The sequence below is a fragment of the Stegostoma tigrinum genome, chromosome 29 (genome assembly GCF_030684315.1).
Source record: "Stegostoma tigrinum isolate sSteTig4 chromosome 29, sSteTig4.hap1, whole genome shotgun sequence".
In the NCBI taxonomy this organism is placed as follows: Eukaryota; Metazoa; Chordata; class Chondrichthyes; order Orectolobiformes; family Stegostomatidae; genus Stegostoma; species Stegostoma tigrinum.
Window position 1 is genome coordinate 34,504,256 of NC_081382.1, and position 251,936 is coordinate 34,756,191.

The 251,936-nt window shown below is 40.2% G+C and overlaps 1 protein-coding gene across 9 annotated transcripts; it reads right to left on the minus strand.

The window, feature by feature from the left end:
• Positions 1–1,184: 1,184 nt before the first annotated feature.
• LOC125465296 (formin-binding protein 1) lies at positions 1,185–237,014 on the minus strand. Of its 9 annotated transcripts, XM_048558582.2 has the most exons (18): positions 185,451–185,582; positions 175,032–175,147; positions 156,136–156,192; positions 154,365–154,512; positions 130,270–130,332; positions 129,084–129,188; positions 108,667–108,795; positions 105,002–105,148; positions 81,202–81,396; positions 77,079–77,261; positions 70,278–70,361; positions 53,540–53,554; positions 47,254–47,363; positions 43,825–43,957; positions 24,741–24,859; positions 19,676–19,815; positions 18,411–18,569; positions 1,185–11,788 (listed from the first exon to the last, which is right to left on the minus strand). In XM_048558582.2, exons 1-18 carry the CDS (start codon positions 185,499–185,501, stop codon positions 11,781–11,783), a joined length of 1,962 nt encoding a protein of 653 aa, XP_048414539.1. In that variant the 5' UTR covers positions 185,502–185,582; the 3' UTR covers positions 1,185–11,780. The 9 variants fall into 9 exon arrangements, with proteins under 9 accessions (XP_048414539.1, XP_048414540.1, XP_048414541.1 ...); XM_048558583.1 differs by lacking the exons at positions 1,185–11,788; positions 185,451–185,582 and adding an exon at positions 236,761–237,014 and having other exon boundaries at positions 13,259–18,569; XM_048558584.2 differs by lacking the exon at positions 1,185–11,788 and having other exon boundaries at positions 13,259–18,569; positions 77,079–77,231; positions 185,451–185,584.
• Between the last annotated feature and the right edge of the window lie 14,922 nt (positions 237,015–251,936).

Consider the following 251,936-nt stretch of genomic DNA (forward strand, 5'->3'; position numbering starts at 1 on the left):
TGACAAATTCTTGATTTCACAAGGAATCAAGGGCTATGGGGAGAGTGCAGGGAAGTGGAGTTGAAATGCCCATCAGCCATGATTTAAATGGCGGAGTGGGCTTGATGGGCCGAATGGCCTTACTTCCACTCCTATGTCTTATGGTCTAAGTTTGCTGAAGGTTGCAGAAGTGTTCAGCGCCATTCAGAACTCCTCAGAACCTGAAGCAATCTGAGACCACAGGTATCAAGATCTAGATGACATTCAGGTTTCAGATGCTGAGGGACAAGTTAGAACCGCACCACTAAAGTGCATGGCAATAGCCAGGACTAAGAAGAAAGAACCTAACCATATCTACTTCGTGGCCAAATACAGCACCATTTCTCAATTTCCCACTACTAATATATTTGGGGTCTCACTGATCAGAGCAACTCATCCAATTCATAAAGCTTGTACAAGACACAAATCAGAAGGGTGACAGAGCGTTTTTCACTTACCTCGAGAAGTGGAACTCCTCCAATAATACTCAAGAATTTTGTCAGCAGCCAGGACATAACAGGCCACTTAAATGGTACCCCATTGACCATATTAAACATTTGGTCCATGCACTATCTCACACAGTAGCAGCCTTCTGTTCCATCTATACAATGTACTACAAATCATGGCCTTCAATTGTACCTTCTGAAACCAAAACATCTACCCGCAGGGAGGGGAATGACAGAACATGCATGGGAAGACTATCACTTTATAGTCCCTGAAATCAAACACTATTCTGACTCCAAATGACATTGATGTTCTTTTAGCATGTGGGTTACACCATGTATAGCGCAGCAGTTAAAGAAAACTGAGGTAGTGAAATAATTACACATGGGCAATAAATGATGTCCTCACACACGATGGCCCATTCTGTAGGCAAATAAAAATGTCATTTACGATTATTTGCTTTAATTAATCCTTAGCAATTTTGCATCCTTGTTTTTCAACAAGTTTTCTTGCTTTCAATTTGTACGTTTCCTACTCCTTTAGTGTATTTTTCTTTCCACCAGTCAACCAGAAATGTTATAGGTATTTTGCACGAAATACAATACTTTTATTTCCATGCACGTAAATAAAGTTCAGGTATCTGCCAGGTTGTCTCTCCAATTCTAAGTAGTTTTATCACCAGCTTCTAATCCAACAACAAGAAATGAAGTCCACACTTCACATTTTCAAATTACCTGCTTAATTAAGCTTTTCATTTATTGGTTTTAAGCCAGGATTTGTTCATTTAAACCATTAGAAAGGGAAATGAAAACCAAGTTACATATATGACAATATTAACTCATTTCATGTTTGGCAAAACTCATTGAAGAATCAAACAAAAACATTTAAATCACAAGCTGAAGTGCAAGCTTTTTATTGTCTCAGACTAACATGAAAATATTTGTAAATTTATTTTCGCTGAGGATTGCTGATTGCTTAATCTGAAGTTTTGCTCCTTTCTTCTGGACACTCAAAGGCTCTTTGATCTTCAACTGCCACTTTGCTCCATTTCCTTTATTTGAGTCGACTGCTTCTAGACAGCAGCATTACAATTCTTTCAGCAAATATTCAAAGTAAACTGCGTATCTTGCACACTTCAAATTTTATCTGCAGCTTCACAAGTCCATTCCTAACAAATCACAGCAGGCCATCTGCTGTGCCCCATCAGAATGCTACAAAGAGTAGAGTTGTCAAGTATTGGCAAGTTCAAGACCAAATAGGATGGCAATGTGAGGACAACTCAATGGCTTTAGCTCTTGTATTTTCTTGCTGATGATGAAAATCATTGACAACCTTTAAAAACACCTTTAAAACATAAGTGAGTTGGAATGAAGAGGTTTCAATTTATAATTTCTTTAGATTTTTGGGAATTAAGTTGATTGCTGATTTTATATCCTGCTCAATGGGGGTAAATTTAGCCTCTTCCTTCATTAGGAAAATGACTGGATTAATTCAATATCGATTTTAAACCTTCCTGAATTTTACTCTCCATTGAAACCTATAAGTAATCTTAGGCGGAGTGTCATATCAAGGTTTCATCTGATCTAGTGGGTTTCCCGCCCAATGAGTTAGAATCAAATTGCTCCTTAATGGCTAGTTGACTGTGAGAAATTTCTAGACAGCTTACTTGAAAACTACACTGGTGACAAAGGTAGTGAACAGTGCTTTGTAAAACAGTTAACATTTCAAAAATTTTACTGAAAATATTAGATCTGTAACTGTTTTCTTAATGTACTTTTCCTGTCTGTGAAAATAGTTTTTTTTTCATATTTGTTATCAAGTCTTGTCTCCCTACTGTCATGGGGTGATCATATGAAGGTGTGAACAGAAGAATCTGAAAGCATTCTGCATACTGGACTGATGACCAAATGTCCACTTCTATGAAAGATTACTGAGAATTTGATTCTCAACTTAATGGATCCATAAATAATCTGGAGTTCTTTTTGGAGACATTTTTGCATTGGTGCATTCAATTTTAAAATCCTTTTCAATAACATCTACTTCCTACCAAATCCTGAATTTTAAAAGAAGTGAGTTTTATTCCAATTTTAATAAAACACATTTTGGTTCACAAGTGGCCTTACATATTTGGAATATAATCATGCTTTTCACACACTGTAACTGCTCACTCTGTACCCCAGACAGATGAGTGTAATGATTTCAGTCAATTTGATGACCTGCCTCTTTAAGATAGCAGTTTGCCTAACTTTTCCATTTTTCATATTACTGAGCAATGAGACAAAAGTCCCAAGGCGTATTTCTTTTAGGTCTGTATAGACCAATTTCAAATTGGAGATATGTAAAAGATAGTATGGGTATCTCCAGAAGAAATTAGTAGTTCATCTTCTATACATTTATCAGCAAAAGTTAATTGTAAGCAAATGCTCAAATCAAGTGCTCCCGATTTCTACTCCCTCTACCACCAGTTTAATGTTTTCTACCAATTTGCTCCTTCAAAGACCTGGAACAACACATTTTCCTGTAAAAATCATATTTAGAACAAAAATAGTTTAGATTGAATATCTGTCTGCCTTTCCTATTCAGATATAATCAGCACTTGTTTTTATTTGTGGATACCGACAGCATGTTTTACATGTGGGATTGTGTATGGATGAGGGCATCAACATCATTCACCAAAATCTAAAATAAGCACAGCATTTACAGTTGTACAAATTGGAACATTCATGTTGGCACATTGTACAGGGTAAAATGTTTATAAAAAACAATATTAACTCAGTGCTCAGAAACAAGGAATAACAAAAGTGCACAGTATAGTATTTATATAAAAAATTAAAAAGCCATGTTTAAGGCTCTAAATTGGCTATTTCTGGAGGTCAAAAATGGCTAAGAAGGACTTATATTATTTAAAAACAAATAAAAATTTAACCAACAAATATCTGTAATCTTCAACCAAAAACGGAAGTAACTTCTTAAAACCAGTTGCTTTTCCATCAAAGTTTTTGTTGAATGATTGACCCTAAAATATTTACATAATGAAAGAGACTAAAAGATAGTAACCATTAATCACAACATTACTTATTTTGGCTCAAAACAAGAATCTACAGGGAAGAAAAAACCAAGAAGGGATTCCACAAGTTACCATGAGGAAGCACAAAATTAATCCATTTCTGATGCCAGCTAATGCACGCGCTAAAATAAGATTCCTGAATTCATCAGTAAAAATAAGTCATTTCAAAAACATTCTACTTGCTACTGCTCCTCAAATTCTACTGCAGTCCATCATGAATACTGTAAATATTCAATAAACTTTGTCTGACAATAATATTTTGTCAATCAAGAATTATATTGTGAAATTCAAGATGGTCTTAACAGCTATTAATTTAGCCTGAAGTTAATCAAAAATAAGAACTTGATCACCAAAAGTTGCTTTCTAAACATTGTTGATATTATATCTGTTTGTGAAGAGCAGTTTTCTGTAAACTTGAGCTGGTAGCTAACAGATTCGGTTCTCAATACTTGCCATCTTTTCTAGGTTTCTGCATGTTAAGGTTCGTGAAACATTAACAGTTGAACACAGTTAAAGATCTGTTAATCTAATAATTATTTTAAAACTTATAGCCCATGATGACTACCCACACGCCTAACATTCACAACAAGGTGTACAAGGTAATGAGAGGCATGGATAGAGTCGATAGCCAAAGACTTTTCTCCAGGGCAGGATTGACTGCCACGAGGGGTCATAGTTTTAAGGTGTTAGGAGGAAGGTATAGAGGAGACGTCAGAGGGAGGTTCTTCACCTCAGAGAGTTTTGAGCGCATGGAATACTTTGCCAGTGGTAGTCATGGAAGCAGAGTCATTAGTGACATTTAAGTGACTGCTGGACATGCACGTGGACAGCAGTGAATTGAAGGGAATGTAGGTTAGGTTATTTTATTTTTGGATTAGGATTATTCCACGACACAACATCGTGGGCCAAAGGGCCTGTACTGTGCTGTACTTTTCTATGTTCTAAGTGTGTTTAAAGGCATTAACACATAATCTGAGTGGAACTTTTGTTTGACTTATATTAAGACAGTTGATTTTAGTCAAAAGATTAAAAAGGACCATCAGAGAGCTTCCTTTTGAAAACTGTTTTATTTTCTTGTGACATTAAACATTTCATTAGATGTGGTATAATTGGACATGGTTAGCACTTGTAAAACACTTTAAACAATAAAATTTGTGCTCCTCTACCTAGATGTGTTCATATTATTGTTACCAGTAGTTTTGTTTCTGGATGTATGATTAAATTCCTATCGAAACCTGACTGCCTGAATATATCATCCAGGACTGGGGATTAATTAGCATTAGAGTCCTTGTAACTTCTGGTAAGAAATCAAACAGAAGTTAGACTTTTAACTCATTTTTTGAGCAAGATTATTTTGACATGCCAGGCTTCTTTCAGTACCAACATGATGTTGGAGAAGTCAAGTGAATTCGCCATCCAAAGACTGGCCTTCAAATAAACTGTTTTGGGTACGCACATTTGATCTTTAAAAATGGCAGGTAGGAGTCTGATACAGAAACCCCACCTATTTCCAACAGGTTCAATTCTTACTGCGAGGGGGAAAGGAATGATATGAATCATGAGAGACAGAAACTTGAACTCAGCAGGACCATTTGTACTCAGCATTGAATTCAACTTAAAAAAAATTCTGGCAGTCACAAAAGTCTGAACTGTCATTGTGGGAGACAAAATTGATGGCACAAACACTCGAATGGTGGGTAAGATCAGTATGACTGTTGCCCCGCCCTAAATATATTTAAAAAAAGTAAGGTGCAATTCTCAGAGTCTGACAGGTTTAGATTACATAGCATCAGGTCATGCAGCCTCATACAGTTTTTTGTTGATGTTTCCAAAAAATAAGTATTGTTATTTCATTACAAATGCTTAGCAGAGTTTTAAAAAGCTATGATTATCTCAACAAGCACTCAGTTTCACAGTTAGATTGACAGCTCAAAGAGGCTATAAAAGACTTTGATGCCAGTGAACAGAATTTTGTTTTTAGAAGAGATCAAACACTTGAAGAGACTTTAATGTATTGAATGCATCTTATCAATGGTAGTTTACTCCCCACTATCAAGTATATAAGAGTGAGAGCTGTGTCAGATTGTTTAAAGTTTATTTTTCTTTACTTTAACTCTGTCCCTCAGCCCAACAAGTCTTGCCAGGAAATTTTCTAACTTGTGCTATATTCTTCTGTTGCCAAAAGTCAGACCTAGATTTCAACTGCCAAGCGATTTGAGGAAAAACGTAAGACATCTGGGTGAGTTTGACAGTTTGGTATTTCCATTGCTGGATTAAAACACAAGTCTTAACATGTTCTAGGAAAGATTGCAAGTATAGATTTGTAGGTCCTGGGGGAGGGCCAATGTGCAAAATAAGTGTACAACACAAAAACAGAAAGCCACACACAGTGCCAGTCAGCAAACAGACAACAAAGCAATGTGTGTTTTCATCCACTTTCGATTTGGTTCTCCTGTCCCACAGCGTAATGTGTTAATTTGACTGGGTCCATTCATTAACTCAATGCATGCACAACAGCTTCATTTTCAATAATAAATCTGAATTGTTTCACATACTTATCAAGAAAGCATTCAGAAATTAACAGCACAACTTATTTGTTGAAAAACTAATTTTCACCATAATCAATTAGGGTGTATACCTATAGCATCATCAAGTTTATACAATGTTCCCCTCCACTACTCTCCTTCAGATAAATATTTTGATTCAGAGACTCTTTTGCACAGAGCTCCCCAATTACAAAGGAAACACTACCTGCAGGCGAGTTCCAATTCTACAAATAACCGACAGTGCCCTTTGTATAATTTCCAAATGCAACTGAAAAATGCATTAATTTTTAAGCAGTTGTTTAAAACAATGCCTCCACATTTCCATGTGAGTGGGACAGATGAAAACCAAAACTGAAATACACAAATTGCAGCAAACACAAAGACTGGTGCTAAAGTCATCCAGAGACTAAGTCAGTCAGATAAATAATAAAAATTAACATTTCATTGCAGCTTTCAGTTACAAATAATGATTTCTATGTTCAGGAAAACATTCAGATAATTATAACTCACATTTTTCTCATTTGCCATTCATGTGCATTATTCCTTCCAGACAGTTCATTTGGATTTAGTGCTGCTGTTTGTGTTTCATTCTATCTGATGTCATTGCTTGGCTATGTTTAAGTTTCAAACTTCATTTGAATGACTGTGCTTTAAGTGACTACTAAATATTTTGCTCGCATTGCTATCTGTAGCAATTTTCCTTTAATTTTGTTGCATTTAATACCCAACTATTATGGGGACATTGTAGCTTAGCAAACCAGTTAATTATAACACACACCTCTTCAATGTTCACTGACGGGGACAGGTTAGAAACAGCAAAACAAGCCAAGTTTATTGAAAGCAATCTCAGGGATTCTTATAGAAGAAATCTGATGGCTACCTTCTTCTGGTAAACAATTTAACAAAAGCTAAATCTCACTTGTATTCATATCTCATCATAATTCCCCCATGGCTAAACTCCATAATGCTTACTATTTCTAACTTATACAGATCCATAATATCCACATTATCTACTTTTAAACCTATTCCACCTAGGGAATTCATTTTCATTTACCACCATGATCCATTGTGAAATTCTGTAATGTTGTTATTTGGAATTATTTAGTCAAGTGCTTTTAATAAACAGTACAAAACACACTTAAAACCTGGCAGTAAAAACTCGTAAATAAAATTTATCCAAGGCAACTGGTTACATCATACTAAAATATATTTATTTAAAAACAGGCAATGATGGATGTTCTTCTGGGTAAATACTTGGCATTTTGATACAAGGCAAAGATATGTTTCTTACCATTCCCAGTCATTGCTCCCACCTAACACTTGTAGATTATGGTCTGTTCATTTTTAGACCATATTCTTTATCCCTGCTACACTATTAGAAGAGTTCATGCATCCTTTCTATAGGAATAAGGAAGGAAAAGGAGTCAACAAAACAAAAATCATAATGCTTTCACATAACATCTGTTGGTTCAACTAATGGAACTGCTGTGAGAATCACAGGAAGAGCTCGTCACTTCACAGTCCAAAGTTCAAAAGGTTCTTAAGAAATGACAGGGCTCACTTGACACAAAAAGTAGGGATTCTATCATAGTTCTATAAGAAACAGACAGATACCCATACATCTTGGTAGGGTTTTCAGATGTAAGATTATGCATGAAGTCCCATCAAACAGTTATTGTGATATTCAACCTTAGCTGGTTTAACAAGATGTTACACAACTACTGCCACACTTTCTGGACCATTTAATATTATTGAATTAAAACATGTTAAATCTTCAGTGATGTTTTCTGAGAAATACCATCATATTTAGTGCTAATCTGGTCATTGCAATTTACTAATTTTTTTTAGAATGACCAGTAACATGCCACAGGTGACTGTCTGTGTGGAGTTTGCACATTCTCCATGAGTCTGAAAGAGTTTCCTCTGGCTGCTCCAGTTTCCTCCCACAGTCCAAGGTATGCAGGTCAGGTGGATTGGCCATGCTAAATTGCCCAGGGATGTGCAGGTTAGGTAGGTTATTCATTGGAAATGCAGGATTACGGAGATAGGATTGGGTCAGTGAGGGTTGGGTGTTGGTGGTCTGGGTGGGATGTTCTTTGGAGGGGTGGTGTGGAATGAATAGGCCAAATGGCCTGCTTCCATACTGTAGAGATTCTACGATAAAGCAAATTATAATTTCCACATTAAACTGGAGCTTTCAAACTTGAATTGCAGCCTCTTCTAGATAAAGTCCTTTTTCCTTATTTGCTTATAGGATGCGAACACCTGTGGCTAGGCTGGCCAGAGGGCAGCTAAGGATCAACCACATTTGTGGATCTCGAGTCACAGGTAGGCCAGACCAGGTAAGGATGGCAGATTTCCGTCCCTAAAGGACAGTAATGAACCAGTTGCATTTTTATGACAATTAAGAGGTTACATGATCTCCATTAGGGTAGTTTTTAATTCCAGAATTTTTAAAATATTGAGCTCAAATTTCATTATCTACCATGGTGGGATATGAACCGATGTTGCCAGAACGTTAAACATTACCACCATGCCATTACCTTCCTAAAATACACTTTATCAGATCTTAATTAGCTTATGTCTGAGACACCAGATAGTCTGGTACTTCCCCTGCACTTTGATACTACAGCTTCCTTAACTTCAATGTAACTAAACACCCAAACTCAGAGCAATGACATCAAACAGACGATTAGCAATAAACATGCATCCATTGAAGAAAAATGGATTTTAGAATAGAAACAATAAATCTTGATGCTTACTAATTAGGTAGAAAAATACATATTTGGAAGAAGTAACCAAAGCTTGTGCAACCCAACATGAAGCTGTACTTTTGCTAGAAAATAAACCAATGAGGTAATTGTGTTTTTCCGCAACTGTTATATTTGTAATACTGATGTAAACACAGGGTATCAGCTGAATTTGAAAAAAATACTCCACTGTGGAATTTACTTCAGAGATTTTAATTTATATATTTTTATACTAATTGACTTATAACTACAATTGAGAACAGTTTCTTGGATAGCTCAATTAGGTTTGATAACTGAATAAATAATAGAACTATTGATCAAATCATTACCTATGCAGAGAATTCAGAACCATCAATTTGATATACACTTGAATATACACTTAAAAGTAATTTTTCTGTTTTACTTTGGCCATCAATGGTAACAATTGGTAGCAGCACACTTACTTGAGGAAGGATATAACTGTACTGCAGCCAGTTCTGAGAAGGTTTACTAGATTGACTCCAGAGATGAGCAGTTTGTCTTACTAAGAGAGACTGAGCAATTTAGGCCCATACTCTCCGGCATTTAGAAGAATGAGAGGAGATCTAAGTGAGGTGTATAGAATGCTAAAGGGGATTGACAATGTAAACTCAAGAGTGGATGTTTTATCATCTGGGGCAATCTGAAAATGACAGGTCTAATTTTAGGGTAATGGGTAGTGGATTTAAAACACAGATGAGGAGAAATTACTTTTCTCAAAGGCTCATGAATCTGTGGAATTCACTATCCAAAATACGTTGGATGCCAGGACATAGGGTACACTTGAGGAGGAGAATGAAACATTTTTGATTAGGATTATGGAGAGTGGGCAAAAGAGTGGAGTTTTGATTTGGTGAAGTCAATAACGATGTCTTGGGCCTGCAAATACAGTGTAAAGGAGTGTATAAATATGAATGTACTTGAATACAATCTCCTCCAATAAAACGAGTTTCCAAACTCAGCCATTCACTTATAGGAAGAAAATGAATGGAAATCAGGTTTGTTTCGACAGGAAGGGAAAAATATTTTGAGCAGCTCTTAGAGGCTGAGACCTGACAGCAGATTGCAATACAGACCTCGAGTGGAACAATACAAGGCTTAGAAGTACAAGGTCATAAAAATGACCCTATCCCCCTTCACCCTTGACCGCTATTATCAATTCATTTTACTGTGGACTCATTGGTATTCACTGTTGTCCCTTGATTGCAGGATGCAACGTAAAGTCATTGCTTGAAACTGTGACCCTTGAAAGAGAATATTAAAAATTTGCTCTCTATTCTGGATTATTTTTTAAAATGAAAAAAAAACTCTGCCAAAAACACCGTTACAATAATTTGGTTCTAAGTATCCATCATTCCTGGCTGTGTGTGTACTGGGAATATAAACTATTAACTTTAATTTGTTTGACTTTTTTTCTTGATATGTTGAAGTGGAGAAAATAGTCATAATCAGCTGAAACCCACCCAATTATGAAATATTTTAGCTGGCAGTGGCTTGGAGACAACTTTAGGGAATGCAGCTACCATTCAGCAGAAATTCCAACAAACACACAGGTAAACATGCAAGAAAACAAAATAAGCGAAGTGTCACATGACTATAAATTCAATACCATATAGCAAACAAAACAAAAATAAAGAAAAATGTGCTGTTGAGTCACAAGTAGTGACCCTCAGAAGGTGGGCACAGGTAGAGCAACAGGGCGAGCATGCAGTAAGAAAAAGTAGACTGAAGTTTGATATTGGGCAGTGCTATAAACAAATAATAATAATGTGGTGGTAACAGAGAAATCTACCACATACCAGATGTGTGTATTACATGACCACAAATACATTTAACAAGCCTGGTTTGGTTTAATTTCAACTGCTCCATGCTTTGACAAAAACAACATAATTCACACTAAAATGTGAATCGAGTATACTTGCAGTAGATACAAAGATCTAAAATCATGATAGCTAATTATGTGGCTGTGACTAAATAATATGGCATAATGCATAGGCACAAATGCCTCTGTCATTTTATTTGAAAAATACTAATGGGTACACAGCTTAAGAAATATACATAATCTTATGGATTGTTTTGGCAGGGTATGAATGGAGATTAAAAAGAAGAAGAACATAAATAACAAATTATTTGGAAATTCAATTTTAGAAAAAAAAACTTAGAATAGGTGAATAGTCACTATAATTCTCTAAATGGGTAGTTACAGATGAATTGTTGACAGCTCCCATACACTACACACAATTTTATCTCTGATGAAAGGAAACCACACATGGCCTTTTCAGCATGAATTTACCATGCAACAAAAGGTGACATTAAAAAAAACCTCAATGTTTCTAAAGTCACATGCATGAGTTAGAAAATCAGAAACTTTGTGGAGAGCAGCATTCAGGTTACCGAAATACATGAAGATAGAAATGGTTTGTGGTGACTCCAGAAGATGTTTCTCTTGTTATATAGTATAATAAATGGATTTAAGAGTCATCCTGCTCCCCGCCATCCAATCTCAAGAATCACTTTACACTTGAATGTCAACTTTAGGGACAAGTTACCCAAAACAGTACGCTTTTGCTGCTGTGGTCATGGAGTACATGTATTCTGGTAAGTTGATTTCAAAATTCACTTTTCTTTTTGTTTCTTTCAATTTAAAAATGGGAAGCAAATTTAACAGTGGCATGCATCATAAAACTGCTTTTGTTTTTAACATGGAAAAATAGCCAAGTTAATTAGAGCAATGGATGGCATGCCAAAAAAATAAATAGCAGGCACTTGCACATTTTATTCATGTATTTTTGGCCCTCTCTTTTGTGATTTGCATTAATCATCAAAAACCAAACCAGATCAATAATTCAGCTAAACTTCCATTTTTGAAATCGTTAAGCAGAAGAATGTGTCCTTGCATACCAGCTCGCCCCATGATTCTTGGACCAGCGCACCACCTTAGGTACCTAGAGTCCAGAGAGAGGTAGAAAAAGACACGTTAGTAACGTGATGAACTAAATTAGGGAGATTATAGAAATCTTATAGGTCGATACTACTTTTAAAAATATACATCACAAGAACTTATTCAAAGATAGAAAAAGGTGAACCTGAATCCAGCTAGAAGCCTCTGGTGTTTTTTGCTCCAGTTAAGAAGAGGGAAAAAGGTTGAGCAGTGAGTGCTAGAATTCTGAAGTCTTAATAAAAACAAAATCTAGGAATACAAAACAAGATTGTGCGCAGAGGACTGAAAGAGAAAAATGTTAAAACTCCTAGGTATGACAAAGGTGAAAATATGTAATTAAAAGACATTCCAGATGTGTTTTTCTGAAAACAATGACTAATTATGCTTTGTGGTATTTGGCCATTGAGTGGAGAAATCTACCTCCCAAAATGTATAGGTCTGTCAAGAAGCTTAAGGATTAAAAATAATCTACATCTCAACCTCAATTTCACCACTTTTGCTTTAATTGGATGTACAAAGACAGCCAACCTGCTCCCAGGAAGTAGCTTGGCATTTCAAGTACCAAATAGAGCTGGGTGCCTCCTCTGTCAGCATCACTTTGAATTTACCTTTCATATAGCCACATTCAGGTGGTTAGAAGAAAACAAGGTTTCTCAAATTCAGGAGTCAAGTGTCAGCTCTCCCTAAGTGGATCTCTAAACTTTCTGATCTACTTTTCCCCACCCCATGCATGTCCACTGCCACCTCAATTTTCTGGTCTCTTCCTCAGCAATCTCTGCCATATTAAAATTCCACAGTACACTAGGAAATCCTGACTTATATAGTTCCTTGTGCCACCAGGCCTGACCTTCATCTGGGTGGGTCAAAAAATGAAACTATGCAACTTGAATTTTGCTGAATGGAGTGAAAGGTTGTCAAAGCTTTTCATTATGTATGCATTTGAGAATGGCAAATTTAAAATGATCACAAGAACTAATCTTCCAAGAGGAAAGGGTGCTGATTGGTTAACAAGTTAATGTTGACTGGCTGAACGTTGCTGTAGAGAAAAGAATAAGGAACTAGGGCATCCACCAAATCTCCTGGTAGCCGAGTGAAGTTTTATCAAAAGGGGCAACATCAAAGGCCCTACCAAAAAGTATTACATTTTGTCATCTAAAAACATTGACAGGTACATTAAAATCTTCAGTGGTAGTTGGGCTTCTGTTCCCGTGCAAAGGTCATAGATCTCATAACCCACAATATATGATCTGTTGGTTCTGAGATCCAATACCATTTGTTGTGTTTTGTCTTAACTACAATGTCTGGTCCAAAAGGTATATCTTTTGAACACAGTCACAGATGCTATCTGTGTTGTTGCCAAATAACTCATAGTCCCAACAAGAAAAATAAGCTTAAATGTTTTTTTTTAATAAACATTCGAATTTCATGACTGACATTAAAAACAGCTATGAACTTGAGTAGAATGTTGCTTCAAAAGTATGCTACTTTCAATTCTGGAAGTTAAAATTCAAATCATACAATGTGTTGACACAATCTGAAAGTTATAAATGCTTCTTTTCAAACATTTTGATTTTGTATACCTATACACAGATTTTCCTAACTTTCTGATTATTACATTTTCCTATAAATCAATAATGATTTTCTTGAATACTAACTAAATTTAATTGAATCATGGAAATTAATTGCTGGCTGGTTTTCATGAATTGCTCACACCAACTCTGTAAATACTAGGATTCATTAACTTGGTTACTAACAGCACAATTTGTAATATTTTTAATGACAGCTTTTACTTTAGCAATTATCTTCCAACAAGGAATAAACAGTCCCAGTCCAAAATAACAAAGTTATTTTATTATAATGAAAGTCAAACAGATATAGTAGCAATGTACGATAAGATCCAAATTCAATTCCCTATTCTGCTGAACTGCCAAACCCACAAATGTTGTAGTGAAGTGATGCTCAATAGATGTTCCTAAATCTCCCAGAAGACAAGATGAAGGACATAAAAGTCACATAAACAGCAACCTATTAAAGAAGTTGCCGGACAGCAGGTTTCTGCACATCTTCTTGATTACAGGTGATGCATGATCTGGGAATTAAATGGGTTGGAGTTGAGTGAAACACTTGTTTTAAGAACATGAAATCGCATCACCACACTTTGCTGAAAGAAATCGCAGAAGAGAAGCTTTTGTTCAATTTCATTGAAACATAATACTGTATTGCAAATTAAACTGCAACACCAGTGTGAAGCACTTTCAGTGACCATTTCTTCAAAGAATTGAGGCATTGACTTGCAATCAGAAACTTTACAAACTGAATACTTTGAAAATAAACACCTTTCCAGGCAATGAATTCTTTACATACATTTGTTATTCTTTCATCAATTCTACATCGCATAAAGTAGCTGTACTATCTGACCTTTGCATTGCTTGTCATTCCAAAGCAAACAATGAAGCTATTTATCCACTGAACTGTACTGTTGTGCTAAGAAATCTAGGAAATTCATTGGGTAAACTAGATATTTACCAATGAAACATTATATAAGAAACACACACAGAAATTGGCCACAGGAACCTGTTCTGCACTCAACAAGGTAAGACTGATCTTCTACCTCAACTCCAACTTGCCATTCCATCTCCATACCCCTTTATTCCTCTAGTCACCAATGTATATTAGTGATTAAAGGACTGAGCATCAAAAGCCTGTAAGGTATACAAGTCCAAAGATTTACAACCCTCATGAAAAAATATAATTTCATTCTCAAATAGTTGAGTCCTTATCCTGCAGCTCTGACTCCTATTTCCAGACTGTCCAATTAGGACACCTCTTCACATTGACCCTTTCAAGTTCTCTCAGAACTTTGCATGTTCCAAGGAAATCACCTCTCATTCTTTTAAATTAGGGAACACAGATTCATTCTAGACAATCCTCATATAATGCCCATCTCATACCAGACAATCTAGTGAATCTTAGCTGCAACCTAAACAATGAAACACTTACACTGGTTAAGAACGAATGCGGCAAAATCGATACTCTTTAGGTTTTGGCCAGGACTACCAGCATGTTCAAAAATACAAATCTAAAAATGGATTGTGGCTCTATATTTTCATGTAATGAAAACATTCAAGTTTTTGGACATACATTCTGACAGAAAGTAGTTTTCTATCAAACACATTGACCTCAACGCTTGCTCCACAGTGGCATACTGATCAACCATTGTTTCGTACTGTTATACTGCAACTTAAATGTGCTGGAAGGATAATATACAGAGCATGCAATATGTATAATAAGATATACAAATTTTTACATTAATAACAGGAATGCATTACATATTGATTTTCTGAAGTATCCAGAGTCAGGCTATACCTTAAAATTACATGAAGTCATAAACAATTATTTGCTCAAAATAATGAGCTCTGTAATACCAGTGAAGGACAGCATTCATAAATGTGGATTTAGCATGATTGCAGAATGTCAGTTAGTGACATGAAAGCAAAATATGGCAGATGCCACAATTTTGAAACACAAAACTGTGGGCAATATTCAGGAGGTCTGGGAGCATAGAGGGGCAAGCAGGAGGTCAGGGGGAGGGCAAGGAGAGAGGGGAGGAAAGGGTGAGGGGGAGGAGAGAAATGGGCGGGGACGGTGAGAAGAGGCGATGAAGGGCAGGGGGGAAGATGTGGGGGAGAGATAGAGAGAGAAAAAGAGAAAAAGTTAACCCTTTCATGCTTGTGACTTTTCACTTGAAAGTCTGATGAAAGATCATAAACCTGAAACATTAACTCCGGTTTAGATTTAACTAGACCCTGGGGGATGGGCCTGGAACCAGACGATCTGGTAAAATGATGGCAGTAGGTATCAGGAGGCTACCAAGCAATATCAGAAGAGGTCAGAACCCCAAAACTGTCATCACCCATTGACTGGATGCAGGTAGCCAAGTAGTTGGCTGATTATGAGTCACTTCATGCACCTTTAACAGTGTGACAATGCTATGGCTTTAAAAGATATATTTCGTCCATTTTTTGGAGAGGTTTTGAGCCATTTGTGATGAGCTGTTAATAAAGTAAACAGCTTGTGAGGCTTTGGGATTTTTTTAAAAGAAAGTTGAACAACAGAAGCAACACGAATGGGGTGGAGTTAGGCTCCCGCAGGACGTTAGTTTAGCTTTCAGCAGTTGCTGGGATCATAAAGCTGGATGTGGAAGCTGTTATTCCTCTTTGTCACAGCTAAAAGCTGGAGTCTCTCTGCTACAAGAAATTCTATTTTTACTGAATTTGCCTTTGCCAAGAATATGTTTATGAGATGTTAATATATTAGAACAACTGCTGTTTAGTTGTTAAATAATCTATTATTCTGTTAAGTTTTTCAAAAGAGGCAAAATCAAACTAATTATTTCCTCTTTTGTTTTGATTTTAACTGTCAAGTAAGGAGAAAGCCAAACAATGTAATTAATCAAATTAATATGGAACAGATCACCTGAATAAGAAAAAGTTAGGTCTTGGCAATCTCCTTGATATATTTGAAGGGGGTATGGTCTGGTCTATAACAACAGTGACCCTCCTGTTGGAGATATTTGCCTATGTGACTTCACTGCCACACTTCAGAGTGTACTACTACCACCAGCACCACCTGACACGATACAGTCCAGCCTCTGTTGCTCTCCGCACAGACGCTGCCACACTTGTTAAAATTTTTGGTTTAAACTACTCACATCAGAAGGGGTCGTTCATAAGGGATAAATCCTGAAACTATTTCTCAGGACCACTTCTTGTGCCTCAGATTGCTGGGTCAAACTGGGTATTTTCGTTAATGCAATCATTTTAGCTTGTAAATAGGAATATAACGTGGAATAATTTAAAGATGCTAAAAGGACCATTTCCTAACACATTGGTGAACTGTAATTCCTGCTCAGACATTAAGTATAAATTATTTATTTGATGTACATGTTGCTGTGTTGTGAAAATTCCAATATAGGATGCAACTGGTATGGAGCTTCGTGCTCAGATAACAATAATTACACTGGAAGTAGTTATATACTGTTTGATTTGGCAGCAAATCCATTTTCTATCAATATAAGGAGTTAAGACATTGAGCGTATAAAATTCTTCATTATATTAGAACTGATTAGCATTAAATGGATACCAAAATTTGTTTTAGAATGCTTTATCTTTTTTTAAAAACAAATCAAAGTGAAGTAGTGCATTAAACAAACAGGCAAACTTGGAAAACTAATAAATATACAGATAGTAAAAAGAACTTTCAGCTTTGTAGATTTAGTACTAGTACCTACCCTACATAAATAGCTCTAGAAAAGTCATCATGCACTTAACAAATCACTCCCAATGTGGTACTCAGACTCATAAGAATGACAGTTTGTACATATACAGACTTGATTTGCAAAGCAGTTGCATTTCTGTACTCTGACTCACACCTGTTAACCACTTTGCTTAGGTTTATTTAAACAAAGAAGTGGATTAACTGCTGAAAAAGAACATCAATTAAAGTAAAACAGTTTGCATGAAGCTGCTGCCTGATGCATAACTGGTGTGCTAAATGAATAATACTTATCATTACCCTTAGCAAATATGGACAGAATCAAATTTAAAAGTAACAGTTTTTAAAAAAAATCAGTCAAGTAATAAAGGTATTTAAATTCTAATACAGCAGAGTAACTGAAATGTGCAAGTTATGCAAAGAGTGCCATGTTTTAATGAGAAAACATCATCTTATTATTAAACATAGATATGCAATTCATTAGCTTACTGACATAATTCCTGATCAAGAATTTTATGCTGGATACAATTTCAGTGTGGAGAAATTTAATGTGTGGTATGACTTTTTTTTCTTAATTGACATTGTTTAATGTTCAATAATAACTAGTTCCTCACTTAAAATGGCCCTCACCGAGAACCATTCGATAAGTCAGAAACTAAGATGGAGAAAAAGTGAAAAAATGAATTTTCATATATATTGCACCTTTCATTATTCCTGAACATCCCAGAGGTCTTTACAGCTAATGAAATACTTTGAACTGTAATTAATGTTGTAACGTAGCACAATGCCAGTAATAAAGCAGCAAGACAGCAAAAATATCTCCACTAAAAATCATCTACACTACAATTGGGATTTTATTGCAGCACACACCTTATCTTTGTGCAGACAGGAGATTCTGTTGATATGTAAGCTGTTAAAATTTAGTTTAATAAATAAAATTGAGTAGTCATTTAATAATTAAGTAAAATATGCATTAAATCAGAACATAATTAATATAATTGTTTTGAGTATTATGTTCAAATTTTCTAAGATATCATTAAGTGATTTTACTTTTCAAAGTTAAAAATGGCTGTTTGAATGGGTGGGTATGGGCCATAGTTATTAATGTTCACAATAAACTAACCCCAGTATTGGCACCGACATAAGTTCATGCCAAATGTAATCTCACTGAGTAGGCAAAAAACATACATTCTCTCTCCCTACTACATAGTTCTTCAAAGAAAAGTTTACATAGTGCACAATGATCCTGTGTATTGCACTTAGTTGCATTTTCATATCTGTTCACAGAATGCGCCCCTTACAACAAAACGTTCATCTCAAGTTTTCTTAAAATTAGATGTAAGTCATTGCACCTTTGGTATTTCTGTCCAAATATACTTCCACATAGGATGTTGGAACGTATCCTTCCTCATCGTCATTCCGTCGGACTCTTGTCCAACCATCTCCTTTATCTTCCTCTATCACGCTCAGTGTTTCTCCTTCTGCCATTGCTATTGTTCCTTCATTTTGACCTGAATTGAAATAAGTGACAAAAAATGAGATGACAAACACAAAAACACTTTTGGGCAAAACTTCTTTACGTTTTCAATTGTTCTTTTGCATGCTATGATTTGAAACAGTAGAGTTTTCTTGAGACTTGTAGGCTAGTTAATTATCTTCAGTTGGGAAATTAGTGCACTGTTGCTGTTTTTGTTTTTTTGTGGCCCCTGATTCCAATTAAAGCAAAACACATGAAAAGACTTGGTTTATATTCTTCTATTATTTGCACAATTTTTCTGATGATATTGCAGCCATCTCAGCCCTATGCAATGACAATTTCGTTCTGCAAATGCTTGTTAGATCCAAACTGTCTTCTGGCTAACTCTTCTGGTGGTTTTCCCTGTGATCAGTGTCCACCTTTACTAACCCAAGGTCATTTAATTAAACTTGGACTCTTTTGTTCAATGACAGACTGGTGTGCATTTTAAACCCTTACCGTCCTGTCAAACAGCATAAGCAAACAATCAGAGACAGCAAGAACTGCAGATGCAAGAGTCAGAGTTAACACAGTGTGGAGTTGGCGGAACACAATGCTGAGTTGGTAGAACACAGCAGGCCAGGCAGCATCAGAGGAGCAGCAAAGTTGACATTTTGGGTCGGGACCCTTCTTCAGAAATATTTTAAGAAGGGTCCCGACCCGAAAGGTCAATTTTCCAGCTCCTCTGACACTGCCTGGCCTGATGTGTTCATCCAGCTCCACACTGTTATCAATAAGCAAACAATCATACTGGAATCTCTTAAAAAGCGCAACTAAAACTTTGATTCTCATCCTTTCCTTTTCTCTTGAAAGTTCACCACTACATCCAGTTAAAATAAATGCTTGCCTAAGAATTCAGTGAGAATGACCCAGCAGGATTAGAGAGGAGTGATTTGTTGATTCATTCTGCTTTTGGACTAGCATTTCAACAGTACTTAGTCCCCAACCTCAACGACACATGGCTGGGTCAGTGAATTTACTGTGTGGAAAGTTGCAGGAGAAAATGTAGCACTCCAAAATGATATTTTGTTGGATCTCTAGGAAATCTAACAAATTACAAGAAGTTTCTTAGGAATAGTTTCCTCTGCAATGTATATATACCTTCAAAAGGATACATGGCTTTGCATGTGCCAATTGCTGCCAGTACGTCTTCATCGTCAAATTCATCGTCAAACTCGCACTGTGCTGCAACTTTTAATTCAGGATCCTGGTTCTGTTCTTCGGTATAACTACCATCAGGGCTGCTCAAGAGATAATAACACAAATTAACTATAGTGTGTTCGACAAAATATACAAAAACAGACGCAGAAACAACTGTTGAATTAGGTGAACTGGAGAAGGTGCAGGAAGGGAACGAAATGTCACATAACAACATAGAGGATTTATTGCTCTATATGCAAAAATATACCTTCTGTGTCACAGCAATTAATAAATACTTACTCCAGATAACAGTGAATCATTTATTTCAAAAATAGTACAGGGAATCCAACACAGCATAGCATAGCACAACAGAATCCTTACAATCCTGTACATTTGCCATCTGTGCTACAACTGCTACAGTTATGCAGAGACAGTTCTGGAGCCAGTAAGAATACAAACTTTTGAGGTGATCCGAAGAATAGCATGTAATGTAGTTTTTACTTTTTCACAGGCTATGGGTTGAAACGACACATATTTATTATATGTAAAGACAAATGCATAAATTATCCCATTGGGGTATGACTGGATTTCCAATGCAACAAAAAAGTATGATTCCTTTCTTGACACTTCAAACTGCAACAAAACTTGGGGTGGTTGTGTCTTTGAAATAACCCTACCAATCATTTGTTTCATTACATTTAATTGGTTGAGGGGAGAGAAAAAGAACCAGCCAGAAAGTGACTCATCAAACCTCTACACAAGAAGGGGATTTTTAAAATACACCGTCAGCAAGCGTGCATAATCAGTGTGGGCAGGGCTTAGCTTGAATAAGACAGAGTTCATGTCAGTATATCTGGGAATCTGATTCAAAGTAGAAATTTGGTGCAGTGAGAGAAAAGAGATGTTTTGAGTAAAGTTTACTGCAAGAAGTTAAAGATCATTGAGTGGAGGATTTGGCAAATGGCTGGAAGAAGATATTTTCTCTTTCATCTACTCTCTTCCCAGGTTCGTTGGTCGTAGGAACCTACTATTAGGGGCTGTCCTTAAAATACTGTAAATTAGCATAACATTTATAGGGTGGCTATACTTGTACTTAACTGAGGAATACCAGAATGAATTTCCCGTATCGGCTTTCTTCAAGGCCAATATAATGAAGTAATATAATTAATAAAACGCAGAATACAGTTAATATAGGGAAATAAAGTTAAGACATTGCAGAACAACATGGCTGAGTGGAATGCATTGCCTGTAATATATGGGAACTCACGTACCTCACCAGAATTCTAAATGACTGCATGTGCAGGATGTGCTGTCGACTGCAAAAACTTGAGCTCTGGGTTTTGGAGCTTGAACGGCAGTGAGGTCCCTGTGACATATCCACAAGTCTGAGAGTTATGTGAACAGCATGATGAGAAAGGTGATCACATAGTAGCTTAAGGGTTTGGCAACAGTAAGGGATTGGACGTCTTCAAGCAGCCAAGATGAGCAGGATGTAGTGCCTTGTCTCCTTGGGTGCCACTCACAAGCATGTTTTCTGCTCTAGAAGTGACAAGGGTGTAGTTCCCCAAGTGATTGCAGTCGGAGCCACTATTTTGGCACTACAAACAGCTCAGCTGTACAAAAAGGGAGGCAGAAGAAAGGAAGAGGAATACGGATAGGAATTAATTAGTTCAGGGAACAGATACATTGTATGTAGCAATAAATGTAATTCCAGGTTGGTGCGCTGCTGAGTCCTTGGTATCAGATTCAAGGATGTCACAAAACTGCTACCTCTGGTGTTGCTAGAGGTTGTGTCAACATTAGTACCAATGACTTAAGTAGAAAGGGGGATGCTATTCTGAAATCAGAATTTAGGAAGTTAAGTAGGATATGAGCAAGAAGGACCTGATAAGTCAAGTGCCTTGTGCAAGTGAGTGCAGAAATGGGGGGGCAAGAGGCAGGTGAAGGTGTAGCTGGAAAGATGGCACAGGATGGTAGGCTTTAGATTTCTGTGAAACTGGGACTGGCTCTGATGAAGAAGGCACTTAAACAAGTCAGATAGGTTGCACCTGAACATAGTTGGATTGGAATTCCTTGCAAGACATTTTGCTAGTGCTGTTGGGAGGGCTTTAAATTTATTTGGTAGTGATGTGGAACCCACAAGAGAATATTAGAATGCCAGATTACATAAAATGCTACAGACAAAAGTACCATCGGGAGTAAGTTAATAGATGAAGTCAGAATAAGGGAGAAGGTAACATGGTCCAAATCAGGGTTATTGCGCATGCACAAAAATACGATCAGGAGTTACAGTCAGTTTGCCATATGGAGACATGATGTTATGGCGACGTGGTGTTCAGAAAGGACAGAAATGGAAGGGTGGCAATATTGATGAAGGAGAGAATTGTCATGCTGGAGAAAGAAGATGTCTCAGAGGGTTCAAGCACAGATTCAATATGGTCAGAGACAAACAGAAAAAAACAGTATAATTGTATTGTTTGGTGTAGGCCATAAGCCACCAACTAGTAGGTAGTATATACAGGTATAAATCTGCACAGAAATTACAGACGGATGGTAGCATATCAAGCAATTATAACGTGGTACTTAAATGACTCAAATGTAGGTGGGGATTGTGATAGTGCAAGGGACAAGTGTTCCTGGATTGTTGTCAGGAGAATTGCCTAGAGCAGTATGTGACCAGTCCACCAAAAGAGGATGGACTGTTGGACCTAGTTTTTGGAAACAAAGAAGGCTAATTGGATCAAGTGCTAGTGGGAAACATTCAGGAGTAAGTGATTATTATATTGTAATATTTCGGATGAATGTGGAGAATGACAATGGTCAGTTCAAAGTAAGAAAAAAAATCAACTGGCAGAGAGCTGACTTCAATGGGGCAAAATGGTACTTGGAATGAAAGGTTAGCAATAAAATAACTAACTAAGCAATGAGTTATCTTCAAAGAAATGATGGTTCAGATACACTGAAGGTCTTCTCTCTCAAAAGGTAAGTTTGGACAATCAAATGCCGGGCACCCTGGATGACAAAGGAGATAGAAATTAAGATGAAGAAGAAATGTGTTCATGATAAGTGTTCGATAGAAAATATAATTGAGAACCATGAGGAATGCAGAACATTCACAGGAGTGAAAAAGCATATTAGGGAAGCAAGTAAGAATTAAGAAAATAAAAACTGTAACCAAGATAAAGGGGAATTCAAAAGTTTTCTATTGAAACATACATCATGAAAGAGTGGTAAAAGGAAAACAAGTACTGATTAGATAGCAAAGAAGAGATTTACACATTGGGGCTGGAGGTATGGCTGATAAGTGAATACTTTATATCCGTCTCCAGAAAGAAAAGAGATGCTGACCAAGCTTTGATGACAGAGGAGGAAACTCTGACACTGCAAGCGTGCAGAATTGATAAAGTGGTAGATTTGGAGAGACTGTCTGGGCTCACAAGTTGAAAAGGGACCAAGGCCCGATAAAACGTATCCAAGGATACTGAAGGAAGTCAAAGTGGAAATTACAGAGGTACTGGCAATAATTCTTTAATTTTCATCAGGTGTCAGAAGCCTGATCAGAAAACATCATGATCCTATTCAAAAAAGGTTGTAATGACAAGCCCAGCAATTAGAGACCTATCAGTTTGATTTCAGTGGGCAATGTTGTTAATGTGGTGGATATGGACTTCCAGGGGTATTTGATATAGTGTCACACAACAGACTTGTGAGAAAATAGTAGCCCACAAAATAAAAGAGACAGTAGCAACATGGATACAAATTTGGTTGAGTCAATGGAGCTTTTTCAGGTGCAAGGAGGGTTTGTAGTGGAATTCCCTAAGGTATGTATTGTGATCCCTGCTTTTCCTGATATATATTAATGGTCTAAATCCTAATGCTCAGAGGATGATTTCAGAATTTGTAGACTACATGTAACTTGGAAGTATTGTAAACTATGAGGAGGACAGTGTCGAACTTTAAAAGGGTATAGACACATTGATGAAGCAGGGAAATAGGTCCAATTAAAGTCAATGCAAAGAAATATCAGGCAATGTATTTTGGTATGAAGAACATTGGAAGGAAGATGATATAAAGGCGATGTAGGGGCAGAAAGAACCTGATGTAGAAATGCAGATTAGTGAGGCTGCCAGGACAGGTTGAGAGAGCAATTAATAATATATACAGTATCCTGTAGTTTATTAATAGGGGAATAGAATATACAGTATACAGATCTGGGTGCCACTTGCAAAAATGATGAGTGTGCTTGGACAGACTGCAGAAGAGATTTAGAAGAATGAGTCTAGGGATGAGAGACTTTAGTCATGAGGACAGTTGGAGAGGTTCAGATTGTTTTCTGTGGAAAGAAAAGCTAGGAGGAAATCTGATGGCGTTTACAGTCTGAGAGGGGTGGATTGAATAAATAGAACCATTCCCTTTTGTAAAAGGGCCAAGAATGAAAGGTTTAAAAAAAGCAATTTAATTTTCGAAAGAAGCATAATGCCTAGAAAAAAAACCTTTACACTCATTGATTGGCTCAGATCTGGAATCCACTACCCCGAAATGTAGCGGAAGCAGGTGTAATTGAGGTATTCAAGAAGGCGTTTGTTAATTATCTGAAAAGAAATGATGTGCCAAGCATAGGGAAAAGGAGGAAGAATGGCATTAGGTCATAATGCTCATTTGGAGAGGTGGTGCAGATATGATGGACTGAACAGCCTCCTTCTGTGCTGTAATTCTGCAAATCTGGTTGAAGTACACAGTACACATGGTTTTGAAGTATAAGCAGATACACTTCTGTGGGAAAAGGTGCTCGAATAATGTGGCAAGAGGACAGATTTAGTTCCATCTAAAACATTATTGCATCAACCTCACCTGTTCCAAAATTTTCAATGTTTCTGACTCGTTGATCAGATTCAAACTTCGATCTTACATGACAAAATGCAGCATCACCTTTGGAAACGTCATCCTTTTTCAATGTAGTACTTATCATTTTTCACCTCTCATTTTACTCTAGAAGCTTTTAATGCAATTAGCAACTATACTGTACCTCTCTCGGTCTTGTGCACAATTATTTACAACAGTGCTCTGCAACTCGGGCATCTCACTTGATCGTTTTGGTTGATCAGTCCTGACTGGTAAACGACCTTCTACCTCAGCAAGCCATGCCTGAAAATAGGGGTTAAAAAGAAAGAAACTGAAGAACAAGTTGCTTCTAACATGGTGACCAAAATTAGTTCCACAAAGCTGGAAGTTTACATCAGTAGCTATGTCTCCTGTCCTGCACACCAGGCTAGAAGGTGGCACAAAATCAATAAGGGTGGTTGTGAGAGGGGTGCCATGGCAATCAGCTTCCCATCGTTGTTATTTGCCGGTAGCCAATTAGGTTGCTTGTAGCCTGTTCTGTTAAATTAGTTGAGGTCCTTGAGTTACCATTTAATGGATCTGTTCCCACTGCCATTGCAATTTTACCACTGGAAGATGAACACTATGACCTCAACTATTTTCACTCTGGGCCTGCTGCACGCCCAGCAGCGGTTACCCACTCCAAATTGAGGTACCTGCACTCTAATTATTTGGTAACCGTAGAAGGTCAGGAACCTACAGATGGGTGGAAGCTATAAATGTATGCAACTGACTGCCTGTTCTAAGTGAAGTCTGTTTGTGACTTCTGTGGCTGGTGAAAATGGGTTTGCTGACAAACGAACATAACTATTAGAAGCAACAGTAGACCATTCATCTTCTTTAGCTTGTTTTGTTCTTCAATATCATTGCTGTTCTGAAGTGGCCTCAACTTTGCTTTGCTACTTATCATCCCTACTTCTAGATTTTTCACTAACAAGGGAGTTAATCTTACTCAGCCTGAAGAATATTTAATGGAACTGTCTCCATCACTCTCTGAGTGGGGCTAACATCACCGGGTTAACTCCTGGTCTGTATTTCTGAAATGTACATCAGGTTTTTGAATTTTGTAAAATTAATCTGATACAAGGTGCAGCACGCATAACTGTAAAAGCATCAAGTTTATTAAGGAAAAAACATATGAGTGTCACATGATGTGTTTGCAAATGTTATAACTCGAACATTATAGTTCATGCCGACGAAGGTTCCCAAACTAAATAAGTCCCACCTACCTGCAATCATGCCCTTATGTCTTTTAAATGCTGGAAATGTACCCGTATCCACCACTTCCTCGAAGTTCATTCCACACATAAACCACTATGTAAAAAAAAGTTGCCTCTCATGTCCTTTTTGAATCTTTCTCCTCTCATCTTCCGTGCTTAAATTGGTTGACTTCAGCAGTAGGGGAACTACAATTAATACATTTCAGTGCTCCCAATTTTTGAAGGATATTGTATGATAATTCCAGGCAGATTTTGTGCTAAAATGCAACATCTGTTGTACTCAATCTGAACATTCAAGGAGGCAAAAGCTCTTACCATTGTGAAAGTTAACAGAATTGCCTGTAACATTTTGTATAGCAACACAGTTACCAGCTATTGCACCTGGTCCTTAAAGAAAATCTCAGTAAAACCACAGGACTTATGCTGAGACCAAACATTCCAACTCTCCTATAAAGTGAGTCAGTCATTTGGCACTTACACATTGTGGAAGCAAGAGAGAAAACGGGGACCTAAGGACTAGTTAGCCTTATATCAGTAGATGGGAATATACCAGAATCCATTATAAAGGACAGGACAAATAGACATCTGGTTGATCGTGATCTAATTGGGTCTGGTCAGCATGGAGCTGGAAGGGGAAACCATATTTGATAAACTTGGGAGATATTTGAAAATATTACTAAAAAATTGATAAAGAACTAAACATATGTTCAGAAGACATATGATAAAGTCCCCCACATGAGGTTGTTTGGTAAAATTGAAGCACATGCAATTGGAAGTAATGTACTGGCATGGATGAGTGATTGGCTGACAGACAGAAATGACAGAATAGAAATAAGTGGGTCATTCTTGCATTGGCAGGCTGTGACAAGTGGGATACCCAAAGGATTTGTACTTGGCACCAGCTATTTACAATATATAGCAATCACTTGGAGTTGGGCACCGAATGTAATATTTCCAAATTTCTGGATGATCAAAGTTAAGTGAGAATACCTGTTGTGAAAAAGATGTAAAGCAGCTTCACAGAAGATAAATGAGTATAGCAGAGGGACAGGCCCTTTGGCCTGCTGTGTCTGTATTGATGATGACATCATTCTAAACTAATTCCGTCTGCTTACATGTGGTCCATATTGCACTGTTTCCTGCCTGGACATGTGTCTGTCTAAATGCACCTTAAACATTGCTGGTGTGTCTACTTCCACCACCTTCTCTGGCAGGTCCCTCCACGCACTTACCAGCCTTTGTGTGGAAAAACTTGCCTTGCATGTTGCCTTTAAATTTTTCCCCTCTCACCTTGAATCTATGTGCCCTAGTATTTTACATTTCTACCCTCACACTGACGCTCTAGCAAGAACAATCCAAGTTTGTCCAACTTATCCTTATAGTTAATACACTCTAATCCAGGCAATATCCTCATAAAAGAGATAACAAGGTGTAGAGCTAGATGAATACAGCATCGTAGGAGCAGGGAAGCTGACCTTTTGGGCCTAGACCCTTCTTCAGATGTTGCTTGGCCTGCTGTGTTCATCCAGGTCTACGCCTTGCTTTCTCAGATTCTCTAGCATCTGCAGTTTTACTATCTCTGAAACAATATCCTGGTAAACCCCCTTTGTACCCTCTCCAATGTCTCTACATCCTGCCTATAGTGTGATGACCAGAACTGCAAACATTACTCCAAATGTGATCTAACTGAAGCCTTATACAGCTCCAACACGGTCTGCCAACTTTTATGTTCAATATCTGATTGTTGAAAGCGAACATGTTGTACATCATCTTTACCACCCTACCCACTTGTGTTGCCACTTTCAGAGAGCTATGGAATTGCACCCCAAGATCCCTCTGTTTATCAACGCTCCTAAAGGCCCTGCCATTTGCCGTATATTTTCTTCTTGCATCTAACCTCTCAATATGCATCACCTCACATTTGTCTGGATTAAACTCCACCTGCCATTTCTATGCCTAATTTTCCAACTTTGACACCCTTTCTCACCATCCACAATACCACCAACTTTCACATCATCTGCAAATTTACTAATCAGACCACCTTCATTTTCATCTAAATAATTTATACATTACAAAGAGGTCTGAGTGTTTCCGTGCAGATCACTGATCTCCAATTTGAAAAACACCGCTCCATAACTACCAGAGATAATGGGAACTGCAGATGCTGGAGAATTCCAAGATAATAAAATGTGAGGCTGGATGAACACAGCAGGCCAAGCAGCATCTCAGGAGCACAAAAGCTGACGTTTCGGGCCTGGACCCTTCATCAGAGAGGGGGATGGGGAGAGGGAACTGGAATAAATAGGGAGAGAGGGGGAGGCGGACCGAAGATGGAGAGTAAAGAAGATAGGTGGAGAGAGTATAGGTGGGGAGGTAGGGAAGGATAGGTCAGTCCAGGGAAGACGGACAGGTCAAGGAGGTGGGATGAGGTTAGTAGGTAGATGGGGGTGCGGCTTGGGGTGGGAGGAAGGGATGGGTGAGAGGAAGAACCGGTTAGGGAGGCAGAGACAGGTTGGACTGGTATTGGGATGCAGTGGGTGGGGGGCAAGAGCTGGGCTGGTTGTCTGGTGCACTGGGGGGAGGGGACGAACTGGGCTGGTTTAGGGATGCAGTAGGGGAAGGGGAGATTTTGAAACTGGTGAAGTCCACATTGATACCATTAAGCTGCAGGGTTCCCAGGCGGAATATGAGCTGCTGTTCCTGCAACCTTCGGGTGGCATCATTGTGGCAGTGCAGGAGGCCCATGATGGACATGTCATCTAGAGAATGGGAGGGGGAGAGGAAATGGTTTGCGACTGGGAGGTGCAGTTGTTTGTTGCGAACTGAGCGGAGGTGTTCTGCAAAGCGGTCTCCAAGCCTCCGCTTGGTTTCCCCAATGTAGAGAAAGCCAGACCGGGTACAGTGGATGCAGTATACCACATTGGCAGATGTGCAGGTGAACCTCTGCTTAATGTGGAATGTCATCTTGGGGCCTGGGATAGGGGTGAGGGAGGAGGTGTGGGAGCAAGTGTAGCATTTCCTGCGGTTTGCAGAACACCTCCGCTCAGTTCGCAACAAACAACTGCTCCTCCCAGTCGCAAACCATTTCCACTCCCCCTCCCATTCTCTAGATGACATGTCCATCATGGGCCTCCTGCACTGCCACAATGATGCCATCCGAAGGTTGCAGGAACAGCAACTCATATTCCGCCTGGGAACCCTGCAGCCTAATGGTATCAATGTGGACTTCACCAGTTTCAAAATCTCCCCTTCCCCTACTGCATCCCTAAATCAGCCCAGTTCGTCCCCTCCCCCCACTGCACCACACAATCAGCCCAGCTCTTCCCCCCCACCCACTGCATCCCAATACCAGTCCAACCTGTCTCTGCCTCCCTAACCGGTTCTTCCTCTCACCCATCCCTTCCTCCCACCCAAAGCCGCACCCCCATCTACCTACTAACCTCATCCCACCTCCTTGACCTGTCCGTCTTCCCTGGACTGACCTATCCCCTCCCCACCTATACTCTCTCCACCTATCTTCTTTACTCTCCATCTTCGGTCCGCCTCCCCCTCTCTCCCTAGTTATTCCAGTTCCCTCTCCCCATCCCCCTCTCTGATGAAGGGTCCAGGCCCGAAACGTCAGCTTTTGTGCTCCATAACTACCCGCTGTTGTCAATCACGCCAACTTTGTTTCCATTTTACCAACCCAAAGCTACTCCCATGCGACTTAAATTTCTGGACCAGCCTACCATGACAGACCTTGAAAAAAATGCTTTAGTGAAGTTCAGGTAGACAACAGCCACTGCCCCATCCTCAATCATGTTAGTGTCTTCCTCAAAAAGCTTGATTAAATTTGTGAGACAAGACCTCTCTTGCATAAAACCATGATGACTATCCCCAATAAGTCAATTTGTTACCAAATGTGAGTCAATCCTGTCTCTAAGAATCTTCTCCAATAATTTCCTCACCACTGATCTAAAACTCACTGGCCTATAATTTCCTGGATTATTCCTGATACCCTTCTTAAAGAAAGGAACAACCTTGCCTGATATTCTCAAGTCTTCTGAGACCTCATTGCGGCTAAACAGGATACGGAGATATCTGTCATGGCCCATGCAATCTCATTCCTTGTTTCCCCCAGTATCCTTGGATAGGTCCCATAATGCCCTTGTGACTTATCTACATTAATGTTTTTTAAGATGCCTAATACATCCTCCTTCACAACATTGACATGTCCTACAAATATCAAAATACTCCTCCCTAATCTTATCATAATCCATGTCCTTCTCTTTGGTGCTTACCAATACAAAATACCCATTAAGGATCACACCCACTTCCTGTCTCCATGCATAAATGCCCTCCTTCGTTCTTAAGTGAAACTACCCTTCCCTTAGCTACCCTCAAGCTCCTAACAAATGCATAAAGAGAGGATTTGGGCAGACTTAATGAATGGGCTAGATCATGTCAGATGAATACAATGTGGAAAAATGTGAGGTTGATGACTTTGGTAGAAGAAACTTATGTCCAATATTTCTTAAACAGTAAGAGATTAGAAGGTGTAGACTTATAAAATGACCTAGTTTCCCTTGTTGATAAGTTACAGAAGGCTAACATGTTGGTGCAACAAGCTATTAGGAAGGCGAATGGATTATTAGCCTTAATTGCAAGAGGATTTGAGTACAGCAGCAGTGAAGTTATGCTTTAATTGCATAAAAACATGGTTAGATTGCGACTAGAGTACTGTATGCAATTTTAGTTTCCTTCTCTGATGAAAGATATCATTATTTTGTGGCTGCGCAAAGAAGGTTTGCCAGACTTGATCCAGGGCTGGCAGGACTATTCTATGAAGAAAAAAAACAGGACAAAACTGGGCCTGTATTCACTAGGGCTTCAAAGGATGAAAGGTGACCTAATTGAAACTTACAAAATACTTAGACGGGATAGATACCACACGTATGTAATCCCTTTACACCATCAGGAAGATCTTAGGGGTCTCTGCTTTTTCCTGGAAAAAAGCCTGAACCGTCCCGTCTACCAAAAACCACCTGTGTCTAGCTGAGCTCATCCTCACTTTCAACAACTTCCACTTTAAATCCTCTCACTTACTTCAGATGAACAGTATGGCCATGGGTACCCCCAAAGGCCCCAGTTATGTCTGTCTCTTTGTGCTGTACAAAGAACAAAGAAAATTACAGCACAGGAACAGGCCCTTCGGCCCTCCAAGCCTGTGCCGATCGAGATCCTCTGTCTAACCTGTCATCTATTTTCTAAGGGTCTGTGTCCATTTGCTCCCTGCCCATCCATGTACCTGTCCAAATATATCTTAAAAGACGCTAACGGGTCTGCGTCTACCATCTCCGCTGACAACGTGTTCCAGGCACCCACCACCCTCTGTGTAAAGAACTTTCCACGCATATCTCCCCTAAACTTTCCTCCTCTCACTTTGAACTCATGACCCCTAGTAATCGAGTCCCCTACTCTGGGAAAAAGCTTCTTGCTATCCACTCTGTCTATACCCGTCATGATTTTGTAGACCTCAATCAGGTCCCCCCTCAATCTCTGTCTTTCTTATGAAAATAACCCTAATGTACTCAACCTCTCTTCATAGCTAGCACCCTCCATACCAGGCAACATCCTGGTGAACCTCCTCTGCACCCTCTCCAAAGCATCCACATCCTTTTGGTAATGTGGCGACCAGAACAGTACACAGTACTCCAAATGTGGCCGAACCAAAGTCCTATACAACTGCAACACAACTTGCCAACTATTGTACTCAATACCCTGTCCAATGAAGGAAAGCATGCCACATGCCTTCTTGACCATCCTATTGACCTGCGTTGTCACCTTCAGGGAACAATGAACCTGAACACCCAGATCTCTCTGTTCATCAATTTTCCCTAGGACTTTTCCATTTACTGTATAGTTCGCCCTTGAATTTTGATCTTCCGAAATGCATCACCTCACATTTAGAACATAGAACATTACAGCACAGTACAGGCCCTTCGGCCCTCGATGTTGTGCCGACCTGTCATACCGATCTGAAGCCCAGATTGAACTCCATCTGCCATTTATTTGCCCAACTCTCCAGTCTATCTATATTCTGCTGTAATCTCTGACAGTCCCCTTCACTATCTGCTACTCCACCAATCTTAGTGTCATCTGCAAACTTGCTGATCAGACCACCTACATCTTCCAGCAAATTATTTACATATATCACAAACAACAGTGGTCCCAGCATAGATCCCCGTGGAACACCACTGGTCACAGATCTCCAATTTGAGAAATTGTATGCAGAACTTGTTTCAATCCTACTTGGGCTCCACCCACAACTCTTTCTCTGGTACATTGAGCACATTGTCTGTGCTGCTTCTTTCTCTTGCCCAGAATTGGAAAAGTGCATCAATTTCACTTCCAATTTCCACCCTGGTCTCACCTTCACCTGGTCCATCTCTGACTCATCCCAGAGTCTAAAGAAGGGTCACTGGACCTGAAATGTTAACACTGACTTCTTTCCATAGATGCTGCCGTAGAAGGTGCAATAGAGTCCCAATTGCTTTTTCCCTGTTCATTATCTAAGGTCCCAGATTCACCTTCCAGGTGAAGCAACAATTTACATACACTTCACTCAATCTAGTCTACTGTATTCAACTGCTCACAATGTGGTCTCCTCTGCATTGTGGAGGCAAAACACAGACTGGGCAACTGTTTGCAGAATACCTATGGTCTGTCCAGAAAAACGACACTGAGCTTCCTGCTGCCAGCCACTTCAACAAACACCGAGTTCCCTGGCCAACATCTCTGGCTTGGGTTTACTGCAGTGCTCTGGCAAAGCTCAGTGCAAGCCAAAAGAACAGCACCTCATTTTCCGCTTGGGCATCCTGCCGCCTCAGGACTCAATATTATGTTAAATAATTTTAGGGGCTGAGTGCCTTCTCCAATGTCCTTACCCCAACGCTCACATACTAGGTTTTGCCATCACGTTGCATGCTACCACAACAACCTGCTGTCAGCTAGTGAGATTCCCCACTGATTCTCCATTTCCCTTGTCTGCTCAACTGCTGTTCTTTCTCTGGGCTCCATCTCCATCTATCATTTACTCTTCCCCATCTTTTCTTAGCTAAGATCAGTTCTGAAGGATGGTCACTAGACCTGAAACATTAACTCTGCTTTCGCTCCACAAATGCTGCCAGATCTGCCGAGTTTTTCTAGCAATGTGTGTTTTTGGTGCAAGTAAGGTGCTTCCTCTGGTTGAGGAGTCGAGAACCAGAAAACTCAACTTTAAAATAAGGGGACTGCCACTTAGGTCTGAGATGCAGAGAAATTGTTTTACACAATGTAATGTGAACCTATGGAATACGCTGCTTCTGAGGACCAATGATGCCCAGTCTTTCAACATGTTCATGGTAGAGATTGATAAATTTATGAATACAGGTGTCAAATGGGGGTTACTGGAATGGGGTGAGTAAGAGAAGTTGAGGTGTTTAATCAGGCATAACCTTATTGATTGGTGGGGTCGATGGGCTGAATGGCCTACTCCTGTTCATGTGTTCTTATGAAAATAACAGCATAGACTAAAATCAAAGAATTTTAATGTTTGTTTATTATAAATTAGTGTGTATAATAATTGATGTAATTCAACCCATGTCAGAATCAAAACATGAGAATGTCTTTTACCTAGAGGTAATTTGAATCTTGTGTTGGGAATCAGAAATTGTTGATCAAACTAAGGGTTGGGATAAACAGGGTCACATTACTTGAGGTCTCATGCTTGAAGCCAAAAGAGCTGGGGGTACTGTGGGTAAGAGGATTTTTCTATGAAACAAGCTCAGTCAATTTTAGGGTGGCATGGTGGATCAGTGGTTAGCACTGCTGCCTCACGCGCCAGGGGACCAGGTTCAATTCCAGTCTCGGGCGACTGTGTTTGCACATTCTCCCCATATCTGCACGGGTTTCCTCCAGGTGCTCCGGTTTCCTCCCCCAGACGAAAGATGTGCAGATTAAGTGGATCGGCCATGATAAATTGCCCATAGTGTTCAGGGGTGTGTCGATGAAGTCGGTTATGGGGGAACGGGTCAATGGGTGCACTTATTATTCAGCTGAGGCCTTGAAATAAGTTTGCAGATGTACTGGATAAAACTTTTGAGAATTTCAATTAGCTGTACAAGAATTAAAATAGAAACAGAAACACGATTGTTCAATATTTCAAACCAGAAATACTGGATAAAGGTTTCAGCAACTACCTTTTGTTTCAACCAAGCATTTACCTGCTTTATCTAATTCCACAAGCTGATTAACCCGCTCTATGTGTATGGTATTTTCTGTTTCAATTTAAGATTGGTGTTTTATTTATTTTCTGGCAACCAATCAATATCAGCCCAAATTGATTTAATTTTTAGCCTTAGCTGATCAGTGAGTTGACCCATATCTGGAGAGAATTTTAATATAATTCTCATACATTGAAACATTTGTTTAAGTCTTCTGCATATATAATTTGGTAGGGCTCTTGTGATGCAACTCTATTGCAGGTAATGAGCCCTATCTCTGAGCCATGAGGTCCAGTTGCAAGTTTCATCTACCTCAGAAGTATGTAACAGCATCACCGAACGGGTTAATGAGAAAATTTTTAGAATAATTTGGTTATAATTGCATTTTACAGTCATCGCGGGCCACAATAACACAATTAAACACCTGGGGCCTGATTCAATGTAAAATATGCTTACAGGTCACTTTTTGAGCTTGCTAATTTTCTGCAAATAACTAATTAACTGTTGGTACTTGGTGTTTGACTTAATTCTTAGAATACCCTAAGTTCTTGACTGTGAATCTCAGTACTAGATGGGTAAAACAGCTTGCACCAATGACATAAATTTTGCCTCCCTCCCTTGGGTGAAGCACCTGTCGACTACATATTTTACCTCAGTTGCACAATCAAGACTGTGGAGATAATCCTTGTTTGTTATAAGCTGGCACCGATGTTTGTCAACGTTATTTTTATGAAATGGAAGTACTGAACTTTCTCCCTGTTTCGACTGAAGATGTGACTTAGGTTGGGATAAATCACCTCCAGTACCTTAAAAGGTTCACATTTGATCATAATGTGATCTGTTAGCAGGATATTTGACCATAGAAAGTGTTACAGACAAGCCTAAATCTGTTCTCAGCCAAAAACCAATCATGAACAGAAATTCTCCCTCCCTCATCTGAAAAAGTGCTTAGGCCAGCTATATCACCTTCCTGCTGAAGACCAGTTTATTCAGCACAAACCTGGGACCTTCTCATTTGTATGGCTTAGTATTACACTGGTTGTTGTATGTTTTAAACCGAAAGTAAGAGAGGGGAGTTCCAGTCCCCTATGAAGTGCTTATAAATCTCCTAAAAAGGACAGAAGTAGTAGTTTGTTAAAGTTTGTTATAGGCAAACTTTCACCGTTATTCAGTGCTTTTCCTAATGAGTAGGCAGTGATGAGCAATTTTATAAAGGCTAAAACTGACAAGACTTGGCAGTATGGATAAGGTCAGGGGTGGGTGCTTTTTTTCTATAAGCTAATTAACTGCCAATTGGTGGTCAGGGATTATAATATTTGTTGTGTGTCATCTAAATTGTAATGTAAGTAGAACTCAGTGCACATAATATTTTATGTCCAGTTGCACCAGTAATCTTGACAAAAGTAAATGTTTTCCTTCTAGGATTAAGAATTGCTACACCCTGATGGGCATCTTATCTATTATTTAGTTCTGCTTTGGATTTGAGTCGTGCCTCACACAGCTGAAATGTTCATTTTTATATCAAGTAAAAATAAAATCAAAACTAAATCAAAAACAGTAAGTGAGGGTTCAATTGTGGACAAAGAAAATGCTGTTCGGAACAGAGTTACATAGATCACCAATACCTAGGATTGATGGTGTCGTTTGTGCAAGGTTAGCTGATCTTGGCCACTGTTGCATAGGCAGTCCAGCTGACTTCAACAATGAGCTAAGATGCAGAACTAATGAACCAATTGCTAAAACATAAGAGATTCCTACTGGAAACTGCATGCAAGGACAGTGACAAGTAGTAATACAGCACTTCTAAATGGAATAAAACATTCCAAGGTTCTTCACAGAAGGCATTATAAAACGAAACAAAACACTGAGCCATACAGGAAGATAGTCAACAGGGTGGTTTTGAGAAGTGTCTTAATGGAGGAAATAGTGAGGAACAGGCATAGGACATGTAGGAGTGGGATTCCAGACCTGAAAGACTGGGCACCTAGAGATGCAGCCATCAATATAGGAATGATTAAAATTGGGGATGCACAAAAGGCAAGGAATAAATGAGCACAGATATTGAGTCGATGAAAAGAGGAATGACAGGGCAAGAGGCTTGGTGTATGTTCGACTCAGATAGAGTTCTGGATGACCTTTAGTTGATAAAAGGCAGACATTCAAGACCATCCAAGAGTTTCAGTTGAGGGTGAGTGGATATAACAGTGAAGTCAGGCAATATTATGGACATGGGAATAGGTTTAGTGGTGACCAGTGCTACAAAGGGAGGAGTAAGCAAGTCCTAGAGACAGTGCAAGTTACTGGAGAGACTGTGTTTCTGGTGTGCCCCATGAACCAACAACTTAAACTAATTTCTATGCTCCTGTCAGAATAGAGGTCAACTGATTGAGGTGTGGGGGATAGTCAGAATCCATAGACTTGGTCTATTTTATGAAATAGAGGGGAGAAACAGAAAAGGAAATACAAGTAACAAATCAGTCACAAATGTCCTAGTAAAAAATCTTTTCTTCTGTATTCTGCATATAACAGAAGTATTTTCAGACAGATGAATACCTTATTAATTAAAAGTTTATTGATGAAGAAGCTATATCATGCTTCAGGGCATTAAAGTGCAGTACCAGCAGCTGATCCATGTAGTTCAAAATTTTAGCTTTAGCCAATATCGTTACACAATTCTAGCCAGAAGGAAGATCAAATGAAGAACAGTTCAGCTAACATCCAAATCATTTAAACTTTGAATTGTTCAGCACAGTAAGCAGGCAGCCAATTGGTCTACTGCTAGAAGGAGCTGTACAATTAGGAATACGTCTCTACAGGAAAAGCTGGCAAGATTATCAAATATATTTTCAATTCCTCACTGAATGGGGTTTGTTCTGCAAATCTTCTCTCTCACTTCTGGTTCTTTAGCCAATTTTGTTAAATCCATTTCCAGTTATCAGTAGGCTTAGTATCCAAAGTGAACGCTGGAGTTCTGTTTCCCTAGCTACATTGCTAAACTTTCAATGTCCTGACCAAAACTGAAACCTCAACCACCGTCATTAAGCAGGTTATTCAGTCAGGCAACTTGTTATTGGTGAGAACTATGGCAGCGTTCCTACCTCTGGACCAGGATTCAAGTCTCACGTGCCCCAGAAACAACAATAGTCATAACATTGCTGAACAGATTGACTGGAAAATATCTGACTGAACTTTTTATATGCAATTTAAAAAAGAAAATCACTTATGGGACATGGACTTCACTGGTTCACTAGCATTTATTGATCATCCCCAGTTGTCTTGAAGTGGTAGTGGCAAGCTGCGTTCTTGAACCGCTGCAGTCCACATGCTGTAGGATGCTCAACAATGCCCTTTGGAAAGGAATTCCAGGATTTTAACCTAGTGACACTAAATGAATGATAATATAATTCCAACTCAGGACGGTGAATGACTTGGAGGGGAGCTTGCAGTTGGTGGTGTTCTCATGTATCTGCTGTGTCTGATGTATCCTTATCCTTCTAGTTGGAAGAAATGACAGTGGATTTGGAAGGTGCTAACGATCTTTGGTGTATTTCTGCAGTCCATCTTGTAGATAGTACACACTGCTGCTACTGAACGCTAGTAGTGGAAGGAGTGGATGTGGTGCCAATCAACTGGACTGCTTTACCTTAGATAGCATCAAGCTTTTTGAGTGTTGCTGGAGCTGCACCCACCCAGGTAAATGGGGAGAATTTCATCACATCCCTAACTTGTGCCTTATAGATTGTGAAAAGGCTTTAGAGTGTCAGGAAGTAAATTACTACAATATTCCTGGCCGCTGACCTGCTCTTGTAGCCATCGTGTTCATGTGGCAAATCCAGTTGAGTTTTTGGTCCGTGGTAACAACCAGGATGCTGATAGGGGGTTCGGTGATGTTAACAGCACTGAATGTCAAGGGGATAGTGGTTAGATTGTCTCTTATTCGAAGTGGTCATTGCATGGCCTTTTTTGGTATAAATGTTCATTAGAATGTTAATTAGCTGGAATGTTAACAACAGTAACAGCAATAGTTTATTTTTAAAGAAGCCTTTCATTGACGACAAAAGTGCTTTGGGGCAATCTAAAATTGTGAAAGATGCTCATATTTGTTCCATTCTTAAGTAGAATAGTATGTAACAAGTGATTCTTTTGTGTTGAAAGAAATAATATTTGGGTGTTAAAAATAAATAGCTATTAACGAGGTAGAATTTTAAACTAACTTGCTGCCTGAGTGTTTGAATACAGTTTTGTCTCAATTATCTGCATTGTTTGGTGTATTATGGTAGCTATGAAAGACCAACACCAAAGCAATCATACTCCATTCTGTTCAATTTCCATTTTATGTTCTTTACATCTCAGTTCCAGGTTTTTCCACTACACAAAGCAAATTAAATATGACCTTCCCAAAGACTCCGAAATTAACATAACGCCCCAGAGTGTGGTTCTTGAAGGGGAGATCTTAAGACAGAGATCTGCTCTAAGAAGGTAAGGTGGCTCTCTACAGTAAAGTTTTACAGTGAGCCTATAATACTAATCACTTATTTAACTGCATATGCATTAGCTCCTTTAAGGCAGTAAAAACATCCCCAGGTACTTCATAGCTAAGCCTCAGCGAAGGTAGAAAAAATTGGGGAGATGATCAGAAGTTTAACCTTTTGAAGAAGGCTTTTGAACGTAGGGAGAAATGTGTTATGGTACAGTGGTTTGGGAAGTGAATTCCAGAATTCAAAGTTGTGGTAGCTAAAAGCTTTTATGTTCAATGTAAACCGTATCAGTGTGATTGAGCAAAACAAGGGATGATTTCACAGATTTGGAGGTTTTGTGTGCTTGAATGTGTTATTTTTACAAAAAGGGTAGTTGCTGTGTTAAATCCTGAAGAGGAGTCACATCAGACTCAAAATGTCCTTTTCTCTTTCCACAGATATCGGCAGATCTCCTGAGTTTCTTCAGCATTTTGTTTGTTTCAAATTTCCACCATCTGCACGATTTTGCCTTTATTACAGCTTAGACTTTTGCTTGAGTTTGGTTTTGCCTGGAATCAACTATAGTTGTTCATTTTTTAATGCATTCTTGGGATGTGGATGACACTGGATTGGCTGTCCTGGAAAAAGTGGTGGTGAGCTACCTCTTGAACCAGTGTGGACCATGTGTTGTAGGTTGACCCACAATACCATTAGGGAGGGAATTCCAGGACCTTCCAACAAAACTGAAGGAATGGCAATATGTTTCAAGGCAGGATGGTGAGTGGCCTGTAGGATGATGTTTCTATTTACCAAGTGTCCTTGTCCTTCTCGTTGATAGTGACTGTTGGTTTGGAAGGTGCTGTCTAAAGATATTTGGTAAATTTCCATAATGCATCTGTAGATGGTACAGGCTGTTGCTGGAATGTTGATGATGGGGGGAGGTGATGCTTATGGATTGCTGCCAATCAAGTCAGCTGCTTTGTCCTGGATGGTGTCAAGCATCTTGAAGTATGTTGGGGGCTGCATTCACTCAGTGGGCAATATTCCATCATACTCCTGACCTGTGCCTTGTAAATAATGGCCAGGTTTTGGGAGTAGTAGGAGAATTACTTACGGCAATATTGATCACCTCTAACCTGCTCTTGTATCCACTGTATATAAATGGCTTGTCCAGTTTAGTTTTCTGGTCAAAGGTAACCCCCAGGCTGTTGATAATAGGAAATTTATCAATGGTAACATTATTGAATGACAAGAGGCAATGGTTAGATTGTCTCTTATTGGAGATGGTCATTGCTTGGCATTTGTATCGTGTGAATGTTACTCGTCACTTGTCAGTCCAAGCCTGGATATTGTCCAGATCTTGGATACATTTGAGTATGATCTGCTTCAGCATCTGAAGAGTTGCAAAAGGATCTTTACACTGTTCGCTGACAACTGCAAAGTCCCGCTTCTGGCCTTATGATGGAGGAAAGAATATTGATGAAACAATTGAAGACGGTTGGACCTATTTCACCATTCTGAGGAATTCCTGTAGAGATGTCCTGGAATTGAGATGACTGACATTCAATAACCATCTTCCCATGTGCCAGGTATAACTCCAACCAGTGGAGAGATTCTCCCAATTCCCAATGAGTCTAATTTTGCTACGGCTCCTTGGATGCCACACATTGTAGAATACAGTCTTGATGTCAAAGGCAGTCAATCTCATCTGACCTCTGGGATTCACCTCAGTGGTCCATGTTTGAACAAGGGTTGTAATGAGGCCAGGAGCTGAGTGACCCTGGCAGAACCCAAACTAGGTATTACTGAGCAGGTACTGATTGATTGTACTGTTAATGACACCTTTCAACACTTTACTGATGATTTTAACTGAAGAAACCCAGCTGATGTGTTTCTGATAGTGAACATACATACAATCAATGATTAAGGGCTCTTGTGGTGCAGTGTTAATGTCCTTCCCCTCTGAGCCAGGAGGCCTGGGTTCAAATCCCAAATGCTCCACAGGTATGTAATAAAATCTCTGAAAAGGGCAGTTAGAAAATAAGTACATTGTTGTATTAATCGGCAACAATCAGCTCATTTTTTTATGCTCAAACTTCAATCACCCAAATAAAAGGGAAGAGGGGGTGAGGAATTTGGGGAGGAACCTGTTTTTATAGCCGCAGTATTTATACCGATCCAGTTCAGTTTTTGGTCAATGATAATAACCAGGATATTAATACTGGGAAAATCAGTAATGATACTTCCATTAAAAATCCAGAGACGATGTCTAGTTTCTCTCTTGTTGGAGATGATCATTGTCTGGTACTTGTGTTGCATGACTGTTGCTTGTTGCTTATCAGCCAAAGCTTGAATGTTCTGCAGGTCTTGCTATGTATGGGCAGTGAGTGCTTCAGTGTCTGAGTCATGAATGGGGCAAAATATTGTGGATCATCAGCAAATACTCTGCTTCTGACCCCATAATAAATGGAAGGCAATTGATGAAGTAGCTGAAGCTGATTGGGTTTAGGGCATTACCCTGAGGCAACTCCTGGGAAATGTGGCATGGCTAAGATGATTGGCTTCCAACAACCACTTTCTTTTATGCTAGGTATGGCGACAACCAATGAAATATTTCTCCCCAGTTCCCATCAATTCCAGTTTTGCCAAGATTCCTAGACATCATACAAAGTTAAATACTGCCTTGATATTGACAGTTACACTCACCTCATCCCTGGAATTCATCTTTTTGGTCCATGCTTGGACCAAGTCTGCAAAGAGATCAAGAGCTGAGGTCCTGGTGGAACCATAGTTGAGCATCATTGACCAGGTTATTTCTGAGCAATCCTACTTGACAGCACTATTAATAACACCTTCCAACACTTTGCTGATAATTGAGAGTGGACAGAGGAAGCGATAATTGGTCAGGACTGATTTGTCCAGCTTTGTGTGCTTAGGACATGCCTAGTCAATTTTACACATTGTCAGGTAGATATTAATATTATAATTGCTTGAGAATGGCTCTGTTAGGGGTGCAGCTAGATCTGGAGGAAACGTCTTCACTAGTATCGACAGATTATCATCACAGGCTTTGCAGTTTCCAGTATTCTCAGCCGTTTTTTGATTTCATATAGAGAGAATTCCTAACACACCGATAATATGAATAGGAAGACAGAGCTCACAAAAAAACAAAGCAGCACTGTGAGGAAGAGGTCCTGCAGCTGAGATGCTGGCTCTATTCTTTCTTTTGTACTTCATTTTTTTCTTAGATTTAAAACAAACATAATTAAAGAATGTTTAGTTTTCTGCATTGAAAGCTTTGACATTACTTATTCATCTCAGAGGCTTTTATATATTTGCAAGTTTAATCAGTGAGTGTCAACATGATACTCAAGAATTATTCAAGTATCAGGGACAAGAGTTTTGTAATGATTTTGTTGGAATATGGGAAATCACAGAAGCTTGTAGATTATGGAGAAAGAGAAGGATAAGCCTGGGGATCAGAAGCAGTGAGAACTTCTTAAAATTACCAGATCTCAGTGGAGTACATTAAATTTAAAGAATGCTAAGAATCTTAAAATAGATTCAAACAGGTAAGCTTCGTTCAATGACAATAACTGTGTAAGGTTTTCTTTCTAATAACAGGTTGATGCCTATAATTTTCTCTATATACTTTTAACATGATTGTTTCACACACATTTAATCACTAAAGGGGAGAATTAGTTTTCAATTATTTTAGGAATGGAACAGCCATTTTAAAATTTCAGTATGTGTAACTTAACAAGCATGCTCTAAACATGTCAATTCATATCACAGAAAAGAAATATTGATCAGATGCAGATAAATAATAACATTGTTTAACATGCCTCATTATAATAATTTAGAATGAAATACTAGTCCAGCTTTAGGCTAATTTCTTGCCACAAAGTTATTTATTTACTTTGGCTAAGATTCAATCACATGCAAGATGACAATTTTGGAAGGTACTTCACTCTATGCACTTCTAATGGTTGACTACTGTATGGCATTCAGAGAACACAGCAATGCCCTTTCAACTTAGGGTATACTGACAAGGATGATGATCGTTAAATAAAAGGATTTTACCTGGATTTAATGGGGTTCATGGGGTCTCTGTTATTAGCTGAAGACCAGGTGAGAACACCATATTGCCTCTTTGTGGGAAGGACTGTTGCAAAAAGCATCACTGAGACACGAGATAGGATAGTGGGAGGCCTTCCCTGCAATGAAGGACCTTGGTGATACAAGTCCTATTCATTCAGAGCTCTTCAGATTGGCAGTGTTACAAGGAGAGGTTCATCTTTGGACCTAGGTCAAAGATAAATGTTGGTGAAGAGGAGGATTGTGGTTAACAGATGGGTTGGAGGTGTCAAGGGCAAGAGGATGATGCTGTGTCTACTCTTCTTACCAACAAAGGCTCCTTGATCGGGCAAGAAGTGCCTTTGTGTGAAGTAATCTCTTGGGAATCAGCAAAAAACCCTGAATAGGTTTTATTGTGCTCCTTCCATAAAGATATCGCCTGTCTACTTGGGTGTTAATATTGATATAAGCTTCAATTAGGCATTAATTTCCCATTTAAGGGGTCAACTGGCAGTTGTGTGGGAAAGCCTGGTTATTTTCAGATTTGTTTAGGGTGATGATAGGAAGATGGCAGTTTTCACCCTAATTACATGCTCCCAAGCCACCATATTCACCATAGTGCAGGTCACTAAATTGCATCACATTTTTTCTATGACTACACAATATCACACCATCAATTCAAATTTACTTGCCAAAAATTAATAGGCAAAACAATGCAGTCACGCCTAAAGGAATTCTCAAGGGATTAAGTACAACATTGCTTAAATCCAATGTAGTTGACTTTGCAACTAAACAAACAGCTAAGTGACAATCAATTATAATAAATCAGAACAATGGCTTTCCTTCTCATTACATCAAATCATAAAATGATTTTGTGCAGTAAAGGCCATTCGAACATCATTCAATTTTAATTAGAGTCAATTTGCTCAATTGATCTTGAGATTATAGAACCCATACAAAGTTTCAATAATGTTGTGGCATGCAGCAAAATATAGAAACATCTTGATCTTATTAAGATGATGTTAAAAAGCAGCATGATTCTATTCAGATGGGAAGCCTCAATTAATTAAAATAGCAGAAATTAAACTATTTCCAAAACTTTCAGCAAAGTATTGTTTATCATGTTGACAAATTAATTCAGGAGTGACATTTATTTTAGGATTAATGGCTCAGCAATATGAAGTAGTTTCTTGTAAAAAAACTTTTTTCATTTCAAGTCAGTTATACATTACCTCAAATTTCTGACTCTCTTGTCGCAGTTTTTCAATGGTTTGCTCAATTTCTGCCAGTCTGGGATCCACAGTCTCCGGCCTACCCAGTTGAGGATTCTTTATGTACGCATCCTTCATTTTTATTAAACCATCTCTTGAGGATTAAAAAATATAAATTCAGTACACCAATTTATGCTCGAGTTGGAGTTTATTCGAACAAACCAAATTAAGGTAAAAGTTATCAATTACTAGATGATTATTTGTTTTGCAAGGAGACTATTAGACAAATAAACATCAGAAGCATCATTGGACTCTATAAATGTTAACTCTCTCTACAGATGCTGCCAGGCCGACTGACTTTCTCCAACATTTTGTTTTTGTTGGATTCTGTACAAGGTTCCATCTACCAAAAGCACTATTTCTTGAAAATACAAACCAGCTTTCTACTAACCTTTTGGATTGATCTTTCTACATGTGTACTGTCTCTCCCCATGCATCTGTCTCAATGACTTAACACTTTGAACATATTTTTCTTTATTCATTCATGGGATGTGGGTGTCACTAGAATTGTTATCAAACCTTAATTGCCCTTGAACCTTGTGGCTTGCTCAGACTCATCAGAAGGCAGGTAAGAGAGTCAACTATATTTGGTCTAACATACTTTGGTCTTCAGGTAAAAAATGGCAGATTTCCTTCCATAAAAGTGATTAGTAAACCAAATGAAAATTGATAATAAATTCATGGTCACCAATTCTGAGACTTGCTTTCACTTCTGGATTTTACTAATTGAATTTAAATTCTACTGGCTGGAGTGGAATTTGAAATGACATCCTGGAAAATTAGCTGGGGCTCTGGATCACTTGTCCAGTGACATGACCATTACACTATAATCTCTTCACGGAGCTCCAAGTCCATAAATTTATGCAATCATTAGTCTATGATCCTTTATAACCTTACGCTTCAATACACAGACTGATGTCATCAGCAATTTGGATACGTAACATATTTCTTCCTCCTCATCATTAACGGTGGTAACATCACTCGACAAGCAATTCAGAGATCCAACCTATTAATCCAGGGACAACAGCCTGAAATCCTATGCTGATTCAAATATCAAAAAAAATGTATATGCAAGTGATACTTTCTTATTTATTGCAATGACAATGCGATATGAACAAAATTTGGGCAATTTGAAAATAATTCAAAGACATATTATATTATTAGACCTGATAAGGTTGATATAAGAAATTAAATGCATGCTGGTGCTGTAGAGTTGAACAGACTGTGGTTCAAGTTAAAGCACAAAATGGACTTTGCTATACTGTATGCTAAAACTGAAAGTATTCCATTTTCAATAACACAAACGTGAGAATCTCTTCAACGTAAATGTTTTAAAAATAAGTAAAATTACTTCAAATAATTTGAGTAGGCCAAAAGATTTCTTTGTACACGTTATGAATTTTCAAGATGATCCAACATCTCAAGCAGAGATCTCCAAGCAAATGCTTTTATGACATTACTTCAAAAAGATCATGCCAAGTTAACACCATGTGCCTCCATCTCCTCTAATTCCTTTAAACAACTAGTTATTTTATTCACAAACAGAAACAAAGATACTGGAAAAGCTCAGCAAGTCTGGCAGCATCTGTGCAGAGAAAATCAGCGTTAACGTTTTGAGTCCAGTGGCCCTCCCCCAGAGTTCTGAGGAAGGGTCAATGGACCCAAAACGTTAACTCTGATTTTTTTTCTTCACAGATGCTGCCAGACCTGCTGAGCTTTTCCAGCAACTCTGTTTTTGTTCCTGATTTACAGCATCTGCAGTTCTTTTGATTTTTAGTTTATTTTATTGATAAAGTGTAAAGTCTCCTTGCCTTCTTCTTTGATGCTGAGAAAACTAAGAAGCTATAACAGAAACTATGCGGAGTTAAAAAATAATCGAATGCCAAATTTCAGTGTAAGAAGGTTCTTCTTCGTTGACTCATCAAATATTTAATGGTTTAATATTTAATTTCTCTAACTTTTTTAAACAATCAACTAGCCGGCTAAAATATTTCCCGAGAAACAAATGAATGGATATCAACAGTAAAATGAGAGTTAATTCCAATTTGAACTTCAAATAAGTGAAGATGTGAAGCACTCACAAGAAACTTTTAACAGATGCTTACTGATGCCAGTACTGTCATTAGCTTTTAAGTCTTTTTTTAAAACAAAAAAAAAATCGGATGTAGGTGTCACTGGTTGGGCCAACATCAGAAATGTAAAGTGAAGCACTTCGGCTGGAAAACATTGAAAGAGGGTACAGGGTCTTGGGTTCATATGTGTACAGCTCATGAATGGTGGCCACATGTACAGTGCAGTTAAAGGATACAGTAACCTCAGCTTTATTAATAGAGGCATAGAGTACAAGAGAAGTCAGGTGATGTTGAACTTGAACAAGATACCTGTTCGACTTCAGCTGGAGTATTGTACTTGAGTACAGGTGTGGCACCCACATTATAGGAAAGGTGTGAATGCTTTGGAGACAGTGCAGAAGCAATGTACAAGAATGGTTCTAGGAATGAGAAATTTCAGATATGAGGATAGATTGAAGATTAAATGCAGCTGACAGAAGATTTAGTGGATTTTTTTTAAAATAACGAGCAGGCTGGATAGGAGAGCTGTTCCTGCTTGTAAAAGGAAGAAGAATGAGAGGACATTGATTTAAAGTGACATGCAAACAAAGCAGGGGTGATATAAGAAATTTTTTTTCGCACAAGTAGTTAGGGTATGGAATGCACTGCTTGGAAATGTGATACAGGCAAGTTCAATTAGACAATCAAGGGTTCTGGATGGTTATTTAGATAGAAATGGTGTGCAGGGATTTAGGGAAAAGGTGGGAGACTGGTACTAAGTGACAGAACCAGACAGGCACAATGGGCTGAATGACGTCCTCCAATGCTTTAACAATTCTGTGATTTATTACCCATCTCTATTTGCTCTTGAGAAGGTGGTGTGAATCGCCTTCTTGAAATGTTGCAGTCTGGATGCTGCAGGTAGTTCCAAAATACCATTAGGGACAGAATTCCAGGATTTTTACGTAGTGAAAATGAAGGAAGGCAATATATTTCCAAGCCAGGGTGATGAGTGGCTCAAAGGAGGTCTAGTAGGTAGCGGTGTTCACATTTATCTGCTGCCCTTGTCCTTCTAAATGGTAATGGCCTCGAGCTTTGAAGGAACTGAACTTCTACAACGTATCCTGTAGATAGTAAATACTGCTGCTACTGGAGTCAGTCGTAGAGGAAGTGAATGTTTGTGGATGTGGTATCCATCAAGTGGGTTATTTTGACCCTGATGGTGTCAAGCATCAATACTCATCCAGACAAGCTGAGCATATTCCATCACACTGCTGACTTATGCCTTGGACACAGCAAATGTAAAAAAATTCTGTATTATGTGAAGCATCACACTTACTTTTGATCAGATTCTTTCTGGATTTCTTTGTTAATTTCATCAATTTTTTGCTGAAGTTTCTTTCTTCGTTGCTCTGGTGGAAGATTGCTGAAGTCTTCTGGTCCCGAACCCTATCCAAATTGTAATCACCATAGTCAGTGTCTCAAGCAGGATTTATATTTTTGCAGTCATACTTCTGTTTCGGTGCCAAACTTTAGCAAAGCGACAGTCATTTTAAAAAGAAACCTTTCCTTGCCAGGAGTTCTTGTCTGTCAAAACTAAAATATTTTAGCCTTTTGGCCATTACACAGGCCATTTGCCTGCTTTAATAAACAATTAACTAATTCTAGATACAGATACAGACATGCAGGCAGTACATTTTTGATTTGACTTGATGTTAGTGTACTGTTTCCTGTAACATTTTGTACTTAGTTCAGAAAATAATTCCTAACACAGTTGAAACTCTTACATATTTGCGTGCATTTACTAATAGTATTCTAATTTCTTCATTATTGCCAGTTGAAATTCTTTTGCAATTTTGCCGGTCTCCCACTATCAAAGGATCCCCTGGAAACACTAGGGAATTGAAATGTCATTTCTGATGCCTATTTAACAGTACGTGCCCCAAGTTTTCAACAGTGGATAATGCAATTGGAAGAAATCTTCCAGAATTGGAGGTAGAAAGTGAACCTGATGAATGCCTGGGCCACATCTCTTCTGCTCTATAATGATTTCAGCTCTAGACTGTACAACAAAGAGGTGGTCTACTCGACAGCTAAACCAGTATGAACAGGTTATCAATTGGAAACAGTGCCCTTGATGTTTGCACAACTGAAGGACTAAACCTAGGGCAGGTGGGTGGTCACTGTGAATCACCATTTGCCCTTGCTTACAATCCCCATATCCCTTTTACCCCATAATCCTGAACACCAGAAACAATCTTCTATCCCCTCCATCCCCCAGCACCTCAACCCCAAACATCATCTGTATGAAGGAGAGATTTTAGCACAGCCATTGCTTTGCCGTGGGACTGCTGGAGAAGTTGACCTCTGAACTAGCTGCCAATTCTTAGCAACTGGCATTTCCTTAATTCTGGTAGAAAGCCCAGCTGTCTGCTGGAGGTTTGGTGGGCTGTGCCATCTTTGTCGATGATGGGCTTCCCTACTCCCAACTCTTGTACCTTTGGACTTAGTCAACACTTTATTTTGGAAGATTCCAACCACGTTATAGTAAGGGCAAACCATAGAAATGAAAGCTGTTAAAAATATGAGCAGCTGCCTATAATCATCAAACTAAACGTTGCCATAATTGGGAGAAATGAAAATAACCTAACCGCTTTTAGAATCTATTACCACACACACAACGCAAGATGCTGATCATTCAAGTTTATCTCTTGGCATGTTAGCTATTCAAAAGGGTATAATGAGGGTGAAAATACAAAAGGTAGATCCTGGTCAATGTTCCCAAAGTTTTCTTGATGGTTAGCTTTACACATTTGGTAAGTTTGCTCTAAGGTCTGCCAGATATTAATTATATTAACACCTCACTAAACCCACAACATAATTGTAGATGAAGGTTTACATATACCAGAAATAAATTTTCACACATAAGTTCCTTCTGTGAAGGTTCATTGATTTCATAATGTTACTGTGTGTATATCAATTCATACAATGCTTTTAAACAAATGAATGTCGGCGATCAAACACATTCCAATTTTGAATTAGATTAATTCTAAATTGAATATCCATTCACGGTGAATGGCAATTTTAAAAGTTTTGCATAGCAGTTTCATGAATAGGTGAAGTTACTGAAACAGGCATTCCAGTAATGCTGAAAATACCATCAATGATCATTAGAAAGGTGTGACTGGAATTGTTTTAATGATTTTTCTTGTGTGAATGGAGATGCATGCATTAGGCGAGTGATAAAATTTCTAACACCTCTGTCTGCACCTTTAAGTGATCTTAATTACTCTAAAGAAGCTAACTCATCTTTTAAAGAAACTGAGAAATATTAACACTTCGCATTTTTGTTTGGAGTTTGAATTCTACTACGCAAAACCAAAGCATAGAAACTTTCAAATATCCAAAAGGAGCTTTAAAGCAGAAGTAGCCATGGGTGCCTGGAAGCAGCATACTTTCAATTCAATGGTTAAATATATTGAGCCGACTAAATTCTTTATCATCTCAAACATGCGCTGCAATAAGTTCTGCTTACTACATTATATATTTCCATTTCAATACATAACATAGTAACTTAATTGTTCTGTGGTGCACTGAAATTTACAATCTGAGCATTCATGAAAATCATTGCAAGTCCTGAATGATTGATTGTTCAGTGAGGATAAAAGAAATTATTTTGAAAATTTAATAATACTAACATACTATTATTAAACAAGTTAACTAAGTTAAATGAACAACTTTTTTTTTTTACATGGACGTAGCTTAAATAGAGTTCCCATATATTTGGCTTCATCTCTACGACATGAAATAGCCTTCCACCAGAGAAAGTATTACACTAAAGAATTAAACACAAATGTCACAAGGTATAATTTCCAATGTGACATTCTTCACTGAATAAGTATGTACAGATAAAATGCAAAAGTCCGATTTTAAACCTGAAAGGAGGACTGTTGATAAGCTGTCACACTTTGACTGCAACACAGAACACATTTAACCAAATTCTTTATTTTTGTACTATTACTGCATTGTATTCCATTATGATTCTGTTTACCTCCCTGAGCCTCTTCTCAGTGACTCATTCATACAGATGGGTAGTGTATCAATGCTAACATTAGGGCAGAAACGTTTATAATTTCCTATCTGCTATAAGTAATGTTTATTCGAAATTTTTTACTTGACTGTAATGTCTCTTCTTCAACGATGTCTTATTTCTAACTTATTTTTTAACCTCTGTAAAGTAATGCAATGAGTTTTTATTTCTCTCTAATGTCCAAGATTTGTACCAAGGTACTTGTACCTAAGATGGCGCTAGAACTAGCATACATCGTAAAAGCTTTTTACTGTATTTCTACAATGGAGTACATGTGACAATAAAGAATATTTTGTCTAGGCCAGATTATTAAGTACATTTTAGTGCTGGTGCCCTGCCATTATTCAAAGTTATACTGCCTCTGGCCATTAAAAGCCAACAAGCAGTAATGGGTGGTTACATGGCATGGAGTGTGGAGGGATGGGGAAAACAGCCTGAAAAAGCATTGGCCAGGAATTGTACAAAACCAAAAGATGCTGCATTTCCTTAAATGTCCGAAGTCTTTTGTAAAAGAAGTGTTTAAAATCCTGCCTTCTGTCTATGTAATAACACAAGGGAGAAATAACTTTGAAATCATTTTTGCATTATTTTGGAACCTAACTATTTGTACATGTCACTTAAATTAGTGCCAAAGGTTCAGCTTTCATAAATTCTAATGGTATGCTCTTATTTAGGAGGACCTTTTGTCAGATATAGCCTTCAGATTTGTCCAATCTTGAAATCTCTTTGTACAAACTGGAGAGACAGTATAAGAAAAAAAGCAAAATATTGCTGGAAATTGGAAACAAACAAAGAATGCTGAAGAAACTCAGCAGATCTAGCAGCATTTGTCAAAAGAGAAACTCGGAGTTCACATTTTCAGTTCGAAATGGCACTTTTTCAGAACTTCAGGAAAGGAATCATATTGGACTCAAAACGGTAACCGTTTCTCTTTCCAGAGGTGCTGTCAATCCTGAGTTTCTCCTGCATTCTCTGTGCTTGATATCAAAAGAGGAGTACTATTTTCAAGTGTGTTCAGGAGAAGAGAGACGTGGTGTATATGTACATAAGTCATTAAGAGTGACCAGACAGGTTGACAGTGCTACTTATAAAGAGTATAGAATTCTAGGAGCTGGGAGGTTATAACGAACTTCTTTAGGACACTGGTTAGACTTCAGCTGGAGAACTGCATCCATTTCCGGAGGCTATATTATAGGGAGGTTGCAAATACATTTAAGTGTGCAGAAGAGGTTTACAAAACATTTCAAGAGATGAAACACTTCATTTAAGTGCAAAACTGGAAACATTGAGGGCGTTTTCCTTGTAGAGGGGAAAGATAATGGGAGATCTTATAGAAGTTTGGGGTGGCACGGTGGCTAAATGGTTAGCAATGCTGCCTCACAGCACCAGGAACCCAGGTTTGATTCCATCCTTGGACGACTATGTGGAGTTTGCACATTCTTCTTGTGTCTGCCTGGGTTTCCACCAGGTGCTCCAGTTTCCTCCCACAGTCTAAAGATGAGCAGGCTAGGTGGACTGGACATGCCAAACTGCCCATAGTGTTCAGGGATGTGTCAATTAGGTGGATTATGGGGGATAGTTCTGGGTGGAATGCTCTGAGGGTTGGTGTGGACTGTTGGCCTGAAGGGCCTGTTTCCACACTGTAGGGATTCTATGATCTAAGTTTCCAAAATCATGAGAGGTCTACACAGTAGACTCATAAAAGGATTGAGAATCAGATGGTATAGTTTTGGTTTTTTTACAAAAGAAGCAAATGCAAGTTGAGGCAAAAAAACATGATTTTTGGCACAGGCAGTAGTTAGGATCTGGAATACGCTGCCTGGAAGGGTACTGAGCACAGGTTCAACTGAAGCATTCAAGGGCAGCAGTGAATAATTATTTAAATAGAAGTAATCTGCAGTAATAAGAGAAAAAGACAGAAGATTGAGACTCAAGTTAAAATGCTTAAAGAGCTGGTGCAGGCACAATGGGCAACATGGCCTCCTCCTGCACTGTAATTGTTCTGAGATTCTGGCTGCATGCAAAATTATGATGCAGAATTATTGAACACTGAGCGTGAAGAACCTTTTTATTTAGGTTGAGTATTTAGCCTCATGGTTATATATTATACTTCTTTGCTTCACTTGACATTGGAACTTCAGAACCCCAGTATATGTGTAAACCCCAAAGCTGTGATATCCCTTCAAGCTTTCTTAACTTGATCTGAGTGTTAGTTTCACTCTAAAAATTACCTGTTCTTTTGCCAAAGAGGAAAAAATATCTCACATTGGAAATATTTCTTGAATATTCTTTTCAATGTACAGATGAAGCAACTGCCAACAAAGTCAGTTTAGGATTTATGTGTTTTTGAGTTTGTGAAAAATTGATGAATGCTATCCTTTCTGGATAACCTGATTTTAACTTTGGGAGGCAAGTTCTCAGATTTCTAAAGAATGCTGTTGTTTCGAGAGCATTGTGTCAAAATACGTAATGTTTTGTTAAGCGTTTAGTAGCATTATCGGAAACAAAAGAAGTTTTAAGCAAATTAACTAATATTGAACAAGAAAGGATAAATTAAGAGTAGCTTCTTTTCAAAGTATTTCAGACATGATCCGTAGAAGTCACTTTTTAAAAAATGCAGTTAAAATTCTGACAGCTATACAGATAATATGAATAATAAGAGCATGGCCGAAATTCATGTCATATCAGTTTGTTTCATGGAAACATGTTTTGGCTAGTAATTTCTGTTAACTCTGTCACCTTTATTAATGCGGCCTCCCCAAATTTTGACTCTTGCAATTCCATTATTCCTTCTCTGTACGGTGAATCCATGGTTTAAACTGCTGAAACTTCAATAACCGATATTGCAAGAGAAATACTTTCCTCAGTATAAAAGAGAGAAAAATTCTAGCCTAGCCTCCTAACAAAGGTTTTAAAATATAGTTTCTTCACCTTTACAAAAACAGGAGAATAAAAGTTACCAGCAATGATTGATGAATATTCTGATTAATATATAACGGGTATGCAGGCATGAAAAGAAATTTTCAAGTCATTAGTAAACTTTCTATTTTCAATATGTGCATGTACTGTGCTCTTTGGAATGTAGAAAATATTCTGTGTTGATCTAATCGCAATACAGACCACATGTAAATTATTTTCAGATTGTGTGATTGAACTAATATGCCAGAAGCCTGCACGTGGACAACTAAAATTAACACAACATGTGCAAATTTGCTTCGATACACAAACTTACTACAGAAAATACAGATAAATTATTTAGTTTATTAGCATTACAAATAAGACATATGAAGATCAACAGAAATAAAGTGCTGTACTTTTAATTGCACATGTTAGTTGCTTAAAGTTTTGATTAAACAAAGACACCATGATCACCTCAATTAGATTACAGGCCTGTACAAAGTTTTCTGATAAAAACAATACATTGATGGACGAAAGACAAATTAAAGGACTGTCACAATTAACTTTGCAGGTGGTTAACAGGATTGGTGAATCATATTAGAACTTGAACAGACACACAAAATGCCACATTGCTTACCAGTTTGAGAGAAAGCTTCACGCAAAATTGGAGAGGAAAGGTGGAAAAAGAGAAAAGATTGACAAGTCAATAGAAAATGATTACGCATTTGTAAATACTTCAAGAATTATCTGTATTGAATGAACATTGTGAACGTTAGTGAACCTGGTTCATAAGGAAGCCATCTTTAAATGATCCATGAAGATGTGAAAATTATACTATTAAAGTACTACTAAAATAACTGTACAATATCAGTGCAACCTGTGGACAGTACCATATAAGAACGTGAGAGATTGGAACAGTTAGGTCATTACGTCTATTCCTACTACATGCTATGTACAATTCACTCTATTGGAAATTGTCCAATCCATTTTACTTTCTAAAGCATGATTCTGTCAATCGAAAGACTAAACAAAATCCTAAGACATCAATCTAACTTGCATCCACCGTTATATTTTCATAATTTTAGTAGCTTGGGGTCCGTCAGACTCTGCAAATCAAATATCATTCTTACATCCCAAATTTCCAGTTGCAAAGCAAATGTTCTCTTTGGTCTTTCTGATAGGCATTAATACAACTGCAAATTAAGTCTAATGCAAGTTTATTAGTGACATTCAAAATGACATCCCAGGTCTCACATTCTTTGTCACAACCACTATTTTCATCTTTTAGCAGCTCCTTCTCATACCATTATTTAATTGAAGTGCCTTCAGAATATGTAATGGAAAATATACATTGGTTATTTACAGATCACTAATTAGAAAAACTGCCATTTACTACTTGCTTGTGAACTACAGAGCCATACATCTTAATGAAAAATAAATATGATGTTCTTTTCTGTTACTCATCCTCTGTTCTACACAGTATTATAAGGACAATACAACATTATTTAAATTGCAGACAGCTCAATTTTCTCATTTTCAATCCTTTCTGTCTTTCATCTCAAAGTATAGAATTAAGACGTGCCATCTTTCATAAAGAAGGAAACGTTGGTATCTAGTACACCAACAGTGGTCTGATCAATAGCAACGTGTCAAATATATTGAGATTGATTTTGAAGCCTGCAGACAACTGCATTCTAAGGCAAAGTGCTTATGATGAAAGTTTAAACTTGTAAGTACAGATTATTGGAATGAGGATATTATTACATGTTCTACTATGTTATTCAGATAATTTGCGAGCACCACATATGAGAGTCAAGCAGAGTCTTTTCCACCAACTAAAAAATGTTCAAAAAATATAAGATTTTCAGTCGTGTCCTAACTATTGCTGAAATTCAAGCCCACAGTTATTCCCAACTGTGATCAGATTACAATGAATGCCACTTTAACTAAGCAAGACAAACAGTGATGAAACACTCTGCTTTCAAATGATGCTTGAATCACTAACTTGGCTAAAAGCTCAAGATACTTACTAAACAAAATTGAGTAATTTTCAGTGATAGACAACTCTGAGTTAAAACCTACATCAAACTTTGATTTTTACAGTCAAGTGCTTAACTTCTATGGTTGCCTTCTACCAGTACTATGGTTTCTAAATACACCAGCAACCATCAAAGTGGAATTTAAGTATCTTTTCCCCCACTGTGTTTTATAAACACAAGTGTTTTAAAAATAGATTTGAAGAATAAGTGCTGGATGGGCTGAATGGTATTTGTTTCCCATGCCCTTGTGGTCAGTGATTCGTAGTTTTCAACGGAAGGATCAGTAATGAAAGCCAACGAATAATAATTAAGTACAGCCGAGAATATTGCTCTTGCATGTCACAAAACTTACTGCCAAAACCATATTATTTACATTCCAATAACATTACAGAATGGCCACCTTATGAACCTTAGCCCAGAACAATGAAGATGTAACATAAGCTTTCCAACAGACAAACTACTTGCACAGCACAAACATGAAAGCTTCACATTTAATATACTACTTATATCACACCCTGTGGAAAAACTAAATGGGATTTTAAAATCAAAATTTAGCTCAACTAAAAACTAGTACTATTAAAAATGCTTTTAAATTGCTTTTTAAAACTTTCAGATGGAAAAAATACTCCTTTGGGGACGGAACATTTAATTAAAAATAAGAAACTAAAATGACAAAATAATATTTTTCTGTATCAAACATAAACTGTCCTTAAATTAAGTTCAATGGAGTAAAATCCTTTTAAGCCTTTCAAACTGACTCTTAGTTTGTGGATAATTCAAGTGAGATTGAGTCAGAATAACAATTGTCAGGTATTTAAAACAGAACCAAAAATGAAGTCAAAACAATGCATAACCAAATCAAACAAACAGAACTGATCTGAAAGCTAGGAAACTGGGGATAGGCAATAAATTCTAGCCAAGCCAGTGATGTCCATTATTTTCAGAATAATTAATTTGGAAATGAATGACAAAGTTTCATAACTAACAAAATTCTAAGTAAATAAAAATGTTACTCTACACTGTACGTCCTTCTAGTATTAGATAATTGCACATTAAATACAAAGTATTTATTCTGGATTCAAAACTTAATTTACTTTATTCAAAAATGCAAACTGAAGTTATAAATTATCTTATGCAAGATTCAATTACTGTAAAATATTGCAAAGTTAATGCATTACCTCAGAAAAAGTACCAGGACTAGCTGCAACCCTGATATTAGTTAGATGCGATCTTAAATGTTACAAATGCTGTTCAATAAGTTAATTCATTATCCAAAATATTTTAACTACAGCTAGAAAATTCAGAAATGTGAATTAATGCCCCAAAAGCAGAATCCATATCAGCATGCCTTCTTAGAAATTACACCATTAATTGTGTATTTGCTATCATCAATTTCAATTTTTGTTTCATTCCACTACACTTCTTTGGTTTCTCTGCAGCATTATTTCCCTACTGAAAACATGGGTAGACAGATGTGCTTACATCACTGCTCAGAGATAGCAACAACATAGGTATCCACTATACCATAGATTAGAAGATCGAAGTACTGACCTATTATTCCAATCCTTCATTAGGTGTAGTGAAGGAATCTGCATGAAGTGAATGAGTTCCCCAAAGGCAAGGCGAGATAACAAATTTCTTCTACGCAATCTATGACACCCAATTTTATCTATTGGTATAGTACTTGGGCTGGCTGCATTCAACATTTACTCTTCACAAGTGCTATTCATCACCTTAAATCTGACTGTAATTTATTGTTGGCTGGGCTTTTTCAGATTTCTGGCATAATCTATTGTGGGTGATCTCAATATTTTCAGAAAGCTGACTTCATTCTTTTTCCATAGAAATCAACAGGAACCCTGCAACTCAAATTAGCTATATCCTTTCAAGAGTCATCTCAATGATTTATATATACCCCAGAAGCAAAAATCGCTCAATATAAACCAAGGACTCAAGTGCAATCTGTTTATAATTAAATTGATTTAAATGAAATACTCTTTTCATCTTGGATGCAGCTTTATACTTCACTCTATACCATTTGTGTGGCCGCAGGCAGGTATGAGTAACATGTTGAACTGGTAATGCCAGCAATATAAAAAGAACCCACTATGAGTTTAGCTCAGCTGTCTGTAGATCATAAATTCTAATCCAAACTCTTATCTCTAACAGCTAAACACTTCTTGACATCTACATCACAGAAATTTCAGGCAAGACTTCTTCATGAACAATATTTTCCTCATGTCCCCTCTCTCCCACTTAAATTTAAACCCTTAGAATTATTTTCTACACTCCAAAAAGTGGTATATTCACGGTATGAAATTAAACTTTCCATTTTAAGCATACAACGGCAGTGTTTGAAGTTGAATGCAAAGAAAAACATCCATATTGTGCCTTTCTCCAGCCTGACATGTATTAGTGCAGCCCACCTTTTAAAGAAATTTAAGATTGGCATTATCCTGGTGGCACTGGATTAATACCTAAAGAATCTTAACATCTGCACATTAATATATTCTTCAAATCCTGCATTAACTTTTAGGGACTGAATTATTGAAATCTGATGGGGACCACAAGATTGTGGGTGTGCTTGGAACTTCCCATCTCTGGCCAGTCAAAGCAGACCTATCTCAAGGTCAGTTTATAAAAAAACTGGACCAGTAGTAATATAGCACAATGCTCATAAGTGGCAGATAACAATTTAAGCAATTAAGGAGCTTATTAAGGCCACTCTCCACTATTGACAAAGATGGTGGTGTGGGGGCAGAGCTCCAATAGCATTTTATGCTCTACCCCACAATCACAACTTCTAACTTGCCACAGCTCCCTTAAACGTTCTGGCCAGTTGGGGAAATTTTATTTGAAAAATTGCTGGAACTTTTGAGTCAGTGCTTTCATCCTGAGTTGCACTGTGCCCTCATCGGCACTGACAGGATGACACTTTGTCCATGCCTCTTAATGACTCTGCAGAGTCAACATCTTTGTATCATCCTGAATTGGACATTGAAAATCTTATTGAGGTCTACTTCTGACACAGTGTGGAGTTGGATTGGAAAATATTCTCATGCATCTGTCTTGACCGCAGACTGAACATTCAGTCTATCGTGTCTTCAAAAGACTGAGAATTAGTTCTAATTTTTATTGCATTATTGAATAATACCCATTAGCATCTGCAGTGATTTTCAAAACGTATTTTGTATTAACTTTGCACCTAAAAGCAGTGAGCTGCAGTGTCACGGAGAGAAAAACAAAATTGTAAATCTGGTGAGTGCAACATACTGGCCTGACTTATCTTGTGTCCTTCAAAACGGAGGTCCAGCATAGCCATTTGCAAGTATCACTGTTTTTTAAACTTCTGAGTTATGTCATCAAGTATATGGCTGACACCACAGACTATACCGCTATTTTCAACAGCTGCATGATTATACTTACCATTTGGGGTCTCTGGATAACAATTGTAAGAAAAGTTGTGATTAATTTTTCTTGAACTCTTTAGGAGGATGTGCGCAACTGTTGAAATACATTAAATATTCCATTTCAAATACACATTTGATTTTTAATTTTATTGTTTTTGCATTGTGATAAATTACTCAATTAACATGTTCATATTATTAAATATTATTTACTGTGAATTGAAAATTCACAATCTTCATTCAAATGCCTTCAGATTTTTTTTATAACAGTCAAACAGGAAAAGCAAATGTGGGATTCAATGCGATTTATGCTAATTAACCTCAACTAGGCGATAATGTATACTACAATTAGCCTCAGCACAATTTGGTTAAGGTGGGTGTTATTTTCAGATTATTCAGAACATTGAGATAAGTACATGTTTCTAAAGGGTGAGGATAAATTAGGCTCTACTGGAATGACCTTCGTAATAAAACAACTTGTCACCATCCTGGAATCTCCTGATATGACACTTTCTTTTGTGAAACATCTTGGAACATTCTACTACATTAAAGGGGGTACATAAAATCACTATATATAGAAGCCAGTAGGTTTTTTTGTTTCTGTATCTTACATTTAGGGCTCAATGTTCAGTTAGGTGAAAAACAGAGGAATAATTGTCATCCTGTAAGGAATCAAAGCTTTGAGAAGATGAGGAAATTACAATCTTAATGTCAGGGTGGAGATCTGCTATTTTCTCTTTTCTCTGCATGAGCTGTCTAAAATTTACAATAGTCTTAAAATTATATTTTTAATTAAAAGAGAAAAGTGACTTGATTTTTTTCTCCCACTCTGCTGATGCTCCATATTTAGCCCATTTCCCTGTATAGAGAATGCAGTCACCGAGTCCTAGCTGTACGTTTGTACCTGTGTTCTAAAGAGACTTGCCTATTTTCCACTCTTGTCTGAGAAAATGAGTTGGAGATTTCAAACACACAGATGTTCAAAGAGATGAGATCACTGCTGTCATCTTATAGCATGTTATGTTACGCTGCCAGAACATTTGAAATTCTTGGAAATATAGACATGTTCATTATAATACTTTTATCCTATGAAAGCATGCTAATGAGAACCATGAATTGGGAACATTAATTTAGTACAATACTGATTTAGGCCTAGTTTCCTTAAACAGTTTATCTTCTTAGCAATAATGATCTTACAGCTTTTAAAAACCAACAATCAGAAATACAAAATCATAACCTTATGGTTCTGTATTCAGCCTGCATATGCTTCTCAAAACAGCATTAGCAAGCAACTACTCTGCAGATAGTTATGATGGGATTCAGAGTCACGAGATGCAATAACACATAACAATGAAGCAGCAAGTCCATGTGTTATTGTGAGTTCTAGTCAATAACCCCACTTACACAAATAAGTTAACCTCATTACAGTGAATACACAGCAGAGCTAGAATTAAAAGTTTATTTCAAGATATAAGTTTTAGATATAAAGATCTCTTCTTTAAAAGGTACAATATGCTCATGATACATTTTGATTGCGTGCTGCAAATTTAGCCTTTGAAAGATTTGGCTATTAGCAGTAATGATGAGGTTAACAGCCACAAAGGGAAGTGTTCTGGTGATACCGAAGAAGAAAGTCATCTCTTCATTTATTGTCAGTATTTTTGTGTAACTGGGTCTGATCAACAGGATTTTTATTTTGATACTTGCACAACGAAAATCATGCAGCTCTGAAATAATTAACAGCTAAACTGTGTCTTCAGTACTGTGCTGTTGCTTTCTGGTCTTTGGGTCTGTAGGTTTTATTTATAAAGCATAATATTCTAAGTGTATGGTAAATCTATCACAAGATAATGCTCTGATTGATCAGCCTTTACTATAACCCCTTTTCTCTTCACTAGTCAGTTAACCACTTGGATTGTGTCTCCTTTCATGCCATAGCCGAACCTCAAATCAGAAGCTTCTAAATACTAGTGGTAATACACAGCAAGGTTAAAATTACCCTAGGATAAACTGTGCAGTGTAATTTTACCTCAGCAAAACACAATGTAAGCGCTTGCACAAGCCCACCTTGAGCATTTTTAAACAACAGTACAAATGTTTGGGGGGGGGGGGGGGGGAAGAGTTAAGATTTGGGTGAAGACAGGGAACAGAATTAAGAAATTAAAGTTTAAAATACAGTCAATTGCCTTGATCCACAGCAAGGAATTGTGTTTGATCAAGTCAGGATGTTCAAAACCATGAAGGGGTTTGATAAAGTAATCAGAAATGCCTACGCATTAGTGAGCGCAAAACAAGCGTCATAAGTATTAAAACCAAAAGCACGTGGATGCTGTAAATCAGGAACAAAGACAAAGACAAAGTTGCTGGAAAAGCTCATCAGGTCTGGCAGCATCTGTGGAGGAGAAAACACTGTTAATGTTTCAGGTTCGGTGACCCTTCCTCAGAACTGAGGGTTTCTGGGCCCGAAATGTTAACTTTGTTTTCTCCTCCACAGATGCTGCCAGAGCCACTGAGCTTTTCCGTCATAAGTATAAGATAGCTAGAATTTAGAACCATTAGGTGGTTGTTTCTAACCAGTGTTGACTCAATGGGCTGAAGGGCCTTTTTCCTGTGCTTTAGATCTTTATAACTATCAAATTCAATAAGAAACTTAGAAGAAACCATATTATCCATAGAATCCAATAAAGAACTTCCTACCACATGGAGTTGCAGAAGTGAATATCATGTATCGAAAAGGAAGGCAGAGAAATACAAACCAGAAAAAAGAACAGAAGAATATATTAAACAGTGTTAGATGAGGTAAGGCAGGACGTGTTGTGTATATATGGCGGATACTGTTAATAAATTGCCAGTTCTGTGTTGTATGTTTATCTGATCTGACATTCTTGTTTTTGATCTCCAGACATCATTCCTATTGTACTTACCTTTTCACATCTTGGGACCCATGTTCCTTCTCCTACTTGAATTTTTTTTCTAGGGTACGCAAAGTGACTTTTCCTATGTTGATGAACGTGACAATTAGCAGTTCTTATTAAAGGAAATGCGCATTATTAGGTGCAATTACAGGTGGTTCTGCTACAACAGGATAGTTGCGTTCCAGTGCTACATGTTATAGAAAATTACGCTATATAAATAACTGGGCCCACGGGAAAAACACGGTTACAAGCAGACCACCAAAAAAGCATAACACAAAAGGATAGCACTACTGTCAGCAGCTGTTCAGACAGGTTGGTCCAAATATGACTGTGGCTTCGCAGCTCGGATTGACACAACTGTCCTCACTATTTCCATAAAGTACAGGACAGTTACCTAGGTGTCATGATCAATACTTATCCCTTAGTCAGCAACACAATGACTGATTGTCTGGTTGGTATCACATTGTTGCTTGTTGTTGTGTTGTGTGAAAATTAGCTGCTGTAATTTCTACAATGACTGCATTTCAAAAATACATCAGTGGCTGTCAAACTCTGTAATATCCTGAGGTTGTGAAAGGTATAAAGCAAGAACATCCAGGTTCAAATCCTGACTCAGAACTCAATGGCCAGGAAAGGTGTATTCACAATGTGACTAAAAAGATTGAGTGTGAATCAGCAAATTTTTCCAAAACAGCCAGTAGCAGACTAAGATTGCAAGAGATTCCTGGTCAGCCGTGAGACTAAGAAAACACTGGAGATTCTACCACCACTATCCATAGTTCCACACTGCGACATATATAGGGCCAGCACGGTGGCACTGTTGCCTCACAGCACCAGGGACGCGGGTTCAATTCTACCCTCAGGCGACTGTCTGTGTGGAGTTTGCACATATTCCCTGCGTTTGCTTGGGTTTCCTCCGGGTGCTCTGGTTTCTTCCCACAGTCCAAAAATGGATTGGCCATACGAAATTGCCCATAGCATTCAGGGATGTGTAGATTAGGTGGGTTATGTAAGATTGATCTGGGTAGTACGTTCTGAAGGTCAGTGTGGACTTGTTGGGGCGAAGGGCCTGTTTCCACACTGTAGGAATTCTATGATAATGACTGCTATGATATACATATGTGCATACTGCCATAGCAACTCAGACTCCTTCAGCCATCTTATCAACACACCACAAGGGTATCAAGGTATGTGGAGTAAAGGTGGGAAAAATCAAGTTGAAACACAAGTCAACCACCATCTGACTGATTACCTAAATAGGCTGCTGCAGCCTCCTGTTGTACCCAGGTCCTGTGCCTCACAGTGTTTCCTTTAAAAGTTAAGTTAGATATTCTGTTTTCACTCTCCCCTACACCCTACTTTTCCTGAAAACAGACCTGCTGGCTACTTACTTTTCATTTTTAACAAAGACTAACAGGGAATTTCTCTGGGACTCTCAGAATCAAAGCATTGTACAAGTACACTGTAGGTATCAATAACAAAGTGCTCCCCGTCAGTGAGATGCCTACTTGATAGAACTGCATTATAGCCAACACATGTTTGCATTTTAGAAATAGCATTCCCCTATTCATCAATCGCATTTTAGCCAATTTGCATTGCCAGAACACGTGTTTAAGCAGAACCCCCTGTGTGTGCTTTCACAAGAAGGGCAGAAGGGTAGCAATTGCTCCAATTATGTCCTCAATCTTCAAGAACTGATGCAGAGACAGAATTAATGTCAAACAGTGGTTGTAAGTTCGACACATTGCTGCAAGGAGACAAAATTTAAGCTTTTCATGAGGGCTAGGAAACAGCAAAAAGGGATAGCACTTTATACAGCTCAAGAAGAATATAGATTAGATCGGCAATTTTCAGCATGTGATGCAGCTACAACAGTTAAAACTGTCAATCTTAGTTCTCAGACAGGTAGACTTTGGCCAAATTGTCACCATCGGAATACAGCAAAGATTGAAAGTCTCCACAATCCCTTTATCTCCCCACTGAAAAACGTGAAAATGTAGGAATTCCTTCTGTTCCAATGAAACAGGGTCCCATGTGTTCATATACGTAGCTTCCATTATGCACAAATAAATCACATTGCAAGCCTGTTTTGACATTCTTAAATTGATATCCGGTGTAATTCTCAGCACAGTCCAAGTAATACTTTTCTAAAACTGTTCAATAACAGAATCACATCTAATGTTAGACATGGTATTCTCAGACTTGCAAGCATAAGTTGGTTGAGCATGATTGGAGTGCTGACCACTACGAATTGTCAATGAAACATGTTGTTTGATACAGTCCGCTAATTATTGGGACATATGGTCTATATACCTGGCATCATAACATACTGTAACTCCTACCACATTAATCCTTTCTGTTAAATGTCTTTTTTGGTTTTGCACAGGTATCCTGTTAGTGGAGAACACTGACCGCAAAGTAGCAGCATGGGATAGCTAACTTCACCTGTTTGAATTTTTGACACCCCTTGTTCCAAGATAATCTGGGGTAGACTGAGCACCAATTGGAGCCAGAAGAGGTGGCCACAGGCTTTTCATGAGTATGCATGGCAAACAGCAAAATTTCAAACTGCCAATTTCAGCTGCATTCAAATGGTACCTCACCAGAATCTACCTGCCTGGTCTGAGATTGACAGTTAACTATTCCCACTATATCTCATGCCTACAATGGCCCAACGAATCGATATCTTTTTCTCATCTGTATAAATCATTGTTCCTTTCTCAAGTTTGTTTTTTTTAACTTTCTAGTTCTAATGAAAGCAAGCTGAAAAGCTTAACTTAATTTTGTTTCAAAACATTTTAAGTCCTGTATTGCCGAGCAATTAGTTACGTTAATACTGTGAAATACAGTCAAAAAATAATACCAAGGCAATGAAGTTATATGGCACACTTTACACGTATCACTGATTTTTCAGCGTTGTTTTAGTTTCAGCATGGGATAAACTCATCTAGACCTGGGAATTTGTCCACTCTTAAGCCTGCCAAAACCTCCAATAGCTGCTCACTCCCTGTCAAATGCTCAAGAACTTCCAGTTTCTTGTCCTGAATTTTGTACCTACTTCACATTGGAGGATGATACAATCACGTAATAGCTTACTGTCGACTTCCAGCTCCATGCACAGAATGCCTCCCTTGGTCCCTACTCTTTCCCTCGTTACCCTGTCCCTCTTAATGTATTTATAGAATATTATGGGATTCCCTCTAACCTTTCTTGTCAGTGTTTCTTCAAGCCCCATCTCTGCTCTAATGCTTTACGTTCTCCTTGCACTTTTTCCATATTCTACTATGGTCACTACTGATTTGCTCACTTTGTATCAATTAAAATCCTCTTTTTCTTCTTATATAATCCTGAATATCCCTAGACATTCAGGGTTCCCTGGGCATGTGGCTCCTCAGTTTCACCCTAAAAGAAACATGTTGTGCCTCTGTTCTGACAAATTTCATTTTGAATATCCCTCTCTCTACTGCTCTGCAGTAGGTTTACCAAGAAGTAGCTATTTCCTGTATACTTTGGTCAGGTCTTGCCTTATTTAATAAAATCTGCATATCTCAATCCAAAACCTGTTTTTGCAAGCCACCTTTTTCTCTTTACCACAATAAATAAATTTAAAACATGCAGAGTTGTGGTTGCTATCACTAAAATGCTCTCCCATTGTCGCCTCAAACACCTGTCTGGCTTTGTTCCCCCGAATTAGATCTAGCACTGCTCTGTCCCTTACACGTGTTGATATTAAAAGGTCTCCTGAATACACTGCAAGAAATCTGACCCCTCCAAAGCCTTTAAATTATTACCATCCCAATTAAAGTTGGGGAAGTTGAAATCTCTCAACATAATTACCCTTTTATTGTTTTTACCACCTCACTGAACAGCTGTTCCTCTATAGCTTACTAACTGTTTGTGGTCTATAATACACTCCCAGCAATATGGCTGCCCTCTTTTTATTTCTAAGCCCTATCCGTAAAGTCTCACTTGAAGACTCTTCCAAGATATTGTCCTTCTTTATTGCAATTACTCTTTTAATAATGTCAGACAACCTCCTCTTTCACACCCTGCCGTGTCCTGCCTGATGATCCTATACCCAGAGTTTTGAGCTATCAGCCCTGTCCCTCCCTCAACCACATCTGTGAAGGCAACAACACGGCAATTCTACATGTCAACCCTAAACCGTAACTCATCTCTCTTACCTATAATATTCCTAGCAGTAAAGTAGAGGCCATCCAGCTTCACCTTATTCCCTAAAAACTCAATTTGACTCAACTCGCTCTGTCCTGGTTCCTTTTGTAAAGTATGCTGTGTCTACTCCCCCTGCCAAATTAGTTTAAGTTCCTTCCAGCATCATGACAAGCCACACACTAGAGTGCCGGTCCTATTCTAGTTAAGATGAAGACTGTCCACTTGTACATGTTTCACCTTCCCCAGAAATAGTCTTAGTGATTCAAGAATCTGAGACCCTCCCTCCTGCACCAACTGTTGAGCCACACATTCATCTGCCCTATTCTCTTATTTCTATACTCAATAGCATGCAGCACCAGAAATAATCCAAAGATTACAACATTTAAGGTCCTGCTCTTGTGTCTCCAGCCTATCTCCCCAAGTTTTTGAAGCAAGACCTCATCCCTCACTCTACCTTTATCTACCAATATGTACCTCAATCTCCATCTTATTACCCTCCCCCTTCAGGAAGCCGTGATATCCCTGACCTTGACACCAGTGAGGCAACACATCATCCTGGACCAAGTCTGTGGCTGAAAAAAAATGCTCATCTTTCTCCTAATTAATCCCCTATCACTATTGGTCGTGGTTTCTCCTTCCTCCCTTCCTACAGAGTCAGGCCACTTGTGGTGCCAGAGCTTGGCTCTGTCCGCATTCCTTTAAAGAGCCAGGACCCACAATTTCCAAAATGGAAAAATCTATTTGTCAGTGGGATCCCTTGGAACTGCTGCACTACCTGCCTGATTCACTTTGACTATCTAATGGTCACCCATTCCCTTAAGTCTGCCAGTCCCTTGAGCTGCAGTGTGACCATCTCTCGAAACATGCTATCATAATGTCATACAGCAGGTAAACACACCCTTCGGTCCAACTCTTCCGCACTGACCAGACATCCCAATCGGACCTAGTTCCATTTGTCAGCATTTGCCCATATCCCCTTAAACCCTTCCTATTCATATACCCATCCAGATGCCTGTTAAATATAATTGTACCCACCTTTGCACTTACTCTGGCAGCTCATTCTATACATGCACCATCTTCCGCATGGAAAAGTTACCCCTCGGGCCCTTTTATAAAATCTTTTTCCTTTCACCTTAAACTTATTCCCTTTAGTTTTGGACTCCCCCCACCCTACGGGAAAAACTTTGGCTACTCACCTTATCTATGACCCTCATGATTTTATAAACCTCTTTAAAGGTCGTCCATCAGCCTCCAATGTTCCACTGAAAAAAGCCCCAACCTTTTTAGCCTATATCTATAACTAAAGCCCTCCAGTTCCAGAAACATTTTCTACATCCTCTCCCATCTCCTGTTTAACAACATTCTTTGTGTAGAAGGGTGACCAGAATTGTATGCACTATTCTAAAACTCGTCTCACCAATATCCTGTACAGCTGTAAAACGTCCCAAGTTATATTGTAAAAGCTTTGAGAACTCTAAGCAACAGGTAAAGCAAGCCAATTTATACAGCTGTGCAGTAGCTACATGAGTTATCCACAATACCAGCCCTGCAAATGTGTCACTGAGTCTCCAGCCACTGCTCCACCTCTGAAACATGGAGTTCAAGTTTCTGCAGTTGGGAGCATTTCATGCACACATGATTATCAAGGATGTCAGTCAGGTCTTGACTTCCCGCATACAACAAGCCACACATTCCACTTGGCTGATCTCAGCTGCCATTACATAAACTTGAACTTACTTTGTTTTACAAACCCGTTTCAACCAATAAACCACGGAAAAACCTAATAAACTACAAACCACATAAAAAGCAAAAAGCACTTCTTGCCCTCTGCACCAAATTCCCAATATGCTCCAAAATCCCAAAAATACACATTCATGCTGGCTGTGTCTCACTCAGCATGTGATAATCACCCACACAAAGCCATAGCCTCTAAGAGTTACAGATCAACCTATAGTGAATGTGATAAAAGTAAAATATCTCTTTTCCTGGCTGCAGTCTTTGACATGTCCTTGTTCAATGCTGCTCTATTATCGTCCAGCTGGATGGAACTGCACCTGCCAGTACGAATCTTATTTATTGAAATGTAACAACAGAATCACCTACAATGATTTCTATTCCTCTCCTGCATGATTATCTCTGACATTCTGCTCCACCGCCAACGGCCACCAATCGCCTGTCCAACACACACACACACACACACACACCTATTATTTGACTCAGTTTCCAAAGGTATGTTGATAACAGTGAGATCTACCTCACCATCAGCATATCTCTTGATCCCTCCCCACCTCTAAATTATCAAGCCATCCAGTACTGGGCAAACAGAAATTTCGTTCAATTCAATGAGAAAATCAAGCTAACAACTTCAGTCCTCACACCAAACACTATTGCCTCGCTACTGACACAACAAAGTGTGGAGCTGGATGAACACAGCAGGTCAAGCAGCATTCTAGGAGCAGGAAAGCTGACATTTTGGGCCTAGACCCCCTGAAATGTCAACTTCTCTGTTCCTAAGATGCTGCTTGGCCTGTTGTGTTCATCCAGCTCCACACGTTATTATCTCAGATTTGCCAGCATCTGCAGTTCCTATTATCTCCCTCGCCATTGATACTAGTTTTGAGGTAGAATGCTATCTGAACCAGACTGTTTGCAACCGTTATGTTATTTTTATTTCTAAGATAAGCCTCCAATCAGATTATTAAGAACCATACAGTACAGAAGAGGCCCTTTGACCCATTGAGTCTGTACTGCCAAAACACACGACCTATGCAAATTCTGTAGCCTTGAATGATATGGCACTTCAGGTACTTTTTAAAACTTGGACGGTTGCTCACCTCAACTACCTTCCCAGGCACTTATAATTTCCATTTCTATTGTTTTAGTTTGTCCCTGCTTTAGCTCATTTGCTGAAATCCCCCATTCATGCCTTTGCTTCTTCTCGACTTGACTATTTCAACACACTCCAATCAGACTTTTTAAAAAAATTTAACCTCCATAAACTTGGCATCATCCAAAATTCCTGCTACCTGTGTGTCCTAATTTCAAGACTCAGTCAGCTTGTCTGACCTACTCTGGTTGCCAATGACACAATGCTCAAATTTAAAATTCACATCCTTGCTTTCAAATCCTCCATGTCACCTTCCTATATTTATAATTCTATTTGGCCTCATAACCTATGACATATTTACAATCCTTTCAAAAGGTCAGAATTAACAGTTCTGATTTTAACTGCTTTATAAAATTAATGGCAAAGCCTTCAATTCTTGAGACTGTAAGCTCTGGATTTTCCTCCCTTAACTTTTCCACCTCTCCTTTTTCCTTAAAATTCTTCATTTAAAATCTATGCCAACCGAGGTTTGGGTCACATGTCATGAAATCTTGTGGTAATGTCAAACTTTGTTTGTTAGTGCCATTGGATTTTTTATTACATTCAAAAGTGCTTCATAAATACAAGTTGTTGTTTTTGCTCTAGCTGATATGCCTCATTAATACATTCAAAACAGTTTATTGTGGTCTGATTTAAGCAGCTTAAATGTTCTAATGGTTGATATTATTTCAGCAACAATCAAATCTAATATAAAGAATTAACATATTTTTGAGTTAGTTTGCTCATTTTTCTTTGTTGTGTTTTCACATGTTAACCTGATCGGAGAAGATACTCATTCCTAATACTGTACATTATGGAGACAACGGTCTAGGGTGTTAGGTTGCTATTCTGTTAATCCAGAAACTCAGCTTACATTCTGAGGACCTGGGTTCAAATCCCACTGGGGCAGATGGTGAAACTGGAATTCAGAATGTGAATAGAGAGTCTGGAATTAAGGGTCTAACGATGACCATGAAATCATATAGATTGTCGGAAAAACCATCTGGTTCACGAATGTCTAAGGGAAGCAAATCTGTCATCCTCACTTGGTCCGGTCAACATGTGACTCCAGACACACAGCAATGCGGTTGACTCTTGACTGCCCTCTGGACAATTAGGGACAGTCAATAAATGCTGGCCTAGCTAGAGGTGCCCACTTTTCATGAGTGATTAAAAAAGATATTTTTGAGATTGGTTTCTGAGAAGGGAACAACAAGGCAGCAATTTCTCTGCAGTTTCTCTCTGCGGGAAAGCACTTGTTTTGTAAAGACCAGAACTCTGTTTGGGAAAGATCACAGGCATAAACTCTTTTACCTTACAATAAGAGGGCCACTGATGACCTTCCAATGTATTATGTCAAAATGAAGCAATTTTAGCATGATACCTTAAAGTGACAAACTGATGAGATTGTTAGCTAGTTAGATTTTCAAATTTGATCTCAAATCAACTGTATTTCAGTAATACCTCTGTAACTTTACCTAATACCGCATTACACAAAGTTTCAATCGATTATCAATATCCATTTAGAGAAATGAAAACTTTTTACTTTAACTCAAAAGCACATCCACAATATAATATTTCAGTCCATTAACTTGTCTAACAAAATTAAACTTGCACTAAAATTGTTTTCAATAAATAAAAATTAGATCAATTATTATACAGTAGTGCTCAACAGAGCTAAACACCTTCCTCCAGATCAGGTTTCTTCAGAGATTTGATGGGTATAACTCCTGATACTTTCTGCATTATAACTGGTGCAGGGCATAGAAGCTTTGTAGCTTTAACAGATTGAAAACGCTATTTTATACTTCACTGTAACATACATAACACTGACGATGCAGAATATATTTTGAAAATTTATAAATAAACAGATTTCTAGTAGTGTGAAAAGAGATCAATATATGATTAATTCCTTGTGTAAGTGGGGCTAGTAACTGTGGGTGGGTGTATGGCAAGTCACCATACAAAGACTTACAACAAACTCTCTCGCCTCATAGGCATAAGTAGGTTTCCCTAATGTCCTCTTCATCAGCTCTTTGTGAAAATAGAAAGACCGAGTCTGAGGTGCACGTTTGTGGGAAAGAACACATCTATGTTAAGAGCCAGCAATTCAAAACTAGCTTTTACTTGCTATATTCAATAAAATACAGGGCAGTCCTTAAATACAGGAATTCCTCAATCAAGGATGGAGATTTTACAGGTTCTGCTCAAATCACAGGGATGTTCTATGGTCTAAATTTATCCAATTTTGCAGAAATCTGAATCAAAACAGGAGCTTCACTTTTCATTCTCCTTTCCCCTTGAATGTGAAAGGAAAACATGGAAATGAAAAACATTTTAATCTTCCAATTAATCTACAGGACAGATAGTAATTTAATATTTTTCATTTACCCCAGTGTAACAGAAGGTTAGTCATCCACTGATGGCTTGTATAAAATGAACAACAGAATTAGAATCTATAAACATTTAGAATCAAATATTTGTGCAGCAAATTCCCTCATTGGATAAGTTCTTTTTATAAAGATTTCTTGACATGGCATTTATTATTCAAAAATACTCAGAACTTTTTACATCAATTAACTGTTACAAGAAACAGTTGCGGTTGATGGTGCTTTCTGGACTGATGAAAGGTTTGCATTGGACTTCTCCTGGTGTCAAGTGTGGGGACTCTTGCTTTTCCTAATACACATTCATGACTGAGACCTTAGTGTTCCAGGTACAATTTCAATATATAGAGATTACATAAAATTTCTAAGCATTATAAACAGTGAGGGAGTTCATGTAGAGTGTCAAAAGGACACAGACAATTTTGTGGAAGGGGTAGATAGTTGGCAGATGAAATTCAATGCAGAGAAATATGAAGTGATATATTTTGACAGGAAGAAATAGACACAACATAAAATAAAGAGATCTAAAGGGAGTGCAGGAGCAGAAGGCTCTTGTATACATGTCCTGAAGATAGTAAAGGTGGCAGGACAGGTTGCGAGCACAACTAATAATGGATATAGTATCCTTGGCTTTATTAATAGGGGCACAGAGTACAAGACAAAGAAGTTATGTTGAGCTTGCATAAAACAATAGTTCAGCTTCAGCTGACATATTGTGCCTAGTGTTGAATGCCACACTTCGGGAAGAATGTATAAGCATTCAAGAGAGTACAAGAAGTATCTGCAAGAATGATTCCAGGATGAGGAACTCCAGTTATGACAAGCCATTGGTGAGATTAGGACTGTTTTTCATAGAAGATAAGATAGGAGATTTGTAGAGGTATTCAAAATCATGAGGGGTCTGGACAGAATAGAAAATGCTCCCACTCATGAAAGGATTGAGAGTAAGGGGTCTCATATTTGAAGCAACTGGCAAAAGAAGCAAAAACAATACCAAAAAAATCATTTTCAATCAGCAAGATAATAAAATGTGAGGCTGGATGAACACAGCAGGCCAAGCAGCATCTCAGGAGCACAAAAGCTGACGTTTCGGGCCTAGACCCTTCATCAGAGAGGGGTCTAGGCCCGAAACGTCAGCTTTTGTGCTCCTGAGATGCTGCTTGGCCTGCTGTGTTCATCCAGCCTCACATTTTATTATCTTGGAATTCTCCAGCATCTGCAGTTCCCATTATCTCTGATACCATTTTCAATCAGCAAGTGGTTTAAGTCTGGAATGCACTGCCTAAGGGTATGGGGGAGGCAGGTTCAATCAAGCCACTCAAGAGGGAATTAGGCTGCTATTTGAAACAGAAGAGTGTGCAGGGTTACTGGTAGAATGCAACAGAATACCAGTAAATTAAATGTTAAATGGGTTCCTTTTGCACTGTAACAATTCTGTGGTTCTGTGAATTGCTATCTGTATACAAAACATTATGTAGGCAAAATACTTGCCTGAACAAGAAATGCAGAATAAAGTTCAGATGCACTTGGTCACAATTTTTCATAGGCTTCATGTTACTAAGATCCTACTATAATGTCTATTGGCATGCAGAGCTTCTACATAATCCATATTACTTGGTCCGACTGCAACTTTAACTGATCAATTCAGTAAAACAAGTTAAGTGCAGGGGAGGCAATTATTCCTATGTTTCCTGCTTGAGAAATATATATTTCACTGTGCAAGAATTTTGAATAATTTAAGGGTCTGGAAGATTCATTTATTCATATAAGTAGAAGGTTAAGATCTTTGGATGATATTGCAGCATATTTAGTAAGGCAAGTCAATTTCACTTCAAGAATACCTTTAGCCAAAATGAGCAACTTGCATTAACTAGAAGTGCAATTAGATTGGCATTCTCCACTTAGCTAATGCCAGAGGATAATTTACAAGAGCACATTTATCCTTGATATTTCTTATTTCACTAGTACGGTTCCTTCTTAAACTTGGTTCCTGCCAGAAGGCTTAAATTTGTAGAAAGATTTAGGACTTGTAAATTTCAATTGTACTATTTTTGTATGGATTAATCAACAAAAACACTACACCTAACAACTTGGTCAATTCAAATTTTCAATATGTCGTTACACTTATACAGATAGTGTAAATGACTGGAAAAGTATTCAGGATGGAATTCAGATATAATCACCTTTGATTTCTGTACACTTTGTAATTATACTGAGGTTTTTTGCTGCATTGCTTTGTGTAATGGATTATTTTATCTTGGTTAACTCTCAATTTTGCTATCATGCACCATCTGAAAATAATGGCACTTGTACATCATTATTTGCAATTTGGAAATACACTGGAGCATTTTCCTGATAAAGAAATTTCGCAGTAAATTTTGAAAATTCTGTGCAGACCCTTGATTGAGGAAATATATTTTGAAATTCTTAACTTTTGACTTTTGATTTCTTTACAGGTTAGATATTGTGGACATTATGAAGAGCACTAATCAAACATATTGAAAATGTCTGTTTCAAATTAAAATTCCCATGATAGAATGCTATGTTGAATGTGTAACAAAGAAAATACAAAATAAACAAAATATAAAAATAAATAAGCATATGCTTTTAAGTTTTCATACAAAGAAAATTCCAGACATGGACTTCCATTCAGATACACCAGGCACATAAAAGTTCATACCTTTAAAACATCAGTGATAGAAAGGTAGTTTAGGACACAAATGTCAAGGAAGTGACCATGTTGGTCAATTGTGTCCTTTAATTGTTGGCTAAAAGTAGCTATTCTCAATCAATTTTCGAATTCCCTTTATTTCTAAGGAAGTAGATATGCAAGATATTTTGCCCAGATAAAGTCACGCAGAATTTTAGACCATTGCTCTTGTAAAAACACAAACAACAATTCAAGCTGTTCTCGAAAATACACTGACATTATGAGTGAAAGAAGTGTATTGTTCAGCAACATCTGCAACTTCTTGGAGTTCTATATTTTTTGAGGTGTTTTGTTTTAATTTTCTAACAATTTTTGCTACGAAGTGCGAATTACTTACATATTTTCTGACTCAAAAATGATTTGTTAACTAAATAATATGTCTAATTAGAAAGAGACTCCAGAGTTTTAAACTAATCGCTATGAGCAGAACATTGTTCTTTTTAAATTAATTTCAACCCTCTCCACATGAAAGTAGGGATGATTTATTGGCTATATTTCAGCATACATGCTGCACATTTATGTTTATTTCAAATCCATGACAATCACCTTTGAATGTGTTCTAAATTTGCTCAGGACAAATGGGTCACAAGAGGATGAATTTTTTTCACAAACTGCTTAAAATGAACTCCTCCATTTTACTGACTATACACTCCATACTTGTGCTATAGTCCAGTAACAAAATGGACAGTGAGACAGTTTATGATAATATTAAAACTGAATGCTGAATCAGCCTGCTAACTGTGATGTAGATAAACTAGAAGACAGCATTTTACTGGACTTAAGTTCTTGATGTGATGGATAGAAAAATATGAAGTCTGTAAATCTGATTCTTTGTCTGTTAGCCTTCATTACAGTATAAAGTAAAACTAATTGCCCTTTCAGCATGGTGGTGAAACAGTAATTTTTGCACTAGGTAATAAATAAAAGGAGACACTTCATAAACAATTTAATTTCCGGTATTGTCAAAATGTAACTTGAAAGCTGCATAATACGGAATTCACAAAAATCCAGAGTTTATTTTTCATGTACTGAGTATGAATAAAAGATTATTTTTAAATCACTTATCATCCAATGTTCAGCATTCTGGTAAGCAAAGGTTCTGCAAGTATAAATTCAGATTCAAGCCTGTCAAAAGAGGCCAAATAGCGCAATTAAGTTCACCATAGGGTCAACTGATGACCTAGCTACCATTAGAACCTCTGGTTAACTTGTATTTTTAAAATAGTTCATTCTCAAGTGCGGAAAGCTTTTTCCACATTGTACACAGGCAATGCCATTTGCCAAAACGAAAAGCAAGTCAACATTTACATTTGTTTTGTCCTAAACTTCCTTGTGGGAGCAGCATGAAATGCAACTTAAGCTTTCAATATATTTCTTATTTGTTCTGTCTTTTTAGAATTTCACTCTTCTGGAATATACCTGTTGAGTGCAAAATTATACAATTTGTGGCATATGGCAGGATGTACAAAAATTAACTAGCAGGAAAATATATAATTTGTAAGAAATGTGAATTGCCAATCGTAGCTATTAAAGGAATACTATCAGATCTTAGCCATACTCAAAAAGTCTGATAGGATGGTGAGGAAACAACTTAATCTGACAATACTGTAAGAGAAACAGTGTGCGTATATTAAGTGTTATCTTGGTTGTTAGTGGCAATCCTTTAAATACAGCAGAGCAATATAAAAATTTCTATAGATGAATAATGGAAAAATGTAGCATCGAGATCATAAGTAATTTAGAAATTGGTTTTGTATTCATTTTTTTTAGATCTCATTTCTAACAATTTACCACAGGATTGAATCAATTAGCTTCCACCAAAACATTTCTATTGAGCTTCATAATAATTACTTACTCCAAAGTATTCTCCTCTCAAAAGGTACAGCCTAATGCTGGAATATTCAATGAGAGGCAGAAGCTCTCTTATTTGGCCAACTTATCATTTCTCACCAAAACAATGGAAGTTAGCAATCTACTTGAGACGCAATGAAGTCAAAGCAAACAGTATTCTTATTAAATAGAGTAATATTCCTACAGAGAATAATTGAAAACCAGGAGTGGGAATCCTGTCTCTTTTGCCCTTCCTAACTCATATTTTAGGGCCAGAAATAATTCCCTCCGATGTTTCACCTAGCTTTCAGCACAATGGAGTGGGAACACTTCTGGTAATTGTTAGTATTCTAAGCAGTCTGGAGTAGCACTGCTTCGAAGATTGCCTCAAAGGCCATATCAACTCTATGCAATACCACAATCAGAGACATTACAGCACAGATCTGCTTTCTGATCCTTTGGGCCTCTGCTGCCTCTTTGAAATAGCAACTATTTAGTTCTGAGATAATGGGAACCGCAGATACCGGAGAATCCAAGACAATAAAGTGTGAAGCTGGATGAACACAGCAGGCCAAGCAGCATCTCAGGAGCACAAAAGCTGATGTTTCGGGCCTAAACCCTTCATCAGAGAGGGGGATGGGGTGAGGGTTCTGGAATAAATAGGGAGAGAGGGGGAGCAGGACTGAAGATGGAGAGAAAAGAAGATAGGCGGAGAGGAGAGTATAAGTGGGGAGGTAGGGAGGGGATAAGTCAGTCCAGGGAAGACGGACAGGTCAAGGAGGTGGGATGAGGTTAGTAGGTAGGAAATGAAGGTGCGGCTTGAGGTGGGAGGAAGGGATGGGTGAGAGGAAGAACAGGTTAGGGAGGCAGAGACAGGCTGGGCTGGTTTTGGGATGCAGTGGGTGGAGGGAAAGAGCTGGGCTGGTTGTGTGGTGCAGTGGGGGGAGGGGACGAACTGGGCTGGTTGTGGGATGCGGTGGGCAAAGGGGAGATTTTGAAGCTGTTGAAGTCCACATTGATACCATTGGGCTGCAGGGTTCCTAAGCAGAACATGAGTTGCTGTTCCTGCAACCTTCGGGTGGCATCTTTGTGGCGCTGCAGGAGGCCCATGATGGACATGTCATCTAAAGAATGGGAGGGGGAGTGGAAATGGTTCGTGACTGGGAGGTGCAGTTGTTTGTTGCGAACCGAGCGGAGGTGTTTTGCAAAGCGGTCCCCAAGCCTCTGCTTGGTTTCCCCAATGTAGAGGAAGCCACACTGGGTACAATGGATACAGTATACCACATTGGTCAGCTTTTGTGCTCCTGGGATGCTGCTTGGCCTGCTGTGTTCATCCAGCTTCACACTTTATTAACTATTTAGTTCTGTTCTTATCTCCTGGGTCCTGCAATTTTCTCCCATGAAAGCAGATATCTAATTCCTTTTTGGAAGTTACTGTTCGATCTGCTTCTATCACCCTTTCAAGCAATCCCTTACAAATCATAATAATTCACTTTATAAGTTTATTCACTCACCTCTGGCTTTTTAGGTAATTATTTTAAAAGCGTATCCTCTGCTTACTGAAAATACCTTAATGTGATTTTTAAAGCAAATTATTAGAAGTCTTTGAGAAATTCTTCAGAAAGTATTGCAAAACCTAAGCTGCATTTCCATACACTTTAAAGCAATGTAATACACAAGACTGAAATGGAAGTACTTTACTTGCTGCAAATTGCTCTATAATTTAGCCAGGATACATACATACATACGTGTATACACACACACACACACACACACACACACACACACACACACACACACAGGCGTGCAAAAGTTGAAAGAGAATTACAAATAGATCGAAGCAACTTACCCCCCGCTTTAGGCTCCTGAAACAGTGGATTTTAGGTTTGGAGGTCATAAATTCATTCAGGCGGTGAGAGAGGGGCTCTTTTTGCTGCTTGGGAGACTGAGGGCCATTTGGAACAGCAGAAGGTGAGGAACAGGAAGGGGGTGGAGGAGGAGGCTGATGAGGAGATGTTAAAAGGGACATAAGCTACGAGTAAGAAATGGATGAGTAAAAAGGGTAAAACAAAAGGAGGAAAAAGCAAACAGAAATAAGAACCACAAAAGCCTATGAAAAAAATATTTTGGCCATGATATTGCAAACAAAAACACACTGATACAATAAGATGAAAATGGTTAACAAAACATTCAAAATAAACAACACAAAAAATTAGGTGAAATAATAGAAGAATGTTTTGATAGAAAGCTCATGCAAAGTAGTTACAGTTTTGAAAACATGCACAGTTGAATTTGTAAACGTCAGTAGATATGCCAAGACTTATCATGTTTTCGAATAGAAGGTAATGGTCTAACTTATACTTGACATGTCATCAGTGAAGTCAACATACTTATAATCCATGTCCTTATACAGCACGTGATTTATTCCGAAATCTAATTATTTACATACAAGGGACAGCTATGACAGGTATACGTAGAGATTTTTATTCACACAAAAAATAACTTTCTGGCCAGTTGAAAAATAAGATGCATAGAACAAATGCCTGAGTGGGAGCGAAAGAATAAGATTCCCTTCCAGCTATGATTTTAATCCACCCAGATAGCCTAGCCAGAAGGGAAAATAAATATGTCTGAAGATTCTTATAATTTGATTCTGGATAACCCAAGGGCAAATGTTTTCTAAATCATAAACAAGGCAAAGGTCTTCTGAAAACACTATTCAGGATCCTGTTTATGAATTTCACTCAGATTTTAAATAAGCACTAATGCAACCTTTGGGGAAATTCAGGGTAGAAAGAACAGTTACTACATGCTTATACCAAGAACTAAACTCTCAGTGCAGCAGATACCTCTGGCTAAAGTGAATGGCTTCCAAAAGGACTCAAGAATGTAGAAAATTAAAATTAAATGACTGCTGGCTCAATGTTACGAATGAGAAGCCAAAGAAACTAAATTTTAAAAAACTCTAAGAACGTAATGGTAACAAAATAAAAAAAAACACCTTTTGGCTATTCAGCCATTTCTTCTCTGCTGCCAGTTCCCTTATAGCTCATTACTAAGACCATCTCCAAAACTTCATCTCCATTCTTCAAGTGCTGGCATAGTTCTTCTCTGGAGTTCCAAGATTTGCAGCTTGACTGATAGTTTGTGGAACGTCTGAAAGACTCATTTGCCTAAGTTGCCCAAAATGTAATGCATGAAACTCCCAGGTCCTGCACAAATAGCACATTACTATCGCCTTCATATAAAGCTACGTTCAGTTAATTTAGTTTTTTTTTAAAATGCTTGTTACATTGTTCATTCATTCATTTCATCTTGCCTTAGTGGAGTGGTTGACATTGTTTCTTCCCTTGGCTTTATTGAAGACTCCTTCAGTTCAAATCTCAATTTTATCCAAATGTCTGTTTTATCTTGATCTATTTTACCTCTATTTCTCCTTGAAATGTCAACAGGAAAAGGCTGTTAAATTCATTTCCAATAGCCGTCTTTCTGTCTCTAACTGTACACTCTTAGTTCCTGATCTTTACCTGAAGTCTATGTATCTTTCAGACAATTTACTTAACACTTCTTCACGCAATTCCCAGGGGCATTCGTTCTAAAGTCAAACTATTTCTACCTCACTTGAGAGTACTCTGAATTCCAGTTGTGCTTGCTTACAACATCTCCATCTCGATGCTTTTCTGGCATGAATTGCCATTTCCCAACAACACGACTTAATGCCTGTTCATTGGCCTAGTTCACAGAAAGGTATCTACCAATCGGTTTCAGTTGCATGGAGTGACAATGCAAACTTAAATTTCAGCTTCATAAAAAGCAGTTGCTGCATCCACACAGCAAACTGCTGCATATCACTGGATTCATTTTCCACCAAATTCCCATTGTTTGAAGTGTTTACAATCACTGCTTCCTCCTATAAAGGTCGTAATATTTATTTTCTATATGGACTGAAATGGAAAAAAGTCCATTTTAAAAGTGAAGATTGTGAAAGGAATTGCTGTGAAAGGAATTTACAAACAAGTCACTGAGATTCACTGTATGAATGTTTATAATACTGCTTTGTTAAGCATTGAAAGAGGCTGTTTATTGACAGCCTGGCACGAGGGAGTGTACACAAAGTGAGATTTGACCAGCAAAAAGCAGTTGATTTGGTCCTAGGTAGCTGAACAGTTTGTGGGTTTGAGTGATACAGTGAGACCTTTGGACCTCTGGAAAGGCATATTGTGTGTCTCCCCTTTGCAGTAAAAATACCTGAAACCTGAAGAAAGACAGTTATTTTCTTTCACCAATTGCTGTAAGTTGTTGCCCTTAGTTGGTAATAGAGAGACTTTTTCGTTAGTGTATCAGTAGCCATGCACCTCCTAGAAAGATACCTGAAGAACAGAAAATCCTGGCAAAACACAACATTGTGGGCTGAAGGGCCTGTTCTGTGCTGTACTGTTCTATGTTCTATGTTCTATGTTCTAAAACAAAAGGATCATCTCAGCAAACCTTGTGGACTAATGTTAATTAAGTGTAGTTCCCAGCCTTTTCCCCCTCACCTCCCACCCATAAAACCACTTTTTCTTGTTGCCTCTGGCGCGCGCGTGTGTGTTGTGTGTGTTGTGTGTGTTGTGTGTGTTTACTGGTGATTAGAATTTACTTGTTATAAATGGTAGCAATCCTTACTAAGAAAAGCCTAGTCAGTATTTTTTGTGAACTTGGTTTTGATTAGAATATTAACTTTTGCAGTTACCCAGGAGTATTAAGGCTCGAGAATCAACTCACTTTCCCAGCTGGGTCATAATACTTTTCATTGCATTTAAAAGTTCAATGTAGTCTATCATTAGGATATAGTATAACACCGATGGTCAGGATTGTTTAATTATTGCATGTACCTTTTCTAAGTTTTCTTTTTGCTCTTCCTTGTATTTTGAAACTGCGTTCAAATGATGTTACTCATTTGGCTGAGGCACATGTTAGGGATTTTAGCCCACCTTGTCTAATTGTACATCATCTGACCGCATACAACCAATAAGAGAGTAGCCTGCTCCCCTTAACTGATGCGTCACATTAAAAAATGTCGAAATAGGACTAAGGTGCTGATTCATCTCGATGTATGGGGACATGAATTTCTTGATCACTGGGACTCAGTGCAGTGTCAGATCATAATTTAACCACAGCTACTGCAAGCAATGCAAAAAAAAACAAAGCCAGTATGGTGAGCTGCACATTCTGTTATAGACTATAGATAAGTATATCCATCATGATGGTTTACGCCTACATTTTAACATATTCCACACTTAGCTTTTTCATATTACTACAAAAGGTTTTGTGTGTAGTGTTTTGCATAACAAATATATCTAAGAAAAAAAAATTTTGCTAAATGCCAGGATTACATATTATACCGATTTTTCTCACGCTTGTAAATTTTAAAAACATATTTTTTAATGATTCACGTAAGATATGAACACCGCCAATGTCTGAGAAGAATATATTTCTGACAGAAGCTTTTATTTTGTGAACCATAATCTGTTTGACAATTACCTATATTCTGATCAACTATTAGAACAAATTTTGATGTTAAGCCGGCATACCTACTATGAACTGCAAAATCCAATGAGGAAAATAAATCAGAGAAAAGTACAAAGTGGCTGTCCAATGTTTAAAAAAAGTAATGTCAATGGGTGTTTAGTAAGAGAGTAAGAAGAAAAACATGCTGCTGCATATGATGTAGAAAAATATGATCAGTTTGTTAGTCACTAGCATAGAAAACAAAACATGATTTTTAAAGAAAAATGTAACAAACCATGCAAACACAAATAAACAATAAGACAATTTAAAAATTCAAGTAAAATCAAAAAGAATTCAATGTGATGCCACCAAACCCATTACAAAGTCATAGAATATTACATTAGTTACCCAAAGCCATGATATATATTAAATGAGGCAAGTCATCTGCAAGATTAATAAGCACAGATGCTGAATGCTTTTACCTTATTTTTCTTGATGAAAGGCCAGAGTTTGCCCTTGGATTTGCCACCTTTGGATTCTTGTTTGCCATCAGATCTACTATTGGAGAGACTGCTTTCAGAAACAGTCCGCTTCATAGGCTGACTGAAATCCTCAAATTCAACGTCACCAGGCTGTTCAAATCCAGATTTGAAGGCTTCTATCACCAACTGTGTATCCTAAAATTACACAAACAGAATGATGCATTATTTGATGCATTATTTTACCTTCTCTCACATTTTTTGTAGAGCTCTATTCAACAACAGCAAAAATAAGAGACATTTGCTAGCTTTCCATGAAAGTCCTCAAATGTATGGTATATCTCACAAAGTATAAACATTTTATTACAGCCACAATGCCAGTTTAGTTAGACCAGAATGGAAAGAAAAATCACCATTTCTAAGACTGCAAAATGAATTACATACACTAACTAATTTAGAACTCCCGGAATTTAAAATTTTAGAACCTTTGAATGATTGGGAAAAAATTCCAGAGTTCAATGTAAGAAAGTGTGAGGTAGGGAGAATCAAAAATCCTACTTTGACAGGAAGAATCAAAAGGTAGACTGTTACTTGAATGGAGAAAGACTCTAAAATAGTGCACGCTGAAGGCACTGGATAGTCTTGTACAGTAAACACAAAAAAATTAGCAGGTGTAGCCAGAAGGTGACGAGAATTCCGGCCTTTAATACTAGGAGATTGGAGCTTTAAAATATTACTACTGCACAGGATTTTGGTAAGGCCTTTCTATTTTTAAAACTGATACCCTGGCATTGGAGGCAGTTCTAAAAGAGATTCACTAGGCTGATGTCGAGGGTGAACAGATTCACACATCAAAACAATTGAATTGGTTAGGCCTTTACTCATTAAAGTTTAGAAAAGGAGGGGTGAACTTACTGAAATATACAAGATTCTAAGGGAACTTGACACAGTACATGTTGAGATGTTGTTTTCACTGGTGGAGGAAATCTCAAATAGGGCAACACAGCTACACAATGAGGGGACACTCAATTAAAACTGAGATGCAAAAGATTTTCTTCTCTCAGGAGGTACTGAATAATTGGATTTCTCAATCACAGACAGTGATGGAGGCTTGATCATTATAGTATTTAAAGAGAAGAGAGACAGATTCTTGAACTAATGGGAATTGAGGGCTATGATGAGCAGGCATGAACAAGGAGTTGAACCCCATGACAGATCAGCTGTGATCTTGTTGAATAGTGGGCAGGCTTGAGTGGTCGAATGGTCACTCTGTAGCTATTTCTTATCTTCTTTATTTTTGTGTCAAGTTTGTTCAACATCTTTCTGTTCACAGTGAAAACCCACACAGGTTCATTAGCAGTAATGAACTCATTGTGTACTTCAAGAGAATGTATCATCTGCTTCAAGTAGTTCTGCGCATCTAAGGGAAAAACTGAACAGGTCTTTGCCTGTGACAAAGAATTCAATATTCAAACGCTCGGGTTGAAATTCATGGGACGTTGCCACCAGCGCTGGGGAAGGAGGGAATTATTTCAAAGTGACAGGCTCCATCTCAATCATTCTGGGGCCAGAGTGCTAGCAGATTGCATCCCTGGGGCTGTAGATAGCGCTTTAAGTCTCGGAGGGAAAGGCTCAGTTTCATGGAAAATTAGAAGATCAAAGTTGAAGAAGGTGGTAAGAGTGCAGCTTAGTCTTGAGGCTATTGGTTACCAGGAAATGAAAGAGACTGGATGTGTGTATGTCATATTGCATCAGGACATCATAACAACATGGAGAAATCTGATAAAAGAACAGACATAAAGGCTTTGTGTATGAGTGCATGAAACATTTGGAATAAAAATAATGAGTTAACAGCCTAAAAAAGACAAATGGGTAAGGTGCAGTGGTTATTACAGAGATGTGATTGCAGGGAGATTACACTTGGGAAATGAATAAACAAGGGTACTCAGTGTTTCAGAAGGAAAAGAAGCTGGTGTAGCTTTGTTAGTCAAGGATATGATCAGTGCTGTTGCGAGAATAATGTTGGCACTGCAGACCCAGACACAGAATCAGTCTGAATAGAAATAAAAACAGAAAGGAAGTCCCTAACAGGAGTAATTTATATGTTCCCAAACAGTAGCTCCTCAGTGGATACCATTACAAAGCAGGAAACACTGTGAACCTGCAAGAAAGATACAACAATACATTCTGGATTAATCAAATTGGCAAGGGTAGCCTTGAGGGATAGGTCATTGAATTTATTATCGATTGCTTCTTGGAGCAAGCTATTGAGCAACCAACCAGGGATCAAAGTGTGAAGCTGGATGAACACAGCAGGCCAAGCAGCATCTCAGGAGCACAAAAGCTGAGGTTTCAGGCCCAGACCCTTCATCAGGGAGGGGGATGGGGGGAGGGTACTGTAATAAATAGGGAGAGAGGGGGAGGCGGACCGAAGATGGAGAGAAAAGATAGGTAGAGAGGCGGGTATAGGTGAGGAGGTAGGGAGGGGATAGGTCAGTCTGGGGAGGACGGACAGGTCAAGGAGGTGGGATGAGGTTAGTAGGTGGGAAATGGAAGTGCGGCTTGAGGTGGGAGGAGGGGATAGGTGAGAGGAAGAACGGGTTAGGAAGGTTGGTTTTGGGATGCAGTGGGGGGAGGGGGCGCGCTGGGCTGTTTTTGGGATGCAGTGGGGGAAGGGGAGATTTTGAAGCTGGTGAAGTCCACATTGTTACCATTGGGCTGCAGGATTCCCAAGCAGAATATGAGTTGCTGTTCCTGCAACCTTCGAGTGGCAACATTGTGGCACTGCAGGAGGCCTAGGATGGACATGTCATCTAAAGAATGGGAGGGGGAGTGGAAATGGTTTGCGACTGGGAGGTGCAGTTGTTTATTGCGAACCGAGTGGAGGTGTTCTGCAAAGCGGTCCCCAAGTCCCGCTTGGGTTCCCCATTGTAGAGGAAGCCACAACAGGTACAGTGGATACAGTATACCACATTGGCAGATGTGCAGCTGAACATCTGCTTAATATGGAAAGTCATCTTGGGGCCTGGGATGGGGGTGAGGGAGGAGGTGTGGGGGCAAGTGTACTACTTCCAGCAGTTGCAGGGGAAGGTGCCGGGTGCAGTGGGCTTGGAGGGGAGCATGGAGCGGACAAGGGAGTCATGGAGAGAATGGTCTCTCCGCAAGGCAGACAAAGGCGGGGATGGAAAAATGTCTTGGGTCGTGGGGTTGGATTGTAGATTGCGGAAGTGTCAGAGGATGATGTGTTGTATTCAGAGGTTGGTGGGGTGGTATGTGAAGACGAGGGGGATTCTCTTAGGGAGGTTACTGCGGAGGCGGGGTGTCAGGGATGTGTTGCGGGAAATGCGGGAGACACGGTCAAGGGCGTTCTCGACCACTGCGGGGGGTAAGTTGCGGGCCTTGAAGAACGCAGACATCTGGGATGTGTGGGAGTGGAATGCCTCATCCTGGGAGCAGATGCGGCGGAGGCGAAGGAATTGGGAATGGGGGATGGAATTTTTGCAGGAGGGTGGGTGGGAGGTGGTGTATTCTAGGTAGCTGTGGGAGTCGGTGGGCTTGAAATGGACATCAGTTTCCAGCTGGTTGCCTGAAATGGAGACAGAGGTCCAGGAAGGTGAGGGATGTGTTGGAGATGGCCCAGGTGAACTTGAGGTTGGGGTAGAAGGTGTTGATGAAGTGGATGAACTGTTCGAGCTCCTCTGGGGAGCAAGAGGCGGCGCTGATACAGTCATTAATGTAACGAAGGAAGAGGTGGGGCTTGGGGCCTGTGTAGGTGCGGAAGAGGGACTGTTCCACGTAACCTACAAAGAGGCAGGCATAGCTTGGGCCCATGCGGGTACCCATGGCCACCCCCTTTGTCTGTAGGAAGTGGGAGGAATTGAAAGAGAAGTTGTTGAGGGTCAGGACGAGTTCGGCTAGACGGATGAGGGCGTTAGTGGAGGGGACTGGTCGGGCCTGCGGGACAGGAAGAAGCGGAGGGACTTGAGGCTATCTGTATGGGGAATGCAGGTGTATAGGGACTGGACATCAATGGTGAAAATGAGGTGTTGGGGACCAGGGAATTGGAAATTCTGGAGGTGGTGGAGGGCGTGGGTGGTGTCACGGACGTAGGTGGGGAGTTTCTTGACCAAAGGGGAGAAAATGGAGTCCAGATAGGTGGAAATGAGTTCGGTGGGGCAGGAGCAGGTGGAGACAATAGGTTGACCAGAGCAGGCGGGTTTGTGGATTTTGGGAAGGAGATAGAAACTGACAGTGCAGGGTTGGGGAACAATGAGGTTGGAGGCTGTGGGTGGGAGGTCACCTGAGGTGATGAGGTGATGGACAGTATTGGAGATGATGGCTTGCTGCTCAGGGGTGGGGTCATGATCAAGGAGGCGGTAGGAGGTGGTATCGGAGAGTTGGCGTTTGACTTTGGCGATGTAAAGATCAGTGTGCTATACTACCACTGCGCCTCCCTTGTCTGCGGGTTTGAAGTGGAGGGCTGCCTGTTCTGCAGGGGAGAGGTTGGAGTGGGTGAGAGGGGTGGAGAGGTTGAGGCGGCTGATGTCTCGACGGCAGTTGGAGATGAAGAGGTCGAGGGAGGGTAGGAGGCCTGGGGGTGGTGTCCAGGAGGAAGACTTGTGTTGGAGGCAGGAGAAGGGGTCAGTGGAGGGAGGGTTAGGCTCCCGGTTAAAGAAGTAAGCGTGGAGGCGAAGGCGGCGGAAAAACTGCTCTGTGTCCAAACGTGACTGGTATTCATTGACGTGTGGGTTACATTGATGCTGCTTGGCCTGCTGTGTTGATCCAGCTTCACACGTTGTTATCTTGGATTCTCCAGCATCTGCAGTTCCCATTGTCTCTCCAACCAGGGATCAAGTTAGTCTGCATTTGGCATTGTGTAATGGGGCAAGATGAATGAATGAACTCATAGCAAAGGATCCTCTGGGTGAGAATGATCATAGTATGCTAGAATTTCAAATTCAGTTTGAGGATGCGATAACCCTTACAATTCCCATTGGAAATCGCAAATTAATCTCCTCATGGAACGCACTGAGCACGAGTTCCCTTAATAACAGACAATGCCTATTCCGTTGGAACTCATCACCACAGCTCCTTATAAAGCAGGGCTTTGGCCCTCTTGTGAACCCTGGACCAAGAGGTCTGGGTTCAAGTCCCACCCTCTCCAGAGGTGAGTAAAAATATCTCTGAACATATTGATTAGCGGGGGGGGGAAATAAAAAGAGTAGGGGTCTGCAAAACTGTCTGTCATCCACATATGCTATAAATAGTGGCTCTATTTTGAAGTTCACAATTAACATACTCCTTTCCAATCGGGTTTCCTGATTTCTTCTATAGTAATAAACTGGAGTCGCACACTTATGTTCTGGAGTTAAACAAATGTAATTACACAAATAAATGGTCAAATGTGGCCCTAGTGGACTAGGCAGGGAGAATTAAGGGTAGGACAGTTGATGAACAGTGGCTGATGTTTAAGGAGACGTTCAATTCCTCCTAACTGAAATATATTGCAGAGGGAAACGAAGTTGTAAAAGGAGAAAACAAAAAATCATCCATGACTAAACTGGAAAGTCAAAGATAATACTGACAAATCCTAAAGCATACTGTTTGGAAAATCAACATACGATTACAGAAAAGGAATAAAAACAGCAAAGGTGCATTATAAAGAAAATCCATGAAACTATAAAAATGGATAGGAAAAGCTCAGTAAGTATGTAATAGGGAAGAGTGTATTCAGAGTGAATGTTTGCCCATGGGAGGCTGGGGAGTTAATAGTGGGGGCCACAAATGGCAGAGATACTAAATCAATATTTTGCATCAGTTTTCTCAGCGGCGAATTCTAGTATAATCTCAAAAATAACAACATCAGTAACAATCACAACAGTAATAATAAAACAGAAATTATACAAAGGCAGGAATTTGGAACAATCATCACCAGGGAAAGAGGTACTCAAGTCCCCTGGGCCTAATGCTTACATCCTAGCGTCTTGGATGGAGGTGGCGGAAAAAATAGCTTATCGACTACAATAGTATTCCAAATTTTTGCATGCGGAAAAAGTTCCAGAGGATTGGAAACATGCTAAATTTAACACCCTTCATGAAAGGTGGAGGCAGAAAGTAGGAAAATATAGACCAGTTCATTTAATATCGATGGGAAATCATCAGAATCAATTATTAAGGAAGTTAGAAGTAATTTTGAAAGTCAAAATGCAGTCCAACAGACAGTATGGTTTTAGGAAAGGTAAAATGTGTTTGACTGATTTGCTCTAGTCATTTGAAGATGTAACAAGCAAAGTAAATAATGGGAATCTTGTCGATGCAGTATATCTGGACTTTCAGAAGGCATTTTATAACATGCTGTACAAAAAATTAATGCACGAGCTAAGATCATATGGGGTTTGGGATAATTTATTCATTTGGATAGGGGATTGGCTAACCAACAGAAAATAGAGAGTCAGAATAAATGCGTCTTTTTCAGGTTGACAAGATGTATCTGGTGGGGTCCCACAGGGTTTGGCTTTTGAGCTCCAACTATGTGCAACTTATATTAATTACTTTGTCACAGGGATAGAAGCTACTGTTGCCAAATTTTCAGATGACACTAAAATAGGTGAGGAACAACACTGTAATAAAGAAGTAAGAAATTTATAAATGGATATGAGTAAGTTAGGTGAATGGGCCAAAACATGGCAGGTGGAGTTTAACGTGGATAAGTGTGAGGTTTATCCCTTTGGTTCAAACAAAAGAAAGGTAACTTGTTATCCAAATTGAGAATACCTTCGAAATGCTTTGGTGCAGATGGATAAGTGTCCTTGTGAAAGAATCGTAGAAAACTAGTATGACAGCAAATAATAAGGAATGTAATCCACTTCTCTGTACCAACTCTGTGACACGCTCTGGCGTCCACTTCTCTGTACAGATTCTATAACATGCTCATACAATTACTTTATCCAAGTCATTATTATAGATTGAGAGTTATGAAAAGTCCATCAGGCTGTGATGGGCACAAGCACAGGATTTCAAAGGGAAAGTGTTTCAATTGTTAGCAGTAATATATTATTTTATCAACAAAGTTCATACTCTTTCCTACATCTGGTATATAGCTTTAAACATGGCACTGGCCAAAATTAATAGGCAAAATAACTGTCAGCTACAGATTTTTCAGAGGTTCTTCCCCACTTATACTAAAATTCATTCTAACTGCTTCATGGCCATGTATCTTTTGCAAGTGAACTCCTAAAATAACAAGCATAAAACTTTCAATCTCCTTTACTTTCATGATTTCATGTAAATCAGGCAGATGACAAACCCTAAACAACTAAACAGAACATCTACTTTTCATTATCACAAACATCAGCTTTCCAAACTACTTCAGGAGCTGATAAATATTTGTTTAACTGGGTAACATTCCCATCTTGCAATGTGGAAAAATGCTGCAGGTGGAACAGACATACTTTCTCAACATAGGTAGTCACTAATCACTCCACAACTGAAGTAATTTTTAAGTTAACAATTAGTGAATTAAAAAGAGAAAGTATGTCCACAGGGAGTATTTTTAAATCAAAGTTCTCTCACCTTATATGCCTCAAGGACACAATCAGAAAAAAAAAGTTTTTATTTTCCATTTCTAACTAATAAACTCAAGTTTGGAGGATCCAGATTAACTCATTAACTTGAGGGTGAGAGCCTGGTTGCATCCAGCAAAATTACTGCAAGATATTCTTTGTCCAGCATGACTGAGTGGCAAAGCAACAAGAAAAAGTGCCAGTCGGTAAACATTTGACACTTCAAATGGAGTTCATAACTTTTAAATGCACATTAACAGAATAAATTAGAGCATTTTGCAATAAAAGTGCTTCACTCGAGTTTCCCTTTAAGCAAATCTTTTCAGGAGTGAACGCACAAATAAAAAAAAATCAAATCACAATATCTCACTCTTCCCATGTGTATACAACACCATTGGAACAGATAACAAAACAACATCTGGAGACAGTACAGCTTTGTTTCATCCATGAATGATGAATGAACCAGAAGCATTACAGAGCTGTTTAGATATACACATGTCAATTGGAAGAAGGAAGCCACCTGCAACAAAGCATTGACTGCACTGTAAATCTAAATACAAGAATTCAGTCAGGCAAAAATAGCTTTCATAATGTACCAATCAGGCCCAAATTGACCACATGATATTAAGAAATCATCAGCAGCAAAGTAAAACCAAGAATGGAAATAAGAGATTATTTGACTAAGATGGGAAAATGGGCTTCAGAACATACGATGCTAAGAAATAAAAACAAGAACTGCATCTATAGTCTCTCAAACTTTTCCATTCATGGTTGAACTTCTACATCAACTCAATTTTCCCAACCAAACCCTGGCTCACTTCGTGCCCCAAAATATCTATTAATCTCAGTCTTGACTATATAAATTGACTGATTATCCATAGCATAAGATACAGAACTTCAAAGAGTCACAACCTCAGAGTGAAAAGAATTTTCCTCATCTTAATCCTAAATGACCAGCCATTTGATCATAACATAGCAGAATGTAGCTTTCAGTTTGAAAAGGGAGTAACTTGAGTCGCAAACAACGTGAAGCTTAAATAAGAGCAATTACAAAGGATTAAGGGCACAGCTTGCTGGACTGGAGTGGGAAAGGAGTTTAGCTGTCAACCCAATTGAGGATAATGGCAGATGTTTAAGAAAACAGCTCACAGCAAATTCATGCAAGAGTGACGAAGGAGGATTCTAAGATGGTCATAAGCTAACCTTAGTTAATCAGGGAAATTAAAGATAACACTGTACTTTTTTTTCCAATTCAATGTGGCAAAGATGAATAGTAAACTGCAGGTTGGGGAAATTTTAGAAACCAACAAAACACAACCTAAAAGATAAGAAAGAAGGAGAAAATAAAACTTTGAGCGTAAACTTGCAAGCAACATCAAGATAGCAAGCGTTTGTTTAAATAAGTGAAAAGATAAAGAGAAGCTGGGTCAATAAGTAGATTCTGAGATAGACAGATTTTAATTAGTAAGGGAATCAAGGTAATAAATAAAAAGAAAAAAAAGTTGAAGATTGTCAGATCATTCATGATTTCATTGAATAGTACAGCAAACTCAAAGGCCTGAATTTCCCACCTCTGCTCCTACATCTTTTGGTCTTATTGGCCCAACACAATGGCCCCTAATTCTAGACTCCACTGCTACAGAAAAAGTCTTAGTATTTAGCTTGTTAACCCTTGTGAAGAATTTTATGTTCCAATGAAATTATCTTGCTCTAAATACTTGATCCCCCTTTACTGCTGTCTCATCCCAAAAGTCAATCTAATTAACTAGTTACACTCTTCCTAAGACAAATACATCCTTTTTCACGTAAGGCAACCGAAACTATGTCGTGCTCACAAAGTCTTTACTTTTGCTTTCATATAAATGCAACAAAACTTCATTACTCCTATGGTCAGGCCAGAATGTAATATTTAAACTAATACAGCAATTGGCCTTCATAATGCTGTACTAAATGTCAACATTCTGCCAATTTTTCCCATCTTGTGTTTCTCACACCATTCATATTTCATATTGAGTAATATACTGCTTCTTGTTGAATGAATTGTTACTTATTGTTCGCTACATTTTAAGATTGACTAAAGATTCTTAACCATTGCCTTGGACAGGTTGTTCCCTCATCAACGTACTGAAATAATGCAATAACGTTTGTTTTTCCACCAATTCTACTATCCACAATAGAGACTAAAACAAAAGATCAAAACAGAAAATACCTCATTCAATGTGTCATTCTTAATTCAACAAATTTATTGTCTTCTGTTGTCAGGCATAAGTAGTAACAAGTAAATAAACATATTGGGTTGAATCTTATGTTTTGATGCCTAAGTCCAAGTTGCATCAAGTCTTTTGGAGGGTTCCTTGCCACAAGGTCTCATGCATTTTCACACCCTATTTTATCCAACTCATCTCATTAATTGCATCCTGAATTCTATGACGTGTCTCATATTGAATTTCTATCCCATCTTACCACGTGCCGTTTTCAGAAGAATTCGGCACTTAGCAGATGATCCGGATTTCACCAGCATTCCTTGGATCCATGCCATCTTTAAAAGATTGCTCATGCACCCAGATAAGCATTGTCAGCCCAGAGCAGCCTGCACAATTACTGACATTTGACCTAGACATGGTAGACAAGGGAATGTAGTGTGCTGCTTGATGGGAAAGAACCCGGACATCTTGCTGGACAGACTGATGCTGACACATAACATCCTCGCCCAAGGTTGAACAGTAAAGGCCATGACACCAGTCCATGCCGGGCTGGTCTAAGTTTGCTAGGTGGGTGAAAACATACTCAGCCATCTGGAGAAATGCATAATGAGATAGGAACAAGATCAAAAATCAATGTTCTGTCTGATATCTTATATTGACTCTATCTCCACTTCTCGACAAGGCTCATGACATACCAGTCTAACTAGTGCCTAGAACATCATCTCTCTCAGACACCCAACACCACTAACCTTGCAATGGCCAAGGCACTGCCTAACCATGTGCAGCAATAGTAATAGTTGTGACACTCACTTTTGGCTTCCATAATACCTGCTTGTCTCTCATTCTATGAGGAAAACAGAAAAGGGCAGAAAGACTGAAGATGGGTAGTGCTCTGCCTATCACTCCCTCCTCTGCCAGGACCCCCTGAGCACGGGCCAACAGACAACTGTGACAAGCTTGTTGGGCTTTGTGTATGTGCTGAAAGGCAAGGCATCAGCAACATGAATGTGGTACCTTTGGCCGAGCAGCAAAGCAAGGCAATTTAATGTAAGGCAGGGATGCTGAGAGCATCCAGGTGAGATCACAGCGAGCGAGTCCTATGGCAGCAAACGAAAACCCCAGAGATGCAGACTAGTCCAATTCATGAGCGCAGTTCATGTCTGAGTGCATGGTACCCCTTCTGCAGCACTAAAATGACAGTTACCAGTGTAGCCTACAATATAGCACTAAAGTGCAGAAGCAACCTGCAAGTAAATCGGAGATGTGCCTTGAGGGATCCTAAAAATTGGCACATGCCCACAAACACTGGCATGAGACAACAATGTATGTAGCTAAGTGTGCACAGAGTCTGCCCTGAGATGCTGATGCCCTTTTCCCAAAATGGAGGTGATTTGGAGCTAGCGGAGTGTTGAAACTACTAGGTTCATGCTCTAGTTTGCTCATTGAGTCTTCCAGAAGTCTAGATAGTTTACTGAGTTTAGCAAGATGGGAATTGAAATATTAGTGACATGAGTTGCGGCATTAATTAGGCATTTAAAATTTAGCAGTGTTAACTGTCATGTTGTTGCTAACTAGACAGCACCTCATCATGCTACTTGTGAAAAGCAGTGAAGGTGGATCAATATGATCTTTATGTCAAGATGGACCTCACACCACTAGTTGCTGTATTCTGCCATGAGTCTTACCATAGCCCACATTACTTAGATCACTACGAAATTCAAACCAACTTCTGCCAGCTACCTGGATCTAAACTGCAGCATGAGACAGCTGGAATAATACCCAAGAAAACAAATGCATCTTCTGGATTTTGAAGTTTTTTTTGATAAATACATTTGATTTCTAGAATAAGTTAGGCTGAAATCCTTGAAAATCACTTAGGCGTTATTTGATTTCAGCCATTGCAGTTAGGCAACATAACAGGATAAAGAGAAGGAAAGCCAACCAAAGCTCCCATTTATAATCGACACAGAAACAGGATTAGTCATGGTCCTAGAGTCACACAGCATAGAAACGCAGCCTTCAGTCCAATTAATCCATGCTAACCATAATCACAAACCAAACTAGTTCTCATCTGATGAAGGGTTTCAGCCCAAAACACTGACTCGTCTGCTTCTTCGATACTGTCTAACCTGTTGCATTTTTCCAGCTCCACATTTATTGACTCTAGCTTCCAGCATCTGCAGTCCTTACTGTATCCTAGTTCTCACTTGCCTGTGCTTGGTCCATATTCCTCCAAAACTTCCCTATTCACATACTCATTCAAATGTCTTTTAAATGCTGTAACTGTACCATTTCCTCTCAAAGTTCATTCCACACACAAACGATTCACTGCATAAAATAATTGCCCCTTAGGTCCCTTTTAAATCTTTCTCCTCTCACCTTAAAAATATGCCCTCTAGTCTTGAAATCCCCCACCCAAAGGAATTGACACCTGAGGTCACCTTATCTACACCCCTCATGATTTTATAAACCTCTACAAAGTTGCCTCTCAACTTCCGACCCTCAGTGACAAAAAGTCCCAGCCTATCCAGCCTCTCCCCATAACTTGTACTGTCCATTCTCAGCAACATCCTGGTAAATCTCTACTGAACCCTCTCCAGTTTAATAGAATATTCCCCACAACAAGGGAGATCAGAACTGGACACAGCATTCCTGGAGGGGCCTCACCAACATCCTGTACAACCTCAAAATAACGTTCCAACTCCTAAATTCAAAAGGTCTGAGCAATGAAGGCAAACATGTTAATGCCTTCTTAACCACCCTATCTATATGTGATGCAAAGAATTATGTACCTGAACTCTTAGGACTCTCTGCTCCACAACACTATTCAAGGCCATACTTTCAATTTAATAAGTTTTGCCTTAGTTTGTTTTACTAAAATGCAATATTTCACATTTATCCAAATTTATCATCTCCATCTGCCATTCTTCAGCCCATTGACTCAACTGATCAAGGTCTCTTTGTAATCCTAGATGTCATTTTTCACTGTCCACTACACCGCCAATCCTGGTGACATCCGCAAACTCACTAACGATGCTTTCTATGTTCTCATCTAAATCATTTATATAAACGACAAACAAAAGTGGACCCAGCACCAATCACTGTGCGACACCATTGGTCACACGCCTCCTGTCTGAGAAACAACTGGCCATCATTAGTCTGTTTTCTGCTGTTAAGCCAAGTTTGTACAAAATTGACATGGTCACCACAAATCCCACGTGATTCGGCTGATCTATGCACTCCAAAATTGCTTGCCGCATCACTTTATTCAACTCAAGCCCATCTCCCCTTTCCTCACAGGCTGATTGACTACTGGACATTCCCCACTACATCCATGCCACCTCCTGCCACTCATCTTCCTACCCCAACCACCTCAATCTTCAAAATCCCACCAAATGCAAATCTGGACTACTCTCAGATAACAAAGTGTGGGGCTGGATGAACGCAGCAGGCCAAACAGCATCTTAGGAATACAAAAACTGACGTTTCGGACCTAGACCCTTCATCAGAAAAGGGGGATGGGGAGAGGATTCTGAAATAAATAGGGAGCGAGGGGAAGGCGGACTGAAGATGGATACAGGGGAAGATGGGTGGAGAGGAGAGTATGGGTGGGAAGGTAGGGAGGGGATAGGTCAGTCCGGGGAGGATGGACAGGTCAAGGGGGCGGGATGAGATTGGTAGGTAGGAAATTGAGGTGCAGCTTGAGGTGGGAGGAGGGGATAGGTGAGAGGGAGAACAGGTTAGGCAGGCAGGGCTGGTTTTGGGATGCAGTGGGGGGAGGGGTGATTTTGAAGCTGGTGAAATCCACATTGATTGGGCTGCAGGGTTCCTAAATGGAATAGGAGTTGCTGTTCCTGCAACCTACAGGTGGCATCATTATGGCACTGCAGGAGGTTCAGGATGGACATGTCGTCTAAGGACTGGGAGGGGGAGTTGAAATGGTTCGCGACTGGGAGGTGCAGTTGTTTACTGCGAACTGAGCGCAGGTGTTCTGCAAAGCGGCCTCCAAGCCTCTGCTTGGTTTCCCCAATGTAGAGGTAGCCACAGCGGGTACAGCGGACGCAGTATACCACACTGGCGGATGTGCAGGTGAACATCTGCTTGATGTGGGAAGTCATCTTGGGGCCTGGGATGGGGGTCAGAGAGGTGGTGTGGGGGCAGGTGTAGCACTTCCTGCGGTTGCAGGGGAAAGTGTTGGGTGTGGTGGGGTTGGAGGGGAGTGTGGAGTGGACAAGGGAGTCGCAGAGAGAGTGGTCTCTCCGGAAGGCAGACAAGGGTGGGGATGGAAAAATGGCTTTAATGGTGCGGTCGGATTGTAGATGGCAGAAGTGTTGGAGGATGACGCATTGTATCCGGAGGTTGGTGGGGTATGAGAGGACTGGGGGGATTCTCTTTTGGCGGTTATTGTGGGGGGCGGGGTGTGAGGGATGAGGTGTGGGAAATGCAGAAGATACAGTTGAGGGCGTTCTTGACCACTGCGGTGGGTGGGGGGGGAGGGGGGAAGAGGAGTTGCGGTCCCTGAAGAATGAGGCTATCTGGGATGTGCGGGAGTGGATTGCCTCATCCTGGGAACAGATGCCGTGGAGGCGAAGGAATAGGGGGTGGAATTTTTGCAGTAAGGTGGGTGGGAGGAGGTGTATTCCAGGTAACTGTGGGAGTCAGTGGGCTTGAAACGGACATCGGTTTGTAGGTGGTTGCCTGAGATGGAGACAGAAAGGTCCAGAAATTTGAGGCATGTGTTGGGGATCCAGCCCCACATTTGTTATCATGGGTTCTCCAGCATCTGCAGTTCCCATTGTCTCTGGACTACTCTCAGTCTGATTCTAAAGCTCAGTGTACTCTCTGCAGCATGTGCCTTCTCCAGAGAGGCTTGTACTATCAAATCTGATATGTTGCATCAGGTCCCATCAACATTGATATAGATTATAAACAGCCAATGCCCAAGGTCCAATGCTTGCATCATTAGTTATAACCTGCTGACCTAAAAATGACTTAATTCCTTCTATTTTCTGATAATTAACCAATCATATTATAAAACCCCAACCATGCAAATAGAGGCCAGGATACAGTAAAGACAGCAGGTGCCGGAAGCTATAGTCAATAAGCGTGGAGCTGGAAAAGCACAGCAGGTCAGGCAGCATCCAAGCAGCAGGAAAGGCAATGTTTTGGCCCAAAATGTTGACTTTCCTGGTCATTGGTTGCTGTCTGACCTGCTGTGTTTTTCCAACTCCACATTTACTGATGGCAGATAGTGGTCAAGCAGCAGGAAAGGCAATGTTTTGGCTCAAAATGTTGACTTTCCTGGTCTTTGGTTGCTGTCTGACTTGTTGTGTTTTTCCAACTCCACATTTACTATGGCAGATAGTAGTCATTCAGCCCACTGAGTCTGCACCAACCCTCTGAAGAGCTTACTACCCAGGCTTTGTAACCTGTACTAATAATCCTAGCCTGCACATCCCTGTACACTATGGGCAATTTAGCATGGCCAATCCACCTAATCTGTCCATCTTTCGACAGTAGGAGGAAACCAAAGCATCCTGCAGATACCCATGCAGACATCGGGAGAATGTGCCAACTCCACACAGGCAGTCACCCAAGGCTGGAATCGGACCCATGTCCCTGTGAGGCAGCAGTGCTCATCCTCAACCATGCCAATGCAGTATTTCCAATCCCATGAGTTCTAATCTAATGCAACTAACTCTTGCTTGGCACTTATGAAACATCTTCTGCAAGTCCTAATCCACTAGTTTCCCCTTACCTACCTTACCAAGTACACCATCAAAAACTTTTAACTTGGGTTTTAACTAATCTAAACACAAATTCTCTTTCGCAAAACTATACACCTTGGTGACGGTACATATATGTGATTGCAAATTCATCTTGCAGTGAATGAGAACACAAAGGTTCAGACTTCATGAAGATACAAGTAAAATAAAAATCACACAGATTCTTTGTAGTTAATTTCCAGCAAAGCCATCAAAAAGTGACATTAAACCATCTTGAAAAATTACACAAGGCCAAGTTGCATTATTTCTTAAGAAGCATCATTGGAATCAAAACATTAACTCGGATTTCTTCCCACAGATGATGCCAGACCTACTGAGTTCTTTCAGCAATTTCTGTTTTGAGGGGCTTTGTTACCAATTTCGAACATCCAAAGTTCTTTCGGATTTTTACATTCTTATTATAACAGTTAAATCAACTACGTATAACAATTCAGTTCACCTTACATTTATCACACGTCTATTTCAACAAAACAGTAACATTCACTAAGAAATCTAATAAGCTATGAATACACCATCACAACACATTTCTGATATCCAAGACAGAAGAAATACATTGTATCGCTGGGTTACAGCCCACAGAGCAACTGGAAGAATGTCTTTTCCAGATGTGCTGCCATAAAATGCATGCAGATTTTCAACTCTTTCCTGTCATCCTGATTAATTTTTATTATCTGATTGTATATATCTGCAAACCCATGAACTTCCCACTTTCCACGAGTAAGAAACAAACACATTAATGAAGTAGAGAATTTTAGTAGCAGAAAATCAATTCGAATTAGAAGTTTGCGATCATTTTGTATTTGGTAGAAATGAATTTAAACTATGCTATCCTCGATGGATAGCCAGCTGTTCCAAGCTATCCTGTCATTTAGCTCCAAAAAAAGCTGCAATAACAAATGAAACGTTAAGATTTTTACTTGCCTGACAGCCTAGTAGGTAGATGTACAACACAGTATAGCATTTATTCACAAAAACAGGGGCTCCTGAGCTCACTTTCAAGGTTTGACCAAAGTTATGGATTTCAGCTAGGTAAAGCTTCTGTTCACATTAAAATAGCTATCAATTTCTTGGGCTAAGGGGAAAACATGATAGAAGCTCTGATTGCTATTCAGCAAGCCCTGTTGCTATATAAATGCAAAGTACTGCAGACACTGGAATTCTTGTGTCAGGCAGCATCTGTGCAGACAGAGTTAATACTTCAGGACGACATAACATTTCCTCAGAAAAGTATATGACGATTTGTTCTACTGTAAGATCAAGCAATTGACGTTGTCTCTGTATTCTTCTAGTGCTGCATGAGCTGAATAAAGAAGACATAAGACAGCAGAACAGCAACAGTTAAAAAGAATCATTCATGTCCCTTGGGTCCTGCTCATTACCTTTCTTCTGAAATAAGTGGGATGAGCAATCAGAATGGCAACCCATCACTCCACAGCTTAAAGTTGGCAAAGTGTTGCTCCATTAATATAAAATTGTAAGAATGTTCCAATATTAGCTCTAAAACTAATGCATATGTTAAAAGATAAATTTCCATTTTGTTTATAACCGGCATTCCTTTTCTGTATATCATGCATTATAATTTTCAGATCTGCAAAAATTTAGCAACTTTGTAATGATTATGAGCTTTATGTTTTGTTATATGTTGGTAAATTGTTAAATAGTGACTTGTGTCAATCAATGTATCTTTATTTTGGACTAATGTAACGATTGCATTAACATGCAAAATATGTCCGGCAAACAAAAACAGGCTAAATTCTGCCGATGAAACCTGATTCTCCTGGAACCGTTCAAAATGAATCAGATGAGCGATGAATTAGATTTGGCCGATAATTAGACAGAGGGGTAACAATGTGCTGCCTGAAAATTCAGCTCTGAAAAGTAAGGTGCTTTTTGGCTGGTGCAACAGATCACAGTCCATGCCCTCAGGTTCTTTGATGTAAAATTTAAAACGTTGGTACAGGTGATAGACAAGCTAAAAGGTCAAGGTGACACCGTGAAGTTAACAGAAGCTGCAAACAGTGACAAAAACAAAAAGCTGGAGAAACTCAGCAGGTCTGGCGGCATCTGTCGAGAGAAAAACTGAAGACTCTGGGCAGACAGTGCCAGCAGTCTAGCTCTACGAACTGGGAAGTTGTCCTGCAAAATGCTCAATTTTTTCACACGCGGTCAAGATCAATGAATGCAAACACACACTGTATCCTTATAAATAAATCATTAGCTTATGTGCTAGACCACTTACATACCTCCTAGTAGTTTCAATTATTAACTGCCTCTCCACACAGTCTTCTGCAAGCCTCACACAGAAACCACAGCTAGCAAACTTCAACTATTGAAAAGCTATAGGCTCACTTTCACCAACATTTCCTCCTTTTTGCAGGATACACTTCACCATAATCAGACAAGTGCATCTTATTAGTGAGGGATAGGGGCATTAATTAGAGACTTGCGCATTTTTATTCATCCCTACAGCAGATACAGCAACCCATATCTGACAGACATCACATTAGATATTAAAGACAATCAATTTTGTGATGCAGACACAAACACAAGAGTACAGTGTAACCTAAAAGATATTGGATTAACGATGAAGGACTTTTAAGTGCACTGAATCTGTCATATAGCACCATAAGTAACAGCGTGCTTGATTCCAACACAACAATTCATCATCCTGCACACTGAGATGCAATCTTGTGGACTTTGAAAGAAGATCAACCAACAGGACATTTCCCAGTCCTGACTGCATACCGGATGCCAAGATACTTGCTTGGGAAATCTTCTTAGAGGTAGAAAGTTTGGAGAATGGCTCTGGGTCTGGTAACTTACATATTAGAATGACAAATCAAGTTCTTGAACTGTTGACAAAATCAGAGCACCTTCAACCTTAAAAGGATGGCAGCCCCATTGTCTAGAGTTGTGCACTGCCACTGTTATGGGATAATATGGCAGCATCTCCAACTTGAAGTACCTTCTAATGAACTATTCATTTGAAGATGACACAAAGCAGGGTGGAAAGGGGAGCTGTGAGATGTTGCCATGTGATTTGGACAGTTCATGGGGAAATATACGACAGATGCAGTGCATTATGGATAAATGCAAGGTTATCCACTTTGGCAGCAAAAACAGGAAGGCAGATTATTGTTTGAATGGCTGTAAATTTAGGGAGGGGAAGGTTCAATGAGACCTGGGTGCTCTTGTTCACCAGTGGCAGAAAGTAAGCATGTAGGTGCAGTCTGCAATAAAGATGGTGAACTGCATGGTGACCTTCACAGTGAGATGATTTAAGTACAGGAACAAGGATGTCTAGCTGCAATTATACAGGGTATTGCTGAGACCACAGTTAGAATGTCATGTGCAGTTTTGGACTCCTTATCTGAGGTAAAGATGTTCTACCTATAGAGGGAATGCAGCAAACATTTACCAAATTGATTTCTCGGTCGGCAGGACTGACTATGAGGAGAGATGGAATTGGTTAGGATTATATTTACTGGAGTTCAGAAGAAAAAGGTGGGGGTAGTCTTAGAGAAACTAATAAAATTTTAACAGGACAGAACTAGTTACATATTGGAAGGATGTTCCAGATGGTTGGGGAGTCCTGAATGAGGGTTCACAGTTTAGCGGTAAGGGGTAAACATTTTAGGACCGAGGAGAAATTTCTTCATCCAGAGAGTGGTGAGCCTGTGGAATTCACGACCAATGTAAGTGACTGAAGTCAAAGCATTATCTATTTCCAAGGAGGAGCTGGATATAGCTCTGCTGGATAAATGGATCAAGGGATTATGGTGGAGGGTGGGTTTAGAATATGAAGATCGCAATTCAGTCATGGTCACAATGAGGGCTGAAGCAGGCCTGATGGGCCCAATGGCCTACTCCTACTCCTATCTTCTATGTTAGGAAGACAAACAGTGAACTACAGCTGCAATCACCAATGAGTGTATTGTGGCTCTTGGGGACTAGTTATAGGAGGCTTTGGGAGTTTTCAGTTGGAAAACGGCCTTGAGGCACCTGCTGAGCTTGGTTCTCTTGAGGCACCTATCTGTCACTTGAAAGAATCTGGCAGCATCACAATCTCCCCAGAAACAATTCACATTAGTTGCTCGAGTTTTGTAACCCTCTGCTGGTGATGCTCCACCTCCTAAGAAACTGCCTGGAAGTGTGAACGCTTTGGTCTGCTGAACCCAAGCTTAAGTTCCATTCTTAACCCTCTGTGGAACTGTGAAGTTTGTGCCCTGTATTGTGCCTTGATAATATATAGCAATTAAAAGAAAACAATTACGAGCACAAAGATGGAATTACAGATTAAGGCAATTAGTGAATCAAGGAGGGTTAAAAGCAAATTCCTTATAAAATGAGTCTAACAGCAAGGGTGATGAAATTCTGCTTTGTGTTATCAAAAAGTCAGATGACACAGAGTACAAGGTTTGCTTACTCCCTCAGGCATAACTTCTCTAAAAGTTCACTGTTTTATGTTCTGCCCTTCAGAAACAAAGACAGGCAAACAAAGTCAGGGATTTCATCACAATATTTATCAGAGATGAATAAAGTTAGTGGTTCTTGCCCAATGTAAAAATACAACATTTGAGTTTGATAATTCACTCAACAGACCAGCTGAAAACTGATAAATCTCATTAAAGGCACTGCTAATTAAGTTGAGGAAAATCAACCTAAGTGGATTGAGGCTTGAGACAACATGCGTAGTTGGTAAAGCTGTCATTGTCCTAGAAGAACATATGACCGGACTCTCATTTGAGAGAGAAGACTGATGGTGGTTTAAATTGAGGATCACCTTGCCTCATGTGAGGGGAGAGTTCAGAAAGAAAGTCCTCTGAGCTAACTGACGCCCTATTTGTATTCCAGCTATGACGCTAAAAAAAAGTTTACTTGGAAAATTATGTCCACAATAATATTCACAGCCAAACAAAGAAAAATGGAATATTATCTGCAAAAGATCTTGGTAAGACTGGTTGGGACTGATGGAATAGAAGTAAAATAGATATTTCCATTTCTGAGGGAGACTAACACAAGAGGTCATAAAAATAAGACAATCACCAATAAATCCAACAGGAAATTCAGAACAGACTTCTTTAGAAGAACACAAGATGACTTAACTCAGACAAAGTTCTTCCAGAAATTGACAGGATAGTTTCGAGAAGGGCGTTTCCTCTTGCCTGGTGTGGGGTTTGTTGGTCGCAGTCTAGAACTGTGTGCACTGTCTCAGAATAAAAGGGGCAAGCCATTTAGATTTGAGATGAGGAGACATTTCTTCATTCAGAGGGTGGTGAACCTTTGATATCCTCTGTCAGAGATGTGTGCGAGGACTCAGTTGTTGAGTTATGTACAAAACTGAAGCGAAAAAATGTTTAAATAATATAAACAAAGGAACACAAGGGTAGTTCAGGAATAAGATGTGCCATGACCTCACTGAATGGGCTTAATGTCCCATTCTGTTCCTATTTCTTACGAACTTTACCACAAGTATAAAAACATAGAACTCACTATAAGGAGCAAATGAGACAAATAGCAGAGATGTATTTAAGGAGAAGGTAGGTGAGCACATAAGACAAGGTAAGAATAGGACTTCACCAGCTTCAAAATCTCTCCTTCCCCCACCGCATCCCAAAACCAGCCCAGTTCGTCCCCTCTCCCCACTGCACCGCACAACCAGCCCAGCTCTTCCCCTCCACCCACTGCATCCCAAAACCAGTCCAACCTGTCTCTGCCTCCCTAACCTGTTCTTCCTCTCACCCATCCCTTCCTCCCACCCCAAGCCGCACCTCCATCTCCTACCTACTAACCTCATCCCACCTCCTTGACCTGTCCGTCTTCCCTGGACTGACCTATCCCCTCCCTACCTATACTCTCCTCTCCACCTATCTTCTTTTCTCTCCATCTTCGGTCTGCCTCCCTCTCTCTCCCTATTTATTCCAGAACCCTCACCCCATCCCCCTCTCTGATGAAGGGTCTAGGCCCGAAACGTCAGCTTTTGTGCTCCTGAGATGCTGCTGGGCCTGCTGTGTTCATCCAGCCTCACATTTTATTATCTTGGATTCTCCAGCATCTGCAGTTCCCATTATCACTAAGAATAGAAGGACATGTTGCCTGGCAAGATAATGTGGGTTGACGGGACCTTTCAGAGAAGCATTCATGTTGGTAATTATCTCTCGGCAGAATGGCCTGTTTCTCAGTGGTTTGGGAAGGAGTAGCTCCATGGGGTTTGTAAGATGGAGAAGATTGTAAAGAGATTGAATGAGGTCAGATGGTGGAGGAGAAAAGAACGAGGTTACAACAGTGGGGAGAAGGATGTTGCAAGGAAAGAGAACACTAAGAATCAGGACATTATGTACTCACTTAATGGTAAGGTCCTGAGGAATGTTGCTGATCAGAGAGATTTTGGAGTGCAGCTTCATAGTTCCTCGAAAGTGGAGTTGCAGTGAAGATGGTGTTTGGTATGCTTGTCTTTACTGGTCAGTGCAATGAGTACAGGAGTTGGGATGTCATACTGCAGCTGCACAGGACATTGGTTAGGCCACTTTTGGAACACTGCTTGAAATTCTGGTCTCCCTTCCACAAGAAGGATTTTGTGAAACTTGAAAGGGTTCAGAAAAGATTTACAATAATGTTGTTACAAGGGTTGGAGGGTTTGAGCTATTGAGAGAGAGAGAGAGAGAGAGAGAGAGAGAGAGAGAGAGAGAGAGAGAGAGAGAGAGATACTAAATGGCGGGGGGGGGGTCTATTTTCCCTGGAATGTTGGAGGCTAAGGGGTGGCCTTATAGAGGTTTATAAAATCATGAAGGGCATGGACAGGGTGAATAGGCAATGTCTTCTCCTCAGAGTGGGGCAGTCCATAACTAGAAAGTACAGATTTAAGGTGAGAGGGCAAGATATAAAAGGATATAAGGGGCAATGTTTACACACAGAGGGTGGTGCGTATACGGAATGAGTTGCCAGGGGAAGTGTTGCAGGCTAGCATAATTACAACATTTAAAAGGCATCTGGCTGGATATATAAATATGAAGGGTTGAGGGGAATATGGGCCAAATGCTGGCAGATGGGATTAGACTATTTTAGGATGTCTGAGAGGCATGGACAAATTGGACTGAAGGGTCTGTTTTTATGCTGTACAGCTCAAATGACTCCAATATGCCACTAACTGGGGTCCAGGAAAACTTGAAATCACTGAGATCATCAATCCCTTACAAATTAATGTAGGCCCTATAGGTTATGACTGCATTTGTTCAGTTGCAAACAACTGTGGGTAATGTGGTGGATAATCTTATGGTGAATGTTTCAAATGGCCCAAATTTAACTTCTTATATTGACTGGCAAAAAGCAGAAGCGAAAGGAGGAAAAAAGACCTTACATGATGTGTGGTTTGGATTTGGTTTCTTGATATTGTGATGGGTACAGATTCACACTAGTTGTCAACAGAAAATTGGAAAAATACTTGAAGAAGAAAAAGAGAAAGAACAGGTGGTAGTGGTGATGCTTATTTGGGGGGGTGGGGTTGGTTTGGTGCTAGACAAGACTGGCTGGATATTTCCATAAGAGAATTGTTGCAGTCACAATGACCAAGTTGACCTCTTTCTATGCTGCACTATTCCATTCTACAAGAGCCAAAGCACACACAAAAGGTACTTGACAGAAGTCATAATGGTTACAAGGAGGGATAGGACAAGGGACTCAGAAACAGGAAAAACATCAGGACTCATGTTTTGGGATGGTACAGGCAATTGGTACTAGAGTGTCCAATGAATAGGGATACTGTAGTAGCAAATTAATGTAACTGGTTGCAATATGGATTATAATTTTAACCCCAAGTGAGAAATTATTCAATATGAAAGAACAAATTAGTCAATCAGACCCATTTATTGTTCATACAAATGAACTGGAAAGCACTATTTTGAACTGTAGAATAAACACAAACTAGGGTTATGTCTCAAAGCAGTACGATATTCGAGGACCTCAATCAACTTCACTGAGGCAACGAAACCTATTCAGCTTACAATTATCCAAACCTTGAGTTTCACGCAGAATTTAAAAAAAATTGTTTTTAATCTTTTGAAGTTTTATTTTTTTTTAAATCACCAAGGACTTTTTCACTAATTCAGATAGATATTTTGTTCCGATCTTTATGGTTATTAGGTTTTTTGTTGAAGCTCATAACTTTCATTAAACCAAAATACACAATCCAAAAAGCACGAAAGGAAACAAAATAAGCATGTTAGATTTATACAATCATTGTGCATAGACTTACATGTTTTTCATCAATAGATTCAGCTGCTTTTGTGATTCCATCGAGACACTTTCCAATGATGGGTATGACTTGTCTGTCGACATCTGAAAAGGTCTTCATTGATTCACCAACTTTTACTATTCGTCTTTCATCCAGGTCTTGAATTTTCTGAAAGCAACAATTTTATTGTTGAATTTTTGATGTTTAAGGCATGGGAAACTAAAACTCCATGCAGCATCCCCAGGAACAGTCAAAGTATTTGTGAGCTTTGTCATTGCTCCGTTGTCTAGTTCTGTTCTCTGATCAGCAGATATTGTATCTTGAATTATACCAAAATCCTCATCAGAAATTTGATCTAACCGTAATCGGATTCAATAATTTAAAAGCCTAGAAGGCAAACCAACGCTACTGTAATTTTACAAAAACATACAGGTGCTAAAGATCATAACAAATACTCTATTGATCCATCTGCTGTAATTACAGTCAGCAATTTTTTCCAGACAATTAATCATGCATCTAAATTTGAATGGGATTTTGAAGGAAAGCATCAGGTAGCTGTGATGCAATGATCTAACTACTGAAGCCATTAGGAGAAGATTTGTCACTTAAACTAACACTGATTCCAATCTCAGGTTTTCTCACCCCAAGGATGAAAGATGTAACTGTTTTGGCTTGGATTTTCATCATGATAGGGCACCTTGGTAAATCTAGCAGGTCAGCTGCAAACTAGAAGTCTTGCACTAACCAAGGCGTTTTCCTCTTTCGTGGTGTCAGGAGTTATGCAGTTCAGATTTTGCACAAGCCTATTTCATGAAGGCAGCCAGCCATTTACATTAGCAGCTGCCTTCTCTCAACTTGGATTTTAGCAGTAGAAGAGTATGAATCCTGAAACGTGCAGAGTAGACTTGTTAACAATATATCAATTTAGGTGAAGAAAGCCAATGTACTACAGCCAAGTTTTTGCATGACACAGAAAAGGTGGAAATTAAGTAGTGACGATGAGAAAAGGTTTGCAGAGGAAATAGACTGAGTAAGTGATTGGGGAAAAAAACTTGGCAAGCGGAATAACATGGGAAAATGTGAGGTTGTGCATTTTACAGGAAAAATACAGGAGCTGAATATCATTTAAATGGAGAAAGACTGCTGAAAAGTGACACAAAGGGGATTTTGGAGGCCTTTTGCATAAAAAGCCAGCATAAATTTTAGCAAGTAGTATGGAAGGCAAATGTATTGTTGGCCTTTATTTCAAACTGAATGGAATATAAAAATAAGGAGGCTTTTCTAAATCTATACAAGGCTACAGGTGGAACACGGTGAATAGTTTTGGGTCCCTTATTGGAGGAAAGATATATTCGAGGCAGCCCAGAGGCAGTTCACTTGGTTGGTATGAATAGAGGGATTATTTTATGTGAAGTTAAATAGGTGGGCCTGTAATTTTTGGAATTTAGAAGAATGAGAGACAATCTTACTGAAACATGCAAGATTCTTCAGGGAATTGACAGGGTAGATGTAGAAAGGTTGTCTATCCATGTAGGAGCATCCAAGACCACTGGGCTTAATTTCAGAATAAGAGGTCACATATTTAAGACAGATATGAGGATCAATTTCTTCTCACAGATGGTAATGAATCTGTGGAATGTTTGCCCATTGAGGGCTTTCAAGGCTGGGTCATTGAGATCTAAAATTTGTCTGAAAATAAAGGGTTATGAGCAAAAGGTGGAAAAGTGGAGTTGGAAATGATCCTGCAATGATCCTATCGGGGAGGAATTTGGAATTGTTAAAATGTGCAAGAAGTGCACAGCTCATTGAAACCATCGATAAAACTATCAAAGTCTGCTATCAACATTGTCAAAAGCATCTGTCAAGCGGATCTGTCAAAAGAGCCAAGTTAAAACCAAAAACATTACTGGAGTGTTAAAACAAAAATTGCTTACAACTTCATACTATGTCACGGTTTTCATTACCAAATTAGTGTAACTCAGTTTTGCAAGTAACCATTATTAAAATGAGGACTCTCTTATTCAAGAATTCTGCATCAGATGCTTTCAGCTTTATTTAGTAAAATATTATCTCATTTTCTGAACGGGTCCAGAGTTTTTCCCATGAAGAATAATAGGAGAGTTGGCATAACAGATGCAAAGGCAAAGGGCATGGGTAGAAGGCATGAACTGGCATTAAGCTGGCTTTTGAACTACAATGGGCCTTGGAGTGGGTACAGGGTAATAGAGAGGCATGAAAGTTGTGTAGGGCTATGACAGCCTTGCAGGGTACATGCCAGCCTTGAGGGGGCATGGGAATCTGGACTTGCCTGCCCTAATTTTTAATACACCCACTCCCTGGACTGGAAACCTGAGGTTCAGGTAGACACAGTTAAGTTTGGATTTACAATGCCAGGAATTCTCCCAATTCAGTTCAACAACTACACCTCATCCCCAGCTTCCAGACAGAAATTCAGGCCTTGCAAATATAATCACTTTGCTCTCTAAAATTACATACACAGATTTTCAAACTCATTTGATCAAGTGTTCAATTAGGCAGTCCATGCTAGTTTTCAGGAAAATATGGACATCACTTAGCTTGACTTGACAAGTGACAGATACCATACACAGTACACAAGTGCCAGGCAGTGACTGTTTCCGACAAGGGAAAATCGAAAAACCTCCTACTGACATTCAATGGCATGATCATCCTTGAATTATCCACTACCAAAAACCTAAAGTTTGACACTAACCAAACTGAACAGGCCATATAAATGCTGTGGCCACATTCACAAGTCAGAGGCTGGGAGTTTTACAGGAGGTAACTGACCTACTAATTTCTGACCAGCATCTACAAAGTGCAAGTCAGGAGATTGATGGAATGAGAGCAGCTCCATCAACTCTCGAGAAGCATCCAGGACAAAGCAACCCAATTGGCTGGCACCCCAGTGACGACATCAAAAATTCACTACCTCAGTCACTGAAGAATAGCGACAGCAGTGAATACCATCTCCAAAATGAACTGGAGCAACTTACCAAGCCTCCTTCAAAAGTAGCTCCTCAACCCATGACCACTAAAACAAGGGCAGCAAAAGCATGGGAGCAGGAACATATGCAGTTCCCCTCCAAGCCACATACCATCTTGATCTGGAACTAACTTGGTCACACAATGTAAGGATACTTTAGATCATTTTCATTTAAGACTGAGATGGAGAAATCTCTTCATCCAGAATAGTGAGCCCATGGAATTCGCTATCACAGAAAACGATCAAAGCCAAATTACTGTACAATTTCAAAAGGAATTGCATATAGCACTCGGTGCTAAAACGTTCAAAGAATATAGCGGAAATGTGGTAACAGGCTAATGAGCTGGATGATCAGCCATGATCATTAATGTTGGAGCAGTTTCAGACGGACCAAGTGACTAACTCCTGCTCATATTTTCTATATTTCTACTTAAATTACCATTATTCACTGCTGTTGGGTTAAAACTCTGAAAATTCCTGTTCGACAACACTATAGGTACATCCAAACCACATGGGCAGGTAGGGAACTTCACTTTGAACCACCTTCTATCATGAGCAATTAGGGATGGGCAGCAAATGCATGCCCACATCCTGTGAATGAAAAAAAGAATGACAATGACCTTTGACATTTACAAGAATTTCACCTTCACCATAATAATAAAACAACCAATTTCTAATTTACCTGGAATATGTTTGGTATGTTTGTGAAATAATGTTCATGCTGTTCCTTATTAAAGTTCTGCAGGACACTGGAATATTCATTCTTGCTATCTGATGCCATCTGATGCCGGGTATGAGCCTGTTGCCGAGCCTGTTCAGAAACACTCACAATCAATAGACTATCAATAATGCTTTACCTGAAATCAATACCAGGCATTTAGTAATTTTGATTAAAAATAGTGATTTCATTTCTCAGTGAATAATTATCAAATATATTTTGTACAAGCCAGAAAATGTAGGATGGAAGAAAAACAAATAAAAATTCTGCATTCAGAAATGCAGGAATGGTGGCAAACCTGAAATCAAATGTAGGACTATAAATGTAAATAAATTCCAGCTGTGTTTGTAGCTAATGCTACATGCACACATTATAATTCCACCTTTGGCTCAACGTTCATATATTTTTGATTACACCTCCCTGGAGTTTTTTTGGACGTTTTCAGTTTTAGAGGTGGTAAATTGTTTGCTGTTTGTGCAAAGTAATAACAGATTCCTAACTTTTGTTGCAAAGCTGAAAAAAAATCCAGCAGGAAATAAAAAGTGAACCCCAATCAGCAATTATTTGTGCTTATATTTTGTACAAGGGCAATTTTTTTTATTGGTTGAGCATCTGTGTTTCTGGAGGATAATCTGTCAAAAGTCAGTTTGCCTTGAAATCAATTAATGAGTTGAAACTACTGAGTTAAAAGCTTACATAGCAAAAAACAGGCAATGGTCTGGTATCACAGGTGGATGCACAGATGGATCATGGTGCCATAACTGCATTAGGAATTTGCACTCCCTAAATTTACATAGGCATTTTATGAATAAATATCTGTGGATAAGGCAAGATTCTACAGTGATAGCTCTTTCTGGTAATGTCTGTTAGCCATCTGAGAAAACCAATATATGTTGAAAACAATACAATAACCAAAATGAGCTCAATTTACTATGCTGGAATTTAAACAACAGAAAAAGATCATGGTGTCACTTATTACAACTGAGGTTATTTTCTTAACAATTACCACAAGGAAGACAAATTCTGTTGCGACGGCTACCTGTGCTGCACATTTTAGCAGAAATGCAGATTTTCAATCCCTTTGACTTGTTTATTTGAGTTCTGCAGATAAAAGGGCATTTCCATTCAGTGGATTTCTTTGATAGATACATTTAGCGTAAGAAGATGTCAATGGTAAAAACTAGTTGTTCAGCCCCCTGTCCTCTGCTTGGCAAGCTGATCTAAGTGAGGCAGGCAGTGGGAGTATAATCATCAGTCTCAATGTTGTAGAGTAGAAAGGAAATTAAAAATGACAGTTGTAATTTACCATCTAGCAGCTATGGCCTTCAGGACCTACCTAGAATGCACCCCCTCCCACTCACCTTCCTGCAAAAGTGCCATCCCATATTCCCAATTCCTTTGCCTCTGCCACATCTGCTCCCAGGATGAGGCATTTCACCCGCGTACATCTCTGATTGCCGTAACTTCCCTCCTTCAGTGATCGAAAACGCCCTCGACTGTGTTTCCCACATTTCCGCAACTCACCCCCCACATCCCCTCCCCGCAATAACAACCAAAACAGAATCCCCTCATCCTCACGTACCACCCCACCAACCTCTGGATCCAACACATCATCCTCCGACACTTCAGCCATCTGCAATCCACCAAAAGACATTTTTTCCTCCCCACCATTATCTGCTTTCCGGAGGGACCACTCTCTCCGTGACTCCCTTGTCCGCTCCACACTCCCCTCCAGCCCCACGTCGCCTGGCATTTTTCCCTGCAACCGCAGGAAGTGCTACACCTGCCCCTACACCTCCCCCCTCACCCCCATCCCAGGCCACAAGAAGGCTTTTCACATCAAGCAGAGGTTCATCTGCACATCTGCTAATGTGGTATACTGCATCCACTGTTCCCATTGTGGCCTCCTTTACATCGGAGAAACCGAGCGGAGGCTTGGGGACCGCTTTGCAGAACACCTATGCTCGGTTTGCACTGATCAACTGCACATCCCAGTCGCAAACCATTTCAACTTCCCCATCCCATTCCTCAGATGACATGTCCATCCTGGACCTCCTGCAGTGCCATAACAACGCTACCCGAAGGTTGCAGGAACAGCAAGTCATATTCTGCTTGGGAACCCTGCAGCCCAACAGTATCAATGTGGACTTCACAAGCTTCCAAATGTCCCCTCTCCCTACCGCATCCCAAAATCAGCCCAGCTCGTCTCTGCCTCCCTACCATGTCCTTCCTCCGACCTATCACCCTCTCCCACCTCAAGTCCCATTCCCATCACCTACCGACTAACTTCATCCCGTCCCCTTGATCTGTTCATCTTCCCTGGACTGACCTATCTCCTCCCTACGTTCCCACCTACGCTCACCTTTACTGGCTCCATCCCACCTCTTTGACCGGTCTGTCTCCTCCCCACCTATCTTCTCCTCTATCCATCTTCCATCCGCCTCCTACTCTCTCCCAATTTATTTCAGATCTCTCTTCCCTTCCCCCATTTTTGAAGAAGGGTCTAGGCCCGAAACGTCAGCTTTCCTGCTCGGCCTGCTGTGTTCATCCAGCTCTACACCTTGTCATGTTAGATGCTCCAGCATCTACAGTTCCTACTATCTCTGCAATCATTACAATAGTTTACTCCAGATCACTGAAGCACAGAAACTGGCTTTGGCCATTCAGTCTATCAAACCTGTTCCTCCATTCAATGAGATCATTACTGATATCATATCTGTAAACATCTTTGCCTAAAAATTTATCTCAGATTTAAAATTAACAACTGATCCAGCATCCACTGCCATTCCTTTGTGTGCACAAGTGCTTCCTAACATCTCTACTAAATGGCATGGCCCTAATTCTCAAACTATGTCCCTAGTTCTAGAATCCCCAAATGGTGGAACTAGTTTATCTTTATCTACTAGGTCCTGTCCTGTTAATATCTTGAAAATGTTGATCAGCTTACCCGTTAACCATCTGAATTCTGCAGCAAACAGACCAAACTTGTATAATCACTCCTCATAACTTAACTCCTGAAGTCCAGGTATCATTCTTGTAAAGCCATACTGCCCTCCCTTCAAGGCCATAAATCCTTCCTAAGATGTGGGGCCCAGATCGGCTCATAATATTCTAAGTGGGGTCTAACCAGCATTTTGTATAACTGCAGCATAACTTCTGCATTCTTGTACTACATATATAAATGCCAACATTCCATTGGCTTCCTTGGTTACTTTCTGCATCTGTTCAAAACATTTTAAAGATTGTGCACCTGAATGCTGAGCTACTTGCACGAAAACAAATTATGCTAATTTTGCAACATTCATCATCTTTTACCAACTGTCTTAAATCAGTGTCTTCTGGTTCTCAACCCGCTTATCAATCCATTTATCAAATCTCTCAGCTTTCTCTTCTCTAAGGAGAACTGTCATAGCTTCTGTATTCTCTCCACATAAGTGAAGACCCTCATCATTGGAGACATTCTGTTTTGTGAAGAAAGACATCTTCTTCGTGCAGTATTCAGAACTGGACACAATAGTCCAAGTAATGGCGAACCTGTATTTTATAAAGGTTCGTGACAACTTTGTTGCTTTCATACTCTGTAAATCTGATTGAAGAATCCAGAATCTTATATACCTTTTAAATCATTTTCTCAATTTAGCCTGCCTCTTGAAAAAAATAGAGACATTTTAGTAAAACTGGTGCAAGGATAACAAAGCCATATTTCCTTTTCTAACCTTCACCTGTAACAACTTAGAGCCGATGTGTTGTGTCTGATATATAAATAGGATATTCTTTGATCTCATTCCACTTGAAACTGCCAAGGAAAAAATTAAAAGTCATCTGCTTAGCAGTGTTTTTTCTGAATTCATTTCTGCTGAGCACATCCTTAAAAATAGTGAACTGTTGCCATTATTATTCTCAAATTTACTATTCCGATGCTATGCCATTCTGGAATTAAAGGAGGGAAGTCCATGGTGAAGATACACTCCTGCAGGAATTGAGAATCTAAGTGGGTTAAGTAGGACTTCACTCAAAATTGCAACTCTTGATCCATGCCACTCAAGCACTTTTGAATGATAATATTATTCAGTAAAATTCATAGCTATTGAAATCATGGGCAAGAAAGAGTTGTTGTTTCCCCTTCAATCCAAGAATTTTGTAGTATTCATATGATTTCAAAATGCCAAATGTCATTGACGCAAGCATATGTTTAATATTTCTTTTGTACTGTTGAACGTAAACAAACATCTATTGATGCTTAGACTCTAATGCCAGAATCCATCTCATTATGCAGAAATTTGGCAAGATACATGTTTGCACACTAAACTCTCTTCTGACCAGATTCAGTTAACGTCAATTGATGAAGGGCAGTAAGAAAAGGGAAGAAACATGAAAGGAGAGTGGTTTCAAGGTTACTCACTGACAGCAATGGATAGACCCGGATGTATATGACCTTACTATTAGTTAGGATATGATATGACAGCCGATTCGGCTAGAGTTAAAAAATCAAAATCTTATTAAAATGCAATGATTTTACAATACAGAAAATGGTGAATGAGTGGGAACTTTCATATGGAAAAAGCTTCTTTTGTTCAGACCTTCAATTAAAGATTTTACACCAGAACAAATTGCAAAATATTGACATTTTCTTGTTCGGAATTGCCTTTAACAAAGTTGGAATCTAAATGAATACAATTTATGTCTACCATTACAAAACATGTAATATACATACATCCGGCTTGTAGACAGAAATAAAACTAAAAACTGCTAGAAAAATTCAGGTGTGATAACATCTATGGAGAGAGAAGCGCAAGACTTTAAACTCACGACTGGGTGGCTGCTTTGGAGTCAACATCCGCCCTGCCCATAAGAACGGCCCTAATCGTCCAGTTGTTTGACATTTGAATAAACTACCTTGCTCCCACGCTAACATTTCTGTCCTTGGTCCGCTACAATGTTCTGATGAAGCTCAACACCTATTTTCCATGTAGGCACCTCACAAATTTCCAGCATCCGTGGTATTTTTATTTTCTTTGAGGCTTGTAGGTGTAAGTGTTCTCAGCATCAGTTTATTCCTCTCTTTAAATTGGTTCTATTAAAGCTACTGTATATACTTGATTAATAATCAATCTTATGCAAAACTTGAACTCAAGTTTTGGCAAAAAAAATTCAAAATGTTTTATATATCTTGTGTCTAGGTTACTATCTGAATTCTAGCCAAAAACTCCTAATGCTTTCTACTCACCACCTACTCACTGTATTTCCTGCAACCAGAATCTCTCTTGTCAATTTCCTGTCCAATTCTTTCATTTTTCTCTGCTAAATCTTTGTTATGAATGTGGGCATAGGAGAAGGACTGAAAGAGAAACTGAGAGTGAGAGAGTCAGGCAAGAAACCAGGTGTTGCAAATTATCAAGTAAGTTGAGCAAAAATCTGAGGGTCGACAGGGAAGCAGTGAGTGAAGCATTTTGGTCAGATGGCACACAGCAGGGTAAGGTCTCTGGTAGCAGGAGCAGCTGCTTCAAAACAGCTTTGGCTGGTCACACACTTTCCATCTGCCCTGGCATGAAATAATTTCAAGCATCCAAAACATATAATTCACGCACCAGTCGGCCCTAACCTTTCATGAAAAATTTAGTCTCAGTCTTAACTCGAACCTGAGCCTTTATGGCATTTGTCACCTTACTCATCAATAATCAGTAATTAGACGTCATACTGTCGATGGGTAAATAATTTCAAAGTATTTACTGTTCTAATTGCCCACCAACTTGCAGCTGTTATATTCTCTTCGTTAACTCCAGCATTTTTAGCTCCTTTTAGTTCCTGAATATATATCTTATTCATTTCTGAAGTGACAAATACGGTGCATTCTGATAACTAACAGTTCTTCAGCTGGTCCTAATCAGTTAAACTATGCTGTAGGTATAAAACTATAAGGCAGAAACTAGCCCTTTGTTTTCTCAGTAAAATAAAACCTGATGCATCATTCATGGCTACCAGGCTCCACTCATCCACACTGAATGTAATCAGCCAGCAGCAATGACACAGTCAAAGTCAACAGTGATTGCAACGGGATTCATTTAAATTTGGAAAACAAATATCAAAGTTAGCTGTTTTAAAAACTGCTTGTTTACGCAAAAAAATTGGACCTGGGAATTTAACATGGCAAATAACAGCTCTAGCTTAAGAATATAAGAACACATGAACTCAAAACATGAGTAGACTCTATGACAAATCATGCCTGCTTCACCATTCATTAGGTAATTGCTGACCTCAGTTGTATTTTTCTTCCCGCTTCCCAGATCCTGAGTAACCAAAGATCTATCTACCTCAGCCTGAAACAAATTCAGTAAATGAGCATCCATAACACTCTGCAGTAGAGAATTTCAAAGATTGATTGATCCTTTCCATGAGCAATTTTATCTTCATCTTGGTTCTAACTGATCAGCCCTTATCCTGAGCCTGCCTCTGTGTCATAGTCACATGGCATCAAAAAAAGGCCCTTCAGTTCAACCAGTCCATCCATCCATAATCCTGAACTAAATCAGTTTCACCTGCCTGTGCTTGAGCCCCTGTCGATCCTGGTATCTTGTCAACTTGGAGAAACAGTTACTCCAATAACTTCTCCTCGCCAATTCTTTGTCACCTGCTCTGTCCCATGGCCTGGACAACATTTGTGTTGTGACAATGCTGAAAGACTTCACTCAGAGGAAACCGTGTGGGGGATTGTCATATCAATTTGAGATGGCAGTCACAATAAGTTATTTCTACATATAATTATTTGACCATCCGGCTCCATAAGAGGAAAACAAATGTGTTGATGACAACGGCGACTGGGCCACCCATCATTCGCCGAGGTAAAGAAAGTCTTCAATGTAGACAGCCCAGGAGGGAAAAATGCACTGGCACAGATGTCAGGGCCCAGCAGAGACACTGCAGCACGCGCAGCACCGATGCTGATGATAGGCAGGTTTTTGTTTCTCTGGCAATATTCTGAGTGAGACAGTAAGTAAGCCTCAGGGGCTTGGGGTGACTGGAGCTACAGGTAAGGTGAAACTTCATCAACATCTTGTGCCCCCTGCAAAGCCACGTGCTCTAGATTCCCCAGCCAAGTTGCAACGTTTAAAAGGCATTTGGATCAGTACATCAATAGGAAATATTTGGAGGGATACGGGCCAAATGCAGGCAATGTGGGACTAGTTTAGTTTGGGAACATCATCAGCATGGACCAGTTGGACTGAAGGGTCTATATCCATGCTGTATGACGATGACACTAAAGTAAACAATCTCTCAGCGTCTGCCCTGTCAAGCTCCTTCAAAATTTCTTGTATTACAGTAAGGTTTATTCTCATCCTTTTAAATCCATGGAATAGAGGCTCAAATTTGTGGGGTTCTTATTATGGCACTCTAAATCTCAGGGACCAATCCAAAGAACCATATTCCACGGAAATACTGTATATCTTTCCTGAAACAAGAAGATCAAAGCTGTACATAATATTTTAGGTGTTTCCTTGTCAAAGCTTACAAAAGCTATTGCAAGACTTCTTTATTTGTATTACTTTAATCCCCTTGCATTACAGGCCAACATGTCATTCAAGGGCTTGATGTTTTGCTGTACCTACGCACTAACTTTCTGTGTTACTGGTTTATGGAAACCATCTATCAACATTTGAAATTTCTTGCTTTTTAAAGATAATATTTTTTCTATCCTCACTATCATATTGAGTCACGACGTAATTCCAAATATTATGCGCCATTTGCCATTTTTATAGCTACTCACTTAATCTGTCCATAGCCCTTTGTGTCCTACCAAAGTATGCACATCCTACCTAAAGCATGGACACTAGTCACATCATGTCGTTAATAGCCCATTTATCCCTACTCATCGCTTCGTGTCTGTTAACCAATCCTCTATGCTATATATTATTGCCAACTCCACAAGGCCTTATTGTGCATGCTAGCCTTTTGTTTGGCACTATAGTGAATGCTTTTTGGAAATCCAAGTCTACTGCATCGACTGGTTCCCCTTTATCTACTCTACCAGTTACATCCTCAAAAAAAAACTCGCTTAAATTTGTCAAGCATGATTTCTCTTTTGGAAAACTATGTTGATTTTCTCTGATCAGCTTATAATTTTTAAGTTCATTAATTGTCAAGAAGATTCAATGGCTCCATTGGTAAAAGCCAATTTGTAGAAAATAATCTACTGGTGGCATAGAAACGTAATTCCATTATTCTATAAATTATTAAATTTTTCAATCAATCTTTTATGCAACACTGGCTGCGAGATACTTATTTTCTGTTTTAATGGGATGTGGGTACCACTATTGCCTAGCCTTAATTGTCTTTGAGTGGTTTGCTGCGCCATTTCAGAAGACAGGAGGCAACTCAATAAGATCTGTGGATCTGGAGTCAGTACTGTGCCGCTGTATTTCTCAGAAGAATCAGAAAACCAGATGGGTTTTTACAACTATCAATGGCAACTGCATGAAACTACTAACACAAGCGACACACTCCAGATTTTATTACTTGAATTTAAATTCCATGGGTTGCAATGGTGAACTTTAAACCCCTGCCCCAAGATCATTGGTCCACGCCACTGAATTACTAGTGCAGTGACATTACCGCTATACCATCATCTTATCCTAATAGTAAAACAATGTTATCAGCCCAACAGGTAGTATGTATTTATTTCATAATTGATTGCTAAAAATGACAATTTATTTAAATACTGTCCCACTTCAATTTTAAAAGTACACAATATTAACATATAGATGATTAGTAATAGGTTACTTGTAATCCGCTGATTGAATTACGTTAGTATTAAAAGCTTCAAAATTTTGAATAACTTGGTAGATTTTTAAAAAATCTATTATTGTTCAGAAGGTATGTGGCATGAATCAGAAAGTAATGATTTCCGTAAGGCAACAGTTCTTTGTTGTGCCTCATCATTATTCAGTTTTAAGATTTAATTTCTTTTCATAAATTATATTATTACAAGTTATAATAGTTTGAGTTAAAATTTCCACCATATCTAAAATTTGGGGCGGCACAGTGGTTAGCACTGCTGCCTCACAGCACCAAGGACCCAGGTTCAATTCCAGCCTCGGGCGACTGTCTGTGTGGAGTTTGCACATTCTCCCTGTGTCTGCGTGGGTTTCCTCCAGGTGCTCCGGTTTCCTCCCACAGTCCAAAGATGTACAGGTTAGGTGGATTGGCCATGCTAAACTGCCCGTAGTGTTCAGGGAGGTGTAGATTAGGTGGGTTATAGGGGATGCGTCTGGGTGGGGTGCTCTGAGGTTTGGTGTGGGCTTGTTGGGCCGAAGGGCCTGCTTCCACACTGTAGGGATTCTGTTCTATGGAATTCTGCTTAACTAAAACCCCTTAAAAGAAAGTATGTATCCAAAACTATTAAATATTTTCTGTGCAGATTCAAAAGACATTCCCTCCAAATTTAAATTAATTCTACATTTTTGTGGTATAATCACATGGGGTTAGCACAAAATAAAAGCATTATTTGAGATAAGGCATGGATGACACATACTAAACATGTGCACTTATCAAACACTATCCTCAGTGCTTTATAATGTTGCTATACATTCCATGCATGCTGACGACCCTTTCAAGACTCACTCAATTTCATGTAATGGTTTAGCTGATACATGGCTTTGATTACATTTTAATGTCTCAAAATAAACTCAGTCTTTTTTCTAGTTTCTTTTATTGACTGAAGCTTCTTAGTCTTGGTATAATCTCAATAAATCACTTCTGTATATTCTTCACAGCCATGAGGCCATTTTGAAAGAAAAGGAACTTGACACTGGGCACAATATTCCAACTTGAGCTGAGCCTAAGCTTGGTATAGTTTTTTTTCCAATGTTTTACGCTGTGACCATGCTTATCAGATAGAATCATACAGCACAGAAAAGGACCCTTCCATCCAACTTGTTCATGCAACCAGATATCCTAAATTAGTCTAGTCCCAATTGTTTGCATTTGGCCCATATCCCTCTAAACCTTTCCTATTCATGTACCCATTCAAACATCATTTAGATGTTATAACTATACCAGCCTCCACCACTTCCTTTGGTAGCTCATTCCATACATGCACCACCCTCTGCATGAAAAATCTGCTCTATATTCCTTTTCCCCAGTGAGGCACATTTACCGTTTACTGTTTGCTTCCTTTTTAAATTTTAAAAACAAACCTAAACTTGTTTTGTACAGATCAAGTTATTATTACTTCAAAGAAAATCCATGTAGCAATTCTGTGCACAAACTTGATGACAAAGAATGTGCATGACTGATTTATTTTGTTTTGGTTTAACAAATATTAGGCAAGGCATGAGAACTGCCTTCCCTTCCTCCATTAGTGCGAAGGAATCTTTCACATTTGAGTAGGCAATTATATCTTTCCATACGTACTATTTCCATCAACTCGGTACTCCCACAGAACTGCACTTGTGTATCAGCCAAGATTATTTGTTCCAGTCCTGGAGTTGGTCTGCAAAACACAATCCTCAGGTGCAGAATCTGTGGTGTTATCACTGACCCTAAAATGATTCTAAAAGCAATAACAATTTCAGATAACTGGGTCACTGATAGGCTAAGAAATTTATAGTAGCACAAAACAGAGATGTTGTCAAGAGTCACCAACTTGAAATGTTAACACGGTTTCTGTCTTCACAGATAAAGCAGAGTATTTCTTGTATTTTCTGTTTCTATTTCAGGTTCTCAGTTCCTGAGTTCTTTGTTCCTTATAAAGCAGAACCAGAGACTACACTTGAAAAAGTGGCTTGCCAAATCTGTTATGGTCTTGTCACTATATTTCAGAACTCATTACGGTCAATTATGGTAGTGCCCAAGGACTATAAAGTAGTAACAGAAAACCAACCTTTGCAAAACAAAAGCTTAGTGTGACCCCAGGAAATTACAGATTAGTGAGCCTAACAGTCGTTGTGTTATAGTAAATTATAAACTAAATAATTTTTTAAATTATAAGGCATTCCTAAAAGAAGATAACCAAACAGCAAGATAGATAAATGAAAAAGGAATTAGCACCAAATCATAGGTAGAATTGCTAACCTGATAAATCTACCAGAATTCAAGAAAAAGGAAAACCCAGTTAATAAAAGCACTTCTATGGAAGTGATAAATGTTCATATTTTAGCGAGGCCATTGACACCAGAACATAGAAATGATGGGCCTACCAAATTAGGATGCCGTAATTAATACACAGCAAGCTTCTGAGGCAAACTCAAAATCAGTTAAATCAGAGAAAGCAGAAAGTTTTTGTGAAAGGAACTGCATCACCATTTTGAGCAATGACTAGTGAGATGCCACAAAAAGAACAGTGCTCAGTTCAGTGTTATTTAGACTGATTATAAGTGATCAGTGGAATTGGGACTGAATAAAGTTTAAATCTGCAGAGGACAACAAAATGGTGAATGGGAGAATTTGATCAAGAATAAAGGGAAACGCCACATAGAAGAAAGATGAGCTAATAAATTGCACAAGTGCAAGGTAGCGACAGGAAAAAGAGAAATAAACAAAATAAATCTAAATAGGTCTAGGCAATAGAACACATCACTGGAAAAGAATTGTGAATAATTCAAAAGAATGCAGAGCTAACTAAATGCACATAGAGGGATATGAAGTAATTTTCAGCAGAAGGCAATGATCCTCTCCGAGGCAATGGTGTACACGTTACAAATAAGCCTAGAAGACTGCATACAGATCTGTTCACTGTACTACAAAAGGAATTTTCAGGGTCTACAGCAGTAGTAAACTAAACTGATATCACATATAAAAATTGGAGCTCAGAGTAGAAGTTAAACAGCCTTTACTCTGCATGAGATGTGGAGTATTACTTCAGATCATTATAAATTAGGTGAATTTAATTTCAATAAAATATCTGCTATTGTCAATTTCATACTTCTCCATGTTGATATCTAGTCTCCATTTTTCAGCAGTTGGAGCACATTTTATTCTTCAGCTAAGTATCCAGAAATTACACTGCATTAACCAAGGAGAACTAGAATCCTATTGTTCTATAGAACTGTGCTTAAAATCATAACACTGCCACAAGAATTCCATTGCTCAATGGTTAGGTACAATAACTGTAGTTCTGTATCTAAAATTATAATTAACCCCCCCATAGCTGAAATTATCAACCAGCCATAAACATACTTAGAATAACGAATGGCTCCAGTTTTGAACTTCTTTGATGCATTGGCTTAAAACTCAATAATGGTTCTTCTGCGTTATAATCCACCTAGCTACAAGTTTCTAGTAGTCAAATTGCCCGATTCATCAATGCAAACTTTCCTAACCACCTTTCAAGATACCTCTGACTTGAACACGAAGGAACAAGAAAGATGCACATTTAGATCACATTGTTAATGACTACTGAACACTTCACAGCAGAATACAGTTAATTCAATACTTTTAAAGTGTAGGCAATTTTGCTTGAGAAAAATTTTCAAAGACAGCAATGTGATGCCGACCAGATTCTGTTTTTGTGATTTGGTTGAGGAACAGATATTGCCCAGGACACTATGGATAAAAGTTGGGTTTGAAATTTTGTTAAGAGATGACACTGTTGCAGTAGAGCATTTTCCCAGTTCTGTATCAGACTTACAGCCTTAATTTTTGACTTGTTAGTTAAACTGAAATCATCTGACTAGTAGCAGTAGTTTGATGCAATACTTCTGAAGTATCAAATGCCTGGACATTTTGAATAGTTTTCAACGGAATTTTTAAAAAAAAGGAAATTTGGTAAGACTGAAGTAGGGAAGGTAAAGGTAGCAATTTTATTCAAATGAAAAGACAAAATCAGAATAAATCAGATGGATACACAGTAAAACAAATAACAAGGAAAATATTAGAACAGCAAAAGCAACAAGTGATTAATGCCAAAAACAATATAATTATAGATTATAAACTACAATTGGAAAAAGTGTATGTGAAGAAATACTATTGAGCTAGTTTATTACTTGGAGGGCCAGGGTGTCATGCCAAAATACTTCAGTACACTAATCAGTTGTAAACTTCATGCTTAATATTTGGGTATCAACAAAATTTAAAGGCAATTATAAATATGGCTGATAACCCAATAGTGAAGTACAAGAAAATGGCTCCAAACTCTGTGCAGAGTAACAACACCCAATATGGACAGTAACAATGTATCACAAAAATGTGGACAAGTAAAAGATGGAGAAATATGGAATCTCTGTTCATGTCCATTAGTCAATGAATGCGAGAACTGGAGATTACCAGTATCATAATCAGTTCCCCACATCCCCAGAATGTAAGCTGTCATATTTAATCTGTTACAGATTAAACGAAAAATAAGCATGGAGAACCAAAAGAAATCAATGCAGTAATCAATGTTCTATGATTTTATAAAAATGCATCTCATTATCCTTGATCACATGTTTAAAAAGCACATGGGTACCACTTGGCATTTGTAACGGCAGTCCTTCTCTTCCACACCACCTTGCCTCAAACTATTCAGATCGCTCTGTACTTAGCTGGCTTACTTCTTACATCTAGTCCAACTGTTGCAACAATTTTTAACAACAATTTTTGATTCTGGCTCTGGTTTCTGGCTTCAAATCTACATATGGTGCTAACATAGACTCTTGGTCACTGTTAATTACCAGTTTCATTCTGATGCAGCTCCACCAGAACAATCCTTTCCTTTAATTGAATCAACTTTGCTCTACATCAATAGATCGAAGTGAATGTGCAAATGAGGAAGCCCAGCAAATGATGAGAAAAAGTAAATAGGCAAGCAAATAAACAAAAGCAAAAGCTCAGTGCATCTCATCCATGCTATAAAAGTTTTCCAAACTAAACTAGTCCCACTTGCCTGCATTTGGCCCAAATCCCTCTCAATCTTTTGTGCTCATGTACTTGTCCACTCTTTTAAATGTTATAACGATACCTGCATCTTCCATCTCCTCTGGCAGTTCAGTCCACATACAAACCACACACTGTGTGAAAATGTTGCGCCTCATATCTCTTAAATCTTTCTTCTCTCATCTTAAAAATATGTTCCCTAGTTTTGAACACTGCACACTACCACCCCCGCTCCACCTACACAAGAGAAAACGCCTTTCCTTCCACCTTATCTTTTCCCCTTATGATCTTATAAACCTCTACAATATCATCCCTCCACATCCTACGCTCCAAAGAAAAAAGACCCAGCCTATATAGGCTCTCCCTATAACTCAAACCCTCCAGCCTAAGCAAAAAACTTATAAATCTTTTCTGCATCCTCTCCAATTTAATAATATCTTACCTGTAGCAGGGCAACCAGAGCCATACATTGTACTCCAAATGTGGCCTCACCAACTTCCTGCATAACTGCACTCTAATGTCCCAACTCCTATACTCAACGGTCTGAGCAATAAAGGAAAGTGTGCCAAATGCCTTCTTAACCTCCCGAAATACCTATAACATGACTTTCAAGGAATTATGTACCAGAACCTACAGGTCTCTCTGCTCGACAACACTATCCAGGAATATAACTCGGGTTTTGGGTGAGGTTGTTGACTTGCTTGCCAAGCCGGCTTGCTCTTGTTCAGACGTTTCGCCACCATGCTAGGTGACATCGTCAGTGGTGCCTCCAAAAACGCGACATTATTCTACTCCATTTGGTCATCGAGTCACCTAAACTTGAAATGTTAGCTTGCTCTCGCTTTATGGATGCTGTCAGACCCATTGTAATTACCAACATTTGTTGTTTTCAGGACAGTTGGACATCTTGTTCACTGAGAGAGCTGGCTCTGAGGGAACTGGATCAGTTTCAAAGACTCTTCATATGTAAATAAAGGGTGACTTGGTGATACTGGGTATTGGCCTCTGGAGTTTCTTCCATAGCAATGAGAGAAAAGCATATTCCTGAATAAATTTGCTTGCAACAGTTGTCTTTGAGTTGGGGTAAGCATTTCTGGCATCACAGCATCATTTGAGAAACTTAACTGATTCGACGTTGCTGTCAATGATTTAGTCCAAGCACGTGGAAAGAATGTGTTACTTTTTTCCCGGGCAAATTACAGCAGGGGAGATGAAAAGAAAAAAGTAATTCTCCTGAGAGCTTGTGGACCTGCAGCATTTTCAGTTATAAACAGCCTAACTTCCTCTGGGGCACCGGATACTAAAATCTTTCAAGAGGTGACGGATATAGTTCAGGAATATTATGACCCCAAGACTTTTCTAATTCTGCGATGCTATCAGTTTTACTCAGCAATTTGAGAACCAGGGGAATCTATACTGCACGTTTTGGCTTGGCTAAAACAACTGCAGAGGCATTTGACTTTGGTTTAACTGTTAAGGAGATGCTGACAGACCTCTTGGCATGTGGGTTTAATGATGTAACAGTGCAAAAGTGCCCACTAGCTGAAGCCTGACGACATCAAACAGGCACTACAACTAGATTTAAACTTTGGAAACTGCAGCACATGGAGTTTGAGAGTTGCAGGGTATTCTGATCGAAGTGGACACTCTCACCAATCCGACGGAGTCTTGGGAGCACCTCTTGAGTGAAAGCAATTGTATAGCCTGACTCAGGATACATTGTGAAAAGAAGAATTCTCCAGAGGTACCACGGAACTTTTACAGATGAAGGGTACAACTTCAGTTCCCACCTCTTTTGAGAGGCAGCTGGTTCAATTACCACTGATTATAATAAAAGGCTTGAGCCCAAGCTTGATGGGGCAAAATTGGTTGACAAAGATTCACCTAGACTGGCTCAACATTTTCTGATTAGAAAATGGCTGCTTGAGTGAAGTCCTCATTAAATACCTGGAGAGTCCAAGGAGGTCTAGGGACTATCAAAGGAGTCAAGGCCACCTTGCATGTTGACCAGGAAGCAATTCCACGATTCAGCAAAAGTAGAGGCAGAAATCAGAAGGGTGGAAAGCAAAGGAATCATCAAATCTGCCCAGTTTGTGGAATGGGCATTACCAGTCATACTGATGGTGAAGCCCAATCAGTCCGTTTGCCTTTGTGGGGATTTTGAACAGACGGTAAACTGCTTCTTGCAGTTAGATAAATACCCAATCACAGAGGATTAACATGCAAAGCAGGGTGGGGTGAGGGGGGTGGGGGGCTGCAGAGGTATGCTTAACTAATACCCAAAAGGGTTTTTGTCAATATAGGAGACTTCCATTTGTGGTAACCTCAGCTTTGTAATTTTTCTCCCTGGTGGGCATTCACACGAGAAGGAAAAAGTCTATGTTCCAGGAACATCAAGTGACCTCCTTGAGCTACAGAGTCGACAAAACTGGGTTACACCTGCTGAAAGATCAAGTGAGGTGATCAAAAGGTGCCCTGGGGCTTAGGTCCTTCCTTCAGGTTGCAAATTATTGTGGAAAGTTCATACATCTGGCCTCCAGTCTGGCACCTTTGCATCAACATTTTTTAGAAGGGTCAGCCTTGGAAATGGTCACATAGCTAAACCTAGCCTTCAGGGAAGTGAGGAAACAGCTGTCATTGTCTAAAGGTGTTAGCACACAATGGTCCTGACCGAGATCTGATATTGACTTGCAACACCTCCCCACACAAGGGTAGCACTGGTTCATAGGTGGCCTAATGGAGATGAATGCCCAATAGTGTATGCATCCAGCACTTTGGCTAGTAATGAGTGTAATACATCCAGATAGAGAAGGAAGGTTTGGTGGTCATATATGGAGTCTGTAAGTTCTACCATTACCTTTATGGACATAAATTTGTAATAATAATGGACCACAAACCACTACTAGTTCTACTTAAAGAGGTCATGGCAGTGTCACCTATAGTTTTAGGCCAAACTACGTGCATATAATTACAAGGTGGAACATGGTCCTAGAGACCAAGTAACAAATGTAAGTGCATGGAGTCACCTTCCACTGGCAGATACACCACTACTGGCAGGGTACCACCAGTGGAAAAGTACATAATGGTTTAGATTCTCTGGACACACATCTAGTCACAGCTGACAATAATCAGACTTTGGACACAGGAAGATCTGGAAAAACTGAAATAGCTGGTGGTGATGGGGAAACCAAGGGCCATCACAACCAGAATTGAAACCTTTGGGCACCCAGAGAGACTAGATCACAGTAGAGGACGCAATATTATTACAGTGAGCAAGAGTGATTGTCCTGGTTTCCGCCAAATACTGGCTAAACTCCACCAAGGTCATCCAGGGGTTTCCAAGACTAAGATGTCAATGAAAAGTTGGGTCTGGCAGGCTGTACTGGATGCAGACAAAAATCGCGTTAGTGGGGCAGAGCTCAGAGTGCCAACAAGGACAAACATTACTGCCAGCAGCTTCCCACATTCATGGGAATGACCAGGTAAACTCTGGGCTCAATGGTTTTAGCCATTGCGGATGCCTGCTCAAACTGCCTGGACATACACAGAATTCATTCATCAAACACAGGGACAACAATAAAAAAAAAAGCATGCATCTTTTGCAGTACCTGGGTTCCTGGAAGTGCCAGTCACAGATAACAGGCCATCGTTTACCAGCAGGGAACTTGAATATTTCCTAAAGTCAAATGCTAGACATCATAAAAAGACGGCTCTATATTATCCATCATACAAAGGTCTAGCAAAGAGCAATCCAAACTTTGAAGGTAGGCTTAAATAAACAGCCTACAACTTTACTAGATACCAATCTGTTCCAGTTCCTCTTTGATTATAGGACCACCCCTTACGCAACTGCAATGATAGCTCCAGCAGAGGTGCTAATGGGAGAAAACCCCACACCAAATAAAATCTGATCTTCCTGGACTTGGGGAGTGGCGGGTGAAGTGACATCAAAACGCCAATGCTGGACGTAAGAATCTAAGTTTACTTCAGGGGATGAAATTTGGTGTAGGAACCACAGGAATGGCCCTGCATGGGTAACAGACATGGTCAACGTGAGATTAGGTCTAGTGATGCATAATGTTTGAATAAATGCAGTGGTCCTGAACAAGCACATGGACCGTATGAAACCTGCAAACTTGCAAGTGGTGCGGGAACAAACCATGTCCAGTTCCTCAATAGGTTTTCCAACTGTTCCAGAACCGTGGTTCTCCCTCTCCATCAAGAGCTGACGATACCTTGGAATCTGTGACGGACACAGATGTCATCACCTAAATACCTTTGCTGCCTAAAGAGACCAAATTTCTTCCAAGATGGCCCACATACAGAAGGCAAACTACAGTGCATTACTCGCTGCCCTTATCAGGGGAAATGTTGTAGGGACCTGACCTGGTGCTAAAATCCCCCAGAAAGAGCTACAAAAAAAAACAACTGGCCTAAGTCCTCAGATTCAGAGGGGGAGGGCTGTAATGATTATAAAGCGGTCAGCCGGGGGGGGCTCAGAATACAAGTTCCCTGATTATGGCTGTCAATCTGGTCCAGTCAGGGAGCCCTAGTTGACAGATATAAACAGGAGCATCAGGAGTTCTGCTCACTCTCAGGGCTGGCTCTGAGGGAGTTGGATCAGTGATATGGGCTGTCCACATGTAAATAAATGGCGAATTCTTGATAGGAAACCAGCCTCTGTGGAGTTATTTCAGGAACCAAGGGTTATGAGGACCATGAAGAAAACTGGAGTTGAAAATTATCAGATCAGCCATCAACTTACTGAATAGCAAAGCAGACTCTAAGTTAAAATGGCCTATTTCTGCTCTTACGTCTTACGGTCTTATTAGCATTGCTAAATCTCCAACTATCAACAAGCTGGTGGTTAACGTTGACCAGAAAATCAGCTAGACCACCCATTTAAATACTTTGGTCACAAGAGTCAGTCACAGCCTAGGGAATTTCTGATGAGTAATTCACCCCCTGACCCTTCAAATCCTGTCCACTATCTAAAATTTAGAAGTCAGAAATATCCACTTGCCTGGATGAGTGCAGCTCCAAATTCATTCAAGAAATTCAATACCACTGACAACAAAGTAGCCAGTTGATTGGTACCCCAAGTCAACCTTCAACGTTTAGTCCATCCACCACAAACGTAGTGTGTTCTTTCCACTAGAGGTACTGCAACAACTCACCAGAGCTCTTAGCAACCCTCACCCTCCACCACCTAGAAAGAGGGGGGCCTGGATACATGCCACCATCACCACCTGCAGATTCCCCTCCAAGCCACATGCTATTCTGACTTGGAACTATGTTGACACTCTTTCACTGTCACTGAATTAAAATTCTGACATTTTCTCCCTAACATTACAATGTATGTACCCCACCAGCTGGATTTTAGCAGTTCAAGGAGGCAGCTCACCAGCGCTATCTTGGGGGAGATACAGGATGGGCAATAAATGCTGACAATGCCATCAATGCTCACATCCTGTGAATGAATTTTAAAAACTTTTAGACTATTCCTCACACGTGTTTCACTGGCTGACATCTTAAAACACAATTTTAAAAAATCAAAGATAACAAGGTGTAGGCCTGAATGAACACAGCAGGCCAAAGAGCATCATTGAAGCAGGAAAGCTGATGTTTTAGTCTGGACCCTTCTTCTGGAGGCAATGGCATAATGGTATTACTGCAGAATTACTACTAATCTAGAAACTCAGCTAATGTTTTGGGGACTTGGATTCAAACCCTGCCACGGCAGATGGTGGAATCTGAATTCAATAAAAAATCTGAAATTAAGGGTCTAAATAATAACCATGAATTCATTGCCAATTGTCAGAAAAATTCATCCGACTTACTAATATCCTTTAAGAAAGGAAATCTGTCCTTACTTGTCTGACCTACATGTGACTCCAGGCCCACAACAATGTGGTTGACACTTAACTGCCCTTTGGGAAATTAGAGATGAGCAATAAAGGCTGGTCTAGCCAGAGATGCCCATCTCCGGTGAATAAATAAAAAAAGACTGGAAGGCTCAGTAGAGGCGAACTTCTTTCTTTGCAGTGTGGCACGTGCTGTTAATGTTTGTAATGCTGGACTATTAACGTGCCCATCACTTATCAATTTCTTCATTCTTATTTCTGCGTTACTTTCAGCCTAAAACATATTCTATGAATTCTAAAACCCAAATCTAAAATCATTCCCTATATTAGTACCTGAATCTATAGGCCACAGTTGGTATGTCATTTCAAAGTATGAATTATTCAGTTAACCTTGCATCATAATTCCAATTTAGAAATGTTATCTTGTACATTAAGCAACCATCTATTCCCCTTCCATTTGATCTATTGTTTCAGCTACATGTGAAATGAACCAAAAGCAATTTTGAATAATGTACTTTTATATCAGTTGTTACGAAGAACAGAAGCAAATTTTGTCCAGATTCACATCTGCTTTTAAAGAAGTGCCACGTCAAAACAATATCTAAATCACAAGATCGCTAATTGGTCGTGTGACATCAATTTTCAACTGTTCATTAGCTACTTCCAACTTACCTTTTCCACATCAGCCTTTGTTACATTCAGGTCATTATCCATTTTTTCAAAGTGTTGTTGAGCTCGTTCGGCTTCCTTACAATCTCGCTCAAACCTTCTTTTACTCTATTGGAGAGTAGAACTTAGAATTAAATGGAGCAATCCAAGTTAAATACAGGCCTGCCAACTTTCAATGTACGCAAAGGGTTTTAAAGTTAGCACTTTAAATTGAATACACTTTCCAGTTTTGACAACAGTGCATTTACCAGCCCTGCACAACACTGGTGTAAGGCAGGAAGAATCTATCAACTACATTGTGACCCACAGGTTTCTCAATTTTCTTCCAATTCTTCTTTGGTTAACTTTGTTTTTTCTCATTATTTCACTCACTTTCTAAATTATTATTGGCTATTTTTCTCATTCATAAAATATTTAAGTCATCATTGGACAAGCATATGGACGTACATGGAATAGTGTAGGTTAGATGGGCTTCAGATTGGTATGACAGGTCGGCACAACATCGAGGGCCGAAGGGCCTGTACTGTGCTGTAATGTTCTATATATATAAAACCACTTTCTCCAAACACATTCCAACAAAAAAAATGCCCAATGATATTGCAGAAAAATAAAAACTGCACTGTAATGCAGCAATCATGACAATTCACATACAGCTGCATGGAAAGTTGATTAAATTATCTTTAATTTCGGTTACTTAAGCTGTTGTAACACACTGCTTTTAGCTATTCCACTGCCACCAAATCCTTTGCAATACTAAAAAAGTGTAAAATTAAATAATGAAGCTTTCTCAGTTCTTGTTCAAAAATCATTATACTAAGTATAAATTCCTTTTCAAAACTGCAAAGTGACTTTTTAAAATACAAGAACTGAAAGTCTGCATCAAAATCACTTGCTCATAATATTAGTAGAAGTGAAAACACTTATCAAAATCCAAGCACCTTTAGCTGGTGAGCATAGCTTGCTCTGACCAGAGGAATGCGAATCATCAGACATAATCATTAAATTAACCATGTAACTTAAGACGTTTCTTACTTAAGGTTTCAATTCCTTCTAAAAATCAAAATTTTAAAACTAAGTCTTAAGCCAGTAACATAAAATAAGCACATTTTTGCCAATAATCAGGAGCAGCATGCTGCCTGATAATTAAGGCAGCTATATGCATTAAATGCAAAATGTGGATCAGACCTACATTCTCAAGTTGTTTCCAACAACTTTCTATATGTTGTTGTGCCCTTCTTCCTTCTTGGAAATGCTGAAAGATAAAAACCATACATTATTATTCTGCAAAAAATGCTCTGGTTCCAAACCAACCAATGGATAAATGAACTCCAATGATTCTAAGCTGTATCTCCTTTCAGGAGAACATAAGAAATAGAATTAATTTTAAAAACTTTAAATAATGCCAATAAGTCTACAGGACATACACCTGCAAAGAAAAACCTACCAACCTTTTAGTAGTTAGATGCATTTTTTTGAGGTTCCAAAAGTGTTTGGGGATTAAAACCTGTTTTTCATCATTAACCCTTTGTTTATTTATTAATTTACAAATAATAGTCTGGAAATGGTTGCATAATGCAAATCTGAATATATTCTATTTTCAGAATTGTCAAGTTTTGGATCTCAAATGTCAGCAAATGTCAAGCAACAGAAAGAAAAATTTAAAGGTAAAATTGCCACCATCTTACCACATCGTAGGATAACTCTCTCATGAATGATGACTAGTGGCGGTTTCACCTGACGGTCACCATCCCTCAGGCAAGGGAGGGATTGAGAAGGCCGATTGAGGAGGGATTGACAGCCGTCAAAGTAACCTCAGCCATTGATAATTGGTGGGCAAATCTGTCAATGATGGGTTTGGAAATGTGTGCATATACAGACATAATAGGTATGAATATGGCAGCAGAAACAGAATACAATAGACAATATTGGACAAGGTGGTTCATAACTGTTGGTAGACCAGTCAAACTGTATGTTATCCTCTGCACAAGAATGAATTGACCATGGATTAAGCACGCTAAAAATTCAATGCAGATGGCAGAAGATATTGTCCACGTCAGTTAACTTTTGGTCACAAATTGGAAATTTTCTTTGAGCATTTGAATGCACGCAGGCGCAAGGCTTTCATTAAAGCTTAAGTCACAAAGAATCAATCAAGCCTTAAGACATAATATGAGGCCATTTGAAACCAGTTTAATTCAGAGAGGCATGGTTTATTCTAAAAGAGCAGAAAGAACCAGGATAGGTTAATGGTAAAAATGGAAGAATGATAATTGTAGAACGTGGTAACCAGACTGTTTGGTTACACGCTTCAAGGGCATTTAGTATGGGTTACAAATTTGTAGGTTCTAAAAGGATTATAGGAAATACTGAGGAACCAGGTACTTCTATTAATCAAATAAAAATCAAAAGAATTGCAGATGCTATAAATCAGGAACAAAAACAAAGCTGCTGGAAAAGCTCAGCAGGTCTGGTAGCATCTGTGAAGGAAAAAAGCAGAGTAAATGTTTAAGATCCAGTGGCCCTTCCTCAGGACTTCCGTGGAAGGGTCACTGGACCCGAAATGTTAACTCTACTATTAATCATATTTCTCACAGATATGAAGATCAGGCTGTCGTAATTGACACAATGTGGAACTGAACAGTTCTGATGATCAAAATGTGACTTGCAGTCCAAAGGACAACTACCAATAGTAGGTACCAAAGTCAAATATTTAGCAGAAGATGCTAACAAAATGAAGAAATTGACTGGTTAGGTACAGTAATAAAAGCTCTGGACATGAGAATATGACATTCATAGACAGAGGCTAGAAAACACAGTACAATGCCTGGCAGTGGCTCTGGAAGAGAGCATGCCCCAAGAAAGATGTCATGAACCACTGAAAGAGATCCTATGAATTGGAGGAGAAGATCAACCAGTAGCAGCGCAGAAAGAAATGGGCAAGATTCAGAACATAGTTTAACAAGTTCAAAGAACCTCACACAGAGCAGGAATGTCACTAGATGAAGAGACCAGTGTGACTGGAAAGTCTGAGTAGATATGACAAATTAGAAGAAGTTTATGAAACAAACAATAAGAAATAAAAAGTTAGACAGCATTTAAGGTCATACACAGAAGTGTTAACCAGTGTCACTCAGATGAAAATGCACAGAAAAGGAAGCCAGGGAAATTTTAAACAAAAACCTAGGTATGGGGGGATATTTATATGACCGGAAAAGCAGTTTGAAGTTTTGTTTGGCTTTGTTACCAACGAATACTTGGGGACTATAGATCAATTGATAATAAAGCTGTATTTCTGCAAGGTAATCAACTTAAAGGGAAGTGATTCTTCAGTCTCCAAAAGAGGTATCAACTGCAGTGGGACAGACTGATACTTAAATAGGGCAGCACGGTGGCTCAGTGGTTAGCACTGCAGCCTCACAACGCCAGTGACCCGGGTTCAATTCCTGCCTCAGGCGACTGTCTGTGCGGAGTTTGCACATTCTCCCTGTGTCGGCGTGGGTTTCCTCCGGGTGCTCTGGTTTCCTCCCACAGTCCAAAGATGTGCAGGCTAGATGGATCGGCCATGCTAAATTGCCCATAGTGTTCAGGGGTGTGTGGGTTATAGGGGGATGGGTCTGGGTGAGATGCTCCAAGGGGCGGTGTGGACTTGTTGGGCCGAAGGGCTTGTTTCCACACTGTAGGGAATCTAATCTAAATAAGTGCATCAACAGCACAAATGATACCTCTTGAGTTCGGTACTTTCCAGTAAGGTCCCTCCTCCTCAAATTAAGTGAGTTTCAGTTGAAAGCAGATCCTGTAATGTTTTACTGGCAGCTTTTAGGCATTTTCATAACGCGCTCGTTTGAAATGGGGTCGGTCGATTGGAAAATATAGTCATAAATGGGCTTAAAACAAAATTCAAAAATGGAAGTCAGCCTTCCATAGCTTTTCAGTACCTTGGATGGTTATCAGGCAGAATACATTTGAGTACACACTTACAATTTTATTTGGAAAATGTTAGTCGCATTACAATAAGTCAAAGTAACAGAAGATTCAGTGGTTTCCAAAACAAAGCATATTAATGGTAGAAATGCTTGCTCTTATTGATCAGAGATAATGGGAACTGCAGATGCTGGAGATTCCAAGATAATAAAATGTGAGGCTGGATGAACACAGCAGGCCAAGCAGCATCTCAGGAGCACAAAAGCTGACATTTCGGGCCTAGACCCTTCATCAGAGAGGGGGATGGGGGGAGGGAACTGGAATAAATAGGGAGAGAGGGGGAGGCGGACCGAAGATGGAGAGTAAAGAAGATAGGTGGAGAGAGTGTAGGTGGGGAGGTAGGGAGGGGATAGGTCAGTCCAGGGAAGACGGACAGGTCAAGGAGGTGGGATGAGGTTAGTGGGTAGCGGGGGGTGCGGCTTGGGGTGGGAGGAAGGGATGGGTGAGAGGAAGAACCGGTTAGGGAGGCAGAGACAGGTTGGACTGGTTTTGGGATGTAGTGGGTGGGGGGGAAGAGCTGGGCTGGTTGTGTGGTGCAGTGGGGGGAGGGGATGAACTGGGCTGGTTTAGGGATGCGGTGGGGGAAGGGGAGATTTTGAAACTGGTGAAGTCCACATTGATACCATATGGCTGCAGGGTTCCCAGGCGGAATATGAGTTGCTGTTCCTGCAACCTTCGGGTGGCATCATTGTGGCAGTGCAGGAGGCCCATGATGGACATGTCATCTAAAGAATGGGAGGGGGAGTGGAAATGGTTTGCGACTGCGAGGTGCAGTTGTTTGTTGCGAACTGAGCGGAGGTGTTCTGCAAAGCGGTCCCCAAGCCTCCGCTTGGTTTCCCCAATGTAGAGGAAGCCGCACCGGGTACAGTGGATGCAGTATACCACATTGGCAGATGTGCAGGTGAACCTCTGCTTGATGTGGAATGTCATCTTGGGGCCTGGGATGGGGGTGAGGGAGGAGGTGTGGGGACAAGTGTAGCATTTCCTGCGGTTGCAGGGGAAGGTGCCGGGTGTGGTGGGGTTGGAGGGCAGTGTGGAGGGAACAAGGGAGTCACGGAGAGAGTGGTCTCTCCGGAAAGCAGACAGGGGAGGGGATGGAAAAATGTCTTGGGTGGTGGGGTCGGATTGTAAATGGCGGAAGTGTCGGAGGATAATACGTTGTATCCGGAGGTTGGTAGGGTGGTGTGTGAGAACGAGGGGGATCCTCTTGGGGCGCCAAACAGGCCCCAAACCCCACCTCTTCCTCCGGTACCTACACAGGCCCCAAACCCCACCTCTTCCTCCGGTACATTGATGACTGTATCGGCGCCGCCTCTTGCTCCCCAGAGGAGCTCGAACAGTTCATCCACTTCACCAACACCTTCCACCCCAACCTTCAGTTCACCTGGGCCATCTCCAGCACATCCCTCACCTTCCTGGACCTCTCAGTCTCCATCTCAGGCAACCAGCTTGTAACTGATGTCCATTTCAAGCCCACCGACTCCCACAGCTACCTAGAATACACCTCCTCCCACCCACCCTCCTGCAAAAATTCCATCCCCTATTCCCAATTCCTCCGCCTCCGCCGCATCTGCTCCCACGACAAGACATTCCACTCCCGCACATCCCAGATGTCCAAGTTCTTTAAGGACCGCAACTTTCCCCCCACGGTGATCGAGAACGCCCTTGACCGCGTCTCCCGCATTTCCCGCGACACATCCCTCACACCCCGCCCCCGCCACAACCACCCCAAGAGGATCCCCCTCGTTCTCACACACCACCCTACCAACCTCCGGATACAACGTATTATCCTCCGACACTTCCGCCATTTACAATCCGACCCCACCACCCAAGACATTTTTCCATCCCCTCCCCTGTCTGCTTTCCGGAGAGACCACTCTCTCCGTGACTCCCTTGTTCGCTCCACACTGCCCTCCAACCCCACCGACACCCGGCACCTTCCCCTGCAACTGCAGGAAATGCTACACTTGTCCCCACACCTCCTCCCTCACCCCCATCCCAGGCCCCAAGATGACATTCCACATCAAGCAGAGGTTCACCTGCACATCTGCCAATGTGGTATACTGCATCCACTGTACCCGGTGCGGCTTCCTCTACATTGGGGAAACCAAGCGGAGGCTTGGGGACCGCTTTGCAGAACACCTCCGCTCAGTTCGCAACAAACAACTGCACCTCGCAGTCGCAAACCATTTCCACTCCCCCTCCCATTCTCTTGATGACATGTCCATCATGGGCCTCCTGCACTGCCACAATGATGCCACCCGAAGGTTGCAGGAACAGCAACTCATATTCCGCCTGGGAACCCTGCAGCCATATGGTATCAATGTGGACTTCACCAGTTTCAAAATCTCCCCTTCCCCCACCGCATCCCTAAACCAGCCCAGTTCATCCCCTCCCCCCACTGCACCACACAACCAGCCCAGCTCTTCCCCCCCACCCACTACATCCCAAAACCAGTCCAACCTGTCTCTGCCTCCCTAACCGGTTCTTCCTCTCACCCATCCCTTCCTCCCACCCCAAGCCGCACCCCCCGCTACCCACTAACCTCATCCCACCTTCTTGACCTGTCCGTCTTCCCTGGACTGACCTATCCCCTCCCTACCTCCCCACCTACACTCTCTCCACCTATCTTCTTTACTCTCCATCTTCGGTCCGCCTCCCCCTCTCTCCCTATTTATTCCAGTTCCCTCCCCCCATCCCCCTCTCTGATGAAGGGTCTAGGCCCGAAACGTCAGCTTTTGTGCTCCTGAGATGCTGCTTGGCCTGCTGTGTTCATCCAGCCTCACATTTTATGCTCTTATTGATGGTGCTTTTCTAAATATATTCAAAAATATTTGAAGAAATTCTAAGATGATGATTCAGGAGCAACTCCAATTGCTGCACTGATAATGTGTCACTGTGGGCACAATGGTAATAAACACTCAACAAAATGAACGAATGAAAAAAGACTGAAGATTGATATCGCATTTTAAAACTGATCGAAACATAGAAAATAAGAGAATTAGGCAATTTGGCCTTTGAGCCGCTCTGCCATTCAATCTCATCATGGCTGATCATCCAATTCAGTACTCAGTTTCTACTTTCTCCCCTTACGCTTTGATCCTTTAGCTCTACCAACTATATCTAACGCCCCTTTTTTGTTGAAAACACTGCCTCAAAAAGCAATGAAGCAGAGAATTCCACTGGCTCATCACTCTTTAGGGGAAGAAATTTCTTTTTATCTCAATCCTTTATGGTCTACCCATATGTCCATAGGCTATTTATCCTGGTTTTGGACTCTCTGGTCATCAGAGCATCCTTCCTGGATTTGCCCTATTACCATTTTATAGGTTTCTAGGAGATTATTCAGAATCTCCTAGATTTTATTCTTCTGAAAAAAAAACTAAAACTAGTTTTAAATAATGCCAATACGTCTACAGTACATAAACTTGCAAAGAAAAACTAATGAACCTTTCAGTAGCTTGATGCATTTTTTTTGAGGTTCCAAAAGTGTTAAAGGGATTAAAACCTGTTTTCCATCATTAAACCTTTGTTCATTTATTACTTTCCAAATAATAGTCTGGAAATGATTGCAGAATGCAAATCTGAATATATTCTATTCCAAGAATTGTCAGTGTTTTGGATCTCAAATGTCAGCAAAATACATTGAGTCATGCAACAGCGACAAAAATTTTTAAAATTTTATTCTTCTGAACTCCAGTGAATATAGACCAAACTGATCCAATCTCACTTCATAGGTCAGTCTGGTAAACCTTTGGTACATTCCCTCAAAAACCAGAACACCCTTCCACTACGGAAATCTAATGTAAAAGGCAGCGATTTCCTAAATGGATGTTGGATATGTAATAATTGTGAAATAATAATAGTGCAAAAGTGATAAAGTCAGCGTTTAAATGTTTCAACCTTGAACGCATGATGGCTGGGCTCCCACTGTATATGGCCATTAGACAATAATGAACATTAGGAGGTAGTCAGGCTTTTAAGTATATTGTCATTATAACAAGGTTCACTGGTAGAAGGATACTTGGTGGCAAAGCTACTGGACCTTGTCTCCTGACTCTAATGCAAAGCTGTGGAACATTGCTCCAATGTGAACTTTAGTATAATGTGCAGCTTACTTGATTTATGGAACATCATTGTTCTTTTACACATATTCTTCCTCCTTTAAATTTTTTTCTTTGCCAATTGTTCCCTTGACTAATGGTTACTGGCATACAGGCCCACCAATGGCAGGCACCAGCATTCCCAAGTAGTTACTCTTCAACTGTGAGCCATGACACATATCTTTCGGACAGGACAATAGGGCAGCATAACCAAATCAAATGCTACCTCCAGATGTCACTTATTCAAAGAACCACAAGGGAAGAGCCCATGTTTTAGAAAAATGTGAATATCAATCAAGACCATCTACAGAATGCTCAAAACAGATTGGGTTTTGATATTATATGTCATCTACTAAAGCTTAAATCTGTAAGGATTTGATAATAGTTTCGAGTTGAATTGCCTCAATGGGTACTTTGGTTTTATTTTTGTTAATTTGAAATTTAGCTTTAGATTTTGACACAGCACTCAATTAGACTAAAAATCTGACCCTATCACTTCATGACAAATTGTATTTCATTCTTCTGTGCTTACACAAGATCAACTGGCGTTGGAAAAATGTCAGAGAAAGAGTAAGGTTCAGTACTTACGTTTGTTTTGTTTGGCTTTTAATTTCAATGTGACATGCTAACAGTTGTGTCCAAGCAAGCTACACATAATTCTGATCAACCAAATCCCTTGTTTAATGTTCAGGCTAGAGCCCAAGCACGTGAGCACTCTGAGAAACTACTTCCTCCTGCCGGAGCCATTTTATTATCAGCCCAGCGCATAGAAATGAAATAAGACTTCCCACTTTCTGGATGAGAGCACAAATTGCTAGAAATGTACAGCAGTTCATGGCATGTTTGAAAGAGAACGGTGGATTAACATTTCGCGTTGAGTTTTCCATATTATTTACATTAACTTTTTAGGTTTAACATTTCATAATTTCAAGAGGTTTCAATTACTTATATTTTAAACTTGTCTCCCGTTGCATCCACATCATAACTGACAGCAAAAAAAATTTTAAGATGCAGATGCACCAGATACATGCAAAAGCAAAATATTTTTTCTCTGTGCACAAAAACCATGTTTTAGATCAGCACAGTCTTTTTAAAACTATATTTTTCTGCATAGTAAAGAAAGAAGCTTTGCTTAAGATTCAAGCTTAGAAACAAATCAAACAACAGTGATAAAACGAACAGTTGTCCTTTGCTAGCTCAGCATAAACCTTGACATTACACCTTGTGGAAGTGTTCAACTGTGGGAAGTTTCACAGCCAAGCCTAAACTTCTCTTCAGCCACTGCACACAGACAAATGTGTAACATGGGTTACTTAAAAGTGGTCAGAAGCAGAAAATCCTGGTTATTTTCTCCACTCACTATCCTAGAATCAAATTACTGTACTAAATTAGTTCAGTGACGACACGAAGTGGGAAACCAACCTAGAACTTCTTCCTTTGCTTGGCTCAGCTAATCCAATGAACAAATTCATCAGCACTAGGGAAATATGAGGCAACTGTGCTTCGTTCCAAAAACCTTAAATCTAAAAAAGTGATCATTGCTACAAACATTAAACTCAATTATTTTGTTGACTGAAATATCATTTGAAATATAAGAAAATGGACAATCAAAAAATTTTTCAAACAATTGTTCATAATTTAACTGACCATAGAAAAGAGGAAGAAAAAGCAAAAGTCAAAAAAAGTCAATGGCAAAATAAATCCAGCAATTTAAGTTTGGAATTAGGAAACATGTCTCAGTTACCATTGTGCGATCAGTTCTTATGTGATGGAAATTCTACATTAGTTTCTCAATAATATGTGTATGACAAAATGCACATTGCACTTCAGCAAATTATACATGGTTGCTTTGCACTGACTAAATGAAAAGCCAAGCTCAAAGAGCTATTCAAAGAAGTATCTCCCAGGTAAGCCTCACAATGGCCTTGTTTCTCCTCAAGTATCCATTTAAAAAATACAGTCAATTACTTTTCAGCCCAGACTATTCATTCTGATGTCAAGTTGATCAGTTCTCAGTTTGATACACTCTCCTGCTTCTAAAGCTGATTCTATAATCTAACATAACTATAATTTTCACAGTACTGGATGAATAACATTTCTACACAATAGATCAAGTACCACAATGGCAACCTGAAAAATGATAATATGTGGCTAGCAAACAAAAAGTTCTCACAAAACCTGGCGCATTGTCATAATAAGTCAACAGGGTCACTCATAGGTTTTACGAAGGGAGCTTATACTCCAACCTGGTCTGGCCTATGCCAGACCTATCAACTTATTGGCTTGCTCAGATATGTTGAGTCAGAGAATTATACACAATTACACTGTCCACGAATGCACAATTGTTGGGAGTTTCCATGGCTGACAACTGGGAAGACCTGATTAAAAATATTTCACAATAAGCAGAGATAACTCCGGGAATAATCAACAAGCCAAGTAGCATCTATGGATTCAAAACAACGTTGTTTTCTGTGCAGACGCTAGCAATTTTCTAGGTGAACTTCTTTTACATTAAAGTAATAGACTATTTTACAAAATGACAAACAAAACATGGATTAAATGGCATAGAAGAGGCTGTCTTTTATATTATCTTTTGTACTGTTGTGGTGGAAGAATTGAACTGTTTGAAGATATTTTTGCTAATTCATTATTCAAACTGGATTTGTAATTGACTCTTATTGGAACTATATAATGTTTCCTAAAAACACTCACTAAAATTAATCATATTTGGGGCAATAGCCTCTTAAAGGACAAAGGTTGGTTCCAAGGAAACAAAATGAAAATTCTGTGCAGACAAACTGTTACATTGTCTCACATTCACCAAGATTGTAAGGGTAAGCTTTTGGTCACCACATTTAATTGACCTACGTACTTTTTTTTATTCCTCAGCAAAACAAATTGGGCTATTTATTCCTTGGTTAAGTAAATCTATACAAATACAAGTTATAGTAAAAGCACAAAGTTGGGAACAAATTTATTTGATTCTTTTTATACTCAGTTGTACTTCATGTTATGATCTCAGTTCTGAAAATGATAGACCACAATCTCTTTAACAGTAAAATTTGTAGAAAGACCGAGTCTTAGAAAACCAGCATCATTCTAACTGAAGTGTCAACATAAAAAAAATTTTTATTTTATTAATTTGAACAAGACCATCATAAGCGATGATAACTACCTTACCTATTCAGGAAATCTATTTATTAATTCTAACCCACACTATATATACACAACTTAGACTTGAACATTCATAATTAACATGGAGTAAATGGGATTTAACAAAAAGTGTGGTTAAACAAGCCCACATACTGCACTTTAAACCAATACAATCAAGATTGATGCCAATCAGATATTCTAACAAGGAGTCAGCAAAATTTCAGAAGTTCTTTTCCTTTTAAGGAATTCTTAAATCTTTGATGATATAGACTCGGAATGTCCTCAAACACTCTCAGTCTGCCTTGACAACTGTTCACATCTTGGTAGTTCAAACTCTTCTCCAGAGATAGAAGTTCCCTAGGACTCCGGAGACTACTCCTAAACATCCACTTCATGGCACAATTTCATTTTAAATCAAACAGCTAGTTTTAACTAGTTGCCACCAAATTTCTCCAACTCCAATCAGAAAACTCAGCTTGAGAGCTTCCTTTGTTCCCTCTCAGCTTCACTGAATGGCTTCTCAGGACTTCTGCTCAACTGCCTGCGCTACCTGAAGCCACTTCTTTCAGTACTTCAAGCCTCTAATTTCTGCCCAAATAAACAGATGAATTGAAGCCAGATGACTTTCTGAAATTTCACTTATCTCCAAGATAATGTAGCCTGTTATGGGCTATCCTTCGCTTGACTTTTAAGTTAAGTAGTCCTAATTTATTTAATTTTTTTGATCTGATGCCACAAATGATTTTATAACCTTTTAGATTTCAATGAATGCTTTTAATTGATTCAGCTTTAACTCTCAACATAAATAATTGCTTTGGCCCATCATTAGCACAAGCACTGTAGACTCCATGTCTTCAGCTCATAAGCCCACCTGTTGTTTCTAACTGTTAAGCTCTCAAAGCAAAATGACCTCAACCTTTTGATCGACTTCCATGTGCTTCTTTAGCATCTATCTTAATTACTACAACTGAACTTTCATTTCTAAAGTTACATTCTTACAAGACTTGGATCATGAAATAGTGTTTTTGATAAATTGCCCAACATGTCCCTATACAGGAAACTCTGATATTATGTGTGCATGCAAATTCACACTTTGATTCATACAAAGTTCACTGGCAAGATCAGTCTTTAAAATCATACACGAGAAAAAGGCTTTAAAAAGTAAAAGTTAAAAGTAGATGCAAATTTAATTCCCTTTTCTTCGGAACCTCTTGAAAGAACATAATCTCTATTTTGTGGAACCTATCAAGTGTATAACAAGCTAAACACAAACATCAAAGACAGAAAACAATATAAACGGAGGGAAAGAAATCATTATAAAATATTTCTCAGAATTGTTGAATAACAGATCTCGGTATTTTGCTACTCATAGCCATACATACAGTACTGTCCTGAAAATTATTGCTCTTTAGAATCGATCAAGTTGTAAAACAGAAGTTAGTCTGAAACAAATTAATGACATGGCTCTCCCTCCTTGTGATGTTTCAGAAAACATGCTTTTTCCCACCACGGCAGTTCTATACTTTGTGCTACTATCAGCTTTTTCAACCAGGCATTCTTGGATCATGAGTTCCTGTCTGAGGCATCAGTTTCTTGACTAAATATTTTGTTTCCTTCTGACAGCTGTTTGTTGCCTGCACTGCCAGCTTCTGAATCCAACAATCAACTGCTGTACAATTTTCCAGAAACCTCAGAAATTTGAAACTGTTCTCTCTCACTAGATAAATATCTGATCATTTTGCTACCTCAAAAATAAACTTTCCAGCTAACCAATTCAACTTGAAATAAGTCGTCACTGGCTCCTCACCAGTACAGTCACCAGATACTTCAGTGAGTTGTCTGATTATTACATCTTCCATTTGGCACAAACCTGTATGTGGTTATGCCTCAATACTCTGAGTTTCTATTACTGCCTGAACAAGTACTGTAAATGAGTGACCGTTTGAGATTAGCATGTAAACTGAAGGTGCATTTTTGTAATGTAAAAAGACTGAGATAGAAACTTGAGGAGTTTATTTTCTTCTGATTACAGTTTTGTCTCTCTAAGTTAATGACAGCTGGGGTAAAATGCAAATATTTTTCAATATTTTTTCTCCATTATGTCTTACATTATGAATAGAATTAATCAGTACAATAATATTAGGCAACAGTAGATCCTATTTGTGTTCTTTACATTGCTCTGTTACTCCTTTTCCATTCTTAGCTTATGAAAGCTGTGACCACCAAAAGCAATATGTCAGCAACTTTGAACAGTGTCATGATCATTTAATCAATTAGTGGGACAATAATCTGTCTGCACAATATGCTTGACTGTGAACAGCACAGTTAATAGTTTCTGCAAGTTTGACAGATACGAGGTTCATACATTTTCTCAGACAAACGTTTGGAGGCCTAAACTAAGTTTCCTGAGTTTCTACATATAATTTAAAGCAATCATAATTCTGTCATTTAATCATTTGCATTGAGTCAACTTCTGCTGGGATTTGATGGTACCTGTTGCTGCTCCTTTTAATGAAGTGTCTTTTCTTTATATCTAAGAGGAAATGGTAGTGAGGAATATTATTCCCAACAGTTGTGCATATTTTAAAGCTGCAGTTTATATTACATTAGAATGGGAGACCAGGATGTGAGTATTAATTCAATAATACCTGAAGTAGTCAAAACAAAATGGAAATCCAAAGATCCTCCTCAGAAAATATAAAAATACATTCATGACAAGAAGTCCTTTCTTTTTATATACAAAATGATTGCAAATTTTTCCTGTACCTGACTTAAAATCCTCAAAAATGTAACTTCACCTGCCAATGTTCAGCAGTAGTCTGCATCATACAAGTTATTGTGCAGTGAACTGTAACTAACAAATTAGCTTCGTGCAAACATTAGGCACATTTGAATGCAATACCAGATGAATTTGGCCTTCACCTCTTTCTTAAATGGACCACTTCTTATTCCGAGGTCATACCTTCCCTATTTTATCGTCTATTGGAAATAAAGCCCAATGATTCCATTTGCCTTTCCTATTACCATCAAACCTGGATGCCAGCTTTTTGCAATTGACGTATGAGGTAACACATTTCTGTTCTGTAGCTTTCTGTAGCCTCTGTTTAAATAATGTTGAGACCCTCTGAACTTTGTCAAAGCGCATAACCTCATGTTTACCCATGTTATATACATCTGCCAATTCTTTTGCTCTAAAGTTATTGCATTGTTAATAAATTGCTATTTCTTTTGTTTAAGCTACAAACCAGTGTCGAGAATTGATTATTTGCAAAGTCTAGGATTGGTTTTTCAAGAAGTCTGATTAGAAACCACTGAGGTCAATTTTGAGAGTGCGTGAAGGTTTTACTTTTACTCTGTTGTGAACCGAGGTGGAAAAACTGATTTTGTTCAATTGTATATATCTTTGCATCATAACAGTAGCCACTTCCTTGCATACCCTGGGACGAATCACATCAGCTCCAGAGATCTTATCGATCTTTTAAATAGTGTGAATGTTACTTGACCTTTGTGAGCCCAAGACTGGATACTGTACAGATCTTGGTGCATTTTAACATGGAGTGCTCTGCAGGCATACCCACCTGTTTTAGAGCTAACTACTTTTCAAGTATAGTTTTTCAAGTATATTGCTTTAACATTAGGGAATGTGGCAGCTAATACTTGCACTGCATGGGCCTGCAAACAATAATGAGTTAAATGATTAGATAAACTATTTTGATATAGAGGTTGAGTGTGGCATTTGGGCTAGATAATTTAACTATTCAACATTCACTGATTTATTACTATTCATTTTAATACATATTTTCCAATATCCCCAATTAGTATGCGATATAAAATTTGTGAATAATAATTGATGGAAAGCACATTAAGGATTGTTTCAGGAATGCACCTTGATAAACAAAAACTAGCCTGCTTATAGATTTCTGAAACAATCAAGCCATTTATTCACAGGTGTTATTATGCAATGTTAAAGATATAAATGTGATTCTTAATCCTACAAGATGTACATTATACAATCAAATCAGACACATTCTACAATAGTGCCACAATTTTAAACAGAGCTGCAAGACTGGCACTACAGTATATTTGGCTTGGTTACAAATTCAGCTGTTTAAATGACAACAGAACCCCTATAACTAAACGTTTTATAACTAAACGTTTTGCAAGAAGTCTTAAGAATAAAAGGACAGAGCGCTAAAGGCTATACATCCAAATGCAGAAATGATTAGAAACAAAACATATGACCTGAAAATGCAAATAAAAATAACTAAGTACAATCTGGCAGCCATTAGAGAGACATGGCTGCAGGATTGCATTGACTAGTACCTGAATATTAAAGGATATAGGATGTTTAGGAAGGACAAAAAGGTAAGAAAAGATGGAGGGGTTTGGGTCTGTTCAGTAAGGGTGAATAACCTATTCTCAAGAAACCAGGGTACGGAAATGGATTGGTTAGAGATGTGGAGAGACAAAGAAAAGAAGCCCCTTGTGGAAGTGGTGTATAGGCTTTCTAACAGTGACTACTAGGTACGAAGAAGCATAAAGGATGAAATACTGGGAACCTGGCAGAACAGCATGATCACAGAATCCCTACATTGTGGAAACAGGACCTTCAGCCCAACAAATCCACTCAGAGCCTATAAGCATCCCAGCAGACGCATCACCTGATGATCTACACATCCCTGAACACTACCAGCAATTTTTCGCGTGGCCAATCTACCTAAACCACACATCTTTGGAATACGGGAGGAAACCCACGCAGACCTGGAAGAATGTGCAAACTCCACACAGACAGTCACCCGAGGGTGGAATCGAACACTGGTCCCTGAGACAGCAGTGCTAACCACTGAGCCACCGTGCCACAACATGGCCATCCTTACCTGGTCTGACTTAAATGTGACTCCAGACTTACAGCAATGAGGTTGACTCTTAATTGCCCTCTGGACAATTAGGAATGGGTAATAAATGCTGGTCCAGCCAGCATTGCTCACATTCCATTAATGAATTTTAAAAAATGCTTTACGAAGCTTCCATAAAGCACCCTTGGGATCATTTAATTACATTCAAAAGGCTGTATAAATTTAAGTGTGAAGTACTTGAGATATATCACCATGATGACATCTAACACAATGCTAGTATCTCTTTCATTGTAAATTGTGAACCAGCAAATAGGCAGGGAGATTTTGCAACAAAAATTTTAAAAATCAGCTACATGAAGAAGCTTACAATAAAATGAAGAATCAGAAAAGATGACAGTGAAGTTATAACGGAGTTGGCAGTTTGTTTTGCATTTCCATGAGCTGCAGGGGAACAAAACTTCAGTCAGCCAAGTAAAATCTTCCAGACCAGCCCATGAGGTAATACAAAAACTCTGTACCAGGAATTATTTACATATTGGAACCATATTGAAACTTCAGATCATTCAATAGATACATTTTCTACTGGTGTAATCTTCTCCAATTATTCAGTTCAAAACAATGCAAACTGACAAAGGGCAGAATCATCCCAGCCCCTCAATGCGGGCAATGGCCAGTCAACAGGAAAGTGCCGGGGGTCGAGTTTGGGAGAGAGACACAGAGAGGGAGAGAGACGCACTGAGAGAGCACTTGCGAGACAGTGCGAGAGAGAAAAATCAGCAGCAGAGGTTCTTGACCTTGACTGAGAATCAGACTCTTTTCACACAAAACTTGGACTGAGAAATGAGAACATATTAGTGACTGGTTTAAGACCTATTTGCATGCCTTTAGTACATACTCTCACCTCACTGATATGCATTGTCCTATTCATGTGTCAGAGAGAAACTAAACAGCAACAATGCCAAACATGCAAGTCAGAGACATTATATGGCTGATACAGTTTGCCAATACATGCTCCATAAGCAGGAAGGCCTCCCCTTACCCAAAAAACCCAGTATCTATGGAGGTTGGCACCAGACAAAACAGATTCTCTCTATTTTCATCTCCAACTCAGTTAGGTGCTATTTTCCACCTCATTGCTACACTTTGAAACACACCAGCACCTTTCATTGTAATGCTGCTACTAAGACATGCTGCATGCAAGATGTCTTCTCATGGATTCAGTCAGGGTGTACCTTGGGGTTCCTCACTTGCTCCCTCAGCACTCACTCACAATGCATCTAATTGAAAGTAGGATCCTCACAACATCTCAGTCTTGCATTTTTTTCCTATTACCCTCATTCAGAATGTGAAGGTTCACAGTACTACTGTCATAACTTGCTGTTTAGTACAGACACAATGTCAGGTAGCTTGTCATGGTTGTCAGTAGTGGATATGTTGTGCTGCACCAATGTCACACCGGCATCATGTGCCAGCAGCCCACACAGCAAAGACTGTGGATGTGTTTCAACCAAATAGTCTCATCTCAAAGTTTAAAGGAGAAATCCTCACTCCAGCTGAGGACGACAGCTTTCAGTCAGGGAGCACTAGCACAGTAAATCAAGGGCCTTCTTTGATAACGGGCCAGAGGATTAAACATGGCCAGGGATATTCTAATGACACAATTTTGAGGAAAAGGCTGTTGACCCGAGAGGCCTGGCCAATTTTATCCCTTAACCAACATTAAAAAGACAAGGGAATCTTATTATTTATCCCATTCCAGTTTATGAGACCTTATCTACAAATAGGCTTCTGCATTTTCCTAATGTTACAACAGTGACTAAAATGACAGTTGACTAGACAGGCAAAGGAGCAATATATTAATGATAGGATTCCTATTTCCATGGAGTTTTACCCATGCCACTTATGTGCCCTCAAAAGGTTTTTGTTTTGTTTCGCTCCTGTTCCATTTACTACGCAAAACAATACTTCCCATTGTTTCTCGGTACACATGACAATAATAAATCAAGTCAAAAGTGAAGTGCAATTCATGGCTGACACTTGGATAGCTGGTCTTTAAACACAGGACTTGCAAAAGAAATTCCAAAGACACTGGCAATGCTGAGTACTTTCGCCAATGCGTGAAAGATTGGTTGGGGAGACACCATACAAGCTTAGTACATACGCAATGAGATGAGAAAAGAATTGCATGAGAGAACTCACTATTGCTCATGGAGACAAAGCCTCTACCAAACTTACAGAATACTGAATGGCCTGGGACAGAATAGATGTTGGGAAGATGATTCCATTGGTAGGAGAGGCTAGGACTCGAGGCACAACCTTAGAGCTAAGGCAAGACCTTTTAGAACGGAGATAGAGAGACTTCTTCAGCCAGAGAGTGGTGAATCTGTGGAATTCACTGCCACAGAAGGCAATGGAGGCCAGGTCATTAAGTACATTTAAGACGGAGATAGATGGGTTCTTGATTATCAAAGGGATTAAGGGTCACAGGGAGAAAGTGGGAGAACAGGGTTGAGAAACTTATCAGCCATGATTGAATGGTGGAGCAGACTCAACGGGCTGAATGACATAATTTCTGATCCTATGTCTTATGGTCTTAAATCTCCGAAAGCTGACAGAGCCAATTTTTTGTAAAAGACAGGCCATAACTTTTTCTCCCCTTTTATTCTGGTTATTAGGTATATATGACTTTTACCTGACATTTTACCTGAGTTAAACATCTTATTTGTTATACAAGCTTACAAAAAGCCTAAAGGAGCCTTGGATTTATAAATAGAGGCATAGAATGGAAAAGCAAAGAAGTGATGCTATACCTCTACTAATCATTGGTCAGGCTATAATTGGAGTATTGTATTTAGTCCTGGGCACTTCAGTTATGGAAGGATGTTAAAGCCCTGGACAGAGTTCATAAGATTGATTGTCATATGTATCATGATACAGTGAAAAATATTGTTTTGAATGCTAAACAGGCAGTTCGTGCCATAAAAGCACATCAGGCAGTGGAATACAGTGCAGAATACTATGTAGCAACTACATCGAAGGTGCAAGGAGAGAGATCAGAATTAACATTTGAGAGGTCTTTTCAGAAAGTCTGTTAACAGCTGGGAAGAAGCTGCTCTTGAATCTATTCATATTGATATTCAAACTTGTATACCTTTTGCCCGGCAGAGGTTTACTTGAAAGAAGTAAGCAGTGAAGGATTTTACAGGGGAAGATTTAAGACATCGGGCTTACTCTCCATGTAGCAAAGAAGATTAACAGGTGACCTTATTGAGGTGTTCAAAATTATGAACAATTTTGATACTCCAAGTGTCTTTAAGCTGACTAGGAATTTATCAAATTTCATAATTCACTTTTAATCGTTATGTGAAACCAGCAATTAGTTCATTCACAAATCAGTCCATCAGTATCAAGTGTGGGGCTTTTTTTGGTCATTGCACGACACTAAGAAATACCTTTCCCCCTTGGTTATTGGAAATGTTGATAACTTCCTACAAACGTCTTCATTCTTGAAAGAAGGTAATTTTTTTTTACTCTGATGGGATGTGGACATCACTGGTAAAAATCGACATGCGTTGTTTGCCCCTAACTGATCTTGAATTTAGTGGCTGGCTTGGCCATTTCAGAGGGCAGTGAACAGTAAACCGCACTGTTGTGGGTCTCAAGTCACATGTAAGCCAGACCATGTAACATCAGATTTTCATCCCTAAAAAACCTCAGTAAAACAGATGGGTCAACAATCAATGATAGCTTTACCCGTGTTAATACAGAGATTAATCTTTCAATTCAATTGTCTTTGTAAATCCGTATTCCCAGATTTCTCAAAAAGGGCGCAATGAGGCAGCAGTAAAGAGAATAAGCTAAAGTTCTATCAAAAAACTGGATTTTAAGGAAGGTCTTAAACAGATTGAGGGAGGTAGAGACAACATGAAACATTGGACCTAGTTTATTTTCAACAGGTAAGTGAAGCGACGAAGATGCATGAAGGATCAGTATTGATAGGGCTGTATAACTGTATTTATTTGTGCAATTTCTCACAGAAGGCAACTGGAGTTTGCAGGTAGCTTTGAGTTAAGCAGCAAGATTATCTATAAGCAGTTGTACGCAAATTAACTCAAAAGGTTTTCTGAGTACAAATACCCTAGAAATTGCAAATTGAAACAAAACGTATGACACAAAGTTGGGTGGCAGTGTGAAATGTGAGGAAGACGTTATGAGAATACAGGGTGACTTGGACAGGCTAGGTGAGTGGACGGATGCATGGCAGATGCAGTTTAATGTGGATAAATGTGCGGTTATACACTTTGGTGGCAAGAACAGGAAGGCAGACTACTATCTCAATGGAGTCAAGTTAGGTAAAGGGGAAGCACAACAAGATTGAGGTGTTCTTGTACATCAGTCAATGAAAGCAAGCATGCAGGTACAGCAGGTCGTGAAGAAAGTTAATAGCATGCTGGCCTTCATCACAAGGGGAATTGAGTATAGGAGCAAAGGGGTCCTTCTGCAGCCGTACAGGGCCCTGGTGAGACCGCACCTGGAGTATTGTGTGCAGTTTTGGTCTCCAAATTTGAGGAAGGACATTCTTGCTATTGAGGGAGTGCAGCGTAGGTTCACGAGGGACTATCATTTGTTGAAAGATTGGAGCGACTGGGCTAGTATACGCTTGAGTTTAGAAGGATGAGAGGGGATCTGATTGTGACGTATAAGATTATTAAGGGATTGGACACTGTGGAGGCAGGAAGCATGTTTCCGCTGATGGGTGAGTCCAGGACCAGAGGACACAGTTTAAAAATAAGGGGTAGGCCATTTAGAACAGAGTTGAGGAAAAACTTCTTCACCCAGAGAGTCGTGGATATATGGAATGCTCTGGCCCAGAAGGCAGTGGAGGCCAACTCTGTGGATGCTTTCAAGAAAGAGATAGACAGAGCTCTGAAAGATAGTGGAATCAAGGGTTATGGGGATAAGGCAGGAACAGGATACTGATTGTGGATGATCAGCTTTGATCATAATGAATGGTGGTGCTGGCTCAAAGGGCCAAATGGCCTACTCCAGCACCTATTGTCTATTGTCTATTAATATCAAAATTGAGAAACATAACATCACTTCTTGCAATTCCTTTAATCTGATTTTTAGAACAGCAGTGCTGAGGATACGTAACTCTAAAAGATAATTCTTTGTTGCATGGAAAATGGAACTGTGCATTTTTGTAGCTACAATTTGAATAATTCCACATCAAAAAAAAACTATCAACTTGGTCATTTATGATCTGGTGATAGCAACGTGCGTGTGCTAACGTATGTCTATTATGTTCATGCGCATGCATGCACAGTGCATCAGTACACAACAAATTCACTTCTAGCCAGTTAGATTCTGCCCAGTTCATTAAATGGTTACAATACCCTTTCCCATCGCCCTGTAAAGCATGCCTGTTCAAACAATAAAACAAGTCTCTTCTAAAATCAACAACCATATCTGCCACTATCATATTCTCAGGAATGCATTCCACGGACTAACTGCTCACTGCGTAAATAGGTTATTATTCTTAGAATTCCTGCAGTGTGGAAATAGGCCTTTTGGCCCAACAAGTCAACACCAATCCTCTGAAGAGCCATCCCATCCAGACCCATCCTGTCCCTGCAACCCTGCACCTCCCATGGCTCATCCACCAAACCTACACATCCCTGGACACTATGGGCAATTTTTAGCATGGCCAATCCACCTAAACCATGTATCTTTGGACTGTGGGAGGAAACCCACGCAGAGAAGTGGAGAATGTACAAACTCCATACAGACAATCACCCGAGGCCAAAATCAAACCTGGGTCACCAGCGCTATATAGCGCAGCAGTGCTAGCCACTGAGCCACTGTGCTGCCCCACTTCTCTGCATTTAAATTTATCTGTCATTTACCTACCCATTCAACGGGCATTTCCATGTCCTTAAGTTCAACACCATACTGATCACGATTCAAAATACTCTCAAGAAATAGAATATAATTTCTTTCTCATGTTGGTCCCAATGGGGTATGGACATGAAACTATAAGTGAAATACAAAACTAATTCTCAATATGAAACACTCATGCTCATAGCGCATATGAGTGCAGCATAGGAAAAGAAAAAGACTAAGTGGCACAGGAAATTTTACACGTTTCAGTTTGGGAGTTTGCACATATTCTTTTGCTACACCAAAGCATCCTCACTTTGCATGTTAATAAAATGTGAGGCTGGATGAACACAGCAGGCCCAGCAGCATCTCAGGAGCACAAAAGCTGACGTTTCGGGCCTAGACCCTTCATCAGAGAGGGGGATGGGGGGAGGGAACTGGAATAAATAGGGAGAGAGGGGGAGGCGGACCGAAGATGGAGAGTAAAGAAGATAGGTGGAGAGGGTGTAGGTGGGGAGGTAGGGAGGGGATAGGTCAGTCCAGGGAAGACGGACAGGTCAAGGAGGTGGGATGAGGTTAGTAGGTAGCGGGGGGTGCGGCTTGGGGTGGGAGGAAGGGATGGGTGAGAGGAAGAACCGGTTAGGGAGGCAGAGACAGGTTGGACTGGTTTTGGGATGCAGTGGGTGGGGGGGGGAAGAGCTGGGCTGGTTGTGTGGTGCAGTGGGGGGAGGGGACGAACTGGGCTGGTTTAGGGATGCAGTAGGGGAAGGGGAGATTTTGAAACTGGTGAAGTCCACATTGATACCATATGGCTGCAGGGTTCCCAGGCGGAATATGAGTTGCTGTTCCTGCAACCTTCGGGTGGCATCATTGTGGCAGTGCAGGAGGCCCATGATGGACATGTCATCAAGAGAATGGGAGGGGGAGTGGAAATGGTTTGCGACTGGGAGGTGCAGTTGTTTTTTGCGAACTGAGCGGAGGTGTTCTGCAAAGCGGTCCCCAAGCCTCCGCTTGGTTTCCCCAATGTAGAGGAAGCCGCACCGGGTACAGTGGATGCAGTATACCACATTGGCAGATGTGCAGGTGAACCTCTGCTTGATGTGGAATGTCATCTTGGGGCCTGGGATGGGGGTGAGGGAGGAGGTGTGGGGACAAGTGTAGCATTTCCTGCGGTTGCAGGGGAAGGTGCCGGGTGTCGGTGGGGTTGGAGGGCAGTGTGGAGCGAACAAGGGAGTCACGGAGAGAGTGGTCTCTCCAGAAAGCAGACAGGGGAGGGGGTGGAAAAATGTCTTGGGTGGTGGGGTCGGATTGTAAATGGCGGAAGTGTCGGAGGATAATGCGTTGTATCCGGAGGTTGGTAGGGTGGTGTGTGAGAACGAGGGGGATCCTCTTGGGGCGGTTGTGGCGGGGGCGGGGTGTGAGGGATGTGTCGCGGGAAATGCGGGAGACGCGGTCAAGGGCGTTCTCGATCACCGTGGGGGGAAAGTTGCGGTCCTTAAAGAACTTGGACATCTGGGATGTGCGGGAGTGGAATGTCTTGTCGTGGGAGCAGATGCGGCGGAGGCGGAGGAATTGGGAATAGGGGATGGAATTTTTGCAGGAGGGTGGGTGGGAGGAGGTGTATTCTAGGTAGCTGTGGGAGTCGGTGGGCTTGAAATGGACATCAGTTACAAGCTGGTTGCCTGAGATGGAGACTGAGAGGTCCAGGAAGGTGAGGGATGTGCTGGAGATGGCCCAGGTGAACTGAAGGTTGGGGTGGAAGGTGTTGGTGAAGTGGATGAACTGTTCGAGCTCCTCTGGGGAGCAAGAGGCGGCGCCGATACAGTCATCAATGTACCGGAGGAAGAGGTGGGGTTTGGGGCCTGTGTAGGTGCGGAAGAGGGACTGTTCCACGTAACCTACAAAGAGGCAGGCATAGCTGGGGCCCATGCGGGTGCCCATGGCCACCCCTTTAGTCTGTAGGAAGTGGGAGGAGTCAAAAGAGAAGTTGTTGAGTGTGAGGACGAGTTCAGCTAGGCGGATGAGAGTGTCGGTGGAGGGGGACTGGTCGGGCCTGCGGGACAGGAAGAAGCGGAGGGCCTTGAGGCCATCTCCATGCGGAATGCAGGTGTACAGGGACTGGACGTCCATGGTGAATATGAGGTGTTGGGGGCCAGGGAATTGGAAGTCCTGGAGGACGTGGAGGGCGTGGGTGGTGTCACGGACGTAGGTGGGGAGTTCCTGGACCAAAGGGGAGAAAATGGAGTCCAGATAGGTGGAGATGAGTTCGGTGGGGCAGGAGCAGGCTGAGACGATGGGTTGACCAGGGCAGGCAGGTTTGTGGATTTTGGGAAGGAGATAGAAACGGGCCGTGCGGGGTTGAGGAACAATGAGGTTGGAGGCTGTGGGTGGGAGGTCCCCTGAGGTGATGAGGTCGTGAATGGTGTTGGAGATGATGGTTTGGTGCTCGGGTGTGGGGTCATGATCGAGGAGGCGGTAGGAGGTGGTGTCGGAGAGTTGGCGTCTGGCCTCGGCGATGTAGAGGTCAGTGCGCCATACTACCACTGCGCCACCCTTGTCTGCGGGTTTGATGGTGAGGTTGGGGTTGGAGCGGAGGGAGCGGAGGGCTGCCCGTTCTGCGGGGGAGAGGTTGGAATGGGTGAGAGGGGTGGAGAGGTTGAGGCGGTTGATGTCTCGACGGCAGTTGGAGATGAAGAGGTCGAGGGAGGGTAGGAGGCCTGGGGGTGGTGTCCAGGAGGAGGACTTGTGTTGGAAGCGGGTGAAGGGGTCAGTGGAAGGAGGGTTGGGTTCCCGGTGGAAGAAGTAGGCATGGAGGCGAAGACGGCGTTAAAACTGCTCTATGTCCGACCGTGACCGTCACTTTGCATGTAACTATTTTATCATAACATTAAGGGTTTTACTCTTGCAACAAAATCCAAATCAGAACTCACTCTTTAACAATTCAAACTGAAGTTACTGATTTCTTATCTGGATCAGAAACATAGATTGCCCTCTTAGTCTCTCTCCCCATGCCAGACAAAGGGCTTTAAAACCAATTAAAATTGCACAAGATTTCCACATTGACTTTGAATGTCAAGCTAAATGCTTGTTGAATGTCTATAGAGGTTCTAAGTCATACATTTCTCACAGTCACCTAAACAGTTCAAGACTGACATTTTTCTGTACAGTTCAGAACACATTTGTGTCAGTTCTAAATAATAGAAGTGATGTGTAAAAGTTTATAAATAGAGCTTTGTTGGGAGCTCAATCCTTGTCAAACTATTTGCATTAACAGCAGCAATAAACACAAATGGCCAACACACAGAAGTTACCGATTTCCGTTCTTGCTTGAGTTCCTGGATATAGCGTGACAGCTCAGCAAATATTAGCCCACTCATGTTCTCAGCAATCACCTCATGCTGGCCTGCATAGTCATTCATTTCATTCAGAATGGCTAGAAATGCTTGACATGATGTGTATCTGTAAAATAATGTATTCAATGATATGCTACTTGCTTTTTCTTAAAAATTCAACTTTGAAATTCTTAGAGTCAGATCGTTAAGATAGATCAAGTGAACAACTTCCAAAACTTATCTTGAACTCTCAAAAACTGAGTGCGTTGACTTTGTAAATATTCTAAAATACAAACAGCAACTATCGTAATAAATTCCTCTGACAATACTTTAACAATTTATATTTGAAAACAATACTTCAAACAAAAACTGGCCTACAACAGATAATGCACTCAGGAAAAAAAAGATCAATTTGCAGGGTTGGAGAATTTGCATGTTATCCAAATAAAACCAGCAATAAATATCAAACAAGAATAAATGTAACATCTATTTAAAACATTCCTGGGATTACTAGTTTTTAATTTGTGGTGTAAAGAAATGCTAAGAGGTCAACCTTTGTTAATTTTCTTGGTTAACATTAAAAATACACGAGCAGTTTTGCATGAGAAAATAAACAGGAACCAAGCAATGGTGAAAGAAATAAACAGTGTAGTTTTATCCCAACCTGTGCATGCATTTTTTCCTGCACCTCTAACCATTTATCACCAACTTAATCTTTTACAGGTCATTGTTCTTCTATTACAAACACCATTACTGTATAACAAGATGTGAAGCAGTGCACTGGTTTAATCAGATTTGAATTACCCTATTATTTACTCCATCTCCTCCGCTCATCAGAAGGTGTCAACATTATATTTGCCAAATTCTGTAATTTAAAATTGTGTGCTATTTCAGAAGACACAACTGGGTCACAGTAATTAACTTTTCTTTCCTGCCAAGATCCCAATCTTTCAGTTAAGATTAAAGGAAATGATTAATGCAGGACACACTTCTTCCAGTCACTTTGGCCTAAAAATTCTGAGTTTACATACATCACTATTAATATCCAATGGAAGAAACGAGGAAGGGGATGGACAACATAATGTTAATATGATGCACCACGGAGGTAATTTCTTTCTTTCTCTTATATATCACTCAATCCGGGTTTAGGAAAGAAAACACTTTGTATTAAATGATTTTCATTGAAATTATTTTTATCTCAACATATGAGCAAACTCAGCAGTATTCTTTCCCAAAAAAGGAACAACTGATGTGCAGCCTTGTGTACTTTCAGTAAAGTCAGTAGAAGGCCTATTTAGATTTTGGTCTCTATCTACCCCATGGCCTAACCCCAAGATCATTTATTGATGCAAAAGTCAGTTGTTTTGTCTGGATTTGTTGCAGCAACCACAGAAAGAAATAATACAAACCAGTTCACCCTCAAAAAAGTTTCCCCAAGTTCCAGTTCTCCTAACATTTCATTTTTAGAAAAACCTAAGTATCAGTTTCTCCTAATCTGAAAGCACAACTGACTTGCATGATCATTTACAAGAAGAAAGATACAGTGCTAAAGAATAACCTAATAGTGAATCTTCCTGAGGAAGGGTCACTCGACCTGAAACGTTAACTAATTTCTTGCCACAAATGCTGCCAGACCTGAGATTTTCCAGCAATTTCTATTTGTGTGTCTAATTCTAAATCTGGTGTTTTTGCTGAAGTTAAGCATTCTTGGATTGTGCTGTTATTTTACTTAATCTAAAAGGACAGTTACCTCTGTTCTTCTTCTTCCCTAGAGTTCTTTTTTGGCTGATACTTCTTCGAAAGATTCCTGAAATGTAATTCAAATAAGGTACATTAATTCAAAGAAGTAATTTTAATTAAACTTTGTATGACATGACTAGCTGTTTAATTAGTAAATCAATTTGTTCCAAACTGCCTTTCCAACAAGAGGAATGTAGTTGGGGATGGTAGACTGAAAGCACTGGCTTCTGTTTTCCCACTATTTTCTTACAGCAAGTTTCTGCTCATGCAGTACAAGTTATTGGGTGAACAGACTTTTAAACTGGCAACAAGAAGCAGCAATGGCCTAATCGTTTTATTGCTAGGCTTTTAATCCAAAAATTCAACGCATGTTCAGGAATCCTGGGTTTGAACCCACCACAGCAGATAGTGAAATTTTAATTCATAAATATATCATTAATTAAGAACCGAGAATCCCACTTATGAACATGAAACTATTATCATTTGTCAGAAAAATCTATCTGTCTCACAAATATCCTTCAGGGAAGGAAATCTGCTAGGTCCAGCTAGTCTGGTCTAGTGGTGTGACTCCAGACCCACAACAATGTGGTTGACTCTTACCTGCTCTCTGAAATGGTGTCAGCAAGCAACTCAGTTGTATCAATCACTACAAAGTCTCAACAAACAAATGAAACTGGATGGGCAACTCAGCATCGGTAGTCAGTCAATGGCAGAAACCGCCCTGTCAAACCTGAAAATTCCTCCTTACTAACATTTGGGGCTACTGCCAGAATTGGAGAGCTCACAGATTGGTTAGCAGCAGCCTGATATTGTCAAGTATGATTATGTGAATGACAGACAATGTCCCAGGAACAACGATCACCATTCTGGAATAACAAGGTGTAGAGCTGGATGAACACAGCAAGCCAAGCAGGAGAGCTGACGTTTCGGGTCTAGACCCTTCTTCAGAAATGGGGGACGGAAAATGGATTCTGAAAAAATAGGGAGAGGGGGGAGGCGGATGGAAGATGGATAGAGGAGAAGATAAATGGGGAGGAGACAGACAGGTCAAAGAGACGGGGATGGAGTCAGTGAAGGTGAGTGTAGGTGGGGAGTTAGGAGAGGATAGGTCAGTCCAGGGAGGACTGACAGGTCAAGAGGGCGGGATGAGGTTAGTAGGTAGGAGATGGGGGTGGGACTAGAGGTGGGAGGAGAGGATAGTTGGGAGGGAGGACAGGTTAGGGAGGTGGGGACAAGCTGGGTTGGCTTCGGGATGCGGTCAGGGGAGGGGAGATTTTTGAAGCTTGTGAAGTCCACACTGATAGCATTGGACTTCAGGGTTCCCAGGCAGAATATGAGGTGCTGTTCCTGCAACCTGTCGGGAATGGGAACGGGAATGTCGTGGCTTCCTCTACATCGGGGAAACCAAGCAGAGGCCTGGGGACCGCTTTGCAGAACACCTACGCTCGGTTCGCACTAAATAACTGCACCTCCCAGTCGCAAGCCATTTCAAGTCCCCCCTCCATTCCTGAGACGACATGTCCATCCTGGGCCTCCTGCAGTGCCACAACGATGTCAGCTGAAGGTTGCAGGAACAGCAACTCATATTCCGCTTGGGAACCCTGCAGTCCAGCAGTATCAATGTGGACTTCACAAGCCTCAAAATCTCCCCTCCCCCTACCACTTCCCAAACCAGCTCAGTTTGTCCCCGAGCTAATGGGAACTGCAGATGCTGGAGAATTCCAAGATAATAAAATGTGAGGCTGGATGAACACAGCAGGCCAAGCAGCATCTCAGGAGCACAAAAGCTGACGTTTCGGGCTCTCTGATGAAGGGTCTAGGCCCGAAACGTCAGCTTTTGTGCTCCTGAGATGCTGCTTGGCCTGCTGTGTTCATCCAGCCTCACATTTTATTATCTCAGTTTGGCCCCGCCTCCCTAACCTGTCCTTCCACCAATCCCCTCCTCCCATCTCAAGCCTCACACCATCTCCTACCTACTAACCTCATCCCACCCCCTTGACCTGTCCATCCTCCATGGACTAACCTATCCACTCCCTAACTCCCCACAGACACTCACCTTTACTGGCTCCATCCCCGCCTCTTTGATTTGTCTGTCTCCTCTCCACCTATATTCTCCTCTATCCATCTTCTATCCACCTCCCCCTCTCTCCTTATTTATTTTAGAACTCCCTTCCTCTCCCCCATTTCTGGAGAGGGGTCTAGGGCCGAAACATCAGCTTTCCTGCTCCTCTGATGCTACTTGGTCTGCTGTGTTCATCCAGCTCGACAACTTGTTATTCCAAAATGGTAATCGTTGTTTCTGGGACATTGTCTGTCATTCACATAATCATACCTCGTTATCTCAGATTCTCCAGCATCTGCAATTCCTACTATCTCATCACCACTCTGGATATGCCCTGCTCTGTTGGCAAGCCAGACCCAACAGTGAGATACTCAGAAATGGTATACACAGCGATAGAGCAGCTCACAACGTGACCTCCTCTACAGTGGGGGAACAAACAGAGACTGGAGTACCGCTTTGCAGAACACCTGGTGTTCTGCCTGCAAAAATGTCCCTGAGCTTCCAGCTGCCTGCCACTTTAACACACCACCCTGTTCCCTAGCTAACATGTCTATCTCAGGCTTGCTGCAGTATTCCAGTGAAGCTCAGCACAATCTGGAAGAACAACACCTCATTTTCTGCTTGGGAACCTTTCAGCCCTCTCGACTCAAATCGAGTTCAGTAATTTTAGGGCCTAACTCTCCAATGTCCTAGCCCCCTTACCCACACACCGGGTCTTGTTATCACAGTCTGCCATTACACACTACATATTATTAGGTCACAAACAGTGTCCATTTACAGGTGTTCACCCTAATAGCCAGATCGTTCTCTACTCCTTTGTCTCGTCAACTGCTCTTCTCTCTCTTTGGAGTCTATCTATTATCCTATCGTTTACTCCTGATCCCATCCCCCTCCCTATCTTCTGCAATATAAATGAACGTTTTCCTAGCTACCATCAGTTCTGAGACAGGGTCACCAGACCTGAAACATTCACTCTGATTATTTTTCTTCACAGATGCTCCCAGACCTGATAAACTTTTCCAACAATTTCTGTTTTTGTTCCTGATTTACAGCATCCACAGTTCTGTTTTTACACAGTGGTATACAGTTGGGAAGGAGTTGCCCTCAGAGTCCTTGACGTTGACACTGGACCGAGTGAAGTCACATGGCTTCAGGTTAAACACAGGCAAGGAAACTTCCTGCTGATTACCACATGCCGTCCTCCCTCACCTGACGAATCAGTACTACTCCACTTTGAATAACACTCTGAAGAAGCAGTGAGGGCGGCAGGGGTGCAAAATGCACTCAGAGTGGAGGGTTTCACGTCCACTATCAAGACTGGCTCAGCAGCAGCATCATTGACTGAGCTGGTCAGGTCCTAAAAGACACAGCTGCTAGACTGGATCTGCTCATCCTCACCAATCTGCTGGCTGCAGATGGATCTGTCCATAACAATAGCATTAAGAGCAACCAACATGAAATCCTTGTCACGATGAAATCCTGCCTTCATGATGTGTGGCGCTATCGTTGTGCTTAATGGAACAGATTTAGCAGTTCGAGACTAGGCATCATGAGGCACTGTGAGCCATCAACATCAGCAGAATTGTACTCCAGCACAATCTGCAACCTCATGGTTGAGCATATCCCCCACTCAACTATTACCATCATGCCAGGGGAATAACCTTGATTCAATGGAGACTGCAGGAGGGCATGCCCCCCAGGAGCAGCACCAGGCGACATGAAAATGAAGTGTCAACCTGTTGAAGCTATCAAACAGGACTATTTGCATGTCAAACTGCCATAAGTGGCTAGTGACAGAGAGAGCTAAGCAATCTCACAACTAACAGATGAGATCTCAACTCTGCAGTCCTGCCACATCCAATTGTGAATGGTGGAGAACAATTAAACAACACACTTGAGGAGAAGGCTCCACAAATATCATCATCCTCAATGACAGAAGTGCCCAGAAGAAGTGCAAAAGACAAGCCTGAAGCATTTGCAGCAATATTCAGCCAGCAAGTGCCAAGTGGATGATCCATCTTGGCCCCTCCAGGGGTCCACAGCATACAGATACCAGTCTTCAGCCATTCCATTCACTCCATGTGATATCAAGAAACAGTTGGAAGCATTAGACACTGGAAAGAACTTGCCAATCCCTTAGCCAAGATCTTCCATTAAAGCTAGAACACTGGCATCCACCTGACAGTGTGGAAAATTCCCAGGGTACGTCCTGTGCACAAGACACGTGACAAATCCAATCCAGCCAACTACTGCCCCATTAGCCTACTCTCAATCATTGGTAAAGTGACGAGAGGTGCTGTCAAAAATACTATCAAACAGAACCAGCTCAGCAAACCTGCTCAGTCACGCAGTTTGGGTTCTACCAGCACCAAACAGCTCCTTACCTCATTATAGCCTTGATTCAAAAATGAATGAAACAGCTGAAATCCAGAGGTGAGGTGAGAGTGACAGTCCTTGACATCAAGGCCACATTCAACCGAGAGTGGCATCAAGGGGTTCTAAACAGAACTGGACTCAATGGCTATTGGGGGCAACCTCTTTGTTGGTTCTAGTCATAGTTGGCATATAGAAGAGGGCTGAGGTTGGCCAGAGGTCAGTCATCTCAGATCAAGGATATCTCTACAAGAGTTTCTCAGGGTAGTATCCTCTGCTCAACATCTTCAGCTGCTTCAATCTCCTTCCCTCCATTATAAGCTCAGAATTGCGGATGTTCACCAATGACTGCACAAGAATCAGCACCAGTCATGACTCCTCAGATGCTGAAGCAGACCATGCTCAAATGTAGCATGATCTGGACAATATCTAGGCTTGGGCTGACAAGTCGCAAGTAACATTTATCACGCAAATGCCAGGTTATGGCCATCACCAGGAGCAGACAATAATAACCACCACCCTTTGACATCCAATGATATTACCATAACTGAATCCCCCACGAGCAACATCCTGAGTGCTACCACTGCCCAGAAACTCAAATGGGCTTGCCACTTAAACATAGTGGCAGGTCAGAGGCAAGGAATACAAGTAACTCACCTCCTGATACCATTAAACTAGTCCACCACCCACAAGGAACAAGTCAGGTGTGTGATGGAATACTCCCCATTTGCCTGGATTGGTGCAGTTAGAACATCATTCAAAAAACTTGATACCATCCAGGACAAAGCAGCCACATGCAAGCATTCCTTCCATCACCAATGCTCAGCTGCAGCAGTGTGTACTATCTACAAGATGCACCATAGAAATTTACCAAAGGTTCTCATACAGCACATTCCAAACACACGGCCACTTTTATCCAGAAAGACAAAGGCATCAGATACATGGGAACACCACCAGCAAATTCCCCTCACAGTCACTCAATGTATCATCATTCCTTCAGTGTTGCGGAGTCAAGATCCTGGAATCCGCTCCCCAAGGGCTCTGTGGGTCAACCTACAGCATGTGGACAATAGCAGTATAAGACGGGAGCTCACCACCACCTATTCGAGGGCAATTCAGGAAGACAATAAACTCTGGCCAGCCAGCAATGACCGCATCCATGAGTGAATAAAAATAAAAACGGTGGGGGAGTCAGAAGAACAGTTGGTGAGATACAGTTGGGAGCTGTCATCCAACTGAGTGCAGTCAGCATATTGTGAAAAATAATGCGCTTTCTTGTTGCACTTAGGTTACTTCTTGCAACAAATATTGCTCCCCAGAGCTTGATTTTGACTTCTCATCTTTTCACCATATTTATTATGGATCACACGAAATACACCGAGAACTAGCCATTTGGATACAGAACTGGTTTGAAAGGTAGAAGACAGAGGGTGATGGTGGAAGGCCACTTTTCAGACTGGAGGCCTGCGACTAGCAGCGTTCCACAAGGATCGGTGTTGGGTCCACTGCTTTTCGTCATTGATATAAATTATTTGGATGTGAACACAGGAGGTATGATTAGTAAGTTTGCGGTTGACATTAAAATTGGAGGTCTAGTGGACAGTGAAGAAGGTAATATCAGAGTACAACAGAATCTTGATCAGATGGGCCAATGGGCGGAGACGTAGCAGATGGAGTTTAATTTAAATAAATGTGAGGTGCTGACTTTTGGAAAGGCAAATCAGGGCAGGGCTTATACATTTAACGGTAAGATCCGGGGAGAGTGGCTGAACAGAGGGGCCTTGGAGTGCAGTTTCATAGTTCCTTAAAAGTGGAGTGCAGGTAGACAGGATAGTGAAGGCAACATTTGGTATGCCTGCCTTTAATCGTCAGAGCATTGAATATAAGAGCTGGGAGGTCATTTTGTGACTGTACAGGGCATTGGTATGGCCGCTTTTGGAGTATTGCTTCCAATTCTGGTCTCCCTGCTGGAATATGTTGTGAAACTAGAAAGGGTTCAGCAAAGATTTACAAGGATGCTGCCAGGGTTAGAGGGTTTGAGGTATAAGAGAGGGACTGAATAGTTTGAGGCTATTTTCCCTGGAGCGTTGGAGGCTGAGGGGTGACCTTATGGAGGTTTAAAATCACGAGAGATATGGATAGGATAAATAGCTGAGGTCTTTTCCCTAGTTTTGGATTCTCCCATCCTAGAGGGCAGAGTGTTAAGGTGAGAACGGGAAGATGTAAACGGGACCTAAGGGGCAACACTTTCATGCAGATGGTGGGATGGGCTACCAGAGGAAGCGGTGAAGGCTGGTACAAAAGCAACATTTAAAAAGCATCTGGACGGATATATGAATAGGAAGGGCTTAAGAGGAATATTGGCCATATGTCACTGGATTTATAAAGGACATCTGTTCGCCACAGTCAAGTTGAATCAAAGGGTCTGTTTCCGTGTTGCACACTTCTATGACATGGATAAAGGAAGAGGGCTGTACATCTAAGTCTATAGATGAAATAAAATTCAGTAAAGAGTAAGCTTATCAGGAACAAGATGTAGCAAATGAAATAGTATTTAAGTATTTTTTAGTGAAAAATGAGGCAAGTTGAGGACCAAGGATTGGGAAGTTTTGGTACATAATTCTTTAGAATGTCCTGCAAGACACAAAAAACAAAATCACAAAGAGCAATGGAAAGTAGTCCTATATTTGAAGGGGACTGCAATTAATGCTTTAATGGTTTCCAGCCCTTGTCCTGACCCCTACATGGAGTACAGTATTCAGTAATGGATACTGGACATAGCATCTCAGAACAAAGGTATAGTAAAGTCTAAAACCTACTAGTGACCATGAACTTTCAACTAATTTTACTGAACACTTGTCACCGATTTAAAGGTTCAAACAAGTGTCAACAATACTTAGTAAGGACTGCAAAGCAACACCAGATGCTTCTTTTTGAGTGATCAACAATCAATGTTACAATGTCATCATGAACTGATTTAGGTTGTATCAATTTTTTACACGAAGCATTCATTTTCTTGCAGAATTCATATAATTACAATGATTGTATGGGAACAGACAACATAAGAATGCACAAACTTCATTTATGTTCATTTTGCTTCAATATTATGATTTTCAGTTTGAAATACATTAACATTCACAAACCTTTATTGTTGTTCATTTTTCCATCCGAAATAAAATTTAAATATTCCCCCAAATAGATGGAGTTTAGAATTAAAGAGACTTTAGTTTAATTAACTTGAATAAAGAATAAAATCCCTGACCACCCACTGAATTCCCACAGGGAAGAGCAAAATTCAAGCATGAAGAATTAATTTATTTCATGCTTTTCAGAAGGTGGGAAGCCCAAATTGCTTTAGAGCCAAAATACATTTAATCTCTGCTTAGTGCAAAGAAACCCAGTAACCAAAGTGCATGCAAATAAATGGCTGCAGACATCAATGATCAGCTGAATTTTTCCTGAAAAATATCTAATAGTCACTACTCCTCCTCAGGCCTTGGTTCACTTCAATGCCATACCCACTATTGATAACCACTGTCGACCCACTGAAGCCAGGGAGGTGGGGACTTGGGAAAGCTCCCCCCTTGAAGTACTTTTTAACCCTCCAATGCTATTTCAGATTTCACCCTTCTTTGTGGAGTTGCCAACCTTCACTGTAATCATCTCTCTCAGTGTCATAGCATAATGACGCACATCTCTGATCTTCAAAGCAAAAATGCTGCAGAAGTTCAAAATCTGAGATACGAACAAAACTGAGTTCCAAATAAGTCATGCTGGACTCAAAAAATTAGCGCTGTTCCTTTCTCCACAGATGCTGCCAGACCTATTGAGTTTCTCCAGCACACTGTTTTCTCATCTCAGATCTGAGTTTCCTACTTTTCATGACACAGCAGCGATGGCCCCTGATAACTGCACATAATGTTTACTGCCCAAATCTCTAGCATTGACCTTCCCCCAGCCTTGGACTAATTTATGACGACAGATCCAACTGAGAATGGTTCAGCTACAGGCATGATATTTCTTCAGCTACGTGACTGATAGCAGTCTAGTATCCCCAAACTGGTTGGACTTGACCTGAAGGACTGACTGTGGTCCAATCCCTCGACTGCATAGTCATGGAGCCACAGACTCTACTTGCACCAAGCACTTAACTGATCATGGCCAAACCCCTGTTTTGACATCAAATGCAGCTTTTGACAGATTGTCATGACAAATCCTGACTGACTGCAGGCCTACTTCATCCTACTAAGGACTGATCCCCTTTGACTTTCAGCTTCAGCAATTTGACTGAAGCACTTGCAAGGGTTTTCCATATAATCTGCTGGCAAATGCTGTGAGTGTGACATTCACACAGCATAGTGTAGTACAGCAACATCTTCAACCCTTTAACTGTTCAATATTGGCAAACATGACAGGCTGCCTATTTTTCTGGCTATGCTGAAAATTAAGTCAAGCCAGAGACGCTATGAAATTGTAAGTTCTCACTGAAGTAGCAACGTGTTAAGAGGCAAAACAAGACTTCAAGAGGTTAGTCATGGCTTATATCAGGTCTAGCAGGGCAATCTGCCTTGATCCCTTGCAATTCACCTACTGTGACAGCAGGTCCACAGCACACGCCATCTCCCTGGCCCTAAGCGTATCCTTGGAACATGTGGTTAACAATGATACCTACATCAGGCTCCAACTCGTTGACTACAACTCCGTCCTCAACACTAGAACTCCAAACAAACCAATCTCCAACCAAATTCCAAGACTTAGGTCTCTGTTCTGCCCTCTGCGACCGGATCCTCAACTTGCTGACCCACGGGCAGCAAGTGAGAACAGGCAACAGCACCCACTCCACATCAATCCTCAGCACCCTACAAGGCTGTGCACTCGTACTCCCTGTACACACGACTGTGTGGCCAAATTTTGTCCTAACTCCATCTACAAGTTCGCTGGCGACACCTCAAACAATGCCGGTTCTCAAAAAATGACAAGATGAAATACAGGAAGAAAAAGAGACAAAGTACTTGGTGGTGTGGTGTAAAGATGACACAGTCACTCCTTCAATTTCAGCAAAATAAAACAGCTGGTCACTGACTTCAGTCTGCAAAGTGGAGGGCACACACCTATCAACATCAATGGGGGTCAGGTGGAAGTGGTCAAACAGCATAGAGCACCTAGGAGTGATAGTCACCAACAAACTTCCCTGGTTAATGGTGCACAGTAGTTTGCTTCTGGCTGGTAGGAATCCATAAATGGATCCACCAGCTCTACACCAACATCGTTAGTGGTTTTTCAATCAACAGAACCAGAAATTTTCCTTACCTTATCTAGAGTCAGATAGGCTGCCCACTCTGCCGTCTTGTTTGTGTGTTGTATCAAAACTTTTGCTGGGTGAAGAATGTGAGCCTGACAGGGGTGACTGTTCCAGGCCTGGAAGTCCAAGCCTGGACATTGATGATGGCACTACTTTCTGCTGGAATTCACAGTCAGTGCACAGATTTGAATGCCCTCAGGAGCCAAGGTAAATCGAGGTAAGTGAGAGGCTAAGTTCTTTGGGATCTTTATCCCTTTCACTATCAGAATGGGTTACCTGAAGGTGTTGGGAATATGATTTGGAGGTGCCAGGGTGTGCTCATAAACATCGGAGGAGCATATCACCTAGGTGAGGAAGAAACTGCGTCCATGGAAGCACTGGTCAGATCTGGCCCATTCCCAAGTCTACATCTTAACAGTCACCCATTTTATCTTGAGGGAAAATGTGGACTGTGTCTGCAGGGACACCATGTACAAAGCTCTGGATAAAGCCTGGGAGGATGTACCTATCACCACCCTCTTATAGCCCACCTTTGTGTGCGGACGCATCAAGCTGTGCGTAAACCCTTGGTTTGCAAGCACCAAGTGTCACTGCATACGAAGGTTGTACCCATCCCCAGGGTTGCGAAGGATGGTCTGGCCTCATTGCTGCGGAATGCTACAAGTGCTTGGACCATTCCATATCACTTGCCCCATGCGGACGAATTTTCAATGAAAAAAAATGTTAACCAAAAGTCCATCAGGCACTAGTCAATACATAATATCTTAAAGAATCTTAGGGAAAAACAGAGTATGGATCCTGGTACGTGGTTCCCTGAGCAGACTGTGAAAGTCATTTAGCAGAATGCCTCATCACCAGAACTTTCCAACAAGCACCAATCCATAATTTCGCTTGCAGCGACAAGGACCCGGCGTGGCAAATTCTTTATGCACACTGTGGTACTGCATGCTACGCTGGTGAAGAAACTGTCATTCATCTTCTGGAATGTGCCTTTGCAAAGGAGGTCTAGAGAGAGATGAAATGGCTTTTGTCAAAGTCTGTCCTGAATAGCTCCATGACACGGGACTCTGTGCAGCACGGACTGTTCCCCAGACGCATGGTGAGAAAAACATTGACTGTACCTGGGAGGGCAATCAACACAGTGAAAGATGCTCTTTGGTCTTCCAGTATTATGTACCGGCCTTGATACTGTTGCAAACTGCCATAAGCCAAAGGCCTGAAGTACATGCTGAGGGATGCATGAAAGCCTGAGGCGGCTGGTGCCATGACGCATTGGGGAAGACTCTTAAGGTTTTTATGCCACAGTACAATGGACGGTCTGTTCAGTTATCAGACTCTCTCAGCACCTCAAAATTAACAACTGCAAAAGTAGGAAATGCTTTTGTTTCTTGAAACTGTAGAAAAGCTCTTGAAAAATTTCAATGTCTCTTTTCTCCCTGCAGTAACTACAGAGATATGCAGATGGCCAGCAGACCATCACATCCGGCAGTTTTATTCTTCTCAAAAGGACTCGAGGGCTTTAGTCAGGTCAGTGAAGGATAACGGCTGGTCCAGGCTCTCTTGTATGCTGTTGTTTAAGACCTCCGTGGCAGAGGACAGGAACACCTGGGAGGCTGTGCGATGTCATACAATCTGGCATAAAAGGATCTGCTGACCCACAGGATGTCAGACTGAGATGACATTATCGAGCCAACTTCTTCCTTCAGGCTGCAGATTACACAGCTCCCCTTGCACACCCCCGGGAGAAGGATCATGAGCGCATCTCATCTTGCTCCATGAAGTGGACCCTGCACCGAAAAATTATCTTGAAGGCCTCCGATGCAAAAGGCGAGGCTTCCAGCTCTTCGTTTCCTGGAGATCCTCCTTAACATTAACCTCCATCATCTGCAGCAGAAGTAGGTTCTGCACGCTTTTCTGAGGTTTGGCTAGTTATTCTCTGTCTCCAAACACCTTTGAGAATAAAGAACCTCTTGTTCTCCTTGACTGTTTCCCACCAGTCAGTTGGAGACTCAAAGACTCTCTTTTGAGTTCCTCAATGCTTTTTGAGGCAAACTTTTCACATTCAGCTTCCACATTCCCTGACTGGCCTGCTGGTCATTCTGCAGATGGCAGTCAACCAGCAGAAGGCAGTGGTCAGAGAAGAACATCAGCTTGACTTTGGACGACCTAGCTGAGAATGTTCAGAACACAAACAGGAAATCCATGCTGGAACCAACAGACCTATCTGACCATGACCATGTGTATCAATGCTGTGCTGCATCTGCAGGGGCACTGAGGACGTTGTTCAGTTTGGCATTTTTAATAATTTCCATCAGGAATCTGTACGTGGCATCCAGTTTGCTGTTAGCACCTCCAGATCATTCAGCAGCATTAAGGATGCAGCTGAAGTCACCAACTAGAATACCAGCCTGGATGTCACTTGCAACAGCAGTCAGCCTCTCTCTCTTTACTACTGGAGTGTACATGTTCACTAGTCTCAGGGGAGCCGTTCTGTATGTGATGTCCACAATGAGCAAGTACTGCCCATCAACTCCTTCAGAGATGGTGGGCGCTGCCTGCTCACAGTAGCATACGCAGGCCAGAGGAATGGCAATCATTATGCCCAAACAAATCAATGGCCTGTGGGTCCACAAGCTCCATTTTCTGTAGCTGTTGGGGTGTAACCATGATACTGGTTATGATTCAACTCTTATTTTCGGTATCAGTTGGAGACTCATTTGTTCCATCACTGCCCTTTAATCTTGTACTGTTATGCTATTGGTAAGTTAAATCACTCCTGTCATCCACTCAATCACAGAACTTCTTTTTGCTGTTTCCATCTTTCCTGGTCTCCAATTGCTTAAAAAATGTAAACTATATCATGTTCCACTTCAAAAGAAAGGTCACAGGCCTAAAACATTAAATCAGTTTCTCTCTTCACAAATGTTAACAAATCTGCTAGAATGGTTCCAGTAATTTTGGTTCAGATCTCAGATTTCCAGTATTTTGTTTCTTTTAAGTCTTGATATGTTCACAAATTTATTTTAAGATTTAAGAAAATTACTCCAATAATAAATATTAAGAATATTTAACTCGATCACTGGCATCTCTTCCAGGGAATGAGGGACCTGTGCAAGAAGGATGGGTTGCACCTAGGTTGAAGGGGAGGTTTGTCATGTCACTTCGGAAGGTTAAAACTGAACTAGTGTGACAGTGGGGGGTGGGAGCCAAAGCAGTTGGTCAAACTGTGGATTGACTGAGATGGAAGTGGTTAAGTCATGTAAGTCTATCGGAAAGAACAGGCAGGGCCAGGTTAATGAACATTGGGGGACTGTAAGTCTGAAGTGCATTTATTTTAATGCAACAATTATGACAGGTAATGTAGATGAGCTGAGAGCCTGGATTAATGTATGGAGTCCTGATGTACTGGCCATTAAAGAAAGTTTGTTTGAAGGAAGGGTTTAGATGTTTCAGCCATGATACAGAGGGACGTAAAAAGGTGGGTATTTGCATTATTGATTACAGAGAATGTCACAACTGCACTAAGCAAAGATATCTTGAAGGGCCCCTCCAGTAAGGCCATATGGGTAGGATTCAGGAATAAAAAAAATGCAAGCACTGTGTTAGGAGAAAACTACAGCCCTCCTATTAGCCATCAGGATTTAGAAACAGAAATATAAGCAGATCACGGCAAGATGTAAAAATATCATTCTCATTGTCATGGATTTTAACTTCATCAATATTGACTGGGATTCCCTCAGCGCTAGGGACTTAATTGGGCAGACTTTGTTAAATGTATCCAGAAGGGTTTCTTGAAATAATATGTGGACAATTCAATCAGGGAAGGGGCCATACTAGAATTTATATTGGGGAATAAACCTGGCTACATGACTGAAGTTTGAAGTTTGAGTTGTAGGGCATTTCAGAAACAATGATCATAATTCTGTAAGTTTTAAGATAACTATGGTTAACACTAAGCCTGATCCTCAGGGTGAAGTACTAAATTGGGGGAATGCTATCTATAGTAGCATTAGGCACAAACTGGAGAAATTAAACTGGGGGCAGTTGTTTAAGGGTAAATCCACATCTGATACATGGATTGCTTCAGACCAACCTCACCAATGCAGCAGAGTCTCACAGTGGGCCCAAACGCGCCTCCACCACTGCCATCTCCATGAATTTGCACTGGACACACATCACCAGGAACACAAAACTCGCCTCTCCCACGGCAACCATGAGTCAGCACTAGGACTATCTTATCAATGCCGAAGTCGCCAGGAACACAAACTCTCTCGGCAAAGAACTTAGACACGGAATTAGGAGAGCTAAAAGGGCCCATGAAACATCCTTGGCAAGATTAAGGAGAATCCCAAGCCATTTTATACACCTATTAGGAGCAAGAGGACAGCTAGGTAAAGGGTTGGTCTACTGAAGAACAAAGGAGGGCATTTATGCATGGAGCCACAGGAAGTTGGTGAGGTCTGTAAATAAGTACTTTGCATTGGCTTTCACTAAGGTGAAGGGTAAGATGATAAGATTAGGAAGGGGTATTTTGAAATTCTAGGGCATACCTATTAAGGAAGTGGTGGCTTTGGGCATCTTGAAAAACATTAAGGTAGATAAGTCCCTACGGGGTGATGGGATTCATCCCAGGATACTGAAGAAGACAAGGGAGGAGATTGTTGGAGCCTCGACAGATATTTTTGTATTCTCTAGCCACCGGAGAGGTCCAGAAGACTGCAGCATAAGCCAATGTTGTTCCTTTATTTAAGGCAACAGGGACAATTCATGAAATTATAGGACTGAGTGTCATAGATTAGTGGTAGAGGAATTATCGGAGTACAGTCTTAGGAACATGATTTACTCACATTTGGGGAAAAATAACTTATTAGGGATAGTCATCCTGGTTTAACGTGAGGGAGGGTTGTCTCAAATTTGATCATGCTTTTTGAGGAAACCACGAAGATGATTCATGAGGGTAGGGCAGTGGATGTAGTCTACATGAATTTTACTGAAGCATTTGACAAGGTCCCTCATGGTAGGCTGATGCACTATATTAAAACGCATGGTATCCATGGTAAGTTGGATATAAAATTGTCTTGGCCATAGAAGACAGCAGATAGTTGTAAAGGAATACTTTGGTCCACTCTTCCTCCACTCCCAACATCTCCCCATACTCCCAGGGCACCTTTCCATGCAATCACAGAAGTGGAACACCTGCCCATTCACTTTCTCCCTCCTCACTACCCAAGGCCCCAAACACACCTTCCAGATGAAACAATGATTTTTACCAGCATTTCACTCAATTTAGACTACTGTATTCATTGCTCACCTCTATATTAGGGAGGTTAAGAGCAGAGTGGGCAACTGGTTTTCAGAATACCTACATTTCATCCACAAAAATGGCCGTGAACTTCCAGTTCCGTTTCAACACATCACTAAGTTCGCTGTCTTGGATATGCTACAATGCTCTAGCAAATTGCAGCACAAACTGGAGAAACAACACTTCATTTTCAGCTTGGGAACCCTGCAATCTTCTGGATTCAATATCAAGTTAAATAATTTAATAGACTGCCATGATAAACAACCCATCGTCAGCCACTAATGATGCCATTAGCAGTTATTCATTCTCCCAGGCTGACCTTTGTCTGCCTATCTGTTTTTCTTTCTCTGGCGCCCACCTTCACCTATTGTTTACTGCTTCCCCCATCCTTCTAGGGCATAAAAACCAACTGTTTTCTAATGACAATGTGTTCTGAAGAAGGGTCACTAGACCCAAAATATTAGCTCTGCAATCTCTTTACAGATGCTGTCTGACCTGCTAAGTTTTTTCAATGATTTCTTACTTCGAGCATCTGCAGTTCTTCGGTATTTTTTTCTCTCACTGTACTTATTGAGGCTTTTCAATGCATTACTTTTGCCTTCTATTTCTGCACTTTCATATATTTTATCTATTCTATTTTAAATCATCCAGGCCTGCACTTCTGACAACCCCTTAACTCATTGATTTAAAAGCGAACACCCAAATGGACAGGGCAGTATCAGTCTTCAGATTTGATTGAAAAGCCAGTACATATTAAAGAATTTATAAACTAAACTTGCTGAGTTAGCGAGTTTTGAGAAGATTTGTAGCTCAGGTTGAGTTTCTGGATGTGAGTTTGCTCGCTGAGCTGGAAGGTTAGTTTTCAGACGTTTCGTCACCATTCTAGGTAACATCATCAGTGAGCCTCCGGTGAAGCGCTAGTGTTATGTCCTGCTTTCTATTTATCTGTTTAGTTTTCCTTGGGTTGGTGATGTCATTTCCTGTTCTTTTTCTCAGAGGATGGTAGATTGGCTCCAAATCAATGTGTTTGTTGATGGAGTTCCAGTTGGAATGCCATGCTTCTAGGAATCTGGGAATTTCTTTGCCATCTGCAAAGAAATTTTGAGCGGAATGTTTCTTTCTATTCACCTTGGTCCTCAGCCACCTGTTGTCTGTCTTTAACCTTCTTCCATCAATCTCCACTCCAGAATTGTTTAAGTTTATGCCCCTCAGCTCTTATAATAGATGCGCTGAACTCTACTACAAGTTAACTACTAGGATGATCCACAGCCTATCAATGTTTGCTCTTTGTTTTCCTCAGTCTAAGCACCTGATCTTTTCTCAAATTCTAGAACTTCTCTATACCTCAATTCTAGATTTATTCACTAAAGCACATTGAAGATTAGGTTGCAAACCTTTCTTTGAATTTTAATTCATCTTGATTTGTTCACAATAGCTGTTCTATGAGCCTGAGATTAGTCAACCATGTCCAATAGATTTTACTTGCAGTCTCCCAAAGGTACACTCTACTGAGTTAACTGCACTCATCCACCATATCTGGGTTTCATGCCAACTTCATCACCATTTTTCTTCATTCCCCTACCCATCACAGATCCTGCATACTGCCTGGGTTGTTTTTTTTTTCTTGAAATACCTCACCTCACATAATTTTCAAAATCTAACCCTTAAAGTAGATTCTGATCTTCACTCCGCTGCCTTCAAATTTGACACCACCCTAGCTCTGTCCAGTATATCCCACATCATGATGCTTCTGATTTTGGGCTAGATTTTGTTAGGGAATGATCTCAGTCACCAGTAGGAAAAAAAATGGTAGGAAGCTGTCTCAGTTCCATGGCCAAGCCCCAACCAAATCAGATATTCTTCAGGTATTTGTGGCTACCATCAGCCTGCTCCCCAATTTGACAGCTGATGGCTCACCTCTCAACTGCTTCAACTGCCAGCCAAAGACCTGCTTCTTTTTGCTGTCGCCAAATCAACAGACCATGGAAGCTGGAGACACTGTACTTACCACAGGTTCTGGAATGTCATGGAACCCCAATTAATGTGTCAGTATGACGGGGGTCATGGGTCACAAGATGGGATGGCCACAGGGAATTAGAAGCAAAGGCATTAGAATGGCTTTCTGCAAACCATTCCAAATAGATCCTGCTTGGACCCCTCCAATTTAACTGGCAGAGGTTCTCCTGCCACAGAAGACTGATGTGAGGCCTCTGTCATGGTCAAGTAGGTCTGGCCACCATGGTTTCCGCTGCAGCCAGTTACATGAAATCCAACAAAAAACAGAAGTTGCTGGAAAAGCTCAGCAGGTCTGGCAGCATCTGTGAAGCCAAAGTCAGAGTTAACATTTTAAGGAGTTCTGAGGAAGGGTCACCGGACTTATTACAAAAACAAAATTTTTGTCTTTATCCTTCTTCAGTCAGTCATCAGGCCTTCTCTCGTTCCACTCTTTTTGGGATATTGTACAAATCTACCAAATTACATTCCTGTCCAATTCATTCCTTCCAGTATGGACTGGGTGCACTTTATCAGCAGATCAGCCCTCATGGCTCCTTATCATTAACTTATTAAACAAAATAGTTGTTCTCTTTATTGTATTGTAATTCATAAATTCCTGAAATCTCTGCTCACCATTTCTAACTCAACTCATGCCAAAGTTTGATATTGAAATTAAAACATTGCTTTAGTCCCTCCAAAATATTTCTGTATTCTATTATAACTAAACATCAATTGCCATAGTGAACTGCTAGATACCATTTTTCGTCATGTTACATCTCCAATTACTTTTGTTTTCTCGAATAGAGCTAGCTTCTCAGGCCAATCAATAAGCCCCTCAAAACTGCACGTTTCAGTTATAGACTGACCTCTAGTGAAACTTTTCCATTAGATCTATCCTCCAAGGAACGTAAAATCGAACTATTGGGCACAACTTCCTAACCACTGGAGACATCAACCCCTTATTATTCTATATGCTCCTAGATGCTTCTTTCTTTTCTCCTTCAGGGTGATGTCAGTATTGGACTACAACTTGGCTAGCAGCATTGTTGTTCCGAATATTCAAAATAATATGGGAGGATATTCAGTCTTTTCTGCTACTTGATGCACTTCGTATAATACGACCTGCCTACAGAGCTCACAAATCAACATGTTTCACAATCTCAAAACATGTGACAATAAACCAAATCAAATCAAACACAGCTCCTTATAAATCTACAGAACAGACCTGCAAATGTTCAACCTACTTTTTACTTGTTTGTTACCAGACATTACGTTTTTTCTGATACAGTCTGTATAGATGTCAGTATATCTGATTAGTCCATTGTCTTTGGTTGCAATTAAACAACATTTTGGGTTTAATAATTAATCAACATAAAATCATTACCCTTTTACATCAACGTTCAGATCTCCACATGGTCTTAAATTTTACAAATATTTGGATTCAAAGAGCTGCTGTAAAACATTTTCTATAAACATCCCATTTCCATTCAACATAGAAACTGAATTTATGAAGAACATTCTTTCATTCACATTTATTTTGCCTAACTGAAATTGCTGATTATTCCAATAATACCATTTCAATCACAGGCATTAACTTTAGCAAATACCTTAGATGCACTCTGTCACAGGTAAATGTATTTTTGTTGTATGTATTTAATAATTATTTATCATTGTTCAGCAACCCAAGTAATTAAAAGCAATGATTAAAAGCACTTTTTTTGTTATACCTTTCGAACAACAACAAAAAGGTTGAAGTAAGCATGTACCAAGTGGATACAAGCACTGACAGCAAAAGCCTCATGGACTTTATATATTACTCATCTTTTACTTACCACATCAGAAATTGATTACATTACTTTTCATAATACTCACCTAAGCTGCTTTGCATAGCTGATCTCAATTTCTGTCCGGTCCTTAACAAATTTGTTGTATCTCTCTACAAATTCAATTCCCCATTGTGTGTGTTTTTCCAAGTTGTCAAATTGATCCTGATGGATAAAACAAAAATTATAAATCATATTTCTTGTGATGTCTCAAGCCTTTTCTCAAACTTCTACATATGTTCACTCACCCACAATGACATTTTCCAAATCATATATACATTAGTTTGATATTATTTACTTCTTCACATGAAAAAGTGGAACAAAATAATGTATTTCAAATTTACAATCAAACCACAAATTTCTTGCAAATATTTGAAGAATTTACAGAATTTTTTAAAATGGTTTTCAGTACTTTCTTGGATATGTGAACGTTCTTACAGTAGAATATTGCATTCCTAAACAACACTGGAATATAGAAGGCTGTAAAAATGCATTAGAAAATTATGTATAGATCACTATATTAAGTATTTTGATCCACAGCTCAAAGTCTTGGCTCCCAGTTAGCTGGTGATTTCTTCTGTTATTCTAAAACACAGTGCATTGTTGCCATCATGCTAATGGTCAAAGTAAATGAGAAAATAGAGCAGATGGAGGGAAATGGTTTTCACTGAAGGGCTGGTGGGAATCGGAAGTTCACTGCCTGGAAGGATGACTGAGTCAGAAACTCTTGTCACCTTAAAGTGGTATTTATATATTAATTTGTGTTGGTATAGCTTTCAGGGCTATGGGTCATAAGCTGGAAATGGGATAACATAGCAAGATCTTTGTTGGCTGACAGAAACATTACAGGCTTGATGACCTTCTGTATTGTAAATGTCTATGAATCAAAGTATTTTTCATTTAAAATGAAATGACTACTTTAGTTTTCCCCTTTTAAAGATCAGGAAACAAACTATTAGTATGTTTATGGAAATTTCAATTTACAATCAGCAATTTGGGGAGATAATGTTCTCGTGGTAATGTCACTGGACTAGCGAACCAGAAGCCCAGTCTAATGCTCTAGGGCCAAAGGTTCAAAGTTCCACCACAGCAGTTTGCAGAATTTAAATTGAATTAATAATTCTGGAATTGAAAACCAATCCCTGTATTGGGAATCACTGTCATTATTATTTACTATTTCTTGTCATAAAAGCCTATCTAGTTCACTACGATCTTTTAACGTAGCAAGTCTGCTATCCTTACCTGTCCCAGCCCATTATTCACGCCAGATGTAGTTAACTTTTAACTGCTCTCTGAAATGGCCTTGAAAGCCAACAGGAAATAAAGAATGGACAACTCCCACATTCCACAAAAGATTAAAAGAAAGGCTTAGTAAAGCAGACGAAGTAAGGATCAACAAAATTCATTTCAGTGCAATGCACAAATGAAGAATTATATCAAGTACATGTGCAAACGTCTCTTCCCAGAAACATCAGAGGGATAGCAGATTGAGTTAAGTAGAAGCACACTGAAATGAGGATAACGAAGTGTGGGGCTGGATGAACACAGCAGGCCAAGCAGCATCTTAGGAGCACAGAAGCTGACGTTTCGGGCCTCGACCCTTCATCAGAAATGAAGGGTCTAGGCCCGAAACGTCAGCTTCTGTGCTCCTAAGATGCTGCTTGGCCTGCTGTGTTCATCCAGCCCCACACTTTGTTATCTTGGATTCTCCAGCATCTACAGTTTCCATTATCTCTGCACATTGAAATGAATCTTGTTGTGAAATGCATTGAAGAGGCAATGTGGAAATTTAGCTAATGTGTAACCAGAACTTTAAGAGGTTTATATCTTGATACTTAGTTGCCACTATAAAACAGTTCTTCAGGACTTCACTAATAACGTTACTGAATTCTTTAGTTTATTTGAAAACCTCTCTTACTTGAACAATAACTCCAAGCATAACTTGATACTAAAGAAGCCCGGCTGGGTGGCCCACAAGTTTAAAAAGACATGATGTATGTCTTCTTTCTCCAGTTGATTGTGCAGAAAACTAATCTGACGGTATGTTCTAATAACTCTTACAATGAATGATCATTATTAAACTAGATGTAGTTTCTTCCCTCCACCCTTTCCAAACATTCTAGCAACATACTCATATCTCTCATGTTTCTAACATGTGCAAAAGCTCAAGCTTCAGTTTTATTCAATTACTTCTGCACAATGAACTGAATGTTAGAATTTATTTTGGCAAATTCAAAGTGAAGTAGGACAGCATTTGAGAAGGCAAATGACTTAAGATTAACATTTTTGATCTAATATATTTTCTAAGACCAGCTACACAGACCATAACAGTGTACTCTAAATTGTTCCAAGTTACTTTTTGACAAAAATGTGACATTACACTAAAATTAGCCATCACCAAAAATTGAACAATTGGGGCATCATGCAAATTCCAACAGAAAGAAAGATTCTAATTTATGAAATACAATGTATTCAAAGCCCTTATTAAGATTTCATGCCATAAACACCATGCGATAATGTGAGGAAAATCAAATTGGCAATGAAGGAATTTGTGCACTAGATAACTGTCCCAGACGCACAAGATATGTCTAAGATTCACACAATAAATACAGGTCCCTTTGACATGCATTACGAAGGTTTTTTTCCTTCTTTTTTGCTGCCCTTTTGATTATCCCCTCCACCCAACAAGGGTCAAACTCATGACTTCTGGCTCATCTCAATGCTCAACAGCTTGTCTTTAAAATCTGATCATTCAGGTTAGTGACATTACAATTGTGCCAGAAAAATTATCAATTTTATCAAAGGGTCGAATGCAACATCCACAGCCTAAGTACTGCACTTGTGGGTTTCCCTCAGCAGTTCAGTGTCACAAACATATTTTGATTATATACTAATATTACAACGTAAGCATAGTGCTTTCACAAAGTATTTCATTCAACTACTGAAAACAAAGGAATTACACATTTCATTGAAACTCAAGGTTGTTGTGTCTCATGGCCACACATTTTAATTCAAATCCTTTCATTTTGCCATCAAGTCAAAGAATCAATTAAAGCAAATGCCCCCATCACCATTTGATGAATCTGCCTCTCCAACCTCTACTTCCAGATAAATCTTCTCGACCAAATACAAGCAACTCAGTTTTGCTATGAAGTACAATCCACCTCCCTCCTCCAACCTGAAACACAAATGACATATGATCTGAATTGTGTGAGGTAGAAAGGAAGAAAACACCAATCAATAATACTTTTCACTGACAAGAATTTAGAAATTCACAAAGAAGCCAATCACAAAGTTCCCACATACTAAACAGCAATCTTACTTTGGTTTACATTAGGCAGAAGTTACATCTAGCTGTTGGATTTTATGGCATTTAAAGGGGCAGCTTAACCATAACTCAAGTTTAGGAATGCAACAGAGCTCAAAAAACGTCAATAAAATGATTTAAAAACAAAGGTTAAGCAGATTTGTAGTTCAGATTGTTGATGCGCTTGTTGACTTGCTTGCCAAACTGGTAAGTTTGTTTGCAAATGTTTTGCCACCATGCTCGGTAACATCGTCAGTGCACCTCCAGTGAAGCGTCTGTGTTCTGTCCTGCTTGCTATTTCTCAGTGCGTCTTGGTCTATTGGGGTGGGTAGTATCACTACTGGATTTGTTTCTTAGTGGTTGGTATATGGGGCAGCTTTACATGTTTGTTAATGGAGTTCCGATTTGAGCGTCAAGCCTCCAGGAATGCTTGTGCATGTCTTTATTCCAAGTGTGATCTGACCAGAGCTTTGTAGAGCTGCAGCAAAACCTTGTGGCTCTCAAACTCAATTCCCCTGCCAATGAAAGCCAACACACCATATGCCTTCTTCACAACCCCATCAACTTGGATAGCGATCTATGGATGTGGACCCCAAGGTCCCTCTAAATCTGCACACTGCCAAGAATCCTGCCACTAACCCTGTATTCTGTATTCAAATTCGACCTTCCAAAATTAGTCACTTCACACTTTTAATCTTGTTCGAAATTCACACCAAGCCCTACAATTTAAGCTTCCATGAGAATGCCAGCAGTTTTTATTTACAATCATTGAGTAAATAAACTCAGACCCAAAAAGCATAGCCCGTCATTATCTACACAACAGACCACAACAGGAAGACAGAACACATCCAGAGACACTAGTCACCCTTCCATACATCAGGAAAATATCTGAAACAGTCACCAGATTATTCTTCCCCAAATCCCCTCCCTTGGAATCATGGTAGACAACAAACCGACAGCTGCACCACGACAGCTACTTGGCCACAAAGTAAGGTACTGATTTCCCAGTCCGCCACATCTAGGACAAAATGTCAGAAAGAGTGCAGCACAGCTGTGGACCAACAATGCTTGTTAACATGCACAATGGGCTTTTAAAGATAGTGCGAACACAAGCAATACCAGCATATTACTAACTGGCAAATTGTCTAGAAATTATGTATAACAAGATGGGGAGAAATCAGACATAATAAACGCTATAGGGGCAGGGTAGATAATTAATGAGACAAGTTTAGTAAGATATGGCAAAAAAAATGCATTAGGTCTCACAGCCACAAATCCTTAAAAAAAAACTCAACACAACTTGAACATTTCCAAAAAAATGCAAGACTCGGCCCATAGTATTTTTACATGTTAGATAACAATTTAAGAGAATAATACTTTACATGACCCTACTATAAAGACTGTAGAGGATATGGGGAAAATTGATGCCTTATTTAAAAGGCATAAAATTCAAATTTGGGAGTTAAGATGAAAATTTCAATTCTCATTTTCCAATTTGTCTAAACACAAGACATTTAGCAGGAGAGGTATGAAGTGTTCTAGAAGGTTACCTTAACACAATTACACCATTTAAAAGCCATTTGGACAGGTATGGATAGGAAAGGTTTAAGAGCGATACAGACCAAATGTAGGAAAATGGGACTAATTCAGTTTAGGAAACCTGGTTGGCAGGGACGAGTTGGGCTGAAAGGCTAGTTTCTGTGGAGTATGACTTTATGAATCAACAGCATCAGTACAATTTGCAGTACACTGAAGTGCCAATGCTATTTGGCAATAGGACTTTTTATGTTCATGTGACGTAGATCACTTTTCAGTTGTAATGGGGTCGACTAAACTTAAATACGTAATACCAAATCGTAGCTATCAGTAGGTTAACTGGGTTGGTTAATACATTTCAAGCTCTGGAGGACAATACTGAGCTAATTGGTTTGCATCACACATCCACTGCTCACTTTTGGGTTACATCTTGTGTTCAATTCTGGTCACCTCATTATACAAAAGATGGGGAAGCTTTAGGGAGGCTGCAGAGGAGATTTACCAGGATGCTGCCTGGATTAGAAGGCACGTCTTATGAGGTTGAGGGAACTAGGGCTTTTTTCATTGGAATGAAGATTGATGAGAGGTGACTTTATAGAGGTGTACAAGATGATGAAGAGGCATAGATAGAGTGGATGGTCAGAGACTTTTTCCCAAGGCGGAAATGACAATTATGAGGGGGCATAATTTTAAGGTGACTGGAGGAAGATATAGGGGAGATGTCAGAAGTAGGCTCTTCACACAGAGTGGTGGGCATATGGAATGTGCTCACTGGCAATAGTGGTGGAGTCAGATACTTTAGAGACTTTTAAGTGACTCTTGGAGGGGAACAATGGGGGATAGTAAAAGGTAGGGTATGCAGGGTAGTTTGATCTTAGTAGGATAATAGATCGGCACAACATCATGGGCCAAAGGGCCTGTACTGTGCTGTACTGTTCTATATTCTATCCTACAAATTACCATTGTTGTGGTCAGCGTCATACAGCACAGAAAAGGGCATTCAGCCCATCAACCCACGTATGCTACTGATTTATTCATCTTAATTCCACAACACATGGTCAGATTTGAGCTCTCAATCATTGGGTTTCTAAAACAATACTGTATCCATCATTATATAACCATATATCCCTCAGTTCAATAATTTATTAATCTCTTCTGTGAGGAAATATCAGGCTAAAACTCAAGTGCCTCCCTATTCAGAAGAAAGAAAACCAACAAGTTGTGACTTGATTCCTCTTGTACCTGCGTAACCAATATGCAGCTAAAGAGACACAGGAAGTGGTCAACCGCCTACCTTCATGGCAGAAATGTGCAACGAGGGAAAGATGTGTATGTGGGGAGTGGTTTGGGGCTAGGAAAGAGATGAGCAGGAAACAACGCCTCTTCAGCAGAGAGAGGTGTTTCAGTATTTTAAAAATGCTTTTAGATTTCCACTGTGCAATGGTCTAAATTCTTTTTTTCGCAAGTGTTGAGGCATTTCAACAAATGCTTTTAAAGATTCATTAAAGCATTCATTATCAACAATTAAGTTATTCTGGTTCAACATTCATACCAAGTCCTACAATTTAAGCTTCTATGAGAATGCCAGCAAGTTTTAGCTTATTTAAAATCACTGAAGAATATGCTAACAATCACTTGACAAGCAGATTATCAAACACACTGGGAGGCATGATCATAAGAGCATAAGAACATAAGAAGTAGGAGCAGAAGTAAGGCCATCTGGCCCCTCGAGCCTGCCCCGCCATTTAATAAGATGATGGCTGATCTTTTTGAGACTCAGTTCCACTTACCGACCCACTCACCATATCCACTAATTCCTTTACTGTTGAAAAATTTTTGAAGAAGTTCCTCCTGACCTCAGTGCTACATCTGCTTCCCTTTATTTTGAGGCGATGCCCAAATGATCAAAATGGTTCAATCAGCTCAATCAAAATGGTCACAACAATCACAGTTGTACAACACTCGCTACTTAGAAATGCAATAACTCAGTTTTGTTAACAGTCTAATTTGTCACCCATTCTTCCCATCTAGTTCCAGGGTGCGGATAGTACATTATCTTCTACATTATTGAATTAGAAATGTTTAATTCATCACTTTGGGTGATTCATTTGACCCTACAAAAAAAATCTTAAGTTGAACTTACAAGTGCTAGGTGATGTGAGATGTGAGTGTAGGACTGGGGTGGACAAGATCAGAAATCACACAACACCAGGCTACAGTCCACAGGTTTATTTGCTTTCGGAGCCTCACTCCTCCTTCAGGTGTTAGCGAAAGGGGTCATTTCAGACACAGAATTTATAAGGAGTTCAAAGGGTTACACCACTGAGATGCCGTAAGAAGGTTTTAATTGACTAATATGTATCTTAATGATGAAGGGTCTTGGCCCGAAACATCAGCTTTTGTGGTCCTAAGATGCTGCTTGGCCTGCTGTGTTCATCCAGCCCCACACCTCGTTATCTTGGATTCTCCAGCATCTGCAGTTCCCATTATCTCTGATCACAATTTTCCTAGCTACCATCAGTTCTGAGGAAGGGTCACTGGAAACATTAACTCTGAGTTTTCATCATAGATGCTGCTAGACCTGTTGAGATTTTCCTGCAACTTCTGTTTTTATAACTGAAAGTAAGATTAGTGGCAGTAAACTATTCAAACCAAAGCACGATCATGCCAGGGCGACACGGTGGCTCAGTGCTTAGCACAGCTGCCTCACAGCACTAGAAACCCGGGTTCGATTCCACCCTAGTGAGACTGTCTGTGTAGAGTTTGCATGTTCTCCCCACCTCTGTACAGGTTTCCACCAGTTGCTCTGGTTTCCTCCCGCAGTCCAAAGACATGCAAGTTAGGTGGATTGGTCCAGCTAAATTGATCATTGTGTTCAAGGATGTGTAGGTTAGGTGTGTAGCCAAGGGAAATGCATGGGTTACTGATATAGGGTTGGGGGATGGGTCTGGGTGGGATGCTGTTTGGAGAGATGGTGTGGACTCATTGGGCTGAATGGGCTATTTCCACACTGAAGGGATTCTCCGAAATATGCATCTTGCATTGAATGTTCTGGTTAAACAGACAACTTTAACTAAATGACAAATTATTCACAAGGTTGGAGAACACGTAAATTATGTGGCATAGAGATCTTTGTTGGATGATCAAGCTGCAGCACATCTGCCCAAAGTAGAAAATTCTAAAATGCTGTAAAGTCATATTTTACAAGTTGGAAATCTTAAATGTGAAGATCTAGTTCAGGTCTGGTATAATCCTCGTGGCAAATAGCAGGTAATGCAATGTGACAACACAACCAGCAAAATCTACTAAAAGGCTTGGAGATAGTAAGAACTGCCGATGCTGGAGTCAGAGACAACACAGTGTAGAGCTGGAGGAACACAGCAGGCCAGGCTCTGATGAAGGGTCCCGACCCGAACCGTCAAGTTTCCTTCTGCTCTGATGCTGCCTGGCCTGCTGTGTTCCTGCAGCCCCAAACTGTGTTATCACTAAAAGGCTTGGTTTATGCCTGGCGACATCAAGTTAAATTTGAAGATACAATTCAGCTTCAGTATTTTGTTTGTTCAGGATTATCCCTTTGTAGGAAAGATTGCATATAATAAAGAAACTGCTGCATAGATTCATGAGGATATTACTGGCACAGGGTAGGGATAGGGGGAGGAAAAGCTCCAGCTCTGAAAAGAAGTGGTGTTTTTCACTAACATCTAGTTAATGAAACTTTTGCAGGATATCACCTTTAAGTTTGTGTAATATTAAGCTAGTGATAATTTCCATTGATTAGTGGAACCACAATGAAAAGTTACAAATTAATAGTGAATTATCAAAGACAAAGTTTAGAAAATTCTTCAGAGAATTATTAGACACATTTACTGAACGAGTTTAATTATTTAATTAATTTAAAAATATAACTAAGTGTCTAAAATAATTACTTCATGCTTTAGCTGTACATTTGATTAAAAAGAAGTTAGCTACAGAGTAGTGACTCCAGAAATTTGATTAACCTAGAATTCTGATGCATCCTGTTAAAGAAGTAATTGCACTGTCTGATGTGGCACAAAATGCTTTTCCACTGAGAGCAACACATGCCTTTAAAATGGAAAGTATTTTGTGATTCAAGCTGTAGTCGTCGACTTCCTTTTAAGAGCTTCCTATAATAGCCCTGAACACAATGGCAACAACTTACAACATTTTTAATGTCATAAATATCCCAAGAATTTAGATATATTCTACACTGAACAAACGGCAACTTTATTCAGAATTCTTCAAATAGTAGTAGGGAATATTCAATTGCTACAGTATATTTTTGTGAAACGTTTAAATGACTGCACTGGTGGCAGAAACCTGGCCAGCTCTAATTTACCTTTATAGACCAAGTCAGTGCAAACAAGGGAAGGATCAAGAAAGATTAGATTAGATTCCCTACAGTGTGGAAACGGGCCCTTCGGCCCAACAAGTCTGCACCGCCCCTTGGAGCATCCCACCCAGACCCATCCCCACTATAACCCCCCCCACACCCCGAACACTATGGGCAATTTAGCATGGTCAATCCACCTAACCTGCACATCTTTGGACTGTGGGAGGAAACCCGAGCATCCGGAGGAAACCCACGCACACACAGGGAGAATTTGCAAACTCCACACAGACAGTCGCCCGAGGCTGGAATCGAACCCAGGTCCCTGGCGCTGTGAGGCTGCAATGCTAACCACTGAGCCGCTGTGGACTCGCAACAGACATATTAAGTACGTAAAAATAAGAAGCTGATTTGTATTGACAGTGGCCAGGGAAATATTCAAAAATATTCCACTAGTATTAAAAATGTAGACACCTAATACTTCAAATGGGTTTATCATCATTACTGATCTTAAGATCTAGTGAAGTGACATGCACGTTACAGGTTCCTTAAAACAGGATTTCCAGCCTTAAAGTACCTGACAACTGCTGCAATAAATAGAAATCTGCTTTGTAAAACTGCCGTTAACGTTACAGTGAAAATTACTGATTGGGTTAATGAAATTCAAACACAAGTTGTAGTGTCTTTCAGAAGACGTAAAGCTAAACTTCCATTCTCAGGTCTTCCAGAATACAACAAAATACTTGACACTCAAAATTTAATTCCCATACAGTTTGAAAAGGTCACAGAATGCATGAAATCTTTCACCTTAGAATACAATAAAACACCTATCTTTCCCAAGGGGAAGCACATTACGTGAGCAAAAATGTTAAAGTATGCTTGAGATCATTCAAAGATTTTTTTTCCAATTACACGCTTTAAAATAGTCTACATTCAGCATATTTCTAATTGTATTGAAAATTGTATCATGAATATAGCAGAACATTCCACTGTGCATCCATTCTAAACCAAATTAAGTTCTCAAAAGTTAAATTATCAAAAATTTCTCAGTCTAACAAAACCAAAACCAAAGTTGTACAAGTGTTTAGTCATGGAAAAATTTTCATTACAGAATTATTTTATGACACAATGATAAACTTGATGAATGGAGGAAGTTTGCTTTATTGGTACAGTTCAGAATAATAAAAAAGGTCATCAAACAACCCCTTGTGGTATTAAATTACAAACTGCCACAATTTATAACTTACACATTCCTATAAATCACTTTCTTAATTTACCTTTGTATGGCTCCAACAGTCTCCCATCTTTATATCAACCATTGCCACCATCAGAGACGTTTAAACACAAGTCTTCTGCATATTACTTAACATCAGGAATATCCATCCTAAATAACATAGGAAATCAATCATCTGCTTCACAAGTATTTCTGCAATCATGACAGTGACCCACTGGCATGAATCGCTCTTACTTTATGACATAAAAAAACTGCAGGAGCATGTTTCTGACCACATCCTGTAATGCTAAAGCTTCAAGCACATTTCAAACCACACAGTTCAAACAGCAGTTACAAAGCTATACTGCCTGAAATATTTAGTATTTAATTTGAAGTACAGTTTAAAATCATAACCACCTTGCTTTCTTCCTTTCAGATCAGCTTTCTTTGTAAAACAATTATGGTCTGCAACTTAAACTACAAAAAGTGCGTAGTGAGAAAAATAAATGACTGGACCTTTTTATAGATCAAACTATTACAAGAAAGAAAGAAATTATTAACGAATCTAAATTTCTGTCGATAACAAAAAGAATATGCTTGACCAGGAAATGGGGTGATTACAATTCAAAAACAGAAGTAAAATCTAGAGGCAGAAGTATAATTACTTTAAGAGGAAAAATGTTAATAGGAAATTAACAGAATTATGGACAAGGCTGAGATTTTTAGATTCCAACCTTTTCAACACTACTCTGAAAGAAACAGCAAAATACACAAAGAAAGTAGAAACACTACACAGCATTCAATGGCCTCGTAGCCATTAGCATCACCAAGCATATAACACAAAAACGACCACAAGATCCACATCCATAACCTGATGTTTGGTAGTGCAAATTACACTATTCAACACAGAACATAATTTCTAATGTTAGATGTGATTCTATGACTGGATAGCACTTCCTGAACAATGCTAAGCAGGCTATGGATTACACTAACAACCAAACTGAGATCATCTGTATTTTTTAAGCACAAAATGAAACTGTGGATCAGGAGAGTTCTGAAGATACTGGTGATCAAGTGTATACATTTGGCAGTGCAGAATCCCTTGAAGATGTTCTTACTCATTGGAACATATCTATTCTGTATAATCTGACATATTACCTTAAATCTCTGCCACTGCATCTCTATGCCCCATCCATTAATCTAGTTTGTTTTTCACTTTAATCAGCTGTTTCCATACCTACAGAATTACTCTTATTTAAGGTTTTAAAAGAAGTCAGACACACTCTTCTCTCCCTTGAGCACAATGTCAAATTCAATCATCTCTGGTTTCTGCCATCTACTGCATCTTCACTATCAGATCATTCATTTTCTCTCATTTTACAAGACCAGACCTGTAACCTGCTGTCTGAGTCTCTAGATCACGCTCTAAGAGTATCCCAAAATAGTTCCGTGTACTCCTCTGAAAACTAGCTTTGTTCATCTGACTTTACGGTCTATACGTAAATTAAAAATGTCATGATTATTGCTGAGAGGCTCCCCCTTCTTTTCTCCTGCTCCATGCTACACTTCAGTTAATACTAACGGGCCTATGTATCATTCCCACAAGTGCTTTTATCATTTTTCATCTGTACCCAACTGTTTCTGCATCCTAGCTTTCTGAACTTAACTTGTCCTTATCTAGTTTGCCAATACCATCATTCACTCACAGATCCACACTCCACTCGTTCTCGTTTACTGTCCATCTTAAACAGAGGACACTTCTATATAACATACCAATTCACATCATCTTGCAGCCAGTCTCTGAAACTGTGACGAGATTGTATTTATTTATTTCTATTTTTGGTCTCAGCTCATTTATTTTGTTTCATATGCTACGTGAAGTCATTAGCTTTATTCTTTTATTCTTTACACAACTTCTAGCCCAGGTTTTCCAAATTGAGATCAGGACCCCAAGCGGTGCTGTGAGCTCTGAGACAGCAATAGCCACCATGGAACTTTGAATTAGAACAGTTTTACAGCTGCATTCCTGTTTTTACAGATGCCCACTCCCACAGTTCTCACTGACCTGTCACAACAATTTTCAAGCCTTGAAGTGGAGTCACAGTTGAAAAAGGTTTTGCATAGAAAAAGTACAATTCTAGCCTTAACTGTTGATTTAGTCTCAGACTTGTACTTCTGCTATCCCTTCTTGTCATGTCAATTTATCATTTTCCATATTAATAATACATTATTTATTTATTCACTACCTTTTTTTTTCTTGATCTTCCCAGGTTTGATCTCTTATCCACACTATTTATCATAAATCCTCTCAACTCCTACTGGTGTCAGTGCCTCATGGTCAGGGACACACTGTTTCCACACTAGTTTTGAGCCACTTATTCATCTCTCAAATCTGGCTTGCCCCTTTGCCAATTTTCTTGTAGCTCAGGCAACAATCCAGAGATTATGTAACTTTTCAAGTTCTACTTTTCAAATTTGATGCCTAGTTCCTCATACTATGCAGATCCCCCATTTTTGTCCAGCCTCTGTCGTTGGCACGCACATCAACCATGGCAACTGCATCTTCCCCCTCCCACTGCATATTTCACTCCAACCTGTCACTGGGCAAGCAACAAGCTATCTGTGCTCAAGTTCTTTGTTGCAAAAGCATCAATCCCTCTGACTACACTGTCTCCATATATCACTTCATTCTTTTTTGCTCTGCCCCAGTTGAATGGCTTCCTGTACTACATTGCCATGGTCAGTTTAATTCATCTTCTCTACAGACCCCAACACACATCCAAGCTAGCTGAAAGACTCCCAAATGAGTAAATAACAGAAGGATCCATTCTTCATTATAAATGCATGTTTAAATCTCCATAAAATTACAGTCTGTATAGTAAACACCCGACAAAACTGTTCCCAGCTTGCAACTGATTGCTGCCTTTTTTTAAAAAAAAACTTTTGTAGCTAAATAGCATTCAGATGAGAGCTGAGCTGGTTGAAGTGGACTGAGAAGAAAAGTTTAGCAGAAAAGACAGCTGAGGAAGAATGACAGATGTTCAAGAAAATAGTTCATTTTAAGTTTTTGAGAAAATTTGTAGCTCGGGTTGTGGTTGAGGCTGTAGACTTGCTCGCCAAGCCAGTGTGTTTGATTGTAGACATCCTAGCACGCTGCTGGGTAACATCGTCAGTGTGCCTCTGGTGAAACATTGGTGTTCTGTCCTGCTTGTTATTTATATGCCTCGTTTTGTCTCCTTCCACCTAACAGATAAATGCTAGGGAATGCCTGGAGGCCTGGCATTCCGGCTGGAATTCCATCAACGAACACACTAAACTGGACCGAATACACAAACCACAGGAAAACAGAACCAGAAGTGATGTCAACCACCCCAGCAATCCAAGACAGTAAATTACATGCAGGACATAACACCAACATTTCACCAGAGGCATACTGACAATGTTACCTTGCAGACATTTTGTAATCTGCTATCAAAGACACTGGCTTGGCGAGCAAGTCTACAACCTCAAAATAGCTCACTACTCAGAACAAAGATGAATCCCAGTGGGACAAAGACTCTAGGAAGGAAATAACCAACAAAATTAACCAAGGTTTATTGACAGCATGAAATTGAAACAAAAAATACAAAAGTTGGCGATAAACCAGAAGATTGGGCAAGTTATAAAAGCCAAAAGATGACCGATTAAAAAAGTCAACGATAGGGCAAAGTGTCAAGTAATATAAAAACAGGTGGAAACAGCTTCCTAACATATATAAAATTGACAAGAGAAGACAAAATGAATGTAGGCCCCCTCAATGAATGAGGTTGGGGAAATAATAGGGAACCAGAAAACACAAGAGTTGAATAAACACTTTGCAACAGTTTATGGGGTACAAACATTACCAACATTCCAAAAATGTTAAATAATCATGGGGCGCAAAGTAATGTAGAGGGAGAATAAACATTATAACTATCAGTAGAGATAAAATACTAGGGCAACTAATGAATGCAAGGCAAATAATGGGCCTGCTAGGTGGGCAAACTATAGTTGGAATGGGACAAAACTATATTATGAATGTGTTGAATTCATGCCACAGGAAATTATTTAGCTACTCAATCATAATTCTTGACCTGCACAAATTTATTTGTTAAAGAAACTACATTCCCAGACAACTGCCCCTAAGTAAAGGAATTGAATGCCTCAATTTATATTTACAAATTTGATAAGATTAAGTTGGACATATGTAATATACATCTTAAATATCCAGTTTCCTTTTACTTCCAACATGGGAACATGGAAAAGGACAAGAAAACCAACATTCCTACAGATATCAAATGCTTCAGTATCTCAGTTAACATTTGAGGAAAATAATATTCATTCATCTTGATGACTGAGAATTTGCACAAACCACATACGAGCCATAATTCAATATTCTTGTTAGATGCTAGTTGAACTGGAAATAGTTAAAACCAAATACTAACACATTACTGAATAGAAAATATTTTTGATTATCTAAGGGTCTATAGAAATTGCTGGAAATGACAACAGGATGACAAAAGTGATAACGTACAGGGTAGTAGAGCATGGCACATAGAAAACATCAAGCTATCCAAAGTAATGAAGCAATTTCTTTGTAAACAAGTACTATTCTTGGGCAACAAAAATGTATAATTCAGACTGATGAGAAATTGGTACTGCCAACTGGATGCATGTTTCCCCTGCTGTTAAATTCAATTGAACATTTTTTAAAAAATGCAGTAAAAGGTCTAACCTATCTCTAAGGTCACTCCGCTAATTGTCTAGTCTTGCCTCCCTAATTCACGCACACAGCAGCAGTGAAATATTCCTTCTATCCATGTTCCCATAATGGAAATAAACAGGGTAGAGTTTTCATCTTTCAGTGATAATCAACATTGGATTTATGATCAATATCAAAACAGAGATCACTAAATACTTTATGTCTCAGCAGAGCAAATTACACTTACAAATTCAATACCAATATGCCTTGATGTAATCTTAAAATAGGTTTTCACTGCAGCGTGGTAAAACAAATACATAAAATTAATAATCAGTGAAGGGGGAGTGAGAGTTCAACTTATACCAAAACATAAAGTATTAAAATTCTACAAAGATCAAATTACTTTGCACGCAAATGTATTTACTTTATTTACAACCTCTGCATTATTCTTTGATTCCTTAAAGAACATGCTCTGTTCTCTCATGCAAAAAGCAGTCAACAGTTTATATGAGCATAGTTAGCATAAATTAGGAAATACCAGCACAACTGACCTAAAACAATTAGACATTCATCTCTAGTCCGCATGAATGCAAATTTTTCCATGTAAAATTTAAGCTAATTCTTTCAGATGCAAAAGCAGCATAAATCAACAGACCAGCAGGAACAACTTCCTATTCATTTCATGATTTGTTCTTCAAACTCATTCAAAGATTTCTTACCTTTGGTAAGAAACAACAGAGCATATTTGGGGCAAAAAAAGTCATCATTCCAACCATTTGATGATTTCCCTTTTTTACTGAAGTGAAAATCTAGAGATGTATGGGCAGCACGGTGGCATAGTGGTTATTGCTGCTGTCACACAGCAGCAGGGACCTGATTTTGATTCCAGACTTTGCACGTTCTCCCTGTGTCTGTGTGGGTTTCTGTTGGATGCTCTGGCGCCCTCCCACAGTCCAGTAGTGTGCAGGTTAGGTTGATTGATCATGCAAAACAAACATATTGCCCAGTAGTGTCCAGGTATATGCAAGTTAGGTGGGTTAGCCCTAGTAAAAATCCCATTTGGGAATGGGGTGGGCCTGTTGGGATGCTCTTCAGAGGATCAGTGCAACCCGATGGGCCAAACAGCCTCTTTCTGCAATGTAGGGATTCTCTGATTGATATGGAAGTGTTTAATCAATTTAAATTTATACTTGAAATAAACAGTCCACAAATTAAACTGTATAATCATTCAGGTGCCGGACTAGCAATTCAAAGCTAACACATTCATAACTTCTTCATGCTAAGCTGTAAACCTGAAATCAAGACATCTGGCAGTTTGTGCAACAGCTCTGAAATAATTATGAAAGCTTGATGATTGTCGTGAAGATCCCATTGGCTTATCAAAGTCCCTCAGAAAACATTTCAGCTGCATCAATTCAGTCTGACCTACACATCACTCCAGTCCCACACAACATGGTGTCGCAATGCCCCCCTAAAGTAGCCTGGAAGTTACAGTTACCAATATTCATAAGAAGAAAGTTAAATAGGATTAATCAGCAATGACAAACATCCAATCAAGGTAAGATTAAAGGAATCTCTTCCTAGTTAACTCTGTGACATTCCAAATCTGTTTCCCAAGAATAGGAGAACTGCTTTTCACACTAGTCAAACCATATCTAACTTAAGTCTTATCCATATGCCAAAATTCATATTCAACTAATTCAAGAATATGCCCAGTCCTACCAGCAGATAGGACACAGTGATATATTTGGCTAGGTGTGGCAGTCATTAATACAAACTTCAAATCCCATAACATCTCATGGCTTCAAGTTAAGCAAGGTCAAGGAAATCTGGTCAAGTGCTCAATATTAATCACTCAGAAGAACTATGGCGAAGTCAAAGCATACCCATGATGAAGGGTAGATCAGTTTTATACTTTTAAGCAAGCTGAGAGTCCTGAATGCTACTCCTGTCAGGCTATTCTTCTTTTAATGGCAAGGGAGCCAACATGAAGAGCTTCTTACCCTTATATTTGTCAACAAGCAATAGGACTGTATGCTGTAAAATTCACAATTTGTGTTTTGTGCATGGTGGACAAGCATTGGACACAAAGGAGGTGTGGGATTCACCAAAGAATTTCTAGCCTCCTGAACAAGACCTGCTCTGTAGCCCCAGTATTTATAGGGCTAGTTCAGTTCAATTTCTAAGTTTCTTCAGTTGTTAAATAATGTAAGGAGGAGGTTCCATGAACATCAACTCCAACAAACACAGTGAAGTCCTGTAGTGAACTGCAGCAGACAAACTTCAAGTGCTTTAAGTTAGCTAGAACTATCTAGTGAATGATCCTATTTCTTCTTCCTCCAGAATCTTCACAGCAGTAGATGCCAGTGTCCAATCAATTTGGGCGACTCCACACTGCATTAATAAAGTAACAAGTTGCAAAGGAGACTGGTAAAAAAGATAAGAGCTCTCGGGATAATTTGGGTAACTTGGTAAACTGGATTCAAAATTGTCTTAATGGAGGAGGGACAAGTTGTAGGTTGTTTTGTGACCAGAAGCCTTTGAATTGTTTGGTGCAGCACTGGTTCTGATGCTGGGTCACTTGATGTTTTTACTGCATATTGATGATTTAGATATGAATATAGAAAGTTTAATCAATAAATTCGCAAATGACACAAAAATTGATAATATGGTAAACATTGAGGAGTAAAATTTCAGAGTAGATGATAAAGTCAGGGCAGTCAGTTCAGCAGATAAAAAATGTACAGTGATGCATTTGAGGAGGACGAATGAGGCAAGGGAGTACATAGACCCTGGTTAACACGGAGGATCGGCAGGACCTTCGTGTACATGTATACAGATCCTTGAATGCAACGAAGTATTTGACAGGGTTTAAGAAGGTATATGGAAAACTTGCCTTCATTAGTTAAGGTATTGAATACAAGAGCTGGAAGGTTATAATGGAGTTGTATAGGTTATTGGTTAGGCCGCAAGTGGAATTGTGTGCACCATTCTGGTCACTACAAGGATTTGACTGCATGGAGAGTGTGGAGGAGATTCACCAGGATGTTGCCTGAGGTGCAGCATTTCAGCTACAAAGAGTGACAACTGTGGCTAGGGCAGTTTTCCTTGGAGGAGTGAAGGCTGAAGGAGGGACCTGACTGAGGTCAACAAAATTATTTGGGCATTAGGTAGCGTTGATAAGAATAAAATCTCGAGTTCAGGAGTCAATTACCAGGGGACATACATTTAAGGAAGGATTTTTCCCCCCACCACAACAGAGTAATGGGTATCTGAAACTCACTGCCTGAAAGGGTGGTGGAGGCATTACAATATTTAAGAATTATTTAGATGAACACTTGCAATACCATAGTTTAGAAGGAGTTGGGGCAGGTGTTGAGAAATTGGATTAAAACAGATTGGTGATTTATGATGGGCACAGACATAATGGGCTAAATATGCTGTAACGTTCTATGGCTGTTTGTCTGTAAACCGCCAAGTCCATTGGACATAGCAAAAGTTAAGGGACCTGAATACATTGTGATCAGATGACTGAACACATTCACTATGCTTAAACACTGCATCTATGACTGATACTTCAGCAATTCACCAAGGCTACTTTACTACAACTGTGCACCTCTGCCTTTTATGACTAGTACCATCAACATCACCATCAAAAACAACGGCAGCAATGTCACAGGGGCATAATCACCACTAAGTTGTACACCATAATGGTCATAGCACCACTGTGTACGCCATATTATAGGAAAGATGAGAATGCATTGAAGAAAATGCAGAAATGATATACAAAAATGGTTCCAAGAATTAGAAACATCAGTTATGAAGATAAATTGAAGTAGTTGGAACTGTTCTCCTTGAACAGGAGATTGGATAGAGGCATTCAAAACCATGAACAAGCTGGATAGTGTAAAGAGGGAGAAGCCGTTCCTGCTAATAAAAGAAAAAGAAAACATGAGGACATAGATTTAAAGTGATGTTCAAAAAAGCAAAGGTGGCATGAGAAACATCCTTCTCACACAGTGAGTAGCAAGGATATGGAATGCATTGTCTTGAAATATGGTAGAGGCAGGTTCAACTGAGGCAATCAAAGGGCACTGGTTGACTATTTGGGTAGAAACAGCATGCAGTGGGGATTCGGCATGGGATTCACGCTAGATAACAGAGCCAGTGCAGGCACAATGGACTGAATGGTCTCTTTCTGCACCTTAACAATTAGAGTTACAGTCATAGAAATGGAAAGACTGAAAAAGGTCCTTCAGAGAAACAACCACCGAATAATTCAAATCCCTTCAGACAGTACTTGGCCCATACTCTTGTATGTTCTGGCATTGCAAGTGAAAATCTAAATACTTCTTAAATGTTGTGGGTTCCTGCTTCCACCACCCCTACAGATGGTAAGTTCTGAATTCCTACCATCCTCTGGATGAGAAAAGTTTCCCTTACATATCATCTAAATCTCTGTTCCTTAGCATAAATCTATGCTCCCTGTCACTGATTCCTCCATTAAGGTGTGAGTTTCTTCCCATCTACCCTGTCTATTCCTGCCAATTTTATATATCACAATTCTGCTCCCTCTAAATATCCTCTGCTCTAAAGAAAACAGCCTGTCTATCCAATCTCTCTTCCCAACTGAACTCTCTGGCTCAGGCCACATCCTGGTAGATCTCTGCTACAGCCTCTCCAATGCCTTTGCATCCCTCTGTTAATAGGGCATGTACAGTGTCATACTATTCTATGTTCTGTTAATGTGAATTCTACACTGCATTTAATATTCCAGTTGTTGCCTAAGTTTTCAAAAACAGTTCGAGCATTCTGTGATTCTGTACGTTGCCATTCTTTCATCATCACTGGGTCCATATTCCCGTACCTTATTCCAACTGTGAGCCCACCACTACTTGGGATGTTTTTCTTTCAGGACAAAACCCACCACCATTTTCCTCCAATAATGTGGGTTGGACAACAAGTGCAATTTTGCCAGCTCTGCTCACGTCAGAGTTACATTGCTGAATTGTAACCTAAACTTTTCACTTCAAGCATACTAAAAAGGGCCCCAGAAAAGCTGAAAACCAATGACAAAACCCTTCTACTAAAATTGTTCCATAAATCTGTAATTCTTCCATTAAGTAGCTTCTAACCTTCTACAAGTTTGTATATAACCTTTTCCTAGCTACAATCCGTTCTAAAGAAGGGTTACTGGAGCCAAGTTAATAAAATGTGAGGCTGGATGAACACAGCAGGCCAAGCAGCATCTCAGGAGCACAAAAGCTGACGTTTCGGGCCTAGACCCTTCATCAGAGAGGGGGATGGGGGGAGGGGCGTTTCGGGCCTAGACCCTTGTTAACTCAGTTTTCTCTTCATGAATGCTGCCAGACCGGCCGATCTTCCCAGCAATTTCAGTTTTAATTTCAGATTTTCAGCATCTGCAGTTCTTAAATTTTTTTTTGTTTCGTGGATCCTCAAACCCTGGTTTTTAAATTCCAATTTTTAAAAAAATACACCCACAGCAAAGTCCTTTAACATGAAATCAAAGATTGGGTTTGTGAACAAAACATTCAAAATGGAGGGAAAATGCGTCACTGCTCCGTCCACACATACCAACACTCAGGAAATTAACGAAAATAGGACAAGACAAGGGTCACTGGCGCCAAAATGTTCACACTGGTTTCTCTTCACAAATGCTGCCAAACCTGCTGAGTGTCCAATAATTTGTTTCTGTTTTGGATTTCCAGCATCTGTAGTTTTTTTGTAATTTATGATGCAAAACAAAACAAGTTTTGGCAAATCCAGAGTATTAAAACCAGTTCATGTGAATTTCAATTTCTGATAAAAAATTTCCTCGGTGAGGTGGCCCCAATAGCTTTCTTACTTGCAGGCTAGTTGTTGGCTTCTTTCAAGCAAAGCAGACGGCCATGTCAACGTTGAGTCCTTCTCTCCCTCTCTGGAAGTCAAACAGCAATGGGTTTAGAATGCCAAAATTGCACACCTATACAATTCACAGGCTCCAATTTCAGTAATATGCAAATATGCGGACATTCTAGGTACTGATTCCATCTCGGGAGCTAATATAGAAGCAGGTACAGTAGCAACACATTTATTCCGACATGTGAACTGGCAGGGAATAGTGGGCCACGGGCCTTCTGTAGGCAGATTGGATGAGTTTAGAATGTCATCATGGTCTGCACAGGCACAGCGGGTTGAATTGCCTGATCCTGTGCTGTACTGCTCTATGATCGATGCCAATAAACTAAGTGTAGCCTTACATCCTTAGAATTTCTATTGCAAAGCGATGGCCTAATTGTAATTGCATTTGCAGCCATGTTATCACAACGGGTTTTGATGTTTTCCTTTGTCCATGGCTGTTGGAAGACAGCTCTCCCATGCCCTTTTGTCAGCTTTACCCAGAATATCTAAATTGCAACAGGTTCAAACATTTCTGGAAATACAACCATGTAATCAGTCTCAGCCAGTTAAAAAAAAATCAGCAAGGTTGACAATCATTTAAAAGAATGAGGATTTAAACGCAAAAATATTGAACAAAGTGCTGCTTCTTCTCTTGAGGATTTCTCTTCACATCCTCCATTCATGACACATTGTTATGTCAGATATTACATCACCCACGTTTTATGGCCTTAAATACCTTGGAAAAACAAATGAAGCATTAATAAAGCAGATTGAGCTGCACTAAGAATTTTAAAAATGTTATAGATTTCAATCTGTTGCCAGTGTTTCCATGACCGCAAGACAGAAAATTATAAAAATGTTTGGTAACATATAAATAGTGAAGGCATCCTCAACTTCTTATGCAGCCAACAAGTTTCATCTTTAAAATTACTTTAACAGACATTGTTTAGAGATGTTTCTGTAATACAATCAACTAATGATCAAGTACAAAGAACTAACAATGGAGAATCAACTTCAAATGATTTTCTCACCTCTTTGGTGGAGTGATTAAAATCAAGAATACTCAAAAGGTTAGAATTGGAAGTGCACAGATATCTTACGGGGTTGTAAGGCTGGCAGAAACAACTATACAAAGATAGGGAGGGCAGAGATATGCAAACAACAATGAGAATTTTAAAATTGATACATTAGCTAATTGGGAACCAGTATAAGTCAGTGAATGAGAAAGGTTGCACAAAATGTTTGGTACAAGTTAAGATACATGGAGTTTTGAACTCTACTCCCTAGAGTTTAGAAGAATGAGATGATCTAATTGAAACATATAGGATTCTCAAGCTAAGAGCAATTTACTGCACGTGCTGGAATCCGTACTGAAAACAACAAATGCTGGAGATCACAGCAGGTCAACCAGCATCCAAACAGAAGAGCAAGCTAACATTTCGAGCCTAGATGACTCTTCATCAGATGAAGTCATCTAGGCTCGAAATGTTAGCTTGCTCTTCTCCATGAATGCTGTCTGACGCGCTGTAAACTCCAGTGTTTGTTATTTTCAGTAAGATTCTTAAAAGGCTCAACAGGGTAACGGCCGAGATATTTCCTCTCATGGGTAAGTCTGGGACCAGAGGGCATACTGTCAGAATAAAGGGGTGCCAATTTAAGAATGAGATGAGGAGTAATTTCTACTGTCAGAGTTTGAGAGTCTTTTGAACTTTTGACCACTGAGAGCTGTGGGGGCAGAGTATTTGCGTATATTTAAGGCTGAGGTAAATAGATTCTTGATCAATGCAGGAATCAAGTGTTACTAGGAAATGGCAAGAAATTTCAGATTCCACTGAATGAGAAGCTGGCTCGAAGGTCCAAACTGCCTACTCCTATACCATTTCCTCCTGTTCTATGAAAATCAATTTTGTTTTTGGCAGGACACAACCCAGCAGGTCAACTATGTCAACATTCTACTGATTAAGTCATGGGGCATGGGAACAGACCCTTTGGTCCAACTTGTCCATGCCAATCAGGTTTCCAAACTAGTAGTCCCACTTGCCTGTGTTTGACCCAAATCCCTCTAAACCTTTTCTATTCATGTACCTGTCCAAATGTCTTTTAAATATTATAACTGTACCTGCATCACCATTTTCTCTGGCAGTTCATTGAACATATCATCCACGTTCTGTGAGAAAAAGCTGCTGCTCAGGTCCCTTTTACAGCTTTTTTCTCACCTTAAAAATGTGCCGTCTAGTTTGGAACTTTCTGGCCCTAAGGAAACAAAGACTTTGCTATTCACCATGTCTCAGCCTCTCATGATTTTATAAACCTCTGCAAAGGTTACCCCTCAACTTCCTCCAGTCCTGTGAAAAAGCCCCAGCCTATACAGCTTATTCTTATAGCTCAAACACTCCAGTCCTGGCAATAATCTTATGAATCTTTTCTGCACCCTCTCAATAATAGCCTTCCTACAACAGGGCAACCAAAAATGTACACAGTACTCCAAATGTGGCCTCACCAACATCCTGCACAACCACAACATGATGGTCCAACTCCTGTGCTAAACGGTCTTAGCAATGAAGGCGAGCACGTTAGATGCCTTCTTAACCACCCTGTCTACCTGCGAAACAACTTTCAAAAAACTATGTATGTGAACCCCTAGGTTCCTTTGTTGTATAACACTCCCCAGGGTCCTACGATTAACTGTGTAAGTCCTGCCCTTGATTGTTTTACCAATGCAACACCTCACATTTATCCAAATTAAAATCCATCTGTCACTTGTCAGCCAATTGGCCTAAACGATCAAGATCCCTTTGTAATCACAGATTACCTGGAGACAGTGCAAAGGGGATTCCCTAGAATGATACCAGGAATAAGGTCCAGAGGTAATGGAGGCATGATTGAGAGATTAAACAGTAAAATAAGTTGAAACAAGTGCAGAGATGGTCAATGTTAGAAATAGACTACCTGAGTGAACTTGTGGGCATGCCAATATATATTTACTCTTGTAGTTTACCATCCTTATTCACCACATTTTATGCACTTATGTTATAGGCTTTTGGATCCTGTTTTTACTGTTTTTCACGTCCTTCATAATTTACTGTGGTATTATTTCCATCCTGAGTGCTATCAAACACTCATCCCTTTATATACCTCATGCCTCTCTTCTACTTTTAGATTCTGGTGCCCATTTCACTTTTAAAAACTTTCCCTAACACACTCGTGGAACTCCCCACAAGGACACTAGTCCCAGTCCTGCTAAAATCCAATCCCTCCCTGTTGAGTATGTTCCTCCAGTTACATAACTGGTCCCAAAGCCCAAGAATTTGACAATTCCCTTGCGCAATGTCTCAAGCAATGCATTAATTTTCTGTTTTTTTTTGTATCTCAACCCTTCTTAGCATTTCACTGGAAAACAATCCAGAAATTACTACCATCAAAGCAGGCCTTCTTTTCAATTTCCTCTCTGGCTCCTGAGCTTCTGCGCATTTGGAACTGGTTATTGGCAATGAGGTCAGGGTAGAAACAAATGGCTCTCATGGCTACCGCAAGAGAAGAAAGAAAGGAACTGAAATTTAGTGGCAAAATTTGATCAACCAACCATACTCTACATATACATTTAAAGTGTTAAAGGTCTCCTTGTTCTCAAGGCACAAGATTCAATTAAAATGGATAGCAAATCTATAAGCACTGGTAAGAATTTACAGTATGAAACTGCAGTATGCTGTGTTCATCAACATAATACTGATGTCAAAACTAATTGTTTTCATACTGAATAGGTAAATTATGCACCTTGCTGTACAATGCAGCATTCGGGATTCTCTGTAGCCTCATTTGACAACAGCAATGTATTAGGTTTGGTTTCCGGGACAGAATTATCTGAATAACAACAATCCAAATTAGGCAAATACAATAGATTTCACTCATAGCAACATTTAGCGTGATGCCTGTCAAACACTACTTGTTTATGAATTTTATGAGAGGAATGGAAATTTGTTAAAAATGAAGCTGAAAAAGACAGCAGATTTAGCAGCCTCCAACCCAAGCAAAGTCAGACGAGAATCACTACAAAGATCAGTTATAATAAAATGTGAGGCTGGATGAACACAGCAGGCCCAGCAGCATCTCAGGAGCACAAAAGCTGACGTTTCGGGCCTAGACCCTTCATCAGAGAGGGGGATGGGGTGAGGGTTCTGGAATAAATAGGGAGAGAGGGGGAGGCGGACCGAAGATGGAGAGAAAAGAAGATAGGTGGGGAGGAGCGTATAGGTGGGGAGGTAGGGAGGGGATAGGTCAGTCCAGGGAAGACGGACAGGTCAAGGAGGTGGGATGAGGTTAGTAGGTAGGAGATGGAGGTGCGGCTTGGGGTGGGAGGAAGGGATGGGTGAGAGGAAGAACAGGTTAGGGAGGCAGAGACTGGTTGGACTGGTTTTGGGATGCGGTCGGTGGAGGGGAAGAGCTGGGCTGGTTGTGTGATGCAGTGAGGGAGGGGACGAACTGGGCTGGTTTTGGGATGCGGTGGGGGATGGGGAGATTTTGAAGCTGGTGAAGTCCACATTGATACCATTGGGCTGCAGGGTTCCCAAGCAGAATATGAGTTGCTGTTCCTGCAACCTTCGGGTGGCATCATTCTGGCACTGCAGGAGGCCCATGATGGACATGTCATCTATAGAATGGGAGGGGAAGTGGAAATGGTTTGCGACTGGGAGGTGCAGTTGTTTATTGCGAACCGAGTGGAGGTGTTCTGCAAAGCAGTCCCCAAGCCTCCGCTTGGTTTCCCCAATGTAGAGGGAGCCACACCGGGTACAGTGGATGCAGTATACCACATTGGCAGATGTGCAGGTGAACCTCTGCTTAATGTGGAAAGTCATCTTGGGGACTGGGATGGGGGTGAGGGAGGTGGTGTGGGGGCAAGTGTAGCATTTCCTGCGGTTGCAGGGGAAGGTGCCGGGTGTGGTGGGGTTGGAGGGCAGTGTGGAGCGAACAAAGGAGTCATGGAGAGAGTGGTCTCTCCGGAAAGCAGACAGGGGTGGGGATGGGAAAATGTCTTGGGTGGCGGGGTCGGATTGTAGATGGCGGATGTGTCGGAGGATGATACGTTGTATCCGGAGGTTGGTGGGGCGGTGTGTGAGAACGAGGGCGATCTTCTTTGGTCGGTTGTGGCGGGGGCGGGGTGTGAGGGATGTGTTGCGGGAGATGCGGTCAAGGGCGTTCTTGACCACTGTGGGGGGAAAGTTGCGGTCCTTGAAGAACTTGGACATCTGGGATGTGCGGGAGTGGAATGCCTCATCGTGGGGGCGGAGCGGGAGGAATTGGGAATAGGGGATGGAATTTTTGCAGGAGGGTGGGTGGGAGGAGGTGTATTCTAGGTAGCTGTGGGAGTCGGTGGGCTTGAGATGGACATCAGTAACAAGCTGGTTGCCTGAGATGGAGACTGAGAGATCCAGGAAGGTGAGGGATGTGCTGGAGATGGCCCAGGTGAACTGAAGGTTGGGGTGGAAGGTGTTGGTGAAGTGGATGAACTGTTCGAGCTCCTCTGGGGAGCAAGAGGCGGCGCCGATACAGTCATCAATGTAACGGAGGTAGAGGTGGGGTTTGGGGCCTGTGTAGGTGCGGAAGAGGGACTGTTCCACGTAACCTACAAAGAGGCAGACATAGCTGGGGCCCATGCGGGTGCCCATGGCCACCCTCTTAGTCTGTAGGAAGTGGGAGGAATCGAAAGAGAAGTTGTTGAGGGTGAGGACGAGTTCGGCTAGGCGGATGAGAGTGTCGGTGGAGGGGGACTGGTCGGGCCTGCGGGACAAGAAGAAGCGGAGGGCCTTGAGGCCATCTGCATGCGGAATGCAGGTGTATAGGGACTGGACGTCCATGGTGAAAATGAGGTGTTGGGGCCCCTGCATTCCGCATGCAGATGGCCTCAAGGCCCTCCGCTTCTTCCTGTCCCGCAGGCCCGACCAGTCCCCCTCCACCGACACCCTCATCCGCCTAGCCGAACTCGTCCTCACCCTCAATAACTTCTCTTTCGATTCCTCCCACTTCCTACAGACTAAGAGGGTGGCCATGGGCACCCGCATGGGCCCCAGCTATGTCTGCCTCTTTGTAGGTTACGTGGAACAGTCCCTCTTCCGCACCTACACAGGCCCCAAACCCCACCTCTTCCTCCGTTACATTGATGACTGTATCGGCGCCGCCTCTTACTGCCCAGAGGAGCTCGAACAGTTCATCCACTTCACCAACACCCTCCACTCCTACCTTCAGTTCACCTGGGCCATCTCCAGCACATCCCTCACCTTCCTGGATCTCTCAGTCTCCATCTCAGGCAACCAGCTTGTTACTGATGTCCATTTCAAGCCCACCGACTCCCACAGCTACCTAGAATACACCTCCTCCCACCCAACCTCCTGCAAAAATTCCATCCCCTATTCCCAATTCCTCCGGCTCCGCCCCCACGATGAGGCATTCCACTCCCGCACATCCCAGATGTCCAAGTTCTTCAAGGACCGCAACTTTCCCCCCACAATGGTCAAGAACGCCCTTGACCGCATCTCCCGCAACACATCCCTCACACCCCGCCCCCGCCACAACCGACCAAAGAAGATTGCCCTCGTTCTCACACACCGCCCCACCAACCTCCGGATACAACGCATCATCCTCCGACACTTCCGCCATCTACAATCCGACCCCACCACCCAAGACATTTTCCCATCCCCACCCCTGTCTGCTTTCCGGAGAGACCACTCTCTCCGTGACTCCCTTGTTCACTCCACACTGCCCTCCAACCCCACCACACCCGGCACCTTCCCCTGCAACCGCAGGAAATGCTGCACTTGTCCCCACACCTCCTCCCTCACCCCCATATCAGGCCCCAAGATGACTTTCCACATTAAGCAGAGGTTCATTTGCACATCTGCCAATGTGGTATACTGCATCCACTGTACCCGGTGTGGCTTCCTCTACATTGGGGAAACCAAGCGGATGCTTGGGGACCGCTTTGCAGAACACCTCCGCTCGGTTCGCAATAAACAACTGCACCTCCCAGTCGCAAACCATTTCCACTCCCCCTCCCATTCTATAGATGACATGTCCATCATGGGCCTCCTGCAGTGCCACAATGATGCCACCCGAAAGTTGCAGGAACAGCAACTCATATTCCGCTTGGGAACCCTGCAGCCCAATGGTATCAATGTGGACTTCACCAGCTTCAAAATCTCCCCTTCCCCCACCGCATCCCAAAACCAGCCCAGTTCATCCCCTCCCCCCACTGCACCACACAACCAGCCCAGCTCTTCCCCTCCACCGACCGCATCCCAAAATCAGTCCAACCTGTCTCTGCCTCCCTAACCTGTTCTTCCTCTCACCCATCCCTTCCTCCCACCCCAAGCCGCACCTCCATCTCCTACCTACTAACCTCATCCCACCTCCTTGACCTGTCCGTCTTCCCTGGACTGACCTATCCCCTCCCTACCTCCCCACCTATACGCTCCTCCCCACCTATCTTCTTTTCTCTCCATCTTCGGTCCGCCTCCCCCTCTCTCCCTATTTATTCCAGAACCCTCACCCCATCCCCCTCTCTGAAGGGTCTAGGCCCGAAACGTCGGCTTTTGTGCTCCTGAGATGCTGCTGGGCATGCTGTGTTCATCCAGCCTCACATTTTATTATCTTGGATTCTCCAGCATCTGCAGTTCCCATTATCAAAGATCAGTTATAGCTGTTTTATTTTTAATTTATACAACATTGGACTAATGAATTCATTCAGCAAAGCATCAGGAAAGACAATGCAACAGCATCAGAATGATAAATAACAATATCCATGCTGAAAACAACAAGCTAATAGATAACTGCTAACTCACAAAGGAAATCAATGTCTATCTTAAAGCAGAGATGGCAGGAACTGCAGATGCTGGAGAATCTGAGCTAACACAGTGTGAAGCTGGATGAACACAGCAGGCCAAGCAGCAGAGGAGCAGGGAAGCTTGATGTTTCGGGTCAGGACCCTTCTTCAGAAATCTCACTTTATGAATTTCTGAAGAAGGGTCCCGACCCAAAACATCAAGCTTTCCTGCTCCTTTGATGCTGCTTGGCCTGCTGTGTTCATCCAGCTTCACACCGTGTTATCTCTAACTTAAAGCACTCTGGTAACAAATGAAAGAAATGCCTCCACATCTATTACAAATGTCAATACACTACATAGAAAGGTCTATCATGGTGATTCTTTGTAAACAAACATACCAGGTTAACATCTAATGAGGTCCAAGAGCTACAGGAAACAATGTAAAATTACTTTTGTGGAAGGGTCAACTTAGGATCTGAAACATGAACAATTTCTCTCCATAGACGCTGCCTGATCAGTTCAGTAGTTACTTTTCCCATTCATTTCAAAATCCATTACATGTGCAACTGGAAATCACCAGTTGTCTGTGTGAAAACATAAAGAATACAAAATAAAAGATCTCCTTTGCCTATTAGAATTTCTTCCCTTATATGACAACTAATTATTATGGAATATTTTCCCCTTCACCTTTCCAAATTAAAATAATTTACATGCTACTGTAGCCATCTTAGTTCTATGGAATTTAGACAGGTATGCAGTGCTATTGGGAGCTTGTGAATGTATCAGTTAGTGCCTTGCTATGAAATAAGAAAGTACCAGTAAAGGAAATATTTACTATGACATAGAATTAACAGCTCCATTCACACAAGGCCAGAAAAGAAGCTGAGCAACAGATATTAAGTGATTCAGCCTTGAATGCATGAAATTAGAAATAATACGAAGTGAGAGACAGTTATTAAATGTAAACCAGTCACTGTTTGCCTCCTGCAAGTAGGTGAAAGTATCTAGAGAAGGAACGAAGAGAAGCAAATCTTCAAGCAAAACAAATCTGTTAACCATGAACCTCAAAATCCTGTCCTTCCCACTGCCCAAGTCACCCTTATTTTTTAAAAAAAGGAGCAAATTACTGCAGATGCTGGAATCTGTAATGAAAACAAAAACATGCCACAGATCACAACCAGTTAAGGCAGAATCCATTGATAAAACGTTGAGCCTTAAGGTCCACTAAAAAGTCACCCTGACTTGAAACATTAGCTTGCCCTCTCTCCCCCCACAGACCTGCTGTGATTCCCAGCATTTCTTTGTTTTTACACATTTTTATTTTTACCCTATTTTTGCCTGCTTGTGTGTCTGTGTAGGTAGAGGGAGTTTTATAAGGGGGTTTGAGTTTTACTGGGATCTGGTGCACCTGCAGTGAGTAGTGTCGCAGAAGAGAGGCACAAAGCGTAGGTTCCAACAGTGCTGCAGAATCATTTATACATGGTTGTTTTGTTTCACACCAGTTCTACCATGTGAGAAGAAACTAAATCTTGAACACTTCTCTGACCACTGCTACACTATATTTTTAAATGTACTATGACAAAAATGAGTAAAATAATAATGTGGGCACTATCTGAATTTACATGTGTACCTTGTGCTAACTGGGAGACTGTGTGCACATGTCCAATTTTGACCACTGTTGCTTCATTTGGAATTCAGAGTCATGGGGTGACTACATCACATGTCCCAGTGAAATGGATTGGATGGAGTTCAAGATATTTCCTTTAAATGTACATGATATCACAATGGACAGAATGATAACGGTAATGAAGTTGATACGGTGTACAGGAACTCTAAAAGACTGGATAGTAAAGTCAAAGCACATGATATAAAAAGGAAAGAGGTAGCATGGACGCAAAGTTGGATAAGAGGTAATAACGAGTAGTGGTGAACATTTGTTTTTTTCTGAACAAGAGGCTAGTTTGCAATTGTGGTCCTCAGGGTTGATATGAAGACTTCTGCTTTTCTTGATATACATATCATGGCCTAGACTCTGATATACTGACAATCCAAATCCTGAAGATGACACAGAAGTTAGAAGTATTGACAATTGTGATGATGATCACAATAAAATTCAAGAGCTCACAGACGGGTTGATGGAATAAGTGGCAGATGGAATTTAATGCAGGGATACAATTTGGTAGGAAATTTGAACAGAAGCAGTATAAATTAAAAAGGTACAAGTCCAAAAGGAATGGAAGTGCAGATGGGCATGGCAGCGTATGTGCACAAATCACGAAAGGTGGCAAGGCAAGTGAGAAAATGATTCATTAGATTTCCTGAATCTTGGGCTTTTCCAAATAAAGGTATCGAATATAAAAGCAAAACAAGTTATGTTAACTGTTTACAGAAAATCTCTTCAACCTTAACTGCTGTAGTGTGTCCAGTTCTGGGAACCACATTTTCAAAAGTATGATAAGGGTTTAGAGAGAGGTCAGAAAATATTTACAAATATGGTTCTGATAATATGAAGCTTCGGTTATGTGGACAGATTGGAGAAGCTGGGACTGTTTTCATCAAAAAAGATTGAAAGATTATTTGACAGAGGTTTCAAAATCATGAAGTGATCTGGACATAGTTAACAGGTACAATCAAGGATTAAGAAGCAAAAGAGATTTGATAATTATCTAAAGAGAAAAAAGTTTCAGAGTTAAGCAAAAAGGACAAGTGAGTAAAACTCATTGAATTGTTCATGTAGGCAACCTGTAGGAATACGGAAGGACTGAATGGCGTCCTTCTTTGCTGCAACGATTCTGTGTTATTATTCAGTGATTCAATCATACATTAGTGCTTCCAACTAAGAGTTCAAAATTATAATACAGAAAACTGAGTAAAATAGTATTAAGTCTGATTTTAGAAATGATGTATAGCCAACTTTAGCCAGCTCATTGCAAAAAAATGGATTGCATCATACAAATTATATGATGCATTCATTTGACAGAAGTCTGAGCAAACTGCTATCCAAGTAGAACAGAACGATCTTCAAATATGGTAGAAGAGTCAGTATACATTTTGGGTTCCAGCCAGGCAGAAGAACCCTGTTTACAGCATTTGGTTTCTGGCCAAAACTAAAACTACCCTGTTTAGGAGACAAATATGTGCCTGGATATATACGTATCGAATAATATTTCAGAAGTTCAATATGATATATTTGAACAAGGAGTGAAAGGAAATGCTGCTCTCTAATTGTTTTAAGAATGGTTAAGTTTGTTTACTTCTTTCATGGGATATGGATGACACTGACTGGGCCAGCATTTATTGCCCACCCCTAGTTAACTTCTTAAATCACTGCAATACTTACACCCATAAGGCCATTATGAACAGAGTTCCAGGATTTTGACCCGGTGATATTGAAGGAATATCAGTATGTTTCCAAGTCAGAATGGTGAGGGTGGGTTGCAAAGAACTTGCAGGTGGTGGTATTTACTGTCCCTGATTTTCCAGATGGTAGTGGTCATGAGTTTGGAAGGTGCAGTTTAAGGAGCCCAGGTTAATTTCTGTAGTGCATTTTATAGATGGTACACACTTTGTTCATGGCATTCATGCATGTGGTGCCAATTAAGCAGGCTGCTTTGCCCTGGGTGATGCGGTGGTCTTGAGGTGCAACGGTAGTGCTACTACCTCTTGGCCAAGAGACGTGGGTTCAAGTCCCACCTATTCTAGAGGTGCATAATGTCATCTCTGGACAGACTGATCAGAAAGCCTGTCCTGGATGGTGTCAAGCTTTTTGAGTCTTGTTGGAGCTGCACTCATCTGGGTGAATGAGGCATGTTGCTTTGCAGTCCATCGCTGACTGTGTCTTGAAAATGGTAGAAAGGCTTTATGAATCAGGTGGTGAATTACTCTGGAGGATTCCTGGCCTCTGAGGTGATCTTGAAGCTGCTTCATTGATAGGTTTAATGCAATTCAGTTTCTAGTCATTCGTTAAACGCCAGGATGTTAATAATGCGGATTTGTTCACAGTTAAGCCAATGGATATCAAGGACCAATGGTTTGATTCTTTTTTGCTGGAGATCAGAAAGCCATGTGACATTAGAGCAGGATTAGGTCATTTAGGCCAATGAATCTGCTCCATCGTTCAATAAGATCATGGCTGATCTGATAATCCTCAATTCTACTTTCCTGCCTTTTCATCATAGCCTTTTCGTTTTAACATGTTTCCATTTATTATGGTACCTTCCCTTCCTTTAACAACTTTGGCAGAAGGTGTTTTCTTCCTGTCCAGTGGTCGAGCAACACCGTGGCTTCCAATGGCCTAGAATGGTCGTAGGAGCCTGCACCTGGCAGGGCAATCTCTTAGTGTGGTGGTCTTGTCCAGAAAGGGTGGTCTCAGCCTGTGGTGGTGATAGTGTCCCAGCACGGAGGTCTTGTCTCATTGCGAAGGTCTTTCTCGACACCTTCTGGGTATTCTCCAGCAGCCTGGCATGAAGGTTTAGTCCTGGTGCTGAGATCTCATCCTTGCTTCACAGGCAGCTTCCAGGTCTTCCAAAAGCCCGGCCTAGAGGTCTAGGCCCAGCATGGAAGTCACATCTTGGCTCGGCCCTGCACAGCGGATTCAGCCCGGTTTTCCAGCATACACCAAACCCAAGCGCCATTACTTAAACTGTAATGAACTTTTACAATTTTTTTCTTCTTACTTATGACTTCTATCATTAATTTAGGTGCCTTGGTGTGGCAACATAAAGCTTGCAACAGTATTGTGTTTTGTAAAAATACACATGACAATAAATTGATGTTCTATTCCGTTCTGCCTTCCTTACTGATTAAGTATATTCAAAGCTGTATTGGAAGAATTTTTAACGACCCAGCCTCGACAGTCCACTGTGACAAAGAATTCCACGGATTCCCAGTAGGGGAAATCCATCTCCCTGCCAACTCCCCTCAGAATTTTTGTTTCAATAAGGTTGTCCTCCTTATATTCCAACTAGTATAGGCCCAAACTGCTGAAACTCCCCTCAGAAGACAGTCCATCCATACCTGATGTCAGCCTAATTAACTTTTTCTGGACTGCCTCCACTGCTAGTGTATATTTTCTCAGATGAAGGGGTCCCAAAACTGTTTACAATATCCCAGCTGTGGTCTAACTTCTGCCCTGCATTTATATTTCAAAGATCAACATTCTATTTGCCTTCGCTCTTACCTGCCAAACCTGGATACTAGCTTTTTCTGATTTATGGGCAAAGACTCCCAAATTCCTTTGTGCTGTAGCTTTCTGCAGTTTTCCGTAATTTACATAATATTCAGCTCCCCTACTCTTTCTGCCAAAGTGCATAACCTTCTGCTTTTCCACATGAGGTTCCTTCTGTCAAATTTGTGCCCACTCACTTAGCCTCTTTATATTCCTCTGCTGGCTCTGTGTATTCCTCATTAATTGCCTTCCCTCTTATTTTTGTGTCATTTGCAAAGTTGGCTATAATTCAAGTCAATGATATATATTAAAAATAATTATGTTCACTGCCTGAAATTTGAGTGTTACTTGTCACTTGTCAGCCTAAACATGGATACTATCTACATCTTGACTCATCTGGGCATGTACTGATTTAGCATGAGTCGCCAAAAGTGCCAAACCTCATGAAATATCCAACAAACAGCCCACTTCTGACCTTATAATGGAGGGAAGATCACTGATGAAACTGAAGATGTGTTTATGAAAGTTGTAAACTATCCAAATAGTTTCCCACACACTGCAGTCACACTGGGCTTAAAATTGCTCTGCATCAAATTGAAATAGTCTGATGCGCTGTCTCCAATTAATCTCAGTTTATACTACTCTGGTAAGTTTGGGCCTCTTGGTCTATTCCATAGGATTCTGCAAGACACAGCTCCAGACATAATGGATGGTACGGGATCAATGCTGGGGCCTCAGTAATTCTACATCCATGACATGGATGAAGAAGCAAAACGTGTTGTATCTAGATTTGCCAACAATAAAAAGCTACATGGAAAAATAAGTTGTGGGGTGGGTGTAATGAGTCCGTCAAGGGGTAATGGGCAGGTTGAACGAGTAGTCGATAAGACGGCTAATGAAGAATATTCTAGGGAAGTGCGAAGTTCAGGGTGATGTCAGGAACTTCAGTACAGGACTGACTGATTCGACTCAGGAGTGATGGTCCAGTAGTAATTATTGCTAGATTATTAATCTAGAAACTTATCTAATGTTCTGGGAAGAGACAGTAGGAGCTGCAGATGCTGGAGAATTTGAGATAACAAGGTATAGAGTTGGACGAACATAACAGGCCAAACACCATCAGAGGAGCAGGAAAACTGACATTTTGGGCCTAGACCCATCTCCAAAAATGGTTGTCCTCTTTATGCTTGGCCTGCTGCGTTCATCCAGCTCTACACCTTGTTATTGCTAATGTTCTGGGAATCACAGTTCAAATCCCACCACAGAAGACAGGGGAATTCTAATTCAATTTTTTTAAAATCTGGAATTAAGAATCTACTGATGTTAATGAAACCAATATCAATTGTCAGAAAAACCCATCTGGTTCATCATTGGCCTTTAGGGAAGGAAATCTCTCAACCTCACTGGTCTACAGACTGCAGACCCACAGCAATATGGTTGACTCTCAACTACCCCCTGAAATGGACAGGCAAAAATTGTTGGCCAGCCAGAAACGCACATGGCCCAAAAGTGAACACAAAAACCAGCTATTTGTTTCAGTCATAAGATCAGAAAAGCAGAATTTTTCAAGAAGGTGTGAAACTTCTAAATGTGATGTCCAAAGAAACGCTGATGATTTATACAAGGAACTGGAAAGTCAGCATGCAACTACAGCAAGCAATTAGGAAGGCAAAGCGTCATAGTGGTCTTAATTATAACAGAATTGGAGTGTATCCATAAAGAGATCTTGTTAATATTGTACAGCATTTTAGTGAGACCAAAGTACCGAAAGGAGTCTTGGTCTCCACAGTTACGAAAGGATCTACTTGTACTGAAGGCAATAGGCAGAAGGCAGTACAAGAATCACTAATTTGGTCCCTGGGATGCAAGGATTGTCCTATGACAAGTGCAAAATAAACTGGACCTATTCTCTCTGGAGTTTTGAAGAATGAAAGGCAATCTTGAGAACAAGAGGTGAGATATACAAGATCCTGAAAGGGTTTCATAGGGCGGACACTGATACATGGAGGAAATCTGGAGATTCTCTGGAGAGGGAATCGAAAGCAAAGGGAAACACGGTCTTACAATAAGAAAGATGAGGAGAAATTATTTCATTGAAAGGTTTATGAAGTGATGGAATTTCCATCCATTAGGGTTGTGGATGCTCCATCATTGACTACATCTTAGGGTGAGATAGATAAATCTTTGGTGTGTCAGGGAATCTAGGGATATAAACAGCGGCTCAAATAAAGAGCCGGTACAAATGGGGTCTTGATGCCCAAGATCATCCACTATATTAAACAGCAAAGCAGGTTCAATGGGAGATGCAGTCTACTTTTGCTTGTATTCCATGCATTCTGGAGTATTTTTACCTGGACAAAATGGAAATATAATTTACATTACCATGGAGAAAGGCTAGCTTCCATGACATCCCTAAAAACTCTCAGTAAAGGGTGTCTTCCATGGTCAAAGGAGAAAGAAAACAGCGATTGACGGCAAAACGCTGTGGTTCACCAAGCAGAAATGCAGGTGGGAGCTCATATTTTGGGAGCATTTTGCACATACCCCAGCTTATTTTGAATGCTACTGTGCTGGCAGGAGGATCATCAAATCTACAGTATTTGTCCTTGGTTTGTGCACTCGATTAGAAAGTGATTGAAACTACTGCCATGGCTCTTCCTTCACTACTTGATTTGATAACATACATGTGAATCCGTTTCCCTCTACTGGCTGACCTCTAATATAGGGCTTGTGTCACTCAGTACTTGCGTATTTAAAAGCAGGACAAGTCTGTCCCTTTTTTTTGGTAAAGGGAGCTAAACTCAGATAGAGTACATAGCATTTGAAGGGACATGGTGGAACCTGAATGAAAATCTACTCACAGGCAGAAGTGTTAATGGCAGGGTCAATTTATGCTCATACACCAAAGATTGCTGATCACTAAAGGCGGAGATTAAAGATGGTGGTCCAGTGTATTTTACAACAATCTACTAAAATCAGAGATGTAAAATGACAGAAAATGTATATTGTACTTCATTTCAAAAATGATTTACATTACAACCAGGCCATATGAATTATTTAAATTTAATCTTCTTGGTGGGAAAACCAATGTCAACATTATATGCAATGGATTTAATCATCCTTGTAATCTTTAAAGTTACTAATAATCAGGAGCAGGACATCATCAGTGAACTTACTATCTGTATGGAGTTTAAATGGATGAAATCAAATGGGCTGCAGAATGAGGATCTTAAAAAAAGGTGGAAATAGATTGTAACAGGTTTTGATTAGACTGAAGAAAAATCAGTCTTAGATTAGAAAAGCCTTCCAATCTTGATAAACATGCAGTTTAACTTATGGAACTGCAAAGTCTACATTAATCTCATTTGGACCTAATTGTGCTGAAAGTGAAAGCAACAGGGAAAAAATCTTGAAATGGTCAACACCCTCTCTTCAAGCTCAGCACCTGGGTAATGCAGCCAAAGTGAACTAATCCCTGGATTTCCCTGACAGGATAGTTTTGTTTAAAACTTAGGTCACATTATTAAAGTTAATTAAGACATGGTTAACACCTTATTTATAGTTTTTCACACTTTTGATAATTTTGCCTCTAGATAAAGTATGGAAGGTGATCCTGAACACTGAACTCTGGAGACAGGCTTCATGCCCACTGTTCAAAAGAGGTGAACAGATACTCACTTACCAGGACCAGAGGATCAATTCCATTGTTCAAAGCATTGAGGACAATGTCAAAATGTATGGATTGCTTGAGAGAGGAGGGAGATTGCACGTAGATCAAGTTTCATTTTTCTCACACGGTCATCAAGATGTGTAACTAAATTCTACTCTGCTCATGGGATTGGCCAGCTTTCAGCCATTTGACTGATGATTGTTATACAACTATAAAATAAAGACATAAGATAAGAAGGAAAAAAATCAGTGAGACCTCAGGCACACAGGTTGAAGGGAAATTTAAAACAGACATTTCCTTTCTAGCTAAGATGCTCTGTGATTTCTTACTTTTCCATATTGCAATAATAGGTGAAAGCAGTCTAAAAATTGGTGCAGATCCACAAATAAGGCCAATAACATTAAAAAAATGAAAACAGGAGCAGAAGGAGGCCATTTAGCCAACTGAGCCTACTCCACCATTCAACACGATCATGGTTGATGCTCTGATCAATGCCATACTCCCATTGTCTCTGTATACTCTTTGACATTCACCTTCTATTAATGTACATATTTCTTTCTTAAAAGATATTTAGTGACTTGACCTCAATCATCTCAATTCTACATGGCCCACTTCATACCCTCAGACTATCAGGGAAACATAGCTTAGAAAAACTATCTGCCCAACTCTGTCAGAATTCTGCATGTTTCAATAACAGCCCTTCTCATTCTTCTGAACTCCTGTGAATACAGATGCAGTCAACTAAATCTGACCTCATACAACAAAACTACAATAAAGGTTTAATAGACTGATTCCTGTACTGCACCTATGGCAAATACTCTTTTTCTTTGCAAGGAAACCAAAAAAAGAAGTGTGTTTTGTATAACATAAGTGTTTGAGACACAATGTTCTCAAATCATGCTCAGAAACAATACTACATTTTTACTGGATTTTTTGAGAATAAAACCAAAAGTATCTCAACAAATACCATTTGAAACTTTTTTGTATCGTTCTAAGGAAGAACAATACTGGAAACGTAAGATTCTATGTTCCACTTTATTTCCATAGAAAAATTAATTTAACCCAAACATCAACAGAACAAACCAGAATTTTCCAGATTTAAACTATCCAATAACTTTCGTCCAACTCCAGTATAAGCCAACTGATATGCCTCAAATTTTAATATTTTGACTAAACTTGGTTTTCATTTCCCTTTCTGATGATTCAGAACCAACGTGTCAAATGACAAACATTAATTATTTCACTTCTGTGTTTCCTATACCATAGTTACACATCTGCTTCATTTCCTTCTTTCATAATCTAGTTCACAAAAGTTCAATAATATTTTCAGAAAATGTACCAGTTTTCTTTATCCAAATTATATTTAATATCTAGTGCATCAGAGACAATTCTCTCACATCAGTAGGTTCTCTGCTAGAAAATTACAATGTTGTACTTTCAGTAGTAAGCAACCATAAATCTAAAACACCAGCTGATGTATCTGCAAAACATCTGTATATCGTAATCTACAAGGCAGAGTTTCAGAAAACACCAGTCCAACTTAAAGTCTGAAACATGATCCGACTTTGGAAATCAAAGTCCTGAGTTTAATAGAAATTAACTCAAATACATTATCTTTCAAAATGCTGCTCCTTTTAGAAAAGTTTTTTTTATTACAATCTGCCATTGTAAAATTTAATAATTCTGGAACATGGCTTGCATGAGAGACTGCAATGTTCTGGTGACAGACAATTTCTCTCTGTGAAGATAGTGGCTAATTTTCCTCCTCTATAATTCAAGAGCATTCAAACTAATTCATAATGTGAGGTGAGAAATATAGTTATAGGATATTTCTGCTTATATATGTAGTCACAACAAGGAGTTTATTTATCCTCAGGATTATGGAAATATAGGACTAATTGTTTTCTTGAATTCATAATTGTCCACTTTGAACAATATATGTCCTTGCCAAACTAGCTGCCAATCAACATTTTTCAAGCTATACTTTATAGCAATGTTTTGAAATTTGAATTTTCTGAAGATGTATGATACAAAACCTCATTTCATTTGCAAAAGTCCTCAACTTAGTAAGAAACAGGAACATCTAATTAGATCTTCTGTAGCCACAGACTTGAAGGCAAGTTCTGAAGTACATTTTTAAAAACCATCATCTTAATAGCTTTATATTTCTTGGCAAAGACAATTATTTAACAAAAAAGCATACTTGCTCCTGAGGTTTACCAAACATAGAAAAACACAACTTCAATTACTGACAGTTTTGGCTGCAGGTTGCAAAGACAAGCTTTTACTTCACTGGCACACAAAACAAAATCACCCTGATCATATCCCATATTGCTCCAGTGTAAGGTTGTTCTCACTCCATTGTTATGACAAATAACTCTTTTTTTGTAAACTTCCATCAACTGATGATTGACTTAGTCAAATATTAACTTTCTGAAAATGTTCCTGACTACCAACAATGCAATGAGGAGAGTAGTTACTACCTGGTTCAGTGCGAATAACTAAACATATACCGTGATATTCCACGGTGCATCCTTTCCAACCACTGAAATGCCACCCATCATGCAGTTAATGATTTAATATTCTACTGAGACTTCTTGGAAGACATAGCAGAAGCAGTGGACTATTAAAAAAAACACAAACATTTCATCCAAATTAATGCAGATCCCGATCAACATCTGCTTTTACACAAACTGTGATATGACAGTCAACTTAATAGCATACTGCTTACCTTGACCAACTTGGCATGAAATGTATAATCTGATTTTCCCTGATCCATTTATGGGATATTTCCTCAAAGATAAAGATCTATTTGACAAGCAGCTCATCCGTATAAACAGTAAATAGGGAAGTGATCCACTGTCCCCAGAATGAGGGGAAATTAATTTGCATTTTTGTCACATTTAATGAAAGTGAAAACAAAGCACAGATTCAAAAAAATTAAAATCAGCTTAAACCTTGAAGTTTCAACTGTAATTTTTTTTAAAAATTACACTCCAAAGGCATATGATGCATTTTCAAATTCAGCAATAATGTCATTTAACTCCAAAATGTACAAAGGCTGTGCAACTTTTTCCAACTTAGCCATGATGTGCTCGAGTGTTGCTTTAAAATATTCTACATACAGGAAAAAAAAATTCCATTACAAATTTACTTGAAGTTTAAGATTTTGAATAAATTTCCTACATTCCATGTGCTGTTTTGTACCTTTTCTACCCTTCAGACCTTCCAGGCTGAATACCCAGTTTAAACTAATTGATTGCGAACAGATCAACAACTGTAGCACTTCAATTAGCTTCTACTTCCCTTTTTCAAGAAGCCATCATTCACGAATCTGATTGCTACCCAGTGAAGCCTGCTGAGCTAAAATAGCAATAATTATGTTCACAGTGCACATGAAATCACTATTTGCACTCATTTACACCAACTAGCAGACACACACAGCATTCCTCACACCAATTAAAGAATATGCTGTTCTACAGATAGGAAAACTGTACCATGTAGATCACAATCTATTATTCTGAAATGTAAGGCAGTGTTCAATTAAGCGCAAAGCCTAAGTTTTATTAAATAAATACTAGTTGTTTGAGATGTTAATTATTCATTACAATATTCAATTATATGATGCGGGTGTCACTAGCTATGCCTGTATTTCTGTCAAATTCACCACACTGTTTCAATCGCCTTGAAGCCTGCACCTATTCTCATCACTATTAGTAGCCAAGTTGGTATCATCTGCAAATTCTGTAAACCCAAGAGAGATCCCGAGGGAATACTATTGCAAATGTCTCCCATTCTGAAGAGCAGTGATCCACCATTAACCTGTGCTTTCTGAAACTAAGTAATTAATTTGTTTGTTTCAAACAATCTCTGGAGTTTTACAGTTTATTATATGAAAGACAGGTCACATGCATAAATAACTGAGGTCAATAGCATGACTCTTCTGTGAAAATAAATTGTGATTTTTAGTGTGCTGCTAGTTCCTGCGAACTTTAAACACAGGCCAGGTTACAATGTGTAACTCTAGGTTCTTGTGGCACACTGGTAGTGCCCCTAACTCAAGGCCAGAAGGTTCAGATCCCCAGACATGTCATATCATGTCTGAACACGTTGATTAAAAATAACTCAGGGTTAAATCCCAAATTCATATTGAGATAAACAGCACAGGATTTGTTTATGTCAAATTCATGGGATAATATAAATAGCTCACTAAATCCTCAATTAATTTCGTGATAACGAATTTATATCAACTGAAAATATCTTCCCTATGTTAATTCATGGTTCCCAGCTGCATTTCCTAAACTCTCTAAACAAGTAATTATGTCTTGTTCACAAAAAGGACCAATGGCATCTCTCGCCATTACACAGTCACATTTGGCTGTATATTGCACTGGCCGAGGCGAGAAGACGGGCCTTGATGAACTACTGCAGCTGGTAGTGGGAGTGAACTCATCTCATTGGCATCATTCTGTATGGCACTTTAGTCAGCTGTGCTAACTCACCTAAACCATGGTGAATATGTACAAGTCATCATTTACTGTAGATGTCATCAAACCAATGACATAGAACAAATTAGTCAATGCCAGCCTGAAGTTACATTATGAAGAAAAATAAGGCAGAGTCAGAAGTAAATAAAATAATTCCAAAAAATGACAGCATCTATGCTAAAATAGATTTGCAGGACCAATATAAAGGTCATTCAGGTTTTAACTGTTGACCTTATGATTTATGAATTTAATTAGCTGCTTCTTGATAACACAGTCATGATCACAAACACCTGCAACAATATGACAAAAAGTGCAAGCTTTTCTTCAAAACAAATCTTTAAATGGTTAGTTGAGATTTTTATACTTTGCAAGCTGCACTTGTGCATGAGATAAATTAGTTTCGATGGCACAGTACAAGAAAGAATCATGTCACATGCTGCAATAAAGCAATAAGAAATTTACAAATGGATATGGATAGATTAGGTGAATGGGCCAAAATTTGGCGATGGAGTTTAACGTAAGTGTGAGGTTATCCACTTTGGTTGGAAGTATAGAAAGATCAACTATTATCTAAACGGAAACAAACTTCAGCATGCTTCAACTGAGAGAGATCTGGGTGTCCTCATGCTTGAATCACAGATAAAAACTATGTAGGTACAGCAGGTAATAAGGAAGACGAATGGAATTTTGGCAATTTTTTGCTAAAGGAAGAGAGTTGAGAAATGTTGTACAGTACAAGGCATTTTTGGTCCATTATCTGAGGAGTCGCTTTGTTGGAAGTACACAGGAGATTGATAAGGTTGATTTCAGAGGCAATGGGGTTTTATCTTCTGAACAGTAATTGCAGTTTAAGCCTCTCTCTCTGGTATTTAGAAGAATGAGAAGCGATCTTAATTTAGATATATAAGATGTCAGAGGGGATTGACATTGGATATTGAAAGGAAGCTTCTTCTTTCAGTCAATCTACAATAAGAGGTCATAGTTTTAGGACAAATTTAAATCAGACGAGGAGAAATTAGATCTCTCTGAATCTGTGGAAGCATGTGGTGGATGCCAGGACATTGAGTAAACTTAAGTAGCACATAGTCAGGTTCTTAATTAGTACAGGATTTAGGTGTTATAGGGAGCTGGTAGGAAAGTGGAATTGAGGTTGAGATGAGATCAGCTACAATTGTACTACATGGCAGAGCAGACTCAATGGGGCTGGATTATCTGCTCCTAGTTCTTATGTTCTACAGACAATACAAGGGGTGGCACAGTGGCTCAATGGTTAGCACTGCTGCCTCACAGTGCCGGGCTGCCGGGTTTGATTCCACCCTCAGGCAACTGTCTAAATGGAGTTTGCACATTCTCCCACGACCACATAGATTTCCTCCATGTGCTCCTGTTTCCTCCCACATTCCAGAAATTTGCACGTTAGGTGGATTGTCCATGCTAAATTGCCATTAGTGCCCAGGGATGTGCAGGCTAGGTGGATTAGCCATAGGAAATTCAGAGTTATAGGGCAGGAGGGTGGATGCTCTTCGGAGGGTCAGTGAACTCAATGAGCCAAAGGGCTTGTTTCCACACTGCAGGGATTCTATGAATGCAAACTAAAATTAGACTAGATTGTCATATAAAGTGCCCTGGATTTGCAAAGTTCCAGGGATCAACTAGGATTACGGTATTATCAAGGTCTAAAGGTAAAACTGACAGCCTATGAGCATCTGCATTGTAGTGAGCAAACTTTATTTGACATGTAATGTCTTTGTTCAAATCTACCTTGGATTATTAGAAGGTGAAACACTCTGTCCACCCAAGGGTCACAACTAAGATATCCCTGGAGAATGTAACCAGTTTTTACGTGGGTAGAAGGCTGTACCAGAAAGCTATTAATCGGCATAAGCCACCGAAATCTCTGATTAAGGCTAAAGATGTCTGCTTTGGGAAAAATGTAACATAACACTGGTGCACAGTCCCAATTAAAGAAAATATGCACACAGAAAAACGACAGAAGCAAGAGAATAGTTCAGTCCTCATCGACTTTATACCATCCTACAAACAGGTGTTTCCTGGGTTTGTAGCTGTTTCTGGAAACTATTAATTCTGTGCGTGAATCATCATAAAAAAAACCTAGCTGTGTGGCACAATTCACTCCTTTGCACGTTTTATTGAAATTTTCATTCTCCATAAACACAAGTGCATGTTGTTCTAGTATTAGCTAGCTGTGCAGATTCAAATTTAATTTGCTGGTTTGAAAACTTAAACATATATTGGAAAATTTTAAGTATCACTAAATCTCCAAAACTGGACAGCGAAGAGTTCAACTGCTTAGTTCTCACACTGCATTAGTGTAGTTTCTAGGTTATGAAACTGAGGGAATACGAGTTCTAACTGCACCATGGCGACTTGAGATTTTGAATTTAGTCTACTTACACTAAAATGATCGCCTTTCAACAGTCTTCAAAAGTGAAACCATTCAAATGTAACAAACTGGTAAAAATGCAACCCTTGATAACATGCACATCCTCTTCAAATCCTTTTTAAATTCTCCCAGCCACTCAGGGGTAGGTGATGGGATGGCCGAGTGGTTTCATTGTTAGACTGTTAATCAGAAACCCAGCTAATGCTCTGGGGACCTGTGTTCAAATCCCACCACAGCAGAACTTGAATTCAATAATTTAAAAGAGAGAGTCTGGAATTAAGAATCTATTGTTGATTGTCTGAAAAACCCATCTGGTTCACTAATGCCTGCCACACTCACCTGGTCTGGTCTACCTATGACTCCAAACCATGGCAATTACCCTTTGAAATGGCCTAGCAAGCCACTCAGTTGTACCAATCGCTACTAAGTCTCAAAGAAATGAAACAAGATGGATCACCTGGCATCGATCCAGGCACCAGAAAAAACAACGGCAGAAACAACCCTGTTGACCCTGCAAGGTCCACCTTGTTAATATCTGGGGGCTACAGCCAAAATTGGGACAGTTGCCTCACTGACTAGTCAAGCAACAGCCTGACAGAGTCATACTCACAGAATCAAACCTTACAGACAGTGTCCCACACACCACCATCACCATCCCTGACACATCGAGTCCCACCAGCAGGACAGACCCAGCAGAGGTGGTGGCACAGTTGGGAGGGTGTTGCTCTAGGAGTCCTCAACATTGACTGCAGACCCCATGAAGTCTCAAGGCTTCAGGTTAAACATGGGCAAGGAAACCTTCTGCTGATTACCACATACAGTTCCCACTCAGCTTATGAATCGCTACTCCTCCATGTTAACAACACTTGGACTAAGCACAGAAGATAGCAAGCACAAAATGTACTCTGGGTGGTGGATTTCAATGTTCACCGCCAAGAATGGCTCAGCAGCAGTATTACAGATCGGGCTGGTCGGCTCCTAAAGGACACAGCTGTTAAACTGGGTCTGCAGCAGGTGGTGAGGGAACTAACAAGAGGGAAAAACATACTTAACCTCGTCCTTACCAATCTGCCAGCTGCAGTTGCATCTGTCCATAACAGTATCAGTAAGAGTGACTGCCACAGTCCTTGTGGAGACAAGGTCTCACCTTCACATTGAGAATAACGTCCATTGTGTTATGTCGCACTATCACCGTGCTAAATGGGACAGGCTTCGCACAGACTCAGCAACTCAAGACTGGGCATCCATGGGGCACTGTAGGCCATCAACAGCAGCAGAATTTACTCCAGCACAATCTGTAATCTCATAGCCCAGCATATCCCTCACTCAACCATTGCCATCAAGCCAGGGGATCAACTCTGGTTCAATGGAGAGCGCAGGAGGGCATGCCAGGAGCAGCACCAAGCATACCTGAAGATGAGATATCAACCTGGTGAAGCTACAAAACAGGACTACTTCACGCCAAACTGCGAAAGCAGCAAGTGACAGAGCTAAGCGAACCTACAACAAACGGATCAGATCCAAGCTCTGCAGTCCTGCCAAATCCGGTGGTGGACAATTAAACAATTCACTGGAGGCAGTGACATCACAAACATCCATTTCCTCAATAAATGAAAATTATTGATCCATCTCAGCCTCCTCCAGTGGTCCCCAACATTACAGATACCAGTCTTCAGCCAATTTGATTCACTCCACATGACATAAAGCAACAGTTGGAGACATCGGACACCACAAAGGCTACAGGTGCTAACAACATTCCGGTAAGAGTACAGAAGGCTTGCGTTCCAGAACTTGCCGCTGCCCTGGCCAAGCTGTTCCATTACAGTTACAACATTGGTAACTACCCAGCAATGTGGAAAATTGCCCAAGTATGTCCTGCCCACAAAAAGCAGGACAAAACCAACCCGGCCAATTACTCCCCCATCAGGTTACTCTCAATCATCTATAAAGTGATGGAAGACATCATCAATAGCGCTATCAAGCAGCAGCTGTTCAGTGACGCACAGTGTGGGCTCCGCTAAGGCCACTCAGGTCCTGATCTCATGACAGCCATGGATCAAACATGGAAATAAGGGCTGAATTCCAGAGGTAAGGGGAGAATGACAGCCCTTGACATGAAGGCTGCATTTGATCGATCGAATGTGGCATCAAGAAGTCCTAGCAAAACTGGAATCAATGGTGATCAGGGGGAAAACTCTCCACTGATTAGAGTCAAACCTGTTACATAGGAAAATGGTCATGGTCGTTGGAGGTCAATCATCTCAGCTCCAGGACATCTCTGCAGGGGTCCTGCAGGGTACTGTCCTTGGCACAACCATCTTCAACTGCTTTATCAATGACATTCTGTCCATCATTAGGTCAGAGGTGGGGATGTTCACCAATAATTGCGCAATGTTCAGCACTGTTCATGACTCCTCAGATACTGTAGCAGTCTGTGTTCAAATGCAACTAGATCTGGACAACATCCAGGCTTGGGCTGACAAGTGACAAGTCACATTCATGCCACACAAATGCCAGGCTATGACCATCACCAATAAGACATAATCTAACCACCACCCCTCAACATTCAATGGTGTTACCATCACCAAATCCCCCACTGTCAACATCCTGGGGTTATCACTATCCAGAAACCCAAGCGGACTCATCACATCCTAGTGGCAACAAGAGCAGGTCAGAAGCTAGGAATACTACGACAAGTAACTCACCTCCAGATTCCTCAAAGCCTGTCCACCATCCACAAGGCCCAAGTCAGGTGTGATGGAATACTCCCCAATTGCCTGGATAAAATACAGCCCCAGCACTCAAGAAGCTGGACACCATCCAGGGCAAAGCAGTCCATTTCATTGGCAACACATCCACAAGCATCCACTCCCTCCACCACCGACGCTCAGTACACACTGCTGCTACTATCTACAAGATGCTCTGCAGAAATTCACCAAAAATCCCCATACAGCACATTCCAAACCCATGACCATTTCCATCTAGAAGGACAAGGGCAGCAGACATATGGGAACATCACCACCAAGTGCCCCTCCAAGTCACCCACCATCTTAACTTGGAAACGTATTGCCGTCCCTTCACAGTAACTGGATCAAAATCCTCGAATTCCTGCCCCAATGGCACTGTGGGTCAACTTACAGCTGGTAGACTCCAGCGGTTCAAGAAGGCAGCCCACCACCACCTTCTCAAGGGCAATTAGGGATGGGTAAGAAATGCTGACCAGCCAGTGATGCCCACATCCACAAATGAATACAAAGAGCAAGATGCAGGGTCACAAATAACCATGTTTCTAAAAATCTAACAGTGGTCTCTATTTTACCACAATTTATCAACCTGTTTACAAATGTTCTTCAAACGTTTCTGATAAATTTAAACAATAAAAATATTGTGTTGTTGATAGGAAACAGAAGCAAATTGAAATATTGGAGCATGTAAGACCAAGGGTCAAATGCTGGAAGTAGAATTTGAACTAGAATACATAGGTGTTTGATGACTGGTGCTGACATGATTGGCGAAAGGGCCTTCTTTTGTGCTGCAAAATCTCAATGGTTCTAAATGCAACACATGAGAAGATATTCAATTTTCACCAGTTCTCATTAACAAAATGCTATTTTTAATTAATTGTTATCCACTCACTTCTTCAATATGAACTATTTGGAGGTTAGTAAAGCATCAGTCCTTGAGAAATCCACACTGATTGGCTCCATCTACAAAAGATTTTTCCCCAAAGTGACAAGCGATTTCAATTCACCAAGTAATGAAAAACTAACTGGTCTTTAATTTTAAGGCTTCTTCCTGTCAATCTGGACTTGCATATTGTATGCATTTGCCCTATCCTACTGTTTCTCCCCTCCCACAATGTGCAACCATATCTTCAGCTGCCTCGGTCTCAAGTAGAGATAAACAACTTGTATTCATGCAGCACATTTCAAACAGGAAAACAAAATCCCACAGTGCTTCACTCAGATACGAAATATGGAGTACCAGGCCACAATAGCAGATACTAAATGGGTTGACAAAAAACTTGATCAAAGAGCTAGATTTTAAGAAGGCTGCAAATAAAAGGCAGAAGAGCAGTCAAAATTCCAAGATTATGATCTTGCAGCTGAAGCCATCATTCTTCATTGGTTGGAAGTGATGAATCAAAACATCATCTAAGAATCAAAGGATTTGTACTGCTGGAGGAGTAAGGAGAGGCAAGAGTGAGAAATAATGGGAGAATCAGTGAGGCCAGAGATGATGGATGACTGGAAATTGGCTCTGATATGAACAGCAGGATTTTGGATAATCTGTAATCTACGGTATGTAATGGATGGGAACCTGCCAAGAAAAGCTGGCATAGCTGAGTTTGGAGGTAGCAAAGGCAGCTGAATATGGGTTTAGGCAATGCAGAGAGTGAAGCAGTAACAGCAGGACAGTGGAGAAACAAAAACAATCTTAGCTTAGCATTAGGTTATTCAAGTGGCCAGCAAGTTTGATCGAATCTATGGCAACTAAATTTGATTGGAGTTGGAGCCAAAGATAGCTGCCTTCCATTCTACTGTTTATTTGGAGGAAACAAAGTTAATCCACTTTAGATGTTAGACAAGCAGTCTGATAGCACAAAAGGCAGTAAAGGGTTTGAGTCAGTTGCTTATTGAGAAAAGATGCAAGCTGACCATGTCTGCAGATGAAATCAGCAAGAGGCAACATGTTGACACAGAAAAACAGTGTATTTAAATGTTATAATGAAAGAACTTGAAAAGAATTTATTGTTGGAGATGTTGCAGGGCATGATTTAGTTGACAAGAAAGAAACCAAGCATAGGCAGTCCCACAGAGCTGGAAAACGGAATACAGTCTTTAGACAATAAAAGGGATGCTGTCCATGTCAAAAGGTCAAAGAGGACCATGAACCACTGTTACTGTCACAAAGATTGCAATTTGGAAGTTGTTAGCATTGGTTTGGTGCTGTACAGGGGTGCAATGAGAGCAATTTTTACAATAACTGAGGAAAGCGAACCTTCTAAAACGACAGAGATAGTAGGAACTGCCTATGCTGGATAATCTAAGACAACATGGTGTGAAGCTGGTTGAACACAGCAGGCCGAGCAGCATCAGAGGAGCAGGAAAGTTTGACGTTTCGGGTCGAGAAGCTTCACACCTTCCAAAATGACAGCTAGGATGCAGCCTGGAAGTGAAACATGTGTTCAGCAATTCATAGAAATTAGGGCAAGGGAGCAAGAGGTGATCTTAAATAAGAAAAGCTTCGTGAAAACAGTGAGCCAACAGAAAAACCAGAGATAATTGTTCTAGGTGGAAAGGGGAAACACAAAGATGGAAAATGAACTGTATTAACCAAAATGACAAAGTTGTCCATAATCTCAGAAGGATTCTCTGGCAATAGCTGATTTAAACAGGGAATCATGAGACCAGACATCATTGCATTTGATCCAGGAGTTTCCGGTTAAAGCAACTTTGTGCTATATATGTTGAAGTCACCACTGCTTACATTTGAGAAAGTGAAGAAGGCAGCAGTGCCAAAGGGAAATAACACTGGAAACAAGGGTGGAGGTGTGGGATCTTTATGAGGAATTGATATCTACTGTAGAAGTACTGTCGGAAATGGAAAGTGAAACGTTAAACAGATGAAAGTCTGAAAGTGCAATTGTAAATTATTTGTGGGAGACTTTTTCCCGGTAGATTCTCAGAAATAAAACGTTATGTGGTACGCAGGGAGGTCCAAGAAAATGATAAAGCTGCTAAAGGAGAAAAATAGGTCAAAGGAGATGGCACGATCAAAACGGTGACAATGGAGCAGAAAAGAATTAAAAACTTATTGTCACGTGCACTCAAGTATAGGAAAACAGGAGTACAGTGAAAAGTGTACAAAGTCACCATTATCTGGCGCCATCTCGGTTACAAAACAATTTAAATATAAACATAAAAATAAAGAGATAATCAAAAGGTAAGAAAACGCCCATATCTCAAAATCTAAAGTTTTATCGCTGCAAAGGTGTCCGGGATGTTCAGCAACCAATGCAGGCATCCAGGCCTAGCCATGTCCTTGAGTCCAAGTCAGCCTGACAGCCTTACATCGATTGCTGGGACCAGCCTCACTTTTGTTGCCACCGTGTCTCCAATTTCCAGGAGGAGCTTTGCTGCCGCTGCCACTGCCACGCTGAACACTGTAAGGAGCAATGTCGTTGCTGCTGCTACACAACCGCTGAGAGGCTGCCACTATTACGTGAGAAGCCTGCTCTTGCTGCCATCGTTGTGCTGCCGCTGCCTTCAACCACTGAGAGGAGCCCAGGAAGAACCGTGACCACCGCTGCAACAGCCCACTTCCACTACCACTGCCAATACAGGGCTACTGCCTCCTCCGATCACTGAGAGGAGCCTGGGAAGCCACTGCCTCCAATTGACCAAGCCATGCATGTGTTTACGAGATGCTGCTATATTGGTACAGTTGATGATCACTTGTTAAAATATATTATTTTCTTAAGTATTTCAGGAGAGTTTAATTTATTCTAATTTTGTTTTGGTTGATTTTGACTGTGCTGTAAGAATAAAGAGTGTTTTGCGCAAAGCCTCGTTGTGGACAAATCGAATCACATCTGGAACAAGCACTTTATACCTGACTTCAAATAGATAAGAGTGAGGGTCTAGGCTATTGCCTTGATTTATTTTGATGGGGTTTGGTCTGGTCCATAACAAGAAATTACTAAGTTCAGACACTGAGGGAGGATAAAACGAAATAAATAAGGAACAGATTTTACAGTGCTAGGAACAATTGGAATTTTAAAAGGATTAATATGAGATGCAGAACAAGTTTGTGTTCTTCAGCATGAAGGCGAAGTGGTAGCAGCAGGAGGAAGAGAATAAGCAGTGACTCAAGAATGACCGCACCATCACTGACAAAGCTGGCAACGATCATATTTGCCACTCCAAACCTTCAGCAGAGTTTAAGTTTACACACAATTCCGAAAAATAATATCGTCAGCCTCTGATATTACTTCAGAATCATCCCCCAGAATTCTTATACACAAGTACTTGCATCAGTGTAGAGAAGCTCATTCAGTCCATTATGCCTGTACCAGTTCCTTTGCAGATCTATTGAATTAGTCCTATTTCCCTGCTCTTCTCCCTTAATACTTCAATGTTTCTGATCGAATAATTATCCAAATTCCTTTTGAAAGTGAATACTGAACCTGCTTCCATCACCCAAATTGGAACTAATTCTGTAAGTATCACATTTCTAGCATACAATTAAGTAGACATAGCCAAGCCAGTACTGTCCATCTCATTCCCAATGATCCTATAGCATCCAGTTTACTGTCAAAATTATGTCACAATGTACTCTAAAAGGCAAAAAACTTATGAAATTGAAAGAAAAACAGCAAGAAGGGTTTAAACCAGTCTGGCGGGGGGGGGGGGGGGGGGGGGGGTGGTTTCCCAAAATAATATTATTCATTCATGGGATGAAGGGTGTCACTGGCTAGGCAGTATTTATTGCCCATTCCTAATTGCCCAGAGTCAACCACATGGCTGTGGGTCTGGAGTCACATGTAGGCCGGACCAGGTAAGGTTGTCAGTTTCCTCCCCTAAAGGGCATTGGTGAACTAGGTGGGCTTTTCTGACAATCGACAATGGATTCATGGTCATCATTAGATTCTTAACTCCAGGTATTTATTGAATTCAAATTCCACCATGTGCCATGGCGAAATTCGAACCCAGGTCCCCAAAACATTATCTAGGTCTCTGGATTAACAGTCCAGCGATAATACCACTAAACCATAGCCTCCCCATAATAGGGAGACGAAAGAGATGAATTACAGTACAGAAGTTAATGAGGGAAAGTTAAATAGTAATGATAGTATTGGTAATCTGAGTACTAGACAGGGCAGGCAAAAAGCACAGCAGGAAACAAGGAAAGGCTGTGTTATACTGCATTTATTTCAATGCAAGAGGCCTGACAAATAAGACTAGTGAACTCAGGGCAAGGACAGGCACTACCGCAGAAACATGGCTGAGGGAGGAACAGGACTGGCAACTCCATGTTCTAGGGTACAGGTGCTGCAGGAAGGATCAGAAGGGGAGGGAAGAGAGGATGGGGGAGTTGCAGTTTTGATTAAGGAGAACATCACAGCAGTACTGAGAGAGAAAATTCTCAAGGGCTCATCCACTGAGTCTATTTGGGTAGAACTGAGAAATAAAAAGGGGGACATCACTGATAGCAACTGAACAATCAGCTGCCCAGCAGTCAGCGGGAGATTGAGGAGCAAATATTTAAGGAGATCGCTGAAAGCTTCAAATATAATAGGGTTGTAATAGCAGGGGATCTTAACTTTCTGAACATCAACTGAGACTGACATTGTGTTAAGGGCTTAGATGGAGAGATATTTGTTAAATGTGTCCTGGAAGAATTTCTCATGTACTATGGAAATTGCCCTACTAGAGAAGGGGCAAAACTTGACCCACGTTGGGAAATAAGATAGGGCAAGAAACAGAAGTGTCAGTGGAGTGCACTTTGAGGCCAATGGCCCTAATTCCATTAGTTTTAAAATAGCTGTGTAAAAGGATAGGTTTGGTCCACAAGTTAAACTGGGAAAGTCCAATTTTGATGGTCTTAGACAGGAATTTTCAAAAGGTGATTGGGAGAAGCTGTTTGCAGGAAAAGGAATATCTGGTCAATGGGAGACTTTCAAAAGTGAGTTAATGAGGGTTCAGGGCCACCATGTTCCTGCTAGAGTGAAGGGTACAGTTGGCAGGAGTAGGGAACCCTGGATGATTAAAGTTATTGAGGCCCTGGTCAAGGAAAAGAAGGAGGCATTTGACATGTATAGGCTCCTGCGATCTAGTAAATTCTTCGAGGAGTATAGAGGGTGTCAGAATACACTTGAGATGTAAATCAGGAGGGCTAACTGGGGACACGAGGTGGCTTTGGCAGATGAGGTAAAAGAAAATCAAAAGAGATCGTACAAGGACATGAAAGGCAAAAGAGTAACTAGGGAGAGAACAGGGTCTCTTAAAGATCAACAAGATTGTTTATGCACAGAGGCGCAAGAGAACGGTGAGATCCTAAATTAATATTTCTTGTCAATATTTACCGTCAAAAAAGGCATGGATGGGATGGGAACTAGGAAAATAAAGCGTGATGTCTTGAACAGAGTCCACATTACAGAAGAGTGGGTGCTGGAAGTCTTAAGATCCATTAAGGTAGATAAATCCCCAGGACCTGATGAAATGTGTCCCAGGATTATGTGGGAGGCTAGGGAGAAAATTGCAGGGCCCTTGGCAGAGATGTCTGTACTGTCAACAGACATAGATGAAGTGCCCAAAGTTTGGATGGTGGCTAACGTTGTGCTGTTATTTAAGTCAGGAAGCAGGGAAATGCCAGGGAATTACTGACTGGTGAACCGGACTTCTCTATGGGTGAGTTGTTAGAGGGGACTCTGAAAGACAGGTTCTACAAGCATTTAGAGAGGGTAAGTGCCCATTTGGGATAGTCACCATGGTTGTGTGCGTGGGAAATAGTGTCTCACAAATTTGCCTGAATTTTTTTGAAAGGACGATCAAGAAATTAGATGCGGCAGTGCAGTAATCATTGTCTTCATGGGCTTTAACAAGGTCTGCGACGAGGTACCGCATGTTAGGTTGCTGAATAAAGGTTAAATCTCATGGGATCTGGGACCAGCTGGCCAATTGGATAAAACTGGTTTGAAGGTAGAAGACAGAGGGTGATGGTAGAAAGTTGTTCTTCAAACAGGAGGCATGTGACCAGCAATGCTGGTTCTATTGTTAGTATCCATTGACAGTGAAGAAGATTATCTGGGAATACAGCAAGATCTTGATCAACTGGGCCAGTGGGCTGAGGAATAGCAGATGGAGTTTAATTTTGATATATGCAAAGTGTTGCATTTTGGTAGGTCAAACCTCAGCAGGGTTTATAATCAATGGCAGGGCCCTGGGTAGCATTATAGAACAAAGAGATCTAGAGGTACAGGTTTCTTGACAGGGTGGGGAAAGTGGCTTCCAGCATGCTTGCTTTCATTGGTCAGACCAGTGAGTACTGGATAACAAGATGTGGAGCTGGATGAACACAGCAAGCCAAGGAGAATCTTAGGAGCAGGAAAGCTGACGTTTCGGACCTAGTCTAAGGTATTTTATTAAACTAGAAAGAGTGAAGAAAAGATAGACTAGGATGCTACCTTGGCTGGAAGGTTTGAGTGGTAAGAGAAGGCTGGATAGGCTTGGATTTTTTCCCCCGGAGCATATGAGACTGAGGGGTGGCCTCAGAGGTCAATAAAATCATGACAGGCACAGACAAGGTAGAATGCCAACAGCTTTTTCCCATAGTAGGCGAGTCTAATATTAGACAGTATAGGTTTAAGGTGAAAGGGAAGATACACAAAAGGGTCTAGAGGGGCAATATTTTCACACAGAGGATGGCGAGTGACTGAAACAGGTTGCCAGAGGTAGTGGTGGAGGCAAGTTTAATTTTGTCACTTAAGAAACATTTGGGACAGGTACACGGATAGATAAGTATGGAGGGATAGGGGCCAAATGGGACTAGGTAATTGTGAAAACTAGAAGGCATGCACACGTTGGGCCAAAGGGCCTGTTTCCATGCTGTAAATCTCTATGACTATGAATCTACCACTACACTGCAAAACATGCACAACGTAGTTTCCCCTGAAAATCCAACTACTTTCTCGAGCACCCAAAATATTTACGGTTTCTTTAACAATTAATTAATTATTATAATGTAGAAAAGATGCAAAAGTAAATTATTTCCTTGTATGTCTCTTAAGGTGTTGGGATATCCTAAACCTTTCAATGCTTTAGTACATCAGAAGGCTTTTAATAATAATTCATCATGGCCTCAACTAATTTTCTTTTGAGTGCAACATTCAGCATTGAGAGTTAAAATTGTTACCAAAGTACGTTATGAATAACAACCCCTTCCTTCCTGTCAAGTCATGTCTAAAAAAGGCTGTACTTGGACGTAGCATTTGACTTCCTCCTTTCTGAGTAATCAAGCCACTTCAAGACAATACTGTTTCTGTATAGTTAGAAATATAATTTGACAAGTTATTACCCTCAAACTCCAAATGCTCATTTAATTTTGAGAGGCTTCTAAAAAGGTAAATTAATTCCTTTGATAGTTCAATTGGTATCCTTGCATGCCAAATAGAGTAGACCTAGAAAGTTTCTACCACATTTGTAGTCTAAAGCTGCACTAAATACAATTGAGTCACTTTCATGTTGCCAAAATGCCACTTAGATCTTACCTAAGCTGCTGACCTGTGAGGATGGTAAAGCACAATGACATTTCTGGAGGTAGTTAGGTGCAGTTTTGAAAAATAGACGTGGGTATGATCATGGCTTTGTTATTGAACCAGTAATGCACGAACACAGACTAATAACTCAAAGAACATGAAGTCAAAGCCCACAATAGCAGCATGAAACTTTGGTTCTAAAAGCTTGTCTAATCTCAGGCATCAACTCACCTTCCATTCTAGTGCATTTTCAAATGAAAAATCTAAACTAATCCGAATCAAGATGTGTAATATACACAAATGGGCGATTAAAATTTTGTCTACACTGCAGCAAGGTAAATATCCATGAAATCAATGCTTCAAGAATCAGCCCACACCATAATACTAAGCAGCAACTTGCAATCACTGAGTCTAAATGCCAGTTTCAGTCTCTTTTAAATATGTAAATAATTATTTTGCAGTATATTAACTGTTTTTATCAGCCATCTCACTCTTTCCAAACTGAAGCAAACAAAGGCTGCTATTTACAAAACAATCTTCACATAATTATTATTTTCCTTTAAAGGTAACTGGCTGGCTTTGACTTCAAATGTCAAATATAACATTGATAGCACTTGCATCACACATTCTTGCTCAGTTTAACAAAAACCTACTTCAGTTATGTCTGATATTTGCTGAAATAAATTTTGGCTTTTTTATTTAACTGAGTAAAATCCCAACTTAAGCCTAGTTATTGCATTTCATGCTGATTTACAGATAACAATTATGTTACTATATTACAATGAAGTATCCATTAAAAAGTCAGTCTAAAAGCTTTTTTTTAATTCAGGGAATGAATGAGTGCCATACTCTAAGGAAATCTTGAACATTTACTCTAATGTTTTATGTTTACTGATGAAACTCCAAATAAGAACACTTGACTTTGTGGACCCAAAAAGTTGCTTAAGAAACATATCGGTTATCAAAAGTTTAGTAAAAGGCAGCTGCTAGTTCGAATTTCTGTGTACAACTTACATTGGATATACAGACCAGAAACCAATAACAAAACCCTGATCATACCCACATCTATTTTCAAAACTGCACCTAACCACCTCCAGTCATTTGAACAACTAGTTTAATGCCGTTATGCGCCATATGAGCTTCTTCCGAGTCCATCAGCATATCTTCATGCATTTTTCTTTTTCATACCAATACATTTAAGATCAAAATGTATCAATGTCAGTCACCTCAGCTACTCTTTGTGGTAACAAGTTCCATAATGGTTAGCACTTGAAGTAAAAAGGTTTATCCTGAATTCCCCACTGGATTTATTAGTGGCTATCTTTCATTTATACCTCTAACTTGGTCTCCCCAACAAGTAGAAAATCACTGAACCTTGCAAAGCCTTTCAAAGACATAGAACAAAAACAAAGTTGATAGAAAAGTTCAGCAGGTCTGGCAGCATCTGTGAATGAAAAAACAGAGTTAATGTTACAGGTCTGGTGGCCCTTCCTCAGAACATTTCCTTTCAATGACATCTCTGGTCTAGTCTCAGCCTTTTCATTTCTAGGGAAAGGAGCTCCTGTATATTCATCGTAGCTTATCTGAAATAATTATTAACTCTTGACTCTGGTAACATCCTGTTGAATCTCCTATGCAACTTCTATTATCATTACATCCTTTTTAGAAATGGAGACCGGAAATGTGTAGTGCTTTGTCTAGTAAGGAAGAGATAAAGTTCAAGACAAGTTTAACATAATTTCTCTGTTTTCCAGCTCTAAAGAATGCAAAAAAATTCAGCAATAACTTCAAATCACTTGTTGGAAGGAGAGATGAACTTTGAAAAATTATAGTCACAAGAGACGTGATGCAAACAGACAGCTGCAAACTGCAAAGTCTCTGGGTTCAGATGGACTTCATTCTGGAGTCTTAAAATAGTTTACTAATGAGCTAGTAGATGCATTACTTTTACTTTTCCAAAACTCCCCTAGATGAAGGAAATTCATTGCACTGTAAATTAACAAACATAGTACTTCTTCTCAAGAAGAGAGGGAGGCAGAAAACAGGACATGACAGACCAATCAGATTGACGTCTGTTGGGGGAGGATGTTAAAACCAATTATTAAAGAGATTATATCTACATATGTTGAAAACTTCAAGGTAATCGCAAGACTCAGCATGAGTTTACACGGCACTGGTGAGACCACATCTTGAATACTGTCTGCAATTATTTGTCAAAGTGAAATCATATTTACCCTACTTGAGTTCTTCAAAGGAGCAACACACATAATAGATAAAACGGGAGCCTATAGTCATTTTACACTTAGATTTCCAGAAGGCAGTTGGTAGTGTACAATATCAAAGGATTTTGCAGAAAGTAAAAGCTCATTGTGTAGGGGTAATCACAAAACAGCATGCATAAATGGGTCTTTGGGTGGCGATATATGATGAGAGGAGCCCCACAGGAGACTGTGCTGGTGTCTCAACTTTTTACAACACCCATCAATGACAAACAACTGTAGCTAAACTCAGACGTCACAAACAGGTAGGAAAGTATGCGATAATGACGTAAAGAAGTTACAGGTAAATACAGATAGGTTGAGTAAATTAGCATAAGTCTGACAGGTGGATTACAATGCGAGAGTGTGTGAAATTACTCACTTTGGCAGGAAGAATAAACAGAGAATGCTGCAGGATGATGCAGTACTGAGGGATTTAGATGCTCTGGCGCACAAGTCACAAAACGTTAGTATGCAGGCACATGGAATAAAGAAAGCTAATGGGGTGTTATCCTTTATTATGAGAGAGATCAAAAATAAGGCAATAGTTTCATGAATCAATTTTACACGGCACTGGTGAGACCACATCTTGAATACTGTCTGCAATTATGGTCTCCTTATTTCAAGTATGCAAAAGCAATGGAAGTGGTTCAGAGGAGGTTTATTAGATACATACTTGGAATGAGCTGAGTATCTTTGAGGATAGGTTGGGACTGTTTACATTAGAGTTTAGATGTGAGGGGGTGACTTGATTCAAGTGGACAAGAGCCTAAATCTGATTGATAACGTGGAAGTGGAAAGTGTGTTTCCTTTGGTGGGTCTGCCCAGAATTAGTGGGCTCTGTCTTAAAATTAGAGGTTGACTTTTTTGGACTGATAGGAGGTCTTTTCAGAAGGTTTTACGACTTGGAGCCCTCTGCTTTAAATGGTCTCAAAGGTGGGGTCATTGAATTTTTTAAGATAGAGGTGAATAGACTCTTGTTAGGTAAGGGAATCAAAGGTTATTGGAGATAGATGGGAATATGGAATATCAAACACAAATATATCAGCCATGATTTTATTGAAAGGGGGAGTAGGTTCAAGGGGCTGAATGTTCCACTCATGCTGTTGTTTGTTCATATCCCTTTAAAATGAGAGTGCTCAATTTACACTTTTAAAATGACTTGCATTGCTACTTTTAGAGATCAGTGTAGATGCAACCCAATTTCCTTTGCTCCTCAATTCCATTTAGATTCTTCATTTCTAAACAGAGATATCACTGCTAGGCAAGAGAAGTCTTCCAATCCGCCCAATTTTAGAAAAGCAGCAATATTAACTTTTCCATTTCTCACACTTGCCATTCTAGTTAGTGCACTAGGCAATTTCTGTTCTTAACCTACATTTGTTCATAGCTGCGTAAAAACCTTTATAATATCAGAAAAACTGAAATTTCTTCCCATTGTACCAAGATGGGTCAAAACTCAAGTTCCAGTTTTGAAAGAAAAGCATTAACCAATTGTGCAGAATTTCCAATTGTAAAATATTTACAATTCTAATAATTGAAAGATATTTTAGACCTATTACTTAATATGCTAAGCTATCAATTTACTTGGAAATGGAGCAACAATGATGGGTCAGCTGAAACAGTATAATCCAATCAAAGAATCTGAATCACATGATAAGCATTTAGTTCATGTCTTCAGAAACACATTTGTAATATTTCTAATTGATATTTCAGGAATTATTAAAGATCGATTAGGAGCTGATTTCCTATGGTTTAGTTTGTTGGTCATCAGGAATTTATACCACACTATATAACTCATTATTATTTAGTGCATTCATATCTGGATATCACTTTCTGAGTAGACTTAAAAAAGGGATTGCTTTAAGCAAAACCATAAGCTAAGGTAAAGTTATGAAGCACATGTTCTTTAAGGCCAAAATAAGATCACCTAATTACACTTTGGCTTGGGGTGGAGGAGGGACCTTTCTAAACAAACACATTTCAAGATCAATTTTTTGTCTTGAAATAAGTTAGGTTTACTCAGGCATGATTTGCATCAGACTTACTGAAATGAGGTTTGAACTATCCATGTCCAAAGGTAGCATTTCCTGTTTGGTGAACATGTTAAATACAGATTAATCAACTTCCTGTATTACTCCAGATAATTTAAGAAATGATTGCAGTATGAACTGTTGTTTGCTAAGAAGCCAGCTGTTTTAGAAGTTGATTGATAATTCAAATTGCCAAATTTAGTTGTAAAATAAACTGCTATAGTGGACTTTATAAGATAGACTACATTTTCATAGATTGTGAAGCTCATGACAATGCCTGAATTTTTCTAATTTCTGTATAAACAGCTTCACGGTGACTGGTTGCAACTATCACCGATTGTAAATATGTCCACATTAAATGGTTAACAGGTATGTGATGGAAACAGGTTAAAAACCAAGAGACTACTCATAACGTAGATGGAAATTTTGAGAGTGCAAATTACTGTAGATGCTGGAATCTGTACTGAAAACAAAAAATGCTGAAGATCACAGCAGGTCAGTTTTACTTTGGTTTAAAACTTTATACAGAGACATGGCCACCATCAATGGTCATGTTTTACTGCTGATAATGTTTCATGATAATTGAAAAAGTTAAATTCTTTTTAAGAAAATCACATTTACACATTGTACATTTATACAAACAAATTCTAATCTGCCTAAGCAATAATTACACCGTATCCCTAATTTCTTTGTACAATCCACAAGCAATTTTCTTACAAACGACAAACAACCATTTCAATCCAACTAAGATTGGCGATTTTTAAAAAGGATTTACCTTTTACCTTAACGGTGTCTAATTTGCATCAGCAGAAAATAATTTTCCAGGTTTGAGAAACAAACATTTCTGCTTCCTTCAGCAAACAATATTTACCAGTGATTATCTCAGTGGCCTCATGAGTTCACCTCGATGGCCCTCACGGGTAAAACCTTTCTAGAAGAATCTGAATGCAAGGTATGTTTGGATACAGCCAAGCACTGCCATGCGTATCCAAAGCGTGAGAGGCAGTATTTCTCCTTCAGGATTTACCCACTTTCCTACCAGTGGGGGGAGGGGGAGAAACATTGTAATAACTTGCAATCTATTAAAATACCTTTGTCTGCCGTGATCAGGTGCTGAATGTGCATATTACCGACTTGTTTCTTGCTTAAAATACGGTTTCCTTTCCTTAACTCTTCATCATTTACAATAACAGAAATTTTCATTAACAAAACGCAAAAAAAACTCGAGATATTGCAATTTCTAATTCAATATGATTCGATCATAAACAATTTGGCTCACAGTATTGATCTCCTCTTGGCTCAGGCAGTTGGTTCTCCTTCCACATTAGATTGTAAAAACGTAAACGGTTTTGACCATAGTAGAAAAATAAAACAACCACGCCGCTTTGTACATCCAATTCGTATTAATACTTATATCGATCAATCCCATCACAAAAATACATTGTAAAAGCTAAAGCCTGTAGGTTTTTAAATTACAAACAATCGTTCAGATGGTTAAATACCTCAGAAGTGATCATTAACCAGTTTGCAAATAAATACATGTATTTTCCCCTCAAATCATCTTCGCCTTTCACTGATTTCGAACCGAGTGGGATAAATCTCAGCTGATTTGATAAAACATACATTTTGTTTTTCAATTTTTTTTTCTACATCTCACTCACCCACAGCTCCTTTCCCCAGCTCATGGTCGGCGTGCAATTCCAGATTTAAGATGAAAAATAATCTAAGCAAATAGACAGCTGCTAATTAACACAAAACAAAGTGGCGAAAATCCGCTACGAGTCGAAGAGAGTTATTCTGAATTAAGTTCGGGATTCATTTCTCCTTCATGGTTCTCTATTCGACTCTTCACCCCACTCTGAGTTGGTGACAATATGGCCAACGGCTGACAGAGCGAGAGCGCGCTCATGAGGACGGAGCGCGGCACAAAGGGGAGGGAAGGAGGAGGGGGAGGAGCACACAAAGTGTAGGAGAGAGTTTCAGGTCTTTGGGGTGGGGTTGTGGACCAACAGAAGTTACTGGGGCTGAAGAGGTTTAAGATCGTGTGTATGTGCCAAGAGGGGATGAGTAACCCAACGGGCGAGGAAATGTTTTGCAAATAAAGAAGGGACTGTCCCAATGTGGATAATCGTGTCTCAAATGAAATGGGTTGTGTTACAAGCGTCCTATTGGGGAAAGATGGTATCCTAAAGGGAAAGTGTGTCCGCAAGATTGGAAGGGATGTCACAAAGGCACAGTGGGCGCGAGCCATTCGGAGAGGCGTTGGCCTCCACTTGATGTGACCCCATGGACTGAGGCACGTATGCCCTAGTTGAGGTAGGGGGAGGAAATGCATCTCTCACTGGAGGTGGGTGTCTTTTCAGTGAAGGGGTGGGGTTGTGTCCCAATGGGGAAGTAAATGTCTCTCCCAATGAAGGGTGGGTTGTTCCATTGGGAAGGAATTGTATATCAATTAAGAGAGGGCATATTCCCCGATGGCAGATGGCATGTGTATCAATGGAGAAGGCAGATACCTCAGGGGAAGAAGGGAAACGTCACACGATGGATGAGGAGGTGTGGTAATGTATGTATTTGCAAATAAAGGGGTAGCGACTGGCCCATTGGAGAAGGGGATGTTTTGAAGAAAGGGTCACTGGACTTGAAATGTTGCCTACTTTTTTTTCATAGGTATTGTCAGATCTGCTGAGTTTCTCTAGCAATTTACATTTTTGATCCCACTCGGACCCATCCCTGAAGAGCACTCTACCAATGGAAGTGGAGAGTGTCTATGTTCATGGGGAGCGGCTGTCGAATGGAGAAGGGTGTGTACCAATGATTTATCTCTTAGTGAGGGAGGAAGAGTAATCAATGTGCGTGCTTGTGTATTTATAGACGGGGCAGGCGTTATGGAGAAAAATGACTAGTCATTTTTGAGGGGGGGGGGAAGAATGGTGGTTGTCAATTATTCGTATATTAATACTCGGGGGGAGGGGGGAATCTCGTGGTGGTGTCGCTATATCTGAGATAGGAGGCGTATTCAAATCCCACCTGCTCCAGAAGTGTATAATAAGATCCAGGTGTAAACAGGTTGATTAGAAAACATTTTTAAAATTAATGGTCAGCGTCTGCGTGGACTTGCTTAGGATAAAGGCGCGTGATTCAGTTGATAGTGTGGTTCGGGCGAAAAATCGAAGGCGGAGCCTGAGTATAACGGTCCGCGCGAGTGAAGGGGAACACCGTCAGAAGTCACGAGCAAGGGTCCGCGCGTTTCAAATGTTAGATAAGTCTCTACACGATCACAGTTGCTAAGTGTAACAGTTTGCTGGGGAAATTAGGCGGGGGTAGAAGGGAGATTAAAATCCCGAAGAATTTGTATCTCAATTATGCATGAGTCTGAGAGCGCGTGCTTAGCAACTAATGATGCGCGCGACACCTGCCACTGGGCGGGGCACGACGGGGCGGGAACCCTTACCGGAGACTAGAAAGGTGGAAACATTAACGGGGAGCGATGGCGTTGTCGTCTTTTGTTTATTTATTTCAACGAGTACTATCTCGGCTGAAGGAAAAAGGCGCCCGCGATTTTGCGCGTTCCTGAGTAAGCTGAGAGCGTTCGCGCGGAGGCGGGGATCCGGTTTTCGGTACTGCTGCGGGGCAGCGACACCTAGAGACCGAACTGGGAAAATGCGCCCGAACTTGAAGGACAAAGCCGGTTTCTGCAACTGTGGCGTAGCATGCGTTTAGTCTGGTGGTGCTAAGTATATGAGAGCCACAGTGCAGCATTTTTAAAAAAAATCATCTATTGCTCATTCCTAATTGTCTTTTGAGAAAGTCGCGATGCTGCAGCCTATGCAGTGGCGCTCCCATCCACGGTGTTGTTAGGCAGGGACTTCCCAGGTAACCTAACGACGGTGGAGAAATAAGTAGCCGTGTAAGATCAAGTCAAGTGGCTTGCTGGGAAATGTGGCAAGCGGTAGGGTTCCTGTCCGTTAACGTTTTTCTTGGTTGAATTGGGTTAAAAGGAAGTGATCTTGTTAATGTTGACATTAGAAAACAAGCAACACTCGCCAGGGTGGTGAATGTAGCTGTGAGAGTACCTCCCAACTTGAGTCTTCTCTCTCTCATTTCTGACTCCTGTCTGATAGAATACTTAAGAGATAATGGGAACTGCAGATGCTGGAGAATCCAAGATAATAAAGTGTGAGCTGGATGAACACAGCAGGCCAAGCAGCATCTCAGGAGCACAAAAGCTGACGTTTCGGGCCTAGACCCTTCAGCGGAGAGGGAACTGGAATAAATAGGGAGAGAGGGGGAGGTGGACTGAAGATGGGGAGAGAAAAGATGATAGGTGGGGAGGGGATAGGTCAGTCCAGGGAAGACGGACAGGTCAAGGAGGCGGGATGAGGTTAGTAGGTAGGAAATGGAGGTGCAGCTTTAGGTGGGAGGAAGGGATGGGTGAAAGAAAGAACAGGTTAGGGAGGCGGAGACAGGCTGGGCTGGTTTTGGGATGCGGTGGGGAAGGGGAGATTTTGAAGCTGGTGAAGTCCACATTGATACCATTGGGCTGCAGGGTTCCCAAGCGGAATGAGTTGCTGTTCCTGCAACCTTCGGGTGGCATCACTGGCGCTGCAGGAGGCCTGGGATGGACATGTCGTCTAAAGAATGGGAGGGGGAGTTGAAGTGGTTCATGACTGTGAGGCGCAGTTGTTTAATTGCGAACCGAGCGGAGGTGTTCCGCAAAGCGGTCCCCAAGCCGCCGCTTGGTTTCCCCAATGTAGAGGAAGCCACACTGGGTACAGTAGATACATTGGTAGATGTGCAGGTGAACCTCTGCTTAATATGGAAAGTCATCTTGGGGCCTGGGATGGGGGTGAGGGAGGAGCTGTGGGGGCAAGTGTAGCACTTCCTGCGATTGCAGGGGAAGGTGCCGGGTGTGGTGGAGTTGGAGGGGCGTGTGGAGCGAACAGGGGAGTCACGGAGAGAGTGGTCTCTCTGGAAGGCAGACAAGGGTGGGGATGGAAAAATGTCTTGGGTGGTGGGGTCGGATTGTAGATGGCGGAGGTGTTGGAGGATGATACACTGTATCCAGATGTTGGTGGGGTGGTATGTGAGAACGAAGGTGGGGCGGTTGTGGCGGGGTGTGAGGGATGTGTCGCGGGAAATGCGGGAGACGCGGTCAAGGGCATACTCGACCACTGCCGGGGTGGGGGTGGGGGGGGGGGTTGCGGTCCTTGAAGAACGTGGACATCTGGGATGTGCAGGAGTGGAATGCCTCATCCTGGGAGGAATTGGGAATAGGGGATGGAATCTTCTTTTCTCTCCATCTTCAGTCCGCCTTCCCCCTCTCCCTATTTATTCCAGTTCCCTCTCCCCATCCCCCTCTCTGATGAAGGGTCTCGGCCCAAAACGTCAGCTTTTGTGCTCCTGGGATGCTGATAGAATAGTTAGTGCTGGTTCTGCGTATCTTGGCCTGTGTAAAACATGAATGTAGACGAAGCAGTTGAATAACGAGCAGAAGCAAGGCTGAAAGTTGAAGTAAGAAACGTCAACTGAATGTGTTGTCCAACTCACTGTCGAAATAATGAAACTCACCACGTGATGGATGTACTGAAATCTTTAATACCAGTAAGGAGGATGTCTTGTGCAATTATGAAGTTAAGAGCTATTAAAAAGCTGTTGCATACTTGGTCATTGGGAAATTCTCTGAATGCCCAAACAAGCTTCTCCCTTATGAAATGTTTGAACAAAATAGTTGCTTGAATCTCTCAAATTCAAGAGTGGTTATTTCAGTAGCTACGCCATGGTAGAGCTCACAGGTTTCAAATGATGGTGTTGGAACATTGAGCTGATGTTGTACAACTTGCAAGTGGTTTACCGGTGGGTGGAAGACGACAGTGATCTGCTTTGCCTTGTGTGGTGTCGAGATTCTTAGACACTTCCTTTTGGAGTTGCATTTATCCACACAAGTGGAGAATATTCCCTCACGTTTAACTTGTGCCTTACGGTGGAAAAGTTTTGCAGAATCAGGTATGACCCATTGTAGAACACCAAGTTTCTGAAATGTTCAAATGGCCACAAATTATATTGGCGGTTCAGTTCAGTTTCTAATCAATGTTGCCACGTAGGATGTGGTGTTGTGGGATTCTGGTAGCAATCTTATTGACTGTCAACACTTCGACTTTAAATTTTTCCATTTCTTTCCCCTTATTTTAGTTCTAATGTCTTTATTTACACTAAAACCCCTTAAATTTGAACATCTAGCAAAATCTCCTTTTTACATTCAGATTTGATACCACTTAGTTTTTCTAGTCTTTCTGCTGATCTTCATTATCCCTGGAACCAATATTCCACTGCAGCCTCCAAGCACCTGACATTTTTCTGAAAATGTGCTTTCCAGAATTAAGCGGTCTCCAGCTAAAGCCACCACAATGATTTACCAGGGTTTAGCATGAATTCATTGCTTTTTTATATAAAACCCAGGGTTTCATTCTGAGGAAGTCACAAGACCTAAAATATTAACTTTTTTTTCCCCTTCACAGATGCTGCCAGACCTGCTGAACTTTTCCAGCAACTTTTTTGGTTTTGTTCCAGGATTTCATTGACTTTTATGATGTGTGCTTTTTTTAACCAAAATGAATGACCAACTCGTGGGACAAACTTGTCAAAAGTACATAATTATTTTTTCTGCCTAGTAGAGGAAAAATCACTCTCCTAGTTCGAACAAAACAAATACCATGCTAATTTTGATTTCTATTCATGTGCATATTTGTTTCTGTCAGATACTTTATTTCCCATGATGCTCACCATTTGAAGAGAAACCCAGGTGTTCCCAGCTCTTTGCAAGTGGTATGAAAGTAAACCATGGATATGGCATTCACTGAGGTAGTTAATGAGTAGATCATTCAGCAGTGGTTACAGTGAGGTATGTCTTATGCATTAGTCAGACAGCTTGAAAACACTTGCATTTAGGTTCATGCATGAACAGCTACCTAGAAAAGGTACTGAGGTGCTGGCATGCTTCACCTTTAGGAGATGTTTTGTTTCTTTTTTTTTAAAGAGGGGCCAAAGTTGCAAACCCTTTGACTTTGTACCAATGTAACCACATGTGAGTTAATATTTTAACCTCAAAAATGCTGTACTTACAGTATTGTAACAGGATTAGCAGTATGCTTCTCGGGCAACATTTGTTAGATATTGACTTCTGTAATTCTTATGCACCATCATTTAAATACCATAGCTAAAACAATGTTGAATGAGTTTACATAATGCTAATACCACCAATTTATAATATTCTACATTGCAAGTTTACTAAATACCAACAGACACTTTAGCTTAGCTCACTGAGTTGGAGGAAGGATCTCAAAGGCTCCAGGGATTTTTTCTTAATAAAATGATACCAATTATCTACAGAGACTAGGTTTGTTCACCTTGGAGCAGAAAAGGCAAAGACAAGATTTAATACAGGTTTTCAGACATTTTGATAAGTTGATTATTTTCCACTGTTGGAAGCTAGATAATCAGCGCATGCCGATTTTAAGATAATTGACAAAAGTAGCAGAGAAAAGATGAAAAGATATTCAAACACTGAATTATAGTTATGTGAATGCACTTCCTGAAAACATAGAAAATCTAATAATAGTAGGTTTCAAAACTTTAATTGGAAATGGAAGCATTTGCAGACCTAAGGGACAAGGTGTATTGGAGTGTCATTAATTAGATCGCTCTTTTGAAAGAGTTGTCAGAAGAGCTCCACAGCATGAAATGTTTATGCTGTATGATTCTATGACTTTCTTTTATTACTTCAGGATGTGGATGTTGCTGGTTAGGTCAGCATTTATTGCCCATTCCCAAATTTGCCCTTGTAGGACAATAGTAAGATGATCTCTTCTGACAAGCCTAGTCTCAATGGTAGCATGAAGCTTTCAATGTCCGGTTTATAGATTCAATCTTGTCCAACTATCCAAAACATTAGTCAATGCTGACATTTCAGTGCAATACTGTTACAGGTGAGATCCAAAGATCAGGGTGCATTTAGTTTTGGTTTTATTCCTGTTTAATGGTCTTTGCTACAAAGAGCAAGCATACGATTAGCTGTGATGCCCAATGATCAAATGGCCCACTGACACTCTTTGTTAAGGCTCATGCGTGGAGGTTGATCACATTCAGTATTGACTAACGCCAATGGAAATGTTTTCTACTGAGTCCACATTCTTAGGGTAGATTTTAAAAAAAACGAAGGATAAAAATATTAGCTGTCTTCAGTTGCTGATGCTTTGAGGATTTTTGTCAAACATTTTATTGGTTGGTGTGTTAGCCTCACTTACTTCAGGCATACTGATCCAAGTTGCAGCATCACCAATTTATATTTTTCTTTAAAAGAATTTGCCTAGCACCTCCCCCAAGTTTTTGGGACACTACTAATAAAACCCACATTATACAAAGAAGAAACATTTAACAAATTACATAAATTATTTCTCCTCTCCACTACACACTTGAAGTGCTCACAAATCACTAAGTCTCCAGCAGTCCAATAGTAGCAACTTACTCCTTCTCCAGGGCATAGTATGTGTACTTAAGACATTTGTTTTTCAAATACTTAGGGTTAAAAGTACATTAAGCCCTTGAGCCATATTTAAAGTATTGGCAAAGATCTGTAGCTTGGGTTATGGATGAGGTTGTTGACTTGCTTGCCGAGCTGGCTTGTTTTTGTTCAGATGTTTTGTCACCATGCTTGGTGACATCATCAGTGGAGCCTCCGATGAAGGGATGTTATTCTATTCAGCAAGTCGACAACCTCACCTTGAGCTGTATGTTTTTGTAATATGGATAAACGCTTCATAGCAGAACATAAAATGAGATTCTATACTACAGGACAGTACAGGCCCTTCGGCCCTTGATGGTTTCACAGGTTGGTGCAACAATCTGAAGCCTATCTAACCAACACTATTCCATTATCATCCATATGTTTTTCCAATGACCATTTAAATGTCCTTAAAGTTGGCAAGTCTACGACTATTACAGGCAGGGCATTCCACACCCTTACTACTGAGTAAAGAACCTACCTCTGACATCTGTCCAAATCTATCACCCCTCAATTTAAAGCTATAGTTAGCTCTTTACAGTGATTATAATAGTTCATGAGTTATACTTACAAAACTATTAGAACAGATATTGCAGTGATTATAGCAAGGTCAGCCAGCTGGACATCATCAAACATGGGTTCCCTGATTGGGGCTGTTAATCTGATCCAATCAGGGAGGCCTGGCTGACATATAAAGAATAATATCAGTGATACTGACACTCTGGTGCCTGACTCTGAATGAGGCAGTACTAAAGTCAAGGACTGTTCATGTGTAAATAAAGGGAGGCTTGGTGACAGAATACTGGTCTCTGTGGACTTATTTCATGTGTCATGATTGCCCATGTTGAAATTCAGCTTTGTCTCCTCGTCCTATGTGTTATCCAGTGACCTTAAGAGGTTCACAATGGGACATTGTCTAGATTGTTGACTGTACCTTTTATTATGCAAAAGTTGGTTGTCTATGAAAATGACGAAGAATAAGCAATTTGGAAATTGGAAAGAACAATACTGTGGAGTATTGCCATCACTATGTCAGCAAATTTAAGTCTGAAAATAAAGCTTTGAGTAATATTTCCACATCCAAATGATAAACTACAGGTTTTCCTGTTAACGTGCAATATCATGGCAACCTTGTTGACTTGATTACTTGTAACCATTCCCATTCACTGGTCACCCTTCATTTAATAGGCTTGCAAGCTATCAATTGTAGTGGCATAAATAAGTTGGAGCTTATTTCCCACATAGCAACATACAGATGTGTCCTAAAGAAATAGAACCCCTTCAGTTATGGCGAGGTACCTTTTTTAAATTGCATTAAACTCACTGCATACAAAATAAATCTTTAAATTAAGTTCAAAAATCCTGGACTACCCTCTTGCTATTCTTCCCCAGACCCAGAAAATCTCCCAGAATTAGATCATCCTAATGTTTACTAGCTTCCCTCCATTCACTGGAATTGTTTATTCCAGATCTGCACTTTCTCAAAAACTGAATAATGTCCATGATATTTTACAGTTAAAACCAATTACTGGACACTTCAGATTGGGAATGTTCTGTGGCTGCTGGAGGAAACCAAGAAAGTTTAAAAATAAGTGTAATTTGACCAAATTTTTTTTCTCCTTCTGACATTTAGTTTTGTATATAGATTCTTTGGTTCGTACAATTCCACACCATGTAGATATAAGCACTAATTTGAGCAGCAGAAATGGGGGGAAAAAGCTAAATTTCAAAACAGATGTGGGAAATACCACCTAGTTTATTTGGAGAACCACTGAAAACGAGTTAACTCCTTATGTTTCAGAAACTCACTTTTCCAAATAATTCATTCACAGGATGTGGCCATCTGGCTAAGTCAGCATTTTTTTTTGCCCAAACTGTATGCCATTCAGAAAGTGGTGGCTCACCACCACATTGAACTGCTGCAGTTTTTGTGGTGTAGGTACACCCACTGTGCTGGCTACCATGAGGTACACCAATCTCCAAACAGCTTTATTCTTCAGGATCCTGTTTCAGTATCCAAACGTGACTTCATGACAGAACATGGGGCTAAACAAATGACCAATCCATTTTAATTTCCCACATACTCTGGCTCTATTGCAAGTCAGAAATATGGAACTCCTTAACAACATTGAGTGCATCTACCTTTTAGGTGAAATGCAGCAGTTCAAGAAGGCAGCTCATCACCATCTTGTCAAGCACAAATGATGAGTGATAAACTATGGCCTTGCCAGAAATATTTGCATCCCATTAAATAATAAAAAAGGAGGCTGAAATGATGACACACTGCTTCCAGTAATACCAGATTTGAATGTGACCTGTAATTATTTAACTAAATATGTCACTTCCTTAAATTATCTAAGTTAATGCGTTCTCAGTTGCATAGTCTTCATAAAAATATTAAAGCTTTGTCATGGCACTTCCTTCTATCATAGGGTCAGATGTGGGAATATTTGCTAATGATTTCATAATATACCGCACCATTTGTGACACCTCACTCAGCAAAGCAGCTGATGTCCATGTGCAAACAGACCTGGACAATTTTCCAGAAGTAGCAGGAATTGCAGATGTTGGAGAATCTGAGAGAACAAGGTGTAGAACTGGATGAACATAGCAGGCCAAGCAGCATCAGAGGAGCTGGAAAGCTGATGTTTCAAGCTTAAAAGGGTCTAGGCCCGAAACATCAGCTTTCCTGCTCCTCTGATGCTGCTTGGCCTGCTGTGTTCATCCAGCTCTACACCTCGTTACCACAGACAATTTCCAGGTCAGCTCTTCACGTCAAATCTGAAGAGTCATCTAGACTCAAAATGTTAGCTTGCTTTCTCTCCAAGGATGCTGCCTGACCCTCTGTGATCTCCTGTATTGTTTTCAGTACAGATGCCAGCATCTCCAGTAATTTGCTGCAAACAATATCCAGACTTGTGCTGATAAATGGCACGTAACACTTGTGTCACACAAGTTCAAGGCAATGACCCTCTCTAACAAGAGGGTACCTAGCCACCACACCTTGAAATTTAATGGAATTACCATTGCTATATTTTTCTGCAGTACCCACACGACAAAAACTGCAGTTTTTCAAGATGGTGGCTCACTAATACTTTCTGAAGTGCCAGTAGGGTTGGGCAATAATACATAAGCTATTTATCAATATCCTGGGGGTTACCATTCCCAGAATTATCGCCAAAACAGGCCAGAAATTAGTAAGACTGCGATGGGTAACTCAACTGACTCCAAAGATTTTCTGATAACCAGAGGACACAATTCAGAATATTCTCCATTTGCCTGAGTGAGTGCAGCTCCACCATTGGATTCAGAATTGCTTGGCTGACAGGAGGCAGAGAGTGGTTGTAGATGGTAAGTATTCTGTCTCGAGGTCAGTGCTGAGTGGTGTCCCGCAGGGCTCTGTTCTTGGGCCTCTGCTCTTTGTAGTTTTTATAAATGACTTGGATGAGGAGGCTGAGGGGTGCGTTAGTATGTTTGCTGATGACACAAAGGTTGGAGGTGCTGTTGATAGTATCAAGGGCTGTTGCAGGCTTCAGTGAGACATTGACAGAATGCAGAGCTGGGCTGAGAAATGGCAGATGGAGTTCAACCTGGATAAATGTGAAGTGATGCATTTTGGAAGGTCGAACTTACATGCTGAATATAGGATTAAGGGCAGAATTCTCAGCAGTGTGGAGGAACAGCGGGATCTTGGCATTCAAGTGCATAGCTCCCCCAAATTTGCCACCCAGGTGGGATAAGGTTGTTAAGAAAGCATATGGTGTTTTGGCTTTCATTAACAAGGGGATAGAGTTTAAGAGCCGCGAGGTTATGCTGCAGCTCCACAAAACCCTGGTGAGACCACACTTGGAATATTGTGTGCAGTTCTGGTTGCCCTATTATAGGAAAGATGTGGAGGCTTTGGAGAGGGTGCAAAGGAGGTTTACCAGGATGCTGCCTGGACTGGAGGGCTTGTCTTACAAGGAGAGGTTGACTGGGCTCGGACTTTTCTCTCTGAAGAGAAGGAGGAAGAGAGGTGACCTGATCGAGGTGTACAAGGTAATGAGAGGCATGGATAGAGTTGATAGCCAGAGACTTTTCCCCAGTGCAGGATTGACTGCCACGCGGGGTCATAGTTTTAAGGTGTTAGGAGGAAGGTATAGAGGAGATGTCAGAGGGCGGTTCTTCGCCCAGAGAGTTGTGAGTGCATGGAATAGTTTACCGGTGGTAGTCGTGGAAGCAGAGTCATTAGTGACAATTAAGCGACTGCTGGACATGCACATGGACAGCAGTGAATTGAGGGGAATGTAGGTTAGGTTATTTGATTTTTGGATTAGGATTATTCCACGGCACAACATCGTGGGCTGTGCTGTACCTTTCTCTGTTCTATGTTCTATCACCTAAGAAGCTTGATTGGCACCCTATTCGTCACCTTCAACATTGACTCCCTTCATTACCAATGTACAGTGGCAATAATGTGTACCACCGAGAAGCACAGAAGCAATTCACCACGCTACCTTCAACTACACCTTCAAACTTGTGATCTCTACCTCTGAGAATGTCGAGGAGAACAAATGTGAGGGAGTAAAAATCAAAAGAACTGTGGACACTAAATCAAAAACAAAATCAAAAGTTGCTGAACAAGCTTAGCAGGTCTGGCAGCATCTGTGAAGAGAAATCAGAGTTAATGCTTTGTCCGGTGACTATTCCTCAGAGCTGATAGTAGCTAGGAAAATGTTGGTTCATATGCAAAGGATAGGGTTGGGGCAGGGTTAGAAATAAATGACAGTTGGGGATGGAGCTTAAGGAGGGAGAAGAGCAGCTTGACAGACAAGTGAGTAGAAAACGATCTGGCTAGGAGGATGAATAGTTGTAAATGGAGACTATTAATAGCAAACAATAGGTAGTGGGTAATGGCAGATTATGTGATAACCAGGCCTGGCCTGTGGTTTGGAGGGATAGGACATGGGACAGTTCAGGCCCTAAAATTATTTCTCTTGATACTGAGTCCAGAGGCCTGCTAGGTCTCTAAGCAGAAAATGAGGTGTGGTTCAGGTCAGTGGAGTGACCAAGGCATACCCGCATGGGCAGCAATTATGCCTGTCTCTTTGTGGGGTACATGGCACATTCCATGTTCCAGTCCTATTCCAGATCCCTCCCACAACTCTTTCTCCAATATGTCAATGCCATCATTGGTGCTGCTGCTGCCTCTCATTTGGAATTAGAAAAGTTCATTGATTTCGCTTCTAATTTCCACCCTGCCCTCATTTTCATCTAGTTTATCTCTGACTCCTCTCTACCTTTCTTCAACATCTCTATTTCCATTTCAGGAGATAGACTGCTTACTAATATTCACTAAAAACCCACCGACTCCCACAGCTACCTGGACTATATATCCTTGCTTCCTGTAAAGACTCCATTCCATTCTCCCCATTCCTCTGTCTCTGTCGCACGTGTTTCGATCAGGCCAACCTTGATAAGGGAGCCTCTGAAATGTCCACCTTCTTCCTCAACCAAGAGTTCCCCAGCACTATTGTTGGCATGGCCCTCAACCTGGTCCAACCTGTCTCCCACATCCCTGTTGTCACCCTCTTCCGTCCTGCAACAGTGATAGTGTTCCCCTTGTCCTTACCTTCCATCCAACCAGCATCCACATCCAGAAGATCATCAGCCACTATTTCTGCCACCTCCAGCAAGATACTACCACCAGACACACTTTCCCCTCCCTCACCCCTCCCTTTGTCCATCTAGCATAAGGACCATTTTCTCAGGGCTACCCTGGTCCATTCCTCCTTCACTCCCAGCACTCCCAATAGCCCCGCAGCACCTTCCCATGCAACCACTGTAGATGTAACACCTGCCCATTTACCTCCTCCCTCCTCAGTATCCAAGTGCCCAAACATACATTCCAGGTGAAGCAGCACTTCACACAATCTCGTCCACTGCATTCACTGTGGTCTCCTGTACATTGGGGAAATGAAGCGTAAACTAGGTGACCATTTCGTAGAACATCTGTGTTCTGCCCACAAAAATGACCCTGAACTTCCAGTTGCCCGCCACTTTAACACACCACCCTGTTCCCTGGCTAACATCTCGGTCTCAGGGTTGCTGCAGTGTTCCAGCAACTGTCAGAGCAAGCTGGAAGAACAACACCTCATTTTCCACTTGGGGACCCTGCATTATTGAGTTCAATGATTTTAGGGCCTGAATTCTCCCATGTCCTAGCCCCCTACCCCAGACACCCGGCCTTTTTATCAAATAGTCTGCCATTACCCACTACCTATTGTTAGCCATTAACTGTCTCCACTAACAGAAAATCACTCTCCTAGCCAGATCATTATCTACTCCTTTGTACAACTGCTGCCTCCCTTTGGGCTCTATCCCCACCTATCATTTACTCTTCCTAGCCTTTATTCTGCATATAAACCAACATTTTCCTAACCACCTTCTGAGGAAGGGTCACCGGACCCAAAACATTAACTCTGATTTTTCTTCACAGATGCTGATAGACCTGCTGACCTTTACCAGCAACTTCATGTTTTCGGGACATGAGGGAGTGTCACCATCTGCAAGTTCCCTGCCAACCTACACATCATCCTGACTTGAAACCATATTATCATCCTCTCAGTAAGATTGTGTCAAAATCCTGGTGGTTCTTAACACCACAGTGGGTGTATTGATACCCATGGATGGAAACAATTCAAGCTGGGGAGAAGACCTGTTTTTCCATCTGACTGATTATGGGAAATATGTAGCACAACTATTCCTCTGATTTTTGTCTTCCTCCCTTCAATATTGCTTCCTATCTGTGACACACCGAGAGGGAGGAGGTTATGGAGATAATGTGTCTCAAATATGGAATATTAACAGGAAAACCTGAACTTTGTATGAAACTCCAAAGTATTCTTACCCCTTTACGACTTGTCACACAATTGTTACAAACAACTATTCTGTATTCCTGTGGATATATTTTTACTTTTTACTTAATACTTCTTGCTCTATTGATTGTGCGAATTGCTGATTAGGAGCTGAAATTAATTTTAATATCATGAAACTTGATTCCATTGATATCATCAGTGACTTGAGTCAGTGCATTGTGATTGGAGTTCAGTCTGCTTTAACATGGCTTGGGACACACAACATACTTTCCCACTAAAACAATTACAATTGTGGACCATTTCAGGTGTACACGTTTAAAAGCAACTGCATAAAACTTAAAATTAACTTACTGAATTGACAGTGACATATTGAAAGTAACAAGTGCCTTAGATAAACTCAGACAGATTGTCAAAGAGATAATGAATTGATAGATTGTTATTAACTAGGAATAGTAGAGATCAAGAGCCAGTGAACTCAGCATGTGAAAAAACACTGGAACTTATTCCACTTCTCCGCATTTTGTGATGCGGTATTTCAGTTCTAATCAGGCCCACAACACAGGTGGCAACCAGCATGTTGATGCAAATGTTTGCAACTTGCATGAGGCACCCCCTCTTCTTCACAAAGGGTAACAGCAAACATTTCCATTATTTTCTTTATTTCTCCCACCCCATGCAATTTGTTTCTGCCACTACCTGTAGTAATACGTTTCACGTTCCTTCCAATTTCTGTGTAAACTTTCCTGAATTCACCATTGCATTTATTAATGCATGTCTCTTTCCTGAGCAAGTGTTTTGGTCTCCCCTGAAAACAGAACATTTTCTACACTTATGATCCCAGCTGATGATGTTATTGGACAAGTCTGATCCGGACTAAAGTCTGGCCTGATCATGTTTTTGCAAAGAAAATTAATGCAGAGTGATCTTTCACTTTAACACAAACACACAAAGGGATGGAAAGCTTTATTGATGAAGAGAGATTGGATAGACAGAGGGGTCATAACTGAAATGCATAAAATTATGAGGGACATAAACAACATAGACAGGAAGGAAATTTTCCCCATGGTAAAGGAATCAGTGACCAGGGAGCATGGATTTGAGGTAAGAGGCAGACGGTTTAGAGAGGATGTGAGGAAATTATTTTTCACTGAGTGTTAGAGGAATCTGCTTCTGCCTGTAAAGGTGGTAGAGGCAGAACCCCTTTATAACATTTAAATCATAGTTAGATACACACTTGTAATGCCAAGTCAGACAAGGCTATGGGCCAAGTGCTGGAAAATGGGATTAGAATATGTAGATAGAGATAATGGGAACTGCAGATGCTGGAGAATCCAAGATAATAAAATGTGAGGCTGGATGAACACAGCAGGCCAAGCAGCATCTCAGGAGCACAAAAGCTGACGTTTCGGGCCTAGACCCTTCA

Excerpts from the sequence above, each read along its gene's own strand:
- LOC125465296 (XM_048558581.2), bottom strand. The coding sequence starts at position 185,501 with ATGGTGGCAATGGTTGATATAAAGATGGGAGACTGTTGGAGCCATACA. Across the intron at positions 77,262-81,201 it reads CTTTCATCAAGAAAAATAAG|CTTATGTCCCTTTTAACATC; the intron begins GTAAAAGCATTC and ends TCTTACTCGTAG. Across the intron at positions 24,860-43,824 it reads AAGAGAGTCAGAAATTTGAG|GCATGGCTTGCTGAGGTAGA; the intron begins GTAATGTATAAC and ends CCCTATTTTCAG.